Consider the following 286,047-nt stretch of genomic DNA (forward strand, 5'->3'; position numbering starts at 1 on the left):
TACTTAATCCTTAAGGAGATGCCAAGGTTGGGAGGGGGAGAGAAGTTGCACCTTTATCTCAAGGGCCTTTGCTCTTGCCATAGGGAATCTCTAAAGCAGATATACAATGCATGCTCAGTGGCCATGCTCAGGCCCTTTTGGAAAGACAAGGTCAGGCCGAATTAGGTTTATACCAAATGGCTTCCTCATATACTCCAATATATCCTATTGCTTGCCATTTTTATTTGTCACTTGCAACAGCAATGCTAGGGATTTGCAGCCTAATGCAAATGCAGCCATTAGGAAGAATTGCCGTGATGAAAAAGGGATCAGACTTTAGTAAAAAAAAAATTAATTTCAATGTCATACTCTTTTCAGGATTTTGACTAGTGTCGCATGTTATAACTCATAGCATCATCGAAGGTACCATTATTGCTATTTCTGCTGACTAAAACTTTTGTGGATCTTGCCTGACATTCTGTGAAAAGTGACAAGCGATATTAAAAGTATTGGTATTTTGGATTTGGGTAGAAAATCCTACGGAAATTTGTAAAAAAACATGGACAATCAATGTAAATTGTCTAGCTTCTCTAGTAGTATAAACGCTGTATAATATGACTGTATATATTCATTTTGCATCCCTTGAAATGCATAATGAAGAATTATCAAGACAGAAATTGCTTTCTGTTACCTGGATTAAATCTAACAAGAAGTACAGGCTAATGTGACTGCTCTCCTGTAGACTAGCCTTCCAGAGAGGGAGCTGTCCTCTTCAGAGCTCCAGTTAGAGTCTATGGAAATTTAAGTGCATCCATCCTCATAGAATGCTGAGGCAGCTAATCAGTCCCAAAGGCCACTGGTTTCCCAAACCATAGAGCTAGTATCAGAAAGCTTGGATCAAACAGCCCTGGTTACAGCTTGGGAAGGGCTAGTGTTTCCTCAGCCACGGAAACTCAAGTGAGGCCCATTTTCTACCACGTCATGTGGCACTAGCTTCAAATCTTGGACTCTTGGCTTCAGACAATTGTGGGTAAGTAGCTTGTGCTTCCTCATTGGAGTAAGGTAGCAATACAGGGCAAGAGGCCAAGATTCTTCAAAATGATCTTACTGCTGTATCTCAATCTTCCATCACACTAGGCTTTGAGAGAGTGTTTTCCCTCATATGTTATTTAAAAATACCACAGTAGAAAGGCCAGGCAAACGACCCCTTAGGTGAAAATACAACCCTGTATATTCCTGTGTGCTGACCCAGAGGCAAGTGCACTGATCAATAGGAGATAAACTCTATTCCAGAGACACCATATCTGCTGCCTGGTCATTTACTCACTGGGTGTTATCTATGCCAAATATCTCTTTTCCTTTGTTTCCTAAGGGGAATTTTTTAAAGAAAACAATGAAAAGGAAGTTTTACAGATATTTGCTTACAAATTTAAACGTCAGATATGAACATCAAATTTGTAAATAAATAAACAAGAAACAGCTATTGGACTTTGATATATAATAGGCAAAGAAAATGTTCTTGATATAGGGGCTTCCAGTGTGGTAACTAATACTCCTATATTTAGGGCAGTGGTGACATATTTTTATTTTGCTGTAGACTTCATCAAAACAGACAAAAGAAGAATAAGAAAGATTTCCAGTTTGCACTTCTAATATGTGTTTATTTAATTAGTTATGCATATTTCATTATAATATTGTTACTTTAATATATCAAGGATAATCTACCATAATTTTATGACAAGCTTTTCATTTAGAGTAAAGGAAGCAAATTCATGTTTCAAAAAGACTTCTTATAGAATTTTGGAGGGAAATTATTATTAAACACAATTATATCATGGTTGCTTTTATCTTGCAATGTTACTAACAAGGTCATATTAGGACTAAGGTAAACTTAAATTCTTCCCCCAAAAATTCAAATTGGAAATGACGAATAGAATTTGTTTTTAATCCTCAAGCATATAAATATGATGTAGAAAATCCAAAGGAAACTATTAAAAACTTCCAGATGAAGGTACATTTAGAAGGGTTGCATAAAAAACAGAGGGCACAAAAATAAATGGCATTTTTATATACCAACAATAACCAATTGAAACATAAAATTTTAAAGACAAATTTTAGAATGGCCTCAAAACTATGATATCTCTGGGGATAGATTTAACAAAAGAGGCACAATACTTAATTAAACAAGAGGAAACCACGCTTGCGATTGGAAGAATTTATATTAATGGTGTCATTTACCCCCCAACTTTTCTGTGCAGTCGATGTAATCCCAATCAAAATTCTGGTAGGCTTTTTTGTAGACATGGACACGCTGGATGTAAAATTACTAGGGTATGCAGAGGAACTAGAATAGCATAAAGAATTCAAAATAAGAAGAAAAATATTGGAGCACTTTCACAACATGTTCTCAAGATTAACTATGAACCTAATGAGATCATAACTGCAATATTGGAATAAAGAGAATCATGGAGATTATAGAACAGATTAGAGAGTACAAAAATAAACCAATAAATATATAATCAGTTGATTTTCAACAAAGTGGACAAGAAAATTCAACAGGAAAAACATGTTACAGTATTCAGTTCTTTTTAACTGATTTCTGATTTCTTCTGAATTTATCAGTCTTACGTTTTGTGTATCTCTATTTTAATAAACAGAGTTATTTTAACTTGACTCCTCCTATACATACTATCCCTGTGGACTTGTTTGTGTGGTTTGCTGTCTCTTACAGTTTTCTTTTATGTCATCTTGTCATCTTGGGTGCCTGGTTATATTTGATTGAGTGCTGAGAATTGTGTACGAAGAATTAGAGAAAAAAAATAAAGCTAAAGATGGTATTATCTTCTCTTTAAGAGATTTGCCTTTCTTTCTGATAGGAATCTAGGATCATTAGCAAATTTTGATGGTATCCCTAAACCAGTCTTAGGGCTTGAAAAAATCAGAAGCTGGGCTTTCAGTCATGGCAATAGCATTGTCTAAGTTCACTCTGGTTTCTAGGGTGGGTTGCTTATTATCCTCACCTCCCCCTAATTCTCTCCAGTTTTGTTTAACCCATAGCCCCCAAAAGCCCATCACTGAGTATGATTAGATTCTTAGACCTCTGTTCTGGATCAGAAGATACTCTTTGTATTAATTTCCTATTAATTAATTCCTGAACTTGTTAGTGATTCACAGTTTTTTTATTTTTTGATCCTGATTGAGACACAGATTTATATTTTCCACACATTTTGAGCATTTATATTTGACCTAAAAAGTTTAAAGTCAGATGCTTCCCAAGAAGTGAAGATACGTGTTTGACTTTGGGTAACTGCTACCCTGAATCTCTGTGTGAATTTTACATTAACCTCACAATATTTCGCTAACATTTCATCATATGTAAATCGTGTAATAGATTCCTTTGTTAAAGAAATATAGAATCAGAATGCACTTCTTAAAAATAAACATAGGCGCTTAACTCCTAAAATTATAACAATGTCATTTTCTGTCACTGATTTCTGTCATTGATTGTTCTAGTAAATACCTTCAGGGGAGTTCTTTAGTTATTGGCTTAATCAATAAAATATGCTCATAAATAAATTATTTTGTATATGTCATGATTTATCAGAAAATGCTAAAGTAGAAGCAGGATTTTTTCCTGAAAAATGTTAATTTACATGCTGGCTGCAAATAAATTATATGTTCATTTTATATCTTGACTTATTTCATCAGAGTGATTTGAATGTAGAAATCAAATTTACTCCAATTGAGTCTCTCTGTGGAATACAACCAATGAAAGAAAAAGCTACATTGGGGGAAACTATCACAAAGCATCATCTTAAAATGTTATAAAATGCAAATTAAAAGGAATACACTTAATATTTCAAAACGTAATTAAATGCAATATGCGGTGTTTTGGTAAAGTTGTAGAGAAAATTAAGTAGCAAGATATTTTAGGAAAACTTGGTAAATTAGTTTCCTATGGCTTCTGTAAGAAATGATTACAAACAGTGACTTAAAACAACAGGACTTTGGGGCTGGCCCTGTGGCCCGCTGGTTAAGATTGTTTGCTCCAGCTTCAGCGGCCCAGGGTTGTGCGGATTCGGGTCCTAGGCGAGGACCTACCACCACTCATCAACCCATGTTGAGGTGGCATCCCAAGTAGAACTAGAAAGCCATACAACTAGAATATACAACCATGGACTGGGGGGCTTTGGGGAGAAGAAAGAAAAAAGATTGGCAACAGATGTGAGCTCAGGTGCCAATCTTCAAAAAAAAGAAGAAAGAAATTTATTCTTTCACAGTTCTAGAGGCCAAATGTCCAAAACCATTTTTATGGGCTTGAAATCAAGGTGGTCCATGCTCCCTCAGAAGGCTGTGAGAGAAAATCCGTCCCTTGCCTCTTCCAGCATCTGGGTGCTGCCTGCAATCCTGGAATGTGCCCACATCATTCCAATCTCTGCCTCCCTCATGGCAATGCCTTCTCTTCTTCTGTGGAATGTTTTCTCTCCTTCTCCTTATGATTGCATTTAGGGCCAACCCAGAAAATCCAGGTAATCTCTCTGTCTTGATACCTTCATTTAATCACATCTGCAAAAATGTTTTTCCTTATAAAATTATTTATACATTACAGGTATTCAGATCTAATATATTTGGGGGTCAATTATTCTGTTTACCACAACTCGTAAAATTTTTAACAGAGGATTAGAATTTATTTTTTGTATCTTTCAAATAGGAACAAGGCACTTAGTACAGTTGCCTTTCCCTGGCTAGCTGTAGCTGGACATGTTTAAATGACTTTGATCAATGACATGTGTGTCACCTCTGTGATTCAGCACATTTCCTGTCATCTACCACACTGACCAGTGATTTTAAATAGAAGAGCTCAGCCAGCCTGGGACTATCAGTGACATGTCAGAACTCCACTTTACTGTCCAGAAGTAGAAATGTAGCATAATTCCAATTTAACTCTTTTATTAGTTTTTAAGCTATCCTTTTTTGCATTAAATTAAATTTTATTTTCTCTAGGGATTTGAACATGAATTTTTAACTTATTAAAACCTACATTGAGTTAGTAGTGTATCATTTTATGTATCATAAAATTGTATCATATCATTTATTGTATCATTGTATTCATCGTAAAATGACAGCCTAGTGACTGTCTACGGCTATTTACCACTCGCTCTCATGGCTGCCACTGTTTTCATAAATATTACAAGTACATATATTCTAAATCCAATAACACAGTATTGCTTTACATAGCCATATGTTTTTAAAGAAAGTAAATAGGTAATAAGATAGTATTTTATATTTACTGAAATATTTGCTATTACTACAGCCTTTCAGTCGTTCTTGTAGTTTTTGAGTCTCCGTTTGGTGTCAATGGTTTGTGGACTCAGAGATGTCCTTCACATCCCCTCTGTGCAGGTCTACTAGCAATAAACTATATTCTAGTTTTCTTGATTATTTATTTTATTTAATCTTCATTTTTAAAGGATATTGTTTCTGGATATAGATTTCCGGGTTAACATTCTTTTCAGAAATGTAAGTATATTGTTATATTTTTATGAATTTTATTGTCTTTGATGAAAAGTCAGATTTATTCATATCATTCTTGCCTTGTGTGTAGTATGTCATTTTTCTCTTGATTCTTTCAGCTTTTCTTCCTATTGTTGGTTTTCAAAGATTTGATTATTATGTGCCTAGGATGCATTTTTTTTTTATTTATCTTGTTTGCTATTTGCTGAGATTCTTGGATATATTAGTTTACATTTTTTATCAAATATGTAAATCTCATAGTCATTATTTCCTCCAATATATTTTTGCAGTTTTTTCCCGCTCGCCTTTATTTCTTAGGATTCAATTTTATGCAGATTTGATTACTTGATAATATCCAGCTGATCACTGAGGCCCTGTTTCTTCCTTTTTTTTTTTTTTCAATTTTTCATCTCTCTGATATTTAGATTGGATAATTCCTGTTGACTGATCTGAGTATTTTCCTCTGCCGTTTCAAATCTAATGTCAATTCCATCTATTGTAGTTTTAATTCCAAGTATTGTACTTTTCAGTTCTAAAATTTTATCTGCTTATTTTTATAGTTTAATTTCCTAAAATTCCTTGTATGTTCCTTCATTATAATAACCATAGTTTCTTTTAAGTTCTTGAGCCTATTTGTAATAGTCATTTCAATGGCCTTTCCTGCTACACCCAATAACTAGTCTTCTTGGAGTTGTTTTTTTAACAATTTTATTTTCTAATTATGGGTCACGTTTTCCTACTTCTTACTAGGTCCAGTAATTGGTGATTTTGTACTCTGGACTTAGTGAACAAATAGAAATTCTGAATTTTGTGATCTTTTTTTAAAGGAATGGTGAGAATTTGTTTGTTCTTTGTTGTGTTTTTACAGTCAGGTAGTTAATTTAGTCTCTTTTTTGAGGTTTGTTATTAAGGTTTTTTTTTTTATACATCTAGAGTTTACCCTTACCCTAGGGCTTTAGTTACTGTATCAAATTGATCATTGTTTAGACCAATTGCATAAGACAATCAACCTGTTCACAATATGAAGTAGTCAGAATTTTTATTTGTGAAGTCTCTTATGGCACTAAAATTTTAATTCTCTGAGTTTAAATATGTTTATAATAAACTTCTAAATAATATTCAAAAAGAAATTTGAAAAGAAAATGCTATCAATCACGCAGGGATTTTGTTGTTGTTCTTTTTGGCGGGGGGGGGGGGAGGTATGCAGACCAGACACCACAATCTATATTTTCACGATCATAAACAATTCCTTAGTTCACTTTGTTGACACCTCAGTATCCATTCCACTCGAAGTGAGTAATCTTACATTTTGGGGATTCCATTGTCTCGCCGGTAATTGATTTGTGCATTGGTGTGGGTTTTTCATTTGTTACTGTTATATAGAATTATCACAACTGTATTATTCCTATAATGAGAGTCATTTGAAGGTAACACTTAGACTCAGGATGCCAGCCAGCGCAGAGAGATGCAAAAGACGTGATATCATTAACCTATTCAATTACCCATCAGTCAGGTCTCTGGAGTGGAGCCGATATGATATAACAAGTCTAATTATTATTTAAGTGTATGGGACTCAGTGTTTTCTGTTAATTGTGGCTTACTTCATTCTAACATATACAAATCCTCTTTTCTTCAGATGGAAGAGTCAGAGGTAGCTACAACATGTTAAATTTTTACATCAATCTTTAAAATTTAAATAAGGAATGTTTTCATAAGTATTCCAATATCTAGTATCTACACTTTAAATTTGGTCCATTCGTATGTAAAATCAAAATGTAAGTAAAGAAAAATAAGCAAACTTTAGATTTGTTTTGTGTGAAGTTTATATTATTTCTGAAAACTGAAGTACAGAAATATTAATTAATTTTTCCCCAGTTTACATAAAAATAGAGAATAGACTCATGATAAGTACTCAGAATACTTTGATTCATAATCTGTTTTCTTAACCAGTATATCATATTACTACTCTGGCCATGGAGCAGAATCGTATGGCTTCACTGACCATTTAATACAGTTTATTAAAGGATTTCTAAGATAATTCCCAGAGAAGGAAGAGAGAGGAGAAATGATAGAAGATATTTATATTACACTAGATTTTTTGAATAAACTGATCTTCTTAGAGAATGAGAGTCACATAGAGCATGCTGTTTCGAGATTACTTGATTATAAAATTTCTTTATTGTTGAAAGTGTGTGCAACAGGAAGAGTGGATCAGACTAATTTTGAACAGTATATGAAGGGGTAAATTTGAATCCTATCATTTTCTCTAAGCTTAAGCTGACAAAAATCAAACTTCATTCCTACTTCTCTGAACTATTTAGTTTCGTAAATAAATTAGGAAAAAGTAAATATTTACTCACTGCAACCAATAAAGGGGAGATTGAATCAGAAGAGACAAATATATAACCAGTAATATAAACCTGTCTGATTGATGGTGGTGAGAGTACTCAAGAAAAACCAAAACACAAAAAATAACAGAGTGATCAAGGAGTGAAGGAATTCTAGTCCAACAAAACATTAGGTTCAGGTAGCTTTGACTTGTCTACTTACTGCAGATAAGATCCACACAGAGTGGATTCAGAGGCTAAATGTCCTTCAGGAAATGGACCTAGTGCCGTGCCTTTGCAAACAACTCTCACAGTGGAACATGGGAAACAAGATCCACAAAGGAGACCCCGAAATGGGAGTCTACAGGAGAGTTACTCAATCTCAATATTGTGTCCCCAGATGTTTGGGAGAAAGCAATTAGGGCAAGGATAGGGTCTGGAAATATGGTCCTAGGAAAATAAAATACTAATTGTTTTAGTTATCTGGCCAACTTGCTCAATATTTACCAGTATCACACTGGCTTAAAGCAAATTATGGCAGTAATTATACTCAATATAAAGCATTATAAATCCCAATTAAGCAAAGGTGATCAATCTGGATAAAGAGAAAAACCCACTTATGTGTTACTTCTATACCAAATAAAAATGATATTAATTTGATTTTATTTAGCATTTCTGCATGTTTTTATCAGGAGATTTTTCAGGTTTTCTAAAACATGATATTTCCTTCCCTCAATGTAAATACACTTTAATGTATTCTAGAAAACTCTACACTATTATGTGTTTGAATACCGTTTTTTACTTGAAAAATTCTTTCTTTACCTACGACAAATCATGTAGTGGATAAGATTTTTTATGTTTTCCATTTCTATAACTCTTTCAAAGTCATGACTTCCACTTGTTTCTGATATCATTAATATATTAATTTCATATTATGTTTATATTATAACCCTATGAATTGTTTCTAGTATAGAGTCTCAACTGCCCACTTTGTAAGCATGTTTGACACAAGTTTGCATACACTCAAAGAATTAAGCATTTAAACTATGTTTACATTTTGTTTTCACAAGTAAAATAACTTCTTAACTCTAAATTGCCACAAAGTCTCATTTAAAGTACTGAAATATTTAAGAAATCCTGTATCTTTGATAAATGTGAATTGGAAAGTTTGAAAAGGAAAATCTCTGATTTCAATAATGGATACTATAGGCTGAATTGTTCCCCACCCCCCAATTCATAGTGTTGTGGGTTTGCCGAGCATAAAAGTAGAATTCAGTTGAAAGTATAAAAAAGGCAATACAAAGAAGTAATTTTAATGATTATCCTTATGAATTCCCGTTGCATTTACGCTAGAAAGAGTAGTAAATGAACATATTAGGCAGAAACAATAAAAAGTTAAGAAGATCAATGTTAAGAAGATCAATAAATAAAGTTAAAGAAACTCAAGAAGATCAACGAATAAAAGTCTCAGTAAGGTAAAAGGTTTTTTGAAGTCAGGATACAATGGTTTGTGAATGACTTGTAATTTTGAAGGCATTAGTAAAGAGTTGAATGCTGGAAACTGAGCTGATGAAGGTGGTGAATTTTGGGGAAATGATAAGAACTAATGAATGATCATAGGAGTGAATAGTTTAGAAAAGATTGAGTAGTATTTGGAAGAGAAGTGGTCACAGAGTGAGGTGACAGTTATTGAAAGAGCTGTCATTGTAGATAGTGAAACCCCAAGATATATAACAGAAATAATGCTGAAAATAGTAAAGCTCTCAAGGAATTACAAGTGGTAACTTAGGAATCAATAGATAACTACAACGAGAGATCACTGGTTGTACAGTCTTATAAGAAGAAAGTCAAAGTAGTCTTCTAGGATGGGTGGCTGAAAATAACCTGTAAAGATAAATTACAATGAGTATAAAAGAAGTCACCTTCCCACACGCACCAATTGTAGGAGATAAATGTGGGTCAGAATAATAACTTGTAAGTTTGATAATATTAAATAGCAACAAGATCTCTTTATTTCATAGTTTATTTTATAGTTATTTAATAGTTCTCTTTATTTCATAACTATATGTTATAAATTATTTTAAGACAATTTAACAGATATCAATTTTATCTTCTGTGATTATTCTGAATAGTTTACAAAATGCTACAATTCATGGGCTTAAAGTTTACAATGTTTGCATCCTGGCACTGTTTTGAGTTTAGCATACATTCTCCCAATTGATGATATGCACTTTAAAATGAGAAATTCATAAGATAAAAATCTAATTTTTTACTTGAATATTATATTTTAACATGGAAGTCAAAAAAATCTTAAAAGCAAAAGATCTAATATTTAATACTCTCTAACTTTCAAATATTAAAAAAGTATATTTTGAAACTTTTCTCAAGAATTTATGCTAATATAATAATATTGTATCATTTCTATTTCAGGGTGGTTTTGTTTTCAAAATATTTCTGGGAACTATATAATAATTGCATCCTACATGTTTCTAAAGACACAGTTGAGATTCCAGAGAAGATGACTGCTGGCAGATCAGTAGTCTTACAGTGATGAGTTACAGTTTTATAGAGTTTTGATGCAAATATTCTTCTTAGTTGACACTGACTACAATTCAAGCAGCGCTTGTTCTAGTTATGAATTGTTGTCTTTAAAAACAATCACTAAGAAAAAAGAAAAAAATTACAGCAATTGTCGAAGACACTAAACTATTGATTTCTGGTGCTTAAATTGTCACAAAACTGAACAGAAAGTCACTCCTGAAACTTTTGTCTAGTTAATATGTGTCACAGTCAGATGCTTTCATTCAAGTTCTGACTTCCCATTTGAAAGAGGATCAACTCCTGGGCCCTGAGGTGAGGGGCACTGAGGCAAGAGCTTGTTTTACCATGGAACATGAGAGAACAAACAATTTGTCTCACTTTTGTTTTCAAACCATTTTTCTCTACGAAACCAGTTGGATCTGGTCATTCTCTGATTGCCTTTCACAGTGCAGTAATGGACCTCATCATAACATTTGTTTTAGCGACGACATTGATTTTTGTAGGAAGTTGTGGAGCTGAGTGTCAATAGCCTTGAAGGGGTGACATATTCCAAATGACAGAGAGAAAGTCAGAGAGAGAAAAAATGAAAGCATACATTATGAAGGAACAATGTTTTATTTTTGCAGAAGGATTTACAACAAAGCAATGATTAACATTATATAAATGATTTTGTTGGAAATGGAAACCATTTTCAAAAAGTTTCTGATACATGAATTTGCTCATAAATAGTTATTTAATTGAATTAATCAGAAGATAACACTGTTCTGCAAAACAATTTTTTAAGAATCCTGCAAGCAGCACGTTAAAATAATAGAAACTTTAGGTAACTTGGGAGTTGTTATGCTATTTGCAATGATGAACTTATCTTAATATCCATGAAAAGAAGGGATTTTACTTTAGTTTTTTTTTCTTTTTCTTTTTCTTTTTTTGCTGAGGAAGATTATCCCTGAGCTAAAATCTATTGCCAATCTTCCTCTCTTTTGCTGGAGGAAGATTCACCCTGAGCTAACATCTGTGTCAATCTTCCTCTATTTTGTATGTGGGTTGTCACCACAGCATGGCTGCCAACAAGTGGTGTAGGTCTATGCCTGGGAACCAAACCCAGGCCAAGGAAGCGGAGTATGCCCAACTTAACCACTAGGCCACAGGCCCAGTGTGAGTTTTTTTTGTTTGTTTTAAACTAGCAAGAAAGTGAGCACAGAATGATGGTCCAAAATCTAGGGAATAATGGATATCACTTCAATGTGAACTCAACACTTCCGCCCACTGCAAAATTTTCAGTTCAAACATAAATCTCACAGAGACTTACCCTGAAGGAAAATTAATGCTCTCTGCAACAGGAAGAAAAATAAAAGACAGCTCCTCCAAATACAAGTCGTTCTAAGACTAACAATGCTGTGTTTCATTTTACACTAGGATTCAACTTGGTGAGTTCGCATTAATCCACATCCATGGCTGTTGAAAATTAGGAAGCCATCTAAACTCTAGACAATAAAAGAAGTACACCTTACTTATAGGTTAACTTTCTTAGAGTTCTCATCACATCTTTCTGACTAAATTGCAAATTGCTTGTGTCTTTATTGGACCCAAACATAAGCTGAACCACCCCTCTGTGGATACAGCACACAGCATTTACTGCTATATTTCAAAAATGGTTATGGGAGACATTTCTCCATGGGTCTCTCACGTTTGGTTGGGCTGTGTCTATCTCTGATGAGTTTACTCCTAAGGCATACCCTTCCAGGCCCTGGGGTAGAGGGCTTTGATCTCGAGCCTTTCCTCCTTGGCTTGGTGAGATTGCAGAAATACTATGTTCTGCCTTCCAGAGGCTTTCTGCCTGGTTCTTTAAGACCAAACCCTATGCAAGTCTAGAATTTTATATAAATATATATGTATATATATATATATACACACAATAAAGTTTGACAATCAGATTATCCTCCTTAACAATAAATTAATATATTATATATTAATATAATATATAATATAAAAATATATGATATAATATAAAATAATATAATATATAATAATATAATATTTTGTTAAGGAGGATAGTCTGATTGTTAGACTGACTTTTCTACTCTTCCTTCTCATTAGGATTTTGGCCCTCATTCTACAATTTTGTGCTCCACCTCCAAAAGCAAACCCGTATCTTTGTTGATTTCCCTAGTCCTAGCAGAGGCTCTTTGCTCAGGAAAAGTTCAGATTGTAGGTCTTATGCCTAAGGCTCAGATTGGCGAGTACCCCTGTGGAGCAAGAGTTCCTTCAGAATGTCATTTCAGCTCCCTGCCGTAATCCCATCACCAGAGACTTGGCCCCTTTCCTCTCAGAAATGCTAGACTTTCAGTGCTACAGCCAGAAATAGCCTCAGGAAATCGAGATGAGTTGGTTAACCTAAAATGAGAATCTACTAACATATTGATTTTTAATGTGGAAAAATTATGGGGACTTCCAGTATGACGATTCTTATTGTTTTTTATTTGCACCAAAGTCATGTACCCGAGCAGCAAAATGATATTCCAAGACTCTTGCAACTGCTATTAAAAAATTACATTCAAGCTCACGAAAGATTCCTCCTCAGTTCTTGCTTCTTTCCATGGAGAATAGTTCAGTACTATTTTGGAACAAATCTTTACTCACTTTTTTAACTTTGGTTTTACCATCAGATACTATTAATTTCATAATAATTATGCTCTTCTACAGAGTGTAGCAAGACTCTGCATTTTTAAACCCAGCACCTTCACTGATTAGTTATGAGACTTTGAATAAATTCCAAAATTTTTCTGTTTCTTCACCAGTAACACATGCATTATATCTGTTTGCTATATGTGTTAAATGAGTTCATATCTGTAAAGCACTTAAAACAGTGGCTGTCATTGGATCAATGCTATATAACCATAGATTAAATAAATAAAATAAAAACAAATACAATATTTTCTTTTAAATTTTGATAACTCATTTCCCACCATAGCCTGCAGGCATAATTATTTCTACTGTCTGTTGGAATTTAAAGCATTTGGCTTTTGGATGAAATTTCACATGGCCATAGCCTGTAATAAGTTTTTCTTTTCACAATGTGTGATATGTTTGTATTAAGCTAGTATTTCCCAGGTCATTCAGGGAATCACACAGGGATCATTCAAGATTCTACTTGAATGTGTATCTATTTATATGCTTCTTGAGGGCACCATCATTCATGCACATGAGTTTTACTACTACATTGTGCTGACATCTTCTAAATCTACTTTTCAGGATCTGCTGACCCGGTGCTGACTCTCCCTTTGCACCGTTGTCTTTATGACATTTGAGTGTGGAATAGATGTCACCTGCAATAATTCTCCTAATAAGAGCATCGAGAATTGCCGCTTACAGGCATTTTCTGGTACACTGGTCAGATGATTTCCATGACAGTGATTTATCATAGCAATATGAATTTTTTGGCTTGCTCTCATTCGACTTATCTCTAGAATTTTTTTGAAATAAATATCTTTCTTATTTCTTGATGCAACATTTATAGTTAAGGTTAATGATGAATAGTCCAGTCTTCCTTGCTATACTAAAATTTATATGACTCCAGAATGACTATATAACTAAAATTTTTTAAAAGTGATTTTCAATTGCATAAAAGTTTTAGAAAAGCAATCATACTTTAATGCATACTTTAATGAATACTAAAGAACATGCCCGACTTGTAACCTCTGACTGCTACTGCTTGTTTGACTACATACTTGGTAATTCTTAAAGAAAAAGCAAATTCATAAAGAAGTAGTAATTAAAATTAATGGCTGACTCTTGTTCATATCTTCTCTACATAATCCAATTGTCCAACTCAGAAAAAATTAGTTTCCTCCAAAACACCTCAAATGTACTGTTCTACCAAGCAAATTCATTCACTTTGTCTATTTTGTAACACAATATTGTGGGAGTCTACTAACATCATTGGACATTTTGACATGCATTTTTTCCTTAGAAGATTCAAATTGTCTCTATAAATTATTCCTTTATGTCAATATGCACCATTAATTTTAACAACCAATAATTTGAATTTTAAAAATTATTTGAAGTGGAATTACTACCGTGAGTTTGAAAGATGTGCAAGAAAAAACATTCCTGCCAATGATAGATCTGTTCTTAAAACAAACAAACAAATAAATAACAGCAAAATAAACACTAATGCTCAGTTATTTTGAAATAATGGTGATGCAAAGACTTCTGTTAATAAAATAGTATTTTGCTCTGAGTTGGATATGTTGGTATTGAATTGTCAAAAATGAACATTTTCAACAGACAACATTAATTTGACATTTCAAATAAAAGTATCACCAATCTCTTACAAAAATTTGCAACTACCAAAATCTAGATTGAGATAACAACTTGAAAATTTGGGCACAAGCCTGGAAGTTTCTATTTGCTTATTACCAATATTTTCACAGAATTAATAATATATTCAACTGAAGGAACACTTACCTACTTAAGATTTGGTGACTGCATGGACACACAACTTTAAATGTATATTAGAAATATATTGTTTGTAAATAGAAAAGAAAAATGTTAATGCCCTTAAAACCAAGAAAAAATACCAATATACATATACTTCAGGCAACCAATTTTATTTTCTTGGTATTCTTTGCTTTACCAGTGATGTTGCATTAGTATGGCTCTAAATAACCTAGCTTCTTCAGTTAATAAATTATGGTATGATTCCTTAAATAACAGGAGAAATAAAGATATGCCCACAGGTCCTCTTTTTACCAGCAGATGGCTCTCCTGATGTTTTCACCTCATAAGTATATATATAGGTTAAAATGCCAAATTAAAATAGTACCAAATGTAAATATGTATTTTCTACTTCATGCCAGGATTAGTATGCGTATTCACTTCCATCTAAGGTACTTTTACAACCTTCTTGAAATGCATTGAAAAGGTAATACAATTAGAAACACTTTTCAAATAAAAACATACTTTATAAACAATTTTCTGGCTATACTGTATTTTTTCACTAATTGAGAAAGACAGACTACAGTTTCCCTGCCTGTTTGTACAGAAAACTTCAGAAAAATGTGTTCATATGACTAGGTCATAAAAATTAAAAACTGGACGTGGATGAACCATTGAATTATTCAAATTTATTCTTTTAAAATATAATTCACTTTAAAATACTTCCATGCTAATGTAAATTTTCAATACGTTTTCATAGCCGTTGGACTGTGCCTTCACAGGAACTGGAGAGAGCTGGTGGTGCTCCAATAAATCATTAGCAACAAGGGCCAGAATATAAACCTATCTTACCGTTTATCTTTATAGCGCCAAAAGGAAGTCCTACCCCCTTGAAGATAAAAAGCTAACCAGACAGATAATTATTAAAGAGACCTGCAACAAAGTTAAGATTTTGTTTATTCTTGGTTGAGGTTTGGTGTTTCTTAAGAAATCGTGTTTTAAAATTGTCCATTTCTGAAGGTTACGGCAAGTTGCTTTGGACTTAAACATGAATAACCTCACAAAAGATATTCCATGGTGACGTGTAGGACTTCCATTAATTTACTTTTACCATCTATTCTTAAAGTTTAGGCCATCAGGTTTGGCCCAAACAATGTTTCTTTTGACATTCAAAATTCTTGTCCTCTAAACATAATGGTGGATTGAATAAAAATAGATAGTAGATATAAAAAGTAATTGATTTAAAATCCATTGATTTAACACAATTTAAAATCTTAGTGATTTATTCTAAATAGTAAAAGTTATTTCAAATACTCATAATTGGGCAAATAGGTATACATACACAGCTAAGAGGCAGCATATTTATAATGCTAAGACTGTCGGCAGTCAGTACAATGTACCCTATGTTGCTTATAATTATATTTCTTTCATAAATCCAGGAGAGACGCCAAACATTTCCTTTTAAAATTAACTTGAACCAACGCTCATGGCCTAGTGGTAAAATTTGGCACACTCCACTTTGGCTGCCCGGGTTCAGATCCCTGGTGTGGAAACGCACCACTTGTCTGTCAGTAGCCATGCTGTGGCAGCAGCTCACATAGAAGGACTTGAACGACTTATAATTAGAATATGCAACTATGTACTGGGGCTTTGGAGAGGGAAAAAAAGAAAGAGGAAGATTGGCAACAGATGTTAGCTCAGAGTGAATTTTTGCCAAATAAATAAATAAATAAATAAAATTTACTTAATTATTTCATTCATATTTCATGTAAGCAAATGCAGAGTTTTGTTTGTATGTTTTTTAATTTATGCCTAGACTGAACAATGTTATATATACTTATCTGAAGTTATAATTATTTCTTTCCATATATTTTTTGTCAACAATGTTCTGCACTGAAAATTTAAAGAAAAACTCATCTATCTAACCTACCTATCATCTATCTATCATCTATCTTCCTATCCATCAATCTATCTATCTCTCACCTATCCATCCCTGTTATATAGTTTTCTCACTTTTTATTAATTTCTTAAGCTTCATTGTTAGTTCTTACTACTTTCTTTTAATTTAATTTTGAGATAGATTCTTATAGCATTAATTTTCGCCTCTTGTTAATATAGAGATCATAGATTACATATTTTCTCAGCTTCTGCTCAATTTCCCAGGCTTTGCTATGTTGCATTGTGTTACAAATTTTTAGAGATTTTAATCTTTTTGTTATTAACTTTCAACTTAATTACCCTGTTCTGAGAAAATACTTTGAAGGACATAGATGAGGAATGCTGCAGCCAGGGAAAGGAGTAGAATGCCAGGGGTAAAAAGTTATACTTCTGGAAGAAGGAAAGAAATACTTATGAAGGCCACACCCCTGAGACACAGGGCCACCTAAAGGGCAAGCAGTAATTAGATGAATATAGAACACTCCTCTCTCCCCAACCACATCAACAAGCCTCCAGTAAAACAATGGATTATAACTGAAAGAATTGCAAGACACAGACTCTCTATGAGAAGGAGTACATGGGAAAGATCCTAAATCAAAATGGAAGATTAAAAACAAAGACATTTGAGGAACTTGAAGCCCTGACACACAAAGCTATGGAAAATAATAAACATCTCTCAATTCCTATCCAGATTAACATAAATCCTCACAGTAAAGGCCGATTTTCCTCAATCCCCACTACTCAGAACAAAATGTATTTCAATAAAGAAGTTAAAAATCATGCAGAAAGGCAGGAAAAAAATGTACTCTAATGAGACAAAATAATCATCAGAACTAGACTCAGATATGAGACGCATGATGGAAGTATGAGACAAGGAAGTTAAAATAACTTTGATTAATATGCGAAGAGCTATAATGGAAAAATTAAACAACATACAAGAACACACGGCAATGTAAGTATAGATATGGACACTCTAAAAGGGAAACTGAAAGAAAATGCTTGAAATGGAAAACTCTGTAACAGAAATGAAGAATGCTTTGAAAGGTTAATCACTACACTGGACACACCCAAAGAAAAACAGTGAATTTGCATATATGTCAGCAGAAGTGTCCCAAATTGAAATGCAAAGAGAGGTAGAAAAAGAATGAACAAAAGTCAGGACAGAACATTCAAGAACTCTGAAATGATATTTTTTAACATTTCATTCCCTTTTATACTAGGATTCATCATTTCTATTGCAAAAACATTATTGCTGTCAATCTTGTTGTTACATTGAAGATAATGTACCACATTTCTACATCTGTTTAATATTTTGTTTTAAACTAAGATTTCATAATATCAATCTTTTTTTTTTTTTTTTGGAGTGTGTGGTACTGTGGATTTTAACACCTGGAGCTAAAGCCACAGTCAGTATAGGGAGCGGTTAAATCTTCCCCTAATAAACCCCTTTGTGATATTTCTTTACCTTTATCCTTTTTCCAACAATATTTCTATGCTTTCTTTAACCATTTCTTTTTTTTCTTTTCTCACTACTGGTGTCTCAAACTTCATGAATGTGATATCTTTCACCACGTTTGGAAAATTCTCATCTACTACATATCCTAATATTGATACTGCTTTATTTTCTCTCTCTTCACATTCTGAGACCTCGATCACTTGTATATTTGAACACTTGATTATCTTCTATAAGTCTCTCATGCTCTATTCTGTATTGTTCCTATCTTTCTCTGTGCTTCACTCTGAATTATTCAGTGGTGTATTTTACATATTACTAATTTTCTCTTTTGGTTTGTTGATTCTGCTGCTAATATTATTTATCAAACTGTCTATTTTGAATTTTTTCTCAATTTTATCATGTCTATTTTACTCTCCATATGTTTTATTTTCTGGCAATATTCTATATTTTCTAATTTCTTAACATTTTATTCATACTTATTTTACCACTTCTGTATTAAAACCCTAGTGTCTAGCTTACTTATGGGTCAGTTTCTTTTATTTGTTTTTTTTTCTGTTTTCAATAATTTTTTATATTTTCTTGCATGCCTGGCAAAGTTTTGATTACTTACATTGATTACAAAAACTTATTGAGGCTCTGCGTTGTGTCGTCTTTATCTAGAGAGTATTTCCTTTCCGGCTGTCAGATAACGTAAGGGCAGATCGTCTTATTCTGGTAAAGGTAGGCCCTTCCCTGGTTACAGCTCTTTAAGAGTTCTAACCAAAATCCTACTAAATATGTGCCCGGCAAAGTTCTTGTTCAACCCAGAAATCCAGATGTTGTTTGGTTTGTTTCATTCCAGTACCATTAAATGGCTGAACTTGAGTGACATCTCATTCCCGCTTACTTACTGCGTTCAGCACCAAGCATGTTTAATTTAGGCAGCAAAAACTTGCTGTTGGGTAACATTGAACAGAATATGCATTCTCTTCTCTATGATTGCCTTCTCTCTAGGATCTTGCCCCTCAAAGATTGGCTAATATATATCAATGAATTCACATATTTTTGTCTCCCCAGACTTGTGAGATAGCTGTAAATGCGAGTTTGTGGCATTTGTTCAGTTTTTTGCTCTGCACTGTAATTCAAAACAAGTCTTTAAGGAAATGCAGGGATAACTTCAATGTGTTCATTTCTCTCTGACATCTTGGCCCCTCAAGTCCTGGATGCCTTGGTTGTTCTCCAATGACTTTAAACATCTGTGGGTTTGGGTTTTATTTTGATATTCTTATCTAGATTTTGTAGTCATTTTTGGTGGTAAAGTTAGTCTTATTCCAACTTCTCGATACTAGCCTGAAGCAGGATTTTTTCCTTCCTTCTGTTTTAAATTACTGTTCTAATATAACTCAATTAACTCTTGATATTTTCACATCATATTATTTCAGTAGGCCATAAATATATATCTTTCACCAGTGTTTTAGCTCCTGCATAATTGGGCCCTGTCTTTGTGCCTAACACAAAGTAAATCCTCAATAAATATTTATTAGATGAATAAACAAAGGAGTATGTTTGAGTATGTGATCTTTTGCAAATTGCTGATAATGCATCAATCATTTCTTTATATATTCTGCTTCATATTACTTTCATTCAATCATCAGTGCCTTTTATTTACTCTTTGTTCTCATTTTACTCTTAATTTACCTTTTATTTCCCCAGGAATCAAGTAAGCTTTAAGTCCACATATAAATGTATTTTCTGAATAAATACATATTTATTTTTATTTCTTATCTATTTACTTATTAATTATGGAGCAACATCATGATGACAACACAGGGGGTCAGTGATGGAGAACTTCAAATTGCCAGAAGAGACAGTGTGCCTTAATTATTGTAAGATTATTCACATAGTTTTCTATTGAGCCTGACATCTGTCTTTCAATTTTGTCATCTGAACATATTCCTGGACTTTTCGTTCAGTATATTTTAACACCATTATATCAGGTTAGCTGCCCTATTCTTTCCTCACCTAGTTCTTTAGGTAGGATAAGGACTCTGCATATAATACCTGACATTATGATAATGCTAAAACCTGGCACCAGCTCCTAGTCATATGTCCAGTCAGGGTTCATCTCTGATAGTAGGACTAGGACCAACTTTAAACATTGTAGGGCTTTTTGTGGCTACTTTAACCCAATACTTGATTGGAATTTGGTGAGAACAGATGCTAACACTTAAGAGTGCTGAGCTATTTTAAATTATTTTATCTTCTAGATATTTGCAACAGGATTGCCTCATGTTACAGTTGCCTTGGAAGATTTATTTTTTCAGACAGATTTTACTAAAGATCTATCAACCCAGAAATAGGATTCTGGTAATTTACTCATGGTAATTCATAGAAGATTCAGATTAAGCATTCCTTGGCCATGTGTGATAAACACTTCACAATATACACCTAAATTAAAACATTGAAGTTGATAGAAAACTTTTGGTAGTATAACGTTTGCATAACCACGTTTTTCCCTAAAACCGGAAATTACATATTTATATATTTCTGTACAGTTACTAGTGATTATCATACTCAGAAAGACTGAGTACAAAAATGAGACATTGTATTTTATCTTATTATTTTTATTTTTCACATGAACATTATAATGAAAAATTTTTGAACAAATATAAAAATAATTTGCATTCCCTTTGCTATATCTTGCAATATAAACTATATTATTTTGAGTAAAAATATATACTTCTATGATTTAGCATGAGATGTGAAATTACAACTTAAAAACACCAAACTCCTGGAGAAGATTCAATACAGAGAAGACAAATGTCCCTCCACATGCTTCTCATATAAGAAAAAGCATAAACGATACATGCGACTTGAAAGATTTAATATTAAGCCACGAACAATAATCATCAGAATTCAGTTTGTAGGACATGAAATATTTTCCAATATTTTTTTAATGTTAAGCCAAATCAGAAAATGTTTCATTCATTTTATATTGCGAGTCCAAATAGTCTCATTGTCAAGAAAATGTTCTTTTAAATGAAGTAAGAAACTAATGATTTTATATTGACGTGCATTTGCTCTTTAGATCATTAGTTTAAAAATGCCGTTCAGTAGGTCAAGCAAGCTAGTACAAGTAGACCATTAGCTCTTAAGCACTTCAGCAATTGTAAAAGTGCTGAAGCGTAACGTGTGTTTTCCTTTTTCTAGAATTTAAGATAGAATATTTGCTGAAGGATCCCATTTGCATTAAATGATGATGTAACATAATGTAGACTAGAATCATTCTAATTCTAGAGACTTCTATAAAACAATGCCTTAATATTATGTAATGAATTCAGTGTTATTTTTAAAGGAAATAATTGCTTGCTGGAATTTTCAATAATTCTTCAAAAATTAGTGATAATTCTAATGGGAGGATTTACAATTTAGAGAGAAATATCAAACTTTACATTCTTTTTCTAATACAACATTGTTTCTATTTTTGTTCCTCAAAAGGAATAAAATATATTAAAAATACAAAGAGTATTTATATATCCCCATATATTAGGAAAAGTTAGCATTTACAAATGTATAATGGTTTTCTTTGTTATCTTCACTTAACAAAGTTCAGTCATCTCCTGGGGAATTATAGTACTCAAACACAATTCTGGAGAATATCTTTTCATAGAATGAATATTAAAATTATTTAATTCCATACGTATGCCACTTATATGACAGATTCTTAAGACAGAAAGTTTTAAAATTTCCTAATAGCCATAATTCTTTTGTATTCAAGACATAGAAATGAAATTTTAACTAGCGTTCATGTGGTATTGTTGGTTTGGAAATGATGCTGAGGTTTCTCACATAAGCTAAGGAAAGTTACAGACAAATCTCAGGGGAGAGCATAGAGACAGCTTGTCTTCAGGGAAAATTGATAGCAGGGAGTCAAAAGCCATCAGAATTCTTTCTCCTTTTTGAGTCACTGTTTTTGTCTGCATGGTTGTTTTACTTGTTTTTATTACAGATGAAAGCTTTTCTAACCGTGTGTGAAGACGGCCAGGTAAATCATCTGAACTTCACATACACCAATTCCAGAGAAGGAAAGGTTCCGTAGTTCTTAATTTAAATAATTTAGAGAATGCTTTCACTTAGTGCGTATTCAATTATGGGTGACAGCGTCTTTAAGAATATAAGGATATCCATTTGAAATTTGTGATTTTGGTGATGGGAGACGAATTTCACCAAAATGGGGAAGTTTATTCTATTAGAAGTGAGGAAGCTTGATCAGGCAAAGCAGGAAAGGTGCCTGCAGTGTTCCCGATACGCTATCCCCAGTCCTCTCTCCGCGCGTATTCAAACACGACTGAGGAACTGGTTTCTCCTTGGACTACAAGATAGCCTCAATGGTAAATTCATTGTGTTTCTAGTAATATAATACTTATATATGGAGAAATAAAATGTTTCTGTTCGTTAAGAAGTCAGCAAATATACTTTCGTCATGGAGAAACACAGGCATAGAAGAAAGACATATTAATTTTGTGAAAATATTTCTTACCAAGAATTATTATATTTGACTCTCCTTTGACAACTTCATATTCTCTCCCAGAAAAAGTGCATATCCAGAGTGGGCAACCGATTTCACAGAAAGTGTTATTAAATTTATGTATCCATTTGTAAATATTAACAGAAAAAGCATAGCTATGCTTACATAGGGTGGTCATATTTACTTTTATGACAAAGATATTTGAATTGCACCAGAAAAGTTTAATCTTCTAACACAAAAATTTTGAAAGATGTGTAACGTTTCCGTTTATTCCTAATATGGTTGAAGTTCACCCTTCAATTCTAATAATGAAAAAGAAAACTAAAAGAGTTTTTAAAAATGTCAATAACAAGATGTAATGTGTAAAATCAGCAGTGAGAAATCTCCTGACAAATATTGTCTAGTTTTTCAACTATATGTAAGTTAGACCTGTATGAATTGTTATTATAAGAAGTTTTCTTTTTTCCATTTATCTAATGCTTAGTGAATTAGTATATTAGTTTCAGATAATGTATTTTTTCAAAAAATATCATCTTAAAAGCCAAAAATAACAGCAATGCGGAAGAATTTACTTTCTCTAAGTAAATAGTGATATCTCTATATGTGTCAGAATTAACTTCCATAAGGAGTTGAATCATCATGATAATATTAATAATAATATTTATGGCTAAGATCTGTTCCAGACACTATTATATGTTTGGGGTTTTTCTAATAGTAAATATCCTTACAGAAACTCTATGAGTATTATTAATAAAAGAGAAATATGGGTCATGGAGGGTAGAGGAATTATTCAGGGTTCCATAGGTAGCAAATGTGGAACAAAGATATGAATCCAGGTTCTCTTATTCACACCCGAATAAATACTAAGCTCTAGTTTTCTGAGTTTTATAGTTAAATGTCTAGTATTTCAAACAGCCTAAATCTTGAAGATGAAGGAGTCTCTCTACTTTTAATGTTAAACCTACTGACCTTTTTTTTAATATTGTTCATTCTTTTCATTAAGATGTGTATTCCTTTCTGCAAATTTTTCATATATATATGTTTTATAATATCATTTAGAATTTTCAGTCTCTATTGTTATAATAATTACTTTGGGAGGTTTTATATTTAATTTCTTTTAAAATAGTTTGTTTAATATGTCATTTGAGCTTTTCTATTATAAGCTAATTTTATTTCTGTGGGAGGCTCTTATTGATATACACCTACAGAGAAGTTTTGAATTTGCTTTTGCAGGGAAGGTTTCGAGAACAAATCAATTACATGTTTAAATCTATGGTTGGGGTTCTCACATAACCATGTAGCACACATTTAGAATCCCCGTGTACTTTCATAATTTAAGCTTGTGTTTTAAATTTTTCTTTTGTGATTTCTTTTTCCCCAACCATGCTTAGAAGGGATGAATAGGTACATTTCTGCTTTGTTCAGCCAGTTTAGACGAAGTTTTTCTAGGTCTGGTTTCACAAAAAACACAGCTTTTTTGTGTTTCCAGCTTTTGGCAAGTGACTTAGTTCTCAACATCTGCCAATAGATTTTTTTAAAACTATTTTAATAGATACTAACAGCACAAACCCTAGACCCTAAAATGATGACTTTGAAATAGTAAGGAGTTTTCATTTGCATTGTAATCTAGTATACACAAATACAGACATACACACAAACACAAAACCACATCTTTTCAAAAATAAAACTTACCTTTTTCATAAGAGATTCATTCTGATTAATGCTACTCAGAACTCTTCAAGTGTAATTTCCAAACATGGACAAAAACAACCATCAAATAAAAAATAAAGACTCTTCAATGATGTTCTTTGCCCTATTTATAAGGGAGCTAGTAACATATGAAGACAGGCTCAAATGGGAATTTTAGAAACTAACTATTAACATGAAATTGCATAAAGGAACGTTAGGATAAAATCACAAGGTAAGATACAAACTGATTAATGACCTACGTGGCAATAAACTGTAATTCTTGGTGTTATTATAGCTAGGGGAATCAATTATTTCCCCACTTCCCAAACAAAAATCTACAAGTTAACTTCTGCGTATGTGCCTTTAGAAAATAACTGTCAGGGGCCGGCCCGGTGGCGCAACAGTTAAGTTTGCACATTCCTCTTCAGCCGTCCAGGGTTCGCCGGTTGGGATCCCATATGCAGACATGGCACTGCTTGGCAAGCCACACTGTGGCAGGCGTCCCACATATAAAATAGAGGCACATGGGCACGGATGTTAGCTCAGGGCCAGTCTTCCTCAACAAAAAGAGGAAGATTGGCAGCAGAAGTTAGCTCAAGGTTAATCTTCCTAAACAAAAAAGAAAACAACTGTCAATAAATCCTCGACTAAGGTCAACTCAAGCACAGATTACTGAGAGTACACTAAGAAATTCATTGCCTAATTTTAACATTCAGGTATTTTTTCTGACACTACCCACTAGATTGATTTCAGTAATCACTGATAGATCTCTATTCTCAGATTTAAAAGCAGGGCCTAAAACTTAAATTATATCTGATACCCTGGCTTTCTCTGACATTGCTCTTACTTACCTCACAATTTTTGCCCTTTTTTTTCAATTCTAGAAGTTAAAAGTTTTCCCTTTTTTTTTTCAGCATTGGACAGATTTTTTTTTTTAATTTTAATTAAAATTTCTATGTGTTTGAGTGTAACAGTGAGCGGGTCATTCTGCATCCACTCAATGTGTCATGTTGCAGCATGTCCCAGCTATTGCTTTCCCACATTTCAGGCTTCAGATTCCATAGCACAATTTGAAATACGATTATCATTCACATGGAGCTTTGGAAGATCATTGAGCAAAATGGAGTCTGATTCTCCCACAGAAAGAATTCTTGCCCTGAAAATTCATTTTTTGTTATTTTTAAAATTCAATCTTTCTTCTTTTCCCCTTTTTAAATGGAGAAAAATGTAGTCATGTTTGATATTTAGTCAAATTATGAAAAATGTTAGGTTCAGTAAAAGAAACCTTGTAGTACAAGATTCTTCCTTCTTTTTTATGTGTATTTCTGTTTAATTTAAAAAGTAATGTTTGGAGAAGAGATCTTACTTCTGATTAAACAAAATATAATCACAGGGAAGTACTACAAATGGAAAACTTCAGTGAAATTATTTGAGCTTAAATACATATTTGATTATCTCATGTGCTCTCAAAATTTGAAATATTTTAACCAATATGCCTCATTATTCTAGTAGAGTCATTATTTTACACCTTGATGAAATAATCAAATCCCAACTTCTCAAAAAACTGCACTAGCCTTACTCGAAGGTGCCTAACACTAGTAGTTGCTCCTGTTGACATCACATGGTAATCACTAATAAAATTCTATCAACTTTTTCCAAAAGTTTATGAGGCAGAAAATTGTAAAGATGAGCAGCAAAAGGACTTGTTAGTAAGAAAGGAGTTTAATATATTCTGATCTCTGCCTGTCACATAAAGGAAATGAGTTGCTCTAGGAATCAAATTATTTAATATGTTGTTTTGCAAAACATTGCAAATTCTTTACAATAACATCTGTCTTCCAATACCCAGGGCAAAAGTAGTGTGTTTTCTGAAAATACACTTTTACTATGTAAGCATTGCTGGATTTATTAAAGGAAAATAGAAGACCACAATATTTGATCACCCAATCCTCCGTTTTCAAATAGACATCAATCTTATTAGGCAAGACAATTTCCTTTTTGTTCCATTATAATTGATAGAGCATTGCATTGACAGCCTACACCCCATTTTGTTGTTGCTGTTGTTTCTTCACCCTCTCTGCAAGTTAGGTTATGAATAAGCCGTAACAAAGTCACCAAAGGTCATAAAAGATCACCAACACATGTGAAAGCATTTTCTGGAAGCACTGGGGATACATATGTAAGCTGAAACTTTAAATTGCTGTTTTCATTAACTTTGAAGTACTCACAAAAATCAATGCTTCTTCCTCCAAAAATGGAGAGACAAAACCCATCCTCATTTTCAGAATTTTGTTAAAATTCATTGTCAGCAGTGGAAACAAATCTCTCTAAAGAAGTTCTTCAGAGAGTCGTTCCGTTAGCTGTCAAATACTGCACTTAGTGCCTTCAACTCTGTCTTGAAAATAAGTGTCATCTGTTGACATGTCTTGTCATTTTGCCTCCATCTATTTGTCTTTCTTCCAGTATGTCCTAAGTAGTATATTACTTATAATGGAAGTCCATGACTACAGCAGAATAAGTAATATAGTCATTCTAATTGCATTGACATTTTACAATTTTTGCATCTTTTTTAATCTCTGTAAAATTAGAAAGGTAAGCGTGAATTATTTGAAATAATAAAGAAAAGTCATATCTTAAGATATGCACTATAAATTTATTAAAATCCATCACTGCATTTCTTGATTTCTACTAAAACATGGGAGAATATTTTTTTCTCATAATGAGACAATCTGTATTACTTGTTAATTCTTAACTAAAATGCCATAAAGCTGAAAATTTATACATATGACGGATTTATTTATGCTTTGACTACTTTCCATCCTTAGAGATTATTACTGTCTTATAAGAACAGAAATAAACAAGCTAAATTACATTTGTTTTAGCCATTTAACTGACTGAGGAAAATAATATGCTAATTGACCAGTAGCAGTAAACATTATCTTGTTTATTAATTCCTGGATTTATAGCCTCATAAAATAGCCTTTGTACTTAGTACTGCAACATACACTTTCAATTTCATGGCTAGAAAGTTTTTATCTATTACAAATTAAAAATTCTTTCATTTTAAATGTCCCAAAATAATATGCTCATAAGAAACTCTGCCTGAACTTATCTCTCCATCTGTTTCATTGAGGAAAGCCTTAATCTGCAGAGAAAAGGGCAAAAACAAACAAAGAAAAACCTGTAGCTTGAGTACAGACTAGAAATCGACCGCAGCTGGGGAGGGATGGGAAATATATGCTGGGCCCAGCATTACCCGTGGAGGAGGGACAGTAACATTTGTAAACGGCACACACTTGCTACCCGGGTTCTCAGTACCTAGGAAGACCAAGGCCCAGTCAGGCCACCGAAGAAAGCCCCAGTCCCTGTGCCCCGCCCCCAGCACAAATCTAGCAAGCTTTTAATAAAAATAACAGTGGGATACAGCTAGTGAGGCTACAAGAGACAGATTCTCTCTGAGGAGTGACAGAGATGTAAGACCTGAACCTAGATGGAGAGGAAAAAACACTGTATTACGAGAGATACCAGAAACAACAATGTAGTGTGTTTTTATAGCAATGCCTAGGGAAAAGCAAGGTAATAAGGGATAGAAAGTAGGATTTGGGAATATAAGGTTCATATACCTCATGTGAAATAGTTGATTATTATTTGAAGATAGCCTCAGAACAATTTAAAATATATATTATAAATCCTAAGGCAATCACAAAAAGGTTTTAAATATAGATATAAATAATAAGTCACTAGAGTAGATAAAACAGAATAATAAAACTGATTAATCAAAGTCAGAGAAGGCAGAAAAATAGGAAAAGAAAGCAAAGAAAAAATGGGACAAATAGAAAACAGCTAGCAAAATGATCTGATGGCTTTAAAGGTAAATAGGTTAGCATACCAGTGAAAGAAGTTGTCAGAAGTCATACCCAAATTTATCCTATTATTAAGAAGCTCACTTAAAATGTAAATATGTAGTAAAAGTAAAAGGATGGAGAAAAATACCATGTATCTCTATATCTACTTTAAAAATTAAATTAACAATTAATAACCTTCAGAAACAGAAAGCACCAAGCCAAGACAGTTTCACTGGTGAATTCTACCAAACTTTTTAAGTAGAAGGAACATCAATTCTCCATAATGTCTTCCAGAATGTAGAACCAGAGAGAACACTTCCTAAATTTTTCTGAGGCCAGTATTACTTTACTATCAAAACAAATAAAGTCACTTCAAGAACAGAAAACTACAGACCAATATCTCTCATGAACATAGATGCCAACCAAATCTAACAAAGTTTAAAGAGACTTGTACACCACAACCAAGTGGCATTTATTACAGCTAGGCAAGGCTAGTTCAACATTTGAAAATTGAGCAGTATAACCCACTATATCAGCAGAGTAAACAAGAAAAATAATATGGTAATCTCAAGTGATGCAGAAAAAGCATGAACAAAATCCAATTCTTATGCGTGCTATAAACTCTCAGAAAAGTAGAATGGGAAACTTCCTCAGTTTGATAAAGAACATGTACAAAGAGCCTACAGCTAACATCACACTTAATGGTGGGAAGTTGAATGTTTTTCTCTGGAGATCAAGAACAAGACTAGGAGGTCTTATCTTACCACAATTATTCAAAATCCTACTGGAAGTTCTGGTGAGTGCATAAATGAAACAAGAAAACGAACTAAAATGTATACATATTGGAAAGGAAGAAATAAAACTCTTTATTCCCAGATGGCATGGCTGTCTGCATAGAAAATCTCAAAAAGTCTCCTGGAATTGATAGTGAATATCACAAGGGAGAAAAGTATAGGGTCAATATACAAAAGTCAATTGCTTTCTTATCTACCAGCATGAACAATGAAAATTTAAATTTAAAAAGGATTACTATTTGTATAGCAACAACAAAAAAATGAAATTCTTATTTCATTTCAAATGAAAGCCATTTCATTTGCTAGGTTTTAACCTAACAAATTATGTATGGGCTCTGTGTATGGGAAGCTACAGAGCACTGATGTAAGAAATAAAAGAATATTTAAGTAAATGAAGAGATATCCATGTTTATGGATTGAAAGATTCAGTTTTGTTAAGATATCAATTCCTCCCAATTTACTCTATAAATTCAAAGCAATTCCAATCAAAATCCCAGGTAGCTAGTTATATATATTGATGAGTTGTTCTAATATTAATATGAAAATCCAAAGGAACTAGAATAGCCAGGATAATTCTAAAAAAGAAAGAGCATAGCCTGAGGATTCACACTACCTGAATAATAGAATTACTAACCATCTACAGTAATTGAGGCGATGTACTGGCAAAGAACAGACCTATAGGTTTGTGGAACAGGATAGAGAGCACAGAAATAGATACACACAAACACAGTTAACTGATTTTAGTTCAGAGTGTGATGCCAATTCAACGGAGAAAGGATAGTCTTTTAAGTATATTGGCCTAGAACATTTGGAAGCTCATGTATTAAAACACATGAAGCTCTACACAGGCTCACATTTTACACAAAATTTAACTCAAAATTTTCATAGATTTGCACCCAAAATTTAAAACTATAACACAATTAGAAGAAAACAAAGGAGAAAATCTAATTGGCCTTAGGTTTGGTGATTAACTTTTAGATTCAACACCAAAAACATTATCGATCAAAGAAAAAATTGATAATTTGGACTTTATTCAAATTAAAAGTTTCTACTTTGTACAAAGTCATGAATGGAATGAAAAGACAAGCCAGAGAAAGAAAGAAATTACTTGAAAAATAAATATCTGACAAAAAATCATATTAAAATATACCAAGAATCCTTAAAATTGATGAATGAGAAAAAATCCAATTAAAAACTTGGCAAACAATATAAACAGACAACCTATCAAAGAAGATACGCAAATAAATACTAAGCATGTGAAAAGATGTTCAAAATCTGTCTTAGCTTAGGCTGCCATAAACAAAATACCATAGACTGGGTGGCATAAACAACATAAGTCTTTTCTCATAGTTCTGAAGGCTGAGAAGTCCAACATCAAGTGCTGGCAGATTTGGTTCCTGGTGAGAGCTCTCTTTCTGGCTTGGAGTCATCAACATGAACTCATGTTTAGCTTAAGATAGATACAGATGGATACACAGATATGTGATTGACAGATGATAGATAGGTAAGTAGGTAGATAGATAGATAGATAGATAGATAGATCGTTAGATAGATACATGAGTTAGTCTGCACACAAATATTTTCTTACTCTTCCATCTGAGAGGTCTTAGAAGCAAGAACACCTCAGTAGCAATAAGCACACCACCATGATCTTGTTTTCTTAAAAATAATTCTCCAGTAGAAGGAACCAAGTCACATAGGTGAAGAGGCATATTCTAATGCTGTTCAAGGGATATACAAGGTGAGCCTGAAGCTTCTTGCAGTGTCATAAAGTAAAGGAGTGGTAAACAAATAAATGGTTGTGGGTATGTCAAAAGAATGTGACATGCAACCTGAAAGAACTTTCAATGACCAAAACTGGTACAAGTACAGCAACAAAATAAATGATGATAGTATTGGATTTTAGTCCAAAGCGTAAAATAAATACCCATGAGTTCATTCTGTTGCAGGCAAGATATAAGATTCTCCCCAAGATTTTCAGTCCTTCTGGTGTATACATCTTGCATAATTTCCAGGACAGTGACTGTAATGGATATCCTTCCCATGACCAGGCTACGTTTTGACCTTAAGAAAGGGAGATTACCCAAACAGCCCTGACATAATCACATGAGCATCTTTAGAGCACAGAGTTCTCAATCACTGGCCATTGAAGAGTAAGTCTGAGAGGCCCTCCATCTGTCCAGAAGAAAGCAAACATTCATGCTGTGAATTGCCTACTGAGGGTCATGTCAATAGGATCTGAGAGTGGTCACTAGTTGAAAATAGCCTTCATCTGACATCCAGCAAAGAAAGCGGGCCCTCCATCTTACAACCACAGGAACTGGATTCTCTTAACAAGAGGAGTGAGCTTAGAAATGATTATTTTTCTCTCAAGTTTCCAGAGAATTTAGCCTGGTTGACACCTTGACTTCACCCTTGCGATCCCCTGACTGGACATTGCCAGAGATATTATCTACATAACTGAGGGCTAATAAATGTGTGTTGTATTAATCTGCTAAATTTGTAGTTTTTTGCTATGCAGTAGTATAAAGATATTACAGTATTATATAAATGAGTAATTAAATAAATAAATAGGGGAGAAAAAAACAAATCTTCCTAGCAGAATTCCAAATAGTAAATGTAGAAGGAATGTGGAAAGTAGAAAATCACCAGTAACACCACAATAATAACTGTTGTACACAACATCCACAGTTAATGATAAAATTAGCATGCTAAACTTCAAGGCTAAGCAGAATATTTGCATAGCTTCAAGGTATCTCCTCCAAATTATTTATTAAGTACTGTGATTGTTGTAATGAATGTCCACAGATTCTTTGATACTCTTCCCTCTGAGATACAGAGTTTAATTTCCTTTCCCTTTAGTGTCGGCTTATTTTAGCAACTAAGTTACAATAGTGTTTGGAAAAAGAAAAATAGTAATTTTACTGTAAGAGCAACTTGGCAGCTATCACTTTATCCAAGCAACCAAGATTAATATCATGAATCATAAGCCATATTGACATCATGTTCCACTGATTTGATGTGTTGAGGAAAGTATCTCATCTCTCTAGTATTCTTCCCCCAAATCCTTAATTACATAATAATCATGAGAAAATATCTTAATAAACTTAAATTGAGGTTGACTCTTTAAAAATACTGCTGCTGGGGGAAATTGAAATTGGTGCAACAACTCTGGAACACAGTATGGAGATTTCTCAAAAAATTAAAACTAGAAATACCAGCTATTGCACTTCTGGGTATTTATTGGAAGAACATGAAAACACTGGTTAAAGAAGATGCATGCACACCTATGTTCATTGCAATATTATCCACAATAGCCAACACTTGGAAGCAGCCTAAATTCCCATCCACAGAAGAATGGATAAAGAAGGTGTGGTATATTTATATACAGTGGAATACTACTCAGCCATATAAAAGATGAAATCTTGCCATTTGTGACAACATGGATAGACCTTGAGGGTACTATGCTAAGCAAAATAAGTCAAATGGAGAAAGACAATGGCGATATGACTTCACTCATATGTGGAAGGTAAACAAACATGTAGATAGAGACAACAGATTGGTGGTTACCAGATGGTAAAGGGGCAGGGTGGGGGTAGGACAAAATGGGTAAAGGGGCACTTGTGTAAGATGATGGATGACAACTACACTTTAGGTGGTGAACATGATGCAGTCTATACAAAAATTGAAATATAATGATGTCCACCTGAAATATATAATATGTTATAAGCCAATGAGACCTCAATAAAAAATAAATAAATAAATGTAAAACAAAAATAAAGTAAAATAAAAAATCCCAGGAGGGATGGTTCCTAGCATATTTCCATTTAATTCACCAGTCTGCCTTTTGGAAAAATCAGATGAATCATGGGGAAAAGTATATACACCACCCAGACTTAACTAAATAGTAGACCTGATTGCAGCTCTGTGTCTGATATTTTTAGCAGTGTTAGAGGAGGTTTCAGGTACAATCTCTGGGGCTTATGTAATGCCAGGTACACAAGCAGTGAATCCCCCACTGCATAACCTCTAGCCTGGAATCCTACTTCATGAAGAATGACATGCACAGATGGGCAAATAACAATGGGATCACTAGTCAGATCATGTATTGCATCAGCCAGAAACCTCAATATGGTGCTATGTTCTCAAAGGAAAGGGTGTATGGTTCTATGACCCTAGAGGTGAAGTAGGAGGGGCTCCCATTGCCATCACTTCCAGTGATTCAGATGGGGAATGGTGCTCTCCATTTCCACAAATCTGGGATCTGAAGATTCAGAAGTACTGGTCCCCACAGAAGGGTACACACTTGCCAGGAGACAAAAAAGGATATCAGTGAATTACCTGTTATAGCTGCTACCAAGACATTTTGAACTCTGTGCCCAGGTACTGGCAGATGAAAAGAAGAGTCACCATCCTGGCAGAGTGTATGGTAGGGCTGCTTTTACACAATGGGGACAAGAAGAAATATGTGCGCAACCCAAGTAATCCAACTAGATACCTCTTGATGTTCTTGTGACCCATTTTAACTGCTAATGGACCTGTGTGGCAACCTGACCTGAGCAGGAGATGAATATGGAGGTTTGGGACACAGCACCATTTGACCTACCTAAGTGGTAGTTTAGGGTAAAGGGAAATTAGAATGGATAGTGGTTGGAGGAGATGATGAGTACCAATTGTAGCGCAGAGGTCAGCTGAAGTGATGGAAGCTATAATTCAGACCACTAAACTCATTCAGGCAAAAAGTCACATGGAAACCATGGAGGAATTATACCATGAACCTGTCTGGAGAAACAGATTTGTGTGGCACAAGTGGTGAACTGAGGTAGGCATTAAAATACTCTGTAGAGCTCCAAATACAAAGAATGTAATTGACGAAACAGCTGCTCTTGAAAATCTGTCCTCCTTTTTATTTGAAGACCATGGCTCTCAGCCAATGATGGAGTACAGTAGAGATATTCATGAAAGCTTGTTTCTGAGAGAGATGGGATTCCTCAGACGGTCAAGGTTGGCTCAAGGACTTCCTGTTTTCTCTCACTAGGCACTTGCCCTAATAACATTCTTCCATGCTAAATCGTGCCTTGATGTCGGCTTTTGGAGGATCCAGACTAACACATATTTGAACAGCTAAATGGTAGATAGTGAAAATACTCAAATATACTGGATAATGTCGTTACAAAGCAGTTATATCAATTTATGGTCTTATGCAGATTATGCATCAGAATTACTTTGGTTAAACCATTTTATTGAGACTTTGCATTTCAGATTTTTAATTTGGACAATATGTTTGGTTTCAAACCCTACCTTATTTCAGCTTTAATTTGTATTTCCTTAGCATCTATTGTATTTGAGCATGGTTTCTTCTATTTGTTGGTCACTTATATTTCCTCCTATATAAAATTTGCTTTGTGTTTTTTAAATTTTTTAATAAAAATTGTGTATGTTTGAGGCCAACCTGGTGGTGTAGTGGTTAAGTTTGTGCACTCCAGTTTGGCAGCCTGGGTTTGCTAGTTTGGATCCTGGGTGCAGACCTATGCACAGCTTATCAAGCCATGCTGTGGCAGGCGCCTCACATATAAAATAGAGGAAGATGGGCACAGATGTTAGCTCATGGCCAATCTTCCTTAGCAAAAAGAGGAGTATTGACAGCAGATGTTAGCTCAGGGCTAATCTTCCTCAAAAAAAATTGTATATGTTTGTGCTTATCATTTTGTGTCCTTTAATAGTTATTTCTGATTATCCTAAATATATATTTGTGCTTTTGTATACATTTGTATAATTTGTTGTAGCTCTCAAAATTGATCCTATATAGAACAATAGGCTGATTGTAAGAGAGATTTGAGCTTTACAGAAAATAACTTTCTTTTTTCTTTGTAAACTCACATGCAATAATTTGTTTATTCACAATTATATTCCAATTTTAACTTGTATAACTCTAGAAATAATATTTATTTCTTCTAGCACATAATTTTCCCAAAAGGAAAGAATGAGACACAGATCATGTCAACTTCATGCATGACTGTGTACTTTATGGATAAGAACATTTACTTTCTCTATGTGGAGAGGATGAATTGTGCGAATCAAGAAAAGAAATCTCTAGACTATATTTAAAAGTGAAGTTCTATGAATCCTACCACTATCTCTAAATAAAAGGGCATCACTTTTTCTAGAAATTCCTAGCATCTCTAATCTGTACAAGTTGATCCGAATCACTCTTCTACATTTTGTGAAAGATTTTAGAGCCTCTAGATATTGTTTCCAATTCAGAGTCATTCAGTTCTGCTGAACATCTTCTGACAATCCTCAAATTGTTTAACAAGTGTAGGTTTTTAAAATATTAAACAGTATTTTGCTGTAAAAGAAATATTTCTGATCTTTCCTTGCCACTCATTATATTTTGGAACTATCTTGTATGCTTAAAAATGGTAAATGTTGTTAGAATTAAGTCTCCAAAGAAACATAAAAACTATTATTCATTATGATTTTCCCTTGAAGGAATATTTCTATTACTAACTGCCAACTTCTATACATGTGGGACTAAATAATTTTATAAATATGTTATAATCAGTTAATGATTATTCCTTCAAACAGTGAACCAGACATAAAGAAAACAAATATATTCTTCTGATCGATGTTATTAATATTACTTTGGTTCAGAGTGGTACTATGACTCTCTCCCAAATGAAAAACAAACAAATTTCCCCAGAGTACTTAGAAGTGCTATAGCAATATTGACAAGATACGACACTTACCATTTGCAGATCTGTTTCTATAAGATAACTGAAAGACTACCTATAATCAAATACTCAGTTTTTAGGTATTAAATACAAGTAATATAGATCCAGAAGTGACATCAGTGTCATGGTGGAGTGAGATTGCCAGGGACTCCCTTCCCTCCAACATACAACAAAAAGGAGCAACCATATTCTAAAAGGAAATATCCTAACACCAAAGGAACCCTCAGAGAGTCACAGCAGCCAAATGACAGAGAGTGGAGAGGCTGGAGCCCCCCCTTGGAGGAGCTGGAATGGGGTAAGAGAGAATTTCCCTCCCTCCCCTAAAGAATGGGGTCACTGCCACAGGAGGCTCCATGAGGGAAGGAGTAGGGGAGACGTTGTGCATCTGCAGGATCACCCAAGACTCCCTAGTGCCCTTGCAGCCTAGAGGGAAGCTCTCTAACTGGGTGAAAGCTTTTGCATGGGGTGACCTCATCAAGCCAAGACCCCAGGAGACCAGATAGTGAGAGCTGATCAGGAAACCCGCACTGTGCGTTAGAGGAAACACTCCCCGGAACCTGTGCTGTGCCGCACCATCTTGAAGGCAGAGGGCTCAGAATATGTGGCTCTAGACCCCCATCCAGTGGCGATAGGCTGTAACTGCAACCAAATAATATCACAATGGGAAAAACCCATACTTCCAGCATCAGGCAATTCATCACATCTGCAGACCAGATAGAAAATGACAAGCATGCAGAATTCAGTCTTGGGGATGCAGAAATAAGTAAACTAAACAACAATGACTTCAGAATAGCTGTCAAAAAAACTCAATAAGGTAAAAGAGAACATAGAGAAACAATTCAACGACTTCAGGAGCTACTTCACAAAAGAGATTGAAATTATAAAGAAGAATCAATCAGAAATAGTAAAGATGAAAAACATAATGAAAGAGATAAAACAAAATATGGATTCCCAAAATGCTCGTGTGGACACCATAGAGGAGCAAATAAGCATGATTGAAGATAGACATGTTGAATTGCTCCAGACAGAGGAGGAGAGAGAACTGAAACTAAAAAGAAATGAAGAAAGTCTCCAATAAATTACCAACTCAATGAGGAAATGCAACATAAGAATTATAGGTACCACAGAAGGTAAAGAGAAGGAGAATGGAACAGAAAGTGTGCTCAAAGAAATAATAGCAGAGAACTTCTAAAATATAGGGAATGAGAGAGAAATGTGTGTAGAAGAAACTTTCAGATCTCCTAGATTTGTCAAAGTAAAAAGGCCTACTGTAAGGAATGTAGTAGTAAAACTATCAAAAATGAATGACAAAGAAAGAATACTCAGGGCAGGAGGCAGAAGAAAATAACCTACAAAGGAACCCTTGTCAGACTTTCAGCAGATTTCTCTGCAGAAATCTTACAAGCTAGGAGAGAATGGAATTATATATTCAAAACTTTAAAAGATAAAAATCTTCAGCCAAGAATACTCTAATCCAGCAAAAATATCCTTCAGATATGAGGGAGAAATTACATTTTTCCCAGACAAACAAAAGCTAAGGGACTTCATAGCCACGATACCCCCCCACCACACACACAAGAAATCCTCAAGAAGGCTCCCATAGCTGACAAAAGACCAAAAGGGAGAAAGGGGTCACAAAACACAGAGTAAGGAGTAAATAGACAAATAGAATCAGAATAGGATAGCAAATATTCAACTATAGCATTAGGATAAAGGGGAGGAAAACACCAAAAACAAAGACAATCTTGTCACTTTAACCACAAACTCACAACAAAAGTTGGAATAAGATATTAAAATAATAACTTAGGAGGGGAGGAGGAAAGGGACTGAATCAGTTTAGACTAAGGAAATAAGAGGCCATCAGAAAATGGACGATGGTATGCATGAGATTCTGAGTACAATCTTCAGGTAGCCACTAAACTAAAATCAGAACAGAGACACAAAAAATAAACAAGGACAAAACAAAAAAATACAGCATAAGAAACTGCAGAAATCAATGGGTAGACTAAAACACACAGGACGAGAAACAAAGGAAGTAGAGGAAAATCAGGAAAACGAGTGACAGAATGACAGCATTAAGCCCTCATACATCAATAATCAACCTCAATGTCAACAGATTGAACTCTCCAATAAAAAGACACAGTGACAAGATGGACTAGAGAACAAGATCCAACAATTTGCTGCCTCCAGGAGACACATATCAGCTCCAATGACAAATATGGGCTCTGAGTGAAGGGGTAGAAGATGATATGCCAAGCTAATGTAAGAAAACAGAGAGCAGGTGTCACAGTACTCATATCAGACAAAGCAGATTTCAAGATAAGGCAGGTAAAGAGAGAGAAAGAGGGGTAATATGTAATGATCAAAGGGATACTACATCAAGAAGAAATAATGACTATAAATATCTATGCACCCAATACAGGAGCACCAAAGTTCATAAAGCAACCATTAACAAACCTAAAAGAAGATATCAAAAAATAACACAATAATAGTAGGGGACCTCAACACGCACTCACATCATCAGACAGATTATCTAGACAGAAAATAAACAAGGAAACAGTGGAATTAAGTGAAAAGCTAAAACAGTTGGACTTCATAGACATATATAGAATACTCCATCCAAAAACAGAAGAATACACATTCTTCTGAAGTGTGCATGGAACATTCTCAAAGATAGATCATATTTTGGGAAACAAGGTAAACCTCTATAAATTAAAAAAAAATTGAAATAATAGCAAGCATCTTCTCAGATCGTAATGCTATAAAGCTAGAAATTAATTACAAGAAAAAAACTGAGAAAGGGACAAAGATGTGGAGACCAAACAATATGCTATTGAACAAGCAACAGATCATTGAAGAAATTAAAGAAGAAATCAAAAAATACCTGGAGACAAATGAAAATAATAACATGCCATACTCATATGGGATGCAGCAAAAACTGTATTAAGAGGGAAATTCATTGCAATACAGGCACACCTTAACAAACAAGAAAAACCCCAAATAAGCAATCTCAAATTACACCTAACTGAATTAGAAAAACAAGAACAAACAAAGCCCAAGGTCAGTAGACAGAGAGAAATAATAAAAATCAGAGCAGGAATAAACACTATTGAAACAAAAAAGACAGTAGAAAAGATCAATGAAACAAAGAGCTGGTTCTTCAACAAGATCAAAAAAGTTGACAAACCCCTAGCCAGACTTACAAAGAAAAAAAAAGAGAGAAAGCTCAAATAAACAAAATCAGAAATTAAAGACGAGAAATAACAACAGACTCCACAGAAATACAATAGATTATAAGAGAATACTGCAAAAAACTATATGCTAACAAAATGAATAACCTGGAGGAAATGGATAAATTCTTAGACTCTTACAACGTCCCAAAGCTAAGTCAAGAAAAAACAGACAATCTCAACAGACTAATCACAAGGAAAGAGATTGAAACAGCAATCAAAAGCATCCCAACGAATAAAACTCCAGGACCGGAAGGCTTTCCTGGGGAATTCTACAAAACTTTCAGAGAAGATTTAATACCTATACTTTTCAAGCTATTCCAAAAAATTAGGGAGGATGGAACACTTCCCAACATGTTCTATGAGGCCAACATCACTCTGATACCAAAGCCTGATAAGGACAGCACAAAAAAGGAAAACTACAGGCCAATATTGCTGATGAATATAGATGCAAAATTCTCAACAAAATTTTGACAACCCGAATTCAGCAATGCATCAAAAGGATCATACATCACTATCACGTGGGATTCATACCAAGGTCACAGAGATGGTTCAACATCTGCAAATCAATCAACGTGATACACCGCATCAACGAATTGAGGAATAAAATCCACATGCTAATCTCAATAGATGCAGAGAAAGCATTTGACAAGATCCAACAGTCATTTATGATAAAAACTCTGAACAAAATTGGCATAGAAGGGAACTACCTCAACATAATAAAGGCCATATATGACAAACCCACAGCCAACATCATACTCAATGGGCAAAAACTGAACGCCATCCCCCTGAAAATAGGAACGAGACAACAGTACCCTCTATAACCACTCTTATTCAACATAGTACTGGAGGTTTTGGCGAGAGCAATTAGGCAAGAGAAAGGAATAAAAGGAATCCAAATAGGGAGTGAAGAAGTGAAACTCTTCCTGTTTGCAGATGACATGATCTTATATATAGAAAACCCCAAAGAATCTATTGGAAAACTATTAGAAATAATCAACAACTACAGGAAAGTTGCAGGATATAAAATCAACTTACATAAATCAGTGGCATTTCTATACTCTAATAACGAGCTAACAGAAAAAGAACTCAAGAACACAATTCCATTCACAATCGCAACAAAAAGAATAAAATACCTTGGGGTGAATTTAACCAAGGAAGTGAAAGACCTATACAATGAAAACTACAAGACTTTCCTGAAAGAAATTTATGATGACATAAAGAGATGGAAAGACATTCCATGCACATGGATTAGAAGAATAAACATAGTTAAAATGTCCATACTACCTAAAGCAATCTACAGATTCAATGCAATTCTGATCAGAATCCTAATGACATTCTTTACAGAAATAGAGCAAATAATCCTACAATTCATATGGGGCAACAAAAGACCCTGAATTGCTAAAGCAATCCTGAGAAAAACGAACAAAGTTGGAGGCATCACAATCCCTGACTTCAAAACATACTACAAAGCTACAGTAATCAAAACAGCATGGTACTGGTACAAAAACAGTCACACAGATCCATGGAATAGAATCGAAAGCCCAGAAATAAAACCAAACATCTATGGACAGCTAATCTTTGACAAAGGAGCTGAGGGCATACAATGGAGAAAAGAAAGTCTATTCAACAAATGGTGCTGGGAAAACTGGACAGCCAGAAGTAAAAGAATGAAAATTGACCATTCTTTCTCACCATTCACCAAAATAAACTCAAAATGGATCAAAGACCTAAAGGTAAAACCTGAAAACATAAGGCTTCTGGAAGAAAATATAGATAGTACACTCTTTGACATCAGTACTAAAAGGATCTTTTTGTACACCATGTCTTCTCAAACAAGGGAAACAACAGAAAGAATAAACAAATGGGACTTCATCAGACTAAAGAGCTTCTTCAAGGCAAGGGAAAACAGGATTGAAACCAGAAAACAAGCCAGTAATTGGGAAAAAATATTTGCAAGTGATATATCCAAGAAACGGTTAATCTCCGTAATATATAAATAACTCACACAAGTCAACAACAAAAAATCAAACAACCTGATCAAAAAATGGGCAGGGGACATGAACAGACATTTCTCCAAAGAAGATATATGAATGGTCAATGGGCACATGAAAAGATGCTCATCATCACTGATCATCAGGGAAATGCAAATCAAAACTACACTAAGATATCACCTTACACCCATTAGAATGGCAAAAATAACCAAAACAAAGAGTAATAAATGTTGGAGAGGTTGTGGAGGAAAAGGAACCCTTGTACACTGCTGGTGGGAATGCAAACTGGTGCAGCCACTATGGAAAACAGTATGGAGATTTCCCAAAAAATTAAAAATAGAAGTACCATATGATCCAGCCATCCCACTACTGGGTATCTATCCAAAGAACTTGAAATCAGCAATTCCAAAAGTCCCATGCACCCCTATGTTCATTGCAGCATTATTTACAATAGACAAGATGTGGAAGCACCCTAAGTGCCCATCAACTGATGATTGGATAAAGAAGGCATGTTTTATATATATATATATATATATATATATATATATATATATATAATGGAATACTACTCAGCCATAAAAAAGGATAAAATCGTCCCATTTACAACAACATGGATGGAACTTGAGGGTATTATGTTAAGTGAAATAAGCCAAATAGAGAAAGACAATCTCTATATGACTCCACTCACATGTGGAAGTTAAACATGTAGACAAAGAGAACGGATTAGTGGCTACCAGGGCAAAGTGGGGCTGGGGGGTGGGCACAAAGGGTGAAGGGGTGCACCTACAACACAACTGACAAACAATAACGTACAACTGAAATTTCACAAGGTTGTAAACTATCATAACTTCATTAAAAAGTTAAAAAGAAGGAAAAAACACAAGTAATATAGTCTAACAGCCTCATCCAATAAATGGCATTGCACACTTTTTCTTTGTTGGGTATCTTTCATGCCTTACCTACACATTTTCTCCCACGCTTTTTTGCTCACCATTGCTGTGACAGGTATCACTTGAAGGTTTATCCTGAAAACACCTTGCTTAGCTACATCCCATACATTTTGCTTTATGTCTTCAACATCCTCTCCCTCTTACACACAGATGTCTGTAGGAATCTGATCGACCATCTGGCACATGGAGAGTTGATTTATAGCTGGCTTGAAAAATCTTTCTCTCTATATCAGATGTCTGGTTTTTGACTTTTTTTTTCTTTTAAAGATTTTATTTTTTTCCTTTTTCTCCCCAAAGCCCCCCGCCATTACATAGTTGTATATTCTTCGTTGTGGGTCCACCTAATTGTGGCATGTGGGATGCTGCCTCAGCGTGGTTTGATGAGCAGTGCCATGTCCGCGCCCAGGATTCGAACCAACGAAACACTGGGCCGCCTGCCGCGGAGCGCGCGAACTTAACCACTCGGCCACGGGGCCAGCCCCTGGTTTTTGACTCTTGACTAAGATAGGACAAGACCTATGAAGTGTAGTTGAAAGTTGAAACTCTCCTGGTGATCCCCAAATCAGTTCTTTACTGATGGTTTACCAATGGCCTACTCATTAAGTCAGCTTTTCTTGATTAAGTGGCTAGAAGCATATATAAAACTGTCATGAGGAACTTCTGCTTTGAGTCTCCCAAAGCCAAGATTCCTCACACAGATGTCGGTGGTATGAGCAGGAGAGAGAGCACGGTCCACGTGTATAAATGTGGGACACTGGGAAGCTTGTGCAAGGAAAGTCTCTGGGACCTCCGACACTTGACTGAACTCTTAACTTTTGCTGGACCATATCATTTGCCTTGAAAAAGAAGCTCTCCTTGGGTATGCTCTGTGGTGTCTGTTGAATTCATTCAACTGTCCAAACTGGGGAAATATTTGCATGCACAAACTTGGAAATAGGAAGTATGTGATAACAACCTGGGCCAACATTTGATTAGTGAGCAGCAAAAGCCAATAGATACATATGCTCTCATTTGTGTCTCAAATGAACAATTCTGAAAATGCATAATAAAACTTTCCTTATGCTATCCCCAGCAACACTGATCCCCATTTTCCACAGACGTAACTAACTCATTATTCACCTTTATGTTGGTGTTCCTTTCTTCCCTATTCATTCTTCCCACATTCTCCACTCCTGGTCTTTGGGGTCAATTCCCCAAACAGATTACCTGCATCCAAACTGTAGGCTTAGATTCTGATTTCTGGAATAAACCCAAGGCAAGACACTCTAATAACTTAATTTTGCCATTTTTCCTATCCTTTAAAAATTTTACGACATTGTATTCTTACCACTAAATGCTAAATACATGTCAAACTTTGAAATGAAACTTCTGCTATTATAGTATGTAATAATTATCAAGTTCATGCATAAACTAAAATTGTGCCTATTTCTTGGATGAGAAAAATTCTGGATTAAGTAAATTATTTTTTCTTTTTTAGCTTTCACTATTCATTTAGGTGCTACTGCAATATTATGGGGAAGAATTGGTTTGTTCTTGTTGAAGAAGGTATTACCACAGAATTTTATTGAAGTGTAGAAAGGAATGAGTCCTCAGAAGGAAAAACAGCACTGACTGTTGAGAAGACTTACTTTTAAAGGTTAACATCGATACACATTTCTTTAAAATTGAAGTACATTAAGAAAAAAGAAAGAATTATAAGTCAAGAGAAGACAAATTATTAACAATATTAGATGGTAAACTTCAAAGCGTAATAGCCTCAAAATTCTATGGAAAAATTGAAACAAGACCTTTACATCCAATGAATTAATCCATCAACCTAAAAGAATTTAAAAATAAAAACATATGTAACTTTCCAGATATTTTACTACTATTAGATCAGTTAAATGAATGAGCGTTGCAACTCCAGATATGTAGGGGAAAGTGATAAATAATGTATGTACTTCAAAGAAAAAGAAATTAATTCAAACTGTGTAGCTATAATGAAAAAGTAAATCAATAGGACATTTTGGCCAGACTAAAAACTATGATTGTGATAAGATAATAACAGTAATTTTATATTTAAATGCAGTTATAATTAAAATTCGAGACAAAATATCTTGGAATTTAGGAATGAGCTTTTCAGATGAACGTAAAAATCTATTAGTAACTTGTCTTATTCAGGACTAGACTAAAGATATGAATAATTTCAGACTTGGTTAAAAATATATGTTACAAATTTAAGGCTAATGACTAAAATCATATAACTATACATTGTAAAACATTTAAATTAGAATAGGAATAAATTTGGCCCTAGAATAAAAGGAAAACGCTATTAACCCAGCATTAACCTAAGGCACAGAGGATGTATACACTCGTTTTTAGTGGGAATGTAAATTGGGACAGCTACTTTAAGGAGTAATTTTAAATGATCTAATAGAAATTTAAATGTCCATATCTTATGACTCAGTAATTCCTGAATATACACTGGAGAAATACTTGTTCACATGCGCAAATGGACATGCACAGGAAAGAGCCTAGTAGCAGATTTTGTAATTCAATCTGTTTTAAACAATCCAAAATTCCATCCGAAGGAAATAGGTAAATTGTTAACAGACGCATATAATGAAGTTTTATACAGTACTTTAGTTTGCTCTTTCTAACTCTTTCATTTCTTTTTCTAACTGTACTTACATAAATATCATAATGATATATGTGTAGAACCTATGATTATTTGAAAAACGCTAGTTACAGCACACATACAGCGAATTTGGAAAGAAAATTCGAATATTAATTTATGTAGTTTAGGAAAAATTTCACTTTTTAAAAATGGTTTGAATAAATACATTTTAGGAACTACCTCTGCCAGCTGTGATGGAGCAACTAGAACAAAACCAGCTCTCCCACCCTAAGCAGCCGTAACTGAGGAGGTAACTGCTCAACGGTAGCACACAGCAGGGATTGTTGAGTAACCGGAAAGCCAAAATGAGAGTCCCAAAATCATATTAGGGCCCCCAAAATAACATATTAAGTTATCACAAATGTCAAATAACTTCTAAACTTATTTTTGAACCCAATATGAGATTTACAAAGGGGCCTGCACTTCATTTGGACTTGTAAACATTTATTTATGCACTGTATACCCTACTGAATTTCGCATCTAAGTTTGAAAGTGGGTCTTATTCTGAAGTTTACTGTTGAAATACATAAATCCTGAGCAAATTCAGGAAAAAAAACAAATGTGGATCCACATGAATAAAACAATTTGACCCTTGTTTCTACCAAAACAAAAATGGAATACATCAAACAGAAAAGTGCCGGTGGATTTAATAGTGGCGTTTCTAAATACAGGAGGAACATTAAAGCTCAGATTTTCCTGTTTCAACTCTGAAGTTGTTCTGGCCTCCTGCCTTAGGGCAGACCAAAAAAATAGACAGACACAGAGAAGAGAGAGAGAGTTGGATTTGCTTGGCATTCCCTACAAGGGAGAAGGGAAGGAAAAAGAATAAAGTTCTGTGACTACTGAGGCCTTTCCAACCCTCCCACCCCCACTGCTATTTTTGCCCCTTTTTCTCCCTATTGCCTTACGTGTACAAAGGTGTTAGGCAGCTTCGATGTTCTCTGGAAGCCCTTCCTTACACTTTTCCTCAGCCATCACTATTCTAGATCAAATTGCAATTCTGTTCAACCTAGACGGACTATTTGAATGGACTATAAACTCAAGTCCTTCCCAATGGTTTCTTCCACTTCGTTCCATACTCTCTTCTCTACAGTAAAACACAAATTTCATCTCTTGTCATGCTCATTAGAAACCTTCTACTTCTCCTTTTTGCCTACAAATAAAATAAAAACCTCTGAGCATATCATTCAAATCTCTTTAAGATCTGGCTCTTTCTAACTGTCTGGCTTCAACCCTGTGTTCCTTATGTGCCCTGACTATGCTCTCTTCTCTCCTTCTCCCACTTGCTGGAGAATCTATTGCAGCATCTATCATGGAGTGTGTGTATATGTGGACACATATATACATATATGCGTATATACATGCACCTAAATATGTATAGTCTAGTCATTGGCTTGTGGACCAGATTCAACCCTCCATCTGTTTCTGTAAGTAATGTTTTATGGGAACACAGCCATGCTCACTCATTGATGTGGTGGTTTTTTTTTTTTTTTTTTTGGCTGCAATCGTGCTACAACAGCAGAATTGACGGTGCAGCAGAGACCAACTAGACCACAAAACCTAAAACATTTACTATCTAGCCCTTTACAGAAAATGTTTGCCAACCCATTGTCTATACTATGACACAGTGATGGCAGAGACTTTGCTGCTTGTGCTCACTGCTGTATTCCCAAAGCACATAATAAGGCTGGTACTTAGTAAGCGATGAAACCGTATTGAAAAAATAAATGAATCATTGAATAAATGAATGAATGTTTGAATAGGTTTAGAAAATTGCCTGCCATATATAGATATTCAATAAGCAAATGTAACAAAATGAAGTGAAAACTACCCCTAATATGTGAAACAAGCAGTTTACAAAACAGGGAATACAATGTATTATATGTATATACATATAATCTTTACTATATATGTGTACAATTATATATATTATTAACAATTAAAATTTTATCAAACAGTAGAAAACAGTTTGTGCTGCAAAAAAAAAAAAATAGAATTAGGCAAAGGGTTAAAGAAGAGATGAGGTCCTATTTTAGATGGAGTATTAAGCAAGGGCGTCTATGAGGAGGCGAAATTTAACCAGAAAACTGAAAAGAGAAAAAAAGCCATGTCAATATCTCTAGGAAAAGCATACCAGGAAAAGCAGAGAAAGAAATGAAATGGCCCTGTGTAATGAGTAAATGAAATAAAGATACGGAATTGATTGCGTATTCAGAAAGGAGAACAGATTTGATTTGCTAAATCTGTAATATACTACACTATAAGTCAACCTCCTCACTTCAGTAAAGGATTCTTTTTCAATTTCCTGTAGTTATGTATTTTTTCACTTAAAGCCTTAAGTAGTGTTATCTAATTTCACTAAATGATGAGGATACAAGTTACATTCATTCCTTGAAACTGAATATAATTATCAAATATTGAAAAAGACAAGGCTTCTTTATAATTACTAAGTACTTTCCCTGTATATAGAGAAACAGAAAAGTATCCTTTGTTATCTTGTATGGATAAAGGATGTTTTTCTCAGGAGCTAGTGAAAATTATCCTGTTTGCCCAGGTTTTTCTTAAATGCTTACAGAAATGAGTGGCTCTTTTACCAGATTCTGTCCTTTCTCTCTTTAATAGCCTCCCTACATCGATCGTTGAGAAGGTGTGATATCTGCTGTAAAACAATTAGTTTTTCAATTGTTTGATTGCTATCCTTTCTCTCATAGTTTTGTTCCCTTTCTACTGAAGCAGGTGTCTTTTTTCTTTCCTCTTTCTTCTTGAATATTTTGTGTATTAATTTATGCAGAAATACATTTTATTCCCTCACCTTAATTTTTAGTCATCTATGTACTTTTTTTTAAAGATCTACATAATCCGTAATCCAACCCTTCTAGATTAAAGGTTGAAGAGCCAAGAGAGCGTCCTCCTCTTAATCAAAGGTATCACAGTCTTATTTTGGGGGACCAGTGGAACCTAAGATCTTCAGCACATTAGTTTTTCCTTAGGCGACCTCTTGTGTCACAAACTACAGATGGTAGAGATACCCATCTTCAGGCTATCTAGTTGTGTTGAGGACTTTGTACTAACCACGCTCTAACACTTATTTTTAGATTACCTGACAAATGACATTTGAAATTTTAATTTACAAAGGCTTTTACTAAACAGTTTGTTGCTGTTCTGTTATATTCCATGGAAATATATTACTATTTGCACACTGTGCCCAATGAGAAAGGCTATCAGATAAACCTTAAGCAAGGTTCTTGACTCTTGAAAAATGAGACGTTTAACAGTCTGAAAAGACTATAGAGCAGGATATTATTAGGCTTTCATTGCCTCCTGTAGCTCCTGACAGACGTTCTGGACTCTAGGCTACTGGGAACACTATTAGACATCACTTTGCTTTCATCTCAGTGGGGATTCAGATGAACAGCCCCGGGTGGAGATGGACCTCTCTACAGAAAAGTGCAGAGCAATCTGTTCTTGCAGCAATTTGTGTTTTTCAGATGGTTTCGTTTTTACTCTTTTGGGAGAAATATAGTTGCTTAGAAGAATCTTCAATATCCCTTCTTCTTGAAATTCTTGGAATGCAGTGTTTCCCAAACTTAGTCCTATAACTGAAATATGATCAGAGGATTTCAGATTCTTGAATGTTGCTTTGTGTTGTCTTTCTACTAAATTGTCATAATTGAGTGTTTTCCCTTGCTTCCTTAATCAGAGAAATGAAGAAAGTTAATTTTGTTTAAACAAGTGGAAATATTTGTGGAGGTAAGGATAGAGTCATAGTTTAACATTTTTCTCCCAGTGATATTTAAAATCTGGTAACATATACCTCAATGAGATGAATGTACAGGAATGAAATGGTGACGGTGGCAGGGAACAAAAGCCTGTACCATATAAAGAATTCCAACCAATCATCTAAAAGTATCTCTGCAAGGAAATATCAGCTTTAACACTGCAAACTACCTAATGTGGAAAATGGTACATTTCAAATATGGTTTAAATGAAGTCTCACCCTAACAAAATGGCCTTTTTAAGGACCATGACTAGGTCAGAATGCTGCAGATGCCTTGTGCCACTTTCTTGGTAATCTCAGCATTCTCCTCGTCTCCATTTTCTCCAAAGACTCCACTAAAATCTTTTTTCCCATTCCTCCACATGACATCACAAAGGGAAAATAATGAGGAATTATGGAGCCCTGGTAATCATGTGAAATGAAGTGTGAAGCAATAGGTTCTTCCTCCTGAGGTCATGATCTGGTCCTCTTTGCAGCAGAATTATACTGTAAGTTTTTGTTTCTTTGTTTTGGTGAGGAAGATTGTCCCTGAGCTAACATCAGTGCCAGTCTTCCTCTATTTTCGATATGGGACCGCACCACAGCGTGGTGTGATGAGTAGTGTGTAGGTTCACACCTGGGATTCAAAGCCATGAACCCAGGACCTCAGAAGCAGAGCACATGAACTTAACCACTACACCACCTGGCAGGCCCCCTCAATAAATTGTAAAGATGTAAAATGCTGGACTGATTAATTGGGTCATCTCTGTTTATCTCCACTGTGTCTTATCTTTTTTACCATCTGCAAGTCACTAATATTTCACTCTTAGAATCCTTAGTCTCCTTGAATCATATTAATTTTCTGACAACTGAATGAAAAACGGTCTAAAACTCAATGCCTTCATTTAAAAAAAAAAAAAGTATGAATAGTTTAATTCAGAGACAGTCCCTGGAAACCCTGACACAAGAGTGAGATTGTGATTAGGGGAAGGGAGAGTATCTTCAATAAAGTTATATGACTAATTGGTTTACCACTGGGTGCAACAAAAATTTAAGGACACAGGGAACTTGAAAAGCCTCTATAGAACACACTCTTCAGTTATGTCACCCAAAGAAGCCAGAGTGTTTATTCACCTACTCTTATCAGTCATGGCTGAGTAGTGTGGTGTTAACTTCACAGCTTGCCACTTGTATGGATAAATTGGATTCCAGCTGCTAGAAAAAAGCCTTCAAGCAAAGGGATGCAGCTGCCACCAGTTGGAATTCCAGTCAATGTACCCAGAAGTAATCAGGACAAAAGGAATATGTACTAGGCACTGACAGAATCTATTATATGTCCTTAATATAGATTGACCCTTAATATATCTGTCTTAAAATTTCTGAACATACACACTGCCTTCAAAGTATATAGATAACTGTGTTGCATCAGATAAAATATTGACATGAAAACACAAAATCTGTGTTCAAGCCTTATAATAATAACACATAACAAAAGTTATATAATCCTTTCAACTATACAATGTCCCCAGCTTCTCTATTCAATAAGGGTGGCTTTCTTGTCTTGCTCATTGCCAGGATGAAAATATATGGAGAAACCTCTATAAGTTGAAAGAAAATAGGAATATAAAATGGGTTATCTCTATTAAACAGTTTTAAAAAGAACAAGCAAAATACCCACTAAATTAAAGGAAAGCAAATTAGTGTGCAATGATTTAAATTAGATTTTAGAAAGTCCATAGTGAAGCTAGTAAAGGATGGTCATTAGAATTATTTGCCAAATTATAAATGCTTTTTAAGTAAGATATCAGATGCAACTGATAAATTATGTTTCCATTGATCTACAGATGCATTGATGTCTGGATTCACCTTTAGATGTAAAGAATCAATAAAGATAAACTCAGCATGTTGCTAAAATTGATATCTCCAATTTGCATCACAGCATGCAACAGTCATGATAATTAAGCCAAATGATACTATCATTTATGATTGTTTCTTGTCAGAAACTGTGGTAGTTCCCCCCTTGAGAGGGGAGTAGGGGTATGTGAATTAAACTTAGTGCTAGAATTATTTCCCTTTTAGGCAGAATTCATCAAAACCAATAGTGTGGTTCAAAATGACTACTAATAAAAGTAGGAAGAAAGATGATTATCCATGTAGCTCAATTTAGTGGGACTGGACTCATAGGGAAAACAACCATGTAGTGAATTAGATCAAATAAAAGACATAGAATGGCCCACATATGTTCTATTAAGAAGAGGAAAACAAAACAAAAAAAATATTTACATTACAGTAATTTCGGATATTTATAACACATTAGCTTTTTTTCTAATTGAAAATATCATTTTGTTACAAGATTGATACATACACATATTAAAAGCTTAAAAGAAAGAAAGAAATCCTCCCATTTCTGAATCTAGCCCAAATTCCAGAGGGCAGTCCACAGTTTCTTGTGCAATTACTTAAATGGTGGAATTGCTGGCTTGAAAAGTATATAAGTTTAAATTTTAGATTGCCATGCAAAGACTTTTTATTGATTAACGCTTTTTGTAAGCGATGTCTTTAGTTTTCTACACTCTTGCTAGTGTTATGTTCAACATTACTGATTTTTCTTATTCAGTAGGTGAAAAAAGAAACCTGTGCCTTAATTTTTATTTCTCCAGTGGTAAATGATGTTAAATATCTAGTTTTTAAAATCCCCATTTTATTTCTTGGTTTTGAATCATCTGTTCATATTTTTATTCATTTATATATTATATCCTTTCACTTTTATTCATTTGTGGAAAACCTTTAGTACTGACCCACTAGAAGAAAGAAAGATTAGTATTCTCTGTGCTTCACATACTGGGTCTAGGCCATTGAAACTCATTCCTTCCACATAGTGTTTTATTGTTTTTAGTAGATTTACATAAAAAGTGTTATTAATATGTGACCTTTTCATCCTTATCACGTATCTGTAAAGTAATCAGAACTTATTGACACTATCATCTCAATTTTAGAGTTGAAGAAACGGAAGCCCTAGAATGGTCAATGACTTCATGAAGACCATGACAGAAATGAAACTCCTCTTCTGGCTTCTTGTGATTTTTTTCCAACTACACTCATCGTTATTTCTATTTCACTAACAAGAGTATTATTATATTCATTATCATGCACTAGAATTTTTTTCTATTAAGTTTTCTTTATGGAGTGCATCCTAATTAATGGAAAAACAGGGCAACTCCCTGGAAATTCTTGCCAAAATCTATTAAACTAGTTTAACATTTCAATATCCCCAGCATTGGCAATAGAATTTAATAAAAAATGAACCAGATGTTTCCCAGACTGCTTCAAGCTCGCTACCAAAGTCAATGTCCATATTATTTCAGCTTTCCGAAATGGCCCTAAATAATTTGTGCTAACTATTGCCAAATTATTATCCATCTTGTAAGTTTGGGTTCTTTCCTTCCTCGTCAATGAAAACTTTCATGGGCTTCTCATCAAACTAAGGTCAAAGTTGTTCTCATCCTCTGAGTTTCCATGAATTTTACAATATTCTTTTATAAGACAATGAGCTGATTTACTTAAATATCTGTCATAATCTTTCAAATAATATTCATAAAAATATACTCACTTCCTATTAATATACAGTTTGACAACAGAATGTAATGACATAAATTCATGCAGTTAGTTGGTGTTGCCCAACAGGTATCAATAATTATTAGCAAGCTGTGAGTTGAAGAAATTCAGGGGCACTCTTTATGTGCTAAAAAATAATGATTTAAAATTTAAAAATTGAAAGAAGAAGGGAGAAACAAATGGAAACAGAACAGACTATTGAAAATGTATCATCTAGACCAGGTTAAGATTTGGAACAGTCCAAAGCCAAATCTTTCCTAGTATTTCCAGATTTTTACTGTTTTGCCATTCACACAAGGCTCAAGATTTATTTCTTATCAGGGTGACAGAGAATGGTAGATCAGGAGGAAAAATCTATGGAAAGCCAAATAGTGAACTTGTTAATCAGCAAAGAAGACAGGTACTAGTACCAATTGAGGGAAGAGAACTCTCCATTGGCAGGAGCACAAACAGCTATGAGAATCTAGGAGGTGGAAGTGAGTTTTAAAAAAAAAAGATGTGATGGAAGTAAAATGGAGACTAAAAAGGCGAAAAGAGAAGTAAGAGGCAAACAGTCAGGGGAAACATTAAACTAACCTGGGTACGGAGGTCAAGAGATTGTCAAAGGGTGCGTACAAAGAAATGAACTTTCAGCTGGACTAGACCAGCAGCGCACGGCATAACTTGTACCCCTATGTCTTTTTTGGGGCCATCAGGAAGGATCTCGGTCCCAGAATAACCTAGGGTTTGCATGAACTCTTCTGGTATTTTTCTTTCACTCTTCCACATCATAGGTTGTGTCTTATATACTTGGCTGATTTGTAATAAGTGCATTCGGTAAATCATTTTATTTGTAAATATCTCCATATCTATGTATGTATCAGTTTCTCAAATTACACTTTTCATGTAACGGTTTTTCTAAAGATTATTTCATTTCACTTACTTATTTGAGCCAGTTTTCCAAAATTAAAACAAATGCACACATTTTCATTTCTTCCTAAATTAAATAATATTGGGTTTTGCATGAACGTTTAACATATTCACAAATAAAAGATTGCTAGTGTTTCATATTGCTATTTAGAAGGTTATTAAAATATGACAGATAAACAGAAAATATTCTGCAGATATAATCACTTAATAATTCAACGATTGCTTCAATTATGCTATCAAGTGTAGAAATATTGCCAGTTAACTTTAACAGACTGAATAATAAAGAAAATGGATTTAAAACTGTTTCAAACTATTTTTATTTAATAAAAAATCTATGCCTTGGGTTCACCCTTTTTAATCCTATTACTTTCCAATTCTTATGGTCCTTAAAAAGAGTATTGTAAGTGACTGAACAGAAACATTATATCTGATTTTGTGCTAGAAAATTGAAACAGCGTGTGATCGTGGCTAAGCAAGAGCTTTATGGCAGAAGCAAATAGTTATGTGATTACTGAAGTATAGCTGTCACTGGAAATAGAAACCTGCAAGGATCCGATCATAAAAGTAGCAATTTCAGATTCACTAGTGTTTAAAATTAAAGTTTAGTAATTCACTGTGAATACATCTTCTTAATGGCTTTAGGAAAGTTTCTTTCTTTCATTTGGCATTTTCACTTTTTTTCTTAATGTCCTGCCTTTCAAAATGAAAACGTACTTACTGAAGATCAGTAAGACAATTATTATAAAGATATGTGAATAAAACACTAAAATTTTTGAATTATGCAACAATGGTTAGTCAATTGTTATTTATTGCTGACGCACTATTTTTAATTCACCAAGGGGTGAAACTTGTTATGTTAGGTGCACCAATTTAACCAACAGTTTTTCTTTTTCCTCTTCTGGAGTATAATTAGCTGATGGATAAGCCTAATTAGATATGTCACAAAACTTAAAGTAAAAGTGTTTGGTGAAGAAAATAATGGCTATTTAAATAGTTTTACATACATATATAACACATTATACGGTCTTACGAAATGGAGATGAGAAGAGGATTTAAGAAAGTGGACACTAGCTAAAGGGAAAATTTGGGGAAAAGAAGTCTTTGGTTTTTTTATGATTTTGTTTGTTTAGCATGAAATACATTTGGACTAATGTATCGGTTGTGATGTGTGTCAAATATTACAGGACAGTAAAGAATTAGTCTGGAAAAAACTTTAGAGGAGCTGATAAAAAGGACTAGAGTTTGAGACAAATTAGTCAAAACACGAAAGGTATTGAATGAAAACAGAAGTAAAGAATTCAGACTGAGAAGATTTAAGAGAGAAGATAGACACTTTGGGACCTACAGCTATTTTGCCCGCATGATATTTTAAGTACTGGGGGAATATGGTTCCACGATGCCTTTGAAGTGAAGCACTTTTCTAGGCAACACCGGATACAAAAGCATAAGCCTCACATAGTAAGAGCATTCTAATATTACATATTTTCAAAGTTAAAGTTCCAAAATAATGTTTTTAAAAGTTAAAGATTTTATTAACAAGGATAAGAAACCTTTTGCAATTGATCCAAAGGCATTGAAATTCATGTGATTTTAGAGATAATACTGAAAATATATAAAATACATAGCATGTTTCATATATATTAAGGAAATGGGATTACAAGATAGTGATATATGTGCATGTACATTGTGACTAGTACAGATAAAAATCTACATATAAAGAACAGACAGCATAATTTATCATTATTTATTGTAAAAAATTATTGTTCAAATCTAACTGAAAAGGAATATTTTATGACTAGAAAATAGCTCATTTTGCTTGTGAGAGCACTAATTATTTTTTTTGAGAATTAGTTCAATATGAGACAAAATCAAGGGAAAAGGAAAAGACCAAAACCAAAATCTTCTTGAAAGAAAAATATTGAAAGTGTGAAAAATGATATTTAAAGATCTACAAATATAGTCCCCATATAGCTTTTCTGTAACAAGGAATTTATAACTTTACTCTTCTGCAGTGTGCGTTCCTGCCCTAACCCACTCACTCTTTCTAGACACACTGTGGGCTTACACACCCCCAGCTTCTGTTTATTTTGTTATTGCAGCACGGAGGGCTCTTCAAACACACTTCCCCATGCGTGTAAAAATCTTCACTGCTGGCCAAGACACCTTTTCCATTGCTAAGTATCCCACTATGTCTTTCTTGATTCTTTTATTTATGATTAATTAAACCTTATTTTTTTATTTCCATAGTTCTTTCCTTATTCTTCTAACAGAGCAAATTTTAAGACATTAATATATATTTGGTTGTTTACCTGTCATTCTTCTGAATTATATGTACCAAAAAGTTTGAAGAAAAAGTAGAAAGGAAAGAAAATCATTGAAATGAGATGGAAATATCAAGAAATCAAGTATCTTTTGGTAAGTACAATTCCACTCTTAGGATTTTATCCCAGACAAATAAATTATATATCTACAAAAAGACTCATATGTGAACACTCATAGCAGCTTTATTCAGATAGCTAAAAAAAACGGAAATGATCCAAATGTCCATCTACAGTAGTATGGACAATCAAATTGTGTTATTTCCATACAAGGGAATGAAACACCACTCAACAACAAAAGGGAGCAAACTTCTTACTCATACAAAAATTTGGATGAATATCACAGACATGACACCGAGTGAAAAAATCACAAAAGAAATGTGCATATGATATTAATCCTTTTGTGTGAAATTCTAAGACACAAATAACCTGTGGTAAAAATATTCCAAAAAAAGGTAGAGATAGATGACTAAGAATGGGTATGAGAGAACTTTCTGGAGTGATGGACATGTTCTATATATTGATAGTGTGTGGAGTGCAAAGGTGTATGTCCTCATCAGAACTTATTGAATTATACAGTTAAGATGGATTTAGTAAGAATGCATAAATATTCCTTTACAAAAAACTAAAATTATTGAATTTTATTTAGTATCTTTTTTTTCTGTAGTACAGGTTGGAAAATCTGAAAGTATTTTATGTCTATTCAGGGCATTAGATAATAAGTAAATACATAGAAAATAATAGGAACCAGAAAAGAGTTACAAATATGCAAAAAGATAAGACTGGAGTGTCTTCTGTCGTCTGGAATTAGAGCTTTCGGTAGAAACTTGTTCCACACCTATGCCTACACACACACACACACACACACATGTGGTGAGAGACAATTCTCCATGTGTTTTTGTCCATTTTCTGAGAAGAAGTATTGAAAGCATTTACTTGTCCCAGATAGCTTTCCAATAATATTTTTATAGAATTCAGTCTTGGGGGATAAACATAGTGTCTCCCTGGCTCCCTCCGAGGCAGAGGGCAGATGTGCTTCCTACTCCCCTTTACTCAGGGGAGTAAAGTCTCACTCCATGGCAAAGTTGGGGCAGATTTGCTAACAATTCCCTTATAATACTGGATGTTTCCTTAGGTCACATTTCCTCAGTTGTAACACAAAACGTACTGTGTGGATAGCATCTACCTCGACCCACCTCCAAAGCATCTCTGCTGGGCTTGAGGGCAAGAGGAACCATGGGGACATGAAGCTCCTGATGTCTGAAATGCCATGACCTGGAAGTCTTGTTTCTTCTGCCTGCATCTATAAACCCATGCAGGCTAGCTTCTCACTTTGCACATAAAGTAAAATTTCAGAACTCAGTTCTTGATAATACCCAATTGTTTTCTGGATGTTTTCTGAGGAGAGGGCTTAAAATTAAGGAAATAAGATATCCCTGACCATACTTAGCATGGAAATCTTGGTCTGTGAATATCACTCAACCCTAAGAGGAAACAAGGCTTCTTTAAGAATATAGTGCTGATGCAAGTGCAGCAAAACTAAGGAGATGCTAAAGAATTATGGTGGCAAATCTTAACCAAGTGATCACACTTATCATCGACTTCAGGACAAATCAATATCACTTGCCTCCTGATATAATGCACTGAGAAAGCCATATCACTTTAGCACTATTCTAGCCTAAACTGTACAACCTGAATCTAACCATGAGAAAATATCAATGAGGAATATCTTCTGATATAAATGATCTGTGCTCTTCAGAAATATAATGGTCACAAAAGACAAAGAAACTCTGATCAATCATTCCAGTTTATAAGAGACTAAAGAGACCTCACAAATAACTGTGAAATGTGACCTTTGTAGATAGAATATTTAACCATGAGACACCAAATGGCTATGTATCAGAATTACCCATTATGCGGTGGGAAGTCACAACTTGCCAAGTCATAATGTCTAGTGAGCCAGCAGCAGATGGAAATGATAGAACTGAGATTAAGCATGCATAGGACCAGAGGGTGTGAGTAAGCTGTATGAGCTGGTCGTCAAGACCTCCACACAACTGCACCCAGGGCTTGAACCTATTGCCATCTGGGGTGTTCCATTAGACAAAGAAGAAAAGCCTGAGCTGGGTTATAGATGCATCAGCTTGGTATGTGGGAGCAAGCTGAAACAGACAGCTCCTGCATCACAGCCACATTCAGGTATGGCTCACAACGACACTGGGGAGGGAAAATCTTCCCAATGGATGGAGCCAAGAGCAGTGCACCTGGTCATCCACTTTTTGTGGAAGAAGTGACCTGGGGTGAGAATTTATACACGTTCCTGGACTGTGGCAAATGGCCTAGCCTGGTCAAGGGGCTGGAAAGTAAAAGCCTGGAACGTTGGAGGAAAGAAGGTCTGGGATAGATCACGAGTATGAACACATATGAATGGGTACAAAGTATGAAAATTTTTGTATCACATGCTAATATCCAAAAAGTATTCACCACCACGGAAGTGCTAGACAACCAAGTAGACTAGAAGTTAGCAAATGTTTTTTGTAATGGGCCAGAGAATAAATATCTTAGGCTTTGAGAACCACATATGGTCACTGTCAGATGTTCTTATTTGTTTTTTTTCTGTTGTTTGTTTATTTACAGTCCTATGAAAACGTCAAAACCATCCCCTGCTCCAGTCTTTGCAAAAACAGGCTCAGCAGTAAATTTCGCCTGCGGGCAATAATCTTCTGACTCCTGTGGTAGACAAAATGACTCAGCTGAAATTAACTAACCTTTGTCATGAGCCATCCTAGAATGAGCACCAGGGGCAGATAAGTAGAGTAGCCACGGTGGCAGAAAGGGAGGCCATGCATAGCAGTGGCAGAGAAGGCCATCTCTCACGAGATACGGAAGAATGATTTTGGAAAGATCATATAAATGAAACTTAGTGGCCTTTACATTGGGTTGCTTAGGAGAAATCCTAATGGTCAAAGTATAATATATATTCTGTGTCTTAAAAATTGAATATCATTGTCTTTAACATGCAGTAGGTGGAAATTCTAATGTATTCTTTTAAATTTTAGCAACAATCGGATGTGCCTTTTTCTGCATATTTACCATAGTCACATTTCCTGCTTACTCATTGGCTTCCTGCAGCCTTCCAGGACCTTCTCTTAGATCGCATGCATCTGATCTTGGAGCATCTCCAGTCCATCACCTAAGGTTTGTGGTTCCCAAATCTTAGTGGTCACAGATGTGCTTATATGAAACTTATTTGACCTATTCATTTCCAGGCATTTATGAGTTAAGTGCAAAGGAGCTGCATCATTAACAAGATCTCTAGTGACTCAATGGATCAGATTTTCCTCCATGTTTTAAAGACACTAATACTGAAATTTTAGTGTTTCACTGTGCCCACTGTGATAAAGAACCTGTAACAACAGATTTGTTTAGATCAGATACCATCAATAGATGTTAACAGGATGATTACTTGGTTGCTGTCACTACAAGCTATTTTTAGTAGATTACCAGACTGATTTCTTTCTTTTTTTTTTTTTGTGAGGAAGATTAGCCCTGAGCTAACTGCTGCCAATCCTCTTCTTTTTGCTGAGGAAGACTGGCCCTGAACTAATATCCGTGCCCATCCTCCTCTACTTTATATGTGGGACGCCTACCACAGCATGGTGTGCCAAGTGGTGCTCTTCTGCAGCCGGGATCTGAACTGGCGAACCCCGGGCCGACGAAGTGGAATGTGCAAACTTAACGGCTGTACCACCGGGCCAGCCCCCAGACTGCTTACTTTAATTCTGATTTCCAGTCCTCTTGGACATGGTAATTTATCTCGTCATGAGGTTGCTTTATAGTGGTGAATGAATGAATAGTGAATTAATGAATGTAAATACTTTATTTTTAGTTTATTTATATATAGGTTATCAGTGACAGTTAATCCAATGTAATTTAGTGATATTAGAAGTCAGATATTTTTTATAGCAGCCGTGACTTAGAATTAAAAGAATAGGTTAAAAAAATGAAAATATACTGATTCTTGCATGCATGTTTATTCACATATTTTCTATTATTAACAATTTGAAAACATATATAGAAAAGCTTATATTTGGATCATTCCAGAACATTCAAGATACTGGCATCTATATGTTCTGTCTTCCTGGTTAGATATTTGAGAGTGAATGCAGTTAGAGAGAAATGCCTGAATCTCAAAGACACATTCAACTCAGGATGATCCAGCCATAGGAATATATAGCAAAAGTCATGCTTATGCTGAAGGAGTGAGTGTGTATTTATCTATGTGTATACACGTATATATGTGTATACACACGCATGCATTCACATATGCAGAGTTTGCCTAGCTATTTGCAAAACTAACTAGCTTTAAAAATCTCATGGTGTGTACAGTGTTTCAGAAGTAAATAACTCCTTGATTTGATGCTGAGTGGGACTCAGGATGAGGATGAAGGGTGGATACGTGCAGACCACAAGAACACTGCCCTGAGTCTCTCATTTGAGAGAGTCTTACATATCACAACACCGAAAACTTCTAAAAAGTCTGATGACAGACATGGCAAATGAGAATTAAGGGAGCAGGGCTCCTTAACAATGTCAGTGCCTGGGGCAAGAGTATAAAGGAGGGCTCATACCAGATGTTTCAATATGCAAAAGATATAAACTGAATTTACAAACTGCTAAATACAATATGTTCTATTCACCAATTTTGACAATTGTACCTTTATATTGACCGGAAAGTACACGTTGAATGTACAATTCTTGGACTCACTGGCATACCAAACTGAACATAATGGAACTCTAAGAGCTGTCCTCCACCCCTCAGCCCCCACTCTGGTCCATCCCACACCTTGAGAGGCCTTCCATACATGTGTGTGGGCACCCAAGCCTACACATCCATGCTCCATCCACACCCCTAAAAACAGTCATGATTTGGCCACCATATATATACCTGAGGATGTGGACTGGGATTGCATGATGCAATTCCTAGTAGCGGGACTTAGGCCTTAGATCAGAGCTTGGAGCACTTTGGGCAGGAGCCAGATGCCAGGTGTCTAGAACACGGACTAGAAGTGGCGGTGAAAGCTTGGGGTACTCGCCCCATGGAAGGTGTGTAGCTATAGCTATAACCGGGCTAGAGTGGAGTTCTCTTAAGCACAGGACTTAGGTCAGGGATCCTCTTGCTCAGGGCCACAGTGCTAATGTGTCCATAAACTTAAGCCTGTCACCTTGATGGACTTAACATTCCCCTCAGCTTGACTAGACGTCAGACAGGCTTCTTCCTGGCTAGGCCTCAGCCCCTTCTTTTCTTAGAGCATTTGCTTTAGAAAACTTGTAATTGCAAATTCTTTCTGTGCTCCTCTGAAATGTAAAAGTTCTCTCAGCCTCTTGTTTTATAACCCAAGAATGTGTTTCCTAAGGACCTGAGAGTCATCCCTTTGAAATGCAATCATCCAAGGAGATAGAGCCCCTCCCTCCCAGTCTCTGTGGGAGCCTAACTTCAATAAGTGACCATTAGCAAACACAGGTGGCATAATCACACTAATCAACCTGCCCCCTAACATGGTCAGTGCTTTTCCCTTAGCTCACCCCAGCGTTTAAAATTTCCTCTGCCTGTTGTTTCAGGGGAGTTGAGTTCCCTTATTGGAAGAGTGTTGAATATAGTTTTCTTTGCCTGTTTAACTCCATCTGGTGCAACTTTTATTTGGCACCCACCACTTGAGTGTGCAGGAGAAGGAGACAATCACAAGCATTGCACGGGGAAGCTGAAGAGGAGGGATGGCTTTCACTTACAATAGACCACTCAAGTCACCCAAAGGAGACGGCTAGACCAGCCAGTTGTCCTACCTTCCTGTGCTCCCTCCCTCCTCTCACCTCGATTGTTTGAAACTAGCAGAAGAGTAGAAGTAGCTGAGGGGAATCCGCCGCCCCTCCTATAAGGGAAGCCTGACCAGGTCACCCTCCTCATTCGGAAGAGTCCAGTCACTGCCCAGGTGTCTTGTGCCCCAGGGCTCAGCTTCCACACTCAAGGTCTCTGTCCCCTCCGTCCCTGCTGCTTCTTAGGCTCTCAGGCTGCTGAAGGAAGTTCTGCTCTTTGGGCTCTCATCTGAGAAGGTGGTGCCCGAGTGTGGGGAGGAAGAAGAAGAGGAGGAAGCCCTGAGTAGAAAAAAAGGCTAGCAGTGGGCGTAACTCCATATATAACATGTAAATATTATGATGTGCGATATGGGCTTCAGACCCTGCAAATTGAGGGCCAGGCCAATACATTCCAGTTATGCTTGAAATAATAGGACCCAGATTAAATCATCTGTACTACTTATGTTTGTATCTGAAAGAAAGAACCATGGCTGACAACTTTCAAAAACAGTTAAGTCCTCGTCTACTAAATGCTGTTGCTGATTTCAAGAGAAAGTAGTTTGTCTCATGAACAATTATGACAACTTCTCACTCACCTTGATCCAAATTCCTTCATACATCATAACAACTACTCAACACATTTTGTTTGGATCCCAAGAAAAGTCTGCAATCTGCTTGATCCATCAGTGCTCCAACATGATCTGGAACTTCAGCCTAGAACTCATGAATATTTTTTTAAATCTCCCAGTGGTATTTAAGTAATTTTGAGCAGTTACAGATCATTCTGTTTTGAAATAATATTGGTATCTGTGTATGTAAAGTAGTTTGTCAATTAAATACTTTTATCGGCTCTTGCTATCGAGTCAACACTTCACCAAAAACTTTACTGAGGACCCACTCTCTAGCAGGAATATTCTATATACAGGCACCATGCTACATGCTGAGTTCAAAGCAGCGAGAAGCACGTAAATTTTTGTGAGAAATCTACCACCTAGGAGCACATGTCCTAAAAATGCAACACTGTATCCCTGAGCCACACTCTATCTTCTGATAAGTAGACTTAAACTATTAAATTCTATGTGGAACCTCAAAACTCACATATATGAAATATTTTTTTCTTTCCTGGGGAGTGCAATTTTATAAATGCAAACATATCAGTGAGAACGATCTTCTACTTTATAGCAAACACACAAAGAATCAAGACTCTGAGAAATTGACCTGTTACATTCCCAAAGCCCATGAGAAAATGTCTTTCTCCCCATAGACATTAATAATAAAATATCTTTAGAGACACATAATCAATGCTATTCCAGGAAAGAAAATAAAATCACCTCATGTAAAACCAAGTATAGTTTTACTGTGGTTTTGAGTTTTGGACAAGTTGACATTCGACCAGTGTGTGGGTAAATTAAACCGAATATTAACAGAATAATAACTTTCAAAATCTTGTTAAATGCAATATTGATCATTGTAGGGGCTTTGAGAAGGATTAATTTGAAACATAAAAAGGAGAGCATTTTTGACCCACTAATATTTATACATGAGCGTATTGTATTAAGATAATTGTCAACAATTAAGTTAAAGAAAGTTTTCACAGCAAACGTTTACGTATCAAGACTGTTGCCAAAATCATCACAAGGAAAAAAAAAGTCTTAGAAAAGAATGTTATAAAGGATTTCAGAAAATACCTTGAATAATGGTCTTTTAATGTTTTTGAAGTACATACCAAGTGTTAATTTCAGAACTGTCAGTCTTAATTGCTTAATTAATAAAGCATTTTAAGTGCCCTCAGGAGAAAGAGTTTGTAAACATTATAGATTTTCACAAGGGTGACACTTTATTATAGTCTAATTACTTTGGAGATGCTTATAGCTCCCATGAAACTGAGCCTCAGTGCAGTTGGGCAGGACCAGAAACTCTTTTATCACGATTCTTTTTGTCAACACAGAGATGAAATAAACGAGATCTAAGTGAGATCGGGCAGCTCCCAGAGACTTTTCCCAGGTGGCTCGGCTTTCCCATGGCACAGAATCTTTGCATTTCCAATTACAGTAGCATCTTCCAACCCCTCCCCCACCACTGCCTTCCAATTAAAACAACATGTTTTAGAAATGGGAAGTTTCAAGGTTAAGACTTTATTTCTAACACAACATCTCTTACAAAGTACTTACATTTTTCACTGAAAATTTATTGCAAACACCTGGGAGCAGAGACTGGGAATTTTTTTAGGAAAAAGGGATGTCTGTTGTCCCAGAAATAATATTATGTGAATGCCTGACCCTGTAAGTATACTTGCTTTAATCTGCTCTTGTTTTTGAAGGGGATCAGATGAAAGGCCTAACTCTCCTTATCTGACCTGTGGTACTCAGCTCTGTTGAGGAGGAGAAGTCTACCCTGCATCCTCCTGCTTCTCACCATCCTATTGGTTTCCTTCCTGCTGTTCCTGAACAAAGCCCTTTGCCAGTATCTTCCTCAAGTACCAGAGCCTGGGGATACAGTGCTTCCTCTCACAGTGCTCTGGAGCAGGGAGCAGACAATGCTAATGGCACTCTCAGATATGATGCTGGCTTAGGACAGAACTGATAGAACAGAATCCCCTGGGAGGATCACAGGGCATCAGGTCTTAGAATAAGTCTTGTGAATAAAAAGTAAATAAAATAAATTTTATCCAGCATCATAAGTTGCTAAAAAACTTCAAATGATATTTAATTTTAAATGAGCAATTATCTTGATGTTATTCAAATTATTCAGAATGTTCTTCAATACCAAAATAACTTTAAGAAAAGTTAGTGTAATCAACTTTGGCAATATCTACAAGTGTCACTTTCTGTTGGTAGACTATTATACATATTTTTGCTAAAGTATAGGTAGTTTGGTTTAACCTATAAATAAGTGACTACTGACATTTACTTTGACAATTTTGATGAATGATTTTATGCATTTTGTATTTGAAATTATGCAAATAAATTTCTTATAGAATGTGCAAAAGCGAAAAATCTGTGTAAGGTAAGTGAACAAACTTGTGTAATAAATGTGCATTTAAAATATACAGAAAAATTATACTTTGATGCGTTTGTTGAGAAATGAATTTCTTTAACTAACATTGTGTATTTTAGAATGGCTAAGTCAGGAAAGAGTTGTCTAATCCTTGTTACTCTATGAGGAAATAACCTCTGAACATCCCCAGGATGAATTTAGTTAACAACATCAAACGAGCAAGAGGCAACTAGTGACAATCAGGAAGTCATGGGTGAAATGTTGATGAAGGCAAATCTGTAGTGAAGATATATGTTGATTGGAAGAATACACAGCAAAGGTACAAGTAACATGCATGGGAAGCAGAAAAAATAGGAATCTTCACGGAGAAACAACATTAAATGTAATAAATCATAAATTGATTATTTAATGTCAAGAAAGGCATTGCTAAATATTTCACATATATTATTTCATTAAATTCTCACATCAAACTTATGATTAAAATAAAGTAAAGAAAGTACCAGGGAGGTTTAAGTAAAATATCTGGGTTCCCAGAATAGTTTTGAAGCTAGGATTCACTCTAGATGTATTTCACTACCCAGTAATGTGCTCATATCTGTGATATTCTACTCCTTCCATCTGCACCATCTCCTGTTGTAGGAATTAATTCCCTAATATTGTATATTCCATGTGTCTTGAAAGAGCAAGCCAGAATAACTATACTCCCAGCTATTTATCTATATGTTTTCTACAGTTTGGGAAAATGAATTTGTACTAACAACTTAAATGCAACTCAACATATTTTTTCCTATTTTTTTCTGCCAAAAAATGTGGTTTAATCCAATCCTGCCTACTCATCACATGAATTCCAGCCACTGAAAGTGGCCAGAGGGATCAACACAAGACCACGCTGAGTGGCCACCCTTTGAACTTGTTGTCTCAAACTCAAGTTGATGCTGCCTGGCCATTATGGCATTTTCCTAGTCCATTCCTGTCCTACTCTCTAATGGAATTTTATACTTCCCCCTTTCATTTTTTGACTTCTTCAAACTTCCATCATCTCTTTTTTCATCCTGTTGCTCAGATATTTTGGCTTCTTATTCCACAGCATAAAAAAATAGGAGTTAGAAGGGAGTTTTCTCAAAGACTTGCTACCTCATCTAATAATTTACTTCTATATACATTCATACTTAAGTTCTCATTTGTTTCTATGGATGAATTGTCTCAGTTTCTATCTAAAGCAACTTTTCAGTTTCTGCCCAAGATGCTATGTTCTTGTTTTGATATTTCTACCCCCCAAATTTTCCTCTCTCTCCTGCATCATGAATTTTCTCCTTGCTTCCTGGACCAAATGATCAGCATACAGACGTGCTTTGATCTCCTTTCTTATAAAGCCTACCTCCAACGCTACCCCATTATTCCATTCCCTACTCATCCCTTCTTGAAAGATCAAGTGTTTGTCCCTCTTGTTCCAGAGAAACTGATCTCCACTTTGCTATGTCTATTGGTCGGTTCTCCATCCACATCTAACTTGATTTAGCAGCACTTGGGATAGTAGTTCAATCCCTCCTTCTTGAAGCTCTTTTCTTAACCTACAAAATAGTACACTCTCCTGGCTTACCTGCTAATTCACTGGGACTTCTCTTTCTCATTTGTTGGTTTCTCAACACTGATGTGTTCTAGGATCAGTCCTCAGACCTCTACATTTTCCTTGTTCTACATTATGGCTGGAGGAAGGTCAAATATAAAATAAAAGCGAAATTATTCATGATCAATAGTGGAAATATATAGACTTTAAAAACCCTTAGTATCAGTGGAAAGAAAAACAAACTAACTAAGAACCGTAGTGAATCATTAATCGATTATCAACTATATTATTTTAAAGGGCTTTAATGATTTTTCTGGCATTAAAAGTTAGAGGTAAACACTTAAAATTGATATTGCTTCTTTAACATATCTAATTGGAGACTACTTTGTGGTTTCTGAGATTCTATCTAAACATATCCATGGTGTACAATCCAGAGACTATAAAAACATTTACATAAATATCTACATCAATATATATTTATATTACTTCAAAGTCCATATAATTTTTATGCTAAAATTGAGTTAAATGAAATAGTTTGAAAAACATATTTGAGGAGTGTTTAAGTATGATTTCAACACCTCACCTAGCATAGAGTAAGTTAAATGAAAACATTTGTTAATGTAATAAAACACCCTCAATGTAATTTCCATTGTATTTTAGCTATGATGTGGGTTGGCTTGTATTTGAGTTTATCTTATTAGGTATTACATATAAGTAAAGGTGAGATAATTTAAAAAATATTTGGAAAAAGTAAACTTGATTTTCCCTAGAAGTATCTCTCAAAAGTATTACATACTTATTAAAGAGGACAATTATGAAGGCTAAAGAACGTGACAGATAGCCTCAGATTGAATGCCATGTGGAAAACAGATTGTACGCAGACTTTTCAATAATATATGTAAATAACATAGGCATCATATATCGATTAAGAAAAGCTAACATTGAGTTAGCTTTATAATGCACTTACGTTAATGTTGCTTACTTGACTTCAATTTTATTAAATTTCCACTGATGTCTTTCACATGGGTTTCTAATAAGTCATTTCTCCCCCATACTCAATCTATATGACTAAGGTTTTGTAAATTAAATTCATAAACTTTATCCCATTAAGATTAAACTTTGTTCTTATTACTTTACTCTCTTAAAGAACCTTAAACATAAATCTACTAATCTAATAACTTCTCTTTACTCTATCATAATCACATATTTGATAATCTTACCTTTTATACTATCATCTGTAATAATAGTAAAGCAATTTAATAGGAAAATGTAAAAGAAAGGCCACCAGGGAATATCACAAGCGAAGTTTATTCAGATTAGAGTTGTAATCAGATCTGTTCAAAGACTAGAATCTGGTTAATTATACAATCTTCCAGGGTGGGGTTCTCCTTTCTATATGTAAGCTACTCTATAATTAATAACCCTGTCTAAAATGGAATACAGATTAGTGTGGCATAACTTGTTTTTTAATGACCTAATAGTGGCATATCTATAGTTTTTTTAGGTACTCATATACTATTTGTATATTTACTCAGTTATTTATTCACTCAACAAAATATATTTACCACCTAGTATGTGTGAAACTCTGCTCAGGTACAGATAAGCTTCTACTATCATGTACCTTATCTTCTAAAGTGCAGGTGGTAGATAGAAATATTTTCATCCTAGAATTCACACTCATAATTGTTTTTATAAGGAAGCTTAATGTTCATTTGGTCAAATTCATTGGTTTACAGGCCCTTTTTTCTGGCACTTTATGTAATAAACACTTCCATTTTGTACATTAGTCTCAACTCTTGACTATCTGTATTAATTTCCCATTTCTCCAACCAAGAAAGCCATGAACTTTTTTCATAAAAATAAGATACACTATGATAAGTCCCTAGGTCTTTAATAAAAAATATTTATATATTGTAGTCTTTTTGTTTTGTGATCTTTTGGTGAGGAAGATTGTTGCTGAGCTAACATCTGTGCCAATTTCCTCTATTTTGTATGTGGGATGCTGCCACAGCACCGCTTAATGAGCTGTGTGTAGGGCTGTACCCAGGATCCGAATCTGTGAACCCCAGGCCACTGAAGTGGAGCTCTCAAACTTAATCATTGTGTCATTGGGCTGGCCCTTATATGTTGTAGTGGTTTTTTGTGAAGAAGATTAGCACTGAACTAACATCTGCTGCCAATCCTCCTCCCTTTGCTGAGGAAGATTGGCCCTGAGCTAACATCCATGCCCATCTTCTTCTACTTTAGGTGTGGGATGCTGCCACAGCATGGCTTGATAAGAGGTGCATAGGTCTGCACCTGGGATCTCAACCAGTGAACCCTGGGCTGCTGAAGCATAATGTGTGAACTTATCCACTGTGCCACGGACCGACCCCTATATAATGTAGTTTTTAATGAATTATTGTTCATTGTGACATACTGAAACATACACTAGCGATGACTGATGAAAGAATAGATAAGGAATAAAGCATGAGCATCCTCTCTCTCTGCCTTTCATACGGTTTTTGGAGTGTAAAATTTGCATTAAGGGAGAAAAATAACAACTTCATGTCTTTCTCTATATTCCATATAGATTTTTGAGGATCAGTGGGCTGTTTAACAAAATGTAGCTGGTCGACTGATGTTTATTACAATTATTTTTATTATGGTTTTTGTTGAACACGAAAGGCTTCAATACTCACTCTGTTCATTAGACTGATCACCTGTATGACCTCCTTCACAACCATCAACTAAGGATAGGAGTTTTAGACAGATATGGGACTCATCTCTTTAGCTGAACATACTCCAAAAGTGAAGGCTGGGACCACCTGCATTCCTAAAGAGATTTCCCAGTGCACTGAAGTTTAACTGCAGTCGCTGGATGCCTCTAAATGGGGTTGTCCCTGACTGAGGACTAGAGAATGATCTTTAAAATAGTTCTACTAAAATTATCCCCAAACTCCAGGGGTACAGTTTCTAAAGGAATTGGATTGTATTTCAATCCAAAAGAAATTATTTTCCTTCATTTTTTGAGACCACCTGCTACTGTAGCTCGGTTTGTTTATTTGCCTTTATTTTTTTCCTTCCGAAAAGAAGATCCCATTCATTGACATTGTAGGGGAGCAAGTACATATTTAACACTTAATTGTGCTGTTTTGTTAATTTTTTTGATGATGCTTGCTTGGTTTTGCTTATTGTTGCAAAGTAATTCGGTGAAGCACACCCTCTACTGAAATTAATACATAGCATAACGTGAAACTCTGGAGGCTGCCAGTGAGCGTGTGAACTCAGATGTAAGTCGTGGAGAAGCTGGAAAAGAGGCAGCAGCTGGTGTGATAGAACAGAGCAATGACACGGCTGTCAGAAAAGCCAAACCTTGCGGGAAGAGCCAAGGGTGAACGGGAGAGAACTATCCAGAATATTTGCTGTAAGAAAGAAAAGAATATGCAATTTCATGAGAAGAAGGGTTATAAAAGAATGAAATAGGCTATATTATGAGGAGTATGGCATTGCTAAAGAATGGAAATATCTATTGTCTAAAGTTTTATAGCAGGCATAATCGGTGAGAGCTTTTCTGCTGTCATGAAATTAGAAGCACCTGCTGTTATGGGTAATAACAACCCCTGACCCTAGTATGTCAAATAGATTTTCCAGGCACTGAAAATTACTGTTGTCATGGAGAAGTGCAACAGTCCAGGAATGAAAAGAACTTCTTTGTAGGATTAAGAACAGTTTGAATCATTGTGTTTTGGTGCGTTACCTTTGCCAGAGACAGTTGCTTATGTCTGGATGATAAAGTTTGCTTAGCAATCTAACAATTTTTACTATATGGGAAAAAATCTTCTTGTCAATAATCTCAGCTTGGGTCATTGTTTTTCACTGAGCCATTGTTTTCTATGTTTCAAGATAGGATGAGCTTCTATCAATCACGTAAACTGGTGTATCCACTGTTATTATGACACTAAACAAATGTAGAATTAGGTAGTTTATCAAGTGAAATTGCTTTGATGAGTTAGATATAAATAGCATTTTTTAAAAAACCCAAAATGATACTGAAGTTAAAGAGATAACATTTAGATAGATAGGATAAAATAGTTAAATTATATATGTTTAAATTTAGCAGAATCCTCCATTAACGTTGATATTGATTGTTCCTTCTTGCAAAATATATTTCCTATAACACAATCAAATGAAAATTCAAGTAGAAGGATATTTAACAAGAATTTATTTCTTTATTATTATAAGGAATATAGTAAGAAATTTGAAAGGCTACAAACAGCAGTAGTGAATAAACAGTTATCCAGGTAAGTAATTTACTCCTAGTTCATCTATTCGTTCATCTAAATGTATTGACCGCCTAGCACATGTCACTGACAGATAAGGCATTGGCCAAATCTGACAGAAATCTCTGCCCTCGGAGATCTTACATAACATTGTCATTACATATTAATTACTTTTTAATTAGTTATTACATTACATTACATCCTATTACATTTACTATCAATAGTGCGACTTCTTTAGTAGATATCTATTTGGCTTTAGATCATAAGATCTATGAAAATTACTGTTAGAACTTTTCCATCACACTAAAATATTCTACATCTTGATTGTGGTGGTGATTATATGCGTGTATATACTCGTCAAAAGGCATCAAAATGTACAATTAAAACTTACAATTAAACTGGACAATTCAAACCATAAAATTAAATTTATTGTATGTAAATTACATTTCAATAAAGTAGAATTTAAATGCTTGATGAAATACTTTTATTTGCATACTATAGTAATTACCTGCATGAGCATACTTAAATTTCAAAACTCTGTATGTTTTTGGTATGGAAATACAAAGAGACATGGAGAGAAAGACTGTGAAAAGGAGGTGTGGTTTGATAAATTTTGGGAACTCTAGCTTGAGGATTAGTATATTTCTTATATTTTAGAAATATCATTTTTGTTTAAAATGAGGCTATTCCTTCTCTGTATGCCCTTCAGATCTCCAGGGTGACATTATTGATGTCACTAACAGATGGCATAGAGAAGACCTCCTATGATCTTTGGAAGATTTATATAAAAATAAAATTCTATTGTCTTGCTGTAGTAACATTTACCTCTCTGAGGGAGCTTTCACTTTTAGGAATATTTTATAAAGTCAAATTTTTTTGCCAAGAAATGAAGAAAAATGAAAATTAGTTTTTCTTCTGCTTATCTGACACTCATTAAGTTCTCGGTTACACTATTTAAAAGAATCAAAAAAGCACATATCTTCCCTGTGATTAATGACAGAATTGGTTCAAAAGAGAATTTACAGCTGAAGCTTCTGAGAGTAGCCATCAACGTCTGTCCCACGAGTGCTAAGTGGTTGTGAATAAGGGAGCACGAGGGAAGAAGAGACTTGTTGACCTGCCTCCTTTGACTGACTCAAACAGATGATATTGGCCCGAAACACAATTATCAGCATTAACCTGAGATGGGACTGGTTGAAATGTCACCCTGCTGACAAATAAAATAAGAAAGAAAATACGTTTCTGCTATTTGTTTAAGATTGTTTTAAATAGTAAAATGAAGCCTTTATGTCACAATTACATAAAAGTGAAGGCTGTACTATATGTGTCATGATAGAAAATAGAGAGGAACATCAATATGAGTCAATTAAAACAAACTTGCCAAAATAGGAATAATTATGATTTCTAATAAGATCAATCGCTTATCAGGGCTCCATTTCTATAGACTTGCTGCTTTCCCTTTTTGGATCCCTTTATTCCTACCTTTCCCTCCTTCTTCCTTAGCCTGTGAACATGGACTTAGACTCAGAATTTGGCTCCTATCTTGTCTCATTCAGGAAGACTTCCTCGCTTCAGTCTCTGGCTCTGGGCCAGAGCCTCCTCTTGTCCTGTGTGCTCATGACACACTGTGCATGCTTCTGGCCCAGATAGTTACCATGTAGTATTGGAGTTGCCTATTTACTGATTTATGTCCATCGCTAGCAGAGAGCTCCTTCATAAAGGAATTGTCCCAAAAGGAACTTCTAGAAAGCCTTCCCTCTTACTCCCTGTAATAACATCTTCTTTCGGCCATTTTTACGCACATTCTCATGTGCTATTTATGAATTTCCTTTCACTCATTTACATGGTAGACTGCTCTCCATGACTCTGGAGGCCTGCCCATCTTGTTTGCTCTCTTGCTGGTGCTTCACATCGTGCCTGGACCATAGTACCCGCTCAAATATTACTGAATGATGAACAAGTGAATAAATACATCAGGACATTTTGATCATCATATGTCCAGTAGACACCATCTTATCTAGTACATAATATATTTGTTAATGGAAGACGTGAAATATTAGAAAGTGGAAAAAGTGGACACGATTGTTAATGTGAAATTCACCAATTTTGATATGAAAATCAGTGGACCGCCTAACAATACAGGCAGAGAATGTCTTGTATTTAAATTCTGGATTGTATTCTATACTTTTATCTAACTTTTATTCACCAATTTGCATCTCAATGCCTGATTTTTCCATTACAAAATAAACCCAGTTTAACAGATGACTTCTGCCAAAATCATACAGAACTACAATTATGTAAAATATTAGCATACTTTAGAAAATATTTATTCCAATTTTATTACATTAAAAATGAGCCAATTAGGCTCACCGATGTGATAGGCTTTTTCCAAAGTTAAAACTTAGTTAACAGCGAACCAAAGCAATAGCGTGTATTTTAAAAATATTGCTATTAAGAAATTTTATACACACATGCAATTGTAAGCATAAATATATTTCACATGTTGTGTGTCCTGACTTATGAAGAAGGGCGTATTTCCTTAGTCTGTGGACACGCTAATAGAATTTATGAGGAAGACAAGAGCGGATAGATCGGAGCAAAACTTAGTTAGTGGCTTAGATTTGCATGATACATTTAACAGTTCTCACGTACATCCCCAGATGGTTGGTTACAAAAGACAGAAAAGGAAGGGAAAAGGTGGGGAAGGAAGTGAGAATAAGAGAAAATGAAGGGCACAAAGGAGAGAGGATAAAAAAAGAACGGGCTTTAGAAAATGTGACGAAGATAGAAAATTGATAATATGAGAACAGGAGAACAGTCCCTACAAGACAATATTAAATCAACTGGCAAAGTTCTGGCCCCTTGTCTACATTCAGTATATTTAACTTCCCTGCCCTGTGTTCCAGAGATTATTTCTGCCTGAGCTCAGTAAAGCTACAGCGATAGCTCCAACTAATATTTACAGAGTATATCCTAGTTGGCAAATACATTTTTTTAGAATCTCCCAGCAGTGGATTTCATGTCCTCTTAGAGAGAAACCAAATGACTTAACCAAAATATCATAGATAAGTAAATAGTTGCTATTTTTTTGTTATTTAAGTATATTTGAGATTGGTATTTCTGCACAAACATCTCTGATAGTTTCCCAAATTTTTTAAAGAAATTAAATTAATTTTTTAGAAATTAAATGTATGAATATAAACCCTTTGAAATTGTTTACAATCCTATTTACTCTTTCTAGATTAATCTATATGATGTTGGTTGAGAATCATAAGAAATCATTAATGTAACATGGTCTTTATGGTAAAGCATCTTCTGTTTATATACTTTTACATAAATGCAATATTGTTTTACATTTTCATTGAATCAGACATATTTGCATGGTAAATTTGATATATGGTATGAGATTTTCCCCGCTTTTTCAGGTCTCCTAGCCTAAATTAGTTATACTGATAACTTAATGGGAACCAAAGAAACAATATATTCTAAGTACCTGATAAAGAACACATAAATAAGATTGTAGAAGTCCTTTTAAAATGTGCAAGAATGAATATGCATGTGCATACTTTTAAAATGCTGTATAGTTTTGTACTTTTTAGATAATTTTAATTTTATATAATATTTTATTTAATAATTACTTTTACGGGCATCATTTCTAATGGCTTCTTAATTCTTTCACAAGAATGCATCATAAGTCAGATAATGATTTTTATGTTGCAAGACTAAAAATAGAAAAGAACATATGCACCAAATCGTAACAGTAGCTTTCAGTGAGTTATGGGATTTTGTTGGTTTGCTCATTTCATTTTATGCTTTTCTGTGTTTAAACCACTAAAAGACATAGTCAAAATAATTTTAAATATACTTCATTGATATTTTCATGTGAAACCAATTTAGATTAAAATATGGCTGAGTTTTAGAAGAGAAGCAGAAGAAGTCAAGGCCCATCTTTGAGATTAATGTAGCTGAATTTTAATAGGGAAACTTTTTTTTAAAGTATGTGACACAAAGCTCTTGAATTAGCATGACTGACTCTGTGGATGGGTGAAACCGAGCATAGAATAAATCTTCTCAAACAAAACACCAGCATGCCAGAGGATTACTTCCATGCTCTATTTCCTTCAGTTTGTTGCTCTGGTCTATCACTGTAATACAGATATAGTCAGCAGTTAGTCCCAAGTGAATTGGATAAAACGTGTCTAACTGAAAAAAAGTATGTTAAATTTGAGTAATTTCTGGCTTATTTTTAACATTAAATGCTCAAAATTTCACAATTCAAATATACTGGAGGAGGATGAAAAATATATTTAAATATGCTAATCACTTATATGGTTTAATCGATTAAAATGTTTAAACTGACCAAACATTTTATATGGCTGGAAGAAATCCACAATGTTTGACTAACAGTAAACATATAGTATCACCTTTATATATATATATGGCGTATAACTACATGCACATAGAATTGGCATCTTGAGGAATGGATCATTTTAGGAAAAAATTACGCGGGATGAAACGGTCAAGATGCTAAAAACGTGATAGTAAATGCTTTACTTCCTCTTCGTTTTCTAGCTGTTCTCTTCAAAAATTATCAAAAAGAAAACTTACATTCATTTTATTTTATTGTGTAAATGCTCATCCTTTATAAAATACCATCTCATTTTCTCCAGTGACAACTCTGCATTTCCCCCTCAATTATGACGTTTTCTGCCATATTCAATGACAGCCAGACCGATCTCCCAAATGGAGAGTTGTCTCCACATTATTTGAAGAGCACAGTGATATTGATCTGTCCAGACGCTTGAATCCAATTCTACCTATTAGTAGGTTTTTACCTTGACAAATTACAATTTTAGGTACAGAGTCTTTCAGAGAATAACTACCCATATATGCAAATTTATAAGCCACTGATCTATTACAGACATTACAGTGCACTTCATATAATCCACACTTATTATTTCAGAGATGCAGTCTCAGAGCACGAATGCCCTTATTTGCTGAAATGCAAAGCAATAGCCTCATGGGTCCCCCTAACATTGTTAAAACATTTAAAAATTCTTTGTGACCAGTAACCATGGAGACTGTTACCTCCACAGAAACGATGCTCTCAAATTAGATGTGAAAAGAGGTCAAGTAGAGGATGTAATTTCCTTCTTGTTCTAACTTTCTAGATTGCAGACACAAAAACAAGACAAATTATCTCCTGACAGTGAACGATAATATTAATTGAACGGAAGCAAAATTTGGTTGCCCTAAAAAGTGGACCTTCAATTAAAATTTGGGGAAACTTCTACAACGTTTGTATATTCCAGCTGAACTGCTGTGCATTTCACTTGGGTGTGATTCATATTGTTAATCCTCATGCACTTGGAAGTCAAGAAAATATGAGGCCAATTCTGTGTTAAATAGATACATGAAGATAGAAAATAATATTTACCAAAAATCAAAGCTTAAAGTGTTGTAATTAAAATGATCTCAAATTCTTTGCCCCAGAATATCTACTTATCTAATGATTGAAATATTTTCTAATTCCTAGAATACCGTTTAACACTATGATTTTTAACTTAAGATATAAATATTAATAAGTAGTTTTGAGTCATTGAACATAACCTAATTTTAAAATTCCTCTTAAAATATTCTAAAGGTTCTCTCCTGAAATCTAGCTATGAATATTGAATTCAAATAAACCACAAAAGGATCAAATCATCCCAGATCCCAGTATAAGCAGATATTGGTTAAAAATGCCAGATCTGTGCAAGATTAAATCTTAAAACCATATGCTTTATTAACAACAAATGTGACATTTAACAACTGTGCCTTAATTAGCTTCAAAACACACACTAATTCCCCTTTCAAACCACCATATCCATTAACATCCAGATGAACTAGCGCCCAAGGTCTCTTCTATTTTCCAAATAGTTGTTTTGAAATGCTGATGACCCTCCTTGCTCTAAACATCTTCATTCTTCCCTCCCCCAAACATGGTAGAATTTAACTTTATTCTTCTTTAGACTTCCGGTGACCAGGGTTGAATTTGTTTGGAATACCAAGACAGAAGAATATCCAATTTGTATCATGAAAGACTTCTTAGGAATTCATTCACTCAAGAAAATATTGAGCTGTAATAATTTTTTAAAATACAGAGTCTAATAGGCAAAATACTAAAATGGCAATAGCCATAGCTTTAGAAGATATGTGTACGTGTGTGTGCTAAAAGAGTCAATATTAAAATGATATGTGATCGTATACAGCCAAATCACTAAAATACAATATACTTCTAGAACAATATCATTACAACAATCTAGCTGCTTTTAATAAAGTAGTACTTGATCCAAACATATAAAAACACAACATGCACAGACACGCACACATAGTCAAAAAGGTGAGTCAAAAAGAAGCAACAAATATGTTACAGGAAGATGAATCAATTAGATCCCAGAATAAGGAAGTGAACTAAAGTGCGGCTTAGATTCAAGGTGAATTTTCTATTGAAAGTGAGGGAAAGTTTAATATGAAACACTCAAGAAGTGAACATTTATAAGAATGCCAGATAGATAGAATTTCATTTATTCCTCAAACTAAATTTTCAGATCAATTTACTGCTTTATAAAATAAAATTGTACCTATGTCTATAAATGTATATGCAGTGTTCCTCGTAAGTGGAAATACAATTTCAAGTGGGATGCAGATTCTATCCGAAGAGTTCTTAAGATTAATTTAATTTCAAATAATAATAAACAGCAAGAGAAAACAGATGACCTAGGTTTAAGTGATAGCTCTGAAACTAACCCATTATATAACCACATATAAGAGAGTCACTAAATCTACCCGAATTTCAATTTCTTCAACTATAATATGGGGTTAACTATAATGATTGTAATGTTTCAAGTGTTGTGGAAGAATCAAAAGATCTAATGTTTATATGATTTATTAACCTATCATAGTCTGAATAAACAATGATTATTTTAACATCTTGTATGCAGTATAAAGTGTATTTGAGTGTACGCAGAATAAAGTGTATTTGGGTGCTGAGCAACAAGACATTAATTCCAGTAGAAGTGGTACATGAAAATTGCAATGCTCTTCCACAAATAAAAGTTAAAAATGAGACAAAATTCTCAAAAACAGCCATTTCAGGGTATTGGAAATTGACCACTAGCAGACAACAAATGGAGAAGAATTCACTCTTGAAAACCTTCTAGATTTGGTAAGTCATGCAGCAATCTGTGCCTTCTTACTTGGAGCTACTGTTACCCACATGGCCACTCTGCAGCTCTGTTGGTGAGAACTGTAGCTTCACGAACCTGGTGCAGGCCGTGAGAAATAGTAGCTTCAATTCTGGAGATGGTGATGTTGATTCAGGGCAAGGGGTGAGACAAAAAATAGGGTTTTGAATAATAAAAATTGGGAATGGACATGACAAAATAGTAATTTACTAGACTAAGTTTTCAATCTTGTTTTAGGGCAAATGGTAGATCATTATCAGAAAAAACCCTGAAATTGAAAAACTAATGGAAGGCTTGATATAAGGTCGCCACACATCACTGGATGGCAATGAAACTATGCAGATTCCCCGAGACTAAAGAGAGTCCAAAACAGATGTGGAAGGTGGAAAAAACTTGAGAACTGACTGCAAACTTTAATTTATTCCCCAACCCACACACTGATCAATCAGCAGAGGTTGGAAGCCTTACACAGTTGGAGTATTTGAGCACAACTTCTACTGAAATCATTGGTTGGCCATTAAGCTATGTCTACACAAGAAAAGCCCGAAAAAACTAGGCTAGAAGATAAGTAGAAACAAAATAGAAGAAGAAGATAAATTGGGCAGAGATATCAATATAATAGCTACACTTAGTGAAGGATGAAGATTGAACAGTGTAATTCTGGGTTACTAAAACAAACAAACAACCAATAAAAAAAACTTAGGAAAACAAAATATAATCACATTTGCTATGATACTTATCTAAAATATCCAATATTCAACCTAAATTACCTAGACATGCATAGAAAGAAGAAATTGTGACCCATGCTAAAAAAAAAGGATATTAGAAATTAATCCTTAATGGGTCCAGATTTCAAAGAGAAAAACTTCAAACACACTATTATAAGTATGTTAAAAGACTAGTAGATAATGTATTCAAAGAATTAAAGAGGAATATGATGACAAAAATTCAATCAATCAAAAATATCAACTGAAAAATAGAAATGATAAAAAAGAACTAAATGAATATTATAGAAGTGAAAAGGACAAAACAGAAATAAAAGACTCATTAGACAAGTTAAACAGTATATTTGAAGTAAGAGAAGTATTAGTTTACTTAAAGATAGATGAATACTAATTACTCAACCCAGATAAAGAGAGAAAAATACACTGAATATAAAAATTAAAGCCCCAATGAGATACTACCACACATGTATAAGAATCATCAAACAAAAAAATACTTACTGGCAACATCAAGTACCGGTGAGGATGTGGAACAATCAGATCTCAAACTCACTGGTAGGAATACACAAAGGTACAGCTATTCCAGAAAATTGTCTGGCATTTTCTTAAAAAGTTAAACAGGGGCCAGCCCAGTGGCTTAGCAGTTAAGGTCAGCAGGTTCTGCTCCAGCAGCCTTGGTTCAGTTCCTATACCACTCATCGGCGGCCATGCTGTGGTGGTGACCCACATACAAAATACAGGAAGACTGGCACAGATGTTAGCTCAGGGTGAATCTTCCTCAAGCAAAAAGAGAACGATTGGCAACAGACGTTAGCTCAGGGCGAATATTCCTCAGAAAAAAAAAAGTTAAACATACTTCCCATACAACCTAATTGTATTCTAGCATACATATAGAGAAATGAAAATCAATGTTCACAAAAACCTATATACACAAAAACAGTTTTACTTGCAAGAGCCAATAACTAAAAGCAACAGGAATGTCTTTTGATGAGAATGTGGATGAACAAACTCATGTATTCGTATAATGGAATACTGCTCAGCAATAAAAACGAGTGAACTACTACTACCTGTAACAATGTACACAGGTCTTAACAGCATTATGCTGAGTAAAAAAAGGCAATCTCCAAAGATCACATACTGAGTGATTCCATTAACACTCTCAAAACAAGAGAATTATGGTAATTAGCACTGGGTGCAGGAAATAACTCCACAGTGGTAACTTGGGCCGGGGTCTTGGTGGTAAAGGAAGCTCTATATTCTGACCGTTGTGATGGTCACACAGGCGTGTGTGCATGATAAAATTTCATCGAAGTATATTTAAAAAAAGGAAAGCAAGAGTGAATGTAAAACTGTTGAAATCTGTATGAGATCTACTTTATTTAATTATATTGTGTCAATGTAAATGTCTTTGTTTGGACAATGTTAGCAAAATTATATAAGATGTTCACATTGGAGGAAGTTGGATGGATAGTATGTAGAAACTCTCTGTACTGCTTTTGCAACTTTTGTTACTCTAAAATCTTTATTAAAATAAAAAGCTAAAAAAACCCCTTAGATTTCAGCTTGAACATTTAAAGAGGTTGGAATTTATTACTTATGTCTGTTAAAATTGTTTTTTAATACACAAACCAAAAATCAGTGCCTTTTCCTGATCCCATCAAAGAACTCAGATTGCAGAGCAAATTGCCACCCAGAAATCTAGAGAGACAAATGCATCCAGAGAGATACAGCTGAGATCTACTTACCTGGAACAGAAACTTCTGGAGTCATTAACCAAGTAATTTTGAAATATTGCTGGAGATTCAGTGCTTAGCATAAGAGTAAGACAATCCTGGAGCCATATTTTTAGAAAAGCCCACATATATTTGTGGTTTTAACCTCCAGGAACGCCACTGCATCCTCAGAGGGAAGTTGCAAGAAGGATCCCTTCATGGCTCTGACAGTGGAAGGGAAAGAGAAATTATTGTGAAATATGCCCAGAGCCTTCTCCATAAAAAGACCAAGTCTTCAGCAGAAAAAACTTTGCTATAGACTTCTCCAAGTTGGGAGAAGGGCATTGTCTCATTTTAGATCCACCTAGTCTTCCTGTTTCACCCAATGGGGAAAAATATTTCACAAGAGTCATGGCTTCAAGGAGATATATTTGCATCACCGAAGACAAGGAAGGGAGTAGGAGACCAGGGACAAAAAAGCTACACCACTTGAGAAATGCTTGTGAACGTCACAAACTTGAGACACAGGCCACCAAAATACCAAGATTTAATAGGAGGATTATAGAATGTCTTCTTCCCCGCACCGTACTAGCACACCAACTAGCCTACGGTATAGTAACAGTGAGTTAGAGTTAAAACCCACAAATACAGGAAGCTTAGAGAACACCGAGCATGAAAAACAGCAAAGAAATTAAGTAATTCAATATATTTATTGCAACCACTTTAGTTTAACATTTTCACAGTTTTGAAGTGAACTGTCCAAAAGGCAGTCACGAAAATTTTCATATTTATCTAGAGGCAAATCATAGCACATAGTACAATTCATCTTTTAACTTACAGATGTCTACGAAATTACTTGGATCTCATACAAGTGGATCCAAGAGAATTTGAGGAGGAGAGTTAGCCAACTCCGCAGAGTTCGGAACATGAGTTACACATTCATTTTTCTATGACAGAAAGTCAGCATAGATATACTGTTCTCACATTTAAAAGAATAAACAGATTTATTGAGAGGACTAAACAATAGCAGGAATGTGCTGTTATTGTGGCAAGTTTAGCATTGGTCATAGACGAAAAACAACCATAATAACTGTTCATTAATCACCTACTGTATCCTGGACCCAGCAGGTTCTCCACTGCGTGGACTTATCGGTGCCTATTAGAGGTCACTTTCTACAGTCCCTGGGCCAGGCTATCCCAAGGTTAACGCTTTATTACCCCATAGTAATGGTTGAGACCAGGCAACTACATTTATCAAAAATTTGTTCATAACTTATGAATGAAAGTGGATCTATAAGTAGGAGAAAGTTAAGGCCTCACATAGAAGAGATTATTCTCATAGATCAGGAGACCAAAGTCCTCCACAAGGATCCCTAAATGCATGGACCTTTCCTCGGCCTCTACTCTTTCATGACATTGCAAGATGTGTTTACCTCCCCAAAGAAAGAGTTCGTTGAGCACAACTCCTTTACCTCACTACCGTGTCTCCAACTTCCCTGATAAAGAAATAACTAAAGACAGAAACCCCGAATACCTGTCACCCTAGTACATGTTTTCCATTCCAAGAGCTATTTCCTCCCTTAACAAATAACAGTGGAGATACACAATATCCCCTAGATAAATGCCACCCATAGCATATCACACTAACAATAACTTGCTGTTATCATGCAAGCCCATTGTAGTAAAGTTGAATAATGTCCTCCAAATATTCATGTCCACCTGGAACCTGTTAATGTGACTTCATTTGGAAATAGAGTCTTGTAAATGTAATCAAATCAAAATGAAGTCATACTGGATTAGGGTGGTCCTTAAATACAGTAACTGGTGTTCTTATAAGCATAAGGAGATTCAGACACAGAGACATGGAGGGAAGAGGGTCTTATGAAGACAGAGGCAGAGATTGGAGTGATGCAGCCATAAGGCAAGGAGCACTAGGGATTGGTGGCAACCACTTGATGCTAAAAGAGGCAAGTAAGGATTATTCCCAGGACCGGTCCAGCGGCACAGCAGTTAAGTTCGCACGTTCTGCTTTGGCAGCCTGGGGTTCGCCGGTTCAGATCCTGGGTGCAGACGTGGCACCAGTTGGCACGCCATGCTGTGGTAGGCGTCCCATGTATAAAGTAGAGGAAGACGAACATGTATGTTAGCTCAGGGCCAGTCTTCCTCAGCAAAAAGGGGAGGGTTGGCATCAGTTAGTTCAGGGCTAATCTTCTTCTTCAAAAAAAAAGGATTATTCCCTAACACCTTCTGAGCATGGCCCCACCAAAACACTGATTTTGGACTTAACCTATAGAACTGTGAGAAAATAAATTTTTGTTGTCTTAGGCCATTCAGTTTATGGAAATTTGTTACGGTAGCCCTAGAAAACTAATACATCCATCTACAATTGATACTGTAATATAAATATCATGCAATTCTAATATAACAGAATATACATAACATAAGATAATGTATTTACAAAAATCTGGCATATTGAAAACTGAGATCAACAGTACAGTTTACATTGAGTATACCAAGTTCTTTTTGCTTATCTCATAGTTTTAGGTGACAATCATGTCAACACATCCTCTTAGTTATCTTCAGAATCAGTCCCTATTTCTCCTTTGTTCAACGATTTGAACACACATCCACACACACGTGCATATACACACATGCACACACATATAAAAATACCATCTCCCTAGAAGAAAAAATATTCAGTCTTTGGACCATCTAAATCAAAACACAGAAAAAAATAATTGTTATCAATTAAATATAACTTAAGAAAATACTGCTTTGTACACCATAAAGATAATTAATATTTTTACATAGCATAATCGAGCTCCTTAGAGCCACAGGTTCTCAAACTTTTCTTCTCTATGTGTAAGTTTCTGTCTACATTTAGTAAAATTACAAAAATTATCTCTTTGTTCTTAAGCAAATCTCCATTTGTCTGCAAGAGTAAGACCCTAACTTTTAAGAAAAGAAGATATCATAGTGATTTGAAACTTCCCTTTCTTCTCTTTTTTTCTGCATTCTACGTTCCAGTTCCAAATCAAAGATAACCTTGTGGACCTCGTCACATTTCTACTTTCATATTATTATCACACCCTTACTTTAATTATTAAAAAGTGAGGTTCAAAGTCACAAGTTAGGGAGATTCCCATAAGTGACACTTCCAGAATGGCAGAGTAAGGAGCTCAGTGGATTATCTCCCCAGCAAAACAACTCTTTGGTAAACAATACCTAAAATGCAATTGTTTAATGCCACTAGAAAATTGTTCTAAGGCTACAATAACTGAAGAAACATTCAATCAAAGAAATCTATTAAATTTGGATATGAAGAGCAAGAGTCTGACATTGAGCATCACAGTCTTTCTTACCATTCTGTTATGGAAGCTCTATCCCACTCACTCTACTCTGGGAAGTGGCAGCCAAGAAGGTGGTGGCTACCTCTCCTCAAAGCTCCCAGTTTGTGCTACAGTTTTACGCCTAGAGGGACAGTCCCAGTGTTTTTCATTCACCTCCACAACTAGCCCATGTTGCAGAAGCCATCTTCCAAGTAAGTACAGCAGAGAGGATTGGGGCCCCTTTACCTTCCCAAGGTCCCACTTGTAGGACATAAGCTCTCCTATAGGCACAGCAGGCTAAGATGGACAGCCTGATAAGCCAGCCCCAGCCCCAGCTTGCTCATAGAGTGAAGTTTCCATGCATGAGGAGGCAGCTTAGAAGACTAGAGACTGCTCCCTGGTAGCAATTTATAGAATAGGCATGTTATTCTAGGAGAAGAAGATTCCCACCCCAGGCCGTGTTGCAATGGGGCAGGGGTTCTGCCCAGAAGAAAGGCAGGACATTCCAAACAAGGTTGTATTTTGAGGCATTGGGGGTTAGGGCTTCAACATATGAATTTTTAAGTTTACATAATTCAACCCATAACAGGAAGCATCAAGAACTAAGATGCGGTAAGGTTGGGTGTGCCTTTCAGACTATTGATGCAAAAGCAATACAGAAACATCTTGAATGAGGTGCAGGGGAAGTGGTTTGTGTAAATACCACAGAGAGGTGACCAAAGCAAGGGTTGACATCATTGATTCATAAGGATGGATCACATATAATATATTCAGATAGTGAGAAATTGAATGTTTTTTATCCTTATATTATCTTTAAACATCTATTTATTTAACTTTGCTTTTAAAAATATATTCTCCAGTTTGGATTTATCAAGTATACCTATGTGTATTATTACATAAAACATGGCAAATATTTTGAGATAAAAACTACCTAAAATTACTTGGTTATGGTGACATTTGACGTGATCATTAAAAGTGAATTTTACTTACTGAAGAAAGAATTGTGTCTAATCATTTTCCTGGGGTTGGACATAGAAAAGAGCAATATAATTTTTGTAATATTCATACAATATATGTTTTCAGACAAGGAAAATAAAAATATGTGGAACAAATCATATTTTAGAAAGAAGCAAGTTAAGAGCATGGTTCATTTTAGAGAAATTGACCTTTGTTTTACCAGCAAAGGCAGTGTCAGTTCAGATTAAATGTGGGATGCATAAGCTATCGCAGTTATCCCAGATACTGTTTCCTTCTAAGTCATAAAACCTCACACACAACCGTTTTTAAAGGGATCTATGTTGGTTCTTACACCTTGAACTACCAAAAACATTCACTTTCCTTTAAATAAATAGTCAGTTTTGAAACAAACAGAGCAAAATCTCACACCTTGAGAAAAGCTGCTAAAACTTCCAAAGTGATACTAAGAGTAACTAAAAGAAGTGCTTTCTGTGTATACAAAACAAAGGCTGCACTCACTATCTGAACTGCTACCTTGATGTTTTCCAATCTTTATTGTAATCCATTAATTTTGATATTAACTGAATCTATATTGAATGCATTTGGGGCAAAGTTTTCCTTTGAAAAGATAAATGAACATGTTGTTTGAAACTTAAGTGTATGATAAATATATGTCATAGAAAGTCCAGAATTCCGGGGGCCGGCCCAGTGGCATAGTGGTTAAGTTTGTACACTCCGCTTTGGTGACCCAGGGTTCACAGATTTGGATCGTGGGCGCAGACCTAGCACAGCTCATCAAACCATGCTGTGGCGGCATCCCACATAGAATAGAGGAAAATTGGCACAGATGTTAGCTCAGTGACATTCCTCCTCACAAAAAAGAAAAAGTCCAGAATTTCAGTGTTTGTAAATGAATAAACACTAATTTGTTATTATCAGAACTTCTCCTACAGATATGTTAAAGTTGTTGGTATAAACTTCTGTGGCTTTTTAATTTAACATAATTGCAAACATAGAGAGAAGGCTTAGGAATAACTCAATGACTGCTCATATGCCTTTTACTGAAATTCATCAACTGTTTATATTTGTTCCATTTCCTTCATCATTCTCTGTTTTGATATATTTACATATGTTAACACTTATATCACATGAATATCAAGACTTATATGAACAGATGGAGACAGACATACGTTTAACTTTTCTGAAATGTTTGAAAATAATTTAAGAAATCATGATCATTGTGTCGATGTTCTTTGGTATATATTTCCTAAAACCAATGATATTTTAGAAAATAAACTCTATTTTCAAAATTTAAAAAATTAGGAAATAAAATTTTGATGCACTGATATTACCTAATCAACAGTCTATATCCAAAGGTGTTAAATTGTTATATTAGGCAAAATAATTTTATTATTTTGAGTAGCTTAGACTACTCAACTCCATAGAAACCCGTGTTCTAAATAACACAATTTTTGAAAGTGGACTTTTAAGGGATTGGGCCTAAGCAGACAAGTGTTTCGAAAATTCTGAATGATAGACTTCTTAGAGTTGGGGGCACAGCTGTCAAGGCATTTGGATGTCCCGGGATCAATGTCACCTCACTAGTGACCAAAATAGGCAAATGAAATACTAAAATACTATAGTTCTGCTTTAGGTTAGATTTCTCATAAGGCACCCTTGAGACAAGAACCAATGTGCAACTAATTTATTACAGAAGTACTCACAGAAGTACCCAGTGAGGGAGGGGGAAGCAAGCCAGAGAAGGGTAAGAATAATTCCCAGCCCCAGCCTGACTTCATAGTGAACTGTGTAGCATAAATTACATCCCAGAGTTCTTCCAACTTCTAGAAAGGGAGTTGGGATTTCAGATTCCTTTCCCAGTAAGTCGTTTATAACTGAGTGGGTGTAAACTCTCAGGCACTTCCAGCTCTCTCCCGCTGAGGGAGAAGGGGTTCCAGGACCCATGGAAGAACCTATGAAGACGATGGTAGACACCACCCATTAGAAGTAAAGCCCCCAGGGCCTGCAGGAGCGATCTGAAGGGGTCTGGATGGGCAACGGCAGTGTCTGCTGCAATGTCCCCGTGAGACATAGAAAGGGAGACTAAATACAAACCCTGCCTGGATGTCACTAAAAGTAACATTTTGTACCTGAATACTGGGAAATAACTAGACTTTGAGGTAGAAGATTGGTAGTTTAATTACTATTTTTGAACTGAAGAGTAGGAATTAAATATGTTTTTGCAATGTTAGATGTATTGTATGAATTTTTACATTGTGTCATTCAATCATTTAAATATATGTCACTTCTGTTACATCTAAGTCCAAACACTTTTTGGCTAAAATAGTAATAGAATTGTTTTTGCACATTTCTATTCATGTTTTCCATGGATACGATGTTGAAAAAAATTAATTGTACGTCTCTCTAAACTATGGATAATAAGTGATTAGTAGTTTGAACATAAAGGAGGGTTGTTCAGGGAAACTCCGGGCCAAATGTTCCAGGATCAGTCACGTGGAAGGTCTGAAATTCTCACTCTGGGGCGTGTGTGTGTGTCTGTGTGTGTGTGTGAGTGCAATACAACCTTGAAAGGGGTAGAGCCTGTCACATCTAGGATGTAGGTATAAGCCATTGCTTGGGTGAAGAGAAAGAAGACTTTGTTTAGATGGTAACTGGATAACGCTGCAGGTAGAGATATATCTTGTAACATGCTTCAGTAGCAACTGAGCTAAGACTTAACCTTAGTATCTGGTTCACCAGGTACTGATTAATTTAGCCCCCACAGAGGGTTCAAATATGTGTGACCCATGAGACGGAGCAGTCAATATGTTCTTATTGACAGTTTGCAAACTGAATGCTCAGATGAGAACTAATCTTACAAACACTTAACTCTTGAAACCATTCTAATTGATTATAAATATCTGATATGATGCTTTAAGTGCATGGTGATGATATGATGTTTAAGTCACAATGCCCCTTGGATGAGTTGTTTCACTCATGAAACAACTGTCATGTCACTGTGTTCTAGGACATTTTTGTTTTTGGAACTATTCCATCAAAATAAATAGGAACAGAAAAACCAGCAGCTGAGCTAAACACTCATTTCCAGTGAGGGGACTTGCCTTCCAGGGAACAGAAGTCTAATAGATAAGCAATCCAGACTGCTGAGTGTAATTATATAACAATTAACGATCAGTGATAAGTACTATGAAGAAAAATAAAGATAGGAATAAAGTTGCAGGGCTTCTGCAGATAGGGTGATCATAGAAAGCCTCTCGGAGGTGGTAAACATTTAATAAGAGACCAAAATAAAGTGAAATGAGTGATCTGACTATTTGGGGACCAGACAGATGGACCAGCAAGTGCAAAGATTCTGAAACAGAAGAATGCTTGCTTTGTTTGAGGACCAGAAAGGAGACTAGTATGATTAGAGCAGAGAACAGAGTTAGAGGAATATACAGGAGATCACAGAGATAGAGAATTGGTTTATGTGAAACTTACAGGGAGTGGTAAGGATTTTCTATTTCAATCTGAATGAGATAGAAACTAGCGGAGCAGAGACATGATCTGATATATGTTTTACAAGATCATAATGGCAGTGGTGTGGAGAGCAGAGAGCAGATGAAATCGAGGGCTGGTTTTATTAGATCAGCTGATTGTTTTTTGCAATGCCTTCAATATTCACTGGGATGTCAGCCTTGGGAAACTTCATAGAGCTCTTTGAAATTCAGATACACCATTTGAGAATTGGCCAAAATACGTATTTTATTGCTTTCCTCTGAGGTTAAATGACAAGGCAGGTTAAGATAACCTTCCAAACTGTGAAGCATCAAATCAGTACTAGTTGCAGATAAATGTATGAAATTCAAGAGAGAGACCTCTGATTTTCACTGGGAACTCTATGGGGCTCAATATAGTTACTTGCATTGAATCTCTTCACATTTATTAATATTTTCTCACTTAATATAACATCACTTTGAACTGAGACATATGACACATATATTTAACAAAATGAGTCTCTTATTCAGCAACTCTCCTTTTGCTTGTTAGCAATTTATAAATTCGAGTACCTGAATGTTTGGATTGCCAATAACACAATAAGTTTAATTCTGGGAATGTTGACACATGAATTTACCAAGTTACTAATTTAATTTTTTTCAAAATGAAAAGTTTTTCAAAATTTTTTATAGTATCTCAGTTTATTTTAACTGTGTTTTAAATGAAAAGTTAGGCTACGTTTCACATTTCTACTTCAAAATTATTGCCAGTGACAGTTGCTGAAGGAATGTCTAATATTTGTGCAAATACTGCCTTTTTTACACCATAAATACTAATTCAATGTCTCCCAAATAATAAATCAAACCCATACATGTAATTATAAGCATGTTATGAAAGCAAACGATAAAAATGTGTCATAGTGTTCAGATGATAGCTGCCGCTGTGAGGAGTCCTTGCCTGATGTCTGCAGAGAGAGTGACAGCCTGACCAGGGGAGTACTGTTTAGTAAAGTGAGTCATGTCACCTACAGAGACAGGGTGCATTTGCCAAAGAATGTAGGAGGGTTTTCACCACTTCCTTCATTTTTCAATCAGTTTGAGAGCTATACTAAAAGCAGTAAAAAGTTCGTTGTCCTCTGACACAAAATCAGACAAAGGGAGATTGGCAGCAGATGTTGGTGCATCTTTCCCCGCAAAAAAACCAACAAGAAACAAGAAAATGTTTCTATCAAGGAGAAAAAGAACAGAAAATCTGCTATCACTCTCTCATGCTACTGTCATCCTTTTGTAAATTTGGAAGTAGAACTATGTGATTGTGCTCATACTCTTCTAATTTTCTGTATCATCTCCTGTTAATTTTATTAGTGTTTCATGCCTTTAATTTGCCACTAAAATAAGATGTGTATGTGTCGATTCATTTTTATAATGGAAAGTAATTGAGCATGTATTACTTAAAGATGTTTTTATAAAAGTTAGTTTGAAGTTTATGAGAATATAAAATCATGCATATTTTAGCATACTAAATACTATAACATATTGGGAAGCTGTCATAAGGCATACATTTTAAATAACACTTTTGCATAAATTCACTTGATAGAGCAAATCTCAATAGACACTGTGATGATTCCCCTTTTCCCTAAATCATTAGGCTGATGGTATCTTGAATCATTGTATTCAAATATGAAAACACACTTTAATAAATAATTGTACTTAGAACAATATAACATCTATACATCATATAGCAGAGAATTCATAGAAACTTTTTTCCTCCCAGTTTGTTTACCATAGAAATCAAATAAAAAGTGAATTAAGCATGTATTTCTTCTTATGCCACAGTGCTCCCTAGGTGCCACTTATAAAATAGGTGACATATAGAGATTCAATGTCAATTCTTTATGTCTACATGATGCTGAAAGTGACTTCAGAATTTATTTTTACCGTAATGCTAAAGTCAACCAATATGAAAAAGAAAGCTCTCTGTAGCTTGTAGTTCACATACTTTTTCTTTATGGATGACTGTTGTTGTTTCTGGAACCCTGGGTCTTTTGGGAATGCAAGGATATTAACAATTTGGTGAATGTGACCTTGATAATAAGGCCAAGTTGCATACTTGGGCTCCTTGCCACTTTAGTGATTTTCCCGGTACCTGGCAGTATCAGAGGTTTTCATTACTGTACCTTCATGGCTCCATTATCCTTTACTGTCACAGGGCAGTTGCAGGAGCACCTTGGAATCAGATGGTGCCCTGCATGTCACAAAGTGATGGTGTTAGAGGTGGGGCCTTTGGGATGCGATTAGGTCAGCAAGGTGAAGCCCTCATAAATAGGATTAGTGCCTTTATAAAAGAGACCCCAGAGGACTCCCTTGCCCTTTCTGCCATGTGGAGACACAGTGAGAAGTTGGCTGCCTATGAACCAGGGAGCGGGCCCTCATCAGACACCGAATCTTCCCGGCACCTTGATCTTCAACTTCCCAGCCTCCAGAACTATGTGAAATAAATTTCCACTGTTTATAAGCTAGCTGATCTGTGGTATTTTTGTTGCAGCAGCCTGAATGGACTAAGACAGTGGTCTTAGGCTGACGGAGCTAGGACAATTTGGAGTCTGCTGAGGTTTGACCTACACCCTCGCTGCAGTGAATTAGGACCTTGCGTTTGGCAGTAATGTACATATCTGAGGCCTCTTGAGGCCCCCTGTCCCTGATTACATGGATTTTGCAGTGCATCCGCATTCTGATGATCTCTTTGACCCCGATGTCATGCTTATTGTCTCCTGGGGTTTGGGGAATCTGATCAGACTTCGGAGTCCTCTGGTGAATTTGGCTTTAAGTCCCATCTCCTATCTTGTGCCTGCCCGCCCACCATCTTCTATTGTCGGTGAAAACTTTCCTCAGTCTTTGTGTATGAGAAGTCGGCTTGGGGAGAGACCTTCTGTCCACCCACGTTGCCTTCTAACCCCACGTTTCTCAGGTTAGCAGTCAGGCGGTCTAACGTTAGGGTTAAAGCCCGAGGCAGACATGGAGTGGTTTGCGTTTGATAGAGCATCAGGCGGCTTTCCATGGGGCTGTCAGCGGACGGACTTGTGCTACCTGCTGGCGCAGCTGCAGCCCGGAATCGTAGTGGCCGCTCTGGGGAACTTTGAAATGAACAGGACTTTCACTGGAGAGGCGCCTTAGAAGAACACACCAACAGAAAAACAGCAGACAAACCCTCAAGAGGAGAGCCTCTGTGTCCTTCGTCTAAAAGAGACCACTTTGTTTAGGTAGACCACTCACCTTTCATGTCATTCTTAAGGGCTTTTTCACTGTGTGGCTAACATTTCAACTTTCTCTTCTCCGTGAAGAGGAAGGCAATTAGCCTTTTCCAGGGGTACTTTCACGGTAGTAGTATCAAACTCAGTAACCGAGGAGGCCCATCAGACAGGGGCTTTAATGCCTTAGCAGCCTCTGTAGGCAAACCAAAGCCTAGGCCTGTAGCGCCCCGGGGCTGAGAGCTGCGACCGCAAACCCTCGGGCCCCAGCCACCCACCAGGCTTCCCAAAGAAGGCGCCCGCGGAAGCGCAGCCCGCCGAGTGATCGCTTTGCTTGGCCTCTGCCTCTTCTCTACAAAGTCTTCCCCTGGCTCCCGCTGGTGGGCTGTTCCTGACCACTTCCCATTTGGTGCTGCCAGATTTCAACCCATTTTTGCTCAAAGTCAAAAATTTTAATATGCCTCAATTTATCTTTTAATGGTATAAAGCTGGCTCTAGCTCACCTTTTTTCCTATTTCTCTTTTTCCTCTCACTTGAAAATTTTTAAAGATGAATTCAGAAAAAAATAATTTTGTCATATGTGCAATCTAGGACTATCTGGTGCAAATGAATATCCAAAATGGCTAAGAGAAAAAAGCCAATAAACTATTTGTGCTGCTTTTGCATAAAATGTGGACGAGCGAATTTAAATAATAGCCTTTGCTATTATGGTTATAAGCAGAAAGGTTTTAAGATAAAAGAGGAGCTTTTAAATATGATTTAATGATTATGAATATAAGGTTTATAAAGTATTTTTAAAAAAGGTTTATGAAATATTTCCGGTAAGTGGATGAATTGGAGCAAACGAATGAATATTTCTTTAAATCAACTATATGTCTTCTCCAGGTTTTATTATTTAAAATTAATGCTAATAAAATATTCTAGCTTATATAAAACTAAGGTTGAACTTCTCATGATTTAAATTTTCTAACTTTCCTATATTCATCTTATAGGTCAAATAAGTTATCACTGACTCACCAATTATGTAAGGTTACAAAATATAAAATGGTGTTTAAATAAAGCTGTAATACAGATATCCTTTAAAGGGGTTTTGACATTATGAAATTGTAATTCTATTAATTATAAGGACCAAATGTGTTAGCTAAAATTGTAATTATTCAAATCCTCAGGTAACTTCTCAAGACCTTAGAAAACGTGCAATTAGCCCTTAGATACTTGCATAATTTATAAGTGAATAATGGTACAAAGCTTTGGTCACTAAGGATAGTTTCAATGTATCTTTATTCTTATACATTTATAAAGTGACTGGATTAAAAGAATATGCAAATGTTTTGGATGATACCATATATGTGTATTTTGCCATTGTAAAACTTAACAGAGGTACCATATAATGTGTACACATAAGAATTTAGCTAGAGACTTCTTGGTTTTTTGTCTTTTAGTTTCCTCTGTGGAGAAAATAGTTGATCCCTTTGGTTAAAAGTGATTAATAAAAATAAGATATAATTTGTATAATAATTACGGAAAAATATGAAAATATACACACATAGAAGATAATGAGTATGAATTTTTCCTCAAGGAAACTGTTAAAGTGGTAATTTCAGTGTAATAGATGTACTGTTTTATATGTACTATTAAATAATTATATCTTAAAATTTTATTACCATTTACATAATTATGTGTTTATATATTTTAAACAAATACATATAAAGGCTTCTAAGACAATCTTCGAAAGTCTATAAATGAAAAAGTTTATTTAATGGTATATTCAGTGTTAACGGATTTACTCATCAAAGAAGCTTCATCTTTTTTTGTAAATTAATATATGGATGATATACAAAAAGTAAATTCGAAATTCATTACTGAGTCTCTGGTTTTACTTGTCCCTTGTAATTTCCTCTGATTTCTATTTATTCGATCTCGTTCATTCCACAAATATCATTGAGCACCTAGCCCACGCAGGGCGACACAGCGATCCACAGCCCAGTCACTGTTCTCACGGCATTGACCTCACTGGGAAAGGAGACAGCGCTCAGGTGTGTGAGACGTCTGGTCTGAGAAGCGCTCTGCAGAGCGAAGCCGCACGAGAAGAGCGACGGGGAAGAGCTCGCGGGCGCGGAAGAGCCGGGCCTGGAGCACCCCGTTGAGCGGCCGCCTGCACGGAGGGAAAGCGCGGGCAGGAGCGGCCGGGCGGGGCAGGGGGCAGGGGGCAGGGGGCAGGGGGCAGGGGGCCGGGGCGGGAGAGGCGGGCTGGCGCGCGGCCCCGACCCCCGGCGAGGGGTTAAGGCACGCGCTGCCAGGAGACGGCGCGCTCACAGCGACTGAGTGCGGCACCGGCTGCGGTTTATGAGATGAAGACGACTGCAGAAGACGGTGCTGGGAGGGAGATCAGACGCTCCGTTTCGGACATAGTAAGTTCGCGATGCCTCCAAGTGGAATCGTCAAGGAGGCTGTCTTCCATATGAACTGGCCCTAAAACGCCTAACACCGAAGAACGACGGAACGTTCGAGATGAGAAAAAGCACTTGTAATTGATAGTTCAGTCATCATTTTTCCACATTCTTTTCAGGTCGTGTCCTGTAGATAAGTATTTTTCATATCTGTGATGGTAGCATAGATGACAACTGCTCTTTTTGTCACTTAAATTCTGTTAAAAAACGTTTCTCCAGGTTGCTACAGTTGGCACCACATCCCAAAAGGCTGCAGCGCTCTGGGAGCGTGCAAGGCTGGATGAGCTCGGTGAAGCGACTGCAGCTCCTCTTCCTCGTCGGCAGAGGGCGCCCGGGCAGCGGAGGGCGCTGCTCGGCCCTCAGATCCGGGAGCTCCTCCCTCTTTCCCTTCGTCCCTCCGCGCTCGCGTCCTTCGCCCCGGAAGTGCTCTTCAGGGGCTGCTGGCCGGCGTGACTTTGAAGGTCTCCCGCCGCGGTGCCGGTTGCTGAGCATCCCGGAGCCGCGGGCCCTGCGCGCCCGTTCTGCGCCGGCCATGAGGCTGCTGGGGACGGCCGCGGCCCTGGGGCGCGGGCTCCCGCGGGTCCCCGCCGCGCTGGGCTGGCAGGGGAGGCAGGTAGAGCGCCCGGGGAGCGGGGCCGAGCCCGGACTGTCCCCTGGCCGCGTGGCCCTCGGAGCGGCCCGGGCCCCTCTCCCTGTCCGTGCCGGCCGCGGGGCGCGCCCGGGGGGCTGGCGTCGGGTGGCGGTGGCCCGCTGTGCCCGGGCCTGGCGCGCGCGGCTCGCAGGCTTCCCTGGGTTTACTCTGGAGGCGCCCGGCGCCAGGGTTCCCATTAGTTTTACCCGCCGCTTCCAAGTTGTGCTTCCCTCTGCCCACAAGTGACCGCAGTGCACTTGGATGTGCAGCCCTGTAGGCAGTGGTTTACATTGTGTCTTAATTCCATAAAATGCAGGATTCTGCCCTGTCCCCCCCGCCCCGCCCCGAGTAAAATAAAGTTTAAAAAAAAGGCGTTAACTTTGTGTAGAAGGAATTGGAAACCTTTTGTGGGCTGCGTTAGAGCTGTCGGTACCACCGCGTGAAGCACGGAAGTCCTCGGACGGCCTTGCCAGCTGTGAACGAGACTAAGGGGGAAGGGGAAACAGCAGAACTTAAGATGAAAACTCTAGTTCCTGGTAAAGTAGTTGTTAGGATCTATCTTTCTGATTTTATTATCCCCAGTGTATACTTTCAAACCTATAACATTTGATAAAAGTAGTTGTCCCCTTTTAATTAATTACATAATTAATGCGAGCATCTTTTTCTGATTGGTTGATTATGTATTTGTTTTCAGGCTGTGTCTTCTCTGCTCTCCCCTGCAGCCTTCCCTTTGGTAGCGGGAGTTGCGGTGGAGACGTGCCCTCTTTTGCCTTTCCAAGCTGTGTCGTATGGTGTTTTGTGTCCGTTGAGTTTCTCTGGAGGAGCGATGTCCGCTGAACCCATGCTCTCTCTTAGAAAAGGTGCACTGAATTGATCTCTCTTACTTTTCAGGTTAATTGGAAGGTCTGCCGATGGTGTTCATCAGGGGTGATTCCCAACGAGAAAATACGAAATATTGGAATCTCAGCTCACACTGATTCTGGGAAAACCACATTGACAGCACGGGTGCTTTAGTACACCGGCAGGATTGCAAAGATGCATGAGGTGTGTGGTTGTGGTGGGCTCCAGAGTAGTTAGAGCTTGGTTTTACTTGTTTTGTAGTTAATGGTTTGATAAACTTCACAAAACTTGAAAGGTTAAAAGAATGGTAACCGTGGATCTTTAGTCAGTCATATCACACAGAGGATTGCTCAAGTTGGCCTGAAATGTTGCTCTCAGGAATCCGTCTAGACCATCACTGTGGGTATCCTGAGTAGATTGTCTTTTAAGAGTGTTGTCAATATGATGTACCCTTCAACAGCCATTAAAATAGTATATACATAATTTTTAATGTTATTTAGAGATGTTTATAATGTTAAGTGGAAAAAATGGTTTTAAATAATATATAGTATGAGCTTGAGTTAAATACATATAGCAGAAAAAAATTTTTTTAAATCTTGAAAGTCTCTTGAAGAAATTATTATATCATTGAGTGACTTAACTTTCCATTTAAAAATATTTCTTCAGATAAAAGATCGTCTTGTTAAATCATACGCTTTAAAAGCTGAATCCTTCCCACCTGGGCCTCAGACTCTACATGCAGCAGAGCAGGGCAGAACCCGTTCTCTGAACATCTGCTCCTGGACTAACACGAGGCCGGAGGGCAGGAGCGGGGCAGAGGGAGCAACAATGGCTCTCAGACCAGGTGATTGCTCTGTGGGAGCCCTTGCTGGGAGCAGCAGTGAAAAGAGGGTTAGACAGTTCACAGAGGGTAAAACCTATTACCAGTTTTCTATTTCAAGAGATGATCTGGTTTGGTGATTAGGCTTCTTTGGAAATTGCCCAGTTAACCATCTGTGTTCTAGTTCCACCTCAGTAAAGACTTCTTTCCTTCTTGGAATATAGGGACAGAGAAATCTGAATCACTGTGCTTGTGTTTAGGTGAAAGGTAAAGATGGCGTTGGTGCTGTCATGGATTCCATGGAACTAGAGAGACAAAGAGGAATCACTGTTCAGTCAGCGGCCACCTATACCGTGTGGAAGGATGTCAACATCAACATTATAGATACTCCTGGTAAGCTGAGTTCTTGGTTTTGTTGCAGCTTATTTTGGCAAAAGCCCATTTAGTTCTTTTCTATTCTATGACCCGGCTCATTGTTGAGTATCAAATAATACTCTAAAGTGTGACTGTGAATTTCCTGTTAGAGAAATCTGACTTGGGACCTAGAGCATTTCGTCCTTATGTAGTTTCCTTGAAAAATAGTGCAAATAATTTGTGACTGGGAAGGTTCTCACGTTTTATGTGTTGTAGCTGATCCAAAGGTGCCCATGTCCTGGTATCTTTTTGAAGTGATTTGGGGCTCTGGACCTTATGCTGGGTGAATGGTATGAGTGATTTAAGAAATCCACATTCTAGGGGCCGGCCCCATGGCCAAGTGGTTAAGTTCGCATGCTCCCCTTCAGTAGCCTGGGATTTTGCCGGTTTGAATCCTGGGCGTGGACATGGCACCGCTCATAGGGCCATGCCGAGGCGGCATCCCACATGCCACAACTAGAAGGACCCACAACTAGAATATATATACAAATATGTACTGGGGGGCGTTGGGGAGAAAGAGGAAAAATAGAATCTTTAAAAAAGAAAAAAGAAATCCACATTCTAATTAGAAGACTTATGTCGTGAAAGATAAAAAACTTTTAATTTTGCATGTTATAAAAAAATCAGACCGCTCTTTAAGACTTTCCCACACTTCTTTGTCTCATTTAGGGCACGTGGACTTCACAATAGAAGTTGAAAGGGCCCTGAGAGTGTTGGATGGTGCAGTCCTTGTTCTCTGTGCTGTCGGAGGGGTGCAGTGCCAGACCATGACTGTTAATCGTCAGATGAAGCGCTACAATGTTCCATTCCTAACTTTCATTAACAAACTGGACCGCGTGGGCTCCAACCCAGCCAGGGCCCTACAGCAAATGAGGTACCGAGCCTGAGAAAGGACAGGGGTTGTGACCATCTGGATAACAAACCTTACCTCCAGAACTACGATTGACTCAGCGTCACTGGAAAAAGAAATTTATTTATGTGAGTGACTTATCTTAGTAAGTGGAACACTGAGGTCAGTAGTTTGATTTGTGTTGTGATCTCATCAACTGCCTTCTCTGTAAAATGGTGAAAATATGACTTAAATTGTAGGGTTGTTGAAGGTGAATTCAGAAGACAATCTGGCAATTACTGTTTTGCTATAGTTAGAAAAGTCATAATCTAGAGTAGATTTTAAAAGTTTGTTAGAGCTGTTGACATGATTCCGACTCCTAGTGACACAGCAGAGTGGTGTCTTTCTGCGCCGTCCTCTCACCTTATGGCGCTACGTCAGAAGTATTCCGCTGCTATTCACAGGGTTTTCATGGCCACTTTTTCTGGAACTGGGTGACCAGGCTCTTCTTCGCAGTCTGTCTAGTCTGGAAGCTCCACTGAAACCTGCCCACCATGGGTGACCCTGCTGGTGTTTGAATTCCTGGTGGCAGAGCTTTCAGCATCACGGCGACATGCAGCCACCACAGTATGACAACCGACAGAGGGCTGGTGTGGTTCCCTAATGGGGAAACGAACTCAGGCGGCATGGTGAGAGCGCCAGATCTTACCACTGACCACCAGGCCTGGCTAGATCCTAAAAGTACTTGCATTTACTGAGACAAACCTAAAAGATCATCTTCAACTAATTTTAATTAATGCCCTTAGGTAGTCTGCTCTCTTCCCTTGCTCTCATGTGGTAACATATTTGCTGAGACACAGTAGCACTTCTTTCTGTGCCAGATGTTACCCAGTGGTATTTGTGGCATTTTACATTTTGCACAATACTGTGTGTGTCACATAGCCTTGAGAAGAGTCCACGTTTCGCTCTTCACCCTTTGTAACTGTGTAAATGGAGCTGTAGCGTTCCCACTCAGCTTTCCCATGGCAGAGCTGATTGATGGGTGTAGGCAGTCGGGTTCGTGGTAGTGGAGAGACTGAGTGATGTGTCCAGTGCCAGGAGGGATGGTGCTGAGGACCTTTGTATCGCTGTGTGCACTCAGATGGAAGTGAGCTATTTGGGAACATGAGAATGAAATTTTTCTTTATTGGATGTTTGTCATATTTTCTTGGTAAAATAGAACGTTTTCACTTTTTTGCCTTTATTACTTATATTTTACTTGTGCTTGGCAGTAGTGGACTCTTCCCAAGTCTTTTTCTGAATTCCAGGAAAATTTTCTGTTAGCGTTTATTTTTCTACTTTGGTTCTTTAGTCTACTCTCTTTTTTTTTTTTTTTTTGAGGAAGATTATTCCTGAGCTCACATCTGCCGCCAGTCCTCCTCGTTTTGCACAGGAAGACTGGCCCTGAGCTAACTCCCGTGCCCATCTTCCTCTACTTTGTGTGTGGGACACCTACCACAGCATGGCGTGCCAAGTGGTGCCATGGGTTCCGAACCGGTGAACCCCAGGCCGCCGAAGCGGAATGTGTGTGCTTAACTGCTGCACCCTGGGCTGACCCCTACTCTCTTTAATCTGTTTTCCCATTTTGTAACTCTCATTAAACAGATTTTGAAACTCCTGAATCTCGCCTTCTTAACTTTTCTGCCATACTTTCTGTCTCCTTCTCATTTTGCACTGGGTTACAAGAGAATTCTTGAGGTCAGTCTTCCAGCTTACTACTCTGATATTCATCTGCATCCCTTCTCTTGTTTAGCCTGTAGTTTTCTTTTTAATTTCAGCAATTATATAGTTAATTTCCATAAACTTTCTCTTTTACTGCAACATCTTTGTTAATAGAGGTAATTACTTCTCATCTTTACACTTTATTTTCTTATAGTAACTCTCTCTTTGGACGTTAGTTCTATTTCTTGAACTCATGCCTCTTTTTCAAGCTATTGGTTTCCTTCGAATATTTGGTGATTGTTAGTTATCTATCCATAGTTACAAATGGGGGCCTAAAGTCTAGACTGGATGTTGGTAGCTGGAGCCCATTCCTTCTTGAGGGAGAAGCCCTGCTGGTGAGTGTGGCTTCTGTTCAGTGGTTGGCCTGAGTCGGGATACGGGCTGGTGACGAGTGTCTGCCTTTAGCACCTACTCTGAGAGTCTTCCCCTAAGAACTTCCTCTTCAGATGGCAGTACTCGGCTTCACGAGAGTCGGCTGATCCGAGAATGAGGCGTGGGCACAGTTATCCCACCATCTTCAGATTTCCTGGCTGACTACCCATTGACCTGTTCCTCCCCCTTCGGTTTCTGATCCAGGCTATTCTGGGGATCTGATGGCAAAACACTTACTTTAGAGTTCTTTTTGTTGCCTAAATAGGGTTGTGGCTTCCTGAGCACGAAGAGTTTGGTTGTCAGTCTGTCCCTGACTGCCGTATGTCTTCCAGTCTGACCTGCTGGTGACACCCCTCACTGTCCCACCTCATCTGCCATAGATTTCTTTTTATATTTATTTTGTCATTTCAGAGACATTTGGGGTGAAGAAAGAGGTAAACGTATGTATTTTTATTTTTCAGGTCTAAGCTAAGTCATAATGCAGCGTTTGTGCAGATGCCCATTGGTTTGGAGAGCGATTTTAAAGGGATTATAGATCTTATTGAGGAGCGAGCCATCTATTTTGATGGAGACTTTGGGTAAGTATTAAAAATATATTAAAATCTTACATTTTAAAAAGTATGAAAGAGAAGGAAAAGAATGAGTTCTTTAAACGCAGAGTAAACATCTTTTTGAAATGAGGCTGGGAGAATATCCTTTAAGCTGATTCTGTTCCAATGCCTTTAATCCTGGTTTCTTCCTGTTTTGCTTAGTATTCATTCCAAGGGAGCATAGGTTAAGTTTTCGCTAATGGATTTCTATCACATTGTGCCCTGCCTGGTGTGGTGGAAGGAGGCCTTCAGCTTGGGCTAGGAATGCAATCTCTCTTTTTCAACTGATTTATTTATTCGTTCATTCATTCTGCAAACTTTTTTGGAGCAGCTGCTATGTCTTGGGTCTTGTGACAAAAACTATGAAGAAAATAGGGATCATAAATATTTTCTCTGCCTATTTCATGAGATTACAAAGATAAAAAGATTAATATGTAAAGGCGGTTAAAAATTGCACAGGTGTGGTTTGGGCAATATAAGAAGCAAATTGGTAACTTTTTGACATGGAATTTGGTCCATCAGTCCACTTTTGAGTGGCCTTTGCATACAAAGCACTATAATTGCCCAGTGGTTATCAAACCACAGCATTCAGAAAAATCCCCTGGAGAGCTTGTTAACGCACATGTTCCTGGATCTTCCTTCGGAGATTCTGATTCAGTACATCTAGGGTGGGGCCTGGAATCTGCGTTTCTGGAAAGCCCCCAGGTGATGCTGATGTTGCAAGTCTGCAGACCACACTTTGAGTGGCACTAATCTAGACAGTGTGGGGAGTGGTAAATGACCCTTTGTTCTGAGGAGTGGCCCCAAGGGCCTGGCACTTTCTCCAAAGGTACTTCTTGAGGGATTTCCTTCCTCTGCTATGGAACTGGGATTGCTGGTCCTGCAGGTGGGTGATAGGGCCTATGATCAATTAGCTGTAGAGTTTATCTCATCTTGTAGTCAGGGAAAAGATGGAGGCTGTCCAGCGGATGAGGCATTTCTCTCACTTTTCGTGTGACAGCAACAAAGTTTGTCTGTCCTTCCTTAGAATGTAAGGCCCAAGAGGACACGGATTTTTGTCAGGCTTATTCCTTCATGTCCCTAGCCCCAGAACAACCTGGTACGTAACAGGGACTCAAAACATGTTGGTAGGTAAAGGATTAAATCCACTTCCCCAGAATTACCAGGGCACACGTTTCTGTCTTCTAAAGTGAAGGCTTGTCAACTTTGTTGTGCATCAGAACCCCAGGTGGAACCTCTTAATATACCTACCCCTGCTCAGCGCTGGCCCGCCGGGCATGTGTATATTCTGATGTGAAACGCTAAGGGTCAGGGAGCTTGCGGGAAGGAAGGAATTAAGCTCTAAAAGCTGTGAAGAGCATTCTTTAGGATAATAATTATTTTCTGATCATTTGCAATTGGCTTCTTTTACTTTTTTTGATTTAGAAATGTGTTTTCTGAAAAGCTTATTATTTTTTGACATTAAGTTCCATTTTTAAAGAAATACTTTGAAAACTGTCAGACTATTGTTTCTAAGTGTCAGGTGTATCCATTTCTTGGTTGTGTATGTTTTATTTGTGACTCTTAGCTATTCGGCCCCTAGAGGAATGAAGCATTGGGATTAAAGTTGAAGAGTCTGCGTATATAGTAACCTTTTTTTTTTTTTTTTTTTTTACTGCAAAATGGGTTAGTCTGTGTTAAAAATTATGTGATTGGTTTGTTATTAATGGAAAGCAATGGAGTCGGGTCTCTAAATCTGCTTGTTAGAGACCATGATGTTCTGATTCATTTGGGTAATAAATTTTCAGGTGCTCACATGGGCTTTGGGGTCAGACTGGTTTCGAATCCTGCCGCTTCCATTCACTAGCAGGACACCCTTGAGCGGTTTGCTCTGGCTGTGTCAGTGAAGTATTTTGCCCACTGTTTTGTCTGAACTTTAAAGCCGTATGTTAATCTTATTTGCCATTATACTGCAAATATATCAGAGCTCTTTCTCATCTGAAAAAATATTTTAGCCATTGGTTTATCTTTTTCATGGGTGCTTTATGTGTTTAATCGAATATCCTCAAAGTACCAAAATAAACCTTTCTTTTCTTAGTCAAGTTGTTCGATACGGAGAAATTCCGGCAGAATTCAGAGCAGCAGCAGCTGACCGCCGGCAGGAGCTGATTGAGTGTGTTGCTAATTCAGACGAGCAGCTTGGTGAGATGTTCCTGGAAGAAAAAATCCCCTCTGTTTCTGATTTAAAGGCAGGTGCCGTCAAACTGGGCCTTAAGTTGACAAAGCACGAGGTGGGGGGTCTGGTTTGCAGCGAGGAGATGTGATGCTTTCCGATGGGCTTATTCATGGAATGTGAGTAAACTTATTTAACATGATTGCTTTCTTCAAAAAGTACTCGAGGGCTAGCCGTGTGGCCTAGTGGTTAAGTTCATTGTGCTCTGCTTTGGCTTCCCGGGTTTGGATCCCAGGGCAGACCTACACCACTTGTCAGCCATGCAAGTGTATAAAGTGGAGGAAGACTGGCTCAGGGCCAGTCTTCTCAAGCAAAAAAAAGAGGAGGGTTGGCAACAGATGTTAGCTCAGGGCGAATCTTCCTCAGGAAAAAAATAATACTTGACATGGTCTCGTACTCTTTTTTTTTAAGTAATGAGTTATGTAATATTTTTAAATGGAAAAGGAGTCATAGTTTGTTCTAGAAAAAAAGATACTTAAATAGCTAACCTCTTGGGTATGTCCTTATTAGAAAGAAAGAAGATATGTAGAGAAATGTTACAGCAATAAGAGAGGTTAAGAGACAAGGCTGCTAAGTGTTTGCTGACTGTATGTTGGTACTTACACTGTTGTACTGTTTGGAAGGCTGTATAGAGTCTTTCACTTCATTGCTCAACTCTTTACAAATAAAGAGAAGATCCCTGCCTAAGACTGGTAGCCATTTTTTGATTATATGTTTCTGCATAGAAGATAACAAATGACCAATAAGCACATGAAAAGATGCTTAAGATTGTGAACCATGAGGGAAAGCAAATCAAAACCACAATGAGATACTGCTTCACCCATTAGGATGGCTATTATTTCAAAAAAACAAAAAAGCAGATAATAGGTGTTGGCAAGGATGTGGGGAAATTGGAACCCTTGTGCATTGCTGATGGGAATGTAAAATGATATAACTGCTGTAGAAAACAGTATGGCAGTTCCTCAAAAAACTAAACAGAACTACTGTATGATCCAGCAATTGCACTTGTGTATACCCAGAAGAGCTGAAAACAGGGACTCAAACGTACTTGTCCACCAGTTTTGACAGCAGCACTATCCACAGTAGCCAGGAGGGGGAAATGACCCAAATGTCCGCCAATGGATTAATGGATAAGCAAAATTGGTATACACATACAATGAAATATTATTGAGCCTTTAAAAAGGAATAAGATTGTGATACATACTATGTGAATGAACCTTGAAGACATTATGCTAAGTGAAATAAGCTAGACACAAAAGAACAAATATTTGATTCCACGTATATGAGGTACACAGAACAGTCAAATTCCTAGAGACAGAAAGTAGAATAGTGCTAATCAGGGGCTGGGGAGGGGCCGAAGGGGGAGTTTACTGGGGACAGAGTTCCAATTTGGGATAATGAAAAAGGTGTGGAAATGGATAGTGGTAATGGTAAGATAGCAATGTGAATGTACATAATGCCACTGAACCGTAAACTTAAAAATGGTTAAAATGGTAAATTTTATTTTATGGACATTTTATCATTATAAAAAAATGACTGATATTCATTTTGTCTAACCACTTCATGCACTTAGCAGAAATCACGTAAGTAATTATTGTGTGTAAAACATTGCACTCATGGAGTTTCCAGGTCAGATGCCCAAGGAAAGAACTGTTGAAGCTGAGGATGCTTACTAATATATCTCATAACTTAGTCCTTTACCGCTCACAAAGCTCACCACCTCAGTTCTCTGATGAGTAGGGAACACAGTGTAGGAAGGGATAGGTCTGGCCATAAATAAAGTCAAGTATTGTGTCCTGGGAACCACAATAGAGTTAGGTTTTTATCTATTGAACAGAATGTGGAAGAGGTCCCCACGACCACGCCCAGGTTTGTTGACTAGGAGGACTCGCAGGACTCAGGACATAGTCACACTCAAGGCTGTGATTTCTTACAGAGAGAGGACATACAGCAGAATCAGCACAGGGAATAGGCACGTGAAGTGAAGTCCAGAAGAAACCGTGTGTAAGCTTCCACGAGTTCTCTCGCAGTGTAGTCACGTAGGCGTGCTTGACTCCTCCAGCAGCAAGTTGTGCCTGCGCCTGTGAAATAGCTACCAGGGAAGCTTCTCAGAAACTCAGTGCCTAAGGTTTTATTGGGGGCTGGTCACATGACACCCTCTACCTGGCATGCACCAATTCCTGGACTCCCAGAGGGAAAGCAGGTGTTTAGCATATACCACATTGTACAAACAGTCTTGGCCCGGTGAACCAGTCTTAGCACTTCTGGGAATGCTGGGCACCCTCCTGAAATCCTGGTTCCCAGACACCAGCCAGGGGCCAACCTTGCAAGCAGGCCATTCTAAGGATAGCACTTCCAGTCCTGCTGTGTTTACTGTTTTCTGCACAGGATGCGTGGGTAACTTTAGTTTCTGTATTGTTGGATATATTATTATTAGAGACAGTGGAAGTCAACAAAGTGTTTCTTAAGAAAACAAGGGAAAATTTTGGAAAAGTACAGCTTTTGTTAGGCTGGTATAGGAATAGTTTTTCTATTTATCTACCACTCTCATTTGTTTCTCTATCCAATGGATGTAAAGTAAGCATGGTAAGATTCTTATATGCCCCTACTTGCGTATAAGGGAGGGGTGGAAGGTCAAGGATGTGACCATGTGGCCTGGGTAGCCTCGGTGGTTAGTGACCTAGACATTTTTGGTTCCTAGCAATGGCAAAATCAAGTTGCTAAGGTAGTTTCAAATAGTAATTGTTTTTTTGCCGTGCATGTTTTCCCCTGTTCTGCTCTGTTTTATCATGCTAGCTGTTATCTTACTTTTCATTTTCGTGATGTTTAAAAATTTTGGTTATAAATATTTTGCTTTAAGCTTTTTGAGGGTAGTTTTTTTTTTTTCATGAGGACTGACAAATAACTGTATGCTGGCTCCGTATTTCTGCAGAGGTAGGTTGTGGCCACAGCACTGCCCTTGGCCTCTTTCAGCTGCAAGAGCTGACGCTCCACTGCTGACGCTTGGAGACCTCCTGGGCCATTCGGGCACCTGGGGATGCAGCCTGAGGCCCACTGATAGGGCTTGCACTAAAGCCTGGTGTTCGTTATTGTAGAGCCTCTTACTCTCATTGCCCTTTATGATGAGTGATCCGTACCGCTGGACTTCCTGTATGTATGTTCTTTTAAAAAATAAATAAATAAACAATCAAGTGTTTTCTAAGGTATGCCTTTTTTTGGTAAGGAAGGTTGGCCCTGAGCTAACGTCTGTTGCCAATCTTTCTCTTTTTTTTCCTCCCCAAAACCCCAGTACATAGTAGTATATTCTAGTTGTAAGTCCTTCTAATTCTTCTATGTGGGATGCCACCACAGCATGGCTTGATGAGTGGTGTGTAGGTCCCTGCTGGGGATCCAAACTGGTGAACCCTGGGCTGCCAAAGTGGAGGGTGCGAACTTAACCACTGCCCCTCCAGGCCGGCCCCAAGTGTTTTTAATAGATGATACTTTCATATGGTTTAAAATTTTTTAAAGTATACAAAGATATACAGTAAAAAATCTCCCACCTGTCTCCCCTCTGCTCAGTTCTCTGCCCCTCCCTAAAGCAGGTTACTGGTAAATGGTTTCTGTTGTATCTTTCCAGAGATTTTTTTTTGCGTATGTATAACTTTTCCCTCTATTTTGTGCAATTGTTAGCATACTGTTCACACTCTTCTGTGTATGTGTCTATTTTCTATGTGTATGTATCTTTTTTTGCCAAATTGAAAATTAGTGACATTCCAAGAATGTTGAAAGCCGTTGTACAGTACGTAGCTTCCAAGCCCTGAAAAAGGAACTGATTTTGTTTCTTTTTCTTTATATTTTGACCTTAAGTTATAGAGAACCTGATGCTAGTCTCCGCTAGAGCCAGTACTCCAGAGAGTATCAATGCATTTCATTCATTTGTTGGTTTATAATTGATCTGAAACAAAAAATGTAATTTTTAAGATTAATCATTAAATTTTTTTCTGTTGCAGCTTGCAATCCGAAGAGCTACTCTAAATAGGTCCTTTACTCCTGTCTTTTTGGGAAGTGCCTTGAAGAACAAAGGCGTCCAGCCTCTCTTAGATGCTGTTTTAGAGTATCTACCGAATCCATCTGAAGTCCCGAATTATGCTCTTCTTCATCAGGAGGAGTAAGTCTTGCAAACTGACTCCTAGTTTCTGCAGAAATACGTTAACACTTACGCAATATGATAGCAATGGTTCCTTTAAGAAACAGACTTTTTTAAGCACGCATTGATTATTTTTCTTTCCTGTCTCTCCCAGATAATTTCTGTATTTTTTAGTCTGCTCTGGTCCTGTCACCATGTTGTAACTAAGCCCAAGGAAGTTATTCTTACTGATCTCTTTCAAAGAAATTTCATTTATGTGAGGTCAGAAACGTTTAACACACGTGCATTTTCTTAGCTAATACTCTGATGAAATAAATTGATATAAAAGAAGTATTAAATATTGCATCTCATAGATTTATGTTTCTTTTATTTTAAGTGATTCAAAAGAAAAAACCAAAATCTTAATGAACTCCAAAAGAGACAGTTCTCACCCATTCGTAGGCCTGGCTTTTAAACTGGAGGTAAGTTGCTTTCTAATGTATTTAACTGCTGTAGGTAGAGATTTTCTTTTCTTTTAGGTTTTTATTCCTATTATAAATTGACTCATAAAAGATTTGGTTACAGGGTTCTCTGCTATAAAGTTACTCTTTTTTCCCCCTTTTGATACTGACTCTTTAGAAGGAAGTTACTATGCACAGCCACAGTTAAGGGGTGGGGCATCAGCTCCCCCTCCTGGAAGGAGCAGCATCTACATTAACTTACTTGGGATTCTTCTATATGGGAGAGTTGTCTCTTCACCCCCGTTTATGTGTTTATTCAGTCATTAGTTTATATCAGTATGGATTCATGGATATTTATTTGTAGTTTGAGTTGTAATCCAGTAGTATGTCACTTATTCTGTTGCCCAGCTTTGGCCAGTGGAGCTCTTTCCGTTGGCTCCTGTGTCTTTTTGACGTTCTTCAATGTTTTGCTTTTTTGAATACTTCCTTACTTTGTGGCATTACATGGCCCAAGCCCTAGAATCAGCCATTTCTCTAGGAGCCCTGATTCCTTTTAATCAAGAATAGTATTAGGAACCAAGATTTGAGCATGGAGTGTGCTTTTTGTTGGGATATTGTTGCTTCTGGTCCTAATATTTTAAGTGGGGAAAAATGATGGATAAGTTAGAAGTGTGAAGAGTGGTTATTTCTGGGATGGAATTTTATTTGGGGACTTTTTCCTAGTTTTTATTTTTAAATTTTTACAATCTACTTCTTATTACTTCTAAAATGAGAAAATAATTTTAAATTCAAAAGTAGAAATAACTGTGCAGTGACAATTTTATGCATAAAGCTTTTAAAAATAGGTATTTAGGAATGCTTTCTTAGCATCCCAGAATAGTGATTATTCAGTTTAAAGTATGGAATGTTTTAATATTTAATGGTTTGTATTGCCAGATTGCTTTCATACTCTCAGAATTAATGTACTAGGTTATTTCAATGAGTCTTGTTCAAATTGAGTATTATTTATTAAAAATCAGTACTGATTTCATACATGAAAATGGCATTTTAATATTTCATCTTGCCTTAATTCCTAATGATAGAGAATATTTTTTCATATACTGTTTATGCAGTTGCATTTCCTTTTTTGTAATTGTTTCTTTATTTCTTTTGTCTTTCCTTTTTTAAAATTAGAGTCAAAGTGTTTTACTTATTGGTATGAGCTTTCCCTAATAAAGTTCTCTTTTAAAACAATTAGCGGTTTAAAATTTATATAATCAAATATATGTCTTTATCTTGAGTCATTCTCTCATTTTTAACTGCAGAAGCCCTGCTCTTTGAATATATTTTGTAAATATTTCTTTAGTTTCCTCTGCTTTGTTTATTGGTTGTTAAACCGGCTGGAATTTGTTTTGCTGTGTGCTGTGAGGTAGGGTCTAAGTGGATCTCCTCTGCCTCCAAAGAGAAGACCCATTGTCTCGTTACCAGGTTTTGAACAACGTTACACTTTTCCATTGATTGTCATGTTTTTTTAATCATTATTGACAAATGAATTAAACATTTTAGATTTTTTTTTTTTTAAAGATTTTATTTTTTCCTTTTTCTCCCCAAAGCCCCCCGGTACATAGTTGTATATTCTTCGTTGTGGGTCCTTCTAGTTGTGGTATGTGGGACGCTGCCTCAACGTGGTTTGATGAGCAGTGTCATGTCCACGCCCAGGATTCGAACCAACGAAACACTGGGCCGCCTGCAGCGGAGCGCGCGAACTTAACCACTCGGCCACGGGGCCAGCCCCAAACATTTTAGATTTTTAACTATGCTCTATGGACTGTTCGGTCTAATTGGTGCTAGTTCCATACTTTTTAAGTTTTGGAGTATTTAATTTTTTTAAATATTAGTCAGGGTTAGTTTCTTCTCATTGCCATAGTTTTTAGTTTCTATTTTTAACCATTTTTCTAAGTAGATTTTAAATCACTTATCAAATGTTTATATATTCCTCTTGGGATTTTGGTTGCTATTGTGTTAAACCCATAAATTAATGTGGGAAAAATTGGTAACTTTTAAATATATATCTAATTGATTAGTGTTACTGTTCAGGAGGAATTGATTCTTGAGTACTCATTTTATATTCAGTCACTTCACAGAACTCTTACTTAGATAGCTTTCCAGGTGATTATCAAAGGGTTTTTTAGATGTATAGTACAATCTTACCATTTCTAATGATGTTTTTGTTGTCTTTCCAATAATTATACCTTATTTTTGTGTCTTATTTTATTAAACTGAACTTATGAAATAATATTAGAAGGCAAAAGCATACTTCCTAATTATATAAATAATTAAAATTTTCTTTTAATAACTTTTATTTTGGAGGAAACAGAAGTAGTATCTTGGATTGTGATACCAAAAAGAATAACAACAACCATTTAACTTATCTTATTCAAAGCTAGTATTAAGGTAGTTTATGACAAACCAAAACATGTATATAAGATGTACTACTAAGATTGATAGGAAATATTTGGAGGTAGTGTGAAGTTCTCCTAAGTTTGATTACTTTTATTATTATTTATTTGATTGAGGTCGCTTTGGTTTATAACATTGTATAAATTTCAGGTACACATCATTATATTTTAATTTCTATGTAGAGTGCATTGAGTTCACCACCAAAAGTGTAGTTTCTCTCTGTCGCCATACACGTGTGCCCCTTTACCCCTTTTGCCCCCCAGCCCTCTACCACCTGCTGCTCTGGTAATCACCACTCTGTTCTCCTTATCTGTGTGTTTATCTTCCACATAGGAGTGAAGTCATATGGTAATTGTCTTTCTCTGTGTGACTTATTTTGCTTAGCATAATACTCTCAAGATCCATCAGTGTTGTCACAAATGGCACTATTTCATCTTTTTTTATGGCTGAGTAGTATTCCATTGTGTATATATACATATACCACATCTTCTTTATCTGTTTATCCATTGATGGGCACTTAGGGTGCTTCCAAATCTTGGCTATTGTGAGTAATGCTACAGTGAACATAGAGGTGCATATATCTTTTCAAATTAGTGTTTTCATGTTCTTTAGATAAATACCCAGAAGTGGAATAGCTAGATCATATGGTATTTTCTATTTATAATTTTCTGAGTAATCTCCATACTGTTTTCCGTAGTGGCTGCACCAATTTACATTCCCACCAGCAGTGTATGAGGATTCCTTTTCCTATACATCCTCTTCAACACTTATTTCTTGTCTTTTTAATAACAGCCATTCTTACAGGTGTGAGGTGATATCTCATTGTAGTTTTGATTACCTTTCCCTAATAGTTAATGATGTTGAACATCTTTTCATGTGCCTGTTGGCCATCTGTTTATCTTCTTTGGAAAAATGTCTGTTCTTATCCTCTGCCCACATTTTGATTGGGTTGTTCATTTTTTTGATGTTGAGTTAAATGTTTTTTGATGTATTTTGGATATTAACCCTTTATCAGATATATGATTTGCAAATATTTTCTCCCAGTTGGTGAGTTGTCTTCATTTTCTTGATGGTTTCCTTGCCATGCAGAAGCTTTTTGGTTTGAAGGACTCCCATTCATTTATTTTTTCTTTTGTTTCCCTTGCCTGAGTAGACATGATATTCAAAAAGATGCTGCTAAGACTTATGTCAAAGTGTACTACCTATGTTTCCTTCTAGGAGTTTTATGGTTTCAGGCCTTACATTTAAGTCTTTAATCCATTTTGAGTTAATTTTTGTGTATGGTGTAAGATAATGGTCTATTTTCATTCTTTTTCATGTGGCTGTCCAGTTTTCCCAACACCATCTGTTGAAGTGACTTCCCTTTCTGCATTGTATGTTCTTGGCTCCTTTGTCAGAGATCCGTTGTCCATAGATGTGTGAATTTATTTCTGGGCTCTCAATTGTGTTCCATTGATCTGTGTGTCTGCTTTTCTGCCAGTACCATGCTGTTTTGATTACTATAGCTTTGTAGTATATTTTGAAATCAGGGAGTGTGATACCTCCAGCTTTGTTCTTTTTATCAGGATTCCTTTGGCTGTTTGGGGTCTTTTGTTGTTCCACATATATTTTAGGATTCTTTGTTTTATTTCAGTGAAAAATGTCCTTGGGATTTTGATAAGGATTGCATTGAATCTGTAGATTGCTTTAGGTGATATAGACATTTCAACTATGTTAATTCTTCCAATCCGTGAGCACGGAATAGCTTTCCATTTCTGTATGTCTTTTTCAGTTTCTTTCAATAACGTCTTATGTTTTCAGTGTATAGGTCTTTCACCTCCTTGGTTAAATTTATTCCTAGGTATTTTCTTCTTTTTGTTTCAATTGTAAATGGAATTGTATTCTTAATTTCTCTTTCTGCTAGTTCATTGTTTGTGTATAGAAATGAGACTGATTTTTAAATGTTGATTTTGTACACTGCAAGTTTACTGTACTTGTTAATTATTTCTAATAGTTTTTTGGTGAATTCGTTAAGGTTTTCTATATATAGAATCATGTTATCTGCAAATAGTGGCAGTTTTACTTCTCCCTTTCCAATTTGGATCCCTCTTCTTTTTCTTGCTTAATTGCTCTGGCTAGCACTTCTAATAGTATGTTGAGTAAGAGTGATGAAAATGGGCATCCTTTTTGGGTTCCTGTTCTTCGAGGGATGGCTTTCAGTTTTTCGCCATTGAGTATGGGTTGGCTGTGGGTTTATCATAAATGGATGTTGAATCTCGTCAAGTGCTTTTTCTGTATCTATTGAGATGATCATGTGATTTTTATTCCTCTTTTTGTTATTGTGGTGAATCACATTGATTGATTTGTGGATGCTGAGCCATCCATGTGCCTGGAATAAATCCCACTTGATCGTGGTGTATGAGCCTTTTAATGTATTGTTGTATTTGATTTGCTAATATTTTGTTGAGAATTTTTGCATCTATGTTCATCAGTAATATTGGCCTGTAATTTCCTTTTTTGTGTTGCCCTTGTCTGGTTTTGTTTTCAGGGTAATATTGGCCTTGTAAAATGAGTTAGGAAGCATCCCGTCCTCTTCATCTTTTTGGAAGACTTTGAGAAGGATAGGTCTTAAGTCTTCTTTGAATGTTTGGTTGAATTCACCAGAGAAGCCCTGTGGTCCTGAAGTTTTGTTTTGTGGGAGGTTCTTCATTACTTCTTCAATCTCTTTATTTGTGATTGGTCTATTCAGATTCTCTATTTCTCCTTGATTCAGCTTTGGGAAGTTGTAAGAGTCTAAGAATTTATCCATTTCTTATATGTTATCCAGTTTGTTAGTGTATATCATGTATAATGTATATCATGTATATCATGGTGCATAGCTCTTGATGGTATTCTTATAATCCTTTGTATTTCTTTGGTATCTGCTGTAATTTCTCCTCTTTCATTTAAATATATATTTAAATAAAATATTTAAAACTGATTTTATTTATTTGTGCCTTCTCTCTCTTTTTAATTTTTTTGTTGGGGAAATTGGCCCTGAGCTAACATCTGTGCCAATCTTCCTCTATTTTGTATGTTAGTTGCCACCACAGCATGGCTTGATGAGCAGTGTGTAGGTCTGTGCCCAGGTTCCAAACCTGCGAACCATGGGCCCCTAAAGCATAGCTCGTAAACTTAACCACTACACCACCAGGCCAGCCCATGAGCCTTCTCTCTTTTTTTCTTAGTCTGGCTAAGGGTTTGTCAATTTTGTTTATCTTTTCAAAGAATCAGCTCTCAGTGTCATTGATCCTTTCTATTGTCTTTTTAGTCTCTATTTCATTTATTTCCACTCTGATTTTTATTATTTCCCTCCTTCAACTGACTTTGGGTTTTGTTTGTTCTTCTTTTTCTAGTTCTTTTAGGTATAGTGTTAGATTGTTTATTTGAGATTTTTCTTGTTGCTTGAGGTAGGCCTGTATTGCTATTTAGTTCCCTCCTGGTACCACTTTTCTGCATCCCATAAGCTTTGCTATGTTGTGTTTTCATTTTCTTTTGTTTCCAGGTATTTTTTGACTTCTCCTTTTATTTGTTCATTGATCCAATAGTTGTTCAGTACATGTTTAGTCTACACATATTTGTGACTTTTTCAGCTTTCTTATTGTAGTTCATTTCTAGTTTCATAGCATTGTGATCAGAAAAGATGCCTGATATGATGTCAGGTGTCTTAAATTTATTGAGGCTTGTTTTGCTTCCCAATGTATGGTCCGTCTTTGAGAATGTTCTTTGTGCCCTTGAGAAGAATGTATATTCTGCTGCTTTGAGATGGAATGTTCTGTATACATCCATGAAGTCCATCTGGCCTAGCATTTTGTTTAAGGCTAGTGTTCCTTGTTGACCTTCTGTCTGGATGATCTGTCCATTGTGTAAGTGGGGTGTTGAAGTCCCCTACTATTATTGTCTTGCTGTCAGGACAGGGTATTCTTGGCTGACAGTTTTTATCTTTCAATATTTTGAATATATCATTCCACTCTGTCCTGGCCTGTAGAGTTTCTGCTGAGAAATCTGCTGATAGCCTGATGTGGGTTCCTTCGTATGCTATTTTCTCTGGCTGCTCTTAATATTCCTCCTTTGTTGTTGACTTTTGGCAGTTTTAATGTAAAGTGCCTTGAAGAAGGTCTTTTTGCATTGAGATAAGTAGGGGTTCTATTAGCTTTATGGACTTGTATATCCAGTTCGTTCCTCAGTTTTGGGAAGTTCTCAGCTGTTATTTCTTTGAATAAGCTCTCTGCTCCTTTCTCCCACTCTTCCCCTTCTGGGATACCCATTGTCCTTATGTTGCTTTTCCTGAGTTGGATATTTCTCCATTTTCTTCATTTTTAAAAAATCTTAGTTCTTTCTCCTCTTCCACCTGAATCATTTCTAGATCTGTCTTCAAGCTTGCGAATCCCTTCTTCCATATGGTCTGCTCTATTTCCAATGCTTTCTAGTTTTTTTCATCTCATTAATTGTGTTCTTTATCTCCAGAATTTCTGGGGGGTTTTTAGTTTCAGTCTCTTTGGTGGAGTGCTCCTTCTGTTGATTTTATTCCTGAGCTCATTGAACTGTGTTTCTGAGTTTTCTTGTAACTCAGTGAGTTTCTTCATGACAGCTATTTTGAACTCTGTCAGTTAGATCACAATCTTCCGTGACTTCCAGTTTGGTCTCTGGAGGGTTGTTGTTTTCCTTCTGTTCTGTGTGTTGCTGTGCTTCCTCATGGTGGGTGATGAGTTCATCCCCTGCCAGTGCATTCATGGTGGTACCCACCTTTCTTATTTGGGCACGGCTTTGGTTACTTTGATTCTGAGGTGCTTCTGGTTGCATTTCAGAGCCTGCACTTTCCACCCTCCACTGCCTCTGCTAGAGGCATCGTCAGTGCCCTCTTGTGCTGCTTGTGCCTGCGAGGTTGCTGCTTATGATGTCCCCACAGTCGTGGGTGTTGCCACTGGGGTCACCAGGCTGCAAGCACCTCTGCTAGGTCTCGTGTTCCTCCACTAGCTCTCTGTGGGCTCTCCACGGGCTCGGGTGCTGCTGCCCCGTGCACCACCTGTGCTGCTGCTCCCAGGTTATCTGGGGATGCTGGCAGTACTACTACCAGAGGCACTCAGTTCACAGGTGTTACTGCCAGTGACTGAGGTCTGGGGTCTCGTGTGCAGCCCCTGCTGCTGGTAGGGCTGGTGTCAGGAGTGCTGCCACTAGAGGATGGGTGACAGGTACTGCTGTGACTCCTGGAGCCTCAGGTTGCAGGTGCCACCCGCCACTGCAGGGGAAAGGAGAGGGGTTAAGTCACAAGTGCCACTGCTGGGAGAGGGGCAGGGGCTGAGCCAAAACTGCTGTTGCTGCTCGTGCAGCCTCTGGTCTCCAGTGCCACTGTGCTTTTTGAAACTTCAGGTCAGGACACCACCACAAGGGGTATCTGCATTTTAGATGCACCCTTGCTGCTGGGAGGGCTGGTGTTGGAGTTGCCAATACTAGAGGAGGACACCGGGGCTGCTTCCCTAGTTCCACTGCCTCCCAGAGGTCCAGTCCACCCACCTTCAGGTGTTTATATGTCTGGATCTCTCAGGGTTTCTGGTGTGCTGTGCACCTTTTGTTTGTCATTCGATCTCCTACTGGCTGTAACTTAGAGGGGAGACACAATGGGAACAGCTCACTCTGCCATGATACTGACATCACTCCTAATTTTGATTTTTTTGTTTCTTTTTCATTTCTTTCTACCCTTACCCAATCTTGACTTCTAGGCAGGTCGTTTTGGACAGTTAACTTATGTTCGCAATTATCAAGGAGAGTTGAAGAAGGGTGACACCATCTATAACACCAGGACAGGAAAGAAAGTGCGAGTGCAGAGGCTCGTTCGCATGCATGCCGACATGATGGAGGCAAGTACAGTCATTGCTGTGAGGTCCAAAATTTCTCTGATGTCCGTGAAATACATCTACCTTCTTGGTATCCTGAACCCCATGGGGAAATCACTTCTATTGAACATGTTTTCCTGGCTTCTTTCTTTTTAATTAGCTGTGCTACAGGTCTGATGGAGCACTTTGGTAAAGGTTAAATCAGCAGATGATAAGAACACATTCCACACCACTATTTGTGAGTTAGCTGTATTTCCTCAATGGCCGAGGTTAAGGAGAAGGGACAGTTTGGTCCCTGAGACTCAGAACACAAGATTCAGCCCTTAAGAGCTATCATTACAAAGAGTATAATAGGTTTTTAGGACAGTGGAACTGTGGTTCTCAAAGGTAAGTGAGAGTAATAAATTCACACATAATTTCCCACATTGTTTAGTGGATTTACTTTCTGAAATATGGTGGATGTGAAAGTTCTTTTTAACCCTAGAGTTTTGTATTCGTAGAACCAGCCCCTTGACAGGTCCCATTGGTGCTGGAATCTCTCTGAAGATTGAAAGCCTTTTGAGATCTGGTCTGGAAGATGAACTTCGGCTTAGGGCTTGAATGCTTGAATTGGCTCTGAGTCTGTCCTGGCCTTCTCTTGTCCACGGGGTTAGGCCTTGGCAGGAGTACCAAGTGTGTGTGATTGTCTTCTACTCTCAGCCTTTCCCAGTTCAGCTCTGTATTCCTGGAGAAATTTAGTTGTCTAAGCAAAATCTTGACGTTCAGAAATTTTTGGTGGCCATAACTTTTGTGTCTCCTGGAACATAAATAGGCAGTCTCGATCTTGGGCAGCATTGCTGTTTTCTGAGATGGGCAACAGGGGCAGGCTGGAGGGGTTAGTGCTGGCACTGCTGTTTCATGGGCCAGAAGCTAGGCGATCTGTACAGCTGTGTAACCGTTACAGACAGACACACACACTTGCTCCTTCACAGTCAGTCGCAGCTCATTCACAGCTGTTCAGAATGAGCTGTTAGTATAAAAGGACAAAAAGCAGAAAGCTTAGAGGCACCAATGCTTTGTTCTTAGAGTTCCTGTGTTTTCTTAACTGCTTACACCTGTGAGAAATTGATTATTTTAAGTACAATGGGCTCCATTCTCCTTGTTTTCAAAACTTCCTTTGCAGGTTTTCCGTGTAAGCCTTTGCCATACACATCTCATTGGACTATGGCAGCACATATAGTACATGCTTTTTAATTCAATAGAAATCACTTAGAACTGTGAGGCTCTGTGTTCTGTCAGTGCTGCAGATCCTCCAAGTCATGAGGCCGTATCTCTGAGTTTCTTGTCGACTGAGATGTGGTTTAAAGAGGGGCCCTGTTTAAGGTGTTTTGCTGTGGTTGATTGGCGGTGTTGCAGTGGTTGTAGCTAATTCATTCTTTGTAGAATTCATGGTGAGATTCTGCCATGTTTATTTATGAACAATGTATTTATTCTGCAGTTACTTTTTAGTTACCATGCCCTGATTTGTATTACTTGCGAGTATCATTTTGTGTTCTTTCTTTATTTAGGATGTTGAGGAAGTGTTTGCTGGAGGCATCTGTGCATTATTTGGCATTGACTGTGCTAGTGGAGACACATTCACAAACAAAGACAATAGTGGTCTTTCTGTGGTGAGTCATTTAATTTTAAAGCTGTTTATCACTTGAGTTTCAAAAGTCTGTGTTTCTATGTAGTACCTTTAGTACCTCAGAAAAACAGCCACTGAGGTTTTCATTGAGTGCCATAGGCATCACGTATAGTTTGGCTGTGGCTCTTTAAATGTCCCCTAGACACAGCTGGACCTGTAGCTCTGACTCCTCTGCCTCCGCATTTTGGGTGCCTCTCTAATTGCCGTCACCAGCATCAGGCTAGTCCCAGTGGAGTGCCAGCTCTTTATTAACTCAGCAACCAGAGGGCGGGCCCTCAAACCCCAGGAGAACTGCTGGACCAGACTGTAACGTTTAGGCTAGACCTGGGGAGAACAGAACAGGACAGAACCATGGTCTGAAGGCAAGATGCAGCTAGACAGCATGACTGACTGCAGCCTGCCCTGTGGCACTCACACAGGTGCCTTTTCAGCATCAGCGACCCTGAAGGGAGGAACGTGCTCGGCAGCCGCTGCCTTTGAATCCCCTTCACTGACTCCCCTTTTTTGCCTCTACAGGAGAGCAGCCTCTCCTACAGTATGACCACTTGTTCGTGAGGCTGGTTCCTCTCCTGAATTCAGTAAAGAAAGAATATGAGTACTTAGGGGACAGGTAATTTGCAGTGAAGGAATTTACAGTGGGTCGTTTATGTAAGAACTGGTCCAACGCTAACAAGTGAGCACTATAATAGCTCCTGTATACAATGATGAACTCATAATTTTGTAATTTAATTTTTTTGTATAAAATATTCTCTAATGTCTATGGTTTTACAAATGATTTAAGATACTACAAAAATCACACAGGAGGGCACTGATAGCTCTTCAGTGCTGGGAGCTTATTCCACAGACCACCCCGGCGGTGGTTTCGAAGGTCTGTGCCTGTGGAGAGAAGGGGCCTGGAATGCCCTACTATCCAGTAATTTTACTCCCAGGTGTATATACTAGAGAAACTCTTGCAGGCATGCACCAAGAGAGAATACAAAATTAATTTATGAAATCATTGACCATAATAGCAAAAAACTACAAACTCAAACATCCACAGAAAGAAGATGAATACATAAATTATAGAACAGTCACCGAGTGGAATGTTAGATAGAAGTGATAGAAATGATAGAAAATGATAGAACTATGTGTAACCACATGGAAGGATCTAGAAACATAATATTGAGTGAAAATATACGGACCAGAGAACTATCTACAGTAAGACACCATTTTTATAAGCTCAAAATGAAGCAAAACTGAAAAACATACTAGTTAGGGATACAGAGATATGTGATGAAGTTATTTTTAAAAAGACAAGGGGAGGGGATGATAAAACACAAAATTCGGGATAGTGGTACCTGTGGTGGACAGGCAGGGAGGTGGGATAGGGCAAGAGCTCCTGGGCCGGGACAAGGATCTTGGTCACAGTGCAGTTTCTAGGTCAGGTGGCGGTTGGTGGGTGCAGCACTCACGGTCGCTGCGCTTCCCAACACTTCCATGTGCTCTTCTGTATGTAGAGTTTCAAAGGTTTACATACATAAGCGTATACTGAGAGAATATTAGTACGAGTCCTACTCGATACTCAACGCATATTTACGTGCAGATAGCAGGAACAATATAAGAACACTAACCACACTGATAATTGAGAGATTGAAAAATGTGCAGAGAATTTCTGTATGTGTGAAAGGTTCATTTAAAATTTAATTCAGGGGATTTTTATTACATTCAGAGGCTCAGACGATAAGGCACCTTACATTTGAGTTTTATAACTTTGTAATAAGTGGCAAAAACAAAAAGAAAGGAGGACATCATGGGACAACATCATACTGGAAAATAGATTTATTTTTTATTAAACTGTGTCTTAAAGATTTCTTAAACCTAAGAGCTACAACTCTGAAAGTTTTTCTGAGAATATATTACTTCTAAAAGCTATATTTTATGTTCTTTGTATACTTGGAAGGCTAACATAAGTTGCGTAATTGAAAATGATAATTACCTGGTGACTCTTTTGTCCTTATTATTATATCTCATGAAAACTTAGGATTGCAATTAGCTCTTTATTCATTACCACGTCGCTTGTAATGGTAAAATGTGTGCATAATGTACATCCCATGGTACTTCTTTCTTCCCTGTGAAATTCAGACAGTATTTTACTCTAGCAACAGATCTTTTAGGCTTTACATAGAGACGGAGCTTACCTACACTTGTCTTCTGCCCCACAAGAGTTTTTAGTGGATGCGGTCAATATTTATAGAGCAGTGCTGGTCCCAAAGGCTGACGCCAGAATTGTGGAATAGGACCCCGTGTATTCTTTCTGAGATTTCTGTAACAGAGATCTACTGAAATGTTATTAGAGAAGTACAAAAATTAGACTAATCATCTCAGCATCCCCGGGAAATCAGTGGATGTTAGAGTACTGAATCGGTGGTCAGAACTGAGCTTGAGTTTCCAACTTCTTATTTGCTGAATTGTGATATTCATTTAACATCTTTGTGCCTCATTTTCTTCATATTAATAAAGTGATAAAAGCTCCTTTATTCTCCTCATAGGATTGTTAGGAGGCTGGAAGTCAATACACATGAAAAGACTTTACAACCTCAAGGAATATGCAAATATTAGTTTGTCACTAGAGGAAGGTGTTTTTTATTAATCAAACATAGTAAGATTCAGAGTAAAATATTAAAAAAAGCATATTTAGGCCTCTTAAAAATTACTATGTAAAGTACATGAATTTCTCAGCAGAAAGAAGATGCCTATAGGGTCTGCTTGAAAAATCATTTTATTGATTTTCACACAAACGAACTACAGATCTTCCCTGACTTACAGTGGGGTTACATCCCGATAAACGCATTGAAAGTTGAAAATATCGTAAGTCGAAAATGCATTTAATACATCTAACCTACTGAACATCTTAGCTTAGCCTAGCCTACCTTAAATGTGCTCAGAACACCTACGTTAGCCTACACTTGGGCAAAACATCTTACACGAAGCCTATTTTACAATAAAGTGTTGATATCTCATGTAGTTTATTTATTTATTTGTTTGTTTTTGAGGAAGGTTAGCCCTGAGCTAACATCTGCCGCCAATCCTCCTCTTTTTGCTGAGGAAGACTGGCCGCGCCGGCCACGCTGGGAGGCTCCCTGTCCCTCCGGGGAACGGCAGCGCCCAGGGGAGCCTCCGTGCCGGAGTCCCCTGCTCGCGGGTGGCAGCTCGCAGAGGCAGCCCCACCTCGCCCTCCGGGGCCGAGAATCTTAGCGACCTCCAGGCGCCCCAGTCCTCACTTGCTGTCCTCCTCCAGAGGGTCTTGGCCCGTCGCGAGGAGGCTGCGAGGCCCCGATCCTCCTCGCCTCGGGGGATCCGGGCAGGCCCCCGCCACCGAACCCCAGCGGCCGGCCCGCTCCGCCCCGCTTTGCGAGGCGGCAGACGTGCGTCCCTTCTCGCTTGCCTTATGCGGGCGACGCGGGGACGGCGCTACCGCGCGGCCTGCCGGAGGGGGGCGCTCACGCCCGGGCTTCTGCTTTCCAGCCGGCGGCCGCGGCTCCCGGGCAAGGAGCGTGACGACGACCAGGGTCAGTGTCGTGTTGTCCCGGGAGCCCGCGCGGGAGGAGGAACCAGCGTCCGCTCGAGCTCGGTCGTGGACGCGCCCCTCGCCTCGCCCTCGCTTCGCTGGGCCGCCCGGGGCTGCGTGTGCGCCAGCCCCCGCCGAGGCTCCCTGGCCTCTGACAGCTCGCCCGGAGCCCCGGGGCCTCGAGTCCCGGCTCCGGGGGCGGGGCGATCGCGCGGGGGGCGTGGCGAGCGCGCGGGGCGTGGCGAGCGCGGGGGCGGGGCGAGCGCGGGCGACGCCGAGCCGAGTCAAGCCGAGCGGAGCGCGAGCTGCCGGGAGAAGCACGCAGAGCCGCCGGCCGCCTGCGGCTCCGGCTCCATCGTGCTGCGTCGCCGGGCTCCGCGGACCCCGCCTCTGCCCAGGCTCCCGCAAAACTTTTTTTCTCGGGGGACCGGCGTCTGAAGGGGTCGGCGGGCTCGCGGCTCTGCGCTCCCTTACAGCGGCGGCCGAGGGGACTCGCCTCGCTCCCCGCCGGCTCTCGCGCCCCGCGCCGCCTCACCTGCTGACCGCTCCGCGAGCGGCGAGGGGCCCGCGGACGGGCCGCGCGCGCGCCGGCGCCCCTGGACTCTCCTGCCCGCCGCGGCCGAGCTGCCCGGCGCAACTTTCGCTTGACTGCCGCCGCCGCCGCCGCCTCACAAAGGGGCGCAGAAAGGGGCGGCGGCGCGTGCGGCGGGCGCGGGCGCCGGTGCGCAGGGGGCGGGCCTCGGGCCGCGAGGCCGGGAGACAAAATGGAGGCTGCCTGTGCTCTCCGGGCCGCGCCGAGCCGCCGGCGTCCGCCCCCCGTCCGGCTCCGCAGCCTCCTGCTGCCCCTCCCGCGGGCCGTCCCCCCGCGCTCCGGACCGGCGAGCCTTCGGGGCGCGCGCGTGCTGGTGGTCGGGCTCTAGCGAGGATACAATGACTTTGTTGTCTCTGCTGGGTCGCCTCATGCGCTACTTCTTGCTGAGACCCGAGACGTTCTTCCTGCTGTGCATCAGCTTGGCGCTGTGGAGTTACTTCTTCCACACGGACGAGGTGAAGACCATCGTCAAGTCCAGCCGGGACGGCGTGAAGATGGTCAAGGGCAAGGTGGCCGAGATGGTGCAGAACGAGCGGCTCGGGGGCCTCGACGTGCTGGAGGCGGAGTTCTCCAAGACCTGGGAGTTCAAGAGCCACAACGTGGCGGGGTATTCCATCCAGGGCCGGAGAGACCACGTGGAGGACCGCCTCGAAGTTCTCACGGACCTGGCCAACAAGTCGCACCCGTCCATCTTCGGGATCTTCGACGGACACGGGGGCGAGGTAGGAGTTCTCCGGGGCTTTGTTTGACAGGGTGTGCTTGTGTGAGTGTGAGTGTGTGTGTACACCAGGACGTTGCCTGCGCCGCGGGGTAGGACCTGGGTGCGAGGGGCGTGGTGATGACCTGGTGCCGGCTGGACAAGACCACTCGTTCAAATGCGGCTCAAGTTGCCCAAAACACGGCTGGATCCCGTTTGGGGGAGGGAGGGCCGTCCACAGCCGGGTTCGTGCCTCGTGACTTGTGAGGTTCCCCAGGGCCGGAGCCCAGCAGTGTCCGTGCGGGCTTCGCGGGAAGAGTGAGTGGTTTCTGGGGTGGCCTTTGGCCCGGGGCCTCAGAGCTTCAGTTCTGAGGTTTGGGCTGAGCTGGGCACAAAGACGGAAGAAAGTGTCTGTGATGCTTCGTTGGGGAAAGGGACAGAATCTTCAGAGGCGAGTCAGGGTGGGTGAAGGAGCTGGGATTCCGTGCCCTGCCTGCGCCCCGAGGAGGCGCCCGAGGGGCGTCTCTGCGCTGCTTCCCGGCTCCATTAACTTGGCGGGTGCAGTGCGGCCAGGTGACAGCCGGCCGCCCGCGTTGGCTGGATCGGGGAGCGGCACCGAGCTGCCTCCGGCCTTTGCAGGGGTGGCGGCGCTCGGATCTCACCCCCACGCCCTGGCCGGCGTGAGCGCGAAGAGGTGTCCTTGCTGCTAAACCCCTTTATTTGGGGTTTTCTCGGAGCCAGAGGCGAAGGTAGAGGCCGAGTCAGGTCTCTCTCCCGCATTTCTGTGGCGCCCTGGTTGTGCGCGGGGCTCGGATTTCCTGGAGGTGGAGGCGGGGCTTGGCTCTGGTCCTCGGGCATGGGCTCAGGCGGGGTGAGTGGCACAGGTGGCCTCAGCGCCGCGCTCCACAGAGCCCCAGGCCGGCCCCATCTCTCTCAGTTTGACAGTTTGTGACAGTTTATTGCTGAATACTTTTTTTTTTGTTTTTTTGCAGCATAATTTCTTACTCATGCTCGCCCTCCTTCGCCATTTCCCCCTCCCCCACACCCCCATGCTCCCATCCAGCTTTTCCCCCACCTCTCTTCTTTGCCCTTCTGGCGTCTGGATGGGAGGTAGGGCATGTCACTCCTTTTCAAGGGCTTGCTTGTTCTTCAGTCTTTGTTTTGGGTGGACGTTGAGAAAGCTTTCAATTGGTTAGCTTATCTGCATCTTCGATGCAAAATCACTTCACCCATTGCTCTGCTCCTCTTTCCAGGACAGTGTGTTTTCCTGCCTTGTAGAACCAACTTTGCCAGGAGTGACAAACTTAGTTGGAAAATGTATTTGGTAGAGCTGAAGTCAGTTTCTCCTGTTTCCGCCCGCCCCAGCCCTTTCTGTATTCTGGCTTTGCTACTCAGGGTTTCTTGCTGGTTGTGATTCGCAGCCTCTGGTGTAGTGTGGGCTTCCTTTCCCCTCACAGGAGGAGGAGGATGTGAACTTGATTGACAGACGTGCTGTGTACTTGAGGAAGACACACCTTAATGATGAGGTCGCCAGTATAATGACTGATTTGTTTCCTTGGTTTGAGTTAGAATGTGCATATTTTCATTTTATGTGCCTGGACTGTCGTAAACCATTCAGCAAAGCTTATATTTACTGTATACGTTTTACATTAAAATTGTTGGCAGATGATAGTCTGCTTCTGGCCTTAGCACAGTTTTGTGTTTAATTGAAAGGTCTGGATATACTATTAATGTTGTGGAACTTTGGGTTGTACTTGTTTGGCTGTGCTATATTGACATATTTTGAGCCCGCACGTGTAAGTGAATGGGTATTTTAAGTTTTCTATCAAGTTGATATTCTAAAACCTGAAAGTTTCAGACCCAAGCAGATTTCAGATTGAAAAATTTCCAGTACTATCCTCCAGTAAATATACCATCCAGAAAAGGGACATGATAAATGCTCTTATTTAACCAGGAGTATTTTACATGTACAGGGCTTTTCATTAAGTTCTTAAATGCTAAACAAGAAGATGATCATTGTTAGCCAAACTATGAAATGCTTTCCATTGTGCCTTACATTAGAAAGCCTGCTGTTTGCAAAATAATTAATATAATCAGTACCCTTAAAAATAATTTTCTATTTCTAACCTCCTGCAGTATGGAGCCAGTTCATTCATTTTGGCTTTGTTTTAGAGCAAAATGAGGAAAGTGCTGTAAAAAGGAGTGAGTTAGTTGCTATTGGGAATATGATAATAACAAAGAATATTAGGTGGTAATTTCTCTCTGATTTTTCTTTTATTCAAAGAAAATCCCACCATCAAATTCTTGCCTTTTGTGGTGTTCAGCTCCTTGAACACTCACCAGAGGAGGGTGCCACTGTTTGATTTTGGTGTAAATGATAGTTATCTCCTTTGAGAAAAGAGGAAGCTTTTTCTGAACTATTATTTATGTATATGCTTCCTGTTGAGTGGTACAGAAGACCAACGAGTTTAACTTATTTCTAATAATTCAAACTGCTAAGATAGGCTATAAAAAACCAGGGCCCGTCTATAGTGCTAGTGCTTTTTAGATCCAGAAGGGACCTAAAGCCACCTCATATATCCATTCATCCCATGTTTTAGATGAGATGTTTGTTGATGGCTGGAGAAGTTGTGACCTTCCTAATCCTACACAGCGAGTTCAAGGCCTTCAGTTTGGTGACCTTCATATTAAACCACTGACAAATTAGTTTACCTTCATATTAAACCACTGACAAATTAGTTTGCATATTTATCTGGATAGATGGATAGCACACGAGGGATACAGAGATGAGTGAGCTATGATCCCCATCCTCAGAACGTTTCAGTGTAGTGAGAGATTTGTGTACCAGCACTTAGTGCCATGGGGTGCTTAGGGTGTTAGGGGACCCTGAGGAGGGGCATTTCAATCAGGCTGGGAGGTGGAAGCTGTGGGAAGACACTTGAAAGCAGTCATTTACTGCAAGCTCGAAAGGGGGCTTGGGCTTGAGATCTGGCTTTGAATCTCTGCTCTGCCTTATCCAGCTGTGGCCTCGGGTGGGTGGCTTGAGCAGCTTTATCTGGGAGATTTTGATCTGAAACAAGGCTAATGATGCATGTACGGCACCCCCTCATCAGTTGTATTGTACCCTCTCTAGAGAAGTTCCTAATGGAGAGAAGGCTGTGGAGGAAGAAAGCTCACAGACCAAGAAGCCTGCAGTGTTAGGGCGATGATGTCCAAGGGAAGGAGACCTGCATGTGAAAGGGACAACTTTGTCCCTAAAAAGGTGTAGGTTGGATAATTCATTGGTTATTCCCCAAACTCTCTGTCTCTCTTTGGTCTAACTTCTGGTGAATTGACTATCAATCCAGGATACCTCGTATCCTAGCATTAGGCAAGCAGCGTTGTGGCTTCAGATGTGAATTTTCTGATTAGTGAGAAGGGATATTCTCTTTGATTAATTAGTAAATTGGTATTGTCATTTGCATTTCAGTCCCTTCTAGTTGGGTTAGGATGAGTTAGTTCTCTTGAGTCTACTCAAGTGTGTATGTTTGATAAAGATATGTGTTTGGCCTTGTTATGCTGAGGACCAGACTCTGGATGCCTGTGACTTCTAGATGGGTGAGATCTTAAAGGGCCTTGTCTCGGTGGCCCTACAGGCCAGCTTCCTCACTTGATGGCCTTGGGCCCTTGAGACATTCTAACCACGATACTATGGGTGGATGGTTGACTGTGTGTGTGTGTGTGTGTCTAAGGCTATGGCAGTGCTTGTGTTGCGGTATAGCAAAAGATGAAGACAACAAAAAGGCAAAAAAGAACATAGCTCAAATTGTATCAACTGACGTGGGAAGGTTATCTTTAAAATTAAAAAATAATGTTTATGTAGGAAAATGATTTTTTTGTGCTTACCTGTAATTTTTTATCCGCAAGCAAAAGATGGGTTTTTGTTTTTACTTTTTATGTTATCTAGAGAAAATATCACCAGTCCTTTGAGGTAACTTTGTGAATGCTTATAGCGGAAAGCTGCCCAGAAGAGCAGATTGTTAGGTGCTCCATGTGCTTGTGGGCATTATGGTCTGAAAGGTCACGTATCATTGTCTTGTTCGGCTGAGACACAGCCTCGCCAGTGGTTAAGCTCAGAGTTCCACATTGACATCAGAGAGGAGCACCCATCAGATGCTTGTCAGGAGCTGCGGTCTTGAGGCTCAGCAGTTCTCCAAATCTCCGAAGAGAAAGTGCTTGTGGAGGGATGCCTGAAGGATGCACACAGTCTAGTGCCGTAGATCAGGGGCTCTTATCCTTTCTTGAGTCATGCTTCTCTGAGGATGTTATGAAACTACAAACGTATCCCTCCGAGAAATGGACTTGTGCATCAAGTTTTGTTTATAATTTCAAGGTAAGTGGATGCATGAAGCCTCTGGATTTTAGGTTAGTCTAGGTGGAATGAAATCTGTTTCTGATAAAGCTAGACCTGCAGGGGCTGTGTAGTGGACCCTTTCCTTGGGTGGGTTGCCTTCCTCTTCATCATTTGCGTTGATTTGACTTGTGTGCTGTCATGTGCCTGGGAGGGTCATTATGAGGGATGGTCTTCCGAAGCTGTGACAAGTCAGCTGCAAGGATGTCGTTGAGTATTTGATTTGTTACACGATGTAGTTTCCTCTTATGAGGACCAAGGGGGAGAGAGTTCTCTGATAGCTTTTATTTTTATCTTAAGATGCTGACTCGTGTAACTGATTGGATCGTCCTGTTTTTGTTGGCTGCTAGAATTCTTAGAGCCAAACCTCTGACCTTCCTCGAGCAAATGTGCAGAATTTTATAGAATACATTAATTTGGTGCATGAACCTACTCCCAGGACAGCCTCTCTTTCCTGCATTCAGCGTTCTTTTGTCCCATTTTTCTCTTTCTCCTCTTAGGTATGTCATTTTATCTTGTTGTGGTATATGTACTTATGTACGTTTCACTGGATCCTTTCTGAAATTAGATATAGCTCTGAATAAATAAATAACGAGTGGCACGAGTGATCTGCTCTCAGACGTTACAGCTGCTCTTAGTAAATGTTGGGTTCCCACATTACTGATGTACAAGAGGCCTGTGGATTTAGTATGGACAAATGCCTTATGGTTTAAGAGAAAATTCACATTATTTTGGTTTAAAGTGGCACATTAAGATTTCTGCCAAAAGGCAAGGAGCACTTCCCCTTTAATAAGCCCCCTCCCCTTGCCCCCATCCTGTGTTTAGGAACCTTTTTGAGTTGACTGCTGACCTTGGTGCCTCTTCTGAACGGATTATTTAGATGTTCAGTTCAGTTAAACCAGCATTTTCTATATAGTCTGCCACGTGTGGAAAACAGTGTTAAACTCTCTCTGATGCCTGAAGATCAAGCAGTGCATTCTCTGCCCTCAGGGAGCATTCCATCTACTTGGAGAGATGAGCCCGCCCCCCCCCCCCCCCCGTTTTTTTTTTGGTGAGGAAGATTAGCCCTGAGCTAACAGATTTGGACAATAGTGAGTTTGGTTAGAAATTTGTTTCCTTCCTCCCTTCTATTTAGATATTTTCTGGAATTCATAAAATGTTCATCGACCATTTCCTCCCCAATTTGTAAAACGTTATTTCTGTCATACCTTATCTAAATGGACTCATTTTAAAACAATGAAAAGATATGTTATATATAAGGTCTGATTTATTCAATGGAAAGGCATTTATTACTATGTTACTTTGTTACCGAGACTAATTTAGGTTTTGTTACAGGAGATAGCTTTTCCAAGACTAAAAAACAGCGCAATGTCTTCATTTCTCTTAAATCATTTCGTTTCCCTGACAGTCATTTTACAATAAAAAATATGTGTATCATTCAGTCTCAGATGTAAGTGGTCCCTGGACTCTGTCCAGTTTAAATACTGGGTAACTCATTAGGGACTCAGTTTCTTAAATAATATTTTTATTTTGAGTGTTAATATTTCAAGCACTTGTTTTATTCTTAATTTCTACTTTGATTCTTAACCATTTCAGTAATATATTTGTGGTTTAACTTTTGTTACCATTTTCCCAACCCTATTTAATTAGTCTTAAAATAAGTCTGTAGCAAGTTAAACATTTAAAAATAATCTTAAAATTATAAAAGTAATATGACTATGTGATAGTACAGAAAAGAAAAAAATTCACCCCAAATATTATCTTCACATCCACTGTGATGATTTTGGTGTATTACTTGCTTTAGTTTTTTTAGTATGCACTTTAAGTATAATTTTAGATTGTTATAATGATGTACATATAGTTTTAAATTTTGGCTCTTTTCGCTTTGTATAATTGTATAAACACATAGCCATTTTGCTCCATAATTCTTTACTGTGTTTCTAATGTATTCTTAGTTACGGAGTAATATTTTGCTGGATGGATATTGGATAAATGACTCAATTGCTTCCTTATTAGTGTACATTTAGGTTTCTCTAACTTTTCACCATTGTAAATAACATGGTACTAAGTATTTTTGTGCCTGTACTGTAGTTTGGATTATTTCTCCAGGGTAGATTTCCAGAAGTGGGATTTCTGGATTGGAGGAGAAGTAAAGAAACCACTATTACTGGTAATAATAATAATGGCTGACATTTATCGACTATGTATAAAATGCCAGGCAGTGTTTCCAAGTGCTTGATATATATCACCTAATTTTCATTGTTGTAACAGCTTTTGAGGTAGGTGCCATGTTGTCCCCGTTGTATCTCTGTAGAAATAAAGGCACTGAGAGGTGAAGTGATTTACCCAGGATCTCTCACAGCTCACAGGTGGTGAAAGGAGGCTTTGAAACTGGGATTCAGACTTGGAGCCGCCTGTCTCCAGAGCGTGTGCTATCAGTTTCTGGTTGAAGCTCGCAGATGTCATCATCTGAGTCATGAAGCGTGCACGGCCTTGTTAGGTGCACGCTGCCTGGTCTTCTCATGTTGCTCAGTAGGACTGGGAGTTTCTTGTTTGATTCTGATGGTTGTGTCCCTGCGACATGTGGTGGTGGTCTTGAAAACTCTATGCTGGAAACCTTAGTCGGTGGATCTCGCAATTACTTAAGAAAGCCCTGCAGTTAAAAACATAGTGGGGTCAGAAGTCAGAGCAGACGGTGAGTCACATTCAAACAGCTGTTCTCACCCACTCCCCTTGTTTGCTGGCAGAATCTCCATCCCGCTACAGAGAATCTCTAACATTTTTGCCTGTTGGCTCGTGAAAGGCTTGCATAGAACTTAGAGTGGCATTAACATAGCCATTCTCAATAAGCAATAGTGATTTATGTTTTATTTTACTTCTAAGTACAAAAGGCTTGACTTTAGGATAAGTATGTAGGGGTATGTATGTATTTGTATAATTTCTTTTATGCTGAAGCAGTTTTTTTTTGAGGACCAAAGTAATTTCCTAATATATAAATGATTGCCAGTTTTAAACAGCAAAATATTTTCTCATTCGTTTGTAATACTGAGTTGGTCTATTTAGTAGATGCTAGTCTTGTATTTCTATTCCAGAAGACTACTTATTACGTTATTCCCTCAATTAACCTAAGTCAAGTTCAAGCTTTGGTGATGGTTAGTTATAATATTTTTGTGTGTGTGTGAGGAAGATTGGCCCTGAGCTAACATCTGTGCCAGTCTTCCTCTATTTTGTATGTGGGATGCCACCACGGCATGGTTTGCTGAGCGGTGTGTAGGGCTGTGGCTGGGATCCAAACCCACAAACCACGGGCCACCGAAGTGGAGCACAAGAACTTAACCACTACACCACTGGGCTGGCCCCAGTTATAATCTGCTTTTCATATAAATCTTCAAAGGCAAAGTTTAAATAAACAAATAAAAAACAAATAAAGCCATCATTTAAAAAAATCATTAATGGCACATTGTACCTTTTATAGCTTCTTTTATAGTTATAGGCCCTCCTTTGAAAAATACAAAGCATTTTAAGTGAATAATCATATACAGAAAAATCATAATACAGATATATTAATATCCTCTCAATAAAGTTGAAGTCTGTGCTGTAAAAAGCCTTGCTGAAAAAGTGAAGATTTACTTTCCATCTGAGCAACAAACCTATAAATCTTGACTCCTTGATCTCGCTGGAGAATTCTTTCTTTCTCTGTTTAGTGAGAAATAGGGCCCAATTTAATGGAACCTTTGCTGCCTCCAACTTTTCTAGAATGAGGGATGGCTTTGGTGGTTGAATTTGTTAAGAATGAGACTTCCTTTCCCCCATTCCTAAAAGACCTGGGAGTTCCCGTCTGCTGCCGGGCACGGGGCTCCGGAAGGTGAGTTTGGGGCCACTACGTATGATGGTGCAAGATGTGCATTGTACAGCGAAACCAGATAGAGTCTCCATTTCCTAACGTGTGCAGAAGAACTGTCTGCTCCCCAGGCTAGGCATCTCTGGGTCTGTAATCACTTGGAAATGGTGCCTGAATGTAATGTGTACAAGCGGGAAAGGGACGATAGCAGTAGGCTGTATTTCTGAGACTCACGTTCTTTCCCATACCATCACTGCCCTCCTTGTCCTGCGCCTGTGTGAGCAGCTGACACATAATTTATGTCTTAGTTGCTGAACCGAAGACCAGTTATCCATTGCACATCATGTCGGCAGACCTTACGACTTCCCTGGAGAAGTGAACACTTATTTGCAGTTGCTTTTCAATGTTCATCTTCTACGTTTTGGTCATTATAAATGTGAGTGGGGATTTAGTGCCCTGGAGCCATAAATCTTAAATATTTCAAACTGTATTTTTAATAGGACAGTCTATAGTCAGCACTACTCCTGGACAGTAAAGTTCTTAATCTAAAAACATTTAAAAAGGTGTATTCACTTAGTTATCGAATTGCCATAGGGCGGAAACTGTTTGATTCTGATAAGTATATATACCATTTCTTTTTTAATCCAGTAAATTTTAATCCATTTCTCTTTTTAATTAAATAAATTACCTTTCAGTTAAATTAGTCACTGGACATTTTCTGGCTGAATAAGGCACTTCCTGACACCGTCCGGATTTGACGGGAATTGAGACATAGTAGGAGTTTTGGTCATACTGTTTGCCTTTTTTGCTCCCTAGAGTAATGAGGTGGATTTGCCATAGCAAATGGTTTGCATAAGTATATATAATTGTCGTAGAGTTTGAGATTAAGAAGTTTTTGCTTTTATTTTAACACTTAGATGTTTTTCTACATTTCTGTGTAGAAAGAAGATAAATGTTCTCTTTAGATCAGCGTGGCAGGGATCTTGAATTGCCGTATGATCCAAGTATAGTGCCTAAGGCTTCACAGCTGCGTGAATCTTCTGTTTCTACAGGCTTTCATCGAGGAGATTCCACGTTGTCCCTGGAGAATTTTTTCTCCATAGTCCTTTCTCTCAGGGAATTCATCTTTATGTGTGAACTAGGTCCCTTTGATTTAGGCCTATTTCTTAGTCTGGTCCCAAGAGAGATAAATTAGGATTAGGTTGTTACTGTTTGTAAATTAGTAAGATTATAGTAATCAAAATCTCTTCCCTGCCTCCCCCCATATTAAATAAGGACATTTGATTTATGGGAGAAGCACTCATCTCAAAAAAAGAGAGAGGGTAATTGCTACCAAAGACAGAATAGTTTCCAAATGATCAATAATAGCTCCTCTTTGTGAAGAGCTAGTTTGGCCGTAAAGGACAGATCCTCTTCCAGTTTCACAGATTGGTTGATTTTGTCTTTTCTGTCCGCTGTTAGAGGCTTCTTCTACAGGTGGAGTAATACTAGCTAGAAGACTAGATGGTGCTTTATTTGGAAGCTTTTGGGAGTAAGTGACAGAAAACTCAACAGAAGCAGCTTGAACACCGGGGGCATTTCTTATCTCACATAACGAAAGGTCTTGAAGTGGGAGTTTCCAAGGCTGGTTGGTCCAGCAGCTCAGTGACTTCAAGTCTTTATGTAACTACACATCCAGAGACGTGAAAAAGAGACTGTACCCGTTCTGTGTTCTTAAAGCCTGAGGAAAACTTTCCAGAAACTACGCCTCCCATCTCCCAGGCCAGAATTGTGTCCATGCCTAAACCAGTGGCTTGGTCGTGGAAATACCATCACTGTGATGAACTCTGACCCAACATAATTCACTCTGGACTGGGGAGGAGTCTCGCCTTCTCTGGAGGTCATGACAGCACAGGAGGGTGAAAAAGACTAGAGTTGTGTTAGCTAGGAAGAAGCGGAATGGTTTTTGGGTGGGCCACACAGGTGGGAAGGGAGTTCAGAGAAGATGGCCTGGAACATTTCCTGTCTGCACGTTAGCAACTGCATTGAAGAATGTTGCTGTAAAGTATATACCACTGACATGGGGAAAAATTAGCTTAACAAGGCTGTAGAAAAGAGTAAACCATCTTGTTTTTGGATTGGCTTAGAGATGACTTTGCCTAGGAGCTGAGATGTAAATGTGGTTTTTTAGGGTCCCAACAAGTTTTAAGAAGCTATTAGTAGGTAGTTTTCTCACTCAGGTTTTCTCTCAGTTCTGTGTAAACCAGCACAAGCACGGGCCTGAGTGTTTGAGAACAACAGCGTGTGGTCTTTCTCTCTCTCTAACTCAGTTTTCAGCACAGCTAATGCTACTGATGAACGTGGGAGTGTCACAGCAGTTCTTTTGTTGGCTATTCATTTTGATTTTACTGTCTTCTTGTTTTAGACAATGAATTTGCTGGTCAAACTTAGAAGGAGTTTTATTTCTTAATGTTTACATATCATAAGTTTTTTTTTTGAGGAAGATTCATCCTGACCTCTCATCTGTTGCCAATCCTCCTCCTTTATTTTCTGCCCGAGGAAGATTAGCTCTGAGCTGACATCTGTGCCAGCCTTCCTCTACTTTGTATGTGGGATGTCTCCACTGCTTGGCTGAGGAGTGGAGCAGGTCCACACCTGGGATCCGAAGCCACGAACCCTGAGCTGCTGCAGTGGAGCGCACGGAGCTTTAAGCACTTGGCCACAGGGCCGGCCCCTACGTATCTTAAGTTCTATTATTTTGTTTTAAAAGATTCAAATCTCCTCCAGGCCAAAGAGAAGCGATTCCTGGAAGGTTCAGAATTTTTGTACCCGCTTTGGAGGGGGACAGCCTGGCAGTGGTCTAGGCTACAGTGGGAGGGGGAGGATGTTAAAGTCTTCGGATTTTTCTGTGGGCCAAGTGAACGCACTTGGAGTAGATTCTGCGTGTGAGGATGAAGTACTCGTCCTGCTGCTGGTGCTGTAAGTGGATGAAAATGAGGGCATCTTTTCATTGTGTTGTCCTCGCTCATTATTGGCAGACGATAGCAGTGCTTACTGACTGAATTCCCATTTAGTTTTAGTAGCTTTTCTGGCGATTCAGTCTTTCTCTACTTTTTTTTTTTAAAGATATGCTATCATGTTGTGTACAAATAATGTGATTTTGTCTCCTCCTTTGTAGTTAGACTTTTTGTTTTCTGCCTCACTTCATTAACTAGAACAGAACAATGTTCTGAATTCTCATTGATAATGAGTGTTATCATGTTCCTGTATTTGAGGTTAGTTAAAAAGCTTGACATGAGGGGACTATGAGGTGGCTTCAGTTTATGGATAATAGGGCTAAAGTTTCCTTGCTGATATAATGAAAAATGGAAACCAGTGCTAAAGTAAGAGCCAAAGAAGAAAGGATATTCAAGATATAGTAATATAGAGAATTAATGATCACGAGGATGGACTAGAACATAATGGAGATGAGCGTGCATTGATCACGTGAAAGGAAGAACCAAGTCTGTCTTGTCTTCTTTGGGAAAAAACTATCATCACTAGAGCCATCTCATGGAAATGTCCGGGAAGCATTTATCTGAACTACAGGCAAAACATCTGACTCGACAGGATACGATTCTCCAGGCTGGGGAGGCGCTAGTGAGACACACACAGGAATCTGTCCCTCTGGCTCCAGAGCAGTGGGAGGTCTGGAGCCTTCTTGCTGGGCTCTTCTGCCGGTTTTGGTGAAGGTTGTCCTTGTGGATTTCCTGTGCATAAAATCCTTGCCCTAATTTCAACTACCTGTCCTGTAAGGAAACTGCAGCTGCTTCCAGGAGAGTCTATACTGTGGGGTCGGGTCCTAGGTTGGTGTATAAAGACAGAATCACATATGGCCACAATTTCCCTTGAAAGACCCCCCAAATCGCCCATAAAGAATCACGTATGGGATTTTGTGCCTCTTATTCTGTAGAGCAATATGTAGTTATGGATGTGTAGTATCTGAACTAAGGTATAGTACAGAATAAAGTATGTGCATGTAAAATACAGTTTTAGAGTGTTTTAACTGATATAAGAGAGTATCTTGAGTTTGTGTAAACTTGTGAATGGTATCATTTCACTGTACCTTCTGTAAGATACTAGAATAAGAAATTGAAGAATATTTTGAAATTTTCACGTGGCGACAGGAACTCTTTTATGTTTTAAATAGAGCATATTATATATTTCTGTGTGTGATTACTTTGAGAAAATTTAGTTTCTTAAAGTTTTAAAGATAGAAAGCAGAATAAACATGTGGCTATTTTGAAGTTAACATTTATTTATCCTGATTATTTTTAAAGTCAGTTTTAGAACGATAATTATAATGCCATATTTAATGCTTTATTTATTTATTTATTTTTAAAGATTGGCACCTGAGCTAACATTTATTGCCAATCTTCTTTTTTTGATTTCTTCTTCTCCCCAAAGCCCCCCAGTACATAATTGTATATTCTAGTTGTCCAGGTCCTTCTGGTTGTGCTGTATGGGACGCCACCTCAGCATGGCCTGAGTGGTGCCATGTCCACACCCAGGATCCAAACCGGCCAAACCCTGGGCTGCTGAAGCAGAGCATGTGAACTTAACCCCTCGGCCGAGGCTGGCCCCTGGATGCTTTGTTTTTAATCTAAGTGCTAGCCATATCTTTTTGACACCGGATGGGAACGTAGAGATGGGCATTCAGCCTGGTAATTATTCTCATAAATACGTAGGAAAAGTTCACAATTGCTGTTTTTTTCTTGCGTGTGGCTTGAGACCTGGGGGATTTTATCCTCCAGTCATTTCCGAAGAGAGACTAACTGGGGATTCTGACCTTTCCTGCTTGCCTGGCACCCCTCCTGAGCATCCAAAATGGGACCTTCAGGCCTAAACTGTTTGGTAAATGTCTGGTTCTGGTTTGTCTAAGAGTGAGACTCTTTGAGCAGCAAGGACTTCTCGGAGAGGAAGTTCGTCTTTGTAATGTCTGGGGGATCCACGCGGCTGCTGATGAAGAAATCACGCAGGTAAAGAACTGGGATCCTGACATTGGCGAGAGAAGCTCTCTACATCTTCCTTTTAGGGCCACGGGCCCTGCTCTGGTCTGCGGAGCCACAGGGAGATGGAACTTGTTTGTCCTCGGAGGATGACGTAGTGCAAACAGTTTTAGACATGAAAGAGTACAGGCAGGCATGTACTTTGGAAAGATTGCTTAAGAGGGCATTCTTTGATGAAGGGCACAGCTGGTTGTTTTTCTCTCAAAAATAGGATAGCAGTGGGAGTGCGCAACTGATGTTCCCACTTTATCAGAGAGAAGCCCTTGTCCCCAGCCTTCATGGTGACTTTATATTATGGGGATTTAGGACATCCACTTTCTTCATTTTTAAAAATTTAACTTTGGGGCCAGCCCAGTGGCGCAGCGGTTAAGTGCGCACATTCCGCTTCGGCAGCCCGGGGTTCGCTGGTTCGGATCCTGGGTGTGGACATGGCACCGCCTGGCAAGCCATGCTGTGGTAGGCGTCCCACATATAAAGTAGAGGGAGATGGGCAAAGATGTTAGCTCAGGGCCAGTCTTCCTCAGCAAAAAGAGGAGGATTGGCGGCAGATGTTAGCTCAGGGCTAATCTTCCTCAAAAAGAAAAATTTAACTTTGCTTTATAATACGATACACAGTCCTCATTCAAATTTTGCCAATTGTCTCAACTTTCATTTTTTAAAAACAGCTTTACTGAGGTATGATTGGCATAAAATAAGCTGTGCATATTTAATATATGCAGTTTGATCAGTTTGGTATATACCTATAAAACCATCACCATCAAGATAATGAACATATCCGTCACCCTCAAAAGTTCCTTCATGCCCCTTTGTTTTTGCTTTTTGAGGAATATTAGCCCCGAGCTAACTGCTACCAATCCTCCTCTTTTTGCTGAGGAAGACTGGCCCTGAGCTAACATCATGCCCATCTTCCTCTACTTTATATGTGTGACACCTACCACAGCATGGCTTGCCAAGTGGTGCCATGTCCGCACCCGGGATCCGAACTGGCAAACCCCGGGCCACCAAAGTGGAACGTGCGCACTTAACCACTGCACCACGGGAACAGCCCCCATCATGGCCCTTTGTGATACCTCTCTTATGTCCTTCTCCAATCCGTCCGTCCATCCCCAGGCAACCATGAATCTGCTTTCTGTCACTGTAGATTTAGTTCACATTTTGTAAAATTTTATATAAATGGAAATATGCAGTCTGCATGCCCTTTTTTCTGGCTTTTTTTTTTTTCCAACTCAGCATACTCATTTTGAAATTCATCTATGTTGTTGGACCTATGAATAGTTCACTCATTTTTATTGCTTAGTAGTCTAATGTATGGATATGCCAAAACTTGGTTATCCATTGACTTGTTATTGGACATTTGAGTTGCTTCCAGTGTTTGGCCATACAAGTCTTTGTATGGACATATGCTTCCATTTCTCTTGGTAAATACCTGGGAGTAGAGTGACTGGATTGTAGGGTAGGTGTATGTTAACTTTTAAAAAAACTGCTCAACTGTTTTCCAAAGTGGTTGTATTATTTTACATTTCCATCAGCAGTGTTTGAGAGTTCTGACTGCTCCACATCCTGGCCAGTCTTTTTAATTTTAGCCATTCTAGTAGTTGTGAAGTGGTTTCTCAATGTGGTTTTAATTTGCATTTTCCTAATAACTAATAATGTTGAGTATCTGTCTATGTACTTTTTGGAAAATGGCCTCCTTTTGAAAACATGAAAGAGAAATGTTGATCAAATCTTGGTTTTCTTGTAAAATCTGACATTTGTCGTTGCCTATATGATGTGAGTGAAAAAAAGAGAGAGGTGAGAAGGGCAGGTGTGACTAGACCTGGCCCTCTCTTACTGAAAGGAGATTCAGAAGTACAGCCTAGAAATAGGGTTGTCGAGAGGCTACACAAGGTAAGGAAATCAGATGAAACAAGGAGAGTGGAAGGGAAAGATTAGGGCCTGTGACCACTAAAGGAAGTTTGTAGTATCAGATTCTCTCATTTGCTTTTTTTTTTTCTTTTTTGGGGGGCAGTGAGGAAGATTCACCCTGAGTCAACATCTGTGCCCATCCGCTTCCATTTTATATGTGGGACACTGCCACAGCATGGCTTGATGAGTGGTGTGTAGGTCCTTGCCCTGGATCTGAACCTGCGAACCCTGGGCCACTAAATAACCACTGTGTCACTGGGCCGGCCTCTCATTTTCTTAAAACCACATGTTCTTTATTCCAGATTACAAATCTGAATGAGACTTCTACTAGGAAAGTGCCTTTGAAAGTATAGAGTATAGATACTGCTCCTGCTTTCTTCCTACTTCCTTATTTCTTCCTGCCGTCTGAGACTTCTTTGAACCTGGTTTTTTGAACGTCTCCAGGGGCCTCATAATTGTCATGTGTGATGACTTGTTTTCAAGCTCTCATCTTAGATTTTTCTGTGGGATGCGGCTTTCTTGACCTCCTCTCTCTTCTTGAGACTCATCTCCTTGGCCTTAGTGACACCACTAAATTTTGGGTTTTTTTTTTTGCTGCTTCTCTGATTTCTTTGAGGATTTCACTTGTTTCATGAACCTGGGTTTCAGGGAGGGCCATACTCAGTGTGCTGGTCCCATTTTGTTTCTTTGCGCTGGAATCTTTGCACCTTGCGTGGATTCAGCCACGCTTGGTGAGCAGAGGGCTTCCCTTCCCATCTAGAACTCAGGTCTTTGTGTGCTGACTTTTAGTATTTTTTTTCTGGGTATCACCTTGGTAACAACCCATCTGAAACCACATTTGCCTCCTGTGTCCCTAGATGACTCCAGACTTGCCTCTTCCTCTCATGGTGCTGCCATTCTCTCAGGCTCCCACTCTTGAGTCTACCCTGTCATCCATGCTTCTTCCCTCTGCGTTCAGGTCTGTGAGACTTTGTATTATACCTCTCATCTCTGTCTCCATCTTTATCGTCATGCCACCATCATGCCAATTCAGGTTTTCATCACTCTCTGCTAGGATTGTGACAGTGGCTTCCTAACTGGTCACTTAGTCTCTGTCTCTCTCCTCTCCAGTCTGCTCACTGACATCTCTGATCGATCGGTCTTGTTAGCTCACTGGGTTGTTCATGGTTTGTTTTGAAAAAGTCTATGATTTCTGCCAAACATGATTTATTTATCTGAAATTTGTTTTTTGGGTTCTCCTAATGTCATCCCTGACTACTTTACGGTCTTATGTTCTGTCACTCACCTACACAAAACTCTGCGCTACAGCAGAATTGGTCTCTTTATTATTCCCTGACTACCTGATGGATACACATGCCCACTGCTGCTACTCTGTGAAATCTGTTCCATTCTCTAAGAGATTTCTCATTCCTCCTCCCCATAGCTATGTCTTGGCCTTATTTCAAGGTTTTCCTATTTCCAGTTCTTCCCTGAAGTCTTGCTTGGTCGTGTCATCTTTAAGTAATCATTCTCCCCTTTGAAATTATGGTCTGTGACAGGCAGTTGAACATTTTGTGTTATTGTTCATTTTTAAGGAACTTTTCTTCTCTAACCAGAATTCAATTTCCCTGAGTTCGAAGTCTCTAAGTCCCTGTGGTGTGCGTGCACTCTTCCAGATGCTTGAGTTCTAATCGTAATGATGCCTTACAATAATTCTAGAAATAATGATGCCTGACAAAGGAAGAGGAAACACCGGGTTGTATGACTGCATTTGCTAGCACTGATATCTGGTGGAAACCAAAAGATTTCACTCATTCTGACTGTTGAGTGCCTGCCATGTGCCAGGTGCTCTCACGGATTCCCTCATGCTGAATCCTAGTGGTCTTTTGAGGCAGGTGTTGTTATCCCCATTTTACAGTTGGGGAAACTGAAGCTTACACCCGTGTATGCCCAGGGCTACGCAACTGCTTAGTGGCCGAGCTGGGATTAAAATATTTCCCCTGTCTGTCTGACTCCCAAACCTTCTCTTCCCTGTACCATAGTCTTTGCAGGCCTGGTTGGCGAGGCCTTCATATGGGGGTTATTCTGAGGTACTGTTAACACTCCATTTCTAAGATGTCAGATTATCTGTGGTAAATGTTTCAAGTACATGGGAATGGAATTAAGTTGAGGAGATAAAGCAATTCATTTACACCATTCACTCGTATTTACTCTCTTTTTCTCATTGACTCTCACGGTTTGTGCAATGTATAGTCCATTCAGAAGCCCTTTAAATAATGGCCAAGGAAAGTGCAGATTACGTATATAGGTTTCTGAAGGTTAGCCTACGCAAGTGGTTTTTGTCAGTTTGACAGGTAACTCGATTTCTGGTTGTAGGGCAGGAATTTTGAGAAGTGAGGCTAGCTTCTCAGAGGAAGCTAGGCAACATTCTTAGGTTGAACTCAGTCTGCCCTTGAAAAGGTGGTTCAGTTATTTGATTAGGGGTGTATGGATTATAGGATGTTAGACATGCCTCAGTTTCCAAATGTAAGTACAAAAGAACGTGTCCTAGACTCACTTGAAAAAAAGTTCAATCTGTAGCTTCCCTCCCAAAAGCGTCATGTGAAATAAGATTATCTGTAGTATTTAGTGAGTATCAAAGAGTGAGGAAATATAAGTGAACAGTTTCAGCTGCCTGGGGGCAGAAGCAATGATTCATATATTTGAGATCTGCACCCCAGACCTTCCTGGTTTGTACTCAGTCAAGAAGAGAGGCATCAAGTAGGTTTCATGACAGAACAGAAAACAGTTTATTGATGGTGTGGGAACACCTTAGAAAGGAATAGAAATCATCAACTTTAGCACCCACCAGGGTCTGTGTGTCAGCATGCCTGGACCAGTTCAGAACAATGGCCCCCACCAATGTCTCAGTCTCTGGAGACGTCCCTCCTCTCACCAAGGTGCCCCCAGAACCCACCAGAACAGAAGGACTCCAGTGCCTTTAAGGGAACTCCAGCCCACGAACCCAAGCAGAGTCTTTCCAGACTGCATGCCCTCACCTTCTCGCTCTGCCTCAATGGGCTCTAGATGCTCCAGCTGGAATCCAGAGAAGATTGGCATGGCTCTCCATTTCTAAGCCAGACTGAAAGCTCCTGGAGGACGGAGACCACTTGGCCATTTTCAGCACTCAAATTTGACCCTCTACGTCACCTGGCGCAGGAAATACAAGTGGCCACATATAGTCAAGACAATCTAGAAGAAGAACAACCCCGGAGAGCTTCCACTACCAGATATGAAGCCTTAGTATAAAGCTACAGGCATCAGGGCAGCGTGCCGTCCTACTGCAAGGACAGCCACAAGGAGAAGGAAGAAGAAGAGAGAGTCCCCCTGAGACCCACAGACGTGAACATTTGTATGTGACAGAAGAGTCAGGCTGAGCACTGGGGAGAAGACAGTCTTCTCAGTCAGTGGTCCAGGGGCACTGGCTATCCAGACGGGAAAGAATTCACCTTGACTCCTGCCTCACACCATAAACAAAGGTCAATTCCAGATGATTTTACATCCAAATGTGGATGTTTAAAACAATGACATTTGTAGTAGATAATACAGGGGAATATTTTCATGACTTTGGGGCAAGCAAAGATTTCTTAGGCAGGTCAGAGGGTACACTAAACATAAACACAAAAATGTATAAATTGGACTTTATTATTAAGAACATCTCCTCGTCAAATGATATCTTCGAGAGAGTGAGAAGGCAAGAACAGAATGGGAATAAACACTTGCCATATTTTATCTGGAAAAGCCTCATGTAAGATACGTAACTAACTCCCATAAATTATTAAGAAAACAGACAACTTACCAGAAAAAAATGGGCAAAAGATTCAACTAGGCGTTTCACAAAGAAGAAAATTAAATGCCCAACAAGTATTTGAAAAGGTGCATAACATTGTTACTGGTGGGGAAAATGTAAATTAACACCAAGATGTGATACTAATGCACAATGACTAAAACAAAACCACTGAAAATATGAAGAGTCGGTGAGGATGGAGAGTAACTGGGCCCTCGCAGACTGCTGAGGGTGTCAGCCACTTTCAAAAGCTCTTTTAAGATCTCCTGAAGATGGAGCTTCACATACTCTAGGTCCCCAAAATTCCTCTCTTAGATAAACACCCAATAGAAATGCCTACATATGTTCCTCACTGCAAAAGAACATTATCACTTAGTTTACCTATTTCCAAGTCCTCAGGACCTAATTCTGTGTTTTTATTGTTTTCCTTCTGGTCTGGGGCTTTTATACATTGCTGGGTGGTAGAGGAGTGGTTTTTTCGCATGGTGGTAGAATTCGGTTGCAGTTACAGCCCGTCGCCACTAGATGGGGGTCTAGTGCCGCGTGTTCTGAGCTCTCTGCCTTCGGGCAAGATGGCGGCGCCCAGTGCGCTTTGCTGGGTGGGGGTGGGGAGGTGGGGGCGGTTTCTCTTGCGCACCAATGTGGATTCATCAGTTTTGTTCCCTGGTCTCCCGGGGCCCTGGGTTTATGGGGTCCGCGCACACGGAGGCTTTCCCCCGTCAGCGGGTTTCCACTGTACTGGTGGACGGGAGTCCTAGGTGATCCCCCGTCATGCGTCCCCGCCCCCGCTCCTTCCCGACCAGTGCAGCAATCCCGGTTTCTAGGGGAGGGAGCAAAGTTTTCTCCTACCCCGTTCCAGCTCCTCCGAGGTGGGCAGCAGGGGGTCCGTCCTCTGTCTTTTGATACTGTAGGTCTCTGAGTCGTGGCATTAGGTTCATTAGCTGCAATTCAGGGTTTTTTTGTCAGTCCTTTGTTGTACTTTGGAGGGGAGAGAGTCCCGGGTCAGCTCACCCCGCCATTTTGCTCAAATCCTACGTGAACAGACTATTTTCTTAACTAAACAAGCTTCCAGCTGATGCCCCCACTGATTCTGAGGGGGCTTCTTTCTCAAACTCTCAGAGCCACCCTGGCCGGAATGAGACCGCTCTTTCTACTGATGGACTTACGCCGACTCTTTCTGCCTCCAGCGTCCCTCATGTGTCGGACAAGTGGGCGGGCAGTTCGTGCCTTGACTTCCCTCCGGACCACGAGGCTGACTGCGTTCTTCCTTCTCAGCATCACCACCATGAGGAGAGGTCCGCCCTGAGCCAAGGCTCAGGACGCGGCCCCACACCTCTGAGACCTGACTGCCAGGTGTCCCCCACACAAGTGCCAGACCCGCCCTCCCCGAGGCCTGGCCCCCAGGGACCGGCCACCTGCTCGCTCAGGGTTCCTCTGCAGGATGGCTAAGCCTGTCCCTAACCCTGAACCCAACCCCTAATTAAGGATGGTGCGTTGTGCTGCATGTCAATTATTTGGGACTAGGAGAGACTAGTTCTCTTCCTATTACTTTTCTGTTTGTTCGTTTGTTTTTCCAGCAAAATCTCTATAAAATAGTCAATACGCTTATGCAATGAAGTTCCACCTCATATTGATCAGAGAGAGGCTGGGTCCAGCCATCTGTGCCTAGAATAGAGTCTGGGGCCTGATAAAGACGTGTGAATGAATGGGACCTAAAAGTGTGGGGGGAGCACACACACGGGCCCCCAATGCCCAGGAGGTTCCAGGCAGACACAGAGCAAGGTCAAACGCCACAAGAACAGGCCTGGCTTGTCTGAGGACTGCTGGGAATTCCGTGTCACTGAAGCCAAGTGAGCAAGGGAGAGACTCCTGGGGGATGAGAACACTTGTCGGCCATTGTGCAGCCTGGTTTGACTCTGGGCGAGATGAAGAGCCAGGGGAGGGCTGGAGCAAGGAGGGGCGCCATCCCACTTACTGTGGCCCTGGTGCTGTGAGGCAGGAGCAGGGGCCAAGTCAGAAGCAGGGCCAGCCAGGAGGCCACAGGAGTGACATGGGGAGCTCAGGCCGGGGTGTGAGCGGTGCAGAAGGCGACACGTGCTCAGGGCTGAGATGTGCATTTGCAGGGAGAACCAGGGCTGGCTCTGCAGGCATGTGACTGTGCTGTCATACGAGGCCCCTCGCTCAGGAGAGCCTGGTGCTTGCTCTCATGCTCTCCTGCTGCCATCCTGAGGTGCCGTCCCCCAGCTCTATCGTGTTATCATTGACATGTAACATTGGGTGAGGTTAAGGACTGCGAGGCCGTATTTTGACACACGCACATATTGTGAAATGAATTCAACAATAAGCTTAGTGAACACCTCCCTTTCCTCCCATATTTACCTTTGTGTGCGTGTGAGGTGGGAACATTTCAGATCCGTTGTCTTATCAACATTTTAGTGTATCATAGAGTATTGATAACTGCAGTGATCATTCTGTCGAGTCGATCCCACAATTTATTCATCTTCTAAAGGAAAGTGTGTACCCTGTGTCCTACATCCCCCCACTGCCCCCACCTCCCAGCCCCCGGCAGACGCCATGCTGTTCTGTTTCCATGAGCTTGGCTTTTTTAGAGTCCACACTTAAAGAAAATGTAAGGTAAGAAAAACCCACATACTTACGTTTCAAGTCCTCTCCATAACGGGACTTTGGCTGACTTCTCAGGGGCTCTGATTAGGGGCATGCTGCTCCCCAGGCACTGGGAGACTGGAAGGAGAATTCCTCCTCACAGTCAAAGGACCACTTTGGCCACTTTCTCACTCACATCGTGGTTGTACATCTGGAAGTAAGCCGATTGTTTCTTCTCAGGAGTATCTATCAGCCTCTTGTACATTTTGTCAGGATTAATTTCTGTGAAGGTAGAGAATGTAACCTGTGTGTCCATGCACCGGAGGACATGTAGACTGCAGGGCAGCGCGAAGTGCTCCAAGCACAGGGATTGAGTCCTCTGCCCACCTCTCCGCACACTGAGTGACAGCAACACAGACCATCCTGGATGCATAAGACGTCTCGTCGCGACTGAGTGATGGCACTCACATCAACCCACACCTGCTACTACAGCTATTATCGTATCTTTCTGACATTTTAGAAAACAATGGCCCTTTGATAATCAATGGGAATCACCCTTTCAAAGAGCCAGTGATGCCATGAACTTTAATGAGTGACATCCTTGTCCTGTTCCATCAGTTTGTTCCCTGTGATTAGTTTGGGTAATCAGACACTGAGTCACACTTTTTACTGAATAAAATGTGTGCAAGCAAGAAAATTGGTTGTTTGTTCTAAAAATAACATTTGTGAACATATTGAAAAACCAATAGCCAGCCTGGTGGCATAGTGGTTAATAACGTTCATGTGCTCTTCAGAGGCCCGGGGGGGTTCTTGGGCTCAGATCTGGGTGCAGACGTACCCATTTCTCATCAGCCAGGCTGTGGCAGTGACTTGCATGCAAAACAGAGGAAGCTTGCAACAGATGGTAGCTCAGGGACAATCTTCCTCATCAAAAAACAAAACAAATAAAACAAACAACCCCAAAAGAGGCTTCTAGACCAAAGTCTCTCTTTTTCCACTAGTACCACAATAATATTTCCTTTCCAGCCTCTTTGCTCTCTTCACTCTGTGCCCATGTGAAGTAGTGTTCAGCAAGGAAATGGGCTGGAAGTGCTGTTTGCATGTATAGGCTCAGTCCATGAAAACGTGCCTCAGGATGTGCCATACATTTCCCCTTTGCAACGTTCTGGAAGGAACCTAAGGACACGCCCAGAGCCGAATCCACATGTCGAAGAGGGCAAATCCCCAAATTGAAGGTAGCTGGGTCCTGACCCTCTGACTGGAGGAAAATCAATAGGCAGAGTCACTTGCTATTTGAAAGCTTGTGTTGAGATGCTATATGCAGGAAACAAATCTATATAATGTTCCAATAACTGATATTTTCATTTATCTTTGGGCCAGCAGATGACTTGACTTGACTTTAAAGAAGTCTGTAACAAAAATTGTTCTGAAGCAAGTTTTCCATGAAAAAATATGTTTCCAAATCTGGAAACAGTAAATAGCCCTTGAAGAGCTGAAAGGGTAAATTAAAAATGTAATTCTTAAGTTTATTTATTTATTTTTTCTTATTGTATAAGTTTCAGGTGTAGAGCATGATAATTTGCCACCTGTGCATAAGTTTATTTAAAAAACGAAAATCACATTCTCTCCCAACAATTTTTTGATATTAAAGATGTATCACATTTTAAATATATTACCATTCTTTTGTTTTCAGATAGTTTGTAGCTGGTAGGAGTGCAGATTACTTTCTTGTGCCTAAAAATACAATCGAACAGAGACAGTCAGGACCCGAATATTCTTCCTCACTTCATCAGTTTTGGATGCACTTGCTACACAGCTGGATTCCCTCCCCGACAAGCTCTCAGGCAGACCAGCTGTCCTCCAGGGCTTCAGAGAGCTGCGGATTCCTCGGAAGCACCTCTGGACCACAATTCAGGACCACAAATGAGGACGAGCCAACGGATTTTCAGCTCTCATCTTTGGCTTCAGTTCTCTGTGACTGTGATCAAGTCTGTAGGGCAGTTTATCAAAGAGGGTCTGATCACAAGCAGAGCTGCAGTCCTTTGAGTCTAACACCTAACATCCTGTGGAGACTCTGATGATGAAAATGGGTGGCTGTATTCTAGGGACTTGAAATGGGTGCTTTCATTGTGCCGTGGCATCGAGGCGGTCTTGTTCAAGGACTCCAAAGCCTGGTGACTCCCTTGTTCTCCAGGCCATGGCTCCAAGGGGTGGGGCATGTCCTGGGCAAGAGAGCAGCGCTGGCTGCAGCAGAGCGTCCTCGGGACCATCGCAAAGAGACTAGGGCACTCGGGTTTGAGTAATTTAGCACCGTTTCCGGAAGGGGCGCCCATCCACCTCCAGCTGTGAGTTCTGAGCCTCCTGCTCTGCCCCCGGTGTCCGGCAGGGGGCGCATGGACCTCCATTTGTGAGCAGCGTGGGGTGCCTGCGGGTTCTGCCAGAGGCCGCAGGAGCTGCATCCTCAGCGGGGAAGGTGCTTCGCTTGTCAGGAGGATGGAGGAGACACAGCTGCGGTCATGTTGGGGTCTCCTGCTCAGAAAGAACACACCTCCTGTCTGGCCCTCATGGCTGACGAGGGGGCTGCGTTCGGGGCCCCGCGACGTTTTTCTTAAACGGTCAGCACAGAAGCTTTATTTTCTGGGCTGTTCCCTCGTGGTTTATTCTCTACTTTCTCAGTCATGTTTTAAGAAGACTTACTTTATAAAAGTATCTCTTCATTGAGGTGTTGGAAGGCTCAGAATCACAGCATGCTGGGTATTTGTTGCATATTCAGGATTGTTTCTGGGGAGAAATTCTGATACAAATTAAAGGAGAAGGGAAACCTACATGACTGTGAAGTGAATATGCCAGATATTGGAACTTTTCAATCATGAGTGATGGGGACTGGCAGATGGCAGCCTGGGGTGAAAGGGGAAATGGTTGCAATCGTATAAGTGTCTTCTTTATTTTTAATGCTTAATGTGTCTTAGGACGTGAAAGTGATCGAAAAATGCCGTTTGTGGTTGGTGGTTTAACACCGCCTTACTTTCCAGCTCTGCAGGACTCTGCAGCATTGTCTTGTGCATTCTCAGCCTCAGCCTGGATATCAGCCTTTTCCTCAAGGAACGCTGGCTCCTTGTATGAGACAATTGCATTAAAAACATGGCTCTGTGAGCTCAGTGTGCTGGTTGCTCCGGGGTGTCCTTGCTTCTTGGCCCTCTCGGTGGCAGGATGCTTAAGTTAGGCTGGTGTGCTGACCTTACCGTGTGTACACTGTCTGCTATAAATGTGTCTATATGGAAACGGCCATGTTTAGATTAAGGTCAGCATCAGTTCAGAGCACGGCTTCCCACTCGAATGCATGGCCACATGGAGCCCTCCAGCCCGCGCCCTGCCCTCCCCGAAACCTGCCCCTGCAGTAGTGGAACCCTGTCTCCTGCTGTCTGGCGACCACTCAGTCCTTTCTCCAATCCCGGTCTAGATGCATAGGGGCCTCACAGTTATTAACCAGCAACTGTTGAGAAAGAACTTTATCAAGTAGGGTTCTCTGCTTGGTCGGTTTCTTTTCCTGTAGTTGTACAGATTCCAGTCATTTCCAAAGGTCCTTAGGTCAACACCACTTCCCCCACCACTTGCTGTGTGTTTTTTCCATTCTCAATATAGTTACACTCTTTAGTCTCATTTGCATTCCATCCAAGGATCCACCCACCTAAATCATTTTACTAATTTGTGTAAGTCAAGATTTGCTCTTTCTACTGTAAAAATCTGGGGATTTTGTCAAAGGCAGAGAGGCAAGTATCCGCCATTAAAGCATCACACAGATTTCCTGACCTCTCCGCCCACACCATCCCTGCACAGCACTGGGAAGCTGATCTGTGTATCAAATTGATTGCTTTGTGTTCGCAGAATGCCATATCAATGAGATCATACTCTACCCAGCCTTCACAGATGCTTCTTTCAGTTATAAAGATGAGTTTGAGATTCCTCCATGTCTTCATCTTGATAGTTCTTTCAGTGTTGGCACTTGATCGCATTACATTGCATGGATGTACCTCATTTGGGTGTGCTTTCATTTATTGAAGGTTATCTTTGTTCATTCAAGTTCCCTGCCCCTATAAATAAGGTGGAGTGTACGTATGTGTGCTGGCTTTTTTGTTGACGTTCTATTTGAAAACAGTGTGTAAATACCTAGGAAGATGGTTGAGGGATCACGAGTTAAGATGATGTTTAGCTTTGTAACAAAGTACCCAAGTGTCTTCCACAGCGGCTGCACCACTCGGCATGGGCAGCAGCGATGACAGAGTCTGTGCTGTCCTGCCCCCCAGCCATGAATTGATATCGTGTATTTGTGTGTAAAGGTTGTCTCACTTTGTTTCAGTTTTCTTCTCTCTAATGATAAGTGATTTTGAGCGTGTTCTTGCATGCTTAATTTATGCTTATATCTTCGTTAGTGAGGTGTTTGTTCAGATCTTTACCCATTTTTAATTGGAATGTTTGTTTTCTTATTGTTGAATTTATGATGCTTTGTACCTTTTAATACAGCCTTTTCTTAGATATGCTTCTTGCAAAGATTTCTCACAGTCTAGAGTTGGTCTTTTTCTTCTCTTAACAGTATTGTCACAGAGTAGAAAATTTTAATTCTAACAAAGTCCACCTTAACTTGATTTTTCTTTGAAGACTCATTCTTTCAATGTTGAGGATAAAAGGTCCTCATGAAAACCGAGGTCATATCTTCTCCTTTGCTATTTCTAGAATTTTAATAGCTTTTTAGTTTACATTTACATCCATGAACAATTTTGGTGAATATTTGTGTCATGTGGAAAGTTTGTGTCTTTGTTAATTGTTTTCCATAAGGTCACCCGATTGTGGCATCACCATTTGTTTAAAAGACTAACTTTTCTCCGTCAAATTGACTTTGATCTTTGGACAAAGATCAGTTGACCATGTTTGTGAGTCTATCTATGGACTCTGTGTTCTTTTCCATTTATCTACTGGCACATTCTTACCCCAGCATCACCCTCCCTGTAGCTTTTTAAATCCTGGAACGGGGAAGTGCGGCTTACTCAACTTTGCTCTTCAGTGTTGTGCAGGATATTCCAGGTGCAGAAACGGTTTGTAGATATCTACAAAGTGTCTGACTGGGACATTGACTGGGGTTGTGTTGACTCCATAGGTCCAGTCGGGAAGAGCTGACGTCTTCATTATACTGAGTCTACTGATCATGGAAGTGAAATACGTCTCCTATTAGGTAGGTTTTCTTTGCCAGCTTTCCACAGCATTTGGTAGTTTTCTGGGTACAGATTTGTCTTTACTTGTTTATATTTTTACACAAGGATTTTATTTATTTTCCTTTTGTACCCTTTTGTGAAGGGCATTTTCTTTTCTTTTAAGTTCCCCTCATTCATTGGCAGCACAGAGAATACGCACCGCGTGTTGCATTTTGACCTGTACTTCTTGTTATCATAATCCACTCTCATCAAGGCCTGGGATGCTGTGCCCATTTCCGTTTGAACTTCAGAAATTAAGGGACTGAACAGTGTGACCACTGAGCTGCTGTGCCTCGGCTTAGCAGTCCCTGCTTAGCGGTAGCCAGCTTGCTCCCCGGCCGGGGGCACAGGGCTCACACCACCGCCTTGTTCTCACCAGGGCCCCAGAGACCAGGGTGTGGCGCTGGGTGTGCTGCCCATGGATGCTGGTTCCTGGCCGCAGTGAGACAAGAGCTTCCTGTCCCCAGGATCGATGTGCTGCTCCCTCGGGAGGAGGATGCTCCCTGCCCGCTGCCGGCCCAGCAGGGGCCTGGGTGTCTCCTCTGACCTTCTCCTTTGGTTGTGCGCACAGAGCTGCATGGTCTGGAATGTTCCCGGGGCTTGTTCTCTACTCCCTCAGGGCGTGTGTTCCTGAGGCCTCTTGTGCACAGGATCGTCCTTTACGGGGCTCATGGGGCAATCACAGCCCGCTGTGCTGTGTCACAGGCTCGCGGGGTTTGTGGGAGGAATCGTGCACAGATTCAGAAACACAGGTGCCCTCGTGAAAGGATGTGCAAGATGTCGGGCCTTCCCGGGGAAGGAGCTGGGAACACAGGACACGTCTGGAGACTACAGAATTGCTGGGCGAAAGGGAAAAAGTGTACAGATACACACGCACTACATGAATTGTTGATGGCTAATTTTTCCTGTAACGAGAAAGTAGCTGAAAAAATATTGCAAAGGTAAAGATGACGTATTAATACACATTGTTTCAATATTTTAAGTATATCAGAGTGAGGAGTTATTACAGTTTTACTTTCCTGGCTTTAAAGGAAGACAAATTATGTATAATATATTTAAAATACACTTCTTTGCTTATCTTGCTTTCAAATGAGAATATTACCATGATTGGCATTTTCTCATAACAGAGCTACAATCTTAAATATTTTTAAATATGAGCTCGTTGAAACATTTTTGCAGGATTCCAATGTGGCCAGTATTGTTAAACAACAATAATGAATCCAGGCCCCGACCAAATTGTTGGTAAGAATCTCATAAGAATATATCATGAATCAGTTTTCGACAATCCAAGCACAATGGTGATTTTTAAAATAACAGCATTGCATGCTGCTTAAAGCATTTAACATGAAATATACTAAACTTAAAGCTCCATCATATTAAAGACCTAAGACAATGACAGTTTTGTAAATTAGATACATTCATTGCAAACAGATTTTCTCCTTTAAAAATGTAAAATCTGAAGACATCTTCTTTAAGTTTGTGTATGTCCATTCAAAAGGTAAAAGTAAGATATCTATACCTTATTTTTATTATAAACGTCTTTCCCAGCAGAATTGATATTTTTATCTGTAGCTTCTTCCTTGCTCACTCCTTTATTTTCTTGTTGTTTATTGTGTAAATCAGAAAGTATGTTTCTGCGTCTCTCTCGCAGATTTCAGTTCCTTTCTCACGGCGGCCGTGGGCAAGGGGTGCGGCCTTGTACTCGGCGCGTCTTCATCTGGATCAGGAGTTTTCGCTGAGAGCTCCCTGGACAGTTTCCACTTGCTGCACACAGTCATCCCGTCATGGGAACTGCGTACAGATCTGTGGTCTCTTTGCACCAGGACACTTCTGCTTTCAGCCTGGGGTATTTCCCAATTTCATTTTACATTACATATAATTCTAATAAGATAATATGTGATTTTCAGGTTTGTATTATAAACTAACATGTTTTATACATATGTGTACACATATTTCAGCATTTGCTAAATGTCGTTAGTTGTCGTGGGACGGTGGCTGGTTGCATTTGATCTTGATGACCATTGGGGCACCAGTAGTAACCCTGGTGGGAGCACAGGCCAGGTTGTCAGCAGTGGAGATGGCGACAAGTGCTCAGATTTTAGATGCGTTTTTGCCAGATTCACAGGTGTGACACCTGTGCTGTCACACAAGGTCCTTCGTGCAGAAAAGCCCATCCTTGATTTCCTGCTCCATTGTTGTCATCTTGAAATTCTTTTTACTTCACAGTTTTATTGACATATAGTTGATGTAATATAACATTGTTTGAGTTTAAGGTGTACAATGCGATGATTTGATACACATGTATATTGTGAAATGATTACCACTGTGAAATGATAAGGTTAGTTAACACCTCCATCACCTCCCATAATTACCATTTATTTGTGGGGAGAACATTTCAGAGCTACTCCCTTAGCAACTTTCAAGTATACAATATAGTGTGTTAACTATAGTCACCATCCTGTCCATTAGATTCACTAGAGCTTACTCATCATGTAACTGGAAATTTGTACCCTTTGACCAACATCTCCTCATTTCCTCTGTAACTAAGCAAAAGGGGCACCTTCTGCTCACCACAATCTCATGCCAGTCAATTGCACACAGGCCTGTGGCTGAGAAAGGAAAATTTATGCAGTTAGCTAGCATAATCGGAAGATGGCGGACTAGTGTCCGAAAGAACCACCTTCCAATCCTACAGAACCTTGAGGCAGTTTATGGAGGGGAGATGGGCAGGGAAAGAGAGGGTTTAGGGATGTCGACCATCCGGTGTGACAAACTGCAAGGCGCCGAGTTATCTCTTTGGTCTGTCATTCATGATGGGTAGCAGTGCAGGATTTTTCTTTCTGGAGGTTGTCATGTTCCTGGGGAACTCAGAGAACAAAGTTGTCTTGTCACAGCTGGAGGATGTACATAAGCAAGAGTCTCAGAATGAGCAGGTGATGTATTTTGCAGCAGGGAGAGGTGCTTAATCACGTAGGCTGCGTGCAGGCGAGAAGGTATTCCCAGAGACTAGTGAGTCAGGGTCCTGGTTACAGAATTGCTTCCTTTCCTAAGCTGGCTTCCCTCATGCTAACTTCAGATCTAGCTGTTAGACTCCCACCACCAGCCCCTGGCAAAAACCATTCTGTTCTCTGTTTCTCCGAGTTTGGCTCTTTTAGATTACACATATAAATGAGATTTTACAGTATTGGTCTTTCTCTGACTTATTTCACCCAGCATAATGCCCTCCTGATCCTTCCTTGTCACAAATGGTAGGATTTCCTTCTTTTTTATGGCTGTATAATATTTCCTTTTCTGTATATACCTCATGGTCTTTCTCATTCATGTGTTGCTGGACACTTCGTATGTTTCCAGGTCTTGGCTATTGGGAAGAATGCTGCAGTGAACGTGCGAGTGCAGAAATCTCTTCAAGATTCTGATTTCGTTTCCTTCGGATATATACCCAGAATGGGTTTGCTGGATTACACGGTAGTTCTGCTTGCAATTTCTTAAAGGTGTCCAGTGTGTTGATTGATCCATTTATATATTTCATGTGATTACCATCATAGCTGTAGATAACACTTCTATCACATCACATGATTATAACTTCTTTTGTGGTGAGAACATTTAAGAACAGATCTCTTAAGAATTTTGAAGTATATAATCTAGTGTTTTTGCCTGTAATCACTGTGCTATGCACTGGATCTTGAGAACTTATTCCTTTTCTAGTTGCACGTTTTTACCCTTTAACAACATCTCCCCAATTCCCCCACCCCTCTGCCCCTGGTAACCACCATTCTACTCTCTGTTTCTATGAATTCAACATGTGAGATTCCATATATGATGATGTCATACGATATTTGTCTTTCTCTATCTGGCTTATCTCACTAAGTAGAATGCCCTCAAAGTCCACCCATGTTGTTGCAATTAGCAGGATAGCCTTCTTTCTCATGGCTGAATAATATTCCCTTGTGTGTGCATACACCTCATTGCTTTATCCATTCATCCATTGATGGACACTTGGGTTGTTTCCATAGCTTGGCTATATTACTCGCTGCAATAAACATGTGCCTGCAGATATCTTTTCCATATCCTGTTTTCGCTTCCTTTGGATGTATAACAGGAAGTGGGATTACTGGAGCATACGGTAGTTCAACTTTTAGTTTTTGAGGATTCTCCGTATTATTTTCTATAGTATTTGAACCAATCAGCATCCTCACCAACAGTGCACAAAGCTTCTTTATTCTCCACAATGTGGCCAACACTTACCACTTGTCTTCTTGATGACAACTATTTGAACAGGTGTGAGGTGATAGCTCAACGTTGTTTTGATTTGCATTTCCCTAGTGACTAGCGATGTTGAGTATTTTTTTAATGTACCTGTTGGCCATTAGGATTTCTTCTTTGGAAAAATATCTATTCAGATCCTCTGCCCATATTTAAATCGGATTATTTTGTTTTTTTTGCTGTTGAGATGTATGAGTTCCTTTTATATTTCGGGTACTAACCCCTTCTCCACTCTACAGTCTGTGAATTGTTTCTCCATTCCGTACGTTGTTTTTACATTTTCTTGATTGTGATTATGCTGTGAAGAAGCTTTATAGTTATAGTTTACAGCTATATAGCTTTATAGTTCCAATTGTTGATTTTGCTTTTGTAGCTTGTGCTATCGATGTCATATCCAAAACGCAATTGCCAAGACCTGAGTCAGGAGCTTCTTCATGTATTCTCCCAGGAGTTTTAGGATCTCAGGACTTAGGGTTAAGTCTCTAATCCACTTTGAGGTAATATTGTGAGTGGTGCAATTTAGGGGTCCAATTTCATTTTTCTGCCTATGAGTATGCAACGTTTCCACCACTATTCATTGAAAAGACTATCCTTTTCCCACTCACAATAGCATCAAAAACAATAAAATTTTTAGGAATACATTTAAGCAAGGAAGTGAAAGAACTGTACAATGAAAACTACCAGACTTTGGTGAAAGAAATTGAAAAAGATAGAAACACGTGGGGAGATATCCTGTGTTCATGGACTGGAAGAATGAATACTATTAAAATGTCCACAATCCCAAAGCCATCTCCAGATTCAGTGCAATCCCTATCAAAATTTCAGTGGCACTTTTCATAGATAGATACAGAAAAAACAATTCTAAAATTGGATGGGACCACAAAAGACCCCAAACAGCCAAAGCAATTTTGAGAAGGAATAAATCTGGAGGCATCACACTTGCTGACTTCAAACTATATTACAAAGCTATAGTAAATTATGCCAATGGGATAGTGGCACAAAATGGGCCTAGAGAACAAGGGAGCAGAATAGGTAGCCTAGAAATAAACCTCTGCATGTGAGGTCATGTAATTTTTGATAATGGAGCCAAGAACACGTAATGGCGGAAAGCATATTCTCATCAACAAATGGTACTGGGAAACTGGGTAACTCCTTCTAATGTTTTGAGGAACTTCTAAACTGTTTTCCATCATGGCTGTACTAATATATATTCCTAGCAGCAGTGCAAAAGGATCTCCTTTTCTCCACATCCTTGTCCACACCAGTTTTCAACTATAGCCATTCTAACAGGTGTGAGGTATTATTTCATTGTGGTTTTGATTCACATTGCCCTAACGAGTAATGATGTTGAGCATCTTTTCATGTACCTGTTGGACGTTTGTACGTCTTCTTTGGAAAAACATCTGTTAAGCCCTTCTATCCATTTCTTACTCAGACTGTTTTGTTTTTGTTTTCTTGTTATTGAGTAGTATGAGTTATTTATAAACTCAGAGGATGACTTGCTAATATTTTCTCCCATTTTACAAGCTGCCTTTTCATTTTGTTGATTATTTATTTTGCTGTGTGTAAGTTTTTAGATAGTTGTAGTCTCATTTGTTTATTTTTGCTTTTCTTGTCTTTCCTTTTGGGGTCATATCCAAAACGTCATTGCCGTGACCGATGTGAAGGAGCTTTTCTCTTATGTTTTCTTTTAGGAACTTTATGGTTTCAAGTCCTACGTTTAAGTCTTTCATCCATTTGGAGTTAATTTTTGGGAGTGGTCTAAGTTGGGGGTCCAATTTCCTTCTTTTGTCTGTGGTTAGCCAGTTTTCACAACACCACTGACAGAAGAAATTATTCTTTCCCCATAGAGTATTCTTGGTTTCCTTGTGAAGGATTAGTTTACCATATATGCATGGGTTTCGCTGAGGGCTCTTGATTCTGTTCTGTTGTTTTCTGGGTGTGTTTTAATGCGGGTATTATACTGTTTTGATTACCATAGCTTTGTGGTATAGTTTCAAATAAGGAAGCGTGATGCCTCCAGATTTGTTCTTCTTTCTCAGGATTGCCTTAGCTGTTATTTGGGGTCTTTGTGACTCTATAGATAACACTGAAATCTGGTTGATTGATGGTGCTGTTGAGGTCAACTGTGTTGTTACTGATTTTCTGCCTGCTGGATCTGTTCATTGCTAACAGAGTGATGCTGAAGTCTCCATCTATGATGGCGGATTTGTCTATTTCTCCTTGCAGTTCTATCAGTTTTTGTCTCACACGCTTTGATGCTCTGTTGTTAGGTACGTAGATAGTAAGGATTATTACGTGTTGGAGTATTGACACCTTTGTTATTATGGAATACCTTATCCCTGATCATTTTTCTTGTCCTAATGTCTGCTTTGTCTGAAATAATATAGGTATTCGAGGTTTCTTTTAATTTGTGTTAGCAGGATATATCTTTCTCTATCCCTTTACTTTTAATTTGTGTTTATACTTAAAGTGGGTTTCTTATAGGGAACATATAGTTTATTTTGTGTTCTCTGACAGTCTCCATCTCATAATGGTGTACTCAGACCATTCACATTTAGTCTGGTTATTGCTGCATTTGAATTAATATCTGTCACGTTTGTAATGGCTTTCTACTTCTTTTCTTCTTTTCTCCTTCTCTGCTTTAAACTGAACATTTAATTTTATTTCATTTTGTCTCCTTTCTTAGAGTATCAATTATAGTTCTTTCTAAAACGTTTTTAGTGTTTGCCTTAGACTTTGCACTATATGTTTACAACTAACCTAGGTCCACTTTGAAATAACGCTATACTACTCCATGGGTCGTGCAAGTCCCATGTAACAGGATATTCGCAATTCCGCTTCTGCATTCCTTATAAAATTGTTGTCGTTCATTTCACTCATGCCTATGCTGTAATCACATCATTACTATTAATTTGAACAAACTTTTACCTATTAGGTCAATTAAGAATAAGAAAAAGAAAAGATTTATCTACCTTCATTGATTCCTTCACCAATGCTTTTCTTTACTTTATATAGAGTCGAGTTTCTGACCTATATCATTTTCCTTCTCCCTGAAGCACTTCTTTTTTTCTTTTTTTTTTACTTTTTATTAAGATGATGATAGTTTACAACCTTGTGAAATTTCAGTTGTGCATTATTGTTAGTCATGTTGTAGGTGCTCCGTTTCACCCTTTGCGCCCTCTCCCCACCCCCCCTCCCTTCCCTTGGTAATCACCAATCAGTTCTCTTTGTCTCTATGTTCACTTCCACGTATGAGTGGAGTCATACAGAGTTTGACTTTCTCTATCTGGCTTATTTCACTTAACATAATACCTTCAAGGTCCATCCATGTTGTTGTGAACGAGACGATTTTATCTTTTTTATCGCTGAGTAGTATTCCATTGTGTATATATACCATAATCTTCTTTATCCAATCATCTACGAGGTTGATGGATGTTTAGGTTGCTTCCACATCTTGCCTATTGTAAATAATGCTGCGATGAACATAGGGGTGCATGGTGCTTTTGGAATTGCTGATTTCAAGTTCTTTGGACAGATACCCAGTAGTGGGATGTCTGGGTCGTAAGGTATTTATATTTTTAATTTTTTGAGAAATCTCCATACTGTTTTCCATAGTGGCTGCACTAGTTTGCATTCCCACCCGCAGTGTATGAGAGTTCCTTTTTCTCCACAACCTCTCCAACGTTCATCACTTTTTGTGTTGGTTATTTTTGCCATTCTAACAGGTGTAAGATGGTATCTTAGTGTAGTTTTGATTTGCATTTCCCTGATGACTAGTGATGGTGAGCATCTTTTCATGTGTCTATTGGCCATCCATATATCTTCTTTGGAGAAATGTCTGTTCATGTCCCCTGCCCATGTTTTGATTGGGTTGTTTGATTTTTTTGTTGTTGAGCTGTTTGAGTTCTTTGTGTATTATGGAGATTAACCCTTTGTCAGATAAATAATTTGTAAATATTTTTTCCCAACTCGTGGGCTGTTTGTTTTTTTCAATCCAGGTTTCCCTTGCCTTGAAGAAGCTCTTTAGTCTGATGAAGTCCCATTTGTTTATTCTTTCTATTGTTTCCCTCGTCTGAGGAGTTATGGTGTCTGAAAAGATCCTTTTGATACTGATGTCAAAGAGTGTACTGCCTATATTCTCTTCTAGAAGACTTAGTGTTTCAGGTGTAATCTTTAGGTCTTTGATCCATTTTGAGTTTATTTTTGTTAACGGTGAACAAGAACGGCCAATTTTCCTTCTTTCACATGTGGCTGTCCAGTTTTCCCAGCACCGTTTGTTGAAGAGACTTTCTTTCTCCCTTGTAGGCCCTCAGTTCCTGTGTCAAAGGTTAGTTGTCCATAGATGTGTGGTTCTATTTCTGGGCTTTCAATTCTACTCCATTGATCTGTGCACCTGTTTTTTGCACCAGTACCATGCTGTTTTGACTACTGTAGCTTTGTAGTGTGCTTTGAAGTCAGGGATTGTGATGCCTCCAGCTTTGTTCTTCTTTCTCAGGATTGCTTTAGCAATTCAGGGTCTTTTGTTGCCCCATATGAATTTTAGGATTCTTTGTTCAATTTCTGTAAAGAATGTCATTGGGATTCTGATTGGGATAGCATTGAATCTGTAGATTGCTTTAGGTAGTATGGACATTTTAACTATGTTTATTCTTCCAATCCATGTGCATGGAATGTCTTTCCATTTCTTTATGTCGTCATTCATTTCTTTCAGGGAAGCCTTGTAGTTTTCGTTGTATAGGTCTTTCACTTCCTTGGTTACATTTACGCCAAGGTATTTTATTCTTTTTGTTGCTATTGTGAATGGGATTGAGTTCTTGCGTTCCTTTTCTGTTATTTCGTTGTTGGAGTATAGAAATGCTACTGATTTATGAATGTTGATTTTGTATCCTGCAACTTGCTGTAGCTGTTGATTATTTCTAATAGTTTTCCCATGGATTCTTTGGGGTTTTCTATATGTAAGATCATGTCGTCTGCAAACAGCGAGAGTTTCACTTCTTGATTGCCTATTTGGATTCCTTTTATTTCTTTTTCCTGCTGAATTGCTCTGGCCAAAACCTCCAGTACTATGTTGAATAAGAGTGGTGAGAGTGGGCACCCTTGTCTTGTTCCCGTTCTCAGAGGGATGGCTTTCGGTTTTTGCCCATTGAGTATGATGTTAGCTGTGGGTTTGTCATATATGGCCTTTATTATGTTGAGGTACTTTCCTTCTATACCCATTTTATTGAGAGTTTTTGTCATAAATGGGTGTAGGATCTTGTCAAATGCTTTCTCTGCGTCTCTTGAGGTGATCATGTGGTTTTTGTTTCTCATTTTGTTAATGTAGTGTATCACGTTGATTGACTTGCGGATGTTGAACCATCCCTGTGTCCCTGGTGTAAATCCCACTTGATGATGGTTTATAATCTTTTTAATGTATTGCTGTATTTGGTTTGCCAAACTTTTGTCGAGGATTCTTGCATCTGTGTTCATCAGTGATATTGGCATGTAGTTTTCCTTCTTTGTGTTGTCCTTTTTAGGTTTTGGGATCAGGGTGATGTTGGCTTCATAGAATGTGTTAGGGAATGCTCCACCTTCCTCAATTTTCTGGAATAGTTTGAGAAAGATAGGTATTAAATCTTCTTTGAATGTTTGGTAGAATTCTCCAGAGAAGCAGTCTGGTCCTGGGCTTTTACTTTTGGGGAGATTTTGGATTGCTGTTTTGATTTCTTTGCTTGTGATTGGTTTATTCCGATTCTCTATTTCTTCCTGCTGAAGCACTTCTTTTAATATTTTGTGTATGGCATGTCTGCTGGCAAGCAGATCCCTCAGTTTGTTTGAGAAACTCTTCAGTTCCTCTTTCCTTTTGAAGGATGGCTTCACTGGATGTAGAATTCTCCTCTTCTCCTGCGTGTCTTCTAATGAGAAGGGCACTGTACTTCTTACCCTTTTTGCACTAAAGGCTTTAGCTCCTCTTGGCTCTTTCAAGAGTCTCTCTGTCTTTGGGTTTCTGCAGTTTGAGTATATGCCTAGATGTAGATGTTTTAGTATTGGTTATTTGTGGTGATCTCTGAGCTCCCTGGATCTGTGTTTTGGCATCGGTCATCCCTTTGGGAAAGTTCTCAGCTATTGTTACTTCACATATTTTTCTTCTCCTCTCTCTTTTTCTTTTCCTTCTGTTATTTCCATTGTGGATAGGTATTACTTTTGTAATTGTCCAAAATTTTCCATATCCTGTTTCCCCCCACACACCCCCATTCTCTCTTTTTGCATTTCAGTTAGGAAAGATTCTATTGGTGTATGTGCAGATTCCAAGATCCTTTCCTCAGCCTTGTCCATCAAAGGCATTCTTCACTCTCTTACAGTGTTTCTGGTTTACAGCATTTTCTTGTGTTCCTTTCTTACCACTTCCTCTCTCTTCTTACATTCCTCATCTGTTGTTGCATGTTGTCCGTTTCTTCCGTTATTGTCCTTAGCATATTAATCACAGTAATTTTAAATTCTAAGTCTGATAATTCCAAAATCTCTGCCATATCTGAGCACGGTTCTGATGCTTGCTCTGTCTCTTCTGACTGTATTCTCTCTTGTCTCTAGCATGTCTTGTTTTTTTTGAAAGGTGGACATGATGTACCAGATAATAGAAACTGAGGTAAATAGGCCTTTAGCTTGAGGTGTCATGTTAACCTGGCTAGCGTTCTGGCTGTGTGTCTAGTCTCTACTGTAGAGGCCACTGTACATGACAGGGCATCAGATTCCTCTAATGTCCTTATTTTTTGTCTCCTCTCTTGCCTTGAGCTTCTTTATGAACTTTTTCATATGGTCTGTACCTTGTGGCTTTTCTGCTTTCATTAGTGGGTCATAACATATTAGAAACTATCAATCTAAAAAAAAAACCTCACTCTTGGCTCACTGGAATGATGATAAAAACCACCAGGGCATCAGTAAGAACTTCTTTGTTTTATAGCTGCCGTGGGATTTATTGCATCAGGAAAACAGGTAGCGCTAAACTGGAGTTTGGTAAGGGTTCAGGGTGTATACAGCACGTATTTCTGTTTAAGAGCTCTGATGCTTTACGTGGGCTGGACTGAACTTTCGGAAGTGTAGTCTATGTAAAGAATATTACAGACACGCCAGGTTTTGTCTATAGTCGCCTCCCTCACTTAACCGTGAACTTCATGTCTTCTTTGCCATAGGAAGTGGAGAGGCTGCCGGTTTTTAAGCCTGTGCCTTTGTCCTCACAAGCCCTGGGTGGACTGAGTGGGAGTCAGGTACACAGGTTGAAGATGCTTTCTCTGGGACTCCTCTTAGTATTGTCATAAGTGCTCCTTTATCTTTCTCATTCCTGTTTCTAATGTGGATACTCCCAAATTAGTTCTAGGTGATAATGTTTTACTTCTGCTGAGAATGATCTTTTATTTCCCTGACCTCTTTCTTTATTTAGGAGATATTTTACTTTTTAGAGTATTTGGAAAATACTGTACATTTCAATGCATATTTCCCCATATATAAAGCCTGCCATCTAACATTGCTTAAATTGGTACCTCTGCAATAAAGAGAAAATAAATTTTTCTTTAATTTGTTCTACATGCGCTTTGCTGCTCCTTACTTTATTCCTAGGAGTTACCCAGTAGAATTGAACTAATTAGCCATTTTTATTTCTATTGAAACACTAGAAAAAAGTGTTTGTGGCACATGGAATTTGTAGTTAACTTGGTCCTCCTAAGCATTTTTATAAGAACTGCCTAGCCTAAGTCCGGGCTCTGCAGTGAGGGTGGTCTCTGCCCAACAGGGAGAGCAGAGTCCTCCCTTGTCACCCATGGGGAAGAAACGGAAAGAGCCAGGTGCTGCTGAAGAAGCTGGAACGTAATTTCCAGTTAAACGTCGCTTTGTAATTTGTATTTTAAAATCACATGAATCAAGTTAGACTATGACCAAATATGGCTTATTTCAGCAATGAGGCTAGTCAGATATTAGAAAATCGATCATCGTAATCCATTGTGTCACCAAAATGAAGGAGAAAGTCCCACGATTACATAAATAAATAGAGAAAAGTAATTTGGTAAACTTTAGCCAGAATTTCTAATAGAAAGTCTAAGTAAAATAGAAATAGAAAAAAAAAATACCTCAATGTAGTACTGGGTTTCCAAAAAACTGACAGCAAAGGGTATGCTAAGTAGCAAAAGACTCAAACTATTTTGAGTAAAGCCGGGACTATACAGACTTTCCTACGATTTCATTATTATTTGACATTGTTTCAGATATTCTAGATCTGACCTGTTCAGTAGGGTAGCTATTAGTCACATGTCGCTATTTACATCTAAAGTAATTAAACTTCAATAAAACTTAAAGGTTTCTCAGTCTCACTAGGCACACTGAAAGTGCCCTACAGCTACATGTGCCTAGTGGTTACTGTGTCAGCACAGCTGTAGAACATTTCCATCATCAGAAAACTCCATGGGCCATGCTGTTCTAGAGAATGAAGTCAGAGAAGAATATCTGTATGTATAGTATGAAAGATGAGATTAAATGATCCATCTCTTTTGGTTAACATATGTTTATATACGTAGACAACCCAGGAGATTTTAGTAACCAAAATGTATAATGAACGAGCCAATGAACGAGCCAATTTAGATCCAACATAAACACACAACAATGAATAATTTTCTGTGTTATACACCTAGAAAGGGAAATGAGACAAACATTACATTTACAAGAGCTGAAAAAACAACTCACAAGCCAGACACAGAAATATATCTACTGCCTGATTTCACTTATGTGTGGAATCTAAAGTAGTCATACTCATAAAGGCAGAGTAGAGTGGTGGCTGGGTCTAGGGGGGTTGGCGGGAAATGGGGAGACGTGGGTCAAAGGGTACAAAGCTCCAGGGCTGTAGGATGAACACGTGCTGGTGATCTAATGCCCAGCATGGTGACTGCAGCTCACAATCCTGAATCGTGTCCTTGAAATTTGCTGAGAGTTAATCTTCAGTGTTCTCGGCACAAAAAAATCACAACTGTGTGAGGTGTGGACATGTTAATGAGCTTGATTCTGGTAATAATTTCTCAAAGTATACATATATCAAAACATCGCCTTGTACTCTTTCTAGTGAAGACCACATACCCAGAAGCTCCAGAAAAGAGAGACTTATTCCACTATAAACATTAAAAGTGTATTTTTAGAAAGAGAAATATAAATCAATTTATTCTGATATTTCCACTTCAACATTAAGACTAAAGAGTTTGTTCTCAACTTCCTTAATTTTATATTCATATCTCTTTTATGCTGAAATCTCAGTTGCTAGTTACATTAACATAATTATTTCTTTACTTTCTTGTACGATATATATCTTACAGTTTAAAAATAACAATTCCAGTATTATTACTAACAAATATGATTATTGAATGTCATTTACAATTTCTTTTGGATTCCTTTTGTCTTTGGGGTATCTCCTACCAGTTTTGTGCAATTACTGTGCCTTAAGAAACCTGGAATAATTCTCTCTGTTGCTCCTGCCAACAGCTGATTTATATTTAAGAGTCATTTGTTGTATTTTTTTTCATGTTTTAGGAATTTTTTGGTGTAATTTTTATAATTATGAAAATAATTCCAAAGTGAAAATGATGAAACACATTCGGAGAAGTCTAGCTTCCCCTCCTGACCCCCAACCACCTGTTCCTTCTTCTTAGAGGTAACCATTTTTATCAGGTCTTAGTTTCTACTTCCATTGTTTATTTTGAAAACATAAACAAGTAGTCATATCTGGTCTTATATTGCCCCTTTGTTTCGTGAAAAGTACCTCCCGTAACACTGTCCTGAACCTTGCTCGTTCCCGTCCTGGTATGTCCTGGAGATCAGTCCGTAGCAGTATATGGAAACCTTCCTCATTTCCTTTGACAGCTTCATGGGGTTCCATTGCTCCAATGCACCATATTTTATCCAGGAAATCTTTTATGATGGACTCTTGCTGGCAAAAGTGATTGCTGCTGGGTGTGTGGGAAAAAAGTACTCCGAAATAATAGGAAATATCTATTTTGGCCTCTGCTCCCAGTTCCTGGCACAGAGCTCCTGAAACCTTGTGCTCTCCTAAATGATGGAAGCACCAGTAGCATCTTCTGTTCTAGCATTTGTTCTTTGAGCCTGGGTCCTGACACAGAGCTCCTGAATCCTTTGTAATTTCCTGGGTGATAAGAGCATCAGTTGTTCTAACGAGGTGACTCTTCGTGGGCTCCTGAATAACTTCAGGATCTGAGCTCATCACCAGAAAGTCCAAGGGGTGATTAGAAGTTTGGCACTTTCAGTCCTACCCCATCCTCCAGGAAGGGCAGAGGGTCAGGAAATGGAATTAGTGTCCATCAGACCTATGTGATGACGCCTCCATAAAAATCCCAGTAGTACAGGGTTTGGAGAGCTTCTGAGTTGGTGAACACGTTTACACACCAGGAGGGTGGCACATCCCAAACCCACGGGGACAGAAGCTCCTATGCTCAGGGCCCTTCCTGACCTCGCCCTATAAATGTCTTCATCTGGCTCTTTATCCACATCCTTTATTATGCCCTTTAATAAACCCGTAAATGTAAGTGTTCCCTGAGTTCTGTGAGCCATTCTAGCAAATTGTCACACCCAGGGAGGGGGTCATGGGTGCCCCAGTTGATAGCTGGTCAGTCCGAAGTGCAGGTGACAACCTTGCCCTTTTCAACTAGCGTCTGCAGTGGGGCCAGTCTCGTGGGACTGAGCCCTTAACTTGTGAGCTGTGGTGCCCACTCTAAGTAGTCAGCGTTAGAACGGAGTTGAATTGGGGAAGCCCAGCTGGGGTTGGAGGATGGCTTGGTGTGTGGAGCACTGCCGGGGTCCAGCCTCGCAGAGTCCAGGTTCCCGCGGGAGAGACGGCGTCGGCGAAAACCTGAGGGAGGGGGAAATAAAGAGGACGTGAGACTTGGGTTGGTGTTAGCAAGTCCGCCTTTACTGTGCACAAGTGTCGTTTATATATTTTTCAGGATTAGTACAGAAATGGTTCTACAAATATTCTCAGAGAGATAAGGAAGTAAAAAACGAGCACAAGAATATTTATTAGCATTCTATTCTATAGAGCATAAGGTTAATGGTAGTCTTCTCCGCAATTAACTAGTGTTTGTTGTCTCTAAGCTAAAGGAGATAGGTACCTAGACACCTGTTGTAATTCATGGCAAAGTTAAATCAAAGAGAGAAGGTCCAGGCCTCCAGACAGGACAGCAGTCCTTCTGGTTGCATCCTGGTGGAGCCATCACTGCCTCCCTCAATCATTTACGCCACTAGTGTAGATGGTTAATGGGAACAAAAGGCGACTCCAGGGTGTCTTATCCCCAGGGCTAGCTGCATCCTCAGCAGGCAGTTAAACACCTTTACTTTTTCCGCGCCCTTTAGGGGGTGGAAGCATTCCTTTGTCTTTTAGATTGTAGAGCTAACAGTCCCTTAAGCACACTGCCGCAGAAAGTATCATTTTGTTAGTAAAGTAAAGGGCTGAAAAGTTAAGCTAAACTATATATCTTCAGGAATAAACAACAGAAATAAGTATAAACATAACCTTACTAGAAAGCGTGCATATAATTCAGAAAATATCAGGGGTGTCGGCCGGCCATTCTTCACCGAGGGGCATTCTTGCACCCCTCGGCCATTCTACTCATCAATCATTTATTATTTATTGCTTTTAGGAGAAAACCTCTATAACATTTTAACAGAAAGCAGAAGGTCCAGAATAATATGTAGATACTTCTTGATCATCCAATTAACCAACCAACTTAGAAGGACAATGCATATATATTTAGACAAAGAACTGGAGGGAGAAGGAAACATTAAGCAGACAGAGGCCATAAACCTAATTCGACATCTTATCTGGGCAGGATTCCTTTCTGATTGTCTCAAATGGGACTGTGTGCTCCTCCAATAATTAACTGAAAAATATCTTGAAAGTTACCTGCAGGTGGTCACATTCTCTTACTATATCTAATTTTCCCAGGAGGTAGTGCCTCCCAAGCAGCCACCCAAAGGAGTGAAAACTGGAGGTTAAGAAAGGAAAAGGAATGAAGGGCAATTAGAAGCAGCACAGGTTTCAGAACTATGTGAGGGGCTGGCCAGTTATTCTTCACCAAGGGGCGACCCTGCACCCCTCGGCGTTAATCGGCTGGACCCTGTCAAACAGCCGATCAAATGATGTAGCCACGGCTCCCAGCAGAGCACCCACACATCTGGCGTCAGGAGTGCTGTGTGGCAGTGGAGTGAGAGTCAGGAGGCACCCGGGAGGAAGAGTGTTTTTTCTGTGCAGGCATTCTCACACATTGATGGGAGAAATGTTTAGTATTACAGCCATGGTAAGCAATCTGGTGAGAGGTATTGAAGATTTTAAAGATGTATATAATAATGTCTCATCTTTCCAAACAGTCAATGATCAAAAAAACGTAACTACTTTATGTGTCTATCTATCTATCCATCTGTCTGTCTAGGTGTATCTCTGTATGGGGAAAATAAAAAGATACGTATTAGGTTGTTGAGATGTGGGGCGGGGGTAGAAGTGGAGAAGACTTAGGGTAACCCAGAAAAAGCAAAAGAAAAAAGGCTGTGGTTGATCAATAAAGCACGCGCATATTCACACTGGTGCATCTAGGAAAAACTGTGTGAATATACATGGAATATTTTAAAAATTATTTAGCAAAGGTAATGGGGGAAAAGTTGCCATTTAATATAGCAGTGTAAACTTTTAGGTTGCCCGGGAATGAGGTGGATGTAGAGGCCTGTGTGTAGAGAACTTTGCGTCTTACTGAGAAACATAAAGAAGGCTGGACAGAGGCATTGCGTGTTCCCAGGAGGAGACTCGATACTGCAACACTGCTCTCAAATTATTTTTCCCTGGATTGCAGCTCCCGTAGGATTCTTATGTTGCAATTTGTTGAAATATTCTGTATTTCATGAAAGAGAAACAGCCCATTTTGGGGGAGCACAACAGGCGCACAACAGTAAGCAGTACAGCATGGCAATGGTGCAAGGCTGGGTCGTGGGTGGGTGACCAACTGTCCCAGTTTGCCCGGGACTGAGGGTGCCCAGGACCGGGGCTGCCAGCGCTAAAACTGATACAGTCCTGAGCACACTGGGGTGAGTGGTCGGCATAGCCGTGGGAAAGAGCGGGCAGCTCAGAAGAGCAAACGTTCACAGGGAACAGAGGGTCACACATCAAGGGGCCAAGGAAGGACTCTGTAAGAGGTGGTGCTCAGAGGAATGGTAACTATTTGGAAAAGAGCAAATCAGACCCCCCTCATACCATATTCCAAAAGAAATCCCGTATGGTTTGGTGAATTAGATATACATAAAAAGTGAAAATGTGAAACAGTGAGAATTTCTATAGGTAAACATTTCTGCCATTCTGATGTAGGGAAGAACGTTCTAAGAATAAATCCAGCAGAAGATACCACAGAACAAAACACTGATCCATTCGAATATAGAGTTTATTTTTCATATACATCAGGAAACAGCACACACAAATGAGAAAGGGAGATTATAAATTGGAAGGAGGATTTGCAAAAATGAATGCTAGGCAAAACCCGCCTCAGCCAGAGGAGCCCAGGGAGCCCTGGCGGCTAACCGTGCGGTGCATCCTGGGTGGGACCCTGGGACGAGGGACTTAGGTGGGAACAAGGAAACAGAGTGACGTGTGGAGTGTAGCTCGCAATAGCGCGTCAGTACTGGTTCACTACTAGCGGCAAACGTACCATCCCACGGAATGTGTTCACAGCGGGGAAACTGGGTGTGGGGCATGTGACAGCGCGCTCTACTATCTCCCAACTTTTCTGCAACTCCAGAGCTGTTCTAAAATCAAAGTTTATTAAACATATTCCTGATAAAACTGGCTAATATCTATACTATATAACTATATAAAACCTAATAGACAATATATTATATGTAACATATATGCATATATACACACATAACATGTAATACATATAGCGTAATGTATAACATAATGTAATATATAACTATACAACATAGAAATTAGAAAAATGAACATGTCTAAAGAAACATGGACAAAGCACATAAATAAGGAAATAAGTGGAGATGAGCAGCACTCGGGGCCTCTCGTGGTCAGCTTTACGGTCTGTGCGTACTCTGAGGCTGTTCAAACGTATGGAAGAAGAGTGTGGCATCAAGGGCGCAGGTTTTGCAGACACATCTCAATTCAAGTCGAAGCACCATCAGCGGCCGTGTGATTTGGGGCAAATCACTTCACATTCTTTCTAAGGCCCAGTCTCTCGTCTGTAAAATAATGCCAATAACACATGTAATCCATAGGGGTTTTGTGAAAATCAAATGGGATTATTCAAGTCTTTAGCACAGTGCCTGGCAGATAGCTTAGTAAATAGCAACTCACAATAATTTACCGATGAGAAAATGGGAGCAGAGAGAGGACCAGTAACTTACCCAAGGTCACACAGCTGGTGAGTCGTGAGCTGGGACTCAGACACAGAACGCTTGACTTCACATCCCACGTTCGTAACCACAACTCAACTCTTCTTCGCTCTTATTGATGCAGTTCCGCTGCTGCTGCATAATGACCTGGGAAAATGCTCATGGGAAAACGCTGAGTAAAAAAAGTACATACAAAATTATATGTATTGTATCAATCTTATTTTCCTCTGAAATTTTTGTATGTGTACTAAACATGCATAGATGAAAGACTGGAAGGAAATAGGCCAACATATTAAAAGGATGATCTTTGAGTAAAGCGTTGAGCACATAGGAGATGCTGTGTTCTCGCTGTGATCACTTGTGCTGGTGTTCTGGTGACTCACCTAAGTGCCTTGGGTGTGAAGGCAGCTGTGTTCTTCCTGCTCAGGACTCACTTCCTGAGCTGAGCATTCGCATCGCACTCCATCTGTCTGGGAACACTCTCCCCATTGCTTCTGTGAAGGTGACTTTTTTCCCTTAGCTCTCTGTGTCTCTTTCCCTCTCTTTCCTATTTCTGTTTCTCTCTCTGTGCTGTGTTCTGTGTCCGTATTCCATTTCACCACTTTTCTCCTTAGCTGTGCTCAATCTGCGGTTTAACCTCTCCATTGAGTTTTTAACTTGAAAACGTTTTTCTTTTTAATTTCTGGAATTCTCTTTCACAACCACTTGGTCTTTTTCTAAAAACAAAAGTCTGTTCTTACTCCCTGTTTTCACTTACACCGTTAATCGTGTTAACACGGCCGTTTTAGCCTGTGGGTCAGATGATTCCACTGTCTGAAGGGCTGGTGTCGAATGCAGCTCCTGGTTCTCACAGGGGCTCGTGGTGGTGCTCTCGTGTGCTCTGTGAGTTTTTGTTGTGCATCGTGCTCGGGGCGGCTTTGCCTGTGTGGATCCTGTGGGAAAGATGACCCTCTAGAGCCGTCTTTGTTGCTTCTGCCTGGATTCGAGGGAGACCAACAGCGAGGGGTCCTTCATGCTGACTTTGACCTGGAGGATCACTGGACCTTGCAGGAGAGACACATCCTGAGGCCCAGGCCCGCGTGCAAGCAGGCTTGGAGCTCCGCGTCCTCATGGGGGACCTTTCCCTCCACCTCACCAGGCCGAGGCTGTCTCCACGCTCCTGAGCTGGTTCTTGTCTAGCTCGACCTCACTGAAGCTGTGGGCCTGTGAAGGCTCCAACTTTCCCCAGGGGTCTCGATTCCAACCCCGGCCGTACTGAGGTCCAAGGCTCTGTCTCCTGCCTCCACATGGCCACCAGAACCTGAGGACCTCACTAGGGAGATGACCAAGCTGCCGTGGCCCAGCCTCAGAGCTGCTGAACTCCACGTCTGCTAAATGCTCTGGGCGTGGACCCCTAGGAGTTTCTTCAATTACCTGCAAACTCAGCTTTACTTAAAGAGGCTGACGTTTTTTAGTCCTTATTTCTAAGTGTGTCACTCTGTGGGAGGAGTTTCAGGTGATTTTGGCCCCCATGTTACTGGAAATGGACCCCAAAGATTATTTTTAAGGGAAAATAGTCTTAGGGTGTCAGGCAACATTGGCCTAGAAATTGTTTTCTTTTAGAAGGCCATCCTGTTTCTTTCATAGGAGAAGGTCAGTGGATTTTTTTCTGCTCTATTTCTTCATCTTTAAATAGTTTTGCTTGCCTAAAAACGAAAACAAAACTGTCAGCCTTCCGGTTACCTGTGCTCTGCTGTGTCCTGTTTCGTTTTTTCATCCTAATCCCGGCACATTTGGCAAGAAGCCAGGTTTCTTGCCAGCTTCTTGCAAAGGACTCTAGTGAGGGTGAGGACAGGGATGCATCTCACATCTGTGCTTATAGATACACTATGAATGGGTCTATTTTTCTTTCTTTTTTGCCAAGGAAGAGTCACCCTAATCCAACATCTGTTGCCAATCTTCCTCTTTTTGCTTGAGGAATGTTAGCCCTGAGCTAACTTCTGTGCCAGTCTTCCTCTATTTCGTGTGTGGGTCACCCCCACAGCATGGCTGACGAGTGGTGTGCGTCTCCACCCAGGATCCAAACCCCTGAACCTGGGCTGCTGAAGCAGAGCACGTGGAAATTCAACCACTCGGCCACGGGTCAGGCCCTGTGAGTCGTTTATAAAATGAGGAAAATGACCAGAGTAATGATTCCAAACTTTTTTGATGAGCCCTGCTACAAACGTAAAAGCTGTTTGGCATGCTTCTTAGAAAGGAGAGTGTAATTAATTTCCTTTCATGCCTTTCAGAAACAATCGTGTAATGTGATGCGGACACAGAGCAGGTTGTAAGTGGTTGGTCATCCCCGTGTTTTCCTCTTGCTTCTCTGCCTTAGTCGTCCACAGGTAGCCTGTCTCCCTCGGAATGACGTTGTGCAGTGGACATCGATCTTGTCCTTGCATCTTGTCCTTTCCGTCCTGGGCACTGGTGTGGTCGCATCTTTCTAAAGCCCCTCCTTATGATTCTCCAGAGCTTCCCCATGGCCTTCAGAACCACATCCAAACTCCTTAGCACAGCGTCACTGAATAGTCCGTGTCTAGCTTGCGATTCTCATCTCCAGAGATTCTCCAACGTCTGCCTTGCATTGAAGTTGCACCAGATTCCTAGGACTTCCGCCAAAGTCTACACTTTCTTAGGATAAGCTTCTGGTTTGTTGTTTTTTGTTTTGATGAGGAAGATTGGCCCTGAGCTAACATCTCTTGCCAATCTTCCTCTTTGTCTTTAAGAAGATTGTCCCTGAGCTGACGTCTGTGCCAATGTTCTTCTATTTTGATGTGGGATGCTGTGATGACTGGTGTGGAGGTCCACGCCTGGGATCCGAACCTGCAAATCCCAGGCCGCCAAAGCAAACACATGAACTTAAGCACTACAGCATCGGCGCGGCCCCAGCTTCTGTTCTTTGTTCTGTTTTGTTTATTGTTTTTACTGAGAAGATTGGCCCCGAGCTAACATCTGTTGTCAATCTTCCTCTTTTTGCTTGAGGAAGGTTGTCGCTGAGCTAACACCTGTGCCAGTCTTCCTCTATTTTGTCTGTGGGACATGCCACAGCATGGCCAGATGAGCAGTGAGCAGGTCCAGAGCAGGGATCCGAACCTACGAACCCCGGGCTGCCAAAGCGGAGCACGCGAACGTAACCACTGCGCCACTGGGCTGTCCCCACGGTCTTTCTTATAGCTGGTAGGAACATTATCGCGCAGAAACAGTATTTAAGCACTATCTTATTGAGAGACACGTGGGTTGTTTGCAGTCCCTTTGTGTGAGAAGCAATGCTGTCAGTCACCTTGTTTGTATGTCATTTTGCACACGTGAGGATATCTGGAGGGTGAATTCCTGGAAGTCAGATTTCTGGAATGGAAGGTTTGTGCATTTGTAGTGTGGTGGATATTGCTGGACAGCTGTCCGTGGAGGTGGTGCCAGTCTACACTCCCAGCAGGAGTGTAAGAGAGCACGTGTTTCCTCACACGCACACACACAGAATGTGGCCGGACTCCTGCTTTGCCAGTCTAAGGGGTGAGGGACATCTCGTGGTAGGGTTTTAAATTTCTCTTCAGTAGGAACACCTCACATGTTCGAGAGCCATCCATATTCCCATTTCTCTGCACTGTCTCGTTATATCCGTTGCCCGTTTGTCTACTGAATGAGTGGTCTTTTGTTATTGCTTTGCAGGAGCCCTTTATATACTAAGGAAATTGGTCCTTTGTAGGGAAGTTTCAGTTACTTGTTCCCCAAGTGTTGTCTTTCTTTTAAACCTTGCTCATGGAAGTGTTTGCTGTTTGAGATTTTTTATGTAGACAGAATGAACACGCTTTTATTTTATGGCTTCGGAGCTTTGTGTGAAGTGGGGAAGCTGGATGAGACCCCACTCGGGAATAAGGCCCAGGGGGATCGTAGTAATTGCCATATCACTGAGGATGGTAATGTGAATCAGAGGTGCCTCTTAGGAATTTATACAGCTCCATGACCTTCGCAATTCCCCAGATTTATTCTTTGTGTTGTCTTCTGTCTGTCTCCCCAGAGTGAGTCAAAGCAAAACCCTCACCGTGCAGAGGGCCCTTGTGCTTGTCTTGAACAGGAGAATGGAGCACAGGGGGAACAAGAGTCAATCTGATGGGACGAAGAATCCCAGCGTGGGAGCAGTTTTCAGAAAAGAGAGCATCCTGGACCTGCCTGAGGGAAGGACAAGGAAGAAAGTGCTAGAGAAATGGGGATGGGCACTTTCCACCTGGTGGGACATCCTGCCACACAGCGATGATGCAGGACAGCTGCTCAGAACCAGCGCCAGGCAGTGCTGATAAGGTCCCTGTGTAGTGAGAAGGCGCCTCTACAATAGCTTGACCACATGGTACTTCTAATTTGGATGACACTGCTTGAGGACACAGGTCAGTCACGTTAGGAAGCAGATGGCCTGAGTCTGAAGCAGTTGACTAAAGGTCTGAAGCCCAGTTAACAAGTGCTGCTGAGTCCCTGACCCCACTCCGTCCTTCTCGTTCCTTTTTGTCTTTCTACTCCTTCCTCCTTTCTTCATCAAAGTCCAGTGTTCAAAGCCAAATGATATCTTAGCCTTGTTTCTCAATTTTTCTGTTAAAACTCATAGAACATTGCGTTTGTGAGTAATCTTTTAAGTGTTTCTGACTGTAGGTGTGTGCTTATGGTCCTTGAATCAGCAGGTGGCAATAAACCATTCCCGGGGTCCCCCAGACACTGGAGCTCTGGACCTGGGATACCCATTTGCATCGCTTCCACTCTGCAGCCCGTTCAACACCAGCAGGTCTGTCATCTTCCTCTCTTCCTGGTCACTTGTGCGCCCTTTGAAGCCCAAGGCTTCCTCTCATTGGCACGTGACTCTCCATCTGACCTCCTTTCCTAGCATCGCATTGATTCCCTCTCCACTTGACTGCAGACTTCTTTCTCACAGCTCCCCCACGAGCTCCTCTGTCCCCTCCTGCCCGGCCCCACTGCCACCCTCTGAGTTCAGTCCTCCTGGGTCTCCTGCCTGGACTGGAGAAGTACCCTAACCACTGTCCTCTGCCTCAGTCCAACTCCCATGTGGCTGCTGCAGTGACATTTCTAAGTGCTCATGGGAGGGTCAGGGGAGCTCTTCCTTCTAAGCAGCTCTATCTTGTTTGCAAGTTTCAAAACAGGCATGTAGCACTTTTATCACTAAAAAGTACAAATATTACTATATTACCCTATTATTTAAATCATCCAATAGCTTTCCATTGATTGCAGGAGGAAACTAAATTCTCAATGTTATATGCTCCGTTAGCTCTGCCACTTCCTCAGTCTGTCAGCTTCCTGAAGTGCCTTCTTGGTTTTCTCTTGTTCTCCCAGACAGAGACTCTGCCAGGGTTCTCAGAGATGCTCTGTTCCGGTTAACAACAAATAGCAGCTACCATGAGGCCTCACCAGTGAGCCCAGTGCCTTCCATGGGATCTCATTTTTCAACCCTGTAAGGTAGGCGTGACCATCTCAGTTTTCAGATAAAGAAACTGAGGATCACAGAGGTGAAGTGACGTCTCTGTGGTCACACAGGTGTTGGCAGAGTCGGGATGTGAACCCAGTTCGGCCTAACTCTAAGACTTCTGCTCTTCCCGCTCTCCCGAATGAGATGTTCCAGTCATTGCGGGCCTGCCTCTTAGAGAAGTGCTCCTTCCTATCTTGACACACCTTAGGAGGCAGTTTACCATGGGAGTTCAGACCATGAGCTCTGGAGTCAACCTGCCTGGGTTCCAATCCTGTCCCTGACACCTAATAGGTGCGTAACCTAGAAGAAGTGAATTTCTCTGAGCCTCAGCTCCTCCAGCTGTGAAACGGTGTGGTAGCAATAGTTCCTCCTGCATAGAATTGTAGTTTTTAGAAAGGTGATCCCTTGGAAACACATAGAACAAGGTGTGGCAGATAACATACATCCCCTCAATAAGCACAGCTCTTATCATCACTATATTGCAGACTCATCTCCAAATTCTGTTGGCCCTTTTCTTCATCTAGAGTTCCTGATCAGTACATCGGAATCCCGGTTTGCTGTATGCTAATTGTCCCTTGTATGCATTCCTGTGTAGCAGAAAGTACCGTAATTATATTGTGTAGGCTTTGCTGTTCTGAGTGACTTTTGCAAAATGGAGCTTTAGATACACAACACGAATTTTACTTGTTCGTACATTAAATGATGAACGGCTCAGGTGCTGCTCGCTCGTTCAGCTGTTACAGATTGTAAAGATTCAGTGGTCTCATTGCTTTAGCATTTTTTGTAAAAGTACTAACAATAGTAATTCCATGCTTTTATCGCAGGGTTCATCTTTCTGGCCCCGTGTGTAGTGATCAGTCCCAGTCGCTTGTGTTCATCGTGGGACCTGGAGATGCCACAGTGACCTCCCGGTGTCTGTCCACACCCACTCCTCTGTTGCTCACCTTCTGTGTCCGGCATCCAGTTTGGGCGTTGACTTGAAGCAGCTTTTTTAGGGAAGCCAATCATGAACGCAGCCCTGGGCTGGAACCCTGGGTTTGCCTGTGACTTGTGTGAGCTTGATTCAAATGCACAGTCTGAGCAAGGCCTTGGGTGTTATCTGTCCCTCTGCAGTCATTCCCATGTCATCTTTCCTTCTCCCTACTGCTGTCATGACCTGCTCTGCCGTTGTTTTCAAGGAATGGCAGCTTATGGCCCTCCACAACTTTAGTGGTACCACCTGTGGTTTCCTTTCCGTCATTCTTGGACGTTTTTTCTCCGTACCTTTTGAGATGCCCCTTGTAGTCCATACCTGTTGCCCTTTGACTTGAGATCAGTACATCTAAAGAATTCTCTTCCTCCTGCATGGAATGAAAAGGAAGGTTGGCAGGTTTTTCTCCATCACCTTTTTTGAGTCCGGAAGATGCCCATAGAAATGAGGCTTGAGGAGAGTATGAAGAGTCTTAAGGAAAGCAGTATTTGGGTGGTCTTTGGAATAACATCTCCCTAGGCCAAGATTTTTTATGAAGGTATTGACATGAGGGAAAATGGGCTTAAAGAAATAAGGAGCATCAACTGCTTTCCACGTAAAAGGCTATTTTACATGGGGTTCATGGCCTTGTTATGTGTTTTAATTCAAGCTCCTTATAGAGATCTGTTTTTTACCATCAATAAATATGAGGATCTTGCTTGATTGCCTTGTGTCTCTCATCCCTCATGTTCTCTCATGGATTCATGGGCGGGGGCCTGAGGGACTGTCTTTTTGATAACTTCCTTTTTGAGAGTTTTCATGATTTATGTGTAGAAATGCCATTGAGTTTTGTGTGCCATCTTTGTATCCTGCTAGTTTGCTGAATTCATTTATTAGGTTGAGTAGATTTTCAGTGGTCTCTATAGAATTTTCTCTGCATAAGAGTATATCATCTGCAAACAGTGATAGTCTTCTTCCTTTCCAATTTGGATGGCTTTTATTTCTTTTTCTTGCCTAAATGCTCTGGTCAGCACTTCCAGTACTATGTTGAATGAAAGTGATGAGATCACACATCTTTGCCTTATTCCTGATCTGACAGGAAAAGCTTTCAGTCTTTCAGCATTGAGTATTTTGTTCACTGCGGCTTTTTCCCATATGGCTTTTAATATGTGGAGGTCATTTTCTTCTATTTCTATGTGTAGAATGGTGTTATCATGAAAGGGTGTTGTATTTTGTCCAGTGCTTTTCTGCATCGATGGAGATGATAATGTTTTTTCTTCCCTTCCTTTTTGTGATTGGCCTGTTGCATTGATGGATTTTTGTATGTTGAACCATCCTTGCATTCCAGGAACAAATCTCTCTTGGTCACATCGTATACTCTTAATGTGCTGGTGAATTTTGTTGGGAAATAGTTTGTGGAGGATTTTGCAACTCTAGTCGTCAGAGGTAATGGTCTGCAAATTTATTTTCTTTAGTTGTCCCTGTCTGGTGTTACTATCAGGGTAATGCTGGCCTCAGAAAATGAGTGTGGAACTATTCTCTTTCCTTCACTTCTTTGACGAGTGTAAGGTTTGTTGTTAATGTTTCCTTATAAGTTTGGTGGAATTCATCAGTACGTTATCTACTCCTAAGTTTTCATTTGTTCGGAGAATTTTTTCAGATTTATTCAGATGTTAGTGACGTAAAACATATGTCAGTTTAAGGTGTGAAACACGATGATTTGATACAGGTATGTGTTGAGAAATGATTGCCCCAATAAGGTGAGTTAGGACCTCTATTCCATCACATAATTAGCTTTTTTTTTCTAGTGATAGCTTTTAAGATTTACTGTCTTATAAGCTTCCAATTATGTAATACAGTATTGTTAATTATGGTCACCATGCTGTACATTAGATCCCCAGAACTTACTCATTTTATAGCCGGAGGTTTGTACACTTTGACCCACATGTCCCCATTTCCCCCACCCTGCAGACCCTAGCAAACACTAATCTCTTGTCTATTTCACTGAGTTCAGTTTTTTTAGATTCCATGTAAGTGAGAACATGTAGTATTTTTCTTTGTCTGTCTGACTTATTTCACTTAGCATAATGCCCTCAAGGTCCATCCATGTTGTTGCAAAAGGCCAGATTTCATTCTTTTCTATGGCTGAATAATATTGCATTCTATATTATATTTCTAGTTACATATCTATATATCACATTTTCTTTACATATTTATCCATTGGTGTGCACTTGGATCGTTTCCATGTCCTGGCTCTGTGAATAATGCTGAAATGAAGATGGGGATGCAGATATTTCCTCAACTTATTGATTTCAGTTCCTTTGGATATACACCCATGAATGGAACTGTTTGATCCTAGAGTAGTTCTGTTTTTATTTCTTTGAGAAGATTCCCCACTACTTTCCACTGTGGCTATACCCATTTACCTTCATGCCATCAGTGCACAGGGTTCCTTTTTCTGTGCAGCGTCACCAGTGCTTTCTGTCTGTCGTCTTCTGGATAACCAATTTGGTAGGTGTGAGGTGATAGCTCATTACAGTTTTGATTGCATTTCCCCAATGGTTAGTGATTATGAGCATCTTTTCATGTACCTGTTGGCCATTTTTATGTCTTCTTTGGAAAAGTATTCAAGTCCTTTGACCATTTGTAAATCATACTTTTGGTTTCTTTGCTCTTGACGTGTAAGAATTCTGTATATATTGTGGATATTAACCCCCTTTTTTTGGCTGATTGTTTCTTTTGCTGTGAGGAAACTTTATGGATTGATGTAATCCCACTTGCTAAGTTCTGCTTTTGTTGCTTGAACTTTCGGTGTTCCATCCAAATAATCATGGCCAAGACCAATTTCAAGGGGCTTTTCCCCTATGTTTTCTTGTAGTAGTGGTACCGTTATGGGTTTTACATTTAGGTCTTTAATTCCTTTAGAGATAATTTTTTAGAGTGGTGTGAAATTGGGGTCCAATTTCATTCTGCATGTGCTTACCCAGTTTTCCCTACACCAATTATTGTGGAGACTTTCCTTTCTGCCTTGAATCTTCTTACCTCAGATGTGAACTGTTTGCTGAGTGTATGTGTGTGGTTTTACTTCTGGGCTCCTGATTCTGTGGTGTGGGTCTATGTGTTTATTTTTAAACCTGTACCTTACCATTTTTATTACCATATCCTTGTAATAAAGTTTGAAATCAGGAATTGTGATGTCTCCAGCTTTGATTTTCTTTCTTGGCATTGCTTTGGTTATTTGAGGTCTTTTGTGGGTCCATAAGAATGTTAGGATTGTTTTTCCTGTTTCTGTTAACAATACCCTGGGAATTTTAATGGGAATTGCGTTGAATCTTGAGATGGCATTGGATAGCATTGGGTGGTAGTTTTAACACCATTAATTCCTTCTGATCCGTGAACGTAGGATGTCTGTCCATTTCTTTGTGTCTTCTTCAATTTGTTTCATCACTGTCTTATAGCTGGCAGTGTATAGATGGTTCACCTTCTTGGTTAAATTTATTCTTAAGCATTTCATTGTTTGTGATGCTTTTGTAGACAGGATTGTTTCATTCATATCTTTTTTAGATGGCTCATTGCTAGCGTGCAGAAACGCCACTGATTTGTGTATTTGTATCCTGAAGCTTCACTAAATTCATTTATTAGTTCTAACAGTTTAGGGGAAAGTCTTTAGGACTTTCTCTAAATAAGATCATACCGTCTGCAAACAGAGGTACTTATATTTCTTTCTTTGAGGTTCGGATGCGTTTTATTCCTTTCTCTTGCCAAATTTCTCTGATTAAGCCTTCCTAAGTCTTGTTGAGAGTGGGCACCCTTGGCTTGCTCTCGATCTTTTGCAAGAAAGCTTTCAGCCTTTCACTGTTCAGTATGCTCTTACGTGTGTGTTTGTCGTGTACACCTTCTATTAAGTTTGTGTATGTTCCTCCAATAATCAATGTATTGATAGTTTTTATCTTGAAGGGGTGCTGGATCTTGTCAAATGCTTTTTCTACATCTGCTGAGTTAATTTTCTGATTTTCACCTTCATTCGATTAGTGTGGCATGTCACATTTATTGATTTGCAAATGTTGGACTTGATCATGTTGTATGATCCTTTTTTGAGTTCTGATAGTTTTATTATAATCTGCCTTGGAGAAGATGATTTGAGTCTGAAATGTTGGGGTGACGTATTAGCTTCCTGAACGTGGATGTCTAAATCTCTCTCCAGATTTGGGAACTTGTCAGCGATTATTTTTGTTAATCAACTTTGTTTTCCGTTCTCCCTCTCTTTTCCTCTGGTGATCCAATAATGCACAGCTGTTTTGGTTATGGGATCCCATAATTTACATCGGCTTTCCTCACCCCATTCATGCTTTTTCTTCTTGCTCCTTTGACTGGATGATTTCAAACATCATGTTTTCTTCTTCACTACTTATGGCTTCTACCTTGTTGAATCTGATTTTGAAGCTGTTTATGGAATTTTTCAGTGCAGTCTTTGTGTCTTTAACTCTAGTATTGCTGTTTGTTTTGCCTTAATGATTTCTATTTCTGTGCTGATCATCTCATTTGTTCTTGCACGATTTTCCTAACTTCCGTTAGTAGGGATCTGAATTCAAGAGCTGACTGAATTTTTCAAGAGCAGTGTTCTGAAGCGTTGGTCAGATAGTTCTTATATCCCCATTTCTTCTTCAGACATTGGAGTTTTATAATTCTCTTTGGTGGTGTTATGGGTCTTTGATTATTCACGATCTTTGTGGCGTTGCTGTGAGGTCAGAAAATTTGAGGAAGTGGGTGCCTCTCCCAGGCTTTACTGACGGGCTTGGGCACAGTGAGCCCATCTTGGGGTTCCATGTGGGCCATCTGGTGGGGTCCCGGGGCAGGCTTGCTGCTGGAGTCCTTGGGCAGCCCGGTGCTGGGGTGAGTGGAAAGCTTGGTGCATGTCATCCAGTCTGGTCCTGGGCACAGCTGGGACCTGAGTTGGTGAGTACCAGCCCTGGAGCATGGGTTTGCACGTGGTGATTGAGAACCGGGGGCGGCAGGAGTCATCTGGGGCCATGGGAGTTGGTTGGTGCTGAGGTGAGCTGGGAGTCTTTGTTCACGGGAGTCTGACAGAGCCAGGTGTCATGAGAGACAGCATGTGCTGGAGTGGGTCAGAAGTCTGGGATCCTGGGAGCCAGCTGGGAGCCAGGAGCTATGGGATCAGCCAGGGGTCGCAGGAGCCAGCAGGTGCTGTTTTAAGGTGGAAGCCTGGGTTCCTGGGAAGCTGTTGGTACCTGGTGCCGTGGGAGCTGTCGGGGACCACCTGAGTCAGCAAGCACATGTGTTAGTTGGGGACCTGGTTGTGGAGGGGCCTGCCAGGAGCCTGTTTCCCTGGGAGCTGCCTGGGGCTGCTGGACCTGTAAGGTGCCCTGGTGAGACATGGGCCTGAGTTCCCAGGAGCCCATCGGGAGCCTGGCGCCCTGGGATCTGCCTGGGGTCGCTGGAGTCAGTAAATGCTGAAGTGAGCTGGGGTCCTGGTTTGTCAGAACCCACTGGGAGCCCTGCCATGGAAGCTGCCTGAGGCCACGGGAGAAAGCAGGCACTGCGTCAGCCACAGTGTGGATCCTCCACTACCCACCAGGAGCCTGGTCCCAGGGACAAAACTTGGGGTCACGGGAGCCACCTCGGGCTGCTGAAGATGGCAGGCACTAGGCTGAGATGGGGGCCTGGGTTTCTGGAGCCTGCTGAGTCCCTGGTGCCAAGGACTCTGCTTGAGGCCACTAGAGCTGGCGTGCGCCAGGGTGAGCCAGGGGCCTGCGTCTGCAGGAGCATGCAGGGCGCCAGCAGGTGCATAGGAGTCAGCCTGCTGCTGGGCAGGCCGGCTCTGCGTCTGCGATGAAGTCGGGCCCTCCCTCTCCTCCTTGTGGGAGATTTGTGATCACTGACTCAGCCTCCTTCTCTGTCACTGGTCTCTTCAGTTGTCTGTTTCCTCATGGGTGAGACTGGGTAGGTTGCTTCTAGGAACTTACTCAGTCTGCTGGGTCACCCATTGTGTTAGTGAGCCAGAGCTCAGAAGCATCTCTATGATCTTTTTATTTCTGAAGCATCAGTTGTAAGACCTGCTCTTTCAATTCTCATTTACTTTACTTGCTTCTTCTCTCTTTTCTGAGGCATTCTATCTTCTAAGCATTGGTCCATTTTCTTTTTTCAAAACATTAGCTCGTCCTTTTGATCTTTTGCCTTCCTCCTCTATTTCCTTTTTTCTGTTCTCACCTTTGTGACTTCCATCTCTCTGCTAACTTTGGGTTCAGTTTTCCCTTTTTCTAGTGCTGTGTGTTGTCAGTTAGGTTGTTAATTTGAGATCGTTCTTTAAGATGTTACAAGTTAATCACTGTAAACTTCCCTCTTAGTATTATTTTTGCTGCATCCCGTAGTTTTGTTGTGTTTTTAATTCTTTTTGTCTTGAGCTATATTTAAATTTCCCTCTTGATTTCCTCCTTGACCTAATGTCTGTGTAAGAGGCTGCTGTTTAATTTCCATCTCTCAGGAATGATGCAGGTTTCCTTGCGATATTGATTTCTAGTTTCATGCCATTGTGTTCAGGACAGATACTTGGTATAATTTCAGTCGTCTTAATTTTGTTAAGATTTGTTTTGTGACCTCAAACATGATCTCTTCTGGAAAATATTCTGTGTGCTCTTGAGAAGAATGTGTATTCTGCTGCTCTTCAATACAATGTCCTTAGTATTTAATGTCATTTATTTCTGCCATTTCCTTAGTTTCTGTCTGGATGTTCTATCCATTGTTGAAAGTGGGGTCTTGAATTCTCCGACTTTCAACTTGTATAATGTAGTCTTCAGAATACATAAATATCTCTTAGAAGTCAGTAATAAAAGAGAAATAAAACAATTAAAATAGGCAAACGGTTGGAATAGACATTTCTCCAGAAGATATCCAGATGGCCCATAAGCACAAGAGAGATGCTCGATGTCATTCATGATTAGGGAAACGGAAATTCAAACCACAATGTGCTACTGTTTCGAACTCAGTATGTAGGCTGTATTCAACATTAAGGAAAATCACAAGTGTTGGTAAAGATGAGGAGCAAGGGGAGCCCTCATACATCACTGGTGAGAATGTAAAATGATGCAGCCACTGTAGAGAATAGCCTTGCGTTTCTTAAGATCTTCGAGCAATCAGTACCATTGAGCTGGATAGTCCATTGTGAGGCAGCTCCAAAAGAACATGGAAAACATATGGTCACTCACAGGAAAACCTGTCCATGGACATTCAAAGCAGCAGTATTCACAGTAGTCCAAAAGTGAAAGAAACCCAACTTTCTACCAAATTATGAACACATAAAGCAAATGTGGCATATTGATACTATGGGATATAACACAGCCCTAAAAAGGAAGAAAGCACTGCGACGTGCTCAGCCCTGGATGATCCTTAAAAAAAGTGTCTAATTGAAGTGGTACACAAAGCCACAGGTTCTTTGATTCCATTTGAATGAAATGTCCAGAATACCAAATCCGCAGGGAGAGGAAACAGATGAGGTGCTTCCATGGCCTTGGGTTAGGGCAAAGCACAGAGGGAGTGAGTGTGGTTTCTTTTCAAGGTATTAAAACTGTTCTGGAATTAGATAGTAGTGATAGCCACACAACATTCTCATTGTCCTAAACGTCACTGACTTGTGTACTTTCAAATACTTAAAATGGTGTATTTTATGTTGAGCAGATTTTCTTCAGTGAAAATTTGAAATTAGGGTAATTCATGCAGCTATTAGGGGTAAGGCACGGTGTAGCCCTGAGAGTAAACATCTGATTAGGGTCTAGTAGCAAGTACGAAAATCACACAAGCAACAGTCTGAGATCCAGTCCATAGTCATGGTCTCCACCTTGAAAAGACCAGCCAAGAAAATAGGTCAGTGGTCTTGGGGGCCCTGGGAATCTGTTCAGAGATCTCGGTTATACTCGACAATATTCTCACCTCTTGGACCCTCTGGTGTAGGTAGGTTTGAACTTGTCAGTTGTTGATGTCCATGCAGGTGGTAGACCATGGGAGGGCCCCGACCCCTCCTTCCTTGGCCAGTAGAGATAGTCTGAGGCCAGGTGGTTTCCTAAAACCATTTGGCAGAGACTTAGACGACTGTCCTACAAGGAGTAGAATAGAGTCTCATGGAGCTGCTGTCCGTGTTGGGTTGTTTGTCCACACTTCTGGGTGGCCTCAGTTACCTGCTTTTCTGTGGCTAGGGCCACTCCTCTATGCCAGTCCAGTCATCCTAGTAGAACAGACATATCTCTTTGGGTCGGTGGTAGCCTGTCAGGGCAGGAAACCCAGGGACTCCTGGTCTGTGGGGTGCACCTCTAGGGGCAGGTCGGTGGAGACAATGATGTACTGCAGAACATCGCCTGGGGAAAGCTGGTCAGAGGATGTCGGGGAGAGCGGGGTACCAGGGAGCGCCTTGTGACGTGCGCCCACAGGAAGACCCGAAAGTGGACGTTCCCACTTTAAAATATTCACAGGGCTCTTGGTGGTCAAACCAGTGATTGGTGCCCATCTAGTGGCTCCCTGTGCTCTACGATTCCAGGTGATACAATCAAAGCGTGTGTGGGCCAAGAGCTGCTTGTGCCCGGGCACAGAATCACCAAGGTGGCCTCAAAGGCTCCCCCAAAATGACTCCTCAAAAAACAGCTGGGGCAGAAAATGTGTGGAGTATTTTGAAGGGAAGCTTGGGGCAAAGATGCTGTTCGATGGAGCTGGCTAAAATTGAGTTTCTCATCAGGGCAGGCACTTCAGCTGGGGTACCGGTGATTGGAGGCCGTGTGACAGGCTCACCAGTTTCTGAGTCCCGATGCTGGGCAGCCCGTTCAGCCCACTGGACTGATGAAGTGGTGCTTACGAAGCCTCTTGCTGGCCTTGTGGAAAGCAGGGCAGTGTGGTGGGAGAAGTCGTGATAGTGTCAGAGGGAGTCATGGCGGGGATTGCGGTGTGGAAGGGGGAGAACTGGAGGCAGGTGCAGTGGATGTGTGACCAACAATGGTCAGGAAGGGAAACCCGGGTGTACCCGGGGCCAGCAGGGGGCCAGCAGAGTCATGTGTCAAAACCAGACGGCGGGCCCCAAGAGGAACCTCTTACGCTAAGCCCCACCTCACCAAACTGAGTCTTGACTTCATTAGATTTTCGACTCTCCCGGAAACAGAATCTTAAACCAGTGGATTAGGAATCCCCCAATCAGCCCTAGGTAGGTATTCCACATCATAGACTGCTGCTGTCCCCTGAGGAAAGTAACCTTGCAATAACCGAGCGATCTTCCCGCCTGCTGTGACTTCTTTTTCTTCTCCCTTTTGCCTTTCAAAGTCTTTCATTCTGTACAGCTCCTTGGAGCTGCTTTCTATCTGCTAGTTTGGATGCCTCCGGATGCAGGAATTGGTGAATAAAGCAATGAAGTTCTTTAGACTTACACAGTTGTATTTTCTTTCTTAACAGCTTGGTGGCAGCAGCGGGATTCGAAGGACACTTCTCATGGCTTCGGGGATGAGAAACACATGCATTGGTACCCATGAAGCCTTTGGATTCTCCATCTTTTTTGCTGTCTCTGAGGGCTGTGGGTAAGTGTCTCGTGCATCTCAGCTCCACTCTCCTTGCATTGAGCTCCTGAGCTAAGTGACTTTCCAGGCCCAGGTTAACGGGCCAGTGTAGTCTGACAGGATGCTCTAGCAGAGCATCTGTCTCAGCCCTGGGTTCGTCCACAGTGCCAGTCAAAGTGGTAGCAGGCAGCTGGAGCTGGCATATGGTTCCCTGAGACACTGAGTCTCTAGCCCTTGCTTAGTCTACAGTCCCAAATTTGGTGGGGTCCGCTGGTTCTGCCTGCAGTCCCAACTGTTAGGGTCTGCTGGTTCCGTGCGTAGTTCTGGCCAGGGGAGAGGGTGGCACAGACGTGTGCTACATCCACACCCAGTCCTTGAAAACTTCCCACATGCATTTGACACGCATTTTTCTCTCCCTTGACTGGATGCAGATGTCGATGAGTTCTGAGGAAATGCTGAAGGCACAGTGTGGAGGAATTCTGGGACCCTGCGTGACTACTTGGAAGAGTGCTGTCCCCTCCACCTGAACAACCACCCGGCACTACCAGAAATGAGAGGCGTCCTGTGATCGTGGATTGGAAGCCTCCTTGTTGTTAAGATGTCAGCTTCCTCCAAAGAGATGAACCAATTAAATGCAGTCCTTATCAAAATCCCAATGACATTTTGTGCTGAAAGACACCCATCCTAAAATTCATATGGAATCTCAAGTATGCCCAGATGTCTAAAATAGTCTTGAAAGGAAGTACTAAGTTGGAGGACTCTGTTTTTACTGATGTAAAACTTGCTACAAACCTACGATATCAAAACAGCATTGTAAGGGCATAAAGACAGACACATAGAGCATCGGAACAGAATAGAGAGCCCAGAAATAAGGTGGCCAAGGTTGTTCAACGGGGAAAAGACAGTCTTTTCAACCAGTGGTTCCTGAAAAAGTGGATATTTTCATGCAAAATCTAAACTTGGATTCTGACCTCACGCCAGATATAAAACTTAATTCTCAATGGATCAAGACCCAAATGTAAGAACTGAAACACTTTGAGGAAAACATGGGACAAAACGTTTCACAATAGGACTTGGCAGTGATTTCATGGATATGACACTCAAGGCATGAGCAATAAAAAACAGAGTACACACACCAAAATTCATGAATAATAAAACCTTTTCTGCCTCTGAAGACAACCTCAACAGAGTAAAAACACAACCCATGCAGCATGGGAGCCCATATTTGCAAATGATCTATCTGACAAGGGCTGAATATCCAGAATAGACATAGAACTTCTCAACTCAACAACAAAAAAAGAAACAACCCAAATCAAAAATGAGCAAAGTACTTGAATAGACTTTTCCTCCAAGAAGATACGCAAATGGTCAACAAGGATCTAAAAAGATGCTTAATGTGGCTAATCACTGGGGAAATGTAAGTCAAAATCTCAATGAGACATCACCTCACATCCATGTGACGGCACCCCCAAAAATCAGACAGTGAAGAAAGGCATGCTGGCAAAGATGTGGAGTTATTGGACCCACGTACACTGTGGCTGGAATGTAAAATGGTATAGCTGCTGTGGAAATCAGCATGGCATTTCATTAAAACAATTAAAAATAGAATCACTAAATGACCCAACAATTCTACTACAGGATATATACACCTCAGAGCTGAAAAGTTGGTCTCAAAGACATATTTGAACACCCATGTTCACGGCATCATTGTTCATGATCGCTGAAACGTGGAACAGCCCAAGGATCCATCCAGGGATGAATGGAGAAGCAACATGGGCATGTATATATATACAATTGCATGTTATTCATCCTTAAAAACTAAGGATATTCTGAGATATGAGACAACATGGATGAACCTTTAGGAAATTATGCTAAATGAAATCAACCAGTCCCAAAAATACTGGCCTTGTGTGACTCCACTTATATGGCATTCCTGAAATGGTCAGATTCAGAGAGACGGACAGCGGATGCTGTTGGCCAGGGGCGGGAGCAGGGGAAGGGGAGTGACCAATGAGTGGGGACAGAGCTTCAGTTCTGTGGGGTGACAAGAGTTCTGAAGATGGACTGTGGTGATGGCTGCACCACCGTACGACTGTGGTCAACACTGAGGATGCGCGTAAGGAAGTCAATGTGCTTGATGGCGTGCGCACAGAAAATGGGCAGGACGGTAAGTTTCACATTATGTGCGTTTTAAGCCAATACAAATATATTTTCTGTTAAAAGTGCAAATACAAAGAAATGAGCAGAGGATGATTTAGTGTTTCCATTCGTGCCCTTCCATTCTGACCCTGGTGTTTGTCTCAGCCCTTGTACCTGAGGCAACTTTGATCAGACAAATGTTTTCATTCTGGGCCTAAGAGAACCTTGAAATCAGAATTATACAGAACTCTGCAAAATTTTTGTGACCATGTATTTTTCAGAGAAAACATAGTAAGACATTTTTAATATTAAATTTAAGTTTGTTTTATATCAGTTTCAGGTCTACATCAGAATGATTCAATATGTGTGTATATTGTGAAATGATCACTATAAGAAGTCTGGTTGACGTCTATCATCAAGAGTTACAAATGTGTTTCTTGTGATGAGAACTTCTAAGATTTACGCTATTAGCGACTTTCAAAATGTGTGTACCACGGGTAGGGATCTCTGGGAGCCATGGTGAAGGCTGCCCACCTCACAGATCAAGATGAGGCTCTTGGGTCTCTTTCTAAACAGAAGAGGAAACAATGGAGAGGTTTGAATCCAGAGGATGACAGTGTCTGGATTTCATTCATCAACCCTCTCCTTGTGCTGACATTGAAATGAGGCCAAGAGAGGAAGTGCCTGTTGCAATAGCGCATTGCTGAACCCAGGCCTGGTTTGAGTGGCGTTCATGCTACATCCCTTCTCGTAATTCTTCCATCTCTTTGTTTGTGCATTACTTGCACTTGACACCACCTCACAGGTGGTATGGATATTATTTCATATACACCTGATGATGTCCCTAGCAAGTAGATTCTAGGCGGATTCCCCTTGGGCAGGTTTGGAGACTGGGGAGGCCCTGAGAGGCACAATGAGTTTTCCAGGACAGAGAACTGGTAAGATAAAGGAGGTCTGAATTCTGCTCTGCCTCCTCAAAGCTGGGACCCTCATCACATTCCCAGGGAGCTGTGGCTGGGGCTGTGGAAGCTCCTCATGTAGAGTTAAGAAGAAGACATGGGGGTGGTTTGGGTAGGTCCGATTACAGGAAGCAGCCCAGGTAATGGAATCTTGAAAAAGTGACCTCACTTCCTTGGCGATAGACCCCAACAGATTTAGAACTCTGGTAACCAGGCAGTTAATTCTAGAGACAGACCCCTAGCCAGTTCATCTGACTGGAGACACTTCGGAGTAAAACATGTTTACTTGTTGTGTACCAGTTTTCAGAGGCTCTAGGCTCAGGAAAACCCAGAGTGTGAGACTGTTGTGTTGTTGTGGACATCGGATCAAGCCTCATGGCCAATTTGGCAGGAGGTACCCAAAGGTAATGTGGGGCAGCCCAGGGCAGCCCACTGTAGGGCAGGACACAACTCGGATCCCACCTGAGCAGCCCCATAGCCCTTGCACCTTGTGTGAGGGTTTGTGTGTGAGTGTCGGTGTGTGTGTGTACGCGTGGGCGCTGTGCGGGAAGGCAGCAGGTGAGGAGTGGGTCCCTCCTGGGCAGGAGGAGAGGGTTATGTGCTGTCAGCCAGGTGAGTCTGTCATATTGATACCCCGGGGCTTGGCTGGCAGCCTGAGCAGCTGGGTGCTGGGATCAAGCTCCTCTGCCCTTGTGTTAATCCTGAGCCGTAGAAGTTTCATCTAGTTCCCTCCCTGGTCAGATGTCTGTGCAGACGTCCCTCTGTGCCTGAATTAGGGAACAGAATTCCTCATGGGGGTGTCCCCCTGTGGCGATGTGCAGGCAGGCCCCTGATGCCTCCTGGCCCATCTGCCGGGCACTGTCTTTCCAGAACTCCACGCAGGAGATCTTTGAAGAGCTACATGATGGGTTCGACTTCTCTCCCTCCCTAGTCAAGGGGCAGGAGCAGCAGGCCGCCAGCAGCATCCTGTGCCGGTCTGAGGTGAGAGCAGGAGCAGAGGGTCTCCCCGCCCACCACCCCAAGATGTTCAGGTTGGGCCTGGAACCCAGGTCCGAATCTGAGCACACCCCTGGTGCCCTCACAGGGCTTTCCCACTGAGTGTCCTACGGCCTTACTCCCAAAGGAGTCTGGGCCTCCTCTCCTCCCCAGCCAGCTGAGGGCTCGGGTGGAAAGACACTCTCCACATGTTTCTTGGAATCGTAGAGGAAAGGTTTACTGTTGTTGTCACTTCTCACGAGGCCATGAGGACCTTAGCATTTTGCTCCTGTTTTGATTGATGTAACTTCCCGGCTGGGAAGCTGTAGCACTCAGCGCCACTGTCCTTGCAGACCTGCTCCAAGCCTCACAAATCATCACACTTGCTAGGCTGATTACACACAAAGAGCATGGGCGTGGATTACAGGATTCTATACATTTCTCTGCACCTTGTCATCTCACAAAACACTTCGAATCAGAGCAGTTTGTTACGTGCTGTAAAACTGGTGAGTCTGTGATATTCATACCCCAGGCTGGCAACCTGAGCAGGTGGGTGCTGGGGATCAAGCTCCTCTGCCCTTGTGTTAATCCCGAGCCTTAGAAGTTTCATCTAGTTCCGTCCCTGGTCAGATGTCTGTGCAGATGTCCCTGTGTGCCTGAACTAGGGAACAGAAATTCTCATGGGGGTGTCCCCCTATGGCGATGTCCAGCAGGCTCCTGATGCCTCCTGGCCCGTCTGCCGGGCATTGTCTTTCCAGAACTCCACTCAGGACATGTTTGAAGAGTTATGTGTTGGGTTCGACTTCTCTCCCTCCCTAGTCAAGGAGCAGGAGCAGCAGGCCACCAGCAGCATCCTGTGCCGGTCTGAGGTGAGAGCAGGAGCAGAAGGTCTTTACCCCCACCCCCCCCAAGATGTTCAGCGTCGGCCTGGAACCCAGGTCTGAATCTGAGCACACCCCTGGGGCCCTCACAGGGCTTTCCCAACGGAGTGTCCTACGGCCTTGCTCCTGAAGGAGTCTGGGCCTCCTCTCCTCCTGAGCCAGCTGTGGGGTAGGGTGGAAAGACACTCTTCACGTTTCTTGGAATCATAGAGGAAATGTTTAATGTTGTTATCACTTTTCACGAGGCCATGAGGACCTTAGCATTTTGCTCCTGTTTTGATTGCTGTAACTTCCCGGCTGGGAAGCTGTAGCACTCAGCGCCACTGTCCTTGCACACCTGCTCCAAGCCTCACGAATCATCACACTTGCTAGGCTGATTTACACATAAAGAGGATGGCGGTGGGATTACAGGATCCTATACATTTCTCTGCTACTTGTCATTGCACAGAACACGGCAACTCATTGTAGGCCGCTCAGGTCAGGAGCTGAGGCCTTAAGTGACTTCATCATATTCCACAGAGGAGGACATTTTGCACAGCGATTCAGCCTTTCGATGCTGTTGGACCTTGACATGACCCAATTCTGTTGCCATGTGAGCCACACACTGCAGGGCACATTTTAAGCGTGTCCGAATAGACTCTAAGTTTTCCAGGTCTGCCATGACATAGAACCGCAGATTGGCGGAAGGTCACTAATCATCTCTTTGCTCCTGTCTGTGGTGGGGATGTTCATTGATGACTCCCTGGGATAATGCTCTTACCTCAGGCTCTTAATGCACAGAGGTACGATTGTTCCTCAGGTCACAGAATGCCTTGAAGGTACTGAGTGTTTGTCATTCCCCTAAAAATCAAATTGTACTTTTAAGTCCAAAACCATTTTCAAGGCGGGCTCTCGTCCCTCTTGCACAACTTCCTGAGGTGCTGGGAGGTCCTGGTCTGAGCTCCAGACCCTGATGCCCCTGGTGGTTCATGGTGACTCCACTGACTCTGTGTCTCTCCTTGTCCATGTGGTATGCCAAGGAACCCACCCTGTCCGTGGCTGAGGCCTGCACGATGCTGACCCTCAAGGCAGGCGCAGTGCAGAAGGTGGTAGGCTGCCTGCAACCATCTTTCCACGGCAGATCCATCTCCGTCACCACCTTCCCGTGTGTGTACCAGGCCTTCTACCCGACCCCACAGGTCCTGGACCAGCTGCTCCAGAGGTGAGTGCCCACCCCTCCACAGCACAGCAGGGAGTCTCCTACCTAATAAACGTGTGCCTTGGGAACGTCCCCACACCTCTCTGAGCGTCACCTTGCTCATCCGAATAGTGGGGTGGTAAGAGGTAAACCTCACAGGGTCACTGAAGGAAATCACGGGAGAAAGCACGGCAGACGCTTGCCTGGTGCCGGACTCCACAGAAGGGGCTGCTGCTCATGCTGCATGTCCTCATGCTTACAGCTTCCGTCCCCAGTGAGGAGACTCCCTGCCTCTCCCCTCGCTGGCCTGTGGCCTTCCTGAGTGTGGAAAAGTACATGAAAGCAAACTGTTTTCCTATTGGCAAGACAATTTAGCGAGTCCATCTAGCTGATCCTGGTCCTTGTCTTCGGTGCGGCCAGAGCAGTGGTCTCTGTGGGCAGCAGAGGAGACGCAGGCCCACTCAGAATTCTGGGAAGGCTCTGGATGGGGTTCATTCATTCAATACCATATGTTAAGCTCCTACTACATTCATACCCTTTCCTACACACTAAGGATGTCCAATGAAGGAAGCAGACACTATCCCTGGGGCTCAATTCTAGCCTGAGAGCTAGAAGCTCACTTCTGGGCATCATGAGTATTGATGCCCAGAGGACGTTAGATGTCACACTCTCTTGGCCTCCTCTAGATATGGACGCATCCTCTCATAGTCAGACCACGATGACAGACTTCAAGGACCAACTAAGACCATGAGTGGTGTTGGGTCCAGAGGGAGGGCCTCCTGCGTCCACAGAAGGGGCTAGGAGACCATGGGGACTGTGGCTATGGATGGACTGGCAGACCCTGGATCTCACACCTCTTGGGGTTTCTGTGGGAGGCCTGAGGTCTGCGGTCTTCCCTACAGGAGGAAATGAATCAAAGAGACCTGTTCATGGGGTGCCAGTCCCGCCATGGGAAGCAGAGGAGAGGCTGGGCTGAGTCAGCCACTGAGAGACTCCTCGCTTCCACAGTTCCCTCTCCCTCTCCCTGCCCTCTGCACATGCACCTCTCCTAAGCACCGCCACTGGGGCCCAGAACAGTAGGTGGTGAGCATCCTGGTCACAAATCTGCCTCCAACCTCAGTCCTGATGCTCGAGCGTGGAGGATGGGGCAGGCTATGTCCAGGCCCTTTGGGAAAAGAGTGTCGGGTGGAAGACCAGACTCACACAGGCTCTCTGTTAGATTGGCTGATGACCAGGCCTTCCAGTGCAAGGACAGCCACCCAGGGATTGGAGTGGCTGGTCCACCCTCTGGGGCTCAGGCACAGAGAAGGTGCTGTGGGAACACAGTGTGGAACAGCAGGCCAGGCCTGTGACTCTCTTCACACATGCCTCTCCCCAGTGCCCTCTCTCCCATCTGGGGCCCCCGGCCTCAGGAGAACTCCCAGGATATGTGGCAGATGCTGCGCCACTCCAGGATCAATCTGACGTTGGCGTATCTCCAGGACCTCTTGCCTGGCTCAGTCCTGAAGCACCAGGCCACCCCTCTTCTCATCCAGGTGGACCTTTTCCAGGCCACTGAGTTGGAGACAGAGGGTAAGGGAGACCGTAGGCTTGGAAGACTACCCCAGTGGGTGGGTCACGACTGGGGATTCATTTAAAGACAGTGGGATCTTTCCTGTTTGGGGAGAGGCACATGGAAAGCAACTTATGTAGCTGACCCTTTCTCTTTCTCCAGCTCCTGCCCCAGCTCCAGCACTTCTGCCAGGTGCAGAGGCGGAAAAGGGGCCACATCTGGAGCTGGACGGAACTCCAGTTCTATTTCTGCCATCACTTCTAGCGCTGGAACTGGCAGCAGCGCCCTCAGCTGCTCCAGACCCCGAGCGAGTGCCATCAGCAGCCCCAGCCCAAGTGCCAGGTCCTGAACTGGACTCAACGGGACCAAGGGGCCTGCTGGGATTTCCACCTCAGGCTCCAGTAACAGCCGCAGAATCAGCTCCGGTTCCAGAGGCTTCCCACCCCTGTCGAGTGACCAGGAAGAAGCAGCCCGATGGGAAGCCTAGCCTCATGGCCTTCTCCCCAAGGGATGTGGCAGAACAGCTGACGGCCATTGACGCGGTGAGCACCCGGGCTCTCAGGGCGGGGTGGGGCAGGCCACCCCTATGCCATCAGCTGGCCCAGACCTGCTTTTCCCTGTGGCGGCTCCTGTGACCTGGGTCCCAATCCCAGCTCCACCACTTCCCAACCATGGGATCTGGGCAACTCCCCAGCCTTCGTGTTCCACCCTCACACTGTAGAGATGGGGACCAAGAGGCCCTGCTGGACAGAGGGGCTGAGCACATGGAGTGAAGTAGAACACAGAGGAAGCCTGGTGGGGCCTGGCCCGAGAGGTCGGGGAGGAGAACTCACTGTGTGCAGCCAGGAACTCAGGCGGTCCAGCCATCTGCTCGGGATGCTCAGCAGCCTCAGTATTTGTGATGCACCAGACGTGTACTTCACTAAAAGGGAGACAACCTGACAAAGCCCGTGGGTGTAGCTGGCACAGGGGAATGTGCAGCGGAATGGGGCCTGGGACCAAGGATGCTCAGGATGCAGGGAGCTGCCCCCTTGGGAGGAGCCAAGCGGAGCAGCCCTCTGGAGCTTGCAGTTTGTGGGGGTGGGCTGTGTGTAAATGCTCCTGTCCTTTCCCCACCAGTCTGGAGTCCCGGGTCCTCCTGTGCTGGGTGCTCTCAGTGGAAGAACAATGAAAGCGAGGGGCTCCCACCACGCTGAGAACACATCCTCAGCTTCCTGAGCCCCTCCTTAGACCGGTGACTCCTGCTTGGACACTCAGCTGGGCTGTGGCAGGGCTGAGTGACACTCCCCCTCCTCCCCAGGAAGTGTTCAAGAACGTCGAGCCCTCTGAGTGTCTGGGCTCCACCTGGGGCAAAAGAAACCGGCCCGGACATGAGAACGTGGCACCCACCGTCTGGGCCACAGTGGTGCAGTTCAACAGAGTAGTAAAGTGTGTCATGACGTCCTGCCTTGGGGACCCAAACGTGACGGCCCGGGGCAGGGCCAAGGTTCTGGAGCGGTGGATCGAGGTGGCCAGGGTAGGCGGGGGGAGACCCTCTCCAGAGCCGTGGAACTGCCCCTTCTCCTTGATCAGCTCTCAGGACTGAAGGCTGCACTCTAAGCCCCTGCACAGTCGCTAGGTCCTTCCTGTCAAGGGCACACTGACCTTGACTCGCATGTCCCAGTGGTGGGATGCTCACTTCCTCCTTGGCTCCTTCCTACTTTGAGCGAAATTCCTCCTCCTGGAAGTGTTACTCTTTGGTCCACCTGTGGCCACCCTGGCGCCCTGGCCATCTGTCCCACTCAGGAGGGGAGAGTGGAAGGGAGGGGGACTGAAGCCAGAGCAGACAGGGCTCCTGCTCCCCCTCCCAGCTCCTCCTCTCCCTCCTCAGGAGTGCCGAGCCTTGAGGAACATCTCCTCCCTGCACGCAGTCCTCTCGGCTCTGCAGAGCGTGCCCATACACAGACTGAAGAAGACCTGGGGGAAGGTGTCCAGGTGGGGAGGCCTCTCCGCAGGAGGACCAGGGGGAGGAGGGAGCTCCCACGTGTCTGCCATTGCCCTCTCGTCGGCTGGAGCTTCCTGGGTGGCAGTAAGCCCTGGGCACAGGGCCTGGGAGGGTGTGCAGTGTCCCTGATCCTCACTGGCAACTTAGGCCCCCAGTTCTGCTTCAGGAATCAGGTTCCCTGGCTGTCACATAGTAGGTTGAACCAAAGTGGAGATTTTCAAGTGTTTGCCATACAGCAACAGAACTCTGTGCCCAGTGGAAAACCAAACCGGTCAAAATACAGCTGCTGCATAGAAAAGGGAGTGGCAGCCCCAGGTGACCAACATGAGAGCCCCCTCTGCAGTCCCATGGTGACGTCAGTGCTCAGAGGACCCCGACGAAAATCCTCATTCAGGCAGTTTGGATTTTCCAGATTCTCATCGAGAAGGGACTTGCACTTATGCCCCCTGCCCCATTATTCCTGAGTTTCTCCTTCCTCCTTTCCCCCCTCAGGAAGAGCTACCGAAAATTTAAAAAGCTCTGTGATGAGGACAACTCCCTTAGCTGGGAGCTGCTCATCAAGGTAGAGTGGAGGCTGGCACGTGGAGGGAGAGGCGGGGTGTGTGGAAGGGGGACGGGGCAGGATGTGGACGGTCATTTCTCACTTGAAGTTTCTGTGTACAATTCCAGTCTTCCCTGGATGAACAGGAAGATGGGGTATGTTTGGTCCATGGGCAGGTGGGGGAGGTGTTTGTGGGGTGGGAAGCCCCGGTCATGGCAGGAAGTGGGGGTGTCTGGGCTGATCCCGGAGGGGATGCCGAGCTGGCCGGTTGAGCAGGGGCTGCCTTCCATTTTGGTCCACGCTGTCAGCACTTAGATTCTTCCAGGCTGTTGCGTGCATGGGGTGGACGGGCGTACGTTCCTTCCGTGAACCAGCTCAGTGTGTCTTTAGGAAGCCAGGCCCCCACTGCTCCTTCTGTCTTCACCACTTCTCCACGAGGAGGGCACCCTGCCTGCCCTCGGGATGGGCACTGCCAGGCATTCCCCCAGGCCAGGTGGACAAATGGGCTGCCCAGCCTTGAGTCTGAATGACTGGAGCATGACAGATGTTTGTGCATGTGTGACTCCCCACTGGCCCTACCACGGTCCCTCCTAGTCTGTCCCTGTCAGGAACACTCACCTGGGTCCTAGTCAGCAGTAACTGGTGCCCAGGTGGCTTATGGGAAGTGTCCAGGAAACTGGTGGTGCTCAGTGGATCTTTCCTGAGTGGACCTCATAGGCTCCACATGAAAGAGAAACCGAAGTGTCCTCTCAGCCCCGCCCCACCCTTTCATGCTGGGTGGGGTGAGAGCCAGAACCATGTAGACCGTCACTGACGCTGAGTCCTCAGGAGACCCTGCAAGGTAGGGGGAGTTGTCACACTTCCCAGCTGAGAAGGCTGACTCAAGGAGGACAGGCGTTCGGCCCAAGGTCACACAGCGAGAGTGTTGGAGCTAGGATTGTTCTAGAATCAGAGTGTGCTGGAGGATGGAGTAGCATGAGTACCAGCTGACTTGGTTCAGACGTCCAGGGCTGAGGTCAGAGGGGCTGAGGAGAAGTGGGGTGAGGGGAGGATGGCCTCCTTGACCCTGTCCTCAGTCCTGGCAGAAGCAGCCCTCCAAGTTTGCCACCCTGCTGAGGACCCTGCAGAGAGGCCGGAAGAGGCAGCAGCAGAAGGTGAGTGCGCCTGTGGGGAGGGGCTCCAAGGTCAGAGGAGGGGACTCTGCCCTCCCAGCTGGGGGCTCCAATCCAGAGAGGGGGCCTTCCTCCTGCAGCCCTCCTCCTGTTGCCGCAGAGCCTGACACCCGCCCTTAGAAGTGACCAGGAGGAGGGCCTGGGGAGCTGCAGCAGGATGGGTCGGGAGAGTGGAGGGGCCAAGGATTAAAGGCCCTGTGACCAGCCAAAAGCAGGCCCTGGGAGGTGACCAGGAGGAGTCTGGTGTTCTTGGAGGGTGAGGGGTGGGGATTGAGGGCCGGCTATAAAGGGTTTGAGGCTGCTCCGTGTGGGGACCCCGGGCTGGGCCAGGAGGCTGAGCATGAGGAGTTTTCAGGGGAGGGTCATGGGGACACCTGAGACCAGGGCCTCATCCCATCTAATCCCAATGGCACAGGGCATCGTCCCCTTCCTGGGCACCATGCTAACTGACCTGATCATGCTGGACACTGCCATGGAGGATTACGTAAATGTGAGTGAGGCCGGGGGCCAGAAGGGGGTGACCAGGTTGGGACTTGGGAAGACACAGTCCCAGTACCAAGACCTGAGTGGTCAGAATGTGGTAACTTCCTGTCGTGACAGCCTCCCAGGCTCCCCTGTGGGCTGGGACAGTGTGCCCCTCTTAGGGATGAGGGAACGAAGGCTCCACGTGGAGCCCGTCCCGGGTCCCCAGGCTGGCGAAGCAGCAGAGCTGCCCGCCTACAGAGCTGCATGGGCTTTGTTGGAGGCGAGAGAGAAGTCGGCCTCCAAGTCAGGCAGCACACTGATGGAGCTGTCCCTTCCTGCCTGAGGACTCAGCCTCCCTGTCCGTCATCAGAGGGGCTTGGGCTACAGGGTCTTTGAGTGTCGGCCCCCATGTCCTCCCTTCTCTGGAGCCCAGAGCCTGGCCTGGGTCCAAGTCCTGTTTTCTGTCAGGCCCAGCCCCCTCCTGGACCTGGAGCTGGGCACCATGAGAAGGGGTGTGCACGGGGGCTGGTCATAGCTAGGGGGCTCGTTCTGATGGACTTTTGCTGTCTGCCTTCCAGGGCAATGAGATCAACCACGAGAAAAAGAAAAAGGTGAGCAGCTGTGGCCTTCCATGTCAGGGAGGAGAGGGGCGTGGAAACCAGAGACGCCCCTGGGAGGAACTCTCCTGGGCACCGCCCGCTGCATCTTACATTTACTGAGAGTGTTGGATGACAGAGAATCAGGAGACCCATCCAGTGGGGGGGTGGGGGCAGCGGTGGGCATCAAGCAAAACTCCCTGCGGGAGGGGCTTCTACCCATCTCTGAGAACAGGTAGGTCCTGCGTGGAATTGGAGGGAAGGAGAGTCCCATGTGAGCAAGGACCCAGGACCAGCCCCTTGCCCCACTCCTCACCCCCTGAAGACCCTGCAGCATCCCCAGCAGGCTCTGTCTGCATCCTCTCCTCCCTCTGGTGCCAGGAGCACAAAGTGATGATGGAGATCGTGCAGCTCCAGGAGGCTGCAGAGAATTACAACCTAGAGCCCCAGGAGCGATTCAGGGCCTGGTTCTGGGACATGGAGCAGCTCAGTGAGGACGAGAGGTGAGGCTGGACAGGACATGGGGAGGAACAGGTGCACTCTCCCTGCTGGCCAGTCCGGAGAGCCTGAGTCCATGACTCCCTTGTCAGCCCTGACCTGTCGCATGGCGATGGCTGGGGAAGCTGGGCTCCAGCTGCAGGGCAGATGCCGGGAAGGACACCTGGGCTGTGGATTGTGGGAGGCTCACAGGTCCACTCTATCCTGTAGCTACAGCCTGTCCTGCCAGCTGGAGCCCCGGTGCTAGTTGGCCAGCAAATCTCTCCAGGCCCAGAGAGCATGGCCATCATGAAGCTGAGGAGGGAGTGAGCGTCCGGTTGTCGTATGACCTCTTCCTTAGCAGCAGGGACCCAGCTGGGGCACTGAGGGTGCAAGGGCCCCACCGCCTGCCACCCCTGCCTGAGGCCAATTTCCATCTCTGTAGGGGTGAGAATCACTGCTTGTAAATAGTTCATGCCAGATTTGCAAACTGTTGTATTAAAGTCCTGTTTCTCTTAGAGCCTGGGAGTGGTGGTTCTTTCACATTCTGTGCTAATTTAAACGCTGTCCAGACTCTCAGATTCCTCACTGGATTAAGACATTTTGCAGTCATCCGATTATTGTGTGTGGGAGAGGGGGGAAGGTGCAGCCCCTCCCTGGCTGCTGAAGGAGACCCCCAAGTGCCCCTCCTCAGAGGACAGGTCCGTGTCAGCATCATGAAGCTGGGCCAGGAGCAGAGACAGCCCCTCAGACCCCTGAGATGGGAGGTCGAGGTGTTTTCTCAGGCCGAGCATCCACCACGGAAATGTGGGGGGCCCTAAAGCCACCACTTGCCAGGCCCACTCTGTGCCCCAGGAGTGGGGCTGCCCGTCCACACTCTGGAGGGAGAGGGAACATTTCCTGCGTCTCTTGTGGAGGTCTGTCTGGACCCCATGTTTGGAACTTGTAGTTTCTAGTTCAGCCTCTGGAAACGCATCACCTCTAAGTGGGGAAAACATGTAGCGATCAAACCGTGCGTGTGGAGAGGACAAGGCCAGGGGAAGGTCATTTGTGCAGGGACTTTGGGCAGGCAGGACTTCCCCTCCTCAGTGTCCCCTGGGGCCCGTGCTCACCCTTTCCCTGGACAGGACTACTGCTGGGACCATGTCCCTGGCTCCGAAGTCGTCTCCCTGCTTGCCTCCTCTCCAGGGGAAGATTTGTTGTGCAGCCTGCCAGGCTCCAGCTGGGCCCCGTTCCTGACACTCTCCTGCTCCCTGTGACCCAGGGCCCCAGCCCCTGCGCTTCCTTCTTCACTCTTGTCAAGTCAGAAGTCCCCTCAAGGCCCCACCCTCCCTCAGGTGCCTCAAGGCCACTCCTCCCTGGCTGGGCCCGATGGATCCTGGTGAGCTGTGATTTGCAGGCTAAAAGGCCATAATCCTGGCTAGCGAGTGCACTTACACTCTCCCTTGCTGTCCAGAGTGACTTCTGGGCCACATGGTTCTGAGGTGCATGGTCTCACACAAGTGCCCGTTAACACACTCAGCTTTGTTGTTGCCAGCTCAACCTAAGGGGCAGTTGGCCCAGCCTCTATGGCGTGCAGCCCCTGGACGGCTGTGCTCTTTTCCACAGTTGAGCTGTGACTGTGTCCCGGGGGTGTGAGCCTTTCCTGTTGGGAGCATTGAAAGCTGAGACATGAGAGGAGCGTGGGTGGGGGTGCAGCGGGGATGCCCCCAAAGTGATGACCTCTGGACATGCGTGGACATGTGAAAATGCCTTACCAGTTAAAATACTGAAATGCTTCCCATGTGGGCGTAAACAGACAGCGCCCTGAGTTCAGCCCAAGAACCCATCCGCTGACCAGGAGCTAAAGGGTTACCACCTGATGCTTTGAACGTTAGCCCTGAAAAATCTTGTAAGACAAGGGCCAGAGGAAGAGCTTGGCACTGCCTGATGGCCGCAAGTGTCACCCAGCTCCCTGCAGGCTGGACTCTGCCAGGGCACCTTCTCAGGACAGCCAACCGCTGAGGATAAACACTGCTTCCCAGTAGCCCAGGCCCTTCCTGACACGGCACAGCCATCCAGGAAAGAGAGTTGCCAATGGAGGAATGGCTGTCCTTCCGCTCCAAAGGGAAGCAGAAGTGCCAGGTGCCAGGGCTGGGCCAGGGCCGGGATGAAGGCACGGGTGTCCGATGGGTTTCTCCTGCAGGACTGTGGGGCTCCTGCGAGGCCAGCCTGCATGGAGCGACCTTTAACATGTCCCATGCCCATCGTGTGGCAGCGGGGGACAGCGCATTGCATCCTTGGGCATCCATTGGCCAAAAGTGCTGACAGTCCCCCGGAGAGACCCATGTTTGCAGTGAGGGACCCCTAACATGCTGTTGTTTTTTTTTCATTCTCAGCTTCAAAATATCTGTTTGGTTCTTTTTTGCGTTTTTTTGTGTTTCTTGTTTCTGAGCTTTTCATTTTGTCCTGCTCTTGCTTTCCTCATTTCACTAAGCAGTTGGCTGTGTGCTCTTGTAGCTCTCTGTGCTGCTTCAGAATGATTCTTTTGATCCCTTCTTCTACAGTATTCCCAGGACGCTGCTTTTCATTGTGTGCCCTCCACATGGGTCCACTTTGGAGCCGGTCAACTGAGCAGACTGTTAAGCTCTCTGTCCCCCCGTGAGACACACACTGAACAGAGAACCTCTGCCGAGTGGGGCCCTACCACTGCGTTCCACTTAAACCTACTGTACGTTCCTTCCAGCCTTCTCCCAACCCTGCCTATTCCGGTTCTTCACAGTGTTGCCAGGTTCCCGTCTGTGGCCCAGGAATTGGACCAGTTCTTCTGGAGTGCAGCGCAGTTCCTTGGGGCCCAGTCTGCGCCTCACCCTTTGGGACCAGCTGGGAGTCAGGTTCACCTGGATGGAGTCTTGGTCTGCAAGCCAAGGAGGCTGCTGGGCGTAGTCCTGAGGAGGAGCGGTGTCTTGCCAGGCAGTGCCCTCAGGGACCCTCAGGAGGGGCAGAGTGATCTCCTCAGACAGGAGGAGGAGGGCGCTGCTTCTATGGACAAAGAGACGCTGCCCATCTGTGGAGCCTGAAGCCCAGCTCACCCAGGAATGGCCTGTTGTCCCCGTTCCACCCTCAAGACCCCACTCCTTCTAAATCGACGCCATCACTTTCACTGCTGTGCGGACGGGAATTCCATTTGGGCTGTGATTCAGCCACTTGCAGGCAGAGACTCTGGGTTAGGTTTTCCGAAATCTCAGCTCTGAAGCTACAGGAAATAAGTGTTTATTTCAGGGAAGAAGGAGATGCTTCAGGTCCATTACATGGTGCTGGAGCTGCGAATTGGACACCTGGACTCATCTCTTTCTTTCCTCACATAATCAGTGCAGTTAGGAGCAGTTCGTTAATTTCATTACATTAGTTAGTCCAGAATGATCTAAAGTATCAAATTCACGGCCACCCAGAACCTTGCCTTTTATAAATATTTGATTAGGATTACACAATGGTGATATTTTGTATATCCCTATTGCCAGAAATTGCCATGGACCGTTAGTTTCCTCTGAACACTGGAAGTAGGGCTGCTAGAACGTTTAAATTTAATCAAATTAGAGAGCCAATTACAGAAACAGAACCATTTTAGAAACACATCTTTAATATTCTATTCCTCTAGAACCATCCTTGGCACCACAATCTGTATTAGAGCTCTCCAGAGAACAGGAACATATATATGTATAACATGAACATACACATGTATGAACATACAGCCATGCCTCCCTTAACGACGGGGACATGTTCTGAGAAATGCATCGTTAGGCAATTTCGTCCTTGTGCAAACAGCACAGAGTGCACTTACACAACCCTAGACGGTGTGGCCTACCGCCCCCCGAGGCTCTGTGGTACTAGTCTTATGGGACCACCATCGTATTTGCAGCCCGTCACTGACCAAACGGTCATATGCAGCGCATGACTGTACATGCATGTGTATGCATACGTGTACACGGACACACAGCGAGAGGTTTATCTCACGGAGTTACTCTTGTGATTGTGGGAGCTGGCAAGTTTGAAGCGACCGGAAGGTCAGCAGACTAGAAACTCAGCAAGATTTTAAGCTGCGACCTGAGGCATAATTTCTTCTTCGCCAGGAAACCCTAATTTTTCCTCCTATGGGTTTCAACTGAGTAACTGACACGCCCCCACGGTTTAAAGGGTGATACAGGCCTATTTCATTTGATTGTGCTTCCCAGATGTTGCGTCTTTTACAAGTTGAAGGTTTGTGGCAACCTTGCGTTGAACAAGTCTACTGGTGCCGTTTCTACCACAGCGTGTGTTCACTTTGGGTCTCTGGGTCACATCTTGGTAACTCTCACAGTATTTCAAACTTTTTCGTTACTATTCTGTTTGTTGTGGTGACCTGTGCTCAGTGATCGCTGATGTTACTATTGTAATTGTTCTGGGGCTCCACGAACTGCGTCCATATAAGACAGCAAACAATTAATAAATGTTGTGTGTGTCCCCACTGCTCCACCGACCGGCTGTTCCCCCGTCTCTCCCTCTCCTCAGGCCTCCCTATTCCCGGAGACACACCAATGTTGAAATTAGGCCCATTAGTAACCCTACAGTGGCCGCTAAGGGTTCCAGTGAAAGGAAGAGTCATACATCTCTCACTTCAAATCAAAAGCTAGAAATGCTCAAGCTCAGTACGGAAGGTGTTTTGAAAGCCAAGACAGGCCCAAAACCAGGCCTCTTGCACCAAACTATTAGCCAAGTTGTGAGTGCAAAGGAAAACTTCTTTTCCTTTTCCTTTAACGAAAATTAAAAGTGCTGCTCCAGTGAACACACGAATGATAAGAAAGCAGAGCAGCCTCGTTGCTGATATGGAGGAAGTTTCAGTGGCCTGGACAGAAGAGCAAACCAGCCACAACACTCCACCAGGCCTAAGCGGATCCAGAGCCAGGCCCTCACTCTCTTCAGTTCTGGGAAGGCCGAGAGAGGGGAGGAAGCTGCCCGAGAAAGTGTGATCCAGCAGAGGTGGGCTCATGAGGTTTAAGGACAGAAGCCCTTGCCATAACCTGGAAGGGCAGGGGGAAGCAGCAAGCGCTGCTTCTACTAGAAGGGGCAGCACGTCATCCAGAAGATGTGGCTCGATCATCAGTGAAGGCAGCTACACTCAACGACGGACTTTCAACATAGACGAAACAGCCTTCTACTGGAAGAGGACGCCATCTGGGACTTTCACAGCCAGAGAGAAGTCAGTGCCTGGCTTCAAAGCTTCAAAGGACAGACCGACTCTCTTGTTAGAGAGTTAATGCAGCTGGTGACTTTAAGTTGGAGCCGATGCTCACTGACCATTCTGAAAATCCAGGACCCTTAAAAATTATGCTATATTTGCTCTACCTGTGCTCTATAAATGGCGCAACAAAGCCTGGATGGCAGCACATCTGTTTACAACATGGTTTAATGAATATTTTAAGCCCGCTGTTGAGATCAACTTCTCAGAAAAAAAGAGTCCTTTCAAAATATTACTGCTCATTGACAATGCAGCAGGTCAATCGAGCTCGGATGGAAAGGCACAATGAGATTAATGTTGTTTTCATGCCCACTAACATGACATCCATTCTGTAGCCCAGGGATCAAGGAGTAATTTTGGCTTCCAAGTCTTATTGTGTAAGAACTGCATTTTGTAAGGCTATAGCTGTCATGCATAGTGACTCCTCTGATGGATCTGGGCAAAGGGCATTGAACACTTTCTGGAGAGGATTCACCATTCTCCATGCCATTAAGAACATTCGTGATTCATGGGAAGAGGTCAAAATATCGACATTAACAGGAGTTTGGAAGAAGTTGACTCCAACCCTCATGGATGACTTCGAGGGGTTCCAGAATCCAGTGGAGGAAGTAAGTGCAGATGCGGTGGAAACAGGAGAAGAGCTAAACTAGAAGTGGACCCTGAAGATGGGACTAAAGTGCAGCAATCTCCTGATAAAATGTTCACGGATGCGCAGCTGCTTCTTATGGACGAGCAAAGAAAGTGGTTTCTTGAGAGAGAAACTACTCCTGGCGAAAATGCATGAGGACTGTTGAGATGACAACAAAGGATTTAGAATGTTACATAAACTTGGTTGATAAAGCAGAGGCAGGGTTTGAGAGAATTGATCCAATTTTGAAAGAAATTCTGTGGGTAGAACGCTATCAAACAGCGTCACATGCTACGGAGAAAACATTCATGAGAGGAAGAGTCGATCAATGTGCTAAGCTTCATTGTTGTCTTATTCTAAGAAATTGTCACAGCCACCCCAACCTTCAGCAACCACCACCCTGATCAGTGAGCAGCCATCAATGCTGAGGCAACGCCCTCCACCAGCAAAAAGATTACAACTCACTGAAGGCTCAGACGAGGGTTAGTGTTTTTAGCAATAAGTTATTTTTTTATCAAGGTATGTGCATGTTTCAAAAATATAGTGCTACTGTAAACTTAATGGACAACAGTGTAGTGTAAACGTAACTTTTATATGCACTGAAAACCAAAAGATTCGTGTGACTCGCTTTATTGCGACAGTGGCTTTATTGGGGTGCTGGGGAACAGAGCCTGTGATGTCTTGAGCTCCGCCTGTGAAACTTTGGCCTGGACACCTGCTGTGCGACAGTCTCAGGTTCCTCACCTGAATGACGGGGATGATGGTGCTTAGAAAAAGAGGCACCTAAAAGAAAAAGAGAGGCTTTATTTGGGGTCTTCGAATTGAAGTTTGGGGAACACAGGTTCTGGCAGCAGCCAGAAAAGGGTCCCCCAAGTCATAAAAGTCAGGAGTTTTTATCATCACAAAGGAGAGCCCAGAGCAGCCACCTCACTGTTTGTCAGGGAGGGTCCATTCATGTCATAGCTCATGGGCTTGCTCAAGGGCACCTGCTTGTGACCAGAAAGAGTATATTTTGGCACAGTTCTTCAGACAGTCGTCTCTCAGCAAATAACTACCTTTTGGTAAGTCAGCAATGTCAGCACAGTTTCCTATTTTTAGCAAGATGGAGTCCAGGGTACAAAATGGAGTCATGGTTGTCAACTCATTTCAGGTGCCCACCATATTGGGAAGAACATGATGGGTCAGAAACGGTGGGTGCTTGTAACAGCTTCCTGTTGCTGCTGTAAGAGATTATCACGGACCTGGAGGCTTCAAACAACACACATTCACTGCCTCACAGTTCTGGGGATCACGGGCCCAGGCGGGCTTGGCTGCCTCCTCTGCCCCACGGCTCAGAGGGCCAGAGTCAGGAGTGAGCCAGCTGCGATCCTATTTAGAGGTTCGGGGGAGAATCCTTTTCCAAACTCACTCTGAGGCACGGCAGAGTGCGGTTCCTTGCAGTTGTGGAGCTGAGGTCCCCATTCCTCGCTGGCTGACGGCCGCGAGGCTCTCAGCACCTGGCCACCTGGCTTCCTCGTGGCCTGGCTCCCCCATCTTCTAACCAGCAGAAGCCTCGAGTGCTTCTCACGCTTCGTGTCTCTCTGACTTTCCCTTCGGCAGCATCTCTCTGCTCCAGCTGGAGAAAGTTCTCGACTTTTAAGGGTTTATGTGATTAGATTGGGTCACAGAGACAATCGAGGATAATCTCCCCATTTTAAAAGCTTTAACCTGCATTTCTTTTTTGAAAATGTTTTAAACTTTTTAAATTGAGATGACATTAGTTTATAGCATTATATGAATACCATGTGTACATCACCATATTTTAACTTCTGTATTGACTACATCATGTTCACCACCAAAAGTCTATTTTCCGCACAAATGTCACCTTACAAATGTCACTGTACAAATGTCCCCCTTCACCCCTTTTGCCCTCCCCACCCCTTTGCCCTCTGGTAACCACCGATGCATTCTCTATATCCATGTGTTTGTTATGGCTTTTTTATCCTCCGCATATGAGTGAAATCATACAGTATTTGTCTTTCCCCATCTGACCTATTTTGCTTAGCATATGTACCAGAATTTCACCTGCAAAATCACTTTTCTGACATAATATATTCACAGGTTCTGAGGATGAGGGCATGGGAACCATTCTGCCTGCCACAGCGCCAGTCGACACAGAATGGAGTTAACCAGGACTGATAATGATCCCAGCCGATGGTGTGGCCGGGCTGGCGTGTGTGGGATCAGAGGGGATGAAGGTGGAGAGTAGGGTGTGGCTGTATCCAGATATTTGGCCCACTTATTTATTTATTCATTTATTTATTCTGTGCGAGGAAGATTGGGCCTGAGCTAATAGCTGTGCCAATCTTTCCCTATTTTGTGTGGAATGCTGCCACAGCCTGGCTTGTTGCGCGCTCCTAGGTCCCTGCTTGGGATCTGAACCCAGGAACCCTGGGCTGCCAAAGCAGAGCATGCAAACTTATCCACTACAGCACCTGGCTGACCCCTGGCCTATCTTTTAATTGGGTGTTGATTTTCTTCTTGAGTGTCATGAGTTCTTTATGTTTTTTGGATACAAGTCCTTTTTTGCGTTAATTCACTACATAATATCACAGTCTATTTTACAAGTTAAATGTATGATAATGTATGGAATAGAAATGGCAGGAAAAAACTAAACCTGGGTCAAGAACATGAGTTTTTCCAAAACTAGGGGCCAAAGGAAGATGTTTTGCCTGCAAGCCCAAGGAGGTGATGGGGAGGGTGACAGCTATGGCATTTTTCCTTTTTTTTTGCAAATATTTTCTGCCAGTCTTTCTCTCTGGCTTGTCTTTTTCTTCTCTTTTTATTTTATTCTCTTAAGAGTGTCTTTAGCAGAACAGAAATTTTAAATTTTAATGAAGTCCAATTTACCAATTTTTTCTTACACAGATTATCCTTTGGTGTTATACCTAAAATCTCACTGCCAAATCCAAGGTCATATAGATGTTTTTCCTGTGTTTTTACAAGGTGTTTGTACTTTTGCATTTCTCATTAGGTCTATGACCCATTTTGAGTCAATTTTTGTGAAAGCTGTAAGGTCTGTGTCAAGATTCCTTTTTCTTTCTTTTCCTTTTTTTTGGTACGGTCATCCAGTTGTTCCAGCACCATTTGTTGAAAAGGCTGTTCTTTCCCTACTGTATTGCCTTTGCTCCTTTGTCAAAAATCAGTTGCCTGTATTTGTGTGGGTCTATTTCTGGACTCTCTGTTGTTTTCCATTCCTCTATGTATTTACTCTTCTGTCAGTACCATGCTGTATTGATTATTATAGCTTTCTAGTAAGTCTTGAACTAGGGTACTGCGAGTTCTCCAACTTTATTCTGTTCCATCAATATTGTGTTGGCTGTTCTGGGTCTTTTTCTCTCCACACAAACTTTAGAATCAGTTTGTGGATATCCACGAAATGGCTTACTGTGATTTTGGTTGGGATTGCGTTGAACCTATGGATCAAGTTGGAAAGAACTGACGTCTTAACAATGTGAAGTCTTCCAACCCATGAACATGGGACGTGTCCATCCATTTATTTAGACCTTTTATTTCTTTTATCAGTTTCATAGTTTTCATCATCTAAATCTTACACATATTTTGTTAGACTTATACTTAAATATTTCCCTTTTTTAGGTGCAAGTATGAATGTTACTGTGTTTTTAATGTCAAATTCCAATTGTTTATTGCTGGTATATAGGAAAACAATAGATTTTTATAGGTTAACCTTGTATCCTGCAATTTTGTTGTAAATGCTAATTAATTTCATTCCTTTTCTTGTGGATTCTCTGGGATTTTCTGTATAGAAAGTCATGTCATCTGCAAATAAAGACGGTTTTGTTTTTTCTGTCCCCATCTTATATGTTTTTTTTCCTTTTTTTGTCTTATTGCATCAACAAGGACTTCCAGTACTGTGTTGAGTATGAGCGGTGAGAGGGGCATCCTCGCCTGCTCCCTGATCTCAGGGGGAAAGCTGTGAGTTTCTCCCCTTTAAGTATGATGTGAGCTGTAGGTTTTTGCAATAGATGCTCTTTATCACCTTGAGAATGTTACCCTTTATTCTTAGTGTTTGAAAGTTTTTATCATGAATGGTTGTTGGATTTTGTCAAATATGTTTTCTGTATCTATCGATATGATCATGTGATTTTTCTTCTTTAGTGTGTTGATTGATGGATTACATGAATTGATTTTGGACCGCTGAACCAGCCCTGCGTTCCTGGAATAAGCCCACTACGTCATGGTATATAACTCCTTTTTTACATTGTTGGATTCAATTTGCTAATGCTTCTTAAGGATTTTTGCATCTGTCTTCATGAGAGATATTTGTTTTTAGTTTTCCTTTCTTGTACCCTGTCTGGCTTTGGTATTATGTCTGGCTGCCCTCATCGAATGAATTAGGAGATATTCCCCGGCATCGACCTTGTAGAAGAGATTGTAGAGAATAGGTATACTTTCTTCCTTAAAGTTTTGGTAGAATTCACTGATAAACACCCCTAGGCCTGGTACTTTCTGTTTTGGAAGGTTATTAATTATTGATGCAATTTGTTTAATAGATGTAAGCCTATTCAGATTATCTGTTTCTCCTTGTGTGAACTTTCATAGTACACTTGACTTTTAATGAATTTGTCCATTTTACCCCCATTATCCAGTTTGTGGGAATAGAGTCATTCATATTATCCCTTTATTAACATTTTACTGTTCATAGGATTAGTAGTTATATCTCTCTTTTGTAGATGATATTGGTATTTTGTGTCTTCTCCTTTTTTATTTCTCACTTAATTGGGCTAGGATAGTCAGTGTTGTTGATCTTTCCCAAAACAAAAGACAAAAAACCCTTTGACTTTGTTGATGTTTTTCATTTCCTGTTTTCAATTTCATTGGTTTCTGCCCTAATTTTTACTTTTTCTTTTCTTCTGCTTACCGTCAACATACTCACTCTTCTTTTTCTACTTTCCTAACATGAAAACTTAGATTTTTAATTTTAGGTATTTCTTCTTCCCTGACATATGCATTCAATGCTATAAATTTCCCTCTGAATGTTGGTTTTCCTGCATCCCATAAATTTTGATGAGTTGTATTTTTCATTACCTCTTAGTTTAAATATACTTTTATTCCTCTTGAGGCTTCCTCATTTTCTCACTTGATATTTAGAATGTGTCTTGTTTAGTCTTCAAATACTTGAGAACTTTAAATTATCTTGCTGTTACTTATTTCTAGTTTAATTCTATTGCATTGAGAACATGTGTTGAATAGTCGCTGTTTTGTTAAATTTGTAAAGATATGTTTTATGTCTCTGAATGTGGTCTATCTTGGGGAATGTTCCACGTGAGCTTGAGAAGAATACGTGTTCTGCCGTTCTTGGATGAAACAGTTGTTAGTCAAGGTTCTTCAGAGAAACAGAACCAATCGGATGTACACATATACATATGTAAAGGACACTATTATAGGTATTGGCCCCCAAATTTATGCATTGCAAGCTGGAAAACCCGGAAAGCTGGTCGAGTACTTCGGTCCCTGTCCAAAGGCCTGAGAATTGGCAGAGGGTATGAGGGTCAGGGAGTGGGGGCGATTGTGTAAGCTTTAGTCTGTATCTGAAGGCCAAAGGACCAGGAGCATTGATTTCCCAGGGCAGAAGACAGAGGTCCCAGCTGAAACAGGGAGAGCACATGTGCCCTCCTTCAGCACTCTGTTCTATTCAGTCCTTCAGTACCCACCCATGTAGGGGAGGTCATCGGCTTTACTCAGTTCAGCAATCAAGTGCTGGTCTCTACTGGAAACCCCGTCACAGACACACCCACAAATAATCTTTTACCAGCTGTCTGCTCATCCTCTTACCCCCGTCAAGTTGACACAGAATACGTGCCATGAGAGTAGTCTATAGATATCACTCCAATCTGGTTGATTGATGGTGCTATTGAGGTCAACTATGTTGCTGATTTTCTGCCTGCCGGATCTGTCCATTGCTAATAGGCTGATGCTGAAGTCTCCAAATATGATGGTGGATTTGTCTATTTACCCTTGCAGTTCTATCAGTTTTTGTCTCACACACTTGGATGCTCTGTTGTTAGGTACATAGATAGTAAGGATTATTACATGTTGAAGTATTGACACCTTTGTTATTACGTAGTTCCTTATCCCTGATCACTTTTTTTGTCCTAATGTCTGGTTTGTCTGAAATAATATAGCTATTCCAGGTTTATTGTAATTTGTGTTAGCAGGACATGTCTTTCTCTATCCCTTTACTTTTAATCTGTGTTTATATTTAAAGTGGGTTTCTCATAGACAACATATAGTGTTTTTTTCTGTTCTCTGACAGTCTCCATCTTGTAATGGTGTACTCAGACCATTCACATTTAGTCTGGTTATTGCTGCATTTGAATTAATATCTGTCACGTTTGTAATGGCTTTCTACTTCCTTCTTTTCTTCTTCTTCTTTTCTCCTTCTCTGCTTTAAACTGAGCACTTAATTTTATTTCATTTTGTCTTCTTTCTTAGAATATCAATTATAGTTCTTTCTAAAATCCTTTAAGTGTTTGTCTTAGAGTTTGCACTATACATTTACAAGTAATCTAGGTCCACTTTCAAATAACACAATACTACTACTTGGGTCGTGCAATTCCCATGTAACAGGATATTCCCAATTCCTCTCCCACATTCCTTATAGAATTGTTGCCATTCATTTCACTCGTGCCTATGCTGTAAGCACATCATTACTATTAATTTGAACAAACTTTTATCTCTTAGGTCAATTAAGAAAAAGGAGAGATTTATTTACCTTCATTGATTCCTTCGCCAATGCTCTTCTTTACTTTATATAGATTCGAGTTTCTGACCTATATCATTTTCCTTCTTCCTGAAGCACTTCTTTTAATATTTTGCATATGGCATGTCTTCTGGCAAGCAATTCCCTCAGTTTGTGTTTGAGAAACTCTTCATTTCCTCTTTTCCTTTTGAAGGATGGCTTCACTGGATGTAGAATTCTCCTCTTCTCTTGCGTGTCTTCTAATGAGAAGGGCACTGTAATTCTTACCCTTTTTGAACTAAAGTAAGGCTTTAGTTCCTCTCGGTTCTTTCAAGATTCTCTTTGTCTTTGTGTTTGTTCAGTTTAAATATATGTCTGTATGTATATTTTTTGGAATTGGTTGTTTGTGGTGATCTCTGAGCTTCCTGGATCTGTGTTTTGGCATCTGTCATCCATTTGGGAAAGTTCTCAGCTATTAATACTTCACATGTTTGTCTTGTCCTCTCTCTTTCTTTTCCTCCTGTTATTTCCATTGTGGATAGGTATCACTTTTGTAATTGTTCAAAAATTTTCAATATCCTGTTTCCTCCCTCCCCCGTTCTTTTTCTTTTTGGATTTCAGTTTGGGAAGTTTCTGTTGGTGTATGTTCAGATTCCCTGATTTTTTCCTCAGCCTTGTCCATCAAAGGCATTCTTCATTCTCTCACAGTGTTTCTGGTGTACATCATTTTCTTTCGCTTCTTTCTTACCACTTCCTCTCTCTTCTTGCATTAGTCATCTGTTGTTTCATGTTGTCCATTGCTTCCATTATTATCCTTAGCATATTAATCACAGTAATTTTACAGTTTAAGTCTGATAATTCCAAAATCTCTGCCATATCTGAGCACGGTTCCGATACTTGCTCTGTCTCTTCTGACTGTGATCTCTCTCGCCTTTAGCATGTCTCGTTTTTTGTTTGAAAGGTAGACAGGCTGGATCAGATAATAGAAACTGATGGAACTAGGTCTTTGGCTTGAGGTATCATGTTAACCTGGCTAGCATTCTGGCTGTGTCTAATCTCTACTGTAGCAGCCACTGTACATGACAGGGCATGAGATTCCACTAATGTCCTTATTTTTTGTCTCCTCTCTTGCCTTTGAGCTTCCTTATGAACTTTTTCGTATGGTCTGTACCTTGTGGCTTTTCTGCTTTTATTAGTGGGTCATAACATATTAGAAACTATCAATCTGTAAAAAACCTCACTCTGGGCTCACTGGAATGATGATAAAAACCACCAGGGCATCAATAAGAACTTTGTTTTATAGCTGCTGTTGAATTTATTCCATCAGGAAAACAGGTAGCACTAAACTGGGGTTTGGTAAGAGTTCAGGGTTTATGCAGCACGTGTTTCTATTTAAGAGCTCTGATTCTTCACATGGGTTGGACTGAACTGTCAGAAGCGTAGTCAATGTAAAGAATATTACAGACACGCCAGGTTTTGTCTATAGTCGCCTCCCTCACTTATCCATGGACTTCGTGTCTTCTTTGCCATAGGAAGTGGAGAGGCTGCCGGTTGTTTAGCCTGTGCCTTTGTCCTCACAAGCCCTGGGTGGACTGAGTGGGAGTCAGGTACGCAGCACAAAGATGCTTTATCTGGGACCCCTGTTAGCATCGTCCTAAGTTTTCTTTTATCTTCCTCATTCCTGTTTCTAATGTGGATACTCCCAAATTAGTTCTAGGTGATAGTGTTTTACTTCTGCTGAGGGTGATCTTTTATTTCCCTGACCTCTTTCTTTATTTAGGAGATATTTTACTTTTTAGAGTGTTTGGAAAATACTATATATTTCAATGAATATTTGCCCATATATAATGCCTGCCATCTGACATTGCTTAAATTGGTACCTGTGCAATAAAGAGGAAATACATTTTTCTTTACTTTAATTTACATGTTCTACATGCGCTTTGCTGCTCCTTACTTTATTCCTAGGAGTTACCCAGTAGAATTGAACTAATTAGCCATTTTTATTTCTATTGAAACACTAGAAAAAAGTGTTTGTGGCACATGGAAATTGTAGTTAACTTGGTCCTCCTAAGCATTTTTACAAGAACTGCCTGGCCTAAGTCTAGAGAAGGGGCTCTTGGTTTATTTACCTTTTGTTTGTTCCACCCATTAATCTTCTTAATTTTTAAAAAAAGTTTATTTTAATGAGTCATATTGGCTTATAACATTGTGTAAAGTTCAGGTGTTTATCATCAGGAATTAGCTTCTGTACAGACTGAGTCGTGTTCCCCAGCAATAGTCTAGTTTGTATCCATCACTGTGCATTTGTGTCACTTTATCTCTTTGGCCCTTCCCACACCCCCTTCCCCTCTGGTAACCACTAATCTCTTCTCCTTCTCCATGTGTTCTGTTTATCTTCCACATATGAGTGAATCATATGGTGTTCATCTCTCTCTGTCTGGCTTATTTTGCTTAGCATAATACCCTCAATGTCCATCCGTGCTGTTATAAATGGCACAAATTGTCTACTTTTATGGGAGGGTAGTGTTCTATTGTATATACGTACAACATCTTCTTTATTCATTCTTCCGCTGATGGGTATTTGGGTTACTTCCATATCTTGGCTGTTGGGAATAATGCTGCGATGAATACAGGGGTGCATGCATTTCTTTCCGTTGTTGGTTTCTTGATCTTTGGATTGCTACCCAGTAGCAGGATAGCTGGATCATATGGTATTTCTATTTCTAATCTTTTGAGAAATCTTCATCCTGTTTTCCATAGTAGCTTCATGAGTTTGCATTCCCACTAGCAGTGTATGAGGGTTCTCTTTTCTCCACATCCTCTCAACAAATAACAAGATGTGTTATTTCTTGTCTTGTTAATTATAGCCATTCTGATGTGTGTGAATTGATATCTCATTGCAGCGTTGATTTGCACTTCCCTAATAATTAGTGATGTTGAACATGTTTTCATGTGGCTCTCGGGCACCTGTATATCTTCTCTGAACAAATGTCTGTTCACACAATTGTATATATAGAAAACCCTAAAGAATCCCAGAAAAACTATTAGAAATAATCGAAAAGTACAGCAAAGTTGCACAGTCAAAATACAAAAGCAAGATACAGAAATCAGTTGCATTTCTGTGCATTAGTAATGAACTAGCAGAAAGAGAAATGAAGAATAGAATCCCATTTACAGTCTCAACCAAAGGAATAACATACCTAGGAATTAATTTAACCAAGGAGGTGAAAGACCTATACACTGAAAAATGTAAGGAATTATTAAAAGAAATCAAAGAAGACTTAAAGAAACAGAAAGACGTTCTATGCTCCTCAATTGGAAGACTAAAGATAGTTAAAATGTCCATATGACCTAAAAGCAATCTTCACATTGAGTGCAATCCCAACCAGAATCCCGATGACATTCTTCAAGATGTAGAACAAAGAATCCTAGAATTTATATGGAACAACAAAAGACCCCAAATAATCAAAGTAATCCTGAGGTAAAAGAGCAAAGATGGAGGTATCACGGTCCCTGACTTGGAAATATACTACAAAGCTACAGTAATCAAAACAGCATGGCAGTGGTACAGTGTCAGACACACAGGCCAATGGAGCAGAACTGAAAGCCTGGAAATAAAACCACACATCTTTGGATAGACAGTGTTCAACAGTGGAGCCGAGAACATTCAATGGAGAAGGGAAAGTCTCTTCTGAAAATGGTGTTGGGAAAACTGGACAGCCACGTACCAAAGAGTGAAAGTAGACCATCATCTTACACCAAACACAAAACTCAACCCAAAATGGATTAAAGACTTGAATGTAAGGCATGAAGCCATAAAAACGTTAGAAGAAAACAGAAGCAGTACACTCTTTGACGTCAGTCTTAACAGTATCTTTTTGAATCCCATGTCTACTCAGGGAAGGGAGACAAAAGAAAGAAGAAACAAATGGGACTACGTTAGACTAAAAAGCTTCCACGAGGCAAAGGAAACCACGCACAAAATGAAAAGACATCCCACTAAGTGGGAGAAAATACCTTCCTCCTTTCGGAATGAGGAACTGGTTATGCTGGGAAGGCGGCCGCATCGTGATGTTCTTGACTCTGCAGTGAGGGTGGTCTCTGCCCAACAGGGAGGGCAGAGTCCTCCCTTGTCACTGATGGGGAAGAAACGGAAAGAGCCAGGTGCTGCTGAAGAAGCTGGAACATAATTTCCAGTTAAAAGTCACCTTTTAATTTTTACTTTCAAATCACATACAAACAAGTTAGACTATGACCAAATATGGCTTATTTCAGCACTGGCGCTAGTGAGATATTCGAAAATCTGTCATCATAGTCCATTATATCATCAAAATGAGGGAGAAAGTCCCACAATCACATAAATAAATAGTGAAAAGTAATTTGCTAAACTTCAGCCAGAATTTTTAATAGAAAGTCTAAGTAACACAGAAATAGAAAAAAATACCTACATATGATAGTCTGTTTACCAAAAACTGACAGCAAAGAGCACGCTAAGTAGCAAAAGACTCAAACTATTTTGATTAAAAGCCGGGGCTATATAGACGTTCCTACTATTTCATTATTATTTGACATTGTTTCAGATATTCTAGATCTGTGCTGTGCATTAGGGTAGCTATTAGTCACATGTGGCTGTTTACATGTAAAGGAATTGAACTTCAATAAAATTCAAAATGTTTCTCAGTCTCACTAGGCACATTTATTTTTTTAATTTTTCTGTTTCTTTTTTGAGGAAGATCAGCCCTGAGCTAACACCTGCTGCCAATCCTCCTCTTCTTGTTGAGGAAGACTGGCCCTGAGCTAACATCCGTGCCCATCTTCCTCTACTTTCTATGTGGAACGCCTACCACAGCATGGCTTGCCATGCGGTGCCACGTCCGCAGCAGGAATGTGAACCGGCGAACCCCGGGCCGCCGAAGCAAAACGTGTCCACTTAACCGCTGCACCACCGGGCGGCCCCTCACTAGGCACATTGATAGTGCTCTACAGCTACGTGTGCCTAGTGGCTACTGTGTTAGCACAGCTATAGAACGTTTCCATCATCAGAGAAAACTCCATGGGCCATGCTGTTCTAGAGAATGAAGTCAGAGAAGAATATCTGTATATATAGTATGAAAGATGAGATTAAATGATCCATCTCTTTTGCTTAACATATGTTTATATACGTAACAACCCAGGAGATTTTAGTAACAAAAATCTCTAATGAATGAGAAAATTTGGATCCAAGATAAACACACAACGACTAATTATCTGTGTTATAGCTGTATACACCTAGAAAGGGAAATGAGACAATGATTACATTTACAAGAGCTGAAAAAACAACTCACAAGCCAGACACAGAAATATATCTACTGCCTGATTTCACTTATGTGTGGAATCTAAAATAGTCATACTCATAGAAGCAGAGTGGAGTAGTGGTTCCCTGGCTCTGGGGGGTTGGCGGGAAATGGGGAGACATGGGTCAAAGGGTACAAAGTTCCAGGGCTGTAGGATGAACACGTGCTGGTGATCTAATGCCCAGCATGGTGACTGCAGCTCAGGATACTGAATTGTGTTCTTGAAATTTGCTGAGAGTTAATCTTCAGTGTTCTCAGCACAAAAAAATCATAACTGTGGGAGGTGTGGATGTGTTAATTACCTTGATTGTGGTAATAATTTCACAAAGTATACATATATCAAACATTGCATCTTACACCATATTTATATATATACAATTTGTTTAGTCAAGTGTACCCTAGGAAAGCTGGAAAAAAAATGTAAAAATAACATAAAATACTTTGAATAAATTTAACCAGAAAGACACAGGACCTATATGAAGAAAACTATAAACCATCATTATAAAAATTTTATAAATAGAAAACAACTTCGTGAACTCATGAAAAAGATCATGCAGTGTTCTTTAATGAGCAGTCTTAATATCATAAAAATACCAATTCTCCCAGAATTAACAAATAAATGTAATGTAATTCTGGTTAGAATCCTTGTGAAATTTTTTGAGTGGGAATTGGGTCAAATGAGTAGTCAAGAAAAGTCTGAAAAATAAGAACTCTGAGGAATACCTTGCCTCGCTGGGTGTCAGGGGATGCTCTGAAGCCAGTGTGATCAAGGTGACAGAATATGAATATAAGGTTAGACAACTCGATCAGTGTAACAGAACGGCATCCAGAGTGAGTTCCTAGGATGTGTGAAAGTTCGCATGTGAGCAAGGCAATGGATCGGTTCAGCAGGAAAAGCGTAGATGTGTCATCGTTGGTACTGGCACAATGGACTGTCCATTTGGAAGAAAAGAAAAGTGGATTCTTATCTCACACAATTTTGAAAACTCAGTTCAGCCTGCTTAACCTGAACATCAAAGTGAAATGGTCAACATGGCAAGTCTGGTAGAGTGGGTACAGCGCAGGGCTGGAGGAACTCTTTCTAGGGAAGACCGACTACCCAGAAGCTCCAGAAAAGAGGAGAGACTTATTCAACTATAAACATTAAAAGTGTATTTTTAGAAAGAGAAATATAAATCAGTTTATTCTGATATTTCCAGTTCAACATTAAGATTATAGGGTTTGTACTCAACTTCCTTAATTTTTTTTTTTTTTAAGGATTGGCACCAGGGCTAACAACTGTTGCCAATCTTTTTTTTTTTTCTTTTTTCTGCTTTATCTCCCCAAACTCCCCCTGTACATAGTTGTATATCTTAGTTGCAGGTCCTTCTAGTTGTGGGACGTGGGGCGCCGCCTCAACGTGGCCTGATGAGCAGTGCCATGTCCGTGCCCAGGATCCGAACCCTGGGCCGCCGCGGAGGAGCGCGCGAACTTAACCACTCGGCCACGGAGCCGGCCCCTCAACTTCCTTAATTTTATATTCATATTTCTTTTATGCTGAAATCTCAGTTGCTAATAACATTGATAGAATTATTTCTTTACTTTATTCTATAATATATATCTTACAGCTTAAAAATAACAATTCCAGTATTAACAAATATGATTATTGAATGTCATTTACAATTTCTTTTGGATTCCTTTTGTCTTTGGGGTGTCTCCTACCAGTTTTGTGCAATTACTGTGCCTTAAAGAAACATGGAATAATTCTCTGTGTTGCTCCTGTCAACAGCTGATGTATGTTTAGGAGTCATTTGTTGTTTTTATTGTTTTCATGTCTTAGGAATTTTTGGTGTAATTTTTATAATTGTGAAAAAAATTACATAATTCCAAAGTGAAAATGATGAAACACATTCGGAGAAGTCTACCTTCCCCTCCTGACCCCCAATGTCCTGTTCCTTCTTCTTAGAGGTAACCATTTTTGTTAGGTCTTAGTTCCTACTGCCATTGTTTATTTTGAAAACATAAACAAGTAGTTATATCTGGTCTTATTTTCCCCTTTTCTTTCGTGAAAAGTACCTCCTGTAACACTGTCCTGAACCTTGCTCGTTCCCATCCTGGTATGTCCTGGAGGTCAGTCTGTAGCAATACATGGAAACCTTCCTCATTTCCCTTGACAGCTGCATGGGGTTCCATTGCTCCAATGCACCATATTTTATCCAGGAAATCTTTTATGATGGACTCATGCTGGCAAAATTTATTGCTGCTGGGTGTGTGGGGAAAAAGTACTCTGAAATAATAGGAAATATCTATTTTGGCCTCTGCTCCCAGTTCCTGGCACAGAGTTCCTCAAACCCTGTGCTCTCCTAAATGACACAAGCACCAGTAGCATTGTCTGTTCTAGTGTTTGTTCTTTGAGCCTGGTTCCTGACATGGAGATCCTGAATCCTTTGTAATGTCCTGGGTGGTAACAGCATCATTTGTTCTAACGAGGTGACTCTTCGTGGGCTCCTGAATAACTTCAGGATCTGAGCTCATCACCAGAAAGACCAAGGGGTGATTAGAAGTTAGGCACTTTCAGTCCAACCCCATCCTCCAGGAAGGGCAGAGGGGCAGGAAATGGAATTAGTGTCCATCAGGCCTATGTGATGAAGCCTCCATAAAAATCCCAGTAGTACAGGGTTTGGAGAGCTTCTGAGTTGGTGAACACATTCACATGCTAGGAGGGTGGCACATCCCAAACCCACAGGGACAGAAGCTCCTATGCTCAAGGCCCTTCCTGACCTCGCCCTATATATGTCTTCATTTGGCTCTGTATTCACATCCTTTATAATGTCCTTTAATAAACCCGTAAATGTAAGTGTTCCCTGAGTTCTGTGAGCCATTCTAGCAAATTGTCACACCCAGGGAGGGGGTCATGGGTACCCCAGTTGATAGCTGGTCAGTCAGAAGTGCAGGTGACAACCTGGGCCTTTTCAACTAGCATCTGCAGTGAGGATGGTCTCGTGGGACTTAGCCCTTAACTTGTGAGCTGTGGTGCCCACTCTGAGTAGTCAGCGTTAGAACAGAGTTGAATTGTGGGACACCCAGCTGGGGTCGGAGGATGGCTTGGTGTGTGGAGCACCCTCACATCTGGTGTCAGGAGTGCTGTGTGGCAGTGGTGTGAGAGTCAGGAGGCACCCGGGAGGAAGAGTGTTTTTCCCGTACAGGCACCATCACATTGATGGGAGAAATATTTAGCATTACAGCCATGGTAAGCAATCGGGCGAGATGCATTAAAGATTTGAAAGATGCATGTAATATCATCTCATTTTTCCAAACAGTCAATGATCCAAAAAACATACCTACTTTATGTATCTACCTATCTATCCATCTGTCTGTCTAGGCGTATCTACGTATGGGGAAAATAAAAAGATACTCACTAGCTTGTTGAGATGTGGGGAGGGGGTAGAAGTGGAGAAGACTTAGGGTAACCCAGAAAAAGCAAAAGAAAAAAAGGCTGTGGTTGATCAATAAAGCACGCGCATATTCACACTTGTGCATCTAGGAAAAACTGTGTGAATATACATGGAATATTTTAAAAATTATTTAGCAAATGTAATGGGGGAAAAGTTGCCATTTAATATAGCAGTGTAAACTTTTAGGTTGCCCGGGAATGAGGTGGATGTAGAGGCCTGTGTATAGAGAACTTTGCGTCTTACTGAGAAACATAAAGAAGGCTGGACAGAGGCATTGCGTGTTCCCAGGAGGAGACTCGATACTGCAACACTGTCTGCTCTCAAATTATTTTTCCCTGGATTGCAGCTCCCGTAGGATTCTTATGTTGCAATTTGGTGAAATATTCTGTATTTCATGGAAGAGAAACAGCCCACTTTGGGGGACCACAAAAGGCGTACAACAGTAAGCAGGACAGCATGGCAGTGGTGCAAGGCTGGGTCGTGGGTGGGTGACCAACTGTCCCAGTTTGCCCGGGACTGAGGGTGCCCAGGACCGGGGCTGCCAGCGATAAAACTGACACAGTCCTGAGCACACTGGGGTGAGTGGTCGGCGTAGCCGTGGGAAAGAGCGGGCAGCCCAGAAGCAAACGTTCACAGGGAACAGAGGGTCACACATCAAGGGGCAAAGGAAGGACTCTGTAAGAGGTGGTGCTCAGAGGAATGGTAACTATTTGGAAAAGAGCAAATCAGACCCCCCTCATACCATATTCCAAAATAAATCCCGTATGGTTTGGTCAATTAGATATACATAAAAAGTGAAAACGTGAAACAGTGAGAATCTCTATAGGTAAACATTTCTGCCATTCTGATGTAGGGAAGAACGTTCTAAGAATAAATGCAGCAGAAGATACCACAGAACAAAAGACTGATCCATTTGAATATAGAGTTTATTTTTCATATACATCAGGAAACAGCACACATAAATGAGAAAGGGAAATTATAAATTGGAAGAAAGATTTGCAAAAATGAATGCTAGGCAAAACCCGCCTCAGCCAGAGGATCCCAGAGAGCCCTGGCGGCTAACCATGCGGCGGCATCCAGGGTGGGACCCTGGGACAGTGAGGGCCATAGGTGGGAACAAGGAAATAGAGTGACGTGTGGACTGTAGCTCGGAATAGGGCGTCAGTACTGGTTCATTAATATCGGCAAACGTACCATCCCACGGAAGGTGTTCACAGTGGGGAAACTGGGTGTGGGGCATGTGACAGCTCTCTCTACTATCTCCCAACTTTCCTGCAACTCCAGAGCTGTTCTAAAATCAATGTTTATTAAACATATTCCTGATAAAACTGGCTAATACATATACTATATAACTATATAAAACATAATAGAGAACTTATATATAACATATATGCATACATGCACACATAACATATAATACATATACCATAATGTATAACGTAACATAATATATAACTATACAACATACAAATTAGACAAATGAACATCTAAAGAAACTTGGGCAAAGCATTTAAATAGGTAAATAACAGAATAAATCAGTTTTACGCTCCTAAACTGCCACTGGGTTTGTAAACGGTTTCGTCGCTTCTGGAAAGCAGTTTGCCAACATGGATTAAGAGCCTTAAAATGTTCACACCTTTCAACTCTGTGAGTCCACTTCAGAGTAACCACCCTGCAGGCACGACCTGAGGTGCACACAGAGTTTGATGGGCAAAGACGTTCTTCCTGGGCTGTGTGCGATAGGAAATAATTGGAGACGTGCAGCACTCGGGGCTTCTTATCGTCAGCTTTACGGTCTGTGCGTACTCTGAGCCTGTTCAAATGTATGGAAGAAGAGTGTGGCATCAAGGGCGCAGGTTTTGCAGACACATCTCAATTCAAGTTGAAGCACCATCAGCGGCCGTGTGATTTGGGGCGAATCACTTCACATTCTTTCTAAGGCCCAGTTCTCTCGTCTGTAAAATAAGGCCAATAACACATGTAATCCATAGGGGTTTTGTGAAAATCAAATGGGATTATTCAAGTCTTTAGCACAGTGCCTGGCAGATAGCTTAGTAAATAGCAACTCACACTAACTTACAGATGAGAAAATGGGAGCAGAGAGAGGACCAGTAACTTACCCAAGGTCACACAGCTGGTGAGTCGTGAGCTGGGACTCAGACACAGAACGCTTGACTTCACATCCCACGTTGGTAACCACAACTCAAGTCTTCGCTCTTATTGATGCAGTTCCACTGCTGCTGCGTAATGACCTGCGAAAATGCTCATGGGAAAACGCTGAGTAAAAAAAGTACATACAAAATTATATGTACTGTATCAATCTTATTTTCCCCTGAAATTTTTGTATGTGTACTAAACATGCATAGATGAAAGACTAGAAGGAAATAGGCCAACATATTGAAAGGATGATCTTTGAGTAAAGCGTTGAGCACACAGGAGACGCTGTGTTCTCGCTGTGGTCACTTGTGCTGGTGTTCTGGTGACTCACCTAAGCGCCTTGGGTGTGAAGGCAGCTGTGTTCTTCCTGCTCAGGACTCACTTCCTGAGCTGAGCATTCGCATCGCACTCCATCTGTCTGGGAACACTCTCCCCATTGCTTCTGTGAAGGTGACTTTTTTCCCTTAGCTCTCTGTGTCTCTTTCCCTCTCTTTCCTGTTTCTGTTTCTCTCTCTGTGCTGTGTTCTGTGTCCGTATTCCATTTCACCACTTTTCTCCTTAGCTGTGCTCAATCTGCGGTTTAACCTGTCCATTGAGTTTTTAATATGAAACTTTTTTATTTCTGGAATTCTCTTTCAAAACTACTTGGTCTTTTTAAAAACAAAAGTCTGTTCTTTCCTCCTGTTTTCACCACGCCTTTAATCGTTTTAACACGGCCGTTTTAGCCTGTGGGTCAGATGATTCCACCGTCTGAAGGGCTGGCGTCGAATGCGGCTGCTGGTTCTCACAGGGGCTTGTGGTGGCGCTCTCGTGTGCTCTGTGAGTTTTTCTTGTGCATCGTGCTCAGGGCGGCTTTGCTTGTGGGGATCCTGCGGGAAAGATGTCTCTCTGGAGCCGTCTTTGTTGCTTCTGGCGGGATTCGAGGGAGAACAACAGCGAGGGGTCCTTCATGCCGACTTTGACCTGGAGGATCACTGGACCTTGCAGGAGAGACACATCCTGAGGCCCAGGCCCGCGTGCAAGCAGGCTTGGAGCTCCGCGTCCTCATGGGGGTCCTTTCCCTCCGACTCCCCAGGCCCAGGCTGTCTCCACGCTCCTGAGCCGGTTCTGGTCTCGCTCGCCCTCACTGAAGCTGTGGGCCTGTGAAGGCTCCGACTTTCCACAGGGGCCTCGATTCCAACCCCGGCCGTACTGAGGTCCAAGGCTCTGTCTCCTGCCTCCACGTGGCCACCAGAACCTGAGCACCTCACTAGGGAGATGACCAAGCTGCCGTGGCCCAGCCTCAGAGCTGCTGAACTCCACGTCCGCTAAATGCTCTGGGCGTGGACCCCTAGGAGTTTCTTCAGTTACTTGCAAACTCAGCTGTATGTTTAACAGGCTGCTGTTTTTTAATCCTTATTTCTAAGTGTGTCGCCCTGTGGGAGGACCTGCAGGTGATTTTGGCCCCCATGTTACTGGCAATGGACCCCAAAGATTATTTTTAAGGGAAAACGGTCTTAGGTGTCAGGCAACATTGACCTAGACATTGTTTTCTTTTAGAAGGTCATCCTGTTTCTTTCATAGGAGCATGTCAGTGGATTTTTTTCTGCCCTATTTCTTCATCTTTAAATAGTTTTTCTTGCCTAAAAACGAAAACAAAACTGTCAGCCTTCCAGTTACCTGTGCTCTGCTGTCTCCTGTGTTTTATTTTTATCCTAATCACGGCACATTTGGCAGGAAACCAAGTTTCTTGCCAGCTTCTTGCAAAGGACTCTAGTGAGGGTGAGGACAGGGATCCATCTCATATATGTGCTTGTAGATACACTATAAATGGGTCTTTTTTTTAATTTCTTTTTTGCCAAGGAAGATTCACCCTAATCTAACATCTGTTGCCAATCTTCCTCTTTTTGCTTGAGGAAGATTAGCCCTGAGCTAACATCTGTGCCAGTCTTCCACTATTTCGTATGTGGGTCACCACCACAGCATGGCTGACGAGTGGTGTGGGTCTACACCCAGCATCCAAACCCCTGAGCCTGGGCTGCTGAAGCAGAGCATGTGGAACTTCAACCACTCGGCCATGGGTGTGGCCCCTGTGAGTCATTTATAAAATGAGGAAAATGACCAGAGTAATGATTCCTAACTTTTTTTATTAAGATTATGATAGTTAACAAGCTTGTGAAATTTCAGTTGTGCATTATTGTTAGTCATGTTGTAGGTACACCACTTCACCCTTAGTGCCCTCCCCCCACCCCACTTTCCCCTGGTAACCACCGATCAGTTCTCTTTGTCTTTATGTTAACTACCACCTATGAGTGGAGTCATACAGAGTTCGTCCTTATCTGTCTGGCTTATTTCACTCCACATAATACCCTCAAGGTCTATCCATGTTGTTGTGAATGGGACGACTTTGTTCTTTTTTATGGCTGAGTAGTATTCCATTGTATATATATACATATATATATATATATATATATATATATATCATATCTTCTTTATCCAACCATCAGTTGCTTGGCTCTTAGGTTGGTTCCATGACTTGGCTATTGTGAATAATGCTGCGGTGAACATAGGGGTGAATGGGACTTTTGGAATTGCTGATTTCAAGTTCTTTGGATAGATACCCAGTAGTGGCATGGCTGGGTCATAAGGTATTTCTATTCTGAACTTTTTGAGAAATCTCCATAATGTTTTCCATAGTGGCTGCACCAGTTTGCATTCCCACCAAAAGTATATGAGGGTTCCTTTTTCTCCACAGCCTCTCCAACATTTGTCACTCTTGGTTTTGGATATTCTAACAGGTGTAAGGTGATATCTTAGTGTAGTTTTGATTTTCATTTCCCTGATCTTCCTGCCTTTACAACAGAAGTAAATATTTAAATGATGGTTATTTCTTGCTATTAACCCATGACCTATGTTAATTACCCATGCTTTATAAATGCTCCTTGTTTATAGATTGTTTCATTAGGTTAGTTAAAAAGTAACTAGGGAGAAAATAATGAAAGGTGAACTGAAGTCAAATGCAGACTTTCAACTTTAGGATATCACCTCCACTAAAAAGCCTTGTTCATCCCAACAGGTGTACTTCAGAATCCCATTAACTCTGAATCTTTCTGAAAAGATTGCAGCTTCTATTTAACTGTCTTTTAACATCAGAAAGGTTTTAAAAAATTAAAACCAGATTAATCTGGTATTACTGATATTAAATGATTTTTCCAAATTTTTATTCTCCTCTTTTGCTTATACATTACTTGTACTTTCACAAAGTACTGGAATAACTTTCAATTTCACTTTATTAATGAGTAGAAACTGTTTAGTGTTGAGAATAAGTAGTAAAAGTTCCCTATCATACACTGAGGGATTATCCAAATTTGGATCTCTGCCTTCAGAGAATATATTTCCTCAATGCAGTACTTCTTAGAATTTTTATTTTTTAAAGAGAAATTTTAAGAAAAGAACTCGAATTTCTTGCTAAAAGTAGGTATATTTAATAATACAAAGAAAATTGGTTAGTATATTTCTCTATAAATGTGTATGCATGCACAAAAATTGAAAGTTATTATATGTTCAAACATAACTTTTTATCTTTATCAAAAGTAGAGGTTCATTCTAGAAAATATACAAAACAGAGGGAAGAGTAAAGGGGAAAAATCCTACACATATAGAGCATGTTCATTTCTTCGTTTATTGCTACTTCTATAAAAATAAGATACTACAAACTATTTTAAATCAAGCTTTTCCCCTTCAGCAATATCTGGTGAAGATCTCTAAACGTTATCTGGTGTAGAGCTAATTTATCATTTTCAAATATTTGAAACACAAAAATTTGTGCTATTCCTTATTGATTAATAGTCACTTTGATTCTAGTCACTTTGACTCCAATATTTCAAAAATATACTTATAATTTATCTTTATATTCATTTTATTTCCAGCAGACAGTTCTTAAGAAAAGAATTGACGGAATGAAAGATGTATAAATATTTAATTTTCACAGAAGTTGCTCCTCTATTTTTCTTGGAACACATTGTGCATTTTCAACTTTTTAATTCAGGCTTCTTAGATTTTTATATCTGGTTATATTTTTGGTTTAATTATTACAGTTCTTTCCTTAAAAGGTGCCAATAATGTGCATGCTGACATCCCTTTGCCAGTTTACCATTTTCTTTCTACTCATGTTAATATTTTGTTCATTTCACCTTAATTGTGTCTGCTTTCCTTGGCTCTACTATTCAAGCACTTGCCTTATTTTCATTAGTGATTATTCTGTTACTCATACTTCTGATTTGACCTTCCTTTCTGTGATGGCCTTATTTTACTCTTCAACATTTGTTCTTGAATTATTCTATTTCATTTTGTTATTCCTTTCCTAGATTTTTTCTGTGAGCCACTCATTCGCTTCTATAAAGATAATTGCTTCATTATTATTTTTTTTTAATTCACAATAATATGCAGCCATACTTCCTTTGTGGCAAGATCTTTAAGACAGTGTTCTCTCTTTGACATATATTAATGGTTTATTCATCCTTTTCTTACCTACTTTATATGTACATATATATATAATATATATTAACACACATATATATATTAATTTGTTTTATTTTTAGTTGCCATTCTTCTTTCTAAAAGTTTCTGTCTTCCTGGAATATTCAGAAAGTTCATATGGAGAGCAGCAAGATAAATATTCCTAATTCCCATGACACAGTTTTGTCTTTATGAATTAGAGTCTATTTAACATTTTTCCTCTGAAAAAAAGCAGATATCACTGAAGAATATCTCACCAAACAATATGCCCTTTCTGATATATAGATATATATATATTTTCAAACAAGCCTAAACTAAGGCTGTTCTTTTAAATGAATCTTAAAGGTCATCATTTTCATCATTGCAGTGGCTATTCTTCCTGAAGTTTTCATAATTTTTCAACTAGTTTCCAATAAAATGTTGCTTTCAACACCTTTCTCATGATAAAATTGATGCTAGGTTAATAATTTTCAACATAATACTATGCATCAAATTTAGATATATAGGACAGACCTGATGGCACAGCGGTGAAGTTCACACGTTCCGCTTTGGCAGCCCGGGGTTCACCGGTTGGGATCCTGGGTGTGGACGTGGCACTGCTTGGCAAGCCACGCTGTGGTAGGCGTCCCACATATAAAGTAGAAGAAGATGGGCATGGATGTTAGCTCAGGGCCAGTCTTCATCAGCAAAAAGAGGAGGATTAGTAGCAGATGTTAGCACATCTGCCTCAAAAATAATAATAATAAATTTATATGTATATATTTTCATTCATGTGTACATATATATATTTGTCTGTTAGGTATATATATAAAGTGTGTATGTACGCATATATATGTGTGTGTAGGTGTGTGGTGCATAGTGTGTATGTGGATACCTACATACATATGCACACAGTACTCTGGGGTACATATTTAATGTTAGTAAGTTTCCTTTGTAGGAAAAGTTTAAAAAATGAATATATGGGTACATCTCATTATTTATTTACCCTTGTAAAATGCTCATTTGTATTGCTTCTAAGAACTGAATTGGATTTTACTATGTTCTTTTTGTTGGCAATAGCTCTGTGCTTGTCTAGCTCAAGTATATTTACTAACCATTTAATCTCAGGTTTTGGATTATTTGATGTACCTTAATACTGATGACATATACTCTTATGAGAGGAAAAAAGGAATAATAAAATCTACCACAAATGTACAAGAATTCTTTTCAGATTCTGTGTAAAGAAAGTCCATGGCAATATGTTATTTTTCACAATTGAAAGAGTAACCAGATATATAAGCATTTGGTGAATATACGTTCACTAACGTAAAGGAGAAGCTGAAGAGGAAAATACAAATACTACGAAAATGACCTAGGAATAAGTCAGTATTGACTGATAACAAGTTCAAAATAAAATTTGATTTTTAGGTCAAGAAAAGCGAGCAACTAGAAAACATTTTTCGATATAGAGTAGAGGAGATTGTCAGGGTTTAAATCTAGTTTTAGAGAAGTGTTCCTGAAAACAGCCAACTAATATGAATTCCTATAGGGGAAAGACAATAAGATATGAATTCCTATAGGGGAAAGATAATAAATGGGCTGATAGTGGGACAATATACATATCTATATACATATATATATATATATTAGTAAATACAAGAGAAAAATAGGATTGCATTTGAAGAAAAGATATGTGATTGGTTACACTTTTTTGCTAGTCTTTTTTTATGCTGTCTACTTTGAAAATATATAAAGACAAAGCTGACTATTTGAATAAAATAAATATACACCCGAGTTTCCTTACTCAAGCTACTTATTACTAAGTATTCATCTCTATTATCTCTAACATTCCTCCACTGAAACACATCTCACACGTATAAAAGAGTGGTTATCACTGTTTCTGGGGGATACTGGTGTCAAGTTTTTCTAATTCTAACCAAAACCCAAGTGTGTGAACATCTTTATGCAGGCCCATTCCAGCGTCACCAGGGAAACATCACGCCATCAGTGAGATAATGAGCTGATAATAAAGATAGCAGTTGAATAATAGATCTAACACAACATAGAGATACAGAGCCAAGAGGTGATTTGAGGGAAAGAGCACTCACAACAACCAAAACACAACATCAGTCATGTGCAGTGATGGAACAAATTGTACACTATTCTAACATCAAGATATGATGTTTGAATATTGCTGGCCTTGGTACTGATTCGTGATGTTCCCTGCATGATATAAAATAGAGTTCTTATTACCCCTTTGGCCTTCTGTCTTGAACTTTCAAGTTTTAGGAGCCAAATAAAGCAAAGGAATTATATTATATGTTGTAACCTGTCTGTAGATCCCAAGTCACTTCTCTTTGCATGTGTGGAGAGTGTAAACTTTGAATAGCTGAAGCATGTTCAGGAGAAGAGAACAACTTTATTAGATCAATCACAATCCATGATAATTCTTTTGTGTGTATCACAGTAGGTATATTTTATTATAGTAACATAGTGCTCAAGTTAGCCTAGCTAAAACACTAATGGAATATATTGGCCATGTTAGTGAAAAATATGAAGTAAGGCTGGCTTCGGGCTTGTTTTGTTTCAACAGTTAAAGTATGCCATCGTTATCTTGTTTGTTTCCATCTCTCTCTTTTACTAGCTGACATTTCGTCTGAAGACTGACTTACCGTTATGATTACAAGATGTCTGCCAAGAGTTCCCAGATCTTCATTATTTTGTAATGAACTAAAGAGTAAGATTGCCAGATGAAATTCAGAGCACCCAGTTAAATTTGAATTTCTGATAAACAGCATTTTTTTTTCGTATAAGTATGTCTTATGAAAAATTATTCATTGTTTATCTAAAATTCAAATTTAACTGGTCATCCTGTATTTTACTTGCTAAGTCTGGCAATCTTACTAAGGGAAGAAATACAGCTTTGCTTTGGGAAACTCTTAAAAACTGAGGAAACTTCTTTTCAGAAGTTCTCTCAAAATATCTTGTCATGTTTCATTTTCTCAATTTTGTCATGCATCATACCTGAATAAGTAATCATTCTCAGGAGATGAGATTTTGAATGTTTTGTTTAGACTGAGCTGCATGTTGCACTACATTTCCGAGAAGTATAACCATAATACCCTAAAATTTTGGGTGGTTATGAAGAGTAGGATACTAGCTAAATGTTGAGGAAGTGACAGCAAGAGTTATATTTCAAAATATAATGGCAGAGGCAATGTAACATAATTTTAAATAATACAGAATTTGAAGCCACACTGTGTGGATCTTCTGTGTGTTAGCAACGTAACCTCGGGCAAGCTGCTTAACCCCTCTGTGCATCAGTTACTTCACTTTTGAAACTGGCATTATAATAGTATCTACTTCATGATAGTTTTTATTTAATGTATATAAAGTACTTAAACAGTAGTTTGCCTATAGAAAATCTTTATCTTATAATCAGCATAAGGAAAACACACCTCAAAATGACATTTTGGAAAATCTACAAATGAATTATCATTAATTCATGAATGTCCTAATTTAGACCGAGTGGAAGAGTACCCTTAAAACTTATTTTTACTGATGTTTCTTGAGCATTTTGTTGGAAGAAAATTTATTGGAGCTGTGGACATCAATTTAGATAATTATTGAAGTTTAGCTAGTACCCAATTGTGTAATTTTCTTATTGTAGCAACAACAGTTAATATGAGATCTATCTACTTAATAAATTGTCGTGTGTACAATACAGTATTGTTAACCATGATCGCCATGTTGTAGAGCAAATCTCTAGAACGTCTTCATCTTGCGTAACGAAAACTTTCCACCTATTGAATAACAGCTCCGATTTCCCCCTCCCCCAACCTCTGGCAACTACCATTCTTCTCTCTGCTTCTATGAGTTTGACTATTTTAGATAACTCATGTAAGTGGAATAATGTACTTACTTGTTCTTCTGTGGCTGGTTTATTTCACTTAGCATAATGTCCTCCAGGATCATCCCTTTTGTCCCATATGGCAGCATTTCCTTCATTTTTAAGGCTGAAAAATATTCCATTGTGTGTATATGCCACGTTTTCTTAATCCATTCATCCATTGATGGGCATTCATGTTGCTTCCATATCTTGAGTGTTATGAATAATGCTGCAATCACACAATCACACAAATGTCCAGGTATCCCTCTGAGATCCTGATTTCAATTCTTTTGGACATATACCCAGAAATGGGACTTCCGGATCACACGGTAGTTCTATTTTTAATCTTTTGAGGACCCACCACACTGGTTTCCATGGTGGCTGTCCCATTTCTATTCTCACCAAGAGTGTACAAGGGTTACAATTTCTCCACATCCTTGCCAACACACTAAAACAGTATGGTATTGGCATGAAGATAGACATATAGACCAATAGAACAGAAAAGAGAGCCCACATGGGTAATAAGAATACACAATGGGGAAAGGATAGTTTTTTCAACAAATGCTGGCAGGAACACTGGACATCTATATGAAAAAGAACGAAATTGGAACCTTAACTTTCACAATACACAAAAATCAACTCAAAATGGATCGAAGACTTAAAAATCTTGGAGCTGTAAAACTAGAAGAAAACACGGGGGGAAAGCTTCTTGACATTTGGCTTAGCAATTACTTTTTGGATATGAAATCAAAAAGCAAAAACAGATGTGGGGCTATATCAAACTAAAAAGCTTCTGCACAGCAAAGTTAATAGCCAACAAAATGAAAGGCAAGCTATAGAATGTGAGAAAATATTTGCAAACTATATATCTGATAAAGGATTAATATCCAAAATATATAAGGAGCTCCTATAACTCAATAGCAATAATAATAAAAACAATATTCTCACTAAAAGTGGGCAAAGGACTTGAATAGACATTTATCCAAAAAAGACATACAAATGGGCAACAGGTATCTGAAAACGTGCTCAATGTCACTAAGCATCAGAGAAAGGCAAATTAAAACCACAATGAGGGGCCGGCCCGGTGGTGCAGCAGTTAAGTGCACACATTCCACTTCGGCGGCCTGGGGTTCGCTGGCTCGGATCCCGGGTGCGGACATGGCACTGCTTGGCAAAGCCATGCTGTGTAGGCGTCCCACATATAAAGTAGGGGAAGATGGGCACGGATGTTAGCTCAGGGCCAGTCTTCCTCAGCAAAAAAGAGGAGGGTTGGCAGTGGATGTTAGCTCAGGGCTAATCTTCCTGAAAAAAAAAACCACAATGAAATATCACCAGACACCTGTAAAAATGTGACTATTAAAAAAAGTCATTGTTTCATAATTTCTGTAAATAATAAGACTAAATTATTCGTAGCTTTATGTCATAACTTCATCTTCACAAGTTCCTTACCATAATTGTTCAGTAGCCACATATATTTGCATATTCTCACAGACTAAGGTCCAGTTGAAAATTAGAGACTATCAAAGGAACAAAATGGAAGTATACTAATCAAACCTTATATTGATGCAATTTCTATCATCTTATCATATGTATTGGTAGCAGAGAAAGAGAGTTCCATGCATATTCTTATTCCACTTTTCCTTGTAAGAACCGCATAATATAGTAATTAGGTATCTAGTGAAATCTGAAAATTTATTCGGCATTCTGACATTGTCTTAGTCCATTCAGGTCACTATAACAAAATGCCATAAACTGAGCAGCTTATAACCAACAGAAATTTATTTCTCACAGTTCTGGGTGCCAGGAAGTCCAAGATGAAGGAGTTGGCAATTCGGGGTTTTGTGAGGGCCCAGCTCCTTCGATGGCTGTTTTCTTGCTGTGACCTCACGTGGTGGAGCACGCTGGTGCCTCTTTGATGAGGGCACTAAGTGCATTGCTAACTACTTCTGAAAGCCGGCAGCTCCAAATACCCTCACAGTGAGGATTAAGTTTCAACATATGAATTTTGGGGCAACATAAACAGAAAGTCCACAGCAGATATTAAGAAAAAGTTTAGTGTCTTCATTTCTTTCTAACTAATCTGTTATTTGCTGTGAATTCTCTACCCGTAAGTAGTTTTCTGTAGCAGGCATAGGATGGGAGTTTTGGGGGACTTTGAAAGAGTCAACAGAATCCACTGGATTTATTTTAATGTTTTATACACAATCTCTGCTTGGAAAATGCAAGGAAATTTTGGTGTTTTTCCTATGTGTTCCCTTTACCTGGTCCTGTGTTCATGGAGTGGAAGAGTTGAAAAAGGCTGTTAAGATAGAAAGAGAATGTGGCAATGAAGAAAACAGAGAATCTTCAGACTGTTAAGATAGAAAGAGAATGTGGCAATGAAGAAAATAGAGAATCTTCAGATGCATAAGGTGGCCTCTAGGTTCTCCTGGGCTGGTGTACTCCAAAGAGGGTTTGGCTCAATCCCATCCCTGGGTGTGCAGCTGGTAGATGTGTCTCATGTTTACGGCTTCCTTATGTTGGATCTCATCTCTTTTTACATTAATTTAGGCTGGTAGTCCTTATTAGTAATCTTTGCTGCTGCCTCAGCATCCCTTGGCCCTTATCTCTCAATGTCTGCCAGGTTCTGCATTTGGATTCTTGCCTGGGTTGCCTTCGGCCTCCATTTTAACAGTGACTTTTACCTTTTGAGCCCTAGCACATTTATTGAGGTCTTCTTGGCTCTCAGTATGGTTACGTCTATTGACTCTAAAAAGCACGTGGAGATTTCTGGGTCTCACTATGCTGAAAGGAGATGAAAGATATTCAAGAGTGTCAGCTAATCCCTCTTCCCAGATAACAAAGCTGATCCTCTCTCTTTTCTTTACTGGAACCCACCGGTGTGGGAGAAGAGCATTGTGTGGAGTATCTCCTTCATAAATCTCAGATATCCAGTGTCTAAAGACATATAAAATACTTTTATTACAAGTTTGAAATTTGCACAAGTCAGATTAAGACATCTGCCTAGATTCTTGCTTTTATATATGTGGCTTACTTCCATAAAATCCTGGGACCAAGACAGGTGGTGTTTCCTTCTTTTCTTTCACTGTCTGGTTGGGAATTCCCTTATGCTAAACTCTGTCTATGATCAGGTCCTCAAAGCTTAGCTCTTGATACGATAAATGCAAAGAATAGGAATATAGGAAATAATTTTTTTCTAAGCTTTATATTCAAAAGCTAAGTAATTTTCTATTCTTCACTATCTTGCAAAAAAATCCATTCATGCATATAATTAATGAATTCTTTAAGATATTTAAGAACACAAAGGATGAGTTCAATGTTAATTTGTATATACGTATATACCTATATACATATATATGTGTATTTCAAGATATTTCCTTTGGTACATTAATATGTAGAGAGAGCAGAATTCTCAGCTGCTACACATTTTTGGGGGGAACATGATCACATTTAAAGAAAACTTGTCAAAAATGTTAAAAAAGGGAAAAAATGTTGTAGAAGCTTGCTAGTGGCAAATAAACGGAGGCAATCGGTAAGGGAAAGGCTCCCTCATGCAATATCCCTAATGATCACTTTGCTGGGCTTTACAAGAGTGATTCTTTTTAGGAGAAAATTCCCACAAATTTTGTTAGAATCTTAAAGTAACTGAAAAAACAGTTTTACAAATTCTGCTCTAAATTGCTTAATCTTCTAGCTTCTTGCCAAGGGGTAATTTGGGGGAAATAGCTATGGGATATCCATATTGGAATATCCATATTTTGTACCCCTTATCTGAAAGATGGTAAAGCATTTGCTTATAAAAATAAAGGAGGAACTTAGAATTATAAGGAAGAAAACCTTAGCCACCATCTCTGTCAAATATGATACTATGTTTTATATTTGAGATTTTCTTAGCCAAGTAGAATTTTAATTTTGATTTTTGCATGAGAATGCTTCTTTTCAAGTACTAGTTATACCACTTATTATTAGAGACAAGTCACTTACTCTTTCTAAGTCTCAATACCTGTATCTCTGAAATGGCTCAGGTGGACAATATATGAGACAGATGGAAAAAATGTTTTATTTTTGGAACACAAATACCCATTGTATGTATTAACATTAAGGATATACTCATCTGAAAAAAATCTGTTTTGTGAGTGTTTGTAGAGACTTCTATAGAGAGAAGAGGTGTTAGATATTTTTAATTGGTAAATAAACAAGCTAATGAGCTCTATTTTATAAAAGAAACAGAATAGTAAATATAAATGACAAGACTTTTATCCAGATTAGAATACAAAAATATTATTATTTGACAGAGTAAATTTAACATCACTTTATTTTCCTTACAGTGGAATTGGATTTTAACAGACGTGGGTATATTGGATATATATGACATGGAGTATCTTAAAGGTGATGACATTTTAAATGGTTTTCCAAAGTGGAAAATAATTTTAAAAAGAAAAAGCAAAGACATAATTTATTTTCTGTACCAGATGAAGCAAGTGCATAGTGTACAGTTTTTTTTTCAAGATGACTTAAAAGAGTATGTTTGCTATATTTAATTTTTTGTCACTAGATGGCATACTATATGTAAAAATAAAGAACTTATGACAGTAATGAGATTAAATTAATGGCAAATAAACACAATTGTGTAAATTGTCAGAGAATACCGTTTAGTTCAAGTAACAATAACCCCTTTAAAATTAAAATTCATTATGTAAGGCTTTATCTCAAGGTTATTTTTGTCACAATAATTTAATGATAATCATGTGTAAATCTAAATTTTCATTTTTAAGCACCAATATGGATATAGTATACAAAAATCATTATATTCCAGTGTAGAGTAAACTTGGAAGACTGTTACATTGAAATAAATATCAAATGAATGAAAATAATTTTGTTTTAAAAAACCTCAATTTAATAAAGGGGGAAACATTTATGTGCAACATATAGTGAATGCTGAAATTATTTCAGTCATTCACGTGTTATGTATTTTAATAATGCTACTAGAAAAGTAATGTTTTCAATCTAATTTACTCTAACCTACATTGTTTGCTGGCATTGTCATGAAAGAGAAAGACGTGAGACCTAGTATTTTCATTATTACTGCTGCATACAAACTACCCTAAATGCGAAGTTTTTTAAAACAACAAATTCTTTGCTCTTGAGTTTTTAGTTTTTTTATTTGAGCAGTGTTCAGCCAGAACAGCATATCTCTAATCTATGTGAAACAACTTAATTGGGGCTAGAAGATATCCAGTAATTCATCGTGGCTGATTGTTGGCTGGAAACTCAGCCGGGACTATCAACTAAGGCTTAAATTTTCTTCCACATGGTTATCTGGGCTTTTTTCCACTTCATAGCAGGATAGATATCAAGAGAGAGGACACAGAACTTGACAGTCTTCTAAGAAATTAGGGCTGAAACCAGCACAGAGTCACTTCTGCTATGTTCTATGAAACACTCTCAGTTCTGGTTACACAGTTCAGATTCAAGGGGGTAGAGAAACAGACTACAGGTTTCTGAGGGGAGTGACAAAGAATTTATAGTTCTCTTTAATCTGCAATAGTCTACCCTCTACCCATAATTATTTACATAACACTCACCTTTAAAATACCCTATAAGACATAAAGATTTATCTCATTAGTCATCATACTCAAATCTGGAGTATTTTCGTTTGTTTCAGGAGATGCAGATGTGGGGGTTGTTTTTAGATGTGGTTTCTATTGGTCTAAAAAAACATGAAGTAACATGAAAAGTTTTGTGCCCTCCATATACCCAAATAAAATGACAGATATAGGAAAAAGGTAATGGACACTTTTATTCAAAAAGGAGGAGAATGGGAGGCAGAGAGAAATCATTAGTTCGTAGCGATTCTGAAATCTCTGGGTGTGTATTGCCAGTTGCTTGATTAGCGCTCAGTGCCGCACTCTGGGAATGGTTTTCTATGGCTCTTCGTTTCCCTCTCTAAGTTCTTGGCTCTGCCCTTTGCCATTAGAAATATTCCAAAGTTGCAGCTGCATAGCTTTCTCAGTCTGGGTCACGGTTCTGGGAAGTTAAGGGCGTAGAGACCACTCTTTGTTTTAAACTCTCTCTGTCCCTTTCAGTTCAAGTGGATTAATCTTTTGAAAATTTGTGAGTTTCTTTTCTGCAATTTATATTCAATTCAATGAGACGAAGTGTGAGACAAGCCCAGATTTCTTTCTAAGGAAGGCCCTTCTCTACCCTACATCATGTTTTAGGCTGCCATTGGACAACACTCTTCTGCTGCTCAGAAGCTCTTCATCTAGCTGCACGGGTCTGTGAGACAGGGCCATAAATCTTTCTGAGGTCTTAGCAAAGGGTCTTACAAGATCCACCATTGACATTTTTGACTCAGAGACCACTTTACTGGATTTAAAGTCCCACTGAATTGAATCTTTTACCTGAAGCCTTTTATTACTTTGGTAACTTATTGTTGTTTAAAGACTTGGAATGAGAAAGTTTTATTTTCAAACACAGTCCTGCTCTTTTATTTTTCCTTTAAATTCCACCTGAAGACTGAGAGTTCATTTTGGCTCTTCTCAAAGCTTTGTACTTTTTCATAAGAAGCTCAGAGAAGTCAGCTAGTAGCTGCAGCATTCTTCCTGGAAACCTTGTAGGCCATATCTGTGAGTTAATTAGATACCATTTCTGTTTTCCAGAACATCTCAAGCAACAGTACTGGCAAATGTTATTTCACTTTCCTCTTATATTCAATAGCAAGATCACTGTCCTTCCAGCTTTCACCAATAGTGTCCTTGGGAGCTTCCCCACCACTCCATTTCAAAGCTAATTCCACAAGTTTTAGATTTTTGTTCCAGTAGAACACCATCTCAAGAACTAGTGATACTAGTAGCACCACGTATACTATTTATAAAATAATGTCACATATCTTTCCTTATAAATAAGCTTTTTTTATTTTGGAATACTTCAAGAATTACAGAAAAGTTGCAAGATAGTTCAGGGAGTTCCCAAATACTCCATACTCAATTTCTTCCACTGTTAACGTCGTACAGTGAAATGGAACAATTGCAAAAACAAAGAAACTGGCATCGCTACATTAGTATTAACTAACTCTAGACTTTATTTGGATGTCACTAGTTTTCCCATTAATTTTCTCTTTTTGTTCCAGATTCAAATGTAGGGTACCACATTATAGTTAGTTCTCAATATCTTCCCAGTCTGTGAAAGTTTCTTAGTCTTTCCTAATCTTCTGTGACTTTGACAGTGTTTAGAAACATTGACCAATTATGTAGAATGTACCCAACTGGGGATTGTCTGATTTTTTCTTTTTTTTTTTTTATGGTTAGACTAGTATATGGTTTTTGGAAAAAATAACACACAGTACTCTTCTCCTTACATCATATTGGGTGCTACATGATATCAACAAGATTTCATTGGGGATTTTAACCTTCATCACTTAGTTAAGGTAGTGTTTGCCAAATTCATCCACACAAAACTTACTAATCGACCTTTCTATGGTATATTCTTTGGAAGCAAGTCACTACGTGTAGCCCTCCCTCAAGCAGGGCCTAGAAGGTGATTAACTTGTACCTCCTGAAAGAGGAGATGTATCCATATATTAATGTGGTTCTTCTGTCAGGAAGATTTGCTGCTTCTCCTCGTGTATTTATTTATTTAATCATTTATTTATGTTAGTATGGACTCATGAATATGTATTTTCTATTTTTGGTTATAATCCAATACTGCATTATTTATTCATTCCTCAAATTGACCCAGCTTTGTTTACCGGGTGCTCTTTCAGGTTGGCTAATGTGTTCTTTTAACGTACCCTATTCTTCTGAATTTTTTAATAAACTTATTAAAATTTTAGGATAGATGTAGGTTTACAGAAAATTTGTCAACATGGTGTAGAGAACTCACATACACCCCACATCTAGTTTTCCTATTATTTATACCTTACATTAGCATGGCATATATGTCACAATTAATAAACCAATAGTGGTATATAATTAACCAAAGTCCACACTTTATTCATATTCCCTTAGTTTTTCTCTAATGTCCTTTTTCTGTTACAAGATTCCATCCATTTAGTTGTCATATCGCTGTAGTCACATCACATTTAGTTGCAGACTGTGACAGTTTACAGAATATCCTTGAGAGTTTTGAGTAATACTGGTCAGATATTTTGAAAAATATCTCCTAGAATTTTTCTGATATAATTCTTATTTTTTTTGACTTATTTTTTGACTAGGGTAATAGGGTAATGGGTTTTGGGGAGGCCAACCACAGAGGTAAATTGCCATTCTCTTCATATCATATCAAAAGTATGTCTTACGACTATTGATCTTAACCTTGAACAATTGACTAAGAGAGTGTTGGTTAGGTTTCTATACTGTAAAGTTACTGTTTTCCCCCTTTTCTGTACTGTACTCTTTGAAGTAAGTCACTGTAATCAGCCCACACTGAAGGAGCGGAGAGTTATGCCCTCCTTCCTGGAGGAGGAAGTATCCCCTCTCCAATGGGGATCTATCTATTTTCTCCCACTAATTTATTTATTCAATCATTTATTTGTATCACTATGCACCAATGGATATTTATTTTGTACTTTAGATTATAATCCAATAATGCATTATTTATGTGGTTGTTCAAATTGTGCCAATTTGTTATTTCAGTTAGCTCCTGTGTCCCTTTGACATATTCCTTCATTTTGTTGTTTTGTGAGTTCTTCCATACTTTCTGGCACTATAAGATGTTCCAGACTCTCGTCACTTTTGTTTATGAAAAGTCAAGTCTGATTTAAGACTTTGATCTCAAATTCAATTTACATTTCATATCTTTCCCAGTCTCAAATGCAGACTTAAAACATACCTCTAGTTTAATGGCGATAGTGATTTGGGAGATAAAAGGCAAAACCTGATTTTGTGACACTTTTTAGTCCCATCCTCCTTAAGGTCAATCTCCTTTGGTGCTGGAGGTAAAGAGCGGGAGGAAACATGAACATCTCATGGAAACTGCCATTGAACATGGCAGAGTAATATCCCTGTTCCAATTTAGGCCAGATGGCCATCTTATATTTGCTGCTGGTGTTCTATACTGTTTGGGGAATGTAAACACTTCACAGTAGCCACAGACACAGATACTAGTGAAATCCACTTTTACAATCTCCAATTAAATTACAATGGAGTGGGCCCTTTGGTTTTATTCTTGTTTGTATGACAATAGTTACATCTCTCACCTTTAGCAATCTTCTAGTACATTGAGACTTTTAAACATCTTATATTTCATATATTGGAACTCAACATCACATTACCATGTAAAATACTCTCTTATACATATTTGCATGTAGCTCCATAACAATATGCAACAATCGAAACAACTATCAGAACTTGTAACCAAAGAAGTGTATATAGTGAAAATTAAGCAACATTATCATCCTTTCTTCATTAAGTTTCACTAATATAGAGAATCTGAGGCTTCTTTCACGGCTATAAGTTAAAGACAAATTCCTCATCCTACATATTGATAAAACAATTGATGAGAAATATTTTACGCTGTCATAGAGTAAGAATAGAAGTCACAGTAACAGGCATAACAACTATGTATAAATAATTATGTCATTATGTCAAAATATAGGAAATATTTATATCAAAGTTGTGATGAAACAGAATTTGGTTCAACTTAGTTAAAAATGTAAATATTAACTATATTCCAAATGTTATTACTTGGAATCTCATCATAAAGAAAATATATCTTACAGTCTAGGAATTCCATCCAGTAGAAGCACCAAAGATGATGATAAGTATATACAATTCTGATTAAAATTTATGTAAGTGAGATGAAATAGTAAGATTTGTAATTTGTGGAAATGAACCATATTTCTAAGCATTCTCACCCATTCCAATGACAGGAATGTCAGAATGCCTTGTGAAGGGCCTGGAAAAGAGGAGAGGAGAGGAGGGAGATTGGCTACAAAGGATTTGACTGTTTCTCTTTCCCACACTCACTGTAGCACCTTTTTAAAAAACACAGATTGTTTAGATGTTCAGTACACTTGAAATATTTATGTGGGCTAGGGACAATTTGAATTCTAGTTTGGAAGGCATTTGAGTGTGGAACCTTGGAGTAAAGCAAGTGATAATTAGTGAAGAGAAGAAAGAGGTGGACATTTTCAGCAGAGCATGCGGCCTATGAACAGATCTTGAGTCAGGGAATGTGGAACGTCAGAGACATAGCTAACACATACACCTCCTTCATGTCTGTCTTTCTGCTTCAGCCTCACCCTGGCAGGCACTTGTAATATAAAATAGGAGAAATATTATTAATAAAGAGAATTCTTTACCATATGGATGTACTTTGAAGAAGAATATAAAAACACCTAGTGCCTTCCTAAAATTAAGCAAGAAAATTTTGTTTTCTTTGTATGCTTGTTATAGTTCTCAGAGAAGGAGATGTTGGCAGGGTGGTGACAGGAGGAAGAATGAGAGAAGTACAAAAATGTAAGGAGCAAGCAGGGTCAGGGCACTACTTACCACTCCTTGTTAAGTAAAAACTGAACAGTAATTGAAGAAAATAGTAATAGCAGGGGCAGTAGTAGCAGTATAAGTAATGATAAGAAAAACAGAAATAACAATGACTTCTTTTCATTATTTATATGTTTTAGATGTTTTCAATAGACGACCTCACTCTAATAAACTCTATTGAACACCACTCTATTGAACACCACCAACCCTATCAACATGCTGAGGTGGGTGATAATAGTGTATACGTTTTACTGTAAATTTAGGTTTAGAGAAGTTATTGTCTTACTTAATGTTAAACACCTAACAAACGGTGGAAATGAAAAAAGAACCAAGGGACTGAGTAAATGGTTGGAACTGTCCTCACTGCGACCTGCATTACTATTACTATTAAGATTTTCTTTCTTTAATTGGTCTGCTCTATTTTTCTGGTAATGGACTCCAGGTCTCCAACTTCTCTCCCCTCCTTCTCTCTTAATTCCATCCAATCAGGCTCTTGACCTCTCATCACTCCAACGAATCTGATTTCATCAATGTCACTCATGATATACAGCTTCTTAAATTTAGTGATCTATTTGCATCCTGGTTTTATTTGATTTATTAGAAGCATCTGACACAACTCCTTTCTCCTTCTTCTACTTTTTTCACTTGACTTTCAGGACTGAATACTCTGTGGGATTTTCTCCCCTATCGCTAGAGTTGCTTCTCGGTTTCTGTGGCTGCATCCTCTTCTCTTGGGCTTTTAAACTTGCAGAGGCCTTAAGCCTAGTCCTTGCTGATCTCATTCATCCTCATGGCTTAAATACTACCTGTGTACTCACAGCTGTCAAATTTGTATCTCTAATCCACAATTCTTTTGTGAATTCCCACACTTAGGTTCTCGTACTTAAAACGTATATTCATCACCACCTGGTTGTCTCTTAGAGATCTTAAATTTAATATGTCCAAGTATAAACTCAGGATGATCTCACAAAAATCTTATCTATCTGCAGCCTTAACTATTTCAGTTGATGGAAAATTCTTCCTTCTAGTTTCTCTGGCCAAAAAAAATCTTTGTTTTACCCTAGAATCCTTTATTTATTTTTAAAACATTACGTCTAAACCATCATAAAATCATGCCAGCTCTACCTTAAAATATATTGAACTCCAACCACTTCTTCCCATTTCTACTTCTCCCGCTCTAGCCTGAGCCACCATCACCTCTCGCCTGGATTTCCATAAGAGCCTTCTACGAGTTCTTCCTAATGCCCAAGAGCTTAGACCCTGAAACACAGCTGCCAAAGTGAATCTTTTAGAACATAAATCAGATCACACCACTCTTTTGCTTAAAACTCTGTATGGCTACTCTATATTCAGCATAAAAGCCAAGATATCTGCAATGCTTATCAGTAGAGTGATCACATAATTTATGATCCAACCTAGATTAGAGAGTGAAAGAAGGACTTATAGCAATTATGACAGAAGAGTAGACATAAAAATAAGTTGGCCAGGACAAGTGGGATGTTTCCTCGCCCTACTACTGAAGTGCATGATGATTTGCCCCCATTGCCTATCTGATCTCTTCTGCCATCACTCTTCTTTGTGTTGATTCTGTTTTCATTACTCGCACTTCCTTTCTGTTCCTCAAACACACCACGCAGCCAGGCACACATCTACTTCAGGACTGGTGCTCCCACCCTGTTCTCTCCGCCTAGAATATTATCTCGAGAATTCACTAGGATTACTGGGTCCTACCCTGACCCTCTATTTAATACTGAAATCTAAACCCTCATCAACATTTCTGTAATGCTGTGAATCTTATACTGGAAAACTATGCACATAACAAAGTGCTGAGTATATTGTAAAAAATAAATGCTAGCTATTATCATCAGTAGCATCATTATAACTAGATATTCCTTTGGTAAATCAATAAATTTTGAAAAGCTTTAAAGAATGGCAGATACAAAGTATGGCAGCTACATTGGTATGTTTACCTAATTATTAATATGCTATTAATGCTCAGAATACCTAGAAATGGGTTTAGAGATGGATACAAGCCATTTGACTTTGAACAGTAAGATCTAGGTATACCACGTTAGAATCAGGATAGTGCTAACTCTGATATATATCCATATATGTGATTTGTAAAATACATATTTTTTAAAAAGTAAATACAGAGTTTTACAAGATATTTTCTTAAACAATCAAATATTCTGCACTACAGCCTTTAAAAATTTGCATAGCCTTTTCATGTCCTGAAAGAAAGAGTCATACAGTGTGGGCTTTATCAATCTGTATTTTTCAGAAGTATTCTAAACATACTCATCAATCCACCACAGACAACCTACTACCTAAACACCTTTCCCTTTTTTTTGTAATTTCAGATAAACTCAAGAACACTAAAATAATAACAATAACGTACCAATGAAAATACTAATAGTATCTTCCTCCAGGCAAATATTTTAAAAATAGGAATAAGCATTTTATAAAGTCTGTTCTTTTTAGAATTACAAATAAAATTTGTTTGAAAATAGATATTTAGATAGATAGTTGTATATGTAATGTGCACAATGTATATTAATATTGAATGACTAATCTCCTGTCTGAGATTTCCATAAGTAAAAGGGAATGCTGGCTGTGTTAGGCAGGGTTCTCCAGGGAAACAGAACCAGCAGGATATAGAGATAGAGACAGAGGCAGAGACAGAGATAGAGGTGTACAGAAAGAGATTTATTATGAGGGATTGGCTCATGTGATTATGGAGGCTGAGAAGTTCCATGATCTGTAGCCTGCAAATGGGAAGCCCAGGAAAACTGGTGGTGTAGTTCTAGTCCAAATTTGAAGAGCTGAGGAACTGGAGAGGCAATGATGTAAGTCCCAATCTTAGTCCAAAGGCTCAAAAACCAGGGGTGCTGAAATTCAAGAGCAGGAGAAGACAGATGTCCCACCTCAACAGAGAACAAATTTGCCCTCCGCTACCTTTTTGTTCTATTCAGGCCCCCAAGGTATACAATGATGCCTACCCACATTGGTGAGGATGATCTTTTTCACTCAGCCTACTGATTCAAATGCTAATATCTTCCAGAGACACCTTCATAGACACACCCACAAATAACGTTTTACCAGCTCCCTGGGCATCCCTTAGTCCAGTTGAGTTGTCACAAAAAATTAACCATCATTGCTGAGCAGTGATCTCTTTCTAAATTAGTGATTAGTTTATTCAGCAAACATCTGCACAAAACCTATAATATGAAAGCAATGTACTAATATATTTATTCCTTTAGTTTACTAGATTTACAACATAATTTAAACCAGCTGGTTACCTTCTATCTTCTATTCATCAAAATCTAATCGTACCATGTAATATTTTTCCTCCATAAGGGGAATTACATTCTCGGATGCTTCACTAGATGATTTTTAAGGCACTTGAATCTACTTGTTGCCTAACATTCTACAGGGTTCAATCTGGACCATTCCTGGGAACTCCTACAAAGTCTTATAACTTTTCTGGGAAATTAAGCTATAGTGTCCTAACTAAGAAGATTATTTTGAGGACAAGCATAACATGGGCTTCTCCTTTTACTTGTCTGAATACTACACATTATCACAAGGTTATGGAAATTGTTCAGTAAATAAATATCCACAATGTGAAAGTGATAAAGAAATGCAGATTTCAATTTCCATTATTCCTTTGAATATTAAATATCATCTCTGTCCGACTTCTTTCGAAAGAGGTCCTCAGAGTTATCAGAGGACATAGGTAAGTGTTTTTTCTCCTTTGAAGCGAGGTACCACGGCATAAGTGAAGCAATGTGTAATTCAAGATTAGGAAATTTGCGCTAAAATTTTGCCTTTAATGTTGTCTTATGCTGTAGTCTTAGACGAGTTAACTCAAAGTGGAGGTGAAAGGATAATGATTCCTTGAGAATTTTTGTGAAAATGAATTGAGATGGGATATCTAACCCTCAGATTACAGGGCAAATAGTTATTGCTGTTTACCCTCTGGGCACATTTTAACTTCATATAATTTTATGTCATTTTACAAGGAATTTACAAATATCATAAAGACTTACTGAAATCAACTTTATTAAATATTAATACATTTTAAATATAGTAAAACTATTTTAATCAGTAAATTTTTGTCCATAGACATCACTGGAGATGAAAGAATACTTTCATCTTTTAACAATGTGGGACTGTCCAGATTTTTATTTCAAACTGTTGCGTGAAGTACTTTCCTTTGAAGGACTAACTGGAGGAGAATACTGTATTTCCATTTTTTTTTCCTTGGAAATACATTGTTTAGGGATCAATTCTTAAGTTTGAGAAAATTTATTTAAAATATCGTCATCTGAAGACACATAGTCTGATTTCATTAATATGAAAATTTCATCGTACAGTTAGAGCCTAAGTGCTGCAATCTTTTCCTTTACATTCATTCATTCTTCTGATCGTATTCACCTTATGGCTATGGAATGTGAAATTTCTTCTCTTTGTCATCATGGTTGGAAAATAAAAACTTCTAATTCTCATATTGAGTGGATCTGAAAGCAAACTACAGAGATGCTGCCCCTAGTATTTTCTAACACTTTCTTAAAAGATGATGCAATAGTTGGATAACACAATAAAAACACAGAAAAATAACAATTTATTCCACTCTTGTGTCCTCCTCCTAAGTGATCTCACCATTCTTTTGTTTTCTTATTACTTATCTTTTTTCAGCTTAGTTGGAATAACTGATGAGTAATCATGAGTAATGATGGAAGAATTCTTAAGATGATGAATTAGAAAAATGTTTCAAATACAGAGAAAATAAAATCATGATCTCATAATTCATTTTAGATTCTTTACAGAATCCAATGGACCAAAATGATAATCGCAAGGGAGTATGAATTATATTCTACGAAAAAAGGTAAAGGCTATTTTTGTTCTTTGGAAGGACTCAAAGAATAAAAGTCATGAAATATGGACCCTTGAAAACAGAGTTGTTCAAAAGAGAAACTGAAAAGCTAAAATCGATCCAGTGATCCTAATGTTTACCAACGGTTAATCAACTTGGCACACCATATATGTTCAATAAAAATCAGCCTTATTTTCTTTTTCTAAACGACGTCTTGATTTCTTGAACCCTGAAGAAAGAAGGGTTTGGATTTTGGAAGATAGTAGAAAGAAGAAAGCAATAGAGGCAATATGTGCATCTATATATTTAAACAGTGTAAACTGTAAAATAGTAAATAGTATTTAATGTGCGTACATACATACATATATGCATGCATACAGTATATATGAATTTACATATACACACATACACACACACACCATCTCCACTCTTTAAACTGATGCCACAAAATGCGCATTTTCATAAATACCGTTTTAAGATATTAGAGTGGTTTGGCTATAATATCGGCTACTTCACTAGAATTTATTTAAGATTGTCATAAATTAAACCAAAAAAAAATATCAAGAGTAGGATCTCTTATTTGGGGGGAACGTAATGCATTAGGATGAGGCATACTGGTTTTGAAATATATCAGTCTTGGAGAATTGAAGCAACTCACTAAGGTGAATTCACTGAAATAAACTGTATTAGTGGAAGAGGAAATCACGATGTGAACACTAGCTGAAATCTGAAAATTGGGTAAAAGTGGCAGCCCGCCGCGCTGCTCAGCCCTGGGGTCCCTCACGCCACTCAGGCGGCCGACCAAAAGAGTGGGTCAAAGTGGCAGCCCGCCGCGCTGCTCAGCCCTGGTGGACACACCCCACTCAGGCGGGCGACCGCCAGAGTAGGTCAAAGTGTCAGCCCACCGTGCTGCTCAGCCCTGGGATCCCTCAACCCACTCAGGCGGCCCACCGCCAGAGTGGGTCAAAGTGTCAGCACGCATTGCTGCTCAGCCCCTGGGGCCCTCCCCCACACTCAGGTGCCCAACCAGCAGAGTGGGTCAAAGTGGCAGCCCGCCACGCTGCTCATCCCTGGGGGACCTTTCCCCACCCATGCGGCCGACCGCCAGAGTGGGTCAAAGTGGCAGCCCTCCAAGCATTGGCGGGCCCGACCCCCACTCAAGCGGCCCATAGCTAGAGTGGGAAAAAGTGGCAGCCCGCCGCGCTGCTCAGCCCTGGCGGCCACCCCCCACTCAGGCGGCCGACCGCCATAGTGGGTCAAAGTGGCAGCCCGCCGCGCTGCTCATCCCTGGGGTCCCTCACCCCACTCAGGCGGCCGACAGCCAGAGTTGGTCAAAGTGGCAGCCCGCCAAGCTGCTCAGCCCTGGCGGCCCCAACCCCACACAGGAGGCCGACCGCCAGAGTGGGTGAAAGTGGCAGCTCGCCGCGCTGCACAGCCCTGCGGGCCGGACCCCCACTCAGGCGACCGACCGCCAGAGTGGGTCAAAGTGGCAGCCCGCCGAGCTACTCAGCCATGGCGGACCCTCCCCCACTCAGGCGGCCAACCGCCAGAGTGGGTCAAAGTGGGAGCCCGCCGCGCTGCTCAGCCCTGGGGGCCCTCCCTAACCACTCAGGTGGCCGACCGCCAGAGTGGGTCAAAGTGGCAGCCCGCTGGGCTGCTCAGCCCTGGGGGCCCTCTCCCCACTCAGGAGTCTGACCGCCAGAGTGGGTCAAAGTGGCAGCCCGCCGCGCAGCTCAGCCCTGGGGGTCCAACCCTGACTCAGGCGGCAGACCACCAGAATGGTGAAAGTGGCAGCCCGCTGCGCTGCCCAGCCCGGGCGGGCCCCCCTCTACTCAGGCGGCCGACAGCCAGACTGGGTCAAAGTGGCAGCCCGCCATGCTGCTCACCCCTGGCGGCCACCGCCAACTCAGGTGGCCGACCACCAGAGTGGGTCAAACTGGCAGCCTGCCGCGCTGCTCAGCACTGGGGGCCCCACTCCCACTCAGGCGGCCGACCGCCCGAGTGGGTCAAAGTCGCAGCCCGCAGCGCTGCTCAGCCCTGGGGGCGCCACACGTAGTCTGGCGGCCGATGGCCACAGTGGCTCATAGTGGCAGCCCACCGCGCTGCTCAGCCCTGGGGTCCCCGCCCCCCACTAAGGCGGCCGACCGCCAGAGTGGGTCAAAGTGGCAGCCCACGGCGCTGCTCAGCCCTGGGGGTCCCACGCCCACTCAGGCGGCCGACCGCCAGAGTGGGTCAAAGTGGCAGCCCGCCGTGCAGCTCAGCCCTGGCTGCCCCAGCCTGACTGAGGTGGCAGACCGCCATAGTGGGTCAAAGTGGCAGCCCGCCGCGCAGCTCAGCCCTGGGGGCCCTCCTCCCACTCAGGCCGCCGACCGCCAGAGTGGGTCAAAGTGGCAGCCCGCCATGCTGCTCAGCCCTGAGGGCCCTCCTCCCACTCAGGTGGGCGACAGCCGGCGTGGGTCAAAGTGGCAGCCCGCAGCACTGCTCAGCCCTGGGGGCGCCCCACCTAGTCTGGCGGCCGATCGCCACAGTGGCTCATATTGGCAGCCCACCCGCTGCTCAGCCCTGGCGGGCACCCCCCACTCAGGCAGCCGACCGCCAGTGTGGGTCAAAGTGGCAGCCCGCCGCGCTGCTCATCCCTGGGGTCCCTCACCCCACTCAGGCGGCCGACCGCCAGACTGGGTCAAAGTGGCAGCCCGCCGCGCTGCTCAGCCCTGGGGTCCCTCCCCCCACTCAGGCAGCCGACCGCCAGTGTGGGTCAAAGTGGCAGCGTGCCCGCTGCTCAGCCCTCGGGGCCCCACCGCAATTCAGGCGGCCCACCGCCAGTGTGGGAAAAAGCCACAGCCCGCCGCGCTGCTCAGCCCTGGGGGCCCCTCCCCCACTCAGGCGGACGACCGACAGGGTTGGTCAAAGTGACAGCCCGCGGCGTTGCTCAGCCCTGGGGTCCCTCTCCCCACTCAGGCGGCCGACCGCCAGTGTTGGTCAAAGTGGCAGCCCGCCGCGCTGCTCAGCCCTGGGGGCCCCAACCCCTATCAGGCGGCAGACGGTCAGAGTGTGAAAAACTGGCAGCCTGCCGTGCTGCTCAGCCCTGGGGGCCCTTCCAACCCACTCAGGCGGCCGACCGATAGAGTGGGAAAAAGTGGCAGCCTGTCGCGCTGCTCAGCCCTGGCCGCCGCACCGCACTAAGGCGGCCGATCACCAGGCTGTGTCAAAGTGGCAGCCCGCCGCGCTGCTCAGCCCTGGGGGGCCTCCACACCCACTCAGGCGATGGACGGCCAGAGTGGACCAAAGTGGCAGCCTGCCGCGCTGCTCAGCCCTCGGGCCTCTCCCCACCCACTCAGGGGGCAGACCGCCAGCGTGGGTCAAAGTGGCAGCCCGCCGCGCTGCTCAGCCCTGGGGTCCCTCACCCCACTCAGGCGGCCGACAGCCAGAGTGGGTCAAAGTGGCAGCCCGCTGCGCTGCTCAGCCCTGGGGGACACAACCTGACTCAGGTTGCAGACCGCCAGAGTGGGTCAAAGTGACAGCCCGCCGCGCTGCTCAGCCCTGGCGTCCCCAACCCCACACAGGAGGCCCACCGCCAGAGTGGGTCAAAGTGGCAGCAAGCATTGCTGCTCTGCCCCTGGGGCCCTCCCCCACACTCAGGTGCCCAACCAGCAGAGTGGGTCAAAGCGGCAGCCCACCGCGCTGCTTAGCCCTGGCGGCCCTCCCCCTCCACTCAGGCGGCCGACCGCCAAAGTGGGTCATAGTGGCAGCCCGCCGCGCTGCTCAGCCCTGGGGTCCCTCTCCCCACTCAGACGGCCGTCAGCCAGAGTGGGTCAAAGTGGCAGCCCGCCGCGCTGCTCAGCCCTGTTGCCCTCCTGACCCACTCAGGCGGCCGACCGCCAGAGTGGGTCAAAGTGGCAGCCTGCCGCGCTGCTCAGCCCTGGCGTCCCCAACCCCACACAGGAGGCCCACCGCCAGACTGGGTCAAAGTGGCAGCTCGACGCGCAGCTCAGTCCGGGCGGGCCCCCCTCTACTCAGGCGGCCGACAGACAGACTGGGTCCAATTGGCAGCCCGCCGCGCTGCTCAGCCCTGGCGGCCACCGCCCCACTCAGGGGGCGCACCGGCAGAGTGGCTCAAAGTGGCAGCCCGATGCCCTGCTCAGCCCTGGCAGCCACCCCCCACTCAGGCGGCCGACCGCCTTTGTGGGTCAAAGTGGCAGCCCGCCGCGCTGCTCAGCACTGGGAACCCCACTCCCACTCAGGCGGCCGTCAGCCAGAGTGGGTCAAAGTGGCAGCCCGCCGCGCTGCTCAGCCCTGTGGCCCTCCTGACCCACTCAGGCGGCCAACCGCCAGAGTGGGTCAAAGTGGCAGCCCGATGCCCTGCTCAGCCCTGGCAGCCACCCCCCACTCAGGCGGCCGACCGCCTTTGTGGGTCAAAGTGGCAGCCCGCCGCGCTGCTCAGCACTGGGAACCCCACTCCCACTCAGGCGGCCGTCAGCCAGAGTGGGTCAAAGTGGCAGCCCGCCGCGCTGCTCAGCCCTGTGGCCCTCCTGACCCACTCAGGCGGCCAACCGCCAGAGTGGGTCAAAGTGGCAGCCTGCCGCGCTGCTCAGCCCTGGGGGACCTCTCCACACTCAGGCGGCCGACTGTGAGAGTGGGTCAAAGTGGCTGCACGCCGCGCGGCTCAGCCCAGGGGACACAACCTGACTCAGGTTGCAGACCGCCAGAGTGGGTCAAAGTGGCAGCCCGCCGCGCTGCTCAGCCATGGTGGCCACACCCCACTCAGGCAGCCCACCGCCAGAGTGGGTCAAAGTGTCAGCCCACCGTGCTGCTCAGCCCTGGGGTCCCTCACCCCACTCAGGCGGCCGACAGCCAGAGTGGGTCAAAGTGGCAACCCGCCGCGCAGCTCAGCCCTGGGGGACACAACCTGACTCAGGTTGCAGACCGCCAGAGTGGGTCAAAGTGTCAGCCCGCCTTGCTGCTCAGCCCTGGGGGCCCTCCCCCCACTCAGGCGCCCGACCGCCAGAGTGGATCAAAGTGGCAGCCCCACCCCCACTCAGGCGGCTGACAGCCAGAGAGGGTCAAAAAGGGAGCCCGCCGCGCTGCTCAGCCCTGGGGTCCCTCACCCCACTCAGGCAGCCGACAGCCAGAGTGGGTCAAAGTTGCAACCCGCCGCGCAGCTCAGCCCTGGGGGCCCAACCCTGACTCAGGCGGCAGACCACCAGAATGGTGAAAGTGGCAGCCCGCTGCGCTGCCCAGCCCGGGCGGGCCCCCCTCTACTCAGGCGGCCGACAACCAGACTGGGTCAAAGTGGCAGCCCGCCGTGCTGCTCACCCCTGGCGGCCACCGCCTACTCAGGTGGCCCACGCCAGAGTGGGTCAAACTGGCAGCCTGCAGCGCTGCTCAGCACTGGGGGCCCCACTCCCACTCAGGCGGCCGACCGCCCGAGTGGGTCAAAGTCGCAGCCCGCAGCGCTGCTCAGCCCTGGGGGCGCCCCACGTAGTCTGGCGGCCGATCGCCACAGTGGCTCATAGTGGCAGCCCACCGCGCTGCTCAGCCCTGGGGGTCCCACGCCCACTCAGGCGGCCGACCGCCAGAGTGGGTCAAAGTGGCAGCCCGCCCTGCTGCTCAGCCCTGGGGCCCCTCCACCACTCAGGCGGCCGACCGCCATAGTGGGTCAAAGGGGCAGCCCGCCGCGCAGCTCAGCCCAGGGGACACAACCTGACTCAGGTTGCAGACCGCCAGAGTGGGTCAAAGTGGCAGCCCGCCGCGCTGCTCAGCCCTGGTGGCCACACCCCACTCAGGCGGCCCACCGCCAGAGTGGGTCAAAGTGTTAGCACGCATTGCTGCTCAGCCCCTGGGGCCCTCCCCCACACTCAGGTGCCCAACCAGCAGAGTGGGTCAAAGTGGCAGCCCACAGCGCAGCTCAGCCCTGGGGGCCCTCCCCCCACTCAGGCGCCCGACCGCCAGAGTGGGTCAAAGTGGCAGGCCGCCGCCCTGCTCAGCCCTGGGGGCCCCACCCCCACTCAGGAGGCCCACCGATAGAGTGGGAAAAAGTGGCAGCCTGTCGCGCTGCTCAGCCCTGGCCGCCACACCCCACTAAGGCGGCCGATCACCAGGCTGTGTCAAAGTGGCAGCCCGCCGCGCTGCTCAGCCCTGGGGGGCCTCCACACCCACTCAGGCGACGGACGGCCCGAGTGGATCAAAGTGGCAGCCCGCCGCGCTGCTCAGCCCTTGGATGCCCCCCACCCACTCCGCCGGCCGACAGCTGGAGTGGGTCAAAGTGGCAGCCCGCCGCGCTGCTCAGCCCTGTCGCCCTCCTGACCCACTCAGGCGGCCGACCGCCAGAGTGGGTCAAAGTGGCAGCCCGCCGCGCTGCTCAGCCCTGGGGGACCTCTCCACACTCAGGCGGCCGACTGCCAGAGTGGGTCAAAGAGGCACCCCGCCGTGCTGCTCAGCCCTGGGGCCCTCATCACCCACTCAGGCGGCCGACCGCCAGTGTTGGTCAAAGTGGCAGCCCGCCGAGCTGCTCAGCCCTGGGGGACCCAAGCCCACTCAGGCGGCCGCCCGCTACAGTGGGTCAAAGTGGCAGCCCGCCGCGCTGCTCAGCCCTGGGGGCCCCACCCCCAGTCAGGCGGCCCACCCCCAGAGTGGGAAACAGTGGCAGCCTGCCGCGCTGCTCAGCCCTGGGGGCCATCCCCACCCACTCAGTCGGCGGACCACCAGAGTGGGTCAAAGCAGCAGCCCGCCGCGCTGCTCAGCCCTGGGGGCCCTTTCCCCACCCAAGCGGCCGACCGCCAGAGTGGGTCTAAGTGGCAGCCCTCCGAGGTGCTGAGCATTGGCGGGCCCGACCCCCACTCAAGCGGCCCATAGCCAGAGTGGGAAAAAGTGGCAGCCCGCCGCGCTGCTCAGCCCTGGCGGCCACCCCCCACTCAGGCGGCCGACCGCCAGTGTGGGTCAAAGTGGCAGCCCGCCGCGCTGCTCAGCCCTGGGGGCCCAACCCTGACTCAGGCGGCAGACCACCAGAATGGTGAAAGTGGCAGCCCGCCGCGCTGCCCAGCCCGGGCGGGCCCCCCTCTACTCAGGCGGCCGACAGCCAGACTGGGTCAAAGTGGCAGCCCGCCGTGCTACTCATCCCTGGGGGACCCACGCCCACTCAGGCGGCCGACCGCCAGAGTTGGTCAAAGTGGAAGCCCGCCGAGCTTCTCAGCCCTGGCGGCCCCACCCCGACTCCGGAGGCCGACTGCAAGAGTTAGTCAAAGTGGCAGCCCGCTGCGCTGCTCAGCCCTGGGGTCCGTCTCCCCACTCAGGCGCCCGCCCGCCAGCGTGGGTCAAAGTGGCAGCTCGCCGCGCTGCACAGCCCTGGGGACCGGACCATCACTCACGCGGCCGACCGCCAGAGTTGGTCAAAGTGGCAGCCCGCCAAGCTGCTCAGCCCTGGGGGCCGCACTCCCACTCAGGCGGTCGTCAGCCAGAGTGGGTCAAAGTGGCAGCCCGCCTCGCTGCTCAGCCCTGGCGGCCCGCCCACACCCACTCAGGCTGCCGACCACCAGAGTGGGTCAAAGTGGCAGCCCACCGTGCTGCTCACCCCTGGTGGCCCCCGCCAACTCAGGTGGCCGACCGCCAGAGTGGGTCAAAGTGGCAGCCCGCCGCGCTGCTCAGCACTGGGGGCCCCTCCCCCACTCAGGCGGCCGAAGGTCAGAGTGGGAAAAACTGGCAGCCCGCCGCGCTGCTCTGCCCTGGAGGACCCACGCCCACTCAGGCGGCCGCCCACCAGAGTGGGTCAAAGTGGCAGTCTGCCGCCCCGCTCAGCCCTGGGGGGGCCCCCACTCGGGCGGCCGATGGCGCAAGTGAGTAAAGTAAAAGTGGCAGCCCGCCGCGCCGCTCAGCCACGGGGCCCCCACTCAGGCTGCAGACTGTGTAAATGGCAGCCCCTGTGGCTGGGAAGTGCTTTGCATCTACAGAAGCCTCTGGAACTAGGGCTATGTTCTATATATTATACAGAATCCAGCACGAAATGTTCATCCAAGAACCCATGCAAAAGACGCCCATCCTATTCTGCTGTCTGCCTTCTAGAGGGAAACACTATTCCGATTCCCCTGGGTTTTTTTGTTTGGTTTTTTTTGATACCTCTTTGTTGCTAAAATCCCACAGGTAGATTTTCTTAACACTATATTTTTAATATTATTTTAGAACATTATCAAAAGTATAAAACTGTACATTTTCTGTTTTGATTTGTGTTTTCATTGAATATTGTTTCTAGATTTAACAGCTTTGTTGAGGTATAACTGATATAGAAAGAACGGCACATATTTAATGTGTACAATTTGTTTAATTTAGATGTATGAGAATAGCCCAATCAATGTAATAGCCATATCCAACAACTTCCAGAGCTTCCCTCTGTCCCTTTGTGGGCTTTTTGTTTTGTTTCGTGTGTGACATTTATTTTCTTGGTGGTAAGAACACTTACCATGAGATCCACCCTCTTAACAAATGTTGCAGTGTTCTGTGCTGCCATACCATATTGTTAACTATAGACCCTGTGTTGGGCATATCTCTAGAATCCATTCATCTAGTACAACTGAAACTTTGTATTCACTGAATAATAACTCCCCGTTTCCCCCCAAAGCCTCTGGCAACCTCTATTGTATTTTCTATTTCTATGAGTTTAAGTATTTTAGACATTTCACTTAAGTAGATTCATGTAATGTCTGTCCTTCTCTGACTGGCTCCAGGGTCATCCATATTGTCACAAATTTCAAGATTTTATTCTTTTTCAAGACTGAATAAGATGCTGTTGTACGTATACATAACATTTTCTTTATCTCTTCATAGGATGATGAGTTATTTTTATATCTTGGCTATTGTGTATAGCGCTGCAATGAACACGAGAATGCAGATATCTCTTCGAGATACTAGTTTCATTTCCCTGGTACATATACCAGAGATGAGATTTATAGATCATACGGTATTCTATTTTGAATCTTCTGAGTAATCTCGGTGCTGCTTTCCATAGCAGTTGCACCATGTTACATTCATACCAACAGTATATGGGGATTATAATTTCTCCACAACCTTGCCAACCCATTATCCTTTGTTTTTTTTTTTTATAGAAAACATTCTAACAGGTGTGAGGTGATATCTCATTTTAGTCCTGATTTGCCCTTTCCTGGTAATGAGTCACATTAAGCATCTTTTCATATACCTGTTCATTTGTCTTCTTTGCAGAAATATCTATTCAAGTTTTTTGCCTATTTCTTAATTGAACATTTTTTGTTTTTGCTATTGAGTTGTAGGATTTCCTTGTATATTTTGGAAAATACATGATTTGCAAATTTTTTTTTCTGTTTTGTAGGTTGCTCTTTCATTCTGTTGATTGTTTCCTTTGCCCTGAAGAAGCTTTTCAGTTTGATATAGTCCCATTTGTCTATTTTTGCTTTTGTTTTCTGGGCTTTTTGTGTTATATCCAAATAATCTTTGCCAAGACTTATGTCAAGAAGATTTACCCTGCTTCTCCTAGTTGAACAGTTTCATGGTTTATGTTTAAAGCTTTAATTCATGTTGAGTTGATGTTTGTGTATGACGTACAGTAGGGAAGGCCTAGCCAGCGCAAGTAGGCAAGAAAAAGAAATAAAGAGAATCCAAATTGGAAAGGAAGAAGTAAAATTATTTGTTTGAAGATGACGTGATCTTATATGTAGAAAGCCCTGAGGACTATACAAAATTAATACAAAAACATTATTAGAATAAGTGCGCTCAGTAAAGTTGCAGGGCACAAAATCAACATACGAACGCCAGTTGCTTTTATATACACGAACAATGAGCCATCTGAAAAAGATGCTTTTAAAAATCCAATTTACAATAGCATCAAAAATAATAAAATACTGAGGAATAAATTTAACCAAGGGGGTGAAAAATATGTACACTGAAAATGATAAGTTAATGATGAAAGAAATTTAAGAAGCCACAAATACATGGAAAGGTATCTCATGTTAATGAATTCAAAGACTTAATATTGTCAAAATGTCTATAGTAGCCAAAGCAATCTACACATTCAGTGCTATCACCATCAAAATCCCAGTGGCATTCTTTACAGAAATAGAAAAGGCAATTCTAAAATCTTGGCAGACCTACAAAAGACCCAGAACAGTCAAAGCAATCTTGAGAAAAAAGAACAAAGCTGGAGGCATCACAATTCCTGATTTGAAAATATATTGCAAAACTAAGTAATTAAAACCATACGGTACTTGCATAAAGACAGACGTTATAGACTCATGAACAGAATAGAGAGCCTAGTAATAAACCCATGGATATGAGGTTAGCTAATCTTTGACATGGGTGCCAAGAACACACGATGGGGCAAAGACAGTCTCTTCAATAAATGAAGTTGGGAAAACTGGATAGCCACATGTAAAAATTTTGTTTCTAGAGTTGTTCAGTATTATATATATATATATAGGCATAAACCAAGATTTTCATATCCATTCTTTTTTTTAATAGAAATCAGTGGTGTTGTCTCTATTCCTCACAATGGTGTTATGAATATTCTTATAAAAGTCTCTTGGTACCTATGTACAAAAGATCTCTTAAGTAATTCCATAACACAGAATTATTGTGTTGAAGAATAGGCAAATGTTTAGCTGTAAAAAATAGTGCCAGACTATTTTCTTGAAGTTAAATTCCACCTCCCCAGCAGTGGGTAAGAATTATCTTTTAGGCTTATCTTTGATAAAACGTTATTTTCAAGATTTTAAAATATTTTCTATGCATTTCCTATCAGACTGATTTGTTTTTATTAGTTTACAGAAGTTACTTATAATTTATGGATGATAATTCTTTATTTGCCTCTCTGTTATTTACTTTTCAATTGCTTTGTAAACATATAGATTCTTGAAACATTTGAGAAATTTTTTGCTAGCTACGTATGACCAACTTTGCTTAAAATTTTCCATTTTTTGGGATTAATACTCCTTATACTGTATTTGTTTCATTCAGTATTTTATGCATGTCTAAAATATTCAAGCTTGTTCCATTTGTTGTTTAAATGATCTCTATTTATGTGTAAAGTATTTATTCAGGCTTGACTGACCTATCAATAAACTGTGGTGGTATTTGCAATCTGCGGTGTGTAAATGTCAACCACTCTTTTGTTTTTTCAACTCTGTAGTTACTTCACATGTTAGGTACATAGTAATTTATAGTCAATTATATTCATGATGTAGTGTATCATTTAATGATAGTTTTATTTTTTTCTTAGAATTTATTTTGTGGGATGCTGATATAGCCACCCATATCAGAATGTTTGTGTTGTGCCATCAACATGTTTTGTCCTGGGGCACAGTGGTTAAGTTCCCACATTCCACTTCAGCAGCCCGGGGTTCCTTGGTTTGAATCCTGGGTGTGGACCTATATACTGCTTGTCGAGCCATGCTGTTGCAGGCATCCCACATGAAGTAGAGGAAGATGGGCATGGATGTTAGTTCAGGGCCAGTCCTCCTCTGTGAAAAGAGAAGGATTTGTGGCAGGTGTTAGCGCAGGGCTAATCTTCCTCAAAATTAAAATTAAAAAATAAATAAATAAAGTTTTGTTCTATGGGCTAGAAGACACACCTTACACACACCCGTGCGACTGACTCCAGGCCCAGCCTTTAACCACAGTGCAGATATTTGTACCTGCTCCCAGGAGAGCTCAGTCCTCACTGAGCACTTAGTGTGGATCACCACTAATGTTTGTTTTACAAATTTACATTAATTTTTGGCCACCTGTAATTGCTCCAAATTTCTTTTAGCCCAGCCACACAAGAAAAATGACTCTTTAGGCTGCACTTAATGTTTTTGCTGCGGGAACAACACTCTTCTCCATGCAGACCTCCAGACCTTTACTTGGCTGCTCAGTGCTGCTTTCTTTGCCCCTTTTTATGTATACTATGGCTGGCTCACTCTCTACACCTCTAGAGTCTTTTCACTTGGGGTTGAAGTTTGAAAATTCAGTGTCTTAGTTTTGCTAAAACAGATCTGTGTTTATGTTTCCCACTCTCATTGCTCTGGCATGATTTTCAAGAAGAGAGTGATAATGCCGCCTTTTTTGTTGTTGTTGAGGAAGATTCATTCTGACCTAACATCTGTGCCAATCTTCCTCTGTTTTGAACGTGGGTCGCCGCCACGGCATGACGGCTGATGAGTGGTGTGTGTCCATGTGCAGGAATCGAACCTGGGAACCTGGGCAGCCAAATCAGAGCACTCTGAACTTTACCACTACCTCGTGGGGGAGTCCCCCAACTTTATATTGTAGTAGTAAAAGTCAAAACCCTGGCTATTTCCTGTTCCTTTCAACAATTGTGCCAATTCCCAAGAACTGAGCAAGTGCTTAAAAAAATGACAAAACTATGGGGGCTAAAACCTATTGGGAATTATATATACCTTGCCATTCCCCCAAAATAATGGCTGGCATCTCTACAATGTAGTCTGGAATTTGCAAATTAATTTAAGACAATGCATAAAATCTAACTATAAAAGATACTATCTTAATAGATAATTTGATTGAAAGGATATTAGGGTTAAATACGAAAGCTCTGGAGGGCTGAGATTTATTGAGGAAACTTTAAAAAAATCCTATGATTTTAATGTTCAGTAAGTTTAATCCATTTTAACAATATTTTCCTTCTGTAGAAAGAATCCCAGATCTACATTGACCCTCAAAAACTGCTCAATGTCTAATTTTAGCCATGTATTAGGTGTGGGGGAAGAATAAAAATTACTGTGAGCACTCTGAGGTGAAAATGTTTTTCTGAACATTCAACTCATGAGAAGAAATCACAGAAAAAGAAGAAATGTAATGATATACATATTTCAATTTATAATATAAAATTTGATGTATGTTATATTTTATGAACATGACGTGCTTCTCTATTAGATTTTCAGTTTTTAACCATTATGTGATTATATCTTTTTGCCCTCATTTCCAATCATCCTGCAACTCATCCTGTGTAATAATATATACGGCATCATCTTAAAATAAAGGATCCATATTCATGGCTAATCTAGATATATTTACAATACACTGCTATGGTGTAATATGAAAATGGAGCATTGTATATTTTCTCATGGGGATTTACCAAAGCCATATTTTGTCAGAAAGACGTTTTTTAAAACTTTAATTATATTGAACATTTTGGAAGAAAGGATAGTAGAATTTATTTCTATGTTATGTTCTAAAATCCTCCTCTGAAGCAAAAATAATATATTCAAAATGAAGGAACTCATGAGTATTACTGTATGATTTTAAAAAGTAACACATGGATACATGCATAATGTATGCATTTATGCAAAATTTTCTATATCAAGTAATTGAATATGATTACATTAAATAAATATATTATTCAACATTCTCCATACATATTGCTAAGTTTAAGAAAACCTCAAAAAGTATAAATATGTGTTCATATTATACGTAGTATTTATTTCATGTATTGACAAATAAATATGTGAAATATTTATATAAATGTGTCAAATAGTATTTTCTACATGGATTTATATTAAGTAAAAAATAGTTTCCCATCGTTTTTACTTCTGAATCTGATCACGTATAAAGTCTTCGCTAAAATTTCACAAGCAGTGCTTTGTAATATTCATGCCAAGTTGTATCTTTCTTACTCCTCTGCTGTTACTAGTTCTTGAAGGGTACAAAACAATATGCACCAAGAGTGTAAAAATGTGAGTGTTGCCAGTAATCCTTCTAGTAGGCAGTTTATAGGAGACAGAAAATAAAAGCATTCATCAGCTGTATTGTTTTGGCAATGTTCCCACATTGTTAGTGGCATACAATATTTGTTCGTATGAATCGCAGCGAATTCCACTCCCTGGATGTTTGCGATTGCACTTTTCATGTGAGTTACTGAGCTGTTAGAGCTTGCACAGAATTAAATGTCAAACGAAATCAGCCCAAGTGTTTTATAGCATGAAATAAACCTAAGCAGGGCTCAGGGAATTCTTGATATAGTAATCCAGTGTCAATGAGTGAATCCAGGGTAAAATTTAAATGCACACTTCTATTCTATAAGAAAACACTGGGCTTAATAACATCAGATTAAAGAATACTTCCTTGTTATTATTTATTGAGTACTCCTTGGATCTCAAAGCAGATATGTGTCTACTTGACTTACTAAAATAATGTGTTATTTTTAAATATTCTTCATATATTTGCAATAAATCAAATTTAATTATGTAATTCAAATTAATTTTGTTTTTGTATTTTAAGCATTTCATGCTTCTGAATCAATTTTTGTTATTTTATTTATCATTTAACTCAAAACTAGAAAGTATTTCATAGGTGGAATATATGTAAAATTTTTATTAAAATATTAAAATAAAATATTCCCCAATCCATGTATAATTATTTAAATTTAATGAATTTATTTACATGCCTTTTCTTTGGAAAAAGATGAGGCTTGTTCAATGAAGCGTTTACGGTATTAGTTTTTTTATTCAACTACCTCAGTTTGAAGATTGTTCCATAGACAGACTGAGAGATACGTACTGTTGGAAACAACTAATACAAGATAATATATTTTTGACATACTTGGAGGAAAACAATCATGTAAAAAATTGTATTGCTTATCTATCACTGTTTAACAAATTTTCCCCAAATTTAACGGGTTAGGACAACATACCTTTATTTTATTCTGTTTCTATGACTCGGAAATTTCAGGATGACTAAAGTGATTTCTTCATCTCAAGGTCTCTCACAAGGCTGCAGTGTCTGCTGGGTTTCACCTGGGGACCATTCACTTCCAAGTTCACTCCTGTGGTTGTTGGAAGGACTCAGTTCTTCATGGGCTCTTGCACTGAGGAGCTGTGTTTATTATTTTTTTTAAGGATGCTTTTTTTGGTGAGGAAGACTGGCCCTGAGCTATCACCTATTGCCAATCATCCTCTTTTTTTTCTCTCCCCAAAGCCCCAGTACATAGTTGTACATCACAGCTGTAAGTTCTTCCAGTTCTTCGATGTGGGATGTCGCCATAGCATGGCTTGATGAGCAGTGAGTAGGTCCAGGCCCAGGATCCCAACCAGCGGAACCCTGGGCCTCTGAAGTGGAGCAGCACCATAGCCGCTCAGCCGGCTGGAGGAGCTCTGGAACAGAGACTCTCAGTTCCTCACGGCTGTTGGCCTGAAGCTGCCTTCATTTACCTGCCACCTGTGCCTCTCCATGGGGCAGCTCACCACATGGCTGCTGGCTTCATCAGAATGAACAAGTAGGAACCAGAAATGGCATCATCAAGATGGAAATCACAATCTTTTGTAATCCAGCCTTATCCCGTTACTTTTTGTCTTATTCTTCTTGTTAGAAGTAAATCATTAGCCTGAGCCAACACACAAAAGGAGGGGATCACACGAGAGCATAAGATTTTAAAATTCATATAAAATAGATTATGGAAAAATGCACTTTAACTTTTGTCTTCTATAATTAAAAAACATATGCCCAAATAAATGTGACATAAGCAGAACCAGTAGCAATACTGGAAATGTTACATAAATTTTCAAATCCAGGTTAAAATAAACAGGGAAAACACAATTCTCATAGTAAAATTAAGTATGTCAAGGAAACAGAGTGGTAGCGTTGAAACAAATAAAAACTATTTCGGCACATAAACCATACCAAAGAGAAGTAATAATAATTTAAATAATCTAACCTTGCTTTTAGAAATAAAAAGGCATTCAGATTGAGTTAGGTCACAAAATAAATTTATACGGAATTTTTCAAAATAGCACAGAAAATTTAAAGGAAAATTAATTTATAAAGCTACTATAGGGAATGCAAAAGAGAAGATAGGTATCAAAACACAACCATCCTAATAAACCATTAGTTTATGTGACTAAATGAAGGTCACTTTTTATAAATATCTTTTAATTGACATTGAAGCTATTGTTAACTTAAGGGATCAAATATATAGCACATGAAAGAATTGCCTTGTTAAATAGATAGACGTAAACTGGCCCCTGTAATTTATCACTTACACACTAGGTGTCTGTAGGAAACGTTTACCGTTATATCTAAATTGGATGTATTATAATTAATTAATAAGATAACATATTTAAGTGCTTAACAGAGCGCCTGATACAAAATTACAACTCATTAATTGAGAATTATAATAAAATTAAGCAATTCTATTACACAAAACAATAAGTGGTATATAAAAGATAAATGCTTAGAAATAATAGAAGAAATTAAAAGATACATTTATTGGGAAACTTTTAACAGTTTAAAAAAGGACAATAAGAAATGATTCGGAAAACATAAGGGCTACTTGATAGATAACATTATTTCACGAATGTGACCAAATTAGATTATATAGTTGGACATGAGGAATACAACAGCAATCTTCCTGTAGTGAACACACTCTACCTTGATTACCCATGACCCTCACTTCCTGGTATTCACCATCTGAATAATCCCCTCCCCTTGAGAGTGGACAGGATCTGTGACTTTCTTCTGGTCAACAGAATATGGGAAAGATGACATTGCTTAGAAGATGTAATTAAGATCCCAAATGAATTGATTTTATGTTAATCAAAATATCCTAGTTGAGTATGACTTAATCGAAAAACGTTAGAAGAGGAACTGGACCCTCTGAGAAGAGAGTCTCCCTTGTTGGCTCTAAAGAATTCCACCACCATGTTCTGAGAGGGCCTGCAGAAAGGGCCATGAGACGTGGAACTGCTGGTGGCCTCTAGGAGCTGACAGCAGCGGCCAGTGAAAGCTAGCAAAAAACAGACCCCTCAGTTCCATGGTAGCAAGGAGATCAATTCCACCGACAGCTTGAGGGAGCTTGGAAGCAGATTTTTTTTCCCTTTCAAGCCTCTGATGATACCACAGCTCAACCTGCACCTGATTCCAGCCTTTTAAGACTCTGACTGAGGACCCCAGACTCCTGATCCCCAGAAAGTTTGAGCTAATAAATGTGAGATAATAAATGTTTGCTGGTTTTCGCTGTTAAAATTGTGATAACTTGTTAGATAATACACTTTTAAAAATTAGGCAAATGAGCAACTGAATTCTCTATGACATATTAAACCTAGGAGAAATTTTTTTAAAAGATAAAAGTTTTAAATAAAGGAAGCAAAGCAGAAATTTTCTTAAAAATTTCTAAAATTATCCCATTAAGAATCAAAAGCAAACCCAATTTACTTCATTTAAAGGAAAGATAAAATTTCAAATATGTTAAGAATTTTTTCTGGGGCAGCCTTGAGGGCCTAATGGATAAAGTTTGGCGCTCTCAGCACTTTGGCCACCCGGGTTCATTTCTGGGTCGTGGAGCCACACCACCCGCCTGTCAGTTGTCATGCTGTGGTGGCAGCACACATTGAAGAAATAGAAGATCTTACAACGAGGATGTACACCATGAACTGGGAGACTTTGGGGAGGGAAAACAATGAGGAAGATTGATTGTCCCTGCAAAAAATAAGAACTTTTTCTGTTTCATTTGCTCCCTTAGACCCAAATGCTAGCATAGTGCCTACCATGTACTAGAATCGTACTTCTCTATTACCTTTCAACAGTGTCGGTCAGATCATGAGACTTCACCAGATCAATGAAAAGAGAGCATAAGCGATATTTCTCTCTCAGAAGTTTTGAGGGCCAGCATATGTCTCACCAAATTCCCTTTTCCTTCCTTGGAGAATACGGGTGCATGTGTCAAAGTGGAAACTCTGCTGCTACCTAGTTATCTAAGATGAGCAGAGCCTGCATGACAGGAAGTATGACTAAGAATACAATATTGGCTATATGATGTCATGAAGGTTTAGGTTTATTTGTTACTGCAGCAGACTGATTTGTAAAAATGATGCTTGAAGTAGGTGCTACTGTGACAAAAGCAAAACACAGAAACACAGCAATGGTTAAAGAGTCCGTTGATTTAAAGGGTTGGATGAAATTAGTACTGAAGTCTAGAAGGAGAATGATAAACATTATACAGCGACAGAACAGTCGGTACAACTGTCCTTGTGATCAGGTGGAATGTGCTAATGTTCTACTGAACTTTTATTTATAGAAGATGTTAGGAAACATATTCTCAGTATGGATAGATGAGTGACCAATGGTTTCAACAGAGTAAGTACTATTTTAAAAAAAGCGATGCCACCAAGATAAAATATATAGCAAATTTGAAGAAGAATGGAAAAAGAACAGAGAGAGGCTAGAAATGCAGAGACTTGCAGGGTTGGAAAACACAAATTGTTCTCAACTCTCGAAGAAGCAAAAACAAACTAAGGAGACCTACAGAGGCCAATGAAAATTTAGAATTGTGTGAATGATCAAATCAAAGAATTCCTTACTAAATTGTATGAACGAATTAAAGTGGTAATATTAAATCGCATCAATTAGACAAAAATAGCTCATGGAAAAGAGGCCAAAGGTACAACTCTCCTACCAAAGCCTAATAAACTCACATTAACCACATGAGATGAAGAGGGAGAAAGAGAGGGGGCGGGGTCTGGGGTCAGAAAGCAAAATAATAATAATAATAATTAATAGTAATAAAGCAGATACGAGACATTATGCAGGAAATGAACTGTGTATTACGGTCTTATACTCACAGCTATGTAGCACATGGAGTTCACTGAATTCAAACAGATAAGAAGCTAATTGAGTTAAGGTTGTTTGTACTGTCATAAGCATCACTGGCCTGTACTAAATGACAATAAAAGACTCTAGTGCCTGCACACATCAACATGCACAAAGCGGGCTGAGAAAGCTGCTCAGCCCCTGGGCGTAGTTCTGGATACCAAATTCCAGAGTGGGCAGGGATCAGACTGTAAAGGAAGGGTCACACAGAAGGTGAGGCCACTGGTGATGGAGAAAAATACACAAAGTTGCTTGAAAAGAGCTTTGTCATCCCCTGCTTAGGAGGCCTACTAACAAAAGCCAAATGGGATTTGAGCATCATTCCAAAGTTCTACCAGAATAACAGTTACAACGCAAAACAAAGACAAAACTGTAATTATAGATCATATATATTTTGATCTTTGCCTATCTGAAAAGATCTCTTCTACACTCTGCCCCATTTGCTCCAGTGTGGAATCTAAATGTCACAATACTTTTCCATTAAAGACCTTGTGATTTTTTTCCCATGGTCTTCTAGAGCTCAATGTTCTGGAGGAGCTTTCTAACACTAACCTGATTCTCTTTCCTCTGTAACCATCTCCCTGAATTAGGTAACTCACAGGCTTCCTATTTATCCTTAGAATATGTGACTTTCACTGAGTAATATTTTGTTTTGTTTTCTTTTCAATACTGTCCATTATTCAGTGGCCTTTTTGGTATTAACGATTAACCATTTCTTTATTTCAGTTTTCACCATTAGTTTGATTTTTTTATACCTCCCTATCCACCCAATTTTGTGCTCCTGGAAGTATTATTCTACGGATTTGGATGTTCTAGATCCCGTGTGTCATGTCTTAGCCCTCAGTATTTTAATCTCTTCTTTGTGTGTTTGTTCTGCATTCCAGTGGAATATCTAATATTTATCTTCCAAATCACAGACAGTATTCCATATTATCCACTCAGTTTCTCTGTTGACTTTTTCCCCATTATTTTTACCACCATACCTTTTGTTTCCCAAAATACTCTTTCTTGCCAAGCTTATTTATTGATTCCTTCCTGAAAAAAGTGCTTAAAGTTGTTTTTATTGCAAAGTCCTATCTGTTTTCTGCATTCAGCTTTTTTATCAATAGCTGGTTGTCCTAATGAATCCACTCATTTTACATCTATTTTGAAAATTTTCTGTTTCTCCTCGTATGTCTGATTATTATTTTTTCAAATCTGTCATTTTTAGGAAAAGAATGTCTAGATTGACATAGAATGATGGATTGTTCAGCATCCTTCATGAATCATCTCATTGCTCAGTATTCTGAGGAATACATTTTCTATTTCAGTTGGTCCCTGTGTATGCTGAAAAAAAATCGAGAAGAAATCTTATTTCTATCTCCCTAAATCCTTTCACAGGAAAATAAATAGAACATGCTTAATATAAGGCAATGAATAACTATTACTAGACCCATTAATTACTGGTGACAAAGTGAGCAAATCTGTTGCAGTAAACATCTAGTGTGCTGATGTCACCCTCTTGTCCCTAAGGCAGGATCCTCTCATTTTCTTGGCATTTTTCTCTGGGACAATTGGAGCTATCAATTAGAAGGTTATCAGTTAGAAGGTTAATTCCACATCCTGGACCATACATTCTGACATTATTTTGTGTTTCTGTCAAATGTGTTTGCTCCAAGAGAACAAAAATGGCACACTAATTCTAAAGGATATCATCAAAATGAACAGAATGTTCAATAAGGCAATCCCACCCCTATTGGTCTGTGTCCCAATACTTATCTTCCAAAGCAAGTGCTTTCTTCTCATATGACTGATCAACCTTAGCGTCTCTTCAGTTATGCAGGCCTAAATTATTATCAGGCTGCCTTCTATGACTTAGTGAAAAAGAAGTTAATAAATATTACTGGGGTTATACGATGTGTAAAGCTTTTACATGTCCTTTTTAAAAGCTCATTAACTTTTCAAAAAACTAAAATGAATAAATAGATGTTCTTCCTACTTCATCATCCACCCAAGCACAAATTTGTGACAAAGATCACTTCCACATCCCTCCTGGTAATCCAATCCCACATTAATGAATTGTCAGGGGCTTTGTCTAGTGGAAGTTTTATGTGTGTGTTGGTTGAGTGAGGTGTTTGACATGAGAGTTTGGGTCTGTTTAGAAGTCTTCCAATAGATGGTAAACTTCTTCAATCAGGAGATTGCCTACGAATTCCCTTAAATGGCATGATCCCTTTTAAGTTGCTTTTCACACCAAATGAAGCCTGAGTGCATAGCCTGTGGTTAACTATTCAGTGTGTTGGTCCCTGGAGGAAACCTTAAAAGTCCTGTACTTCATCTCCTCGTCTATTCCCCAGGCAGCGCAATCTTCCAAACTCTGAGGTGTTAGGGTTGTTTGAGTCCACTTAGAGTCGTAGTTCTTGAGATTCAATAAGAAAGGAAATACCACATCATTCAGGATGTTTTCCAAATATGTTAAATCATTTTTGTCTTCCAAGTTTTATTAATGGCACCCAAATGCTTGCTGTGGTAAATCCCTTCTTCTCTTTGTCTCTGTTGCCAACATTGACAGATTTCAGTGCCATATCCCTCAGTTCATTTTTAATAGTCCCTGGCAACTCGGATTGTACAAGTCAACTTGTGTGGGAATGACTAGCTCAGAATCTGAATCCCTTCACTTTCTACCTTATTACCCAGCTTGCCTTGTTTCCAGTCCCTTCTGTTCTGAGCTTTGATTGTTTTCAGGGCTCAGTTTAGAAAATCTGCTCACTTATTCCTCCAGGTTTTCCCCTTTTGCCTGCTTTGAATCAAAGGCTATTCTGCACTGATCAGCTTTGCCCTCCTTCTGTTCCCATCTGCTTCATATCTCCCAGAAATTCCTCAAAATTCCGCTGTATTGAGACAACCTCTCTTATGTCCCAGGGATGCTCAAATTTTTTAAAAATTATTTCCAAGTACCTTTTTGAGAAGAGGAAGAAAACATACGTGCTAAATAGTCTATTTTTAACAAAGATAATTGAATTTACCCATGAAGTCCCTTTGCCTGTCTGTATTTTCATTTATCTTCTGTTCTACTTTGTCTTCATGTTTGCTCCATAGTTTTTACATAAGACGGTGATGAGAAATCTCAAATACTCATGTTCGTAATTTTCCCTGATAAAAACATCTTCACGATTCCCAAATATTCAAAGGTATTCCACTGGAAAACATGAAAATTTTCAATTGACTTTGGTCCCTCTGTACTTTTAATTTGATTCTATCTAGAAATAAGATAACCTTTTCTTAATCAATATTCCTGTTTACAGATTATGCTTTATGAGGTAGATTTCCACTTGATTAAATTCTTACGCTAATCTGCTTCACATTAATATAAGGAAGTAAATTTAGAAGCCAATAAAGTGTTTCTCATGATGACTACTTGCGTATATTTAGATTATTTGAAAGATTTCTAGGTTTTCTATCAAGTCATTTCAGAAGCCTATCTTTGTGTGTGTGTGTGTACATGTGTGTGTCTGCCTGTGCGCGTGAAAACAGCTGTTCTGCTAATCAGGGAAGCAAAGGCTGCAGAAGTGGATTCAGTGATGAGACATCCCTTTGCATCGGACCAAATCTAATCCAGAGTATAACTTATCTAAGCTATCAACTCTTCAAAAGACTGGGACTTCTGAGCACTCCCAGCTTTGTATGTGATTCCTGTAGACAATACAACTGATTTTAAGTTAGAACTTACAACAAAGACTATGTCATCATATGCCTTCTTTACACTGTTAACAGTGTCTTCATTAATTATTGGTTACATCTTTATCATTCTATTGCATCTGTCATTGCCGTCATTTTGATGCCCTAGAATAAACTTTAATTTCTGCATTTGATTTCATGGAGATGACAAACATCGATACATTGCCAAATTTCCTTTACATGACTTATGCACAATATTTCAAAATAGCTTTAGTACCTGCAGTGAAATTTACCAAAGTTATCTTTCTTCTCTTCTCTTTTCTTTTTTCAATCTTTTCATTGGGCTTCTTATCCCCTTATGTTGAAACATAAGAAGATAACTTGTCTGAAAGCATTGTTTCTTGTTTTTCTATTTACTTTAGTAGAAGATTATTCCACTATGAGTTCTGATATAATGTTACCACTGAATTCAAGTAGCACAATTTCTGTTAAGGTGACAGTATATTGTACTTCACTGTAAATGCTTAAAAAGATTTACATTTTCTAGGCCAAAACCAAATTTTGTTTTAATTTTAAAATAATTGTTAATTTGCAAAGTAGTCAATAATAAATATCATATTTTTCACCCAGATTTGACTTTCACTTGAAGTGTTCTTGGATTGTTATTTCAGGTTAGTAGATTTGGCTAAATTCCCTAAGGCTTTGTCAGCTGCAAGTGTTTTAATGAGTGTTAAGAGACAATTGTTGGAAGACAGATTGAAACATCATTCAATCAATCAAGAACATTATTCAATTTGTATTTATTTTACTAAGTTATTACTTAACTTTCAAGAAATTATTATATCTTCTCACATAGTGGTTTTAACATGTAATAGACGAGTTACTTGGAATTGAAAAATACGATATATTGATGATTTACTTTTGGCCAAACCCAAGCCATGTTACAAGTGAGAAACTTTCCTCTTAAACAGAAATTCCTTTTCGGTACCACTCAAATATGTTATTTGAAATGTTCTATTTAGCTATCTACTCATCAGTGGCTAAGAGCAAGAACTGTGTTTTCAGAATATGGGTCCTGTCAATTCATTTTGTAATCTGTGAACTTGGGGAAATTACTTAAACCTTCTTGTTATCAGCAGCATAAGACAGGAATCATAAATTTACCTTTTTAAATGGATGGGGTAAATAGACAATTTAGGTACAACTCTTAGAGTGGTACCAGGCATAATCATGTGCTGAATAAGTGTTACCTTCTATTGTTCTATCTGCCTATATAACTATCCTTCTGGGTTCTTGTCTAGCTACATTGATTTTGTAAAATCTTTTATAAGTTATGCTGTGATATCAAACAAGCTAGTTGCTTAAAATACATAATATCCACTCATTTCTCATTTACGAAATGTCCACTGTGGTTAGGGCAACCCGCCATAGATGCTATCCCCTATGTGGGCATATTATTTTAGGTTGCTTTGATCTGGGGCACCACTGTATGAATCCATGTAATGAACTCATAAGATCACAGTGGCATGGCAAGATATCTTAACTGCTTTCATCTAGAAATGGCATTCATACTTCAGATCACAGTTCATTAGTCAATGAAGTCATCTGGCTATGTCACACGTCAAGGTGACTAGAAGCTTCAGTCCTCTGACGTGCCCAGGTGGGAAAGAGAATTAGAAATATTGAAGAGCAGTAACAATATCTTTATCTTTATCTACTGATTCTTTACCTTTCTACGTAGAAATTAGAAGTGCCATACATACTGAATCTTCCTCACTCAATTTGAGAGGAAGAAACTAAAATCTGGAAGGGAAAATTATTTATTTAGAGTAACGTGATATGCAAGTGACAGTACTAAGACTCATAAAAGGGATCTCCTTATCTTTAGTTGTCCATATTCTTTCCACTACAAAAAACACACAATAATTTCAATTGAATCCAGTGGGTAATAAATAACTATTTGGAGTCCGCAGAAATAGTAGAGCTTTAAAATGATCAAAACTACACAAAAGTTTTGGCAATAAGTATGGAGAAGAAAAGGTGGCCACAAAGAAAACTACAAATCTTATCGGAAATATCTAAGTAAGGAAAGCGTGGTAGCCAGTGTGAAAAATAGAATTCTCCAACGAGGTCTGATTCAGTCCAGGGCGTCTCTTCCCTGGGTGCTCGGTCTTGGCTGTAGGTGTAGTGATTGCTTCTTATACCTGCTCTTTCTGTAACTTTACAGTTCTCTTTACATCTTACCAGCCAATTCCCTACCACTTTAATCTGTTCTTGTGGAGAATCATTCTTTGTATTAAACTTTCCCTTCTCAAATTTTGTGTGACTCTCTGTCATGATTAGACTCTGACTAATACACAGCAAAACCTAAATCAAATATATAGCTCTGCTTAGGCCAAATGCTTTCAAATTTCTGAAGATACTTACTCTCCTGTTTAATAGGTACATGAATAATAAACCCTCATATAAGAATTAAAGATAATATTATATACTTTAAAGCTTAATGTAAGTGCTTAATAAATGTTTCTTGAAGCTGAATCAGGAATTAAACCTGAATCTGAATGAGGTAATATGTATCTAGAAGGGTACTGAACCCAGATTATCAGAAGTTAAGGAAACCAGATTCAAGAGATTTGTTAACTAAAGAATAGGAATGTTTGAGATATAGAATTGTCAGCTAGATTAAATAATTTTACATTTTTACTTGGTTGTATTATAGTTGAGAACAGCAAACAATGGAATGCAGAAAGATCCAATAACGAAAGAGACTGAAGATGCCAGAAGAGGGTAAGTGTGAGAAGGAATGTTCTCTGGGTAATATCTATGATTATAAAGGTCACATTAATTAATGTGATATATTTTATGCAAATACAATTTAAATAAATGGAAAATTGTGATAAGAAAGATATTAACGTAAATACTAAGCTATATATCAACATTGTGCCTTTTCAAAGCAAAATTCAGTTTATGATTCTGGGAAAATTAAAGGCATGATATATTAACAATTTGCTATTAATTGCCTAATGGAATTCCAAGAAATAGTAATGAAAGCTAATATTGTTATATATTCAAATTTTATCATAATTTTTGTAGTATTAATATTTAAAGAATAATAACTTTAATTGAATATTTGTTACACTAAGATAGGAAGGAGATTGTTAGCCATTCTCATAAATTTTCGTGTTAGCATTTTGTGAGTACTCATGTACTGCTTATAGACTGGATTTGGTTATGAATATATGTGTGAAAATCAGTGTTTGAAAACATCACTATAGCTTTTTGCTCTAAATTTGCACAGCAGCTTAGAGAGGAATAAGTGCATGAGATATCTGCAATTTTAGACCTTCTGCACTTCAAATTATTGCACAGCAAAAACTCCTATAGGAGCTGGAGAAACATAATTATTTCACAGTTGATGTAACTTAAAAACAGTTGAAGAAATTCAGCTCCCATTTCTCAGCAAACTGAAAAATGAACCTTTTTGTGGCACCAATTCTAATATTCATGTCTCCAGAACGGTATTTTTTACGTCATTGTTAAGAACTAACCTGAGTTACGTCTCTGGGAATTTATTAAGAAATAAAGCAAAAGGGTAAACAATGACAATTAATAACCAATACTACCTCTGAAAGTTGCATTAAAAACAGGATATTTTTATGATAATCAATACATTATTTTTCTGCTTATTTTTTATGGTAAAGTTATTTTGCTTATATTTTACACTAGAGATAGTAATAACTTGCTCCTCACTTACAGTTCCTTCTTAGCAAAAACACTGCCTTCCTGAAGTACTCCATCACACTATCGCCTTCACCACTGTAGAGTGCTAACTCGGCCACTCTGAACTAATTAGCTTTCACTTCCCAAATGTGAATTTTGTCTGCAAAGATCCAAGCTCAAAAGTTGATGCACACTCACAGCCTAACATCCTATATTGGGCTGTCATAACAGGTATTTCCACATAGGGGAAGATGCCTGGAATTCAGTTGCTTGGGGTGGTAAGTAAAACAGTGTGTAGGAAGACCCAGAGGAGAGAAATGGAGGAAACATCAGCTGCACTCATCTAGCGGTAAAGTTTTCTGCAGACACATTTTTGGAATAGCACTTATACTTTCCTTCTTGAGGCATTATTTCTGAATGAGTTTTAGTTCTTCGGAACCAAATAATCACAAAATAATCTGAATATAAGACATGTTTGAAAAATGCTTTAGGGACCTAAATTTGATATTCTTTCTTAAAGAAATCTATTAGGAAAAATAGAAAGAGTTTAATACATATACGATTTGCATATTTGTAACATATGCATTCTAACAATGAATGCTACAGGGTTCAATACCCTTCATTTTCATTCACATCTGTGATGCATTTTCACATTTGCCCTCCCCTACAGATTTTGCTTAACACATAGACTAGGACAGGAAATAAGAACAAATCCTTACGTAGAAATGTTTTATGTAAATTGAAGACCCCAAAAGACAAAGAAAAATATCCTAAAACACCTTAATGCTTTCTTAAGCCTTTCTTCATAAGCTGATCTAATCATAATTTTCCCTGTCACAGTTCATGGTAACACCTAACACCACCCTTCCAGATTCAGAGGACCAAAGTAGACAAAACAAAACAAAACAGGAAAGCAGAACTATGCTTGCCTTGTCTCCTTACCCTCTTACTGCAACATCACAGAATCCATCAATCAGATAAATCAATAAGACAATTTCCATATTCAGTTTGATTACTCCTCAATTACTTTGATTACTCACTTCCACAATTACCATTCTGTTTCAATCCCATTATTTCTCCCTAAAATAATGACAATAGCCCCCTATTTGGTCAATCTTCTTCCTCACCTTTGTCTTTTCTAAATATAATAGTAGATTGGTTCCACTGAAATGTGTCAGGTCATACTACTGCTCTGCACAAAACTGTCTAATGATTTAGCATCAAATTTTCATTTAAAACTAAGTATTTTTTAAACTGTTTGCAAGGTCTGACATGATCTAGCCTTGTCATTTATCATCTTGGATCTGGGACTTGAAAAATAATAAATTTCATGTGGCTTTAGATATAACTGTAAATTTCCTCATATCTAAAATATATATAATATTTCAATATTTTTAATTTAACTTAGGGTTCATTGGGTCATGTTATATTAATTTCTATCAAATTCCGTACTGTACTATATATTTAAAAGAATTCAAAATTAAAATAAATTTTAAATGCAAAATGCTATCTTTAACTTTGGTTGATGGAAAAATAAATCAACAATGTTGTTTTAAAACCAAGTATATATTTTATTAAAAGAAAATTGAGGGCTCAGCCCACTGGTGTAGTGGTTAAGTTCCTGTGCGTTGCTTTGGCGGCCCCAGGTTCACTGGTTCAGATCCCTGGTGTCGACCTACACCCTGCTTATCAAGCCATGCTGTAGCAGGCATCCCACTTATAAAGTAGAGGAAGATGGACACAGAGGTTAGCTCAGGGCCAGTCTTCCTCAAAAAAAAAAGGAGGGGGGAGGAAATTGAAGTATTCATACAAATAGGGAAATTAAATTTAAGTACAGTGAAAAGCGCAAAACCAAGAGGGTAAAATCTGAAGAGGATCTTATAGGAAAGCGCTAAAACTTATGAGTGTTATAATAAAATTAATTGGCAACCACTGTGGGCAATAAAGCAAAGTAAAGGACCATTCCTTCACTTTGATGGTTCCCGTAAAGGGAAACATTTCTTTACACGGCACTTAACCAACGTTGTGGGTTATTGAGTTAAATGTTTTGGCTGAAATTCAGGGAAAGATAATTTCCTAATCATTAATAACTCTGGATTTCTAGGAGCTAAGATGAGGGTGATGAAGTTTCATGCTTCAGGTAAGTAGCAATTTTACATTGACTACAAATTCATATTCGACTTCTCCTATGTCCCAGATTCTCTAATTCAAATGCAGTGAATATATGAAATTTGTTTTCATTACCCTCATAGTCATTCTTCTTTCCTTACCTCCTCTCTCACTCACACAATCATTTTTGTTGGGTTATTCATGCTAAACTAATCCTATGGAACTATTTCCACTTTTGATACAATGACATGTACTATGGTAATTTCTTCTTCTAACCACATTAACCACTACTTGAGATTGAAAGTACAGGGATTGTACTGGTATGATTCTTCTTCAGAGAGAAATACTTTATTATAATGTGCTACTTTGGAGAAACTAAATTTATCATGGGTAAGATTCATTTAAAAGTTCACAGACTATAAAATCAAACATCTGTGTTTGACACTTAAATCTGCCTCCTTCATTTTGCATGTTTTCAGGGAATATCTAGATTTACTAAACTTCCATTTACTAGTCTATAAAATAGACACTGGTCTGATCAGGTGGTTGTAGCTTCTGGTTCATGTATCTAAGTTGCCAGACACATGCTAGGAATTCAATAAGTGGTGTAAATCATTGGATATGTATCTTTTATTTTCTTTCTCCAATAATACTTTTACTTAAACATCAAAAACTCTTTTCCGTTATGTTCCAAATAATAAGGAAATATGTTCTTTTAGTAGTGAGGAAGAAAATAATTAATGTAAAATAGGAATAAATATGCTGTTGGCTTTTAAGATGTACTATTGCAGTGACTAGTGGAGGATTACTGACAGATACTAAGGGAACTCATCGGGTCTTTCCTTGGGCTGTGCCATCATATCCAAATATTTCCCCTAGTAGTAGCAGTTTCTGCTTATGTGGGTAACAGCAAACACACAGAGTTTGGTAGCAATTGTGTCTTGACAGTGATTTTTTGTGTGACCTTTGATGAATTATTTGAACTTTTTATATGTCAAGTCTTATCACACATGAATGAGAATTGTACTACCTATCTTAAGAATTGCTGTAAGAATTTAAAGAGGCAATGCATTGGGCCCATTTCCCAAAAATAAAGTAGTTTAATTTTGTTTGTTTACTTCTTTTTCATTTTGAAGCAATCATCTTCAATTAGCTACATCCCTCCCTCAGTAATTCTATTCTTTGTGATTTTTTTTTTCTCATTTGAAGTCTTGATATATGATGCCACTTGATCTATCTTACTTTTAAAAACCACAGCTGAGATTATGTCTACATTATCAGGATACAGAAATTGGACATAACTAATAGATATTCAACAGATTACTACACATGCTTGTTTTATTGTCTTAGAATTACTGGCTTCCTTGCATTCTCTTGAAGAAATATTAAACACTTTTCGATAAATGCATCTCTTCTGGTTTTTCCAGGAATGCGGTCTCTTGTGTTCCTATATTAGAAGCACTTAGATCATACTCTCAATGAATATCTTTACACTTTATGGCATTTGCTTTATAGCTCATATTTGAAATCATTGTTTTCTTTATTCTTTTCTTTTTACAAAATGACTTAGCAACTATGGACTTCTTCTACTCAAACACTCTTATAAAAGAACTTTTGGTGAATTTCAGTTTTTTATTTCTGTTGGTGTTATTTTGGTTTTCTTTTTTTAGTGAGAAAGCCTGGTCCTGAGCTAACGTCTATGCCAATCTTCTTCTATTTTGTATGTGGGATGCCATCACAGCATGGCTTGAGGAGCAGTGCGTAGGTTCCCACCCAGGATCCAAACCTGCAAACACCAGGCTGCGGAAGTGGAGCATGTGAACTCAACCAGCACGACACTGCACTGGCCCCTTATTTCTGTTGGTTTTAATTACTCTCGTTAAATTGATGTCCAAAATCTCTCAGGGCAAGTTTTCTAAATGCCAAATAATCAAATTTTCAGTGAATTCATGTGTAAACATGCCCTCCAAATGTTGAATATTCAGATCATCTTATATAATACGGAAAATGACTAAGAAAATTTCATTTATCTCTTAGTAAAGTGTTAAAACATAACATTAATTAAAATTGTAACTAACATTTATTGCATGATGAATCTTTTTCAGACTATGGTTTATGTATATTTATACGTATAATCCTCATAACAACTCTATAATGTAGTCACTGGTGTCATCTTAATTTTACAGATGAAGAATCTGAGACCTGAAAAGATTAAATAATATGTTCAATATGATGAGTTTCTTAGGTGACAAATCAGGAATCTGATCCAAGATCATGTTTCCAGAGCCAATAGTCTAAATCATCAGACATTTCTGTTCCTAGTAAGGGTGAAGAAGTTTTAATATTTTAAAATTTGCTGAGTTATTTTGTGTTATGGTAACACAATATAAATATAAATGTTCAGAGTGAACATTAAAATATTTTAAATTCATATTCAGCTGTGTAGCCAGATAAAACTAATTAAAACATTTATTTTAGCCTTTCAGTCTTCTTATTAATAATGATGAGCACCACTTGCTGAGTATGTATAATATGAAAGCCACTGACTGAAGACCTTTACATATATTGTCTCATTTAATATACATACATGCCATATATGATATAGGTAACACTGTTTCTTCCTATATTGTAAAATACTGAGAAAGTATCAAGATTAAAAATATGACACCTGATTAATCTTAGTAAGACCAAAATTTTACTGTCATATCTGGATTATTTTACCTTAAACTTTTGCGTATAGATATATATGTATGTGTCTATGTATTCATATTTCTTCTGTCTGTATGTACTTTAGCAACTCTCCATTTCCCTAACATATTTAAACATATAAAACACTGAAAACACTTCTTTATACCAAATAAATATATTTACAAGCACTGTCTTTTGCAAAGCTTCTCTAGTCAACAAGTGAATGCAAGAAGTATGGATGATGGATAACTATCTCAAAAGCTATTAATCATGAAAACACAGCATATAACAAAGTAAGTGTTCAATCATCATGCTTAAAACAGTAACCCAATTCTAAGAAACAGTATTTGAGTTCCATCAAGATTGGATTCAAATTCCTGATTTCACACCAACCTCTTTGTCGACAGATCATCCTCTCAATTGCCAATTTATCCAGAATCCTTCTCCACGGCTTCTAGTTTTCCAAGATAGTTTGTGCCTACAGGGGGTCCACCCACCCACCATCTGCCACGTCAAGTTTTCTCTATTCATTACTTAAGAAAAACAACTTGTACAATTAAAAACAAAGTGTTCTGTTCTAATTAGGATATCTTGACACATGGTGTTTGCTTGGATTTACAAATATGAGATCCTATGGTACCCATATTCTAGAATTTGAATAAAAATTAAAATTCAAAGTAAATTATCTTAAAACCACATAAATCAAATGTACAAAAATTTAAGAAAAATAGTGAGGAGAAAACATAAGTCCATATAAGGCATGATCAAGTGGAGATTTGAAATGTTCTTGAAAAATAAATATAATGTATAAGCTTTTTTTAAATCAAGGAACACACTTCTTGACCATTTTGACAAGTGCGATCTAGATTTTTACACAGCAATTCAAGTAAAGTTTTATTTTAGACACCACACATAGAGACATTTAAAAAATTCAAAACATTAGAAACACAAGTATAAAAATAACACACTGAGCTGCCACATGAGGCATTTTTATTTGAGAACATATATCAAAGTAGCAATGCCTCTGTAGATAGAAAATCATAAGTATTCTTGAGCTGTGCTCAATTAACTGGTTTGTACAGATTTTAAGGTATTTGACCCAGCAAAACACTTTGACATTGGAAGGCCACAGTTTCTTGGTTTCTCAGATTGAGAAGAAAACTCTTGGTATCATTTAAACATTAGAATCTAAGAATATTTGACTCCAGACCAGAACCCAAGAACAGTTGGCTACCGAATACAAAGGCGTATAAGAAACCTCCTTGAATGTTCACTCTCAAAGCTGGAATGAGACTGATATTCCACATGTCAGATTCTTGCTTGGTAGCAATTTTGAGCAAGACTCCTGCTGGAGTGATGCCCAAGGAAATATAAACAAAACAGAATCCCCGCCCTCTAGTGTATCAAACGTAAATGCCTGCAACCCTAATCAGGCCATGAGGGTCATGCTGCTCAGTGGAGAAACAAAATATGATGAGATTAGGGAGTTCAAGATACTGATTCTAGAGATACGGATTCTACCTTAAATTTTCTCATTTTTAGATATTTAAATATTTTATTGCACTATTTATTGCCTATGCGTGATTTCAGAAATTAGTATGCTTTCATATTTAATCATTGTTGTTACTCCTGATTTATACCTAAAACACAGATCTATATAGTATATCCCAAATTAATATTTTAAATTATTTAATTGAACCAGGATTTGACTTTTAGAGTTACATTTTCAAATTTGTGTTAAAACATAGATTTCTACCTAAGCTCTACAATGCATGTAACATTAAATACTCAGTTATAAATGATAATAAACTTCGAGTTGCTGACAGGTTATAGAAGGTAGCAATGTATTTTTGTCTTTGGTTTTAGACGAAAAAGCAAGTTTAAAACACATTCTCAAAAATTCTCACAAATAATTTACACTAATAAATATTCATTTCAACATTTATAATTCTTAGGAAGGATAAGAAGAGAAGACGTGAATAAAGAACTTTCGTTCTAGGGGCTGGCCCCGTGGCCGAGTGGTTAAGTTCGCGCGCTCCGCTGCAGGCGGCCCAGTGTTTCGTTGGTTCGAATCCTGGGCGCAGACATGGCACTGCTCATCCAACCACGCTGAGGCAGCGTCCCACATGCCACAACTAGAAGGACCCACAACGAAGAATATACAACTATGTACCAGGGGGGCTTTGGGGAGAAAAAGCAAAAAAAAAAAAAAAAAAAAAAAAAAATCTAAAAAAAAAAAAAAAAAAAAGAATCTCAGGGAGCTTTTAAAAAAAAAAAAAAAAAGAACTTTCGTTCTAAGGTGTATTAAATGTTTTATTCTCCACCAGCCCTCATTTCTCCGAAAGAGTGATTAATTTTATCATACATTGTTTATACAGAAACATGAAACAAATGATTGAGAACTAAAAGATTGCATTATTAAGAGAACAGCATGCTGCAAAGAACTTGGGTCTGGAATTTGACCGAAGTGCATTCAACTTCCAGCTCGTTGTCCAGCCCTGAGAAGGTCAACAGATCGCTTATCCGTCATCCAACTATGGCATCTGATCTATAAATTGATAAGAATAATAGCTGACAGGTTTTTTGAGGGTATTTTATCTGACTCATTGACGCATATAAATAACACAAAATATGCTTGTTGTTTATTATAATTCTCCTTAATAGACCTGATAATTGTTATCATTGTAGTATTCTATTTATGTTCTTAAATTTGTAGTTACTCTCTGTAGTTTAAGGTCAAGCTGAAAAAGTCAAAATAGGTAGAAAAGAAGCTAATTCAGCATAATGAAATATATTGTTTGAGGTTATTTAATGTACTTCTCACTGAAATTACAGCTTCACTAAAGTAATAATATAATGCAGATTTTTAAAAATTAAATGCATATCTTGACTTAGAAAGATAGAGATCTATCAATGTCTTCAATGTGTCAGCTTATGCTATTCATCTATATACACCTGAGGCTAAACCATTCCTATGTTTCTCCAAATATACTTTTATTGCTATTGCTTATCATTACAACTTAGAATTACCTTCCCAACGTTGTCAAAACACCAAAAATATTTTTTATTTTCTCTTTTAATTGAAGTAATCAAAATAAAGAATTTTATGACCACAAAAAAAGCTTTTTAGATAAGAAAAGATGTTTTATACTATTCATGTGCATTTGAAGTACCATCTGACTATTCTGGTAGTTTTGAATATCTATAACTAGATAAACAAAGACTAAGTTTGCATTGTGAATCTGTCAGTATATTTTGAATTGAAACAACATAAGAATGTAAGAACTGAGGAAAAATAATTGGTGCAGAAGTTGAAGAAGAATAAATGCTTTATCACTAGTACTTACGCTCACGTATTGCATGACTAAATGAAGAAGAACAAAGGCTGAATGTAGAATTAGTTTTTCTCTTTTTTTCTATCAAGAAAACAATTATGGAGGGAAAACCTTATATGCATAAGTTGTACAACCAACTCAGACAGGCCAGGGAGTATATGTGCTATTTTTTATACGATCTCAGAAGGCATAAATACATATAAGTTAGTAACATCAGCTTATTCTCTTACATAAGGGTTCTCCCCATCTAAGCAATTAGATGGTATGATTAAGACAAAGTTGACAATGAGTATGAAGTGTACACAGACACACAGACACACACAAATATATATATTTTATACTGTACATAATATATAATTTAATTTTATATTATATATTTATTTTACAAACATTTGGGATTGTAAATGTCTATGCAATTGCTTACAAATTGTATTAAATGATAAAACATTAATATATCAAAATGCATATTTCCAGTAAATGTAATACAGCACATCAATGAAATGAAAGATAGAAATCACATGATCATCACAATAGACATAGAAAAAGCATTTGACAAAATACAACATCCTTTCATGAGAAAGGCCTTTAACAGATCAGGTATAGAAGGGACATACCTCAACATAATAAAGACCATATACAACAAACCTGCAGCTAACATTATACTCAGTGGAGAAAAAATGAAATTATTTCCTCTAAGAAACAATAGAAGGATCTCCATTCTCACCACTCACATTCAATATAGTACAGGAAGTCCTACCTAGAGCAATTAGGCAAGACAAAGAAATAAAAGGCATCCAAATCAGAAAGGAAGAAGTAAAATTGTCACTGTTTGCTGATGATATGATCTTATATATAGAAAACCCTCAAAACTCAGCCCCAAAATGGTTGTAATTAATTAACAATTTTGGTAGAATGGCAACATACAAAATCAACATACACAAATCAATTGCATTCCTTTACATTTATGATTAAGCATCTGAAAACGAAATAAAGAAAACTATCCCATTCACAATAGCATCAAAAACAATAAAATATTTGGGAATAAATTTAACCAAGGAAATGAAAGATTCGTACAATGAAACTACAAGACTCTGCTGAAAGAAATTGAAGAGACACAAACAAATGAAAAGACATCCCATGTCCATGGGTTGGAAGAATTAATACTGTTAAAATGGCCATACTATTCAAAGCCATCTACAGATTCAATGCAGTCCTCATCAAAATACCAAAGGCATTCTTCACGAAAATAGAGGAAACAATCATGAAATTTGCATGGTACCACGAAAGACCCTAAATGGCCGAAGAATCCTGAGAAAAAGGAACAAGGCCAGAGGATCACACTTTTGGATTTCAAACCATCCTACAAAGCCATGTTAATAAAACCAGTGTAGTACTGGCACAAAAACAGACATATAGACCAATGGAACAGAATAGATGACCCAAAACTAAATCCCAGTATATCCAGAAAACTAATATTCAACAGGAGAGCCAAGAATACCCAATGGGGAAAGGATAGTCTCCAATAAAAGGTGCTGGGGAAACTGAAGAAACACATGCTGAACAATGAAATTAGACCCCTATCTCACACCACTCACAAAGGTTAATTTGAAATGGATCAAAGACTTAAATATGAGGCCTGATATCATAAAACTCCTAGAAGAAAATGCAGGGAAGCAACTCAGTGATATTGGTCTTGGCAGTAAGTTTTTAAACACAACACCAAAAGGACAAACAACAAAAGCAAAAATCAACAAATGGGACTACATCAAATCAAAGGCATCCACAAAGCAAAAGAAACAATCAACAAAATGAAAAGACAACCTACAGAATGGAAGGAAATCTTTTCAAGCCATATATTTAATAAGGATTAATATCCAAAATATGCAAAGAACTCAGTCAACTTAATAACAAAAAACACTCAGAAAATTTGATTTTTAAAAATGGGCAAAAGATCAAAATAGACATTTTTCAAAAATAAAAGTGGCCAACAGACACATGAAAAGATGTTCAACATCACCAGTCATCAAGGAAATGCAAATCAAAACCACAGTGAGACATCACCTCACACCTATTAGAATGGCTACCATCAAGAAGACAAGAGACAACAGGTGCTGGCAAGGATGTGGTGAAAAGGGAACCCTTATACATAGGTCTTGGGAATGTGTATTGGTCCAACTACGATGACAAACATAATGGAAGGTCTTCAAAAAGTTAAAAATAGATCTACCATATAATCCAGCAATTCCACTTCTGGCTGTACACCCAAAGGAAATGAAAACAGCATTTTGATGAGATATATGCATGCTCACGTTTATCGCAGCACTGTTCACAATAGCTAAGATATGGAAACAACCCAAATGCCCATCATGGATGAATAGATAAAAAAGAAGTGGTACACATACACAATGGAATATTGTTCAGCCATAAGAAAGGAGGATATCCTTCCATTTGCCACAGCTTGTATAAACTTTAAGCACACCAAGCTAAGCAAGATGTCAGTCACAGAAAGACAAGTACTGTAGGATATCACTTATATGAGGAATCTAAAAAAGGTTAAACCTCTAAAAAATAGAGTAAAAGGGTGGCCTACCCAGGGAAGGGGGTTAAGACTGATGGTATTTAAGTGTACAAACTTGAAATGAGTAGTAAATCAGCCATAGAGATCTAATGCACAGTATAATGAATATAGACAATAATATTGTAAAAGAAAATGTAGATTTCATCAGCACTGAATTAATAGTATGCTGAATCTTTTAACTAATAAAGCAAATAATGTAGTTTAAATAAATATGATTTATAATAACCCAAACCAGGTGCTTTAAAGAAAAGGAGAAATGCAAAATATTTTAAGAAAATTATTAACTATTTTTGAATTAGTACTCTTTTATTATACACATCATGTTTATAAATATTTTTGGATTGCAAATTGCTGAAAAATGCAGTCTTGTGTGTGCAGTCTTTTGACCTTTGCATGGCCCTGTAATGGGCCTGGAACATTTCCTTGCAAAAGAGATGGTGAGCCCTCACAGCATTTGCTAGACATAGGGCCTTGCTTGAGAGTCTCTTTCCCTATTCCAGGCTTGATGTGCTTCTTTGTCTTGCTTAAGCTTGTGCTTCAGATAGCTCTCAGGCACAGTCCCAGCCTTCGGTATGTCAACCCCACCAGGGAAGGATGGGATCCTTTGCTTGCAGCAGGAGGGGGGCTGCTTGCAGACCATCACACTGTGTTGGCAGTGGGGCAAGACCTGCTGGCCACTGGGGACCCAGGCTCATTGTACAAGCTGATCTCACTCTGTCTCTTCCCAGTGTGAGTAAAGCACTGTTCCATCACCAGTTCCTGGTGACTTTTACCTTTCTTGGTGACCCCAAACCATGAAGTGAGTTGACATCCTGGGATTGCTGCTCCTGCTGGAGTGGGACTCCTCCTCTAAAAGTGACAAAAGGTGTCACTTGCTGAACACAAATACTACAAATATGTGTAGTATTAAACAGGAATACTTTGAAAAAGGCAAGATGTTTCTCCTTTCAAAAGTTTAAGAACATTATAACATCTACTTTAGAATATCTTCTGGATTTACTATTATTTGAACCAAGGTTAAAAACATGATATATGAAAGTAGTTCATTTTAACAAAAATAATTTTTGGTTTATATTTATATTTTCCAATTAATCTATGTAAAATTTAATCTGTATTTCACACATTATAAAAAGAGAATATTCTGAGCTAGTTTATTACTTAGATCTATATTAGATATAGAAAATAATTTGTCTAAATTTCCCTCTAGGAATATTACTTAAAAATAGTAAAAATTAATAAAAATTCTCAATTTACTATTTTTCTTTAACATGAATACATTCGTTTAATGCCTATTAAGAACCTTGGAAAGTAAAGATGGCAAATTCAAGTTGAATTCCTTAAAGGAAAAAAAGGAAAGATAGTTAAATATAAATTAGGAGGTATATGAAGCAAATTTCCATAATTTTACAGTTCTGCAACTATTGTTTAAAAATAAGGTAGAGATTTTTATGGAATAGCCATGATCTTTTTCCTGGCTCTGGGTTGTGGAAATTTGATAAGAAATAATAGTAATGAGAAAAATACAGATAATGAAACCTTGCTCAACTGGTTCAATTATAACATCTATATTTTCAATGATTTATCACTTGTATGTGGACTCTAAAAAAGCTGAACTCATAGAAACAGAGAGTAGAATGGTGGTTACCAGGTGCTGGGGGGGGGGATAGGGAGAGGCTGCTAAAATGGCACAAACTTCCAGTTAGATGATGAACGAGTTCTGGGGAGGTAACGTACAGCATTGTGATTGTAGTCAACAATGCTGTATTATATACTTTAAAGTTGCAAGAGACTAGATCTTAAATTTTATCACCACAAAAATATAATCATGTGACGTGAAACAGGGTATGAGCTAACCCCACGGTGATAATCACATTACAATGTATAAATGCCTTCAATCAACACGTTGCACACCTTAAATTTACAAAATGTCATACGTCAATTATATCTCACTAAAAAAAAGAAAGAAAAGAATGTATTTCAAGTTGCCTTGATGTTACATATAACCTATTGTTTCAGAAATAAAGTATATTTTAACAATAAAAGCCCCAAAAGCTCTGAACTTTGATACTGCAGTTCTCCATATGCTCTATGGTTATTTTAACTTTATTGATCCTTGAAAAATTTTCACTGCAAAGTTGTGTATTATTAATAGTTACTAATAATAATAATTAATTGCAGCAATTAATAGTAAATGTCTTCCACTCAAAATAAATCACATTTCATAGTATATTAAGAATAAAAACTGGAGTGACATCAGCAACATGGCAGAGTTAAACGTTCCCTTTGTCTCTCCCCATTTTTAACTATCACTAAATGGACATTCACTGACCAATGGTGGAATCCTATGAAGCACAAGAGGATGCCTGAGAGACACACCCAGCTCTACACCTGAGGTTGGATGGACTGGCCACCCAGTAAGTGGCAGAGATAGGTGAGCACTCCCTGCTCTCCCCTGGTAGCCCTGTGCTTGCAGACAAATACTTTCCACCTGGTACAAGTGAGCAGAAAGTGGAAACATGCACAGGGGTGACAGTAGGAGGAGTCAGTGGCAGGCTTTAGCCCACTCATGATCACTTTCCTAGTGGGGAGGGGGAGCCTGCCATGCACCTGTGGCACCAAGGAGTTTCCCTAGCTCAGTCCCAGCAAAGAAGCCCCACACACCAAGCACACTGGCCCATGAGCAGAGGCCCAGATCTGCATGCTGGGGCAAGCACACTCTAGGCCTGTGCAGGCACCCATAGTACTGCTGAACCCCAAAAGAGGAAACATGTCCTGGGGTGGCTGTGGGAAAAGGCAGTGGCAGCCATTATCCCACTCACGATCACTTTCCCAGCAGGGAGAGGGAGCCCACTAAGCACCTATGGCACTAAGGAGTGGCCCAAGCTTGGTCCCAGTGAAGAAGCCCAGTCCATCAAGCACAGCTCCCCAGACCACAAGCAGAGGGTGCAGCAGGTCAAAATGCTGGGGAAAGCACACTCCGGACCTGCACAGGCACCCATAGTCCTGCTAAGCACCAAAGGAGGGAGCATGTCCTGGGGTGGCTGTGGGAAGAGGCAGTAGCAACCGTTGGCCTGCACGTGATCACTTTCCCCATGAGGAGAGGGAGACCACCGTGCCACTGAAGTGCCAAAAAGTGGCCATAGATCAGTCCAGTAGGAGGCCCACCTGCCAAGCACAGTCCACACAACAGCCTGAACCCACTCCAGGCCAGGGCAAGTGCCGACACTACCCCCACAGCTTCCAGCAGAAGGGGTGGTGGCCAGAAATTCTTCTTCTGCTTCCCCCTAGCAGTAACAGGTGGAATCTGCAACCTAATAATACCACAATTGCCCTGACAAAAAATTAGTTGGTCAAACACCATGAGAAAATTCAGCAATAATTTAGACCAGAAGGAAAATTACAATTCTTCAGAAATCAACCCTGAAGGCACAGAGATTTACAATCTAAATGACAGAGAATTAAAAATCTATCTCATAAGAAACTCAATGATTTACAAGAGAACTCCAAAAGACAATATAATGAGATCAGAAATAAAATGAATATCTTCAGTAAAGAGCTTGAAACTATAAAAAAGAATCAAGCAGAAATCCTGGATATGAAAAGCATAATTAGTGAAATAAAAAATAATCCAGAACCCTTAAGAAATAGAGCAGATGTTACAGAGGAAAGAATTAGTGATTTAGAGGATAAAAATATAGACATTCTACAGGTGGAGGAGGAGACAGAACCAAGATATTTTAAAAATGAACAAATTCTTCAAGAAATATCCCACTCAACTAGGAAAAGCAACAAAAGGATTATAGGTATTCCAGAGGGAAGAGAGTGAAAAAGGAACAGAGAGCTTGTTTGAACAAATAATACCTGAGAACTTTCCCAATTTAAAGGAGTTTCCAGATTTAAAAGTATATGAAGCTAATAGAGTATGTAATCACACCAATGCTGAAAGACTTTATCCAAGGCATAAATAGTAAAAATGGCAAAAGCCAATGACAAGGAAGAAATATTAAGAGCAGCAAGGCAGAAGAAAATAACTTTATATAAAAATAACCAATGAAACTTTCATTCAGATATGATAGAGAAATAAAACCTCTTGCAGATAAACAAAAGCTGAGGAAGTTCATTGCCACTAGACTTCCCCTACAAGAAATAATTAAAGATGCCCTCACACTGAAACAAAAAGACAAAGGTCTACAAAGCTCTGAGCAAGGAGATAAATAGACAGAAAACTGCAGCTCTCTGTCAGAACAGAGGCAAAGACTGAATTATAAATTAAATGATAAAGGGAAAGAAAACATCAAGAGTAATGGTAAACGCTTCAACATAGTCACAAACTCACATCATAAAAAACAGAGAAATTTGTAACAATAACTCAGAAGTGGAGAGGAAAGGGAAGGAACCTGCTTAGGTTAATGGAGATAACAGGCTATGAGAAAAGGGACTATCTCATCAATGCTATCTTTTATACAATCCTCACAGTAACCACTAAACAAAAATCAGAGAAGAAGCCACAGTTCATAAAAAGAGAGAAAATGGAGAAAAACGTCTTCAGAAAACTACTGAAATGAAATGGTAGTCAGGAATACAAAGAAAGAGAAACAACAAATAAAGAGAACAACCAGAAAACAAGAGATACAATGGTAGTATTCAGTGCTCATATATCAATAATGACTCTAAATGAAAATGGATTGATTCTCCAATCAAAAGATGTAGAGTAGCTGGAGGGATTAAAAAATAAGACCAAACAATGTGCTGCCTCCAATAAACATATCTCAGCTCTGAAGACAAACATAGGCTTAGAGTGGAGGGATGGAAGATAATACTCTAAGCTAATGGCAAACAAAAGGAAGTAGGAGTTACCATATTTACATCAGACAACGCATTCTTCAAGTTGAAAAAGGCAATCAGAGACAGAGTGGGGCAATATGTAATGATGAAAGGGACATTCCACCAAGAGCTCATAACACTTATTAATATATATGCACCTAATACAGGGACCCCAAAGTATATAAAGCAATTATTAACAGACCCAAAGGGAGAAATTAACAGCAACACAATAGTAGTAGGGGCCCTCAACACCCCACTTACATCAATGGACAGATCATTCAAACAAAATGTCAACAAGGAAATAGTAGATTAAAATGAAACACTTGATCAAATGCACTTAATAGATATATGGGGAGCATTCCATCCAAAAACAGCAGAATATAAATTCTTCTGAAGTGTACATGGATCATTCTTAAAGAGAGACCATATGTTGGGAAACAAGGCAAGCCTCAATAAACTTAAGAAGATTGAAATCACCCCCAATCATCTTTTCTGACCACAACGCTATGAAGCTAGAAATCAATCATGAGAAAAAAACTAGGAACGTCAGAAATATGTGGAGACTAAATAGCATGCTATAGAACAACCATTGGATCAATGAGGAAATCAAAGGCAAAATTAGAAAATACCTGGAGACAAACGAAAATGAAAATACAACATACCAACTCCTATGGGATGCATCAAAAGAGGTCATAAGAGGGGAATTCATAGCAATACAGGCCCATGTCAACAAGCAAAAAAAATTTCAAATAAATAACCTTAAAATGCACCAAAGAGAACTAGAAAAAGAAGAACAAACAAGCCCAAAGTCAGCAGAAGGAGGGAAATAATAAAAATCAGAGCAGAAATAAATGGAATCGAGACTAAAAATGAAAAACAGTAAAAAGGATCAATGAAACTAAGAGCTGGTTCTTTGAGAAGATAAACAAAATTGACAAATGCTTAGCCAGACTCACCAAGAAAAAAAGAGGGAAGGATCAAATAAAGAAAATTAGAAATGAAAGAGAAGAAATTACAACAGATATTGCAGAAATAAAAAGGGTCATTAGAGAATACTATGAAAAACTATATGCCCACAAATTGGATAACCTAGAAGAAATGGATAAATTCTTAGACTCATACAACCTCCCAAAACTGAATCAAGAAGAATTAGAGAATTTGAATAGACCAAACACAAGTAATCAAAAACCTCCCAAAAAATGAAAGTCCAGTACCAGATGGCTTCTCTGGAGAATTCTAACAAACATTCAATGAAGGCTTAATAACTATCCTTCTCAAACTATGTAAGAGAATCAAAGAAGATGGAACGCTTCCTAACACTTTCTATGAGGCCAAAATTACCCTGATAACAAAACCAGGTAAGGACAGCACAAAGATTGACAAACCAAATACAGTAATACAATAAAAAGACCTTTTACCATCATCAAGTGGTATTTATTCCAGGGATGCAGGGATGAGATTCCTGGATGGGTCTCAACATCTGCAAGTCAATCAATGTGATACACCACATTAACAAAATGAATAAAAAATCACATGATCATCTCAATAGATACAGAGAAAACATTTGGCAAGATACAGCATCCATTTATGATAAAAATTCTAAAGAAAATGGATATAGAATAAAAATACCTCAACATAATAAAGGCCATATATGACAAACCCACAGCTAATATCATTCTCAGTGGAGAAAAACTGAAAGCTAGCCCTCTAAGAACAGGAACCAGACAAGGATGCCCACTGTCACCACTCTTATTTAACATAGTATTTGAAGTCCTTAGCCAGAGCAATCAGGCAAGAAAAAGAAAGAAAAGGGATCCAAATTGGAAAGGACAAAGTGAAACTCTCACTATTTGCAGACGGCATGATTTTATATATAGGAAACCATGAAGAATCTACTAAAATAGTTTCAGAAATAATAAATGAATACAGTCAAGTCGCAGTATACAAAATCAACATACAAAAATCAGTTGTGTTTCTATACGCTATCAATGAAGAAGAAGAAAGAGAAATTAAGAATACAATCCCATTTACAATTACG

General features: G+C 40.2%; 2 protein-coding genes and 8 long non-coding RNA genes across 10 annotated transcripts; 6 read left to right on the forward strand and 4 right to left on the reverse strand.

The window, feature by feature from the left end:
* The first annotated feature begins 57,595 nt into the window (after positions 1 to 57,595).
* On the forward strand, positions 57,596 to 59,889 carry LOC138922177 (uncharacterized). Its single transcript, XR_011435256.1, has 2 exons — positions 57,596 to 58,388; positions 58,733 to 59,889. It is a non-coding gene; the product is annotated as an uncharacterized lncRNA (long non-coding RNA).
* Positions 59,890 to 93,275: 33,386 nt separating this feature from the next.
* Positions 93,276 to 119,004, forward strand: LOC138922169 (elongation factor G, mitochondrial-like). The gene is given in 11 exon segments (XM_070258996.1): positions 93,276 to 93,623; positions 94,533 to 94,685; positions 95,562 to 95,694; positions 96,385 to 96,589; positions 99,139 to 99,255; positions 101,345 to 101,495; positions 105,472 to 105,629; positions 105,985 to 106,069; positions 114,226 to 114,363; positions 115,887 to 115,988; positions 116,522 to 119,004. Coding segments are annotated over 11 exon segments (1,614 nt in total). The 5' UTR covers positions 93,276 to 93,290; the 3' UTR covers positions 116,561 to 119,004.
* A 1,352-nt stretch (positions 119,005 to 120,356) lies between these two features.
* LOC138922168 (ral guanine nucleotide dissociation stimulator-like) lies at positions 120,357 to 195,748 on the forward strand. The gene is made up of 13 exons (XM_070258994.1): positions 120,357 to 120,866; positions 188,284 to 188,465; positions 189,820 to 190,013; positions 190,156 to 190,535; positions 191,294 to 191,509; positions 191,864 to 191,967; positions 192,470 to 192,539; positions 192,647 to 192,673; positions 193,595 to 193,672; positions 194,106 to 194,180; positions 194,734 to 194,766; positions 195,133 to 195,254; positions 195,460 to 195,748. The coding sequence occupies exons 1-13, from the start codon at positions 120,483 to 120,485 to the stop codon at positions 195,494 to 195,496; spliced, it is 1,902 nt and encodes a 633-aa protein (XP_070115095.1). The 5' UTR covers positions 120,357 to 120,482; the 3' UTR covers positions 195,497 to 195,748.
* On the reverse strand, positions 126,754 to 140,386 carry LOC138922175 (uncharacterized). The gene is made up of 3 exons (XR_011435254.1): positions 140,191 to 140,386; positions 139,022 to 139,172; positions 126,754 to 127,884 (listed from the first exon to the last, which is right to left on the reverse strand). It is a non-coding gene; the product is annotated as an uncharacterized lncRNA (long non-coding RNA).
* LOC138922174 (uncharacterized) lies at positions 161,474 to 170,500 on the forward strand. Its single transcript, XR_011435253.1, has 2 exons — positions 161,474 to 161,589; positions 170,368 to 170,500. It is a non-coding gene; the product is annotated as an uncharacterized lncRNA (long non-coding RNA).
* LOC138922173 (uncharacterized) lies at positions 165,356 to 168,252 on the reverse strand. The gene is made up of 3 exons (XR_011435252.1): positions 166,715 to 168,252; positions 166,344 to 166,503; positions 165,356 to 166,178 (listed from the first exon to the last, which is right to left on the reverse strand). It is a non-coding gene; the product is annotated as an uncharacterized lncRNA (long non-coding RNA).
* A 5,715-nt stretch (positions 195,749 to 201,463) lies between the features above and the next one.
* LOC138922170 (uncharacterized) lies at positions 201,464 to 242,581 on the forward strand. The gene is made up of 4 exons (XR_011435249.1): positions 201,464 to 201,592; positions 205,269 to 205,350; positions 237,766 to 237,849; positions 242,444 to 242,581. It is a non-coding gene; the product is annotated as an uncharacterized lncRNA (long non-coding RNA).
* LOC138922171 (uncharacterized) lies at positions 217,528 to 219,245 on the reverse strand. Its single transcript, XR_011435250.1, has 3 exons — positions 219,108 to 219,245; positions 218,740 to 218,896; positions 217,528 to 218,574 (listed from the first exon to the last, which is right to left on the reverse strand). It is a non-coding gene; the product is annotated as an uncharacterized lncRNA (long non-coding RNA).
* A 26,944-nt stretch (positions 242,582 to 269,525) lies between the features above and the next one.
* Positions 269,526 to 273,461, forward strand: LOC138922172 (uncharacterized). The gene is made up of 2 exons (XR_011435251.1): positions 269,526 to 270,615; positions 272,326 to 273,461. It is a non-coding gene; the product is annotated as an uncharacterized lncRNA (long non-coding RNA).
* Positions 273,462 to 275,559: 2,098 nt separating this feature from the next.
* Positions 275,560 to 286,041, reverse strand: LOC138922176 (uncharacterized). The gene is made up of 2 exons (XR_011435255.1): positions 285,428 to 286,041; positions 275,560 to 280,034 (listed from the first exon to the last, which is right to left on the reverse strand). It is a non-coding gene; the product is annotated as an uncharacterized lncRNA (long non-coding RNA).
* Positions 286,042 to 286,047: the final 6 nt, after the last annotated feature.

The sequence above is a fragment of the Equus caballus genome, unplaced genomic scaffold (assembly GCF_041296265.1).
Source record: "Equus caballus isolate H_3958 breed thoroughbred unplaced genomic scaffold, TB-T2T haplotype2-0000562, whole genome shotgun sequence".
Taxonomy (NCBI): Eukaryota; Metazoa; Chordata; class Mammalia; order Perissodactyla; family Equidae; genus Equus; species Equus caballus.

What these genes read in the sequence shown, in the direction of transcription:
- LOC138922168 (XM_070258994.1), top strand. Translation starts at nt 120,483, where the DNA reads ATGACTTTGTTGTCTCTGCTGGGTCGCCTCATGCGCTACTTCTTGCTG. An exon ending in GGTGGATCGAGGTGGCCAGG is followed by an intron (nt 191,510 to 191,863) that starts GTAGGCGGGGGG and finishes CTCCCTCCTCAG; the next exon opens with GAGTGCCGAGCCTTGAGGAA. An exon ending in GCTGGGAGCTGCTCATCAAG is followed by an intron (nt 192,540 to 192,646) that starts GTAGAGTGGAGG and finishes GTACAATTCCAG; the next exon opens with TCTTCCCTGGATGAACAGGA.